This window comes from Dasypus novemcinctus, chromosome 17, assembly GCF_030445035.2.
Source record: "Dasypus novemcinctus isolate mDasNov1 chromosome 17, mDasNov1.1.hap2, whole genome shotgun sequence".
NCBI lineage: Eukaryota > Metazoa > Chordata > Mammalia > Cingulata > Dasypodidae > Dasypus > Dasypus novemcinctus.
The window spans coordinates 10883215-11105944 of NC_080689.1; the positions used below are offsets into that span (position 1 = coordinate 10883215).

General features: G+C 42.7%; 2 protein-coding genes and 1 long non-coding RNA gene across 10 annotated transcripts; 2 read left to right on the forward strand and 1 right to left on the reverse strand.

The window, feature by feature from the left end:
• The first annotated feature begins 21752 nt into the window (after window positions 1–21752).
• Window positions 21753–87803, forward strand: MRPS9 (mitochondrial ribosomal protein S9). 5 transcript variants are annotated; one of them, XM_058278268.2, is made up of 12 exons: window positions 21753–21930; window positions 30815–30994; window positions 52331–52393; window positions 52484–52514; window positions 60877–60956; window positions 70800–70885; window positions 72060–72135; window positions 74530–74695; window positions 75480–75588; window positions 82042–82163; window positions 84201–84266; window positions 84747–84924. In XM_058278268.2, exons 1-11 carry the CDS (start codon window positions 21796–21798, stop codon window positions 84218–84220), a joined length of 1068 nt encoding a protein of 355 aa, XP_058134251.1. In that variant the 5' UTR covers window positions 21753–21795; the 3' UTR covers window positions 84221–84266; window positions 84747–84924. The 5 variants fall into 5 exon arrangements, with proteins under 5 accessions (XP_058134251.1, XP_058134249.1, XP_058134248.1 ...); XM_058278263.2 differs by lacking the exon at window positions 84201–84266 and adding an exon at window positions 79916–80085 and having other exon boundaries at window positions 21754–21930; window positions 84747–87803; XM_058278266.2 differs by lacking the exon at window positions 84201–84266.
• Window positions 87804–103277: 15474 nt separating this feature from the next.
• LOC111767298 (uncharacterized) lies at window positions 103278–123555 on the reverse strand. Its single transcript, XR_002799151.2, has 3 exons — window positions 123409–123555; window positions 122224–122472; window positions 103278–104304 (listed from the first exon to the last, which is right to left on the reverse strand). It is a non-coding gene; the product is annotated as an uncharacterized lncRNA (long non-coding RNA).
• Window positions 123556–123589: 34 nt separating this feature from the next.
• On the forward strand, window positions 123590–212694 carry GPR45 (G protein-coupled receptor 45). Of its 4 annotated transcripts, none has more exons than XM_058278274.1 (4): window positions 123590–123848; window positions 124158–124347; window positions 186118–186354; window positions 208939–212694. In XM_058278274.1, the coding sequence occupies exon 4, from the start codon at window positions 209004–209006 to the stop codon at window positions 210291–210293; it is 1290 nt and encodes a 429-aa protein (XP_058134257.1). In that variant the 5' UTR covers window positions 123590–123848; window positions 124158–124347; window positions 186118–186354; window positions 208939–209003; the 3' UTR covers window positions 210294–212694. The 4 variants fall into 4 exon arrangements, with proteins under 4 accessions (XP_058134257.1, XP_023448279.2, XP_058134259.1 ...); XM_023592511.2 differs by lacking the exon at window positions 186118–186354 and adding an exon at window positions 199543–199665; XM_058278278.1 differs by lacking the exons at window positions 124158–124347; window positions 186118–186354 and adding an exon at window positions 153233–153300 and having other exon boundaries at window positions 123617–123848.
• The last annotated feature ends 10036 nt before the right edge of the window (window positions 212695–222730 follow it).

Genomic DNA, 222730 nt, shown 5'->3' on the forward strand with positions numbered 1-222730 from the left:
TGTAAGATTTCAAAGAAAACATAGTCAAATGGCAAAAGAAAGTCCTGCATTATCATTGTTACTTTAAATGTAAATTAAATGAGATTCAAGTCTCCAGCCAAAAGGCAGAGATTGGCAGAATGGATAAAACAAAACAGGACTCAACTATATGCTGTTCACAAAAGACTTACCTTAGATTCAAAGATACAAGTAGGTTGAAAATGAAATGATGGAAAAAATACACCATGCAAAGAGCAACCAAAGAGAGCTGAGGGAGCTATATGGATATCGGATAAAATTGACTTTGAGTCAAAAAATGTTGTGAGGGACAAAGAAGGTCACTACATATTGATAAAGGGGTCAATTCAACTAGACATAACAATTACAAATATATTAATATATGCACATAACAGCAGAACCCCAAAATACATGAAGTAAATATTGACAGATTTGAAAGAAGAAATAGACCACTCTATATTAACAGTAGGAAACTTAACAATCCACTACTTTCAGTAAAGGATAGAACATCTAGACAGAAGATCAATAAGGAAATAGAAGACTTGAATGAAACTCTAAACCAACTAGTCCTAACAGATATATATATAGAGAGAGAGAACACTTCACCCAACAGCAGCAAAATACACATTCTTTTCTAGGGCACATGGATCATTTTCTATGATAGGCCATAAGTTAAATCACAAAACAAGTCTCAATAAATTTAAAAATATTGAAATCATACAATCTATCATCTCTGACCACAACAGAATGAAGCTGGAAATCAATAACAGAGGGAGAAATGGAAACTCACCAAGTATTTGGAAATTAAACAGCATACTCTTTTTAAAAAAAAAAATTTTGTCATTTCTTTTTTTAAAGATTTATTTATTTCCCCTTTCCTTACCCCCTCCCCACTCTCCTGTTTTTGCTGTCTGTATTCATTTGCTGTGTGATCCATATCTATGTCTCTTTTGGTCTTCTCATCTTTCTCCTCTAGGATTCAAACTCAAACTGAATCCCAAACTGTCACAAACCCAAAGTGAGCAGAAGGAAGGAAAGGAAATAACAAAGATTAGAGAGGAGATAAATGAAATCTATGGAAGTGGACTTTGCCCAGTGGTTAAGGCGTCTGTCTACCACATGGGAGGTCCACGGTTCAAACCCCAGGCCTCCTTGACCCGTGTGGTGAGCTGGCCCACGCGCAGTGCTGATGCACGCAAGGAGTGCTCTGCCACACAGGGGTGTCCCTATGTAGGGGAGCCCCACGTGCAAGGAGTGCACCCCATAAGGAGAGCCGCCCAGCGCAAAAGAAAGTTCAGCCTGCCCAAGAATGGTGCCACACACACGGAAAGCTGACACAACATGATGACGCAACAAGAAGAGACACAGATTCCTGTGCCACTGACAACAACAGAAGTGGACAAAGAAGAACATGCAGCAAATAGACACAGAGAACAGACAACTGGGGGGGGGGAAGGGTAGAGAAATAAAAAAATAAATAGAAAAATAGAAAAAACATCTAAAAAAAAATAGAATCAACAGAACCAAAAGTTAGTACTCTGAAAAGATCAATAAAATCAACAAATTTTTAGCTAGACTGACAAAGAAAAATAAGAGAGAGAGAAGACACAAATAACTAAAATCAGAATTGGAAAGGGAAATATTACTACCGACTTAACAAAAATAAAATGGTTATAAGAGAATATTATGAACTGTATGCCAACAAATGAGATGACCTAGATATAATGGGCAAATTCCTAGAAACACACAAACTACCCACATAAGAAGAAATAGATCACAACACACTAATGATAAGTAAAGAGATTGAGTCAGTAATCAAAAACTTCCTGTATTAGTCAAGGTTCTTTATGGGAACAGAACTGACAGGAGAGATCTGTAAATAGTATGAGATTTTATAAAATTGTATTATGTGACTGTAGGGATGCACAAGTCCAAATTCCACAGGGCACGGAAGTGGACTTGCCCTAATGGATAGGGTGTCAGCCTACCACATGGGAGGTCCAAGGTTCAAACCCCGGGACTCCTTGACCAGTGTGGAGCTGGCCCATGCACAGTGTTGATGAGCACGAGGAGTGCCCTGCCATGCAAGGAGTGCACCCCGTAAGGAGAGCCGCCCAGCGCGAAAGAAAGTGCAGCCTGCCCAAGAACGGTGCTGCACACATGGAGAGCTGACACAACAAGCTGACGCAACAAAAAGAAACACAGATTCCCAGTGCTGCTGATAAGGATAGAAGCAGTCACAGAAGAACATACAGCGAATGGATACAGAAAGCAGACAACTTGGGGGAGAAGGGGAGAGAAATAAATAAAAAATAAATCTTAAAAAAAAAAAGTAAATTCCACAGGGCAGGCTGCAAGCTACAAACTCAGATGAAGGTCCTCATTGAATTCCCCAGGAGATGCTGGCTATCTGGAGTAGAGATGGGGATTCTCTCCCTGAATGCTGAAATCACTTCCCCATTAAATTCTTCAGCTGATTAGATGAGATGTCTCTCCTTGCTGTCAACAATTTCCTCAGTTGATTATATATGTAACCAGCCATCTATTCAATCAACTCACTGATGATTAAAGTCCATGAAATGTCCTCGTATTACAATTAGTCCAATGTATGCTTGACCCAACAACAGGGCACCATTACCTGGCTGAAATGACACATTGGCATAACCACCACACCTCCCAACAAAGAAAAGCCCAGGCCCCAATAAATGGCTTCACATATAAATATTAGGAAACTGAAACCGACAGAACATTAAAAGAATTATACTCCACTATCAGTGAGGATTTATCCCATATCTGGCATATCTGCCAGGGTGGTTCAACAAAAAGAAAATCAATTAATTTTATATACTACATTAACAATGAAGGGGAAAAAACCCACTTATTGTCTCAATTGATGCAGAAAAGGCATTTGACAAAATCCAGCTTCCCTCTCTTTTTAAAAATATATTAATTAATTTATTTCCCCTCCTTCCTCTCCCTGCTGTTTGTGCAGTCGATGTCTATTTGCTGTGTGATCTTCTGTATCTATTTCCCTCTATTTTTTTTTTTGGTCTTCTCATTTTTTCTCCTCTAGGATTCACCAGGATTCAATATTGGGGACCTCTGATGTGGAGAGAGGTTCCCTGTCAGCTGTGTAACCTCAGTTCCTGGTTTCTGCTATGCTTCACCTTGACTCTCCCCTTCGTCTCTCTTTTGTTGTGTCTTCATCTTGCTGTGTGACTCACTTGCATGGGCACTGGCTCACTGTGTGGGCACTCAGCTCGCAGCACAGTCACTGGCTTACCACGTGGGTACCAGCTTGCTACACAGGCACGCTTTCTCTTCTTCTTTTTCTCTTCTTCTTTTTCACCAGGAAGATTGAATCTGGGTCCTCCCATATGGTAGGCAGAAGCCCTATCACTTGAGCCACATCTGCTTCCCCAGCTTCTTTTTGATATAAACATTTAGAAAGTTAGGAATAGGAGTCAACTTCTTCAGCATAATAAAGGCATATATGAAAAACATCATACTCAATGTTGAAAGACTAAAAGCTTTCCCTCTAAGATCAGGAACAAGATAAGGATTCCCTGCCACCACTGTTATTCAGCATTCTATGGGAGTTCTAGCTAGAGCAATTAAGCAAGTAAAAGAAGAAAAGTATTCAATCAGAAAGGAAGAAGTGAAATTTTCCCGATTTGCCAATTATCTGATCCTATATAAAGAAAATCCTGATAAATCCATAACAATGCTACTAGAACTATAAATGAATTTAGCAATGTGGCAGGGTATAAGATCAACAGGTAAAACTCAGTAGTGTTTCCATACATTGGTAATGAGCCACTGAGGAAGAAATCAAGAAAAAAATTTCAATTATAATAGCAACTAAAAGAATCAAATATATAGGATTAAATCTAACTACAAAACATTACTAAAAGAAACCATTGAAACCTAAGTAAATGGAAGAGTATTCATAGACCGGAAGACTAAATATTGTTAAGAATCCAAATCAAAATTCCAATAGCCTTCTCTGCAGAAATGGAAAAGCCAATCATCACATTTATACAGAAGGGTAAGGGGACCAAACAGCAAAATCATTTTGAAAAGGAAGAATGAAGCTGGACTCACTACTCAATCTTAAAATTTATTACAAAGCCACATTAATCAAAAACAGCAAACTACTAGCACATGGGCAGACATATAGACCAATAGAATCTAACTGAGAGTTCACAAATCAACCCTTACTTTTAAGGCCAACCGATTTTTCACAAAGATGCCAAGTCCACTTAATTGGAAAAGAATAGTCTCTTCAACAAATGGTGCTGGGAAAACTGGATGTCCATAAGCAAAAAATGAAAGTGGACCCCTATCTCACACTGTATACAAAAAGTCAACCTGAAGTAGATCAAATACCTAAATATAAGAACCAGAACTATAAAACTCTTAGGAGAAAATAAAGGGAAGCATCTTCAGGACATTGTGTTAGGCAATGTTAAAGAACCCTATCATGAAAGTAAAATGACAACTTACTCAATGGGAGAAAACATTTGGAAACCACATATCCCATAAAGAGTTATTACCCAGAATATATTTTTAAAAAATCCTACAACTCAACAACAAAAAGACAAACAATCCATTTAAAAATAGGCAAAGGACTTGAATAGCCATTTCTCCAAAGAAGATATATAAATGGCCAAAAAATCACATGAAGGGATGGTCAACATCATTAACCATTAGGGAAATGCAAATCAAAGTCACAATGAGATACTATTTCATACCTACTAGAACAGAAAATTACAAGTGTTGAAAGAATGTAGAGAAATAGGAACACTCATTCATTGTTGGTGGGAATGTAAAATGGTGCTGCTTCTATGGAAGACAGTTTGGCTGTTCCTCAGAAAGTTAAATACAGAATTATCAAATGACCTGGAAATCTTACTTTTACATATATACCCAAAGAAGAAAGTAGAGCATTGAACAGATATTTGTCCACTAATACCTAAAGTGACATTATTCACAATTGCCAAAAGATGAAAGTAGCCCAATTGTCAACCCGTGTCATCAATAGATGAATGGATAAACAAAATGTGGTACACATATAAAATAGAATAATATTCAGCTGTAAAGAGGAATAAAGTTCTAATACTTTTTTTTTAATGTTATTTATTTCTTTATTTCTCTTCCTGTCCCCCCACCCCAGTTGTCTGCTCTCTGTGTCTATTTGCTGTGTGTTCTTTGTCCGCTTTTTTTGTTGTCAGCGGCAAGGGAATCTGTGTTTCTTTTTGTTGCATCGTCTTGTTGTGTCAGCTCTCCATGTGTGGGGCGTCATTCCCGGGCAGGCTGCACTTTTTTCGCGCTGGGCGGCTCTCCTTACGGGGTGCACTCCTTGCAGGTGGGGCTCCCCTACGCCGCACCGCACTCCTTGCGTGCATCAGCACTGCGCATGGGCCAGCTGCACACGGGTCAAGGAGGCCCGGGATTTGAACCGTGGACCTCCCATGTGGTAGGCGGATGCTCTCACCACTGGGCCAAGTCCGCTTCCCTAATACTTTCAACAACATGGATGAATCCCAAAGACATCATGTTGAATGAAATAAGCCAGACACAAAAGGAGAGCTATTTATGATCTGAAATGATCCTATGAAATGATTGGAATAAGCAAAGTTATAGAGTCAAAATCTAGACTATAGATTCCTAGGAGCAGGTTGAGAGCAGCGAATGGGAATTTAGTGCTTAAATTGTACAGTTTCTATTTGGGGTGATGGAGAAGTTTTGGTAATGGATGGTGGTGATTACATTGTGAGTGTAATTAACAGCACTGAAGTACATATTTCAGTGTAGTTAAAAGGTTAAATTTTAGGCTATACATATGTTAATAGAATAAAATTTAAAACAAATAAACATAGGATGGTACAACACAAACACTGAACCCTAATGTAAACCAATACTATAGTTAAAAGTAAATTATAATAATGTTTTTTGATCAGTTGTAACAAATGTAACACCAATGGAAGATGTTAATAATAGGTGGTATATGGGACCTCTGTATTTTATGCATTGTTTTTCTGTAAACTGACAACTTCTCTAATAAAAATATTTTAAACTAAAACAAACATTTGTAACTAGCATTGTCAAAGACTGAAAGCTTTCCTCCTAATATCAGAACCAAGGCAAGACTGTCTACTCCCAACTTTTCTACTCAACATCATAGATGTTTAACAAATACAGTAAGTCAAAAAAAAATAAACGAAGGCATCCAGATTTCAAAAGAAAAAAACAACACTCTCTTTATTCTCAGATGATATGATCATTTATGTGGATAATCATATGAAATCTATAAAATATTATAGCTTCAAAAACTAATAAGTGAGTTTAGTAAAGCTGTAGAGTACAAGACAAACAAAAATCAATAGTCAGGAAGCGGATGTGGCTCAAGCAATTGGGCTCCCTTCTACCATACAGGAGGTCCAGGGTTTGATGGCCAGGCCTCCTGGTGAAGGCAAGCTGGCCTGTGTGGTGAGCTGGCCCATGCAGAGTGCTGACCCATGCAGGAGTACTGCCCCACATAGGAGTGCTGGCCCACATGGAGAGCTGGCACGGCAAGATGACACAACAAAAATAGACACAGAGGAGCGATAAGAGATGAAGCAGACCAGGGAGCTGAGGTGGCACAAGAGAATGATTGTCTCTCTTCCACTCCAAAGGTCCCAGGATTGGTTCCCAGAGACGCCTAATGAAAATACAAGCAGACACAGAGAGCAGACAGTGAAGGGAGGGGGGAAATAAATAAATAAATCCTTTTTAAAAAATCTATTGTCTTTCTATATAATAGCAATAAACAATCAGAAATAGGAATGTAAAAACTAATGCCATTTATAATAGCATCAAAAATATAAAATACCTGGGGGATAATTTCACAAAAGATGACCAAAACTTGTACATTTAAAACTACAAAACATTGCTGAGAAAAATTAAGGATATAGCTAAATGAAAAAGCAAATCTTATTCATGGATCAAAAGAGTCTATGTTGTTAATATGATGACATTCTCCAAACTGATGTATAGAATCAATGAAACTTCAGTCAAAATCCCATAGCCTTCTTTGTAGAACTTGAAATAGCTCATTAAAAAATTTATATGGAAATGCATAGAACCTAGAATAATCAAAATGATGTTGAAAAAGAAAAACAAAGATGGAGAACTTAAACTTCCTGCCTTCAAGCTTCAAAATAAAGCTGTAGTAATCAAAAGAATATGGTATTGATGTAAAATTAGACAAACAGATCAATGGAATAGAGATTCCAGAAATAGACTTACACATATATGGTAAATTCTTTTTTAACAAAGGTTCTATGCAATTCAGCAGGAAAGGGATAATCTTTTTAGTAAATTGTGCTAAAATAACCAGACAGTCACATGCAAAAAAAAGAGAAACTCTACCCTTCCTTGACACCATATTAAAAATTAACATGAAGTGGACTTAAATTAAAAAGCTAAAACTAATAGACTTCCGGAATAAAATATAGGAGAATAACTTAGTGACCTTGGATTTGGCAGAGTCCCTAAATCTGACACAATAAGTATGAATTATAAAAGAAAAGTTAAAACAATTGGACTTCATCAAAATTTAAAACTCTTGCTCTTCAAAAGACATTGCTAAGAACATGAAAAGGCAAGCTACTATAAGAATCTATTTGTAAAACACATACCCTAGAAAGGACTTGTATATCAATGCAAAGAACTGTTTCAACTCAAGAATGAGAAGACAAACAAATTAATATTTAAAATGGGCAAAAGATTTGAACAGTCACTTAGCCAAATAAGAATGCAGATGGCAAAAAAGCACATGAAGGATATTCAACATCATTAGTTATTAAGGAATTGAAAATTAAATCCACAAGACACTCCTATGTACCTGCTAGACTGACTAAAAGGAAAAAGACTAACCATGCCAAGTGTTGGCAAGGATACAGAACATCTGGAATTCTTATCACTGCTGGTGGAAATACAAAATGTCACAACTATTCTAGAAAATAATTTGACAGTTTCTTAAAAAGCTTAACATACATCTACCATATGACCCAGCTGTTCTGTTTCACTTCTAGATATTTATCTAAGAAATAGAAAAAATGTCTGCTTGGAGACTTGCACACAAATGTTCAGAGTAGTTTTACCTGTAACAACCAATACATGGAAACAACCCAAATTCTCATTAACTGGTTCATGGATAAACCGTATATAGGAATACTACTCAGCAATAGAAAGAAATAAACCACTGAAACAATTGTATGGATGGTTTTTTTTCCTCTGGAGGTACGGGGCAATGAACCCAGGACCTCATACATGGGAAACAGGTGCGCAATGGCTTGAGCTATACCTGCTCCCCTCGCAAGGACGATTTTTAAAATATTTATGCTGTGTTAAAGCAATCAATGAGTAAAAAAAGAATTCATACTCCATAATTCCACTTACATTCTAGAAAATTCAAACTAATCCATAGTGGAAAAGAGCAAATCAGGGTTGGGGCTGGATGGAGTGATAACAAAGAGACACAGGGAAACTTCTGAGAATGGTGTTTATGTTCATTTCTTGTTTGTTGTGAAGGTTTCACAGCAGTACACATAATGTCAAGATTTATCAAACTGTTCACTTTAAATGTATAAAGTTTACTTATGTCAATTATACTTCAATAAAGCTTAGAAAATAAACTGACAGCCATTAATATCAGGTAAAAATTAAAATTAATTCATTTTACAAGAAATAAAACTTTTACAGTTCATGGTGGTAGCTGTTAAAGGAAACTAATTCTACTCGTGGAAATGTCTTGCCCTTGAGGACAAGGACTCTGTGAAAGAGGATCTTGTGGTCTATTAGAGGAGTGAAGTAAGAGTACAAATCAGTATTACTAGAGAAGTTCAAAGAAAGGGGGTAGGTTCCAGGAAAATTCACCACCAGGCCTGGAATTTGGGAAGACCTGATGGAAGAAGTCTCATTCAAAATGAACCCTGAAAATTTTAAGTGGAATGGGAAGTGTGGCAGCTTGGGATTATTTTATGAATCTGAAAACGAGAAAGATTGTTTGCAAACTTATCTATTCCTCTGGGTGTGACACTGTTTGCATTAAACTCTGTTGAATTTCTGATTGAGAGGGGGCTTAGAATCCATGGGGCAGATGGATGGAACGGTCTTGCTTGCGGTTGTAGATACTCTCTGTTTTTTGGGATGGGTGTTGTCCATCATCATCCTTTCATTAGGTGTCCTGGGCAAGTACAATGAACTGGAGAGCAGGTGCTGCAACTCTGCTGCGATTCAAGGCTCAACTGGCACATGAACAGACTGAAAATTTAAGTCTCTGGGACATATATTTAATGATATAGTGGGTTTTCATTTGGCCTCAACTGACACAGACTCAGACACAGGGAAAGGAAGCTGCCATGTTTGATCCTGCAGTGTAAGAGAGGATCGCTTAAGCATGAAGCCCCCAGAGGCTGGGCCCATGGAGCAGCTCAAGAGGAGACAGTGAGCATGGAAGGAAAGGCTGAAACCTTGGCAGAGATGGGTGGCCACGTTGCTTAACCATGGGCTACCCTCCAGGCTCAGGAGTAGCTGACTTTCGTGAGAAAGCATCTCTGATAGTGCCTAAGTTTGGACTTCACGGCTTTGGAACTGTAAGCTTTTAACCCCAAATAAACACCCTTTATAAAGCCGACACATTTCTGGTACTTTGCATCGGCAGCCTCTGGGCAAACTTAAATAGAAAGAAGCGAAGAATGTCTTGTAGACTGAGCAGTATGAACAAATGCACAGAATTGGAAAAGCTCATGGGTGGGGGGAGCTTAAATTGCAGTATCCCCTGCTCTAGATAGAAGTTTTGTTCTGTGAATATTCAGATTTGTATTTCATATCACTAATCAAATGAAATTGTTTTTAAGGTGAGCCTATGTTTGAGTGCCTTCATTATTTAATGGACCCTACTCCTTTTATAATTACTGAAATGTTTATGTCCTTACACCCTGTGGTATCTGTTTATATATCTACAGAAATCCAGTCCCATGGAAGTTCATTTTAAACTTAAAACCCTTTCAAGATAGTTAAGTAAGACTAGCGATGCCTGAGCCATTGGCTCTGAAGGTACACATGTAGCTTCTAAGAATTCAAAGCATTTTAATATAAATTTGATTTTTTCAATTACATAAGAATTATGTATTCAAAAGAAAATATTCACAATATACAGAAAGAAGGAATAATCTTCCACAGTCATGCCACACTAAACAACCACTGTTAGCATTTTGGTGTTTGCTTCCAGGATTTTAATGTACTCCTTAACATGGTGGTGATTAAAACATATATCATTTTTGTTTCCTGCAAAGAATTTTTTTGATTCTAAAGGTAATTAGGTGACTAGGTTTGCCTCCACTTTATATCTGGGGAATTATATTTGCTCACACACAAGGGCTATATTAGCACATTAACACATTAAGAGGTAGTTTATCATTCTCACGTGGACACTTACCTAAATGGATAAAGAAAAAAATTAAAGCAGTATTAGTTACAAATAACATTAGACATTAACTTATTTAATAGTAAATATATTAATATGCTCTATTTTGGATCAGCTAATGGAGAGTTAAGTATTAGCAAGTCCTGCTCTGAGACTTAACAAGTATCATCAGCTTCCTGATAGTCAGCTTTTGGTTGAAGAGGTTTTTCGATGGAAGTATGTGCATTTGATGAATACTAATTACATGGTTCCAAATCTTCTTTAGCCAATCCGTGTGCAGCTGTTATCCAAGTTATTTTCTGAAAGTCTGAAACAGCTGTCAACATTCTGAGTGGGAAGCTCTTCAATCAATGAATTGACAGAAATGCAATACTTAGATTTTCAGAGCAGAAGGCAAAAGAACATAATATACATCTATTTAGTGATGTAGCCAGCAATGAAAGGAATGATTGATGCTGCCGTTGTGTTTTAAAGTACTGAAGAATATTTTCCTGCTCATGGGCATGGAAAAGCCATTATATGAGTGCACTACTTGGGTCGGAGAACCACAAAGTCAAATGGAGTGCTTGGGTGTCCTAAGGATACAAGCACTGGTAATCTTATTTCCCATCAATGAGAATGCTTTTTAGTGGCATATAGTAGCATTGTAAATCATATTTTAATTAAAATTTTAGTACTTGTTGGTGTTATTTGTTTATTGTCTCAATAAAACATTTTTTAACAGATGACATCTGGACATTTTGCTTAATCTCTCTCTCTTGTTTTTCTCTATAAAATTCTTTAGTAAATCTAATTCTCAGGAAAGGCATAGAGTGACAGATATGGAAAAAGAAGCTTTTTATTCAGTTTTTTTTTCAGTGTGTTGAGAAAAGAACTGCCTTCATGCTGCTATTGGCCCCAATTCTGCACTAGAGAGATGATATCTCAAGAGAAGGTCACTTTCAACCTTGATTTAGCATTTATTTCTTGGCTAAGTTTGCAGCCTTAAATGTGAAAAAAATAAGCATTGGTTATAGCAGTGTTTTCTGGATCCTTGTGTGTTAAAGCTAGATTGAAGCCACTGTCTTTCCATCTGTAAATGGTCCCCACATGGTTCTTAAACTACCATGACTTACTTAAAAGTAGCCATTATTTTCCTTGCAGGAATGGAAGAAAACCCAGGCTGCTCTAACTTTTCATGTAACCATGTCTATGCATGGACAGTTGTAATTTGTAACATGCCAGTAAACCAAAAGATGCAATTTAATTAGGGTGTGTACATTTGCAAAAGTCTGCCTAGTCAAGTCATTTGGGCAGAACACGTATTCATCTCTATAAATTTGATGCTGTGTTTCTGATAATCAATTATATGAAAACATTTTGCTATTGTTACTGTTCTCCAATAGATGGAAATACTAGTAATTGTTGCATAATATCCCTGAGCAATTTTCAAAATCACAAAATTAATTTCTTGCTCTTAGATAAAGATTAAAAATAGAAGTCCTCTTTCTTACATTTGAGAGATGTTTAAGCATTGTTGGATAAATTTTTAATTTTCTTCTTATTAACATTTCACTCCTTATTTCTTTCTCTTTCCTCCCTTAACTGACCTATTTCAAAGGGACCACCATGGAGCCATGAGCCAGGTAAAGCTGATCCTGAGACAAGGATTTATGTGCAAGTGATTTGTTTAGGAAGTGCTCCCAGGAGAAACCGGTAAAGGAGAAAGGGAAGCGGGACAGAGAAGGGGAGAAGCGGAGCAAGGGTGTTATCTCAGGCAAAATTCCCTAGAGAGAAGATTCAGTCCCATCAGGCAGGGGAACTCTAGAATATAAGCTGTGCCTCAGTTTATCCCAATTGGTGGCAAGACAGTGGGGCTTTCATTGGCCGTTCTAGTCAGCCATTGGCTTCGGGCTATATACTCTGGGCACTTCCCCTTACTGTGCCTGTGCACCAAGTGACCTTGAGCAGATGGCCCAAGTGAGGACATTTAGAAGCTGATGCATAAAGAAACCAAAGTGGGCAGCAGACTTGGCCCAGTGGTTAGGGCGTCCGTCTACCACATGGAGGTTCATGGTTCAAACCCCGGGCCTTCTTGACCCATGTGGAGCTGGCCCATGCGCAGCGCTGATGCGAGCAAGGAGTGCCCTGCCATGCAGGGTTGTCCTCCACGTAGGGGAGCCCCACATGCAAGGAGCACGCCCCATAAGGAGAGCCGCCCAGAGTGAAAGAAAGTGCAGCCTGCCCAGGAATAGTGCTGCACACATGGAGAAGTGACACAACAAGACGACGCAACAGAAAGAAACACAGATTCCTGAGCCGCTGACAACAGAAGCGGACAAAGAAGACGCAGCAAATAGACACAGAGAACAGACCCCCGGGTTGGGGGGGAAGGGGAGAGAAATAAATAAATCTTTAAAAAAAAAGAAGCCAAAGGGGAGAGGTGCATGGGAATAAAGATCCTACTGAACCTGGACCCAAACTCAGCAGTGTTCCCATATAGGGAGGGATGTCCAACCCCATGCCTGGAATTGTAAAATGAAGACAAGTGCTCATGCAGAAATCACAAGTTCTGTTCTAGAAGAAGAGAATAATAAATAGCTTAGCAGTTATATTTTGAGTAGCATGTTCAATGCAATGAGAGGAGGAAGGCATAAAGCAGAGATTCTCAATCTTAGAGGAATGTTAGAACCACCTTGGAGGCTTTGAAAACCCCAATGCCCAGGCCACACCCCAGACCATTAAATCAGAATCTGTAGGCCTGAGAGACCCAGGCATTCATATTTTTTTGAAAGCTTCCCAAATGATTCCAACACATAGCCAAAGTTAAGAATGAATGGCATAAAGCCTTGTCTCAATGTTGATGGCAGTTGCATGGGGATTTAGTTGCCTTTCCTAAAATGGTTTTGTTAACAATCTTTAATAAAACATTCTAGTCCTCAATGCCATATATATTAATGGGAAGATATACTTTTGGCAAAAACATCTATCTTTTTTCCCCGTTAATATATTAGTTGTATTTATGTAAAAATTATTTTAATGGTGCAAGGCCAAGTTACTAAGATTTTTGCAAACATCTACAGGGGAAATACTTTACCATTTTTAAAATACAAAATAAAGAGAACCATTTCAAGAAATAATATCCAATAAAAATAGAGACATCAGTTTATGCAGAGAAGGTAAGTCAATCAAGGAAAATGACAAGGAAATTTGGAAGGACTATCTCATACGGTTGTTTTCCTAAATCCTTATTTACTTAACCTTACTCTGAATTCAGAGAATAAGCTTGATCCCCCTGGCCAAACGAGCATTTCATGAAATCTGGATATCAACATTTTGTGCAATGAGTATTTTTGGTGCTGAAATTATTTCAAAAACCATTAAAGGGCTTTTTTTCCCATATTATTCAGGATAATTTGGATTTATTGCATGAATGTACATGTATGCATGCATGTATGTATAAGGAAATTAAGATCATCTAAGGAATTTAAGAGATAATTCTGTTTTCATAACCAATCGATTTAGGTAATATTTTATTTTTCCTTTGAAGTATTTTATTTTCATGGTATTAATGGTAGCTTTTATCTTTTTAATGTTAAAAATAACATTATTAACATGTGCTGTTAGTACTTAAAATATGCAAGCTGGTGTATCCAAACTTGACACAGTTTCTGGTAAGCTTAAAATCTAATTAGGTTGTTGTGAGAATCAAATGAAGTATAATATGTAAATATGCTTTCAAAAACATAAATTATTGAATAAATATAAGGTATGAATTCTAGGTATGGATATAAATCTAATTTTGAAAAAAGTCTTAAGTAGTGGAAATTTGTAAAATAAAATAGAGTTGTGTATTATGTGCAATAAATTCACTTTAATTCCTAAAGGTAGCGAACTTGGGTATTTCAATTAAATAATCATTATAATAATTCATTTATAGAAGCACACAGATGCTAGGTCTGCACACAAAAATGAAATGGAATTTTCTACAGATATCTGACCAGAATATGAAACACCAATGAATTTCCAGGAAAGGAAAGATAAAAAAATATGTACAAACCTCCTAATGTGAAAACAGTAACATTGGAGGGATGCATTTGCCAAACAACTGGCAGTTCTCACTGTTGTCCTTCACCTCAAATCACAGAAATGAAGCCACATCAAAGACATGCTGTTTGGAAAATGCATGATATCATTATTATCTGATTAATCATGTTGCATTTGCCTTGCTTTAAGAGCTAAGATGCCATTTTCTAAGACTAGAAGGAAGGCATCTTCTGAGGGGATAAAAACCTTCAATGATTTTTTTCTGTGTACTAAAAATAACCGTGGACCCATGAGACAACCACTGTTATTATAATGGACAGCCCTATACTGAGTTAGTTAAGCATCAAAATAAATTTAGCTGTCAGTATAAATAGAAAGTGCACACAAACATACTCACACACAAGCATATCCTCAAATTAGGAAAAAGAAATCAAATGACATATCAAAGATTTCATATATATAAAATGCCTAACAAAAGTTGGAGAATTATTAATGTATAATCACTTGACCATTGCAAGAGAGTGGAGAAAGGGAAAAAAGATAACACGTTCTATATGATTGTTCATTCAACCAACAAGTATCCATATTGATGGCCAAGTATGTGCCAGGCATAGTTTTGAGCTGGGGATGCAATGAGTAAAACAGACATGGCCTCTGATCTGAAGAGGTTTGAAAAGGACCTCAAATTCATTTCATTTAACCATTTACTAGATGCTTAAGTCCTCTCTGCAATAGTCCCATTAAATAATTGTTGCAAAAACTGTTGATTAGATTTTTCAACATTCCATTCCAACTTCCTTCCCACAACAAACATTTCTTTTCTAGTTTCTTAGTTCTGGTTACTCTTTGGAAAACTATTGGGAATAAACCATCTAGAACTAATTGCCTCCTATGATGCTAAGGTTGGAAAGTTAAAAATCTTTCCTGACTCTCTGCAGCTACAATTCGAGTTGTGATTTAGCTTCTCCCAATCAAAGACACTCATATGAGAACTGAAATGAGAATTGAATTTGCAACTTAATCATTTGGGAACAGATTGGCAGAGCATGGCAGGGACAGCGCTGTTTTCTATGTTGGGAAGCTTCCTGTAGTAGTGTTAGCAGTTTTCTTCTTCATGGCAGAGGCAGCATAGTTTTGAGGGCTGATAGTTGTCCTGGGAAGTTTGATTACAGCCTGACCCACCTCCCCTTTCAATGATTTAGTTGGTTAGTTAATACATGGTAATAAGTCCCTTTCTACTGAAACCAGTTAAGAGTGGTTTTTATTTCCTGCAACTGAATAGAAGCAAGTGCAATGTCATTAATCCAATGCTGTGCCTATGGTTGAGCAAACATCCCCTGCTAAGAAGGTGTGAATTATCAATACTAATTATGCACACACAAAAAGACAAAAGAGGATGTAAATTAAAATTTCACTGCTTTTCTCATGTTCTCTCTTTTCAACAATAGGCCATATTTTAAAAAAAGAAAGTGGATGTCACGTCACTATCAATTTTATCTTCCTTATTATAAACTGCACAAACTTGTTAAATTTCTAAGTTGACTTCTTAATTCTGACCATATAAAGAAACACATTGCCCTGATTAGTTAAGAAGTAATAAAGAATATGAATAGTTGACAAGTGCATGCACAAAGGTCAGCAATCTATTTCTAAAGATTGCCGGAAATATAATTGAGATGACAAGAAGTCATGGGTTTACAATATAAATATAAATATTTTTAAGCCTCAAAGGTCATTAAGAATGTAAATATAACAGCTTGTCTTGAAAATTGATATGCTTATTTTGGGAATCTGTATTTCCCAGGATAAAAGGTTCCTTTGCGTCTGAAGGCAAAGTAACATTGCGCAGGTGTTTACAATTTAATCACAGCAAATTCTATTCATAAAGAGGTGAGATAGTCTAATCACACACTTGGCTATGATATGCTGGTTAATTCTAAGCAGAGATGAAATTGGACACAATTTCACATATCAGATATGAAACTTGATTTTGGAAAATGGGCCTGGAAAGTTTCTTCAGTGGAAATAGGAAAAGTGATATGCACATTCTTAAGAATCATCTAAGGATAGTGAAAAATGATCTTTAATAGTATGATTTGGTAAGTTGAGATAGTGCATTCTACACTTAGATATTATATAATGGGGTAGGTTAATTGCTTTCAGAAGTGGTTCTGCGTAAGAGGAAAGAAATGAATGAGATAGTTTCCTTATTTTGATTTGCATCTCTGTTAAAACATTTAGGAAACAAAAGTCTTGAACTCCTTGGCAGGAAGTAATGTTTTCTTTCTCAAACTCACAAATCACTTTGTAATTCTTTCATGACTCTATCACAGGCTTTCCAGAATTATGATATTTGCGTAAATACATTTTCTCCCCTACAAGCTTATAAGCTCCTAAAGGAAGGTAACATCTTACCTATGATTCCAGATGATTCCTATCATAGAGACTTGCAAAGCGAGTAACAAGTAACGATAAAGCTGTTGGTAAAATGGTCTTTGCATAGATTTAAATCTTACATTAACTGCTGATGTACCAAAATTTCCACTTTACAGCTGAGCAGTAAACAGAAGACATGGTGCAGGACTAGCCACATTTCTAAATCATGAAATCTTCCCTGGCTGGCTTATCTGGAAGGATCCTTTGGGCCCTAAAGCTCAGCATTCCTAGCCGTCTTTGAGTAGGCAAAATCTGAATCGTTCTGGGGACCATATTTCAGGAGATATTTATCAAGTGCCTATTTCTAACACTCATGTAGATACTACAGAAAGTAGGGATGTAGCGTGGGAATCAAGCCTAGTATAGGTCCTCAAAAGCGGGAGGATCATGGTGCACGGGATGGGATGTGACCAACTTGAAGGCATCCACACTTAGCGCATGGACGCGACACCATGCAGGTCAAAGAAAGCATATGTGAAGAGTGGCCAGTATTTGATCTCTGAAAAGCAACTGGACAAAATCTCACATGCTTACACACTGAGACAGAATGGGTGATAACCATGAGACCAGTGGACAGAGTCAACCGGGTTTGGGTACTGAAGAGAACAAATGAACTGGGTCCCTAAAGAGAATGTAACAGTGAGCAGGTGCCAAGGAGGTCACAGAAAGGCAAGAGGGCTTGGAAGGCACACTGTACCAATTCACAGTTGTCTAGGGCTGGGGTTAGAAAGGGTGGTGGTTATGTGTGTGCACTCTGGTGCCACATTGTGTGGCCCTATCCCTTCTTGGTCGTAGCACCCAATGTATTTAACATCTCTGTGCCTCAGCTTCCTTATGTCTAATATGAGGATAATAGTACCTCCTTCATAGGGCTGTTATGATTAAATGAGAAAACACTTCTGAGGTACACAAGAGCCTCAAGTAACACCATATAATGCTGTATACTGCTCGTAAATATTTCAATGTTTTATATACATGTATACGTGTGTTTGTATATACTTTATATAATTTCTTAAATGTCCTACAATTGTTTTCCACAGTCCATCTAAATCCATAGACTTTCTCTATGATATGTTAGAGATGTGTTGCTCTTGCCTTTGCTTCCTCAAATGATTGAGAATGAAAATTACACCTTAGAACATTTCTCACTTTTCTGATCTGGATCACAGTCTTCTTCAACTTATTCATATTCTCAGACTGCACCACTTCTTAGAAGCAATGCATTTCATAAGTCGCCTCCCTGCTGTGTAAAGTAATATTTCCTCTATTTCTCCTGAAATAGGTCACTTTTATGCCTAAAAGAGTTTCACTTTGGTTTTAGTTTTCTGGAATTTGATGATTAAATCTACATATAGTTTCACCATACCCTTTGTGATTTTGATTTCAATTATATTCCTTCTTCACATCTATTTTCTTCATTATGAAAATCTTAGTCTTTTGAGTAAATCCAATCTATAAGCAGCTCATTTAATTACCTTTTTTCTAGATTTTCTTTACCTCCACACAGCATCCATCTCAGGGGAGTCCTGTACTGAGCCCAAATCCATGCTCAGGGCATAGGTAAAAAAAATACCCACAATCCCATAGAACATTTTCTATATACTAGTATTTCAAATAAGAGAACCCCTAAACCGTTAGACTAACTACTATCATTAGTTATTCTTATGACAATTTGTAAATTACAATTAAAATGTAAAAATGACATTAAAAATAATGACATAATCCATGCAAAGTATTACAAATATGGACAAGAAGATTAGCCCTAACTAAGCACACTATCTCTGAACTTGTGTATGTTTGAAGTAATTTTCAATGCACTGAAAATAGTATGATAGATCCACCTTTATGTTCCATGTAAATTGCTTTTATTTTTGATAACTAACCCTGGAGAAATGATGCTTGAAGCATCACAACAGCCTTGATTGACAGCTTCTAACTGCTGTTTTTTTAATAGGAAACGTAATTGACAGCCTGTAGGTAAGAGCACAGTGAAAAAATCAGAGATGGCATTTGTTCCATTTGTTATTTATTAAAATACAATTAATACAGCAAAATAGATGCATCTTGGGAGAATATATTTGTAGACTGAGACAAATTCAGTTTTTAAACTGTTCAAAAAGCTTTATATATATTAATATTATGCTAAAATTACCATTCATAAAATATTTAGAGTTTTCAGTGAAATTTATATACATTTTCTTACCCCATGCATACTGTTTATTTAGCTGGGAGTAGTCTAGGTAAGTAGAGACCATCAAGTTATTGGTGGAAATTCCATTCAAGTTATCTTTTGTATGCACCTGCCTCTGTTGGGTAACAAGACTTCTAAGTTATCTGGAGGTCTTTTTGCTGGATTTCAAGCTCCCATTGCCCCCCAAAACAGTAAGTCTGGATTGGGACTCAAGAATTTATTTTCTAACAGAGACCCAGGGGTATTAGTTATCTACAGCTGTGTAACAAATTACCTCACATTTTAGTGGCTTACAACAACACATACATTTATTATCTCACCATCACTGTGGGCCAGGAATCTGAGATAAGTGGTTCTGGCTTGGGATTTCTCATGAAGTGGGAGGCAAGATGTTGGAGGGGCTGTAGGCATATGAAGACTTGGCTAGAGGATCCACTTCCAAAATGATTTGGCATGTGGCTGTAGGCAAGACACTTCAGTTCCTCACTAGGCAGGCCTTCCCATAGGGCTGTCTCATGACATGAGATCCGAGTCCCCCCAGTGGGTGTTCCAAGAGAGAGAAAGCAACAGGAAGCCACAGTACGCTCTGTGACCTAGCATCCAGAGTTGCACACAATGATTTTCACTTCATTCTGTTCCTCAGAGGCAAGTCATTAAGTCCAGATCACACTCAAGGAGAGGGAAATTAAGCTTCTTAATTTTTTAAATGCTCCCGGAGCATCACTTTTTGAGAGCCACTGGTCTAATTCCACCCCTGGTTATATAGATGAGAAACAGGGTTCCCAAAGCTAAATGAAATCACCAAGTATCACAGGGTCTGTTAGTCTGTGGCAGGGGCAGCATGATACACAATCCATGCATTTCCCATGAACCATACCATATTTGGTCATATTGGATTAAAACTTCTCTGAAGTTATCTGTGGAACTTGGAAAGCTTTTGTGTTTTTCCTAGGTTAGAGTTTTTCATATGGATCCACAGAGCTCTACAGCTCAGTGGAAGATTTCTAGGAATCCTGTAAAAGTTGGGTTAGTGGTGTCAATTGTCTGAAGACTGTATCATTATTCAAGCTATATGTACTGGCCAGGAAAGAGAGAGAGTAGGGGATAAAGCAGAGGTGATAAAAGAGAGATGAATAAGGAAATGATGTATGAAGAAGAAATGATAGTTTAAATAAGGCAGTCCATAAGCCTGCCATATCTTTCAATGTGAGTCAGGGTGAAATAGGAAATGAAAATCAATTATAACGCAAAATAGAGTTGCAAGAATAATACTAAAGTAAGACACCTCTGTACCTACCACTTATCTAAAGATAAAGAACAATCCCCATAGCATTTAATCCTCTCCTGTGCCCAGCTCAGGAGATCCCTATCCCTCCTCTCGGGAATTTTGTATTTATCATTCTCATACTTTTCTTTATGATTTTCCTAACTAGGAATAAATATCCTTAAACAGTATTTTGCCTAAGTTTTGCCCATTTGGGAATCATACTGTATGTATGCATGTGGAACTCCCTATTTTTCACTCTACAGGGTGGGACTCATCCATACTCACAAGTTTCACCAATCTACAAGGAAATGACAAAAAGAACAACAGAGTGAGCTTTTCATACAACTAAATGCATTCCATTAAAAAGACTTTTCTTTATTCTGAGATTATGTCCTTCTTATTTTTTTTGATGTTAAAATAGTCCACGTCTAATGAAACAATGGTCATAATAGATGGCATTTATTTGCTTTACATCTTTGTATACCTCAGATTTCTTGTGTGTTTAATTTTCTGAGTTTAAAGCCCTGTCAAATGTAAATGTTTGGATACTTTTTAGAGTGCTCTAATACATCACTAAGCATGTATTTCACAAAAAGCATCCTGGAAGTTACGCTTAGGATCATACAAGTCTCAGAAGGCAAGACATACCCATCTCTGCTGAACAACTATTTTAGGTCCGATTGGGTTTCAAGTAAGACTCAGTACTACCACCACCGGGAGGGACATGCCAAGATGAGTAAGACAGCGTTTCGTCTTCACTAGTTCATAGTTAAGCCTGAGCACCGTTTATTTAAGAAACAATATAAAAGTGAGTGCCTTGATGAAAATAAGTGCAGTCGGGCAGCTAAGCGGAAGCTCGAGTGTTCTGGCAATTGCTGGAGAAGGAGGGTGTTGACCTGGACTCAGAAGGAAATGGAGAGAGGAGGGGAAAATCCACCGCAGGAAAGCAGACAGCCAGGAATCGAGGCTTGGAGTCCATTCGCTCAAGAGTGAGGACCTGGCAGGGGAGGGCTCGTGCTGGAGAACCGCGCCGTGAGGCTGGATAGGGAGCCGGGCCGGCTGCGCAAGAAAAGCCAGTTCTGGGATGCAGAACCCAAAGAACGAGGAGACTGCGTAGAAGAGGGAAGAGGTTACGATAAAGGATCATCTACCCTCATTCGGTCAAGCCCCGTAACTACGCTCCAGCTGGTTCCCAGAGAGCAGTGTCCGGCTTGCCCCGCGGGCGGACCTCTCCACGCAACCAATCACCGACGAGCCTCCCAGGCAGCAAGACCCGCCCCCTACTTCAAAATGCCTCGGAAGCTTTGTCTCCCGATAGCCTTAGGAACCCGGGGAAGATCGGCGCCTGCGCAGTCCGCAGGCTCCGCCCCGCTTCCCGTCTCGCGGTCTCGCGCGGCCAACATGGCGGCGCCCTGTGTGTCCTGCTGTTCGGCAGTTTCCTACCGACTTTTTCTGGGAGGTAGGGTTAGCCTTGCTCCGAGACAAGCCACCTGGAAAGCGGCGGCTGCTGAGTTGCAGAGAGCTGCTGGATCCCAGGTAAGATCTGAGAGAAATGAAAGCGGTGGTGCTTGTAGGGGGAGGATGTGGAGCGGGAGAGCGCTGAGAAGGAAGGAGACTACGCCCCCGCGCGCCGGCCGTGGCCTCTGCGTTTGGCGAGCCCCAAGGCTGGGACTCTGGAGTCTTAGGTATTCAGTAGACGAACTGGGGTTGGGAATGAGTGGGTATTGGCTTGAGGCGGCCTCTCGGGAGATTGGTTCTGATTTTCGCGGAGGGCAAAGAGGGACGAAGTTACGTGCAGGCGGAACTGGAAAGACCTCTCCTTTGACTTGGCCGCCTTGTTAAGGGGATTCCGTGCTTAGGCGTGATCTTGGGTCTAGTCCTTACCGCTTGCACGGCTGGCTAGAGAGGAGGAAGGAGGTGCTGCTGGGTGCCTGTGGGAGGGCCGCGCCAGAGGAGGAGGGAGAGAACTAGACTCTTAATAGGCTGGAAGAAGATTGAGTAAATCACTGAGGCGAGGAGAGATAGAGTGCAACATCTGTCCATGTTTGGTTTTCTTAATTTCTCCAACACTTTGTCTCTGGAAGGATGGAGGCCAGAACTTTACATTTCACTTAATCCTGAGGACAGAGGGAAGCCAACGTTCTAGCTTCATCTGATTGCATGATGACACTCTTCACTGACATGGAAACTTAGGAGGAGGAACAAGACTTGAGACGGAAGAAAATAAGTTCAGTTTGGGACATAATTGTGTTTTAGGCATTTGTGGGATGTCCAAGTGGAGATTTCCAGTAGGCGCGTGGATAAGGCAGGTCTATAGTGCAGGAAGACAACGAGGGAGGCAGAGGAATAGGGCCGTTAAAGATAAACAGGTCAAGGAAAAAGAGCCCTGAAGTGAGAATTAGCTGCCAGAGAGTTAGGGGGAAAACCAGGCAGTGTGGTGTTATGGAAAACAAGAGAATGTTTCAAGGAGGGAGAATGATAAACAGTATCAAATACTGCAGAGAAGTCAAGTAACCAAGCTTTAAAAATGATATTGAAGAAAAAAAAGCTTTAAAAATGATATTGAAAAAAAAGATGCATTTTTTTCTTTTATAGTTTAACAAATCAGCTAATCCATCCAGTTATTTATCCATCATTAATTTTTACTATTTTTTATTGGAAAATACCCTGAAAGTCTTTTTTTCATGCATCTCTTTGAGTATTACTCCACCATATAACATACTTATATATAAAAGGGGCTTTTCCATACAGAATGTTTTTTTTTTGTTTTATTGTTGACCTGTGTGTGTGTATGAATGGAGTTTGTTGGGGTTACTTTCTCTTCCTCTTCAATTCCCCCAACCTAGTATGTATTGTCTATATCATTGTTCATTTTCTTGTAATCATATACAAACATACCTGCTTAAGCATACTTTTTAAGGAATGGGACCATATATCCTTTTCTGGTTTTTTTTTTTTTTTTTTTTGCTTTTCTTACAATCTGTAGTAGAAATCCCTCCAAGTCACCTAGTGTGTATCCGATTTTTTTAAATTGCAGCATAATATTCTGCTGTGTGAATATATAAAAATTAATTTAACAACTAATGGGTATTTTCATTTCTTTTTTTTTTTTCCATTCCAGTTTCTTACTGTAAATAAATTGCTGTAGTAACATCCATTTTTGCTTTTATTTCTGTGGGAGAGATTTCCGGTTGTGAGATTTAATAATTACTGCCATTATAGCTTCTCAGAAAAACTGGAGTATCAGGAAAGGATGCTGGATTTTGTCAGATGCTTTTTTAGCATTTGAGATAATCATGTGGGTTTTTTTCCTTTGTTCTGTTTATGTGGTGTATTACATTGATTGATTTTCATATGTTCAACCACTCTGTCCTTCCTCGGATAAATCCCACTTGGCCATGGTGTGTAATCTTTTTATATGCTGTTGGATTTGGCTTGCTAGTGTTTTGTTAAGGATTTTTACATGTATATTCATAAGGTAAATTGAACTGTAATTTTCTTTTCTTGTGTTATCTTTATCGGGCTTTGATATCAGGGAATGCTGGTCTTATGGAATGAATTAGGAAATGTTCCCTTCTTTTGCGTTCTTTGAAAGTTTGCACAGAATGTGTTAATTCTTCTTTAAATGTTTGGTAGTATTCACCAGTGAAGCCATCTGGTCCTGAACTTTTCTTTGGTAGAAAGTTTTTGACTATTTTTTGTATTTGTTATAGGTTTGTTGATGTTTTCTATTTCTTCTTTAGTCAATTTAGGTAATCTGTGTATTTCTAGAAGTAATTCCATTCACCTAGATTACCTAATTTGTTGGGGTATAATTGACAGTAGTATTCTCTTATAATCCTTTTTATTTCCATAAAGTCAGTAGTGGCAGCACTATTTTCATTTCTCATTTGAGTTATTTGCATCTTTTCTCTTTTATTCTTTGTCAGTTTAGCTAGGAGTTTGTCAGTGTTATTAATGTTTTTCAAGGAACCACCTTGTTTTTGTTTATTCTCTCAATTGTTTTTCTATTCTGTATTTCGCTTACCTCTGTTGTAATCTTAATTCTTTCTTTCCTTGTTGTAACTTGGTTTACTTTTCTTTTTCCAGTTCTCAAGATGTGAAGTTAGGTTATTAATTTGAGATATTTTTTAATGTAGACCCTCATATAAGTTTTTCTCTTGAACACAACCTTCACTGCATCCCATAAAGTTTGATATGTTGTCATAAATCTTTAAGTATTTTCTCATTTCCCTTGTAATTTCATCTTTAGCTCAGTGGTTGGTTGAGTATCCTGTTTAATTTCCACATATATGTAAATTTTCGTTTTCTTTCAGTTATTGGTTTCTAGCTTCATTCCACTGTGGTTAGGAAAGTTACTTTGTATGTTTCCAATATTTTAAATTTAATGAGACTTCTCTTGTGCCCTGACATATTATCTACACTGCAGAATCATCCAGGTGCACTTGAAAAGAATGTATATTTTGTTGTTGGTGGGTCAAGTGTTTCTAGATATGTCTGTTACATTGATCTAGTTTGTTTTTAGTGTTGTTCAGGTCCTCTCTTTCCTTGTTGATCTATTGCCTGGATGTTTTATCCCTGGATTGAAAGTGAGGAGCACAGAAGTGCAATGCTTAATTCACACTGCAGTTATGGAGAGTAGAGTGGTGGTTATGGGCAGCTTCCCAGGTGAAATGGCAATAAAATAGAATCTCTGGGAGCAATTAGGAATTATATTTAAAAAAAGAGAGGTATTCAGTTCTAGAGAGATGTAATAGGTGCACAAAAGTACAAGGGTGGACAGAGTAATAAGAGGTTCTGGCAATAAGAAATAATTGGTTATATAGTATAGGGCTTTGGTAAGAGAATGGTAATAGATGGGTTGGAAAATTTGGCAAGGGTTAAAATATGGTCTGTTTTGCTATGCTAAGATTCTTCCTTTCTTTTAATCTGCCAAAAATGAAAACTGGGCTGTCATTATTATAAGCAGTTGACAGAGATTACCCATGAAATCTTTAATCCTCTATAAATATAACTTAATGTTAGGGTTTCCTAATATTTTTTATTTTTGTAATCAAGTAACATGTACAACCATTTCTCTTTTGAAAAAAATACTATAAAATATCGGTGTGACATCTTAATTTCCATTTTCTGTAAAATAATTTTCTAGTAAACACTTTCTTAGTGCTTAAACTCTTAACTTTTAACAACAGAGCCAATATGCCCTTGCTTATTAATTAGACTGTTTTGACACGGAAGAATCGCCCATGACAATTGGTGGCTTAGCCCTTGGATTTTTTCATTTCATTGTAAATGTATTCATGTTCCTGTCTTAAGTTTCTGTTCTTTTTATCTCATTTTTTGAGCTCCTGGAGGTGCTCTACAGCAGGGTTTTAAAAACTTTATTGATAAATGTCTAAAAACTACTTTGAAAGACAAAGTTTAAAATTAACCCATGTTTTTATCAGATGCTTTTTACAGCTCTGTAAATTAGTTACAGTTTTCCCTCCAGATAATTTTTAAAATATTTTTCTAATTTCAAATTATTAGCAATGAAAAAGAAAGCCCTCCATTGTTAGGATGTCGTTCTCTTTCAGGTCTCCTCTTGAGCTTAGAGGCAAGAACAGCTGTAATACCATTTTATCTAAATGGCTGCATTCCAGTAGTGGATCATAGTTGGAGTTTCTGCCTTTTAGCTGCCCAGGGCTGCCTCTCTGCTTTCAGATGCAGTTCTGTGGACCCATAAAAGCCTACTCAGGAATTTCCCTTTTGCTTAAATAAACCCGTCAGTTTCTTATGCTTGCAGGGAGACTACTAATTGGTGTAAGTGTAAACATTCAAAAGGTTACTATAAGCACTTTCTTGGAATCCTTACGTTGTTTCTTTCTATCTCACTTTTCTCTAAACAGTCTATACCTTTTCTTTCTTTTCTTCAAAATATTTTTTTTTTGCCTTTTGCATTCGCATTAGCGGCAGATTCTTCTTTGTTCCATTTTTATCCAATTAAGCTAAAAGAACACCTCCTTAATACTGCTGTAAAACCATTAAAGTCGTGTGTAGCTTTGGCATGTGGCCAAATTTGGGACACCACCACTCTGTCATGATGTGTCTGCTTCTTTGGCAGACTGCTTGATTGAAATTATAGTTGTCTAACCCACTGATTATCTTTGTAAAAAGAAACAAATCTGTCAAGTTGCATCTATGCTATTCCATAAAAACAAAGTCTGAGGAAAATTCTCTCATCATAGCTTTTCATTTGGAAATAAAATATGTGAAAAATTTTGTTGGGAACTGTACTTAACTGTGACAAAGCAGATTCTATCAAGGAAGTTTTAGTGTTTTTAGCTAAAGATTTGGTCATTTCATACTCAAACTTCACCGACTTATTAGATTGTACAATGAATAATGAACTCTTTTGTTTAATCTTCATTACTGAACTAATTCAGAACATTTAATAAATATAATCAGTGGCCTGGTACTGATGATGTGATAACTGTAACTTTTAGTAAATATTGTGAATTTCCAAAATGTCATAGTATCAAACAGCATGTATAAATGTCTTTGAGAAGATCCTAAAGTGCTAAAGAGATTTTATTTCAGGAAAAATAGCAAATGAAGAACATGTTTTGTGAAAACAACAACAACAAAACAAAGAAAGCTAAATGACCAACATTTAAAAAATTTTACCTCATTTATTTGACATCATGATTTTTTAGTCCTTATTAAGTTGATACAATTTGGGGAAATAGTCTCTTCCCTTTTTTCGTTGCTTTTGTGTTAGTAGGAGTGGGAAGAATAGACTATGAGAGAATAAAGGGTCTAAGAAATGGAAAGATGAAGAAAGGAAACGAGGTTGAAGACAGAGAGAGTGTGTGTTTATATGAACATCTTCTCTAAATAAACAGTATCAAGCAACAAAGTCCAAAGTCAACAGTAAAAAAAATTTACAAAGTAGGCAAGCTCCCACCTCATGTCTCAAACTTCAGAGAAAATAGAATAATTTTCAGCTAAGTGAAGAAATGACTCTTTGAGATAATAACCAACTCTTTTGCTTCTGATTGTGCTGAAATGTAGGAACAAAAGAAAAGGAACAGTGTGCAAAAGATAGATGAAGAAAATACAAAGAAGTATTTACTCAAGGAAATAGAAAAATTATTTTACCACAATTACATTGTGCTGTGAAGGACTTTTTTTGAAAAACAGATAAGATTGTGTGAGAGAGAAACTCTGTAAAACAGGGTAGGACCAGAAGATATAATTAAAAGAAAATAACTATTGAGGAGAGAATTTTGAAAATAGACCAGAAATATAAATAGATAAAAATTAATTCAGAGTGGCTGAAAAAGCAGAAGTGACACTACAAAAAGGGAGAAAAAACATGGAGCAAAGATTTAAAAATCATACAGAATGCAGGAAAATGGGGCAAAGAAAGAATATGAAGAGAATATGATACAGGGAGAACAGAAAAACAGATTGTTGTACCTGAAAAAGAGAGCAGAATAGGTAGGGGAGAATTCAGTAGACAGTTTTTTATTTCTGAAATTGATACAATGAAACATTTTACTCAGAGACAGATGATTACTAGTAAAATAAGAGCAGACTATGTATACTTTCCAAATTGCCAGATCAAAAAAGAACCAAAAAACCCCTACAGACCATAAAGCAAATGAAAGGAAATAAAGTATCTGTTAAAACAATGCATTTAAATAGAATATACTCATCTACTGAAAAAAAAACTCTAATTAAAAAAACCAAAACTTAAAATTACTCAAAATTTAAATGAAAAAGATGGACAGTAGTATACCAGGGAAATGCAAAAAAGAGATTGAAAGGGTTGTTACTTTATGATCTAACAGATTTTAATTCAAAGTAAAAGTATTAAATGGAAGTGGAACACTTTAGCTTGCTCATGGTTAAAATCTGCAATAAGATACAACTTACCTGAACTAAATAGTGCATTGAACATATCTCTGAAACATACAAAGGAAATCTGTAGGGATGAAAGGATGATTGACAACTATACTGACAGGAATTGTATGGATATAGGTACCTCTCTGATTTTTTTTTTCTCCCTGGTGTTATTCTCCTGCCTTACATCCAGTGTGGGTGGATATTTACAATTTTTTCCCTTTAATTTCTCTGTATCATTTTACGACCACTGTTTCATTGCTCTTTGAATATAAAATATTCAGTCCATCAAACCTCCCACCCCTTACTCCTTATTCCCAGCAGACTGTCTCATCTCCTATTTAGTGCCTATAAGATATAACTAACCTTACCTTTCTGCCTACTCCCCCTCACTTAAAAAACGTTTTTTGTATTACAGTAGAAGAGATGTTTCTCATTCTAACACTAATCCCTGCCATTTCACCTACTCTAAGGATGTCTTGTGCTGATTATTAATAAAACTGTATCTCTAGCTCACACATCTCCTGTTCACATAGCCATCTGCCTCCTGGACATCTGTCTCTCCCAGAACATCCACCAGACATCTCAAACTCATCATGTCTAAACTTGAGCTCATTGTTTTCCTCCCTAAACTTGCCCTTCCTATAGAATTCATTGTTTCAGTGAATGGATATTCACTGGGAGATTCATATATCCTCTTAATGGCTGCAGTTGGTGATCGGTGGAAAATGTAGTAACCTAAAATAACATCTTTGGGGTTTTGTTTGAATTTTGATTTTTACCTTTATTATGAATGGATTGTTTAAGCTGTGGACAAAAAATATCTTGTCATGATATTTACAAAACTAGCAGTGTAGTTATGCTTTTGGATATAACATTTGGGAGAGCTGCTTCTAATATTTGATTGATACTTTTAGCTCCCCAATTCATGCCTCTGCCATGATTTTAGGGGCAAAAAAGCATCTTCTCTTTCTTTGAACATAAGAAATAATATTCTCCATTGCTCACAAAAAAAAGTGGAATCATAAGAAAAACTTAAAAATATAAGATGTTAACACTTGTAGGGGTAGGAAGTTGGTGCAGGTGGAGTGTTGCAGTGGGGATGGTGAAGCACTAAAATATAACAAAGGCTCTGACTTACAAAAAGGGCAGGCTGACTGCATTAAGTTAAGTTTTCATTGTGTTTTTATTCATTGAGAGTAAGAAAACGTAATTGTTGCTTATAAATAATATTTATAAAGAGAGAAATACCACTCTGTGCTCTCCCATGGAAAAGAGAAGCTGTACTTATTTATTTAGACTTTGGTCTTTCAATTATAAAGTTTCATGGAATTTTAAATTGCCCTTTCTTACCCATTAAAGAGTAGGAAGAAACTCTTTTGAAGAGTTAAAGAATACCATTTGTTACCATAGAGTATTGAATATTAGTCCTGTATTTTTTTTACTTCTGTTTTCTGTTGTAATTATAGTGACAAATTATGTGGAGTCATTTGAATCTGTGATTCTTCTCCAAGGGGAACAGGCTGGGCTGGGGAGGGCTAGGGCTGCTGGCGGTATGTGTTGAAGAGATGTTCATACTCAAGAAAAGGGGAATGAGCGAGTTACTAAAGTTCTGGCCTCCACAGTTTAAATATTGTTTTAAGAGTGTTGAAAATTGTTTGGAGTAGAGGGCAAAGGCAAAGGTTGAGAACCATAGATTTAAGATGGTAAAAGCAAGCCAACACCAGAAAGATTTTTGCTGGTTCTTTAACTCACCTTATTGAAGGTAAAATACTAATGTCTCAGAGGGGACATTGTTAGTGCCCTGACATAAAAGGACCAACAAGCAGCAAGACTTACTGATATTGTTAAAGAATGTGAACACTCTTGTTTTTACAATTAGCATGTCAAACCAAATCGATAATAAAAAATCTCAGTGCATGGTGAAGCAATTTCTTCCTTGAATCAGTTTAACAAAAGGACTGTGGAATAAAGTTGCAAGCTAAGCTAAACCTATTATTTTCAGGCACTTAAAGATACACCATGATTGTACCCTGAAACAAGGTGAGTACCCATAGTCTCAGGGTACTATTCCTATGTACGTGCCTGTTTAGTCCATCATGTCTTCTGCTTGCTGGTCTGTGTCTGCATGTGCATTTCCCTCTTTCTTAAGGTAGTGGCATTTTACATTTATTTCAGTGTATGTCACGTACCACAACTCACTTGACATTCACCTGTCGATATCAAATATGGATGTTTAAAGTAGATGAGGGTGTAACATATTACTTACAGGTGTATTTGTTTTTAAAGTGTTGAAATGCTAATAGTTTAAAGTGCTTTGTAAGCACAGGCTTTTACACAAGCATTTGAGCAGGGGACAATTTCAAACTTTTAAACAATTCTTTTACCTGGTTTCCAGGCTCCTGTCAACTGAGTACTATTAAAAAGAAAAAGAAAACGACAACTGTTTAAATATCCTGTTTTATTTAGAGAAGATGGCTGCCTACAAGATTTTAATTTAAAATCTTTTCTTTCCATTTATCTTTTCTATTAGATATTAAGGCTAAGACATACAGCAGTTGTAACAACAAAGAAAAATGTTGCAGCCTCAAGACAAGAAACTTACACAGTGGATTTTATTAAAAAGCAGATTGAAGAGTTCAACATAGGAAAGAGACATTTAGCCAACATGATGGGAGAAGATCCAGAGACTTTTACCCAAGAGGATATTGATGTAAGTATAGTTGCTCTCTTGAAAAAGTAATTACTGTGGTTTTAGATATTGAAAGCACTTTTCTTGAGCTTGAGCTCCTTAACTCTAAATTTTAATCAAACTGTCAGAATAAGGAAAAATGTCATTATACATTGCAAATTGGAATGATGGTTTCAAAGAGAGATGCTACTCTGTTATTTGAAGCATTATAAAGCATAGTGAGTTTTAGATTTTTACTAGAAATGTATACTCCTTGATTCAAGGTCAAATAAGCCACTCTGAATGCTTATATACCATTTGGAAACATTTTTATCCAGTTCTGCAATCTTAAACTCGGCTTTCTTACAAAATGACAAAACAGATGGTAATGGTAGTCAGGTTTATAGGAAAACCCTTAAGTAAACCTTGGCTTAGTATTTTTATCAACTTAAGTATATAATTGAATTTTCTAAGTAAGGGTGTGTTCTGAGTGATTTGAGAATAGGGTTAGAACTCTTCCTGTTCCTCCCTTGAATTATTCCTGAAAAAAGTAGTAATATTCAATAACAACTTTTTGTAAGCTAGTGAGATTAAATTTAACTATAAACATTGCAGCTTGTTCTGATGTTTTAAAAAGTAACAATTAATATATTCCATGAGGTTATATATTTAACTGAAGAATATCACCTTCACATGCTAAATTTAAAGTATACCATTTACTGGTGTTTACTCTCTTCACAGAGTTGTGCAACCATCACCACAATCACTTTTAGAAACCTATAACATTTAGTGGTCCCTCCCCAGTCTTCCATCCCTACAGCCTTAGGTAACCACTTATCTACTGCCTGTCTCTATGCACTTGCTTATTCTGGACATCTCATATTAATGGAATCAAAATATGTGGTCTTTTATGACGGATTTCTTTCACTTAGCATGATGTTTTCAAGATTCATCCATGTTTTACCCATATCAGTACTTCATGTTTTTTTTTATTGCAGAATAATATTCCTTTGTATGAGTAGACCACGTTTTCTTCAGCCATTCATCATTTGGTGGACATTTGGGTTGTTTCAATGCTCTGAACAATGAATGCTCTGAACATTCATTTACAAGGTTTTGTGCAGACATACATTTTCATTTCTCTTAGATATATAATTAGGAATGGAATTCCTTAGTCATATGGTAACTCTATATTTAAAGTTCTTGAGGAACTGCCAAACTGTTTTCTCTAACGGCTGCATCATTTTGCATTCTTACCCAGAGTGTCTTGAGGCCTCCAATTTCTCCACATCCTTAACAAAACTAATTATTATCAGTTTTTTAAATTATAGTCATCCTAGTGGGTATGAAGTTGTATCTCATCATTTTGATTTGCATTTTTCTTGTGTTGACCATCTTTTCAGGTGACCATTTATGTATTTTCTTTGGAGAACTAACTTTGTATCCTTTGCATATTTTTAAAAAAATCTTGAATTTTTAGAACAGCTTAGGTTTACAAAAAACTTAAGCAGATTGTATAGAGAGGTCTCTTATGCCCCTTCTCTGCATGCAGCTTCCCCTTTTATTAATATCTTATATTAGTGTAAATTAATGAACCAAAATTGATACATTATTATAATAAAGTCCATTGTTTACATTAGGGTTTTTATGTTCTGTAGTTCTGTGGGCTTTGATAAATGCATACTGTCATGTATTCACCATTACAATATCATACAGAATAGTTTCACTGCCCTAAATATCCTGTGTGCCACCTAATTATCTCCCCCCTCTCCTCCCTCTTGGCATCCACTGATTGTTTTATTGTCTTTATAGTTTTCCCTTTTGCAGAATGTCATATATTTCCAGAATCACACAATATGTAGCCTTTTCAGACTGGCTTCTATGACTTAGTGATATGCATTCAAGGTTCCTCCATGTCTTTTTGTGACTTAATAACTCATTTCTTTTTATGGCTGAATAATATTCCATTGTATGAATGTTCCATAGTTGTCTTTTTACCTATTGAAGGACATCTTGGTTGCTTCCAGCTTTTGGCAGTTATGAATAAAGTTGCTGTAAACATTCATGTGCAAATTTTTGTGTGAGCATAAGTTTTCAGTTCATTTAGGTTGTATGATAGGACTATGTTTAGCTTTGTAGGAAACTCCCAAACTGTCTTCCACACAGCTCTGCCATTTTGTATTACCAGTAGTGAACAGATGTTCCTGTTCTACATCCTCATCAACATTTGGTTTTGTCAGCTTTTTGGATTTTAGTGATTCTAATAGGTGTGTAGGGGTATTGTATTGTTGTTTTAATTTGCAGATTCCTAAGGACATATGTTGAGCATCTTTTCATTTGCTTTTTTCTATCTTCTTTAATAAGATGTCTGTTCATATCTTTTGCCCATTTTCGTAATTGGGGTGCTTGTATATTTTGGATACAAGTCCTTTATCAGGTATGTGTTTTGCAAGTAGTTTCTCCCAGTTTGTGGCTTATGTTTTCATCTTTTCATTCCTTTAATCTTTGCCTATTTTTAAATTGAGTAATGTGTCTTTTTATTATTAAGTAGTAAGAGTTATTTATATATTCTAGATATAGGTCCCTTATCAGATATGTGATTTGAAAATATTCTCTAATTTTAGAGTTTCTGGGGTTGTCTTTTCATTTTCTTGATGGTGTTTCTTGAATCACAGAAGCTTTTAATTTTGATTAAGTCCAAAATCTATTTTTCCTTTTATAGCTTGTGCTTTTAGTGTCATATATAAGAAACCTTTCCCTAATCCAAGGTCAAAGATAGCCTTTTTCTTGATTTGGTGCTTGCCCTGTTACTGCAGCCCTTTAACTGATCTCTGGAGGGTTGAGGAAGATGTTCGTGCCAGTCCTTGCTAGTTTTCTTAAAGCTTCTGTGGGGTCACAGAGCCATGGAGCATCTCGTTCTGCCATCTTGGTCAGTGTATATATAGTGGGTAGTTTTTTTAATTTCTCTCTGCTTTTTAACAAGGTTCTCCCCTATCCTGATGTGTCCCTGAATACTTGTTCTCAGCAGGAGGGTCCCACTACTCAACTGAGTTCACCACTGAGGTGTTTTAAAGCAGTTCTTTTCTACCTTTTTGGATGTATATGGAATGTATTTACCTTAGTGAGAGAAACAGAATTGTTCAACATTTTCGAAATTCTGTCTGATGATGGTAAAGATGGTCATAGTATATTAAAAATGAATTGGGGGAAGCGGTTGTGGCTCAACTGATAGAGTGTCTGCCTGCCATGTGGAGGGTCCAGGGTTCGATACCCAGGGCCTACTGACCTGTGTGGTGAGCTGGCCTACGTGCAGTGCTGCTGCGCACAAAAAGTGCCGTGCCACACAGGGGTGTCCCCTGTGTAGGGGTACCCCACGTGCAAGGAATGCACCCCACAAGGAGAGCCACCCCACGCAAAAAAAAGCACAGCCTGCCCAGGAGTGGCACCGTACACACAGAGCTGACACAGCAAGATGATTCAACAAAAAAAGTGACACGTTTCCTGGTGCCACATGACAAGAATCTAAGCAGACACAGAAGAACACAAGTGAATGGACAGAGAGCGGACATTGCGGGGAAGGGGAGAGAAATAAAATAAAATCTTTAAAAAAAAAAAATGAATTGGAAAGTGAATGTGGCTCAAGCAGTTGGGCTACTGTCTACCATATGGGAGGTCCAAGGTTCAATTCCAGGGGCCTCCTCGTGAAGGCGAGCTGGCCTGCGTGGAGTGCTGGCCTGCGTAGCGAGCTGGCCCACACAGGAGTGCTGACCCATGTAGGAGTACTGGCCCATGTAGCAAACTGGCCTGAGTGGAGAGCTGGCACAGCAAGATGACATAACCAAAAGAGACACAGAAGAGGAACAATAAGAGACACAGCAGACCAGAGAGCTGAGGTGGTGCAAGAGATTGACCTCTTCTCGCCCACTCCGGAAGGTCCCAGGATTGGTTCCTGGTGCCGCCTAAAGAGACGACATGCAGATACAGAAGAATGCACGGACACAGAGAGCAGACAATGTGGGGGCATTTAAAAAAACCGCCAAAAACAAAAAAAATGAATTATATTGTTTGGCGGGGTTAATTCATTGCTAGGATGTATAATCAGAATATTAGTATTAATTTAGAATGACTGCATATGAGTCATAAAAGGTAGATATGGCAAGTATATTCAACATTACTATAAATTATTATTTTATGTATTTTAGAAACCAGTTTTTCCTCACTTATCGAATTCCTGAAATGATAGCTGGAACCGTCTATGAAATGGATTTAAGCAAAAATATTTAAAGGTTTAAAACCTTTTTTGTTTGTATTAAAATGTCCTAAATTTTTGTACAGATATTTACATAGACACACATTAGTCACTCCATCTAATGTATCCTTCAAAGGATCCTCTAGTGTAGTGAATTCCTTATCATTTAATCAGATAGAAACAAATTTTTAGCAGTATAATTAATTTTTGGTCCTTGAAATATGGAATTGTTTTCCAGAAGAGAGATGTTTAACAACACTTTGTGAATGTGAGGGTGACTGCCTTTCTATACTTTTGTAGCTGCATATGTGTATATATGACAAAGTAAGTTGATTTCATTTAGTGTAACTGTGCTACACAGGGACACTTACTGATAAGGAAGGAGAGGCTGGATGAGAGTGTCTTCCCTTGAGGTAGAAGTAAAGACTTGCTGGTATCAGACAGGGCTCTGCTTTGAACCCTTTCAAGCTATTGGCCTGCTTTTTTCCCTCTCTCTATCAGTTTCTCCCCCCTGGTGTTCCCAGCCTCCTTGGGCTCTGTTGAAGGGAGTGCTCAGCCACAGGCTATAGCTGTGGGTGCAGGGCACCAAGGCACCTTATGAGAGTGCAGTGAGAGCTGGGAACTGTTGGGAGCAGAGGGACTTATATTAGTAAGATGCTTATCCTTGGTGGAGGGAGCCTTGGCTTCAGGGAAGGATTCAGTGTCATTATCACTCAAGGAACTTTCTATCAAGTGACTGTTTAACTTAGTTATTTGTATCTTTTATTACCTTCAATAAAATTCTTTCCTTAAACTTCCTTAGATTTAGGCAATAAAGTAATGAAATCATGAATATGAAAAAAAATCCAGTTACTTTAAAATATTTAAAATTTAAAATGAAGCTGAATTATGTTATGAGGAAGATAGATGCAGAACATGGAGAATTTTGTTATTAAATTGATTTTTCTTTTTTGATGAATTCATTACAGCCTAAGTGATGTAGAAAGATGTAGGACTTGAGATTCAGAGGTTCCTTGATGTGTTACAAACTAGCATTGTAATGAAATGTAAATATAAAAGTCATATCTTTTTGTCATTTGATTTTCTCATCTTTAAAGTTAAAAAAAAAAAAAAAATTCTGCTTGCTTACCTGAAACTATAACTAAGGAAAATGAGATTAATTCAATGTGCTATTGTTCTTAATACCACTGATAGTAATAAATAAAATCTACTGTAAATAGAATCGTTCACCAGTTCTCTAGTTGCCTTTGTCACAAAAATCTCCTATGCCACCTGAGACTGAATGTCAGGGAAAATAATCTGAAATGTTGATTGAGAACATTGACAGATTTAAACCTGAGATTGCATTATGTCTCCTAGGTTGATATTTTGTCTCACTATGGAAGCCTATGAAAGTGAGCATTAGCCGTTTTCCTTTGCACCAGTGACATAATTCTGCTGTGCTGAACTTACCTGCAAGAGATCTGCTTTGCTGAATCTCACATTTCATAACATTTAATTCTTTCGGCATATTATTAAATTTAATGGACCCCTTTATCATCTGAGGAGGTCAGAGCAAAAGAGGTTTGGCTATGTACATACTAGAAGAGAGACAGTATAGTTAGTCAAAATGCTTAGTCAATTCCCCCCCTTCCCCGCATGGCTCCCTCTTCTGTTGCTCATTGTTTTTGCTAGTTATTTTGCGCACGTTTTTTTTGTTTTTTGTTTTGTTCTGTTGTTGTTCTTTTGCTTGTTGTCTGCTGGTTTTTTTCCTCATGTCTGCTTGTTGTTTGTCTTCTTTAGGAGGCACCAGGAACCGAACCTGGGACCTCCCATGTGAGAGGTGGGTACTCAACTGTTTGAGCCACATCTATTCCTGCTTAGTTATTTCTGAAGACAAAAATATGTAAATTCACATCCAAAAATCAAGAAAATATTTTAAACTTCCAGAAAATTTTTGGAAAAATATTGTGATTGCTAGTATATACTTATAATACTTTTTGATATGTTTGTGTTTTAATAATTAAATTTTTTCTTTTTTAATTTTATCAGGAAATGAGGTATTCTATAAAAGTGAATTTTCCAGATAAAGGAAATTTACTTTTAATTATTATTTGTAATAAAAGCTATCCTACCACCATTTACTAAAATTTTTCTATGTCTGTGTAAGATGCTGTTTAGGAGCTTTAATCTTTATGAAACCCTTAGAAGTATAGGTATTGTCTTTATTTTATTGTTGGAGGAAACCAAGGCTGTACAAGGTTTTTCTGTAACCAAAGTCTGTCCTTTCCACTTTCAAAAATTATTTGGTATCACTTTGTAAAATAAATTGAAGTCTTCTGGTTTACTTAGTGGAGTGTCTTCCAACTTTGTTTAATGAGTATAATTTAACCTTACAATGCCTTAAGATTTTCATTTTTAGTATGGTTGTTGAACTGTGATATCCCCTTGACTTTGTGGTTTGTAGTATGCATTTGTCCTGCACTAAATGGCCTGGCTCTGCCTTATTACTGATTCTTAACGTCTCCATTCCTGTCAAGATGCCTTATGTCTGTGAGTCTGCCTCTAGCAGCTCTCACCAGCCTTCCAATCTTCTGGCATAACTAAACTTGTTAGGCATGTGAATTAAAACTAAGAGCCACTCTGTCTCTGAAGAGGACTTTTATGCCCTTCCTGCTAAGTTAAATCCATGAATTTATGTCATCTATTTCAGCTCTTCATGGATCTTTTTTGTTGATTTCTAGGTTTACAACTTTATTCCAAAGGATTGAGCTTAAATAGAAATCTGGCCTCACTGAGTACAGCACGTGTACTTCTCTGTGAAAATTGCACGTGGCTTCTGTTACAGACTAGTGTTTCCGTAATTCAATAAGGGTTTTTAAAAGAGTACAGATGTGGGTCAGATAAAATTTGACAGGTAAAATTTTGTGAATAAAAAATTCTGCTTGTCATTGTTTGCATTTATTAAAATAATCTCATTTAGAAGATTTTTCTTATCGTTATTAAAGCTACAGTCTTACATATCTGGTAGAAATTAGAGGTTTTTTTTTTTTGCAAAAATTACTTCACTGTATTTAATGCTCTTATTAAATTTATATGAAGAAAGTATTTTTACTTGGTGAATTAGGGAATTAAGTAAAAAAAGTCATGGATAGATATAGAATTTCTGCATTTCAAAGTAGTTTAAATTATTTTTCCTTAGTTTGTTAAATTATATTGAAAATAAATTATTACTCTTATTCACTGAACCACTGTGCTGCTACTGATAATCCTTTAAATATTTTATAGAAAAAGTTGGTAGCCTCAAACACTCAGTAGTGTAAAGAGTGTTGTGCTAGAAATACTTTGAATGCCTGCTAATCTTTAAGCATACCTTCTTTAATTTTTGCTGTAAATATAAACCTTTTAGGTCTGGTAGCAAAATGATTTAAAATTTTTTAATGTATTTTATGCCTTTTAATAAGTTTATAAATATTTTGGAAATAGACTCTAATGCTGCACTTCTCAGTTGTTCTTCCACAAACCTTTCACAGGTATTGACCAATGTGTAAGAAGTCTTATGGCTCGCACAATATACTGTTATGAAGATTTTGTGGGATAGAACATTGAGATGAGTGGGTTGTATTCTTCAATGTAAAGTTACAGTGTGGTTGTGCTGTGTGTGTATAGCAACTGTTGGGAACTAAGCCCCATGAATGTATAATGGAGGCAGGACAGAAAGAGTTTCCCCCAACTAGTGATAGTAGTCAGGGATGACAGGTGAATATTGCAATTAATAGCTTTGGAAATTTAACCCATTGGTAGGCTAGAGTAGATAGATGTTGGGTTATAATTACTACTAATCTATTTAATATTGTTAAGTCTTTTAATCATTTCACATGTGCCATCAAAAATTCTTTCATTCAAAATCGTGTTATAAAAAACAAAAAAGTTGAGGACCACTGCTTGATATCCTCCGTATTTACATTTTTCTTTTTATGTTAAATATGTATCAGTTATGAATTTTAGAGACCTTTCAGTTACATTACATATTATGAGTACAAAATTGTACTTGGATTTACTAATGTCTGTATTTGGGAATTAAAAGTTAAGTTCTACATTACTGTGGAATTTCAGGAAAAAAGTCAGCAAATTGATATATAACACTGCTGAAGTCTACCAATTACTTTTTAATTGGTGTTATAGACTTCATTCTGAAACCAGAATGTTTTATTCTCCTAAGTGTGAATATGCTGCATGAAATTTCTCTAATTGATTTGCTGTGCCCATTCCATTTGAAGTATCATTTTTCACAATATTTCATAATTTGTGCTCACTTCTAATGAACAGAGTCATTAGGACAGGCATGTCTAAGTACAACTGACAGCTAACATTAGGTGCCAGATGCAGTTTATAAAGCTATGTAGAACTGTAGAGAACAGTTTAAATAAATTAGCACCTGTACATTAGTCTCACTTGCTGGTAATTTATAAGCGAATCAGTAGAGATGACATTTAGGTAAGTCATTGATCAAGTTAACAGCTGCAAACCCACTGCCCAGCTGGGATACCTAATTAATAGAGATTGCATTCCTGACCCAGTGCTTCTCAAGGGTTGAATCTGCAATCCTTTCATACTTTGATTTAAGTCTGAGAATATAGTTAAATACTTTGCTTTCATTTTAGGGAGCTGTCGAACTAACGGTATTCTAGTTAAGACCTAAAAATGTAAGAAACATGTTTATTAATGAGGATCACCTTACTCCATGCTTATTTGGATTATTTTTAAAAATGTAAATTGTTAAAAAGAAATGTTTCTTTTTTCTTTTTGGTTGGCACTTTTTTGCTTTGGATTCAGATCAAGGATTGGTGGTATGCTGTGGCCTAATCAATTTCTAAAGGTTCTATGCTTATAATTAAATGTATACTCCACTTTTTTTTTTTTTTTTAATTTTGGGATAAGCAGGGTTTTTTGTTTTGTTTTGTTTGTCATCAACCCACCATTGAATATAAACCAAATGTACAGTAAATTTTTAAAATGTAACATTAGTTTAAAACACCAAAGAGCTTGTCAAGTTGAATTCCATATAAATTCTGGAACTTAATATAGGAAACATTAAGGAATGTGCCCTTAACATATAGGAAAATGCCTTTGCTTTCTGTTCCTATGGCTCAGATTTTCTGAGTGAATTTAAAACTGAAAGACCAAGGGATTTAAAATTTAATGTTTCTTCACTGGGGAGGATGTGGGTGGCCCCACTTTTCCCTGTAAACTTTGTACCTCATACTAAAAATTTCTAAGCAGAGGCATTGGAAGGGGTGAGTGATACATGTTTATTTCTTCGGGAATAAGAGGAACAATAAAAATGACTTCTGTGTTCTCCAATAAATATTTGATCCAAAGCTTTAATTGTATCTAGTTATATGTAAATTGGAATTTTATAAAACTTTAATTTCTTTGAGGTATGCTTTAGAAATTAGGTATTTAAGGGTAACTGGTGAGAACTTGCATCAAGTTTAAATACTTTGTTATTATTTGCCTTGGTTTTGTACGTTTTATTATCACAAGAGAATATCAGCAGTGTATTTTTTGGCTCACTGTATTCTACTTTGCCAGTTAAAATATCTTTCTTACTATTAGAAAGTCTCCCCACTTCCCTTTAATTTAGCACATATAAAGAAACAGTTATAGGCTAAAGGCCTAAGGCCAGCCAAAAGGCCTTCTTTAGCAAATAAATAAAATCAAGGCTCGTAAGAAGGCATGGAAGAAAGAACTGATAGCAAAACAAATGATTCAAGAAACTATTTTTGATGTGCTTTTAAGACACTTGAATTGAAAATTCCTAAAGGCAGTTAATGTTGGAAGTATTTTTATGTTAAAGATATTTGTGCTTTTTTATTGTTTTTTAAAAATTTATTATATTTTATTCCCCGCACACACACACCTCCTGTGCTTGCTGTCTGTTCTCTGTGTCCATTTGTTGCATGTTCTTCTGTGTCTGCTTGTCTTCTCTTCTGATCTTCTCTTTCGGAGGCACTGGAAGCCTATCCTGGGACCTCCGACATGGGAGAGAGACATCCAATCACTTGAGTCACCTCAGCTCCCTGGTTTGTTGTGTCTATTGTCTCTTTTTTGTTGTGTCATCTTGTTGCGTCATTTCATAGCACGGGCCAGCTCTCCACCGTGTGGGCTTGCTCTTTGCAGCGTAGGTCAGCTTTGTCTTCACCGGGAGGCCCTGGGAAGGAGCCCAATCACTTGAGCCACATCCGCTTCCCAGATTTGTTTTCTCTATCCATACATTTGCATGAAAGGAAGAGGATCAAAGATGAAACTCTGAGGGAATGGTGGCATTTAAGGGAAGAGCAAAGATGTGTTTAATTAGAGAACTAGGAGGAACTTGGAGAGAAGTAGGAGGGGAAATTGACTTTAAGGGATGAGGAAGAAAGTATTGAGATGTAAAGAGAGCAACCTCTATGAATGAGAACTCAAAATACATTATGGGATTTGAAAAGAGACCTTGGTGATCCCTGAAAGAACAATTGCAAGATAGGAATTATGATTGAAGCCAAACAAATCAGTGGAGGAAAGAATGGGATATTTCATAAAGTAGTATGTGCTTTGAAATGCAGGAAGATGAGGGGAAATTGAGACTTATTTATTAGCCTAGATAACACCCAGGGGGGTTGATATTAGATGGTTCATCCACATGATCATTGAAGTTCCCACTAACATGGCAGCATTTGGTATGAAAGCAAAAACAAAACAAAACAGTGTCAGGCCTTTGTGATTTCTGGGAAGTAACATGAAAGTAACTTGGAAGTTAGAGACAGTGAAAACTGAACAATGGTATTCCAGGCAGACAAAAGAATACGTAAAGGCACTTGTTTAGAAAGGAAGAAATGACTCTTAAGGAAAACCAGGTGAAAAGCGTCACTGGGAGAAGTAGCTGACCACCCTCCTTTAAATTCCTTTGAACTCTTGATGTAACCTATTTCTCTCATAAGTCCTGTGTATATTATTTTACTATACCATATTCATGAATAATATTACAACAGCCCTATATTTCAGATTATTTATAAATCACACCACTGCTTAGAATGAGCTACATGAGGCTAGAAGCCATACTTATTTTTCCAAATTAGCAGAATGCCTAACTCAGAAGGTGGCATAAATATTTGTTGAATAAAATTTAAGAAGATAAATATGGTTGATTTTTTTTCCTTTAAGAATATTCATGTTTTCTCCTAATTTTACCTCTAAATAGCTGAATATCCTTGAAATAGTGAAGAGGAAAATCTGTTTTCTGAGAGAACTAGATTGGTTACCTGAGATAGGAAAAGAAGAGCATATTTTAAATTAAATTTCATTAGGTTCAAATTCTAGCTTTGCCTTTTATTTCAGTGTAAACTCAGACTAGCTACTTAACTGCTCCTTCATCTGTAAAATAGAGCTAATGAATGCATGATGATTTTATAAGTCTTAAACAAAATAATGTGGGAGAGTGCTTCACATAAATTGATAATCTGAATAGTTAGCAGTTATTGAGTGCCTGTTATATGCTATTCTTTTACAAATATCTTACTTAATTCTCACGACAACTGGATAATAGTTGATATCCTTACAAATCAGAATCACTGGGAGTAGCTGTACTTGAAAACTATATTGTGGTTAGAATAAGACAAGAATTACATGTTATTATTTACACTTTTATCCTATGTGTTCATGTTCCCTATTCCCTTTTTTCTGAATTCCAAAATGTAGGGAAAGTAAGGAATTGCTTTACTTCACATATAATGCTCTGCCCAACACTTATCTCTAGGTTGCTTGGCTTAAAACTAACACTCAAAATTCTCTTGTTTATAGGAAGTGAGTGTAACTCAGTGGTTGAACACCTGCTTTGCATACATGAGGTTCTGGGCTCAATCCTTGGTACCGCCTTAAAAAAAAATCTTGTTCCTATAAATAGTCACTATTTCAAAAGGGTGTTCACCTACTTAAGTTTTAACAACTGTGTATACTGGGAATTAAGCAGACATAAAAAGCAATAAAATTATTTTTTCATAAACTTAAGGTGACAGTCATTTGTTTGCTTCAGAATTTGTAAGAAATCTATGTGGAATTCCCATAGGTGAGAAATGGAAGTAATAGGCTACGGTCATGTAAGTGACATTTCATGCATACTAAAACAGATGACAATATGCTGAGAATGTTCTTTTTCTATTTTTTATGTTTCTGATAAAAACAATTGGTTTATTTCCTTTACTGTTCCCAATTTTGTTTCTTTTTCTTCCATCCATTGTTTTTCATTTTTTTTCCTGAATTTGTGATTTTCCTTTTTATCTGACATGATGTCTTTTGCTCTATCGACCTGCTCTATAGTACTTGGTACAATACCTAATATATAATGATGGATTATGAATTAATAAATATGTTCATTTCTTTTATTTTTAGCTATGAATTATTTTAAAAGGGTAAGAGCCCCTTTTCATGACCCTTTCAGTGGAATTTAAGAATACTTTCAGCAAATTCTTTATTTTATTTTCATTTTTTAAAAGCAGAGATTTCCTTTGAGACCTAGACATCCTTTGCAATGGATGGTGTGTTTCCAGTTCTACCAATCAACTTCCTCGTGAATTTCTGAGTCTTAGTTTTCATGAGAAATACAACTGTGGAATAGAATTCTTCACATTTTCATTTCCCTCTGGGACTGTGTGTGGTGGCCGTCTAACTTACTGGTAATTTTGACATTTGAAAACAATGCCAGGGACCTTCAAATGGTTGGATTTTCTCCTTTGTGATTACGACTAGGCCACCCTAAATTGACGGCTTGTACTTCGGTCTTTCAAATTATCTAATGTTCTAACCCAGGCCTTGGATTCAACAGCTCTTTTGCTGAAATATCTGATCAGGCCTGGGCCCTAATGTTACACTGGGCTGCCACGTTAGGACTATGAGAATGAGGGCTGAAATCCAGCAGACTTACAGGTACTGTAGGCCAGTAGTGGCCCTGCTCAGATAGGTTGCGTTTGGGAAGACCTTATTTTTTATTTTTTTATATTTTAACATTTTTCCTCTACTTTTTTTATTTTGAAATTTTTAAAATTTCCTGAATAGTTAATGAACACACACAAGCATACACAGTACATACACCCAGGTTGTCCCACTGGTGAGGATATGTCGGAACACTAGTTCTCTCTATTGTTAAAAGTACCTTTTCCTGCCGTAATTAGTAAATAATCTGTAGAGTGGTACTTTGAGTTCATGTGAATGCTATATTCTCTAATAACTTTTCAGCCAGTGGCATTAATTAATGAATCCTTCCTTCTATGAATTGATGATTACATTGGGAATTATAAAATAATGATTTTCTAATTTTGTCATTCCTTTTAATTTTTTTAACTGCTATTGTTTTTATAAAGAAAAGCTTTCCTTTTCTCATTGCCCTCCCACCTTGAGTATGTGTATATGTATACCTACATATACACTCTTAAATACACACACACACACACACACACACACACACGGAGTGTATTATAAGGTGTTTTAGTTGCCTGACTGCCAAAGCCATGGGTTGGCTGTAAAAAATGGAAATTTATTGGCTCACGGTTTTGAGGTGAGGAAAAATCCAAAATCAAGATGTCATCAAGGTGATGCCTTCTCCCAGTGCCTGCTGGCAATGCTTGGCCCTTAGCTTCTCTAACATATGGCAGTGCACATGGCAGCTTCTCCCAACTTCTCAGTTCTGTTGACTTCTAGCTTCCGGCTACTCCAGCTTCTGGCTGCTCTGTGTGGCTTTCTCTCTCTCTGACCTTCCCTAAAATGCCTTCAGTAATAGGATGAAGACCCATCCTGATTAGGCAGGGCCACACTAAGTGAAGTAACCTCATCAAATGGTTACTTCACACTCACAAGAATGGATTAAATTTAAGAACATCCTTTTTTAGGGGGTGTGGGTAGAGGAAATACGTACTCCAGACCACCATATAAAGCATTGTCATTATTTTTGATATTCAGATTGTCCCAAGTATGGCCAGTAGGAGCCCATTAAAAGCTGGCTTCTGTTTTCTGGCACTGGGAGTTGTCCCAAGCTCATCTTGTACTTTCTCTTACGTAGACCTACAGTTAACCTTTTTCTCCAAGGAACATGTTTCCTATACTGATATTACGAAACTAAGATCTGGGTGCCAGGAGATCACCCATTGCTCCCATTGCTTCTGTGTTCTTTCAGGGGACAGGTTAGGAAAATATATTTTTAAAGATCCTGAGTTTACATTGATACATATAACTTAAACTTTAAGGTTACACGGTTTTCATTTTTCTTCTTTTATATTTATATCATTTTTCTCCTATAATAAAATCTGAGTTCCCATTCAGTTAATATAGTAACTCATTTGCTTTATTCTGCAGTATGCATCAAATACTTCAGAAGTATAATATCAATATTACTATCAATAATAAGTCTAAATGAAGTTAAAGATCTTTTTGCAGTTATTTTTTTTTCTCTTTAGAAATTAGGTTGGTTTGTTTCTGCTTCTTTTAGATTTTCTGGAATATATAAAACATGTATATGGTTCAAAATTCAACTGTATAAAAAGTTATATCCAGAGAAGTCATGCTCTCATCCCTATACCCATCCCTTAATATGTAACTATTTTAATTACTCCCTGCTTTATCCTTCCTGTGTTTTTGTTTGAACACAGAACCCTATATATTTTTCTATATTCTTAGATCATTTAATCAACCAACCTCTCATGAGTGGTCATTAAGTTCATTTTTAATGCTTTCCCCTTATAAATCATTAAATTAACTTATGCTTATGTTGCTCTGTATTTGTGAGAGTATATTTGCAGGGTGAATTTATAGAAGTGTGATTGCTGGGTAAATGTATATGTAGGTTTGTTAGACAGTGCCAGATTTTCAACTGTAGAAGTTATACCACTTTGCAGTCCCACCAACAAAGTGTCAGACTGTCTGTAGCTTCACCAACAGTGTACTTGTCAAGCTTTTGAATTTTTGCTAGTCCTGTTAGTGAAAAATGATATCTCAGTAGTTTTAGTTGCATTTTTCTTATTTTCAGACATGTTTGAGCCATTTGTAAATCATTTTCTGTAAATTGTGTTGATGTCTTACCTGTTTTGTCTTTTGGATTTTGATCTGTCTTCTCTCCCTCCCTTTTTTTAATTGTTTGTTTTTGCAGTGAATGTTTATTGAGCTGTAATTTTTACAATACTCTAACTCTGTTCTGAAATCAGTCTACAAATATCTCCACTTATCAAATAAAAGGTATATATATCATTTTGCAGAAAAATAATAAGCCTTGTTATAGTTATGTCTACTGTATGATATTTGTAGGATCTGTTTTCGAAGACTCAGAGAACTAAGGTGCACACACCACATACACACCACTGTGTCACCTTAAATGCTATATAAAATTTATAGTCAGATACACAAAATATGAATCAAATCATAAATATAGTGTTGGTAGTGGGTACTATACCCCACAAGTATGGTTTCCAGTTAGGAAAAGGGAAATAATTGCTTTGCTGGGTTTTAAGTGCACTCATCACCAACACAAGATATCAATTTAATTACATGGGATTCAGAGATTTAACACACATGCCAGTATTAAGCTGACACTACAATAAAACCTTTGTATTTGCAAAAGACATTAAAACATATGGTCGGTAAGGCCATTCACTGCCATAGTGTTTTAGTAGACAATGCAAATGACAATCAGCTTTTCGTGCCACCACAAGGTAAAAGCTGGTACTGGTGCATGGCCAACGTTACAGTGAATCACTGAAGAGCAAACACAGAAGACTTTAACATGCCAAACAGTGTTCATGTACTCCAGATCCTATACATTATATTGATGAATGCCTCATACTAATTTTAAGAGTACTGTGTTAACATCCCAGGTAGCTTTTGGTATCAAACCCCAAAGACATTTCCTTGCCTAGTCTCCCCATTTTCCTTTAGTTTAACCCCCCATTGAGGTTTAAATACATGGAAATACAGAGGGAAAGAAACCTCAGGTTTTCTACAAATAAGGATTTAGAAATATAACTGATGGGGGCACTACTGGTTTTTAGGACCCAAAAGAGGTTTCATGGAATTTCAGCTTTCAACATTTAGAAATGATGACATTCATTAGCCAAGTTAACATTAACCAAAAATAATGAAAAATAAAGCTCACAGTTTTGGAACACGAGAAAAACACACACAGACCTTACCCACCAATTCCCAAGTTTTGAAAAGAAACAAATTTTTATGTGTCCAATTAGCTTATTCTTCCCCTTGATTTAAAGTTTTAATAAACTTTACTCAGCCCACTTTTATTTCAAAGCCTTACAAAAGATGTATTAATATTTAAATACTTGAAAAATTAATTGGATGCTCTATACATAGATAAACTTGCTCTGTGCAGCTAGTGTGGTTGTATACTTTGTTTAAAAAATATTTTCCCATGGATGACACTTGGTGTATAATTCTACATAAATGGCCTTTGGATTCTTGGTACATGTTCTACGAGTTGACACATGGTCAAAAATACCCTTGCAAAGTCCCTCTTTCTTGCTCAGTCATGTTTATTAGTATTGTTTGAGGTTTGGTTTCTTCTTTTTCTGGGCACACACACTGGTGCAAGGGGACCTGGCTTGTCCAGCTGAGCTTCCACTTGTCATTGGTGTGGGCAAGGCTTTCTAGTACTCTCTTGAGGCAGATGTTGACCAGTCTGACCTGGTTCTCCAGGTGCTGGGCCCACCGGGGCTGCTGCACCATTAAAACCCCATGGGGGCATGCCTCTAAGGCATATGGATATTTTCAAGTGTTCGTGGGGCATTGTCTTGATGAGTGGAAATCCACACGATAACCAAAAGAATATTGAATTCTCATCCTGGGGAGTCCTGCTGCATTCTCTAATAGGACAGCAAGAATCCCCAGTGCAAGTGCAGTGCCTAGTGAAGGAAGACGGACCATTATCCCAGGCCCTTGATAATGATGATTGTACTTATGAACCTTTTCTTGTGAAATTGAAAGAAGCCTAGTATTATATATACTGCCTAAGAATTACCTCCTGAAAGCCTCCTTGTAGCTCACATGTGGTCCCTCTCTAAGCCAAACTCGATATATAAATGCACCGCCTTCCGCGCCCCCCTTCCCCAGGGCCTGGTGTGGGACATGACTCCTAAGGACGAGCCTCCCTGGCACCAAGGGATTATTACTGAGTGCCAACTAGCAATGCATCTGGAAAAAGACTTTGACCAAAAGGGGGAAATGGTAGATACAAATGACTTTATGGCTAAGAGATTTAAAAGTGAATTGAGAGGTCATTCCGAAGGTTACGCTTATGCAAGTCTCAACAGGGTCTCATTGACTACGGCAGTAAACAGTGCCTCAAATAGCCAGGCTCCTGAGGGCTCCAGAGACATCTAGAAACTAAAAGCAGGGCAGACAGCTCAGGGATTCTACAGTCTGTCCTTGGGCCTTACTTTGGAATTTATGTACCCCAGTATAATAGAATTAGACTCATTTATAGGTTCTCTACACATGGCTCTTCTTCCCCTTTTATTTGAACCTAAAATTAGTACTGTACTTGATAAATATATGTCTCAGAGACTTAAATCTTTGATCCATCCATGTGCCAGTTTAGCTCTCATTCTCAGCAGAGTTGCAACACCTCCAGTTCATTGGATCATCCAGGACAACTAACGATGAGATGATGATGGACAGCACCATCCCGAGGAACAGAGAGTGTCTGCAACGCAAGCAAGATAGTTCCATCCATTTGCCCTATGGGGTCTAAGCTCCCTGTCAGTTAGAAGCAGAGTGGACACCACCATCCCAAATCCTCAAGATTGGGGAATGAAGAGTAGATTAAAGTAGACGTACTATTATTTTAGCAATGAGAAGAACTTTTATCATCGCTATAAAGGCAGTGGCCCCCAGAGGTTCTGAGGTTTTGGGAGAGGGAAGAATAGGTATAATATGGGGGCATTTTCAGGACATTGGAGTTGTCCTGCATGACATCACATTGATGGATACAGGCCATTGTATATTTTGTCATAACCTATAAAATTGTGCAGGACAGTGTGTAAACTATAATGTAAACTCTCATAGTAACAATGCTTCAATATGTGTTTATCAGTTGTAACAAATGTACCACACTAATGAGGGATGTTGATGTGGGAAAGTGCAAGGGGAGGGTGGGGCAGATGGGAATTCCTTATATTTTTTATGTAATATTTCTATAATCTAAAGCTTCTTTAAAAATAAATTAATTAAAAACAACAGAAACAAACCCATGGGCTCAGTCATGAAGTAAAGAGCCACCAGGAAGCATAGGGGCAGCACAACGTTCTTGGGCTCACTCCTGTACTTGTGCAGAATGAACAGACAGGTAGGACAGGAGAACAGGATGATGCCATGACCCAGAAGAGTGGCCAAACACCAGGAGCAGGATGCTGAAGGCGAAGCCCAGCATCAGGGACAAGAACGACTTGACTAGGAGAACAACACTGACCAGCAAGAGAGTGTGGGCCAGGATGCTAACACAGAGGCAAGGCTGAAAAACTGGGACATGTCAAGTCCAAGAACATCCAAAAACTCCATCCAGATTTTCCATAACGCTTCCACGATCATATCCACTCCCAGCCCAAATCTTTTGGTCAGTCTGATCAAAAACTTCCCTACACAGCACTTTGTCCTGCTCTTGCTCTGTGAGAAGGTGTTGACTGCACGTGTGGTGGTAGCTGTTCATGGCCGCCACAGCCCCGCTCCACCCATGCGCCAAGAGAGCTCGGGATCCCAGGCACATGCAGCCGAAGCCAAGGGCACACGTAGGGACACCCTGGGCTGTCCCAAGGACCATGCCCTACTGCTGCTGCCCTCCCTCTTGTTTTTAAGAGCTGTTTTTTATTAATAAGATTAGCCCTATGTAACCATATTAGAAAAGGCAAATATTTTCTCCCAATTTGTGATTTATCTTTTTGGTTTTATTTATGATTTGTTGTTTTGTTTTGTTTTTGCCATTTAGAAGACACTGTTTTGTTTTGTTTTAATGTACATTAATTTGCAAATCTTTTCTTTTATTGCTACTTAATTTTGTGTCATAGTTAAGAAAAATGTTCCCCTTGCCTGGGATTATAACCTATGTTGTGTTCTAATATTTGTTTGGTTTCATTTTCTATATTTTTATCTCTGATTCATGTGAAATTTATTGTTGTATATGCTGTGAGGTTTGGATCCGGTTTTATCATTTCCAAGTGGCAATTAAGTTGTCTCAACATCACTTATCAAAAAGTCCCTCTTTTTTCCTGGAGGGAAGGAAGGGAGAAGAGTTTCTGGTTTATTAAATTAGCACTCTGATGGTTGGTGTAAAATTTTTTTAGTGTCATTTTATTGCCAAAAAGCTGAATGAAAGAATGCAGCTTGACCCCAGACCACAACTGAGTGCCCTAATATAATACTGCATTTATGCCCCAGAAGTGTAGGCCTTTTCTATCAGGGACAGAAACTGGTCTATGACATTTACTGTATGGACAGGCAGAAAAAGCCAGAGAACAGACTCTCTGAATGTAAGTGCAGCACTGTATTTTAATGTGCTACCAGTTTGTTGAGAGTTCAGATAAGGTGTTAAGATCCAAGGCCACAGACTTCATTTTATACTGCTTAAAAAGAATGAAAATGTAGTTTTTTGCTTTTTCTTGTAATGGCAAGAAGGGTATTGGAGAAGATACTCAAATGGCTTTAGCAGTTGTGTTCAGGTGGGAGGCAGTACTCCCTAGGAGATGAGGGATTTTGGAAATATGCAAATGTGGGATTTAGTGATATTATTGGCATATACTAGAAAATGGCCAAAGATCTTAAATGACTTTCAATATGGGGGAAGGTCACCTATGACAGTTGTCACACCAGAAATGCCAATAGCATCTCTGTTGAGAAGCAGATGTCCAAGAGAACTTATTTGGAAAGGATATAGTTTAAAAACCTCTCACAACTTCTGGGGAAAGCTCAAAGAGAGTCTAAAACACATCATGGGTATCATGGCCAATGAAACTTAAGAGTCTGTTTGTCTCACTGTTATATCTTTGATATTTGTAGCAACTCCTGTGAGTTAGAATAATTGCCATTGAGCATATTACCACACAAGTTGTAAAGAAAAACCCCTCTAGTTTTCTGTTTAAAAAAAGAGGGAGATTATTTATAGTATCACATTCAAGGAATGACATATTTTAAGCTAACATTTGAAAATGTTCAATAATCAGTTTAATAGTTAACAATTTTTTTCTTTTGGGGAATTAAAAAATCATGAAATGAACAGGTATTTGCACACTGATGTTCATAGTGGCATTATTCTCAATTACGAAAAGATGGAAGCAACGCAAGTGTCTATCAACTGATGACTGGATAAACAAAATGTGTTATATACATAAAATAGAGTATTATTCAGCTCTGAAAAGGAATGAAGTTCTGATACATGGAACAACATGGATGAACCCTGAAGACATCATGTTGAGTGCAATAGGCCAGACACAAAAGGACAAATATTGTCTGAGCTCACTGATAGAAATCATTAGAATAAACAAATGCATAGAGTCAAAAACTAAAATATAAGTTACTGGGAACTGAAGAGGGGATAAAGAAGGAGAAATGAATGCTTAAATTTTAGAGTTTTTGTTGGGGGATGGAAAAGTTTTGGTAATAAGTGCTGGTGATGATAGTACATTGTGAACATAATTAACAGCATTGAAATGCATATTTGAAATGTGGTTAAAAGGGGAAATTTTAGGTTGTATACATGTTATTAGAATAAAAATTTTAAAAGACTGTATAACACAGATAGTGAACCGTAATGTAAACCATGGGCTATAGGTAATTATACAATTATAATAATACTCTTTCATGAATTGTAACAAATGTACCCACTAATGCAAGCTGTTGATAATAGAGTAGTATATAGGAACTCTGTTTTCAGCATGATTTTTCTATAAACCTGCAATTTTCTAATTAAATTTTAATTTTCTAATTAAAAATAATAATTATGAAATGAGGTAATGCATATGAAAATCTTAGTTCAGAGTTGGGCACATAGTAAGCACTCAAGGACTTGTAGTAATAACATTAATTTGCTTTTGTAACAGTTGTTAATTAATCTTTGTGTTTATTTTCAGAGAGCCATTGCTTACCTTTTACCAAGTGGTTTATTTGAGAAGCGAGCCAGGCCAATAATGAAGGTAGTTATTTTATTTAATATTTTTTTAAAATTTTACTTAGTTTTATATGATAAAGTAATTAAATAATATACTTTTTGATTTATTTTACAGCATCCTGAGCACATTTTTCCGAAGCAAAGAGGTAAGTGTTCAAAAAAGAAATAACGCGTTTGTCTTTACTATGTGTTACACTATAAATCAGCAGTTCTCCTCAGGTATTGCAGAGACCTCATATGTTATGATAGTCATGATGTAAGTAAAAAATATTTTGAGACAAAAAACAAAAGAAATTTTTTAAATTAAAAATATTTTGTAACTTGTAGTGACTGGAGTTAGCAGACTTGCTTTTCAATTAAGTAAAATTGGATGAGGTTAGACTTTTATACCTATGCTAGTCACATTAATTTATTTGTATGCTAATAAGCATTTTTAGGGAGAGATCAGTGCAGATTAACTACTAATAAGTTCTCTTGGATTTTGTTTATATGAAAAATTTTTTCCTACATTTTTGTAGGATGTTTCACTGGCTATAATTGTTTTTCTTTTTTAGTCTTTCAGCACTTAAATGATGTCATTCCATTTTCACCTGACTTGCGATGTTTCTGATGAGCAGTTAGTCATTATTTGTATCGTGTCCCATTTTTTCTAGCTTCTTTTAAAATTTTCTTTACCTTTTAGATACGTAAAATTTAAAAATCCTGAAGAAAACACACAATAAGCTTAACAGTTGCCTGAAAATTGAATAATATATTTACTGTACATTACAAGCCTCTTATCTAATGTAGACTGGTGGTAGTTGTCAATAATTTAAAAAGTCTGTTAAAGCCAGAAATAATTTTTTAAAATTGCGTTTATTCATCAGTCCTTAGATTTTTGTATTTATCATGTGTCTGTTCCTCCTCATTTCTTTTGTGTAAACCATGTCACTTGATGTATCATCAAACATTTTCAGTTTTGATTTCTTTACAGTGAAGCAAAGAACTTAAACGTCCTAAGGTATCTGAGTGCAGGATATTTTTTGATGTCTACAAAGTATCCCCCTCATCCAAACTGAAGTTAAATACAGCTTTTTTTTAGCAACTTATCTTTGAGTTTTTCCAAAGCGTTCGACTTAGTTTTCATAGAAACAGCAACTGTCTTTCCTGTTTGCACTCAAATTTCATCTCTTTATAAAATATTTACTTCACGTAATTACAGAAATAAGTACAACTGTAATAAATGGTTTGAGAGTAAACACAATTGATTCTTAGTAAGCATTTCATTCAGTAACAAACATATATGGGTATACTGGTAACTAGTCTGGAAAACACAGTGCTCAGTATGCTGGTACCATTACGTTTGAGAGAGTCGATTAAAGATTGGTAAGAGAATAGATATTTACGATTTACACAAAAAATTTTTTTCTTTTGCATTGATGTTTCTACTAAGTCTTGCTTATGTTCAAAAACCATTCAGTCCTCCTTTTGCACCACTGCATTCTTTAAAATGATATTTAATTTAGAGTAATTTTATAAATATTTGACTCCTTTTATAAATATGTCCTCATAATTCCTCAATTCTTAGACATGGTTGATTATAAAGTAGACCATCGATTTAATAGTAGGTTTGGGGAAATAACAAATAAAGCATGTATTACAAGTTTTAGCATACTGAATTTAAAGGTGAAGTTCAATTTTGTAGAATTAAGTCTGTGTGTACAAGGCACAGAAACTTATACCCAGTGGTTTTTCTGCAAATGCTTAATACGGCAATGGGTTTTCTTTCCTGCCCTTCTTTTTTACTTGTTCCCTTATTTTTGAACCTTGCAGTCTTAACCACCTAGGTCTCTCCCTCTCTCTTTTCTGTGTATCCCTCTTAGTTGCCTTTCTTCTTTTATATCTGCCCTCTCTGGGACTGGTTCATCTTTCAAATCATACCAGCTTCTAAGTAACAAGTTCTTTATTATTACCAGCTGAAATTCTAAATCCCTCTGCAAAATGCTCATGTGTTATTCTGGAAATATGTCATTGTTGGTAGGGTTATCTTATATTATAGTTAACTATATTTAAATAAATATAGTTAATATTTAAATTCTTTACAATTAGCATAATGTTTTACCTACCTCACCATTTTGTTGTTCCTTGTAAATAAAGGACAAACTAATTTTTTTTGTTTTTTTCTTCTTGTTGGTTTTCTGTGTGTGTGTGTTTTAATGTTAAAAAATATGTGAACTTAGATTTGGATATATTGTGGCAATTATAATGTGCTACCACTTCCCTTATTAAAAGATAAAGCATTCCAGATTGGATTAATAGAAAAATCCTACTCTGTACTGTTTAAAGCAGGGGTTCTTAACCAAGGGGTCAATGAGCTTGAATTTAAATTCAAAAAAACATTATTCTTGTGGGGACGTGTTGTTGTGGATATGATATATTTATTAAATAGTAGACAGTGTAGTGTGGACTTACTAAGGGGCCTATGGTTGTCACCTGACTGGCAAAGAGGTCCGTGGAACAAAAAAAGGTTAAGAACCCTTGATTTTAAGCAAAGGAGGAAAATACTGATAAAAACAAAGATATATATACAGGTTTGATGCTGGAAACCAAGAGTGAGTGGCACCTAATATTGGACAATATAGAATTCAAGGGGAAAGAAGATGATTCAATGCAAGGAAGAATAGAAGAATATTAATTTGTGTGGATGAAACTAATGGCCATAAGTAGATTTCACAATCATGAACCTTTTTGCACCAAAACAGTTAGCATTGAAATGTTGAAAATAAACACTGTTAACTAAAGATACAGCCACATATACAAGGAAGACATTTTCTTTTCGGATATCTATGGAATAATAATAGAATAATGATGTAATAGGTCATAAAGATAAACTAATAAATTCAAAAAAGTAGAAATCATTAGATTTTCTGACTTAAAATCAGTAAAACCATATAACTGTTGGGTTAAAGAGGAAACAAAAATTGAGATTACAGGTATTTAGTCATATATGACAGTGAGAACAGTTAATATCAAACCCTGTGGGATATGGACAATGTCATATAGAGGTAAATACATATTTATTAGAAATTAAGAAACAGTGATACTAACTGGACTGAGAATTCAATCCAAGAAGCCAGAAAAAGCAAAAATAAACTAATTTTAAAAGTGAAACATTTTAAAGCAGGGATAATGATAGATAAAAGTAACAAGTCGTTCTTTGAGAAGTTAATGAGATTAGTCAGCTTCTGGCAAGTCTGGTCAAGGAACAAAGGGAGAAATCATAAGTGCATAATATTAATTTTAAATAATATTCAGAGGATATTTTATAAGTATAAGTAATGAAGTAATAACTTCATTCTAATTAATTTGAAAAATCTCCTGGATAATAACTATATAGCTAGTGTTTATTAAAATGGCGTGCACTAGGCACAGTTCTATGTACCTTGCATACTCATAATCTGCATGACAGTTTTATTAAGTAAGTGCTTTTATTTTCCCCATTTCATGTATATAGGAATTAAAGTACATCAAGGTTAACTTACCAAGGACACATGGCTAGAAAGTGGCAGAACCAGGATCTAGACCCAGGCAATTGTGATTACAGAGCATGTATTCATAATCGCCATACTCTTCTGACTCTCCGACAGGTAGTATAAAAATCTAATTACCGTAATTGTCTTAATCAGAAGAGTGCTGGCTAGACCAAAAGCCAACAAAGTCAGAGGGAGCCAAAGATCTAATCCGTGAAGTACAAGGCCCAGAAAGTTTTATCAGTATGTTCTATTACATCTTGAAGGAGCAAGTAATTTTTGTATTATGTTAATTCTTACAGAAAAAATAAAAGCTTTTAAATTCATTTTAAAGGCTCACACAGTTATCACATCTGGACACAAATTGCCCAAAGTCTATTCTCACTAAATAAAATGCCAGCAAGCAAAATAAAACATGCTTTATTCTAGAGGACCTATTTCCCAAAGGAATAGAAGGATAGTTTAAGGTTAGGAAATATATTAATGTAATTCTCTGTATTAATTGGGTCAAGGAGAAATACTTAATTTCATTTCCATAGATGCATTAAAAAAGGTCTTTTAATAAAATTTGTAATTTGTTGATAACTTAATAAATTTATAAATTACCTTAGTTTGAGAAAGACTGTCATAAGAAATAGAAACACATCAAATTTTAAAAATCATCCTTGGTTTTCATTGCTGATACAGGTTTTATATCTTGATCTTGTATACTGCAACCTCATTAAATTTGTTAGTTTTAGATGTCTTTTTTGTAGACTGCATAAGATTTTCTTACATAGGCAATCAGTGCCATCTGCAAATAAATACAATTTTACTTCTTCCTTTAAAACAAAGTATCATTGGATTCCTTCACATTAAATTCAAGAACGTGACAGTATGCTTGAACTTGCCTCTGTTATTCAAAATTATTTTGGAAATTTTAAGTAATGTGATAGAAAAGTGTGGTTAAGAAAAGGGCAAAGATGTTAGGACTAAATAAATAATCACAGCTGTTATGGTTGTCCACTTACAAAATATAAAACCATGAACTAAAAAACTATGTTACAGTTTCAGTAGAATATCATTGAGTATCTGAATACTGGAAATATTCAAACTATGAATTGTTCTGAAAGAATTTTTTTAATGATACCCTTTTATAAAAACACACCACAGTCTAGCTCAAGGATGAAACACTGATTAAGTGGAAATGATATGAGTATCCTTCCAGTTAATGACATCATGGTGGCCAGATCCACACGATGAAATCAGTGTGGAATGCAGTGGAATGGATGATGTAAGTAACATGATGGTCTTGTTGGTAACAAATGATTTTGATCTTTCTCTGCCTTTATGTATTTTGGCAGGCAAGTACAATTTTAAAAACATTGAATTCTAACAGTAGAGAAATATATATCCATGCACATACACATGCATACAGTCTAATCCATTTAAAATGGAATTAAAAAAAAAAAAGTTGTAGATAGAGAACAGCAGAGTTGAATCAAAATTTTAAAAATCATTATGTGTTTTTTGAATTAAATTCAAACTGTAACAAATAAGAAAGCTAATTGATAAACATACATAAATGTTTTTCTGTAACATAATATTGCACCCTTAAGTCACACAAAAAAAGCAAAGGGTAAAGATTGATAAATTGTCTTTTTCAAAATTTAAAACTTCTCTTTGACATAAAGGCACTATAAATTTAAAAGACAAGTAACAAAGTAGAGAAAATTTGAAACATAACAAATAGAGGCCTAATCGCTAGGATTACTTAGTTATAAAATTAATGGGAAAAATGCTTAATAGAAAAATGAGCAAAGAAAAATAAGGAAGTCATTACTGAAGAAAATAAAAGTTGGAGTAAACATATGCAATTATCAGAGATCAGAAATGGGAGACCATTATTACCCATCAGATTGGCAATTGAAAATATTAAATAGCATCTCAGTATGTCCCCTCAATAGGGTGGCTAAATAAACTGTCACTGAATAATATACAGGTGGTAAGATGAGTATTACGACAGATTTTATTAAAAGTATAAATAACCCTAAGCCCTTCTCTATTAAAGGTGGAGTGGGGAACACCATTCCAGAATCCTCAGGATTGGGGAATGAACCATGGACTAGAACAGACTTAGTGTTATTTTCCTACAGACTTACTGTGATTCTAGCAATAGAAAAACTGTTTTCATGGATGTGGAGGCAGTGGCCACTAGAAGTTCTGAGGGGAGGGGGAGGGAAAATAGGCATAATATGAGGGCATTTTCAGGCCTTGGAATTGTCATGAATGACATTGCAATGACAGATACAGGCCATTGTATGTCTTGTCATAACTTACAGAATTGTGCAGGAGAGAGTATAAACTACAATGTAAACTATAAACTGTAATCCATGCTTAGTGGCAATGCTCCAAAATGTGTTCGTCAATTGTAACAAATGTACCACTAATGAAGGATGTTGTTCATGAGGGAAAATGTGGGAGAGGTAGAGAGTGGGCATATGGGAATCCCCCATATTTTTTATGTAACATTTATGTAATCTAAGTATCTTTTTAAAAAATTCTAACGTATGTTAAAATAAAAAACAGATAACCAAATGGGTAGGGGAGGAGCCCTGTATCTAGAACCACAAAATCTATTATACCTACAAATATAACTTGGAAAAAATACCTAAGGGATTTATATAGAAAATTATAAAACTTGGTTAAAAATCGTAAGTGAAAATTTAGTTGAGAAAAGATTCCATGTTCCTATAAGGGAAGACTCAATATTACAAAGTTGCTGCTATCATACTGATTAATAAATTTATATAATTTCATTCAAAGTTCTGGTGAGATTTTGCTGGAAAAACTTGTCAAGTTTATTTGATAGAGTAAACATGCAAGAAACTGTGATAAATTAATAAAGAATAATGGAGGGAGCTTACCCTACCAGTTATCAAAAATGCAGCAAAAAGCTCTGGTCCAATTTAAATATTGGTAATGGTTCCAAATAGATAGACCAGTGAAACAAAATGGAGCATTCAGTATTAGCATATCTTTGAATTTTAAGACAAACTTTTTTTTTTTCAAATTTTAACATCTTTAACAACAGGATGCATCTCACAATGTAAACTATGATTAGTGCCATGTTTTACTGCTTTTCTTTTTTCTGCTTTTGGTATATAAAATACATGGTGGGGCATCTTAAATCTGTGACATCTTAGATTGAATGAATTTGGGTGTATTTATTATGTGAATTTAGAGGATTCTTATCCCAGTTCTCACAGTAAGTTGAATAGGCAAGCGAAAGTAGTCACAGGATAAAAATAGGAACTAAAATATATATATATATATATTTATATATAAACTAATGAACCTGGCCCTTTATAAGATGAAGCCCAACTCCAACATCTTTCCAAGCTTAACATCAGAGTATAACTTCAGCCATGCTGTTTGTCTCTTGGTGACTACCTTAACACTACAGTGAATATCGATTGCATAATGAAGTTTTACAACTTCATGAATGAAAAGTATGAAGGACTTCATGAAGTCTATGAAAATAATTTTGGAGAACTATTTAAATTATCTACAAAGTCATTGGCAAACAAGCATCTGGTTTTATTTCTAAAGCTAACCTCCAAATCAAATTTTTCACCATTTATTATGAAATTTTAATCTTCCTTTTAAGGGTATTCTCTTTAAGTGGCTCATACCAAGTATCCTCAGAGAAGAAACACATTCTATATATGATACAAGTGACACTTCAATAGGAAAAGTGTATACTATTCAGAATAACTGTAGTGGAATAATGACTCTTGGCTGGACAGATTCATACTTGAATCTCTGCCTCATACACATAAATTCCAGATAGATTAAAATCTGAACATGAAAGCAAATAAAAATTCCAGAAGAAAATATAGGGAAATAGTTTTAGAAAGTCTAAAAACCTAGGGCATGCATTCTCAATGGGGGGTGATCATCACCCCCAAGAGGGTGAAAATTGTTTCCCAGGGGTGAAAAATGGTTTGTGGCCCTCGAAAGGACCACAGTGCATTAACAGATCCGTGGTATATCTTAGTATTAGAATTCCAAGGGAGGGGAACAATGAGGGGGAAAAAGTCTAAAAAAGGCCCCTTAGTGGGGATGATAATAGGGAAAGAAAAAAAAAGGTTGAAAAACACTGCTAGAGAGGAAAAGTGACAGACTTAGATATATAAGTATTTTAAACTTCCTGATGAAAGATACCATAAACAAAGTTAAAAGGCTAATGACAGACTGGGAGAAAATATTTTACAACTTATCTATGGGCAAGAGAGTATTATTTTTAATGTACAAGAGTTCCTACAAAAAGCTAACAGAAAAGCAACTCGAATTATAGAAAAGGACGTGGAATTAACAACGTTTGGTTATTTATTATAGTAGCTTAATTTCTCACGCTATTTGGTGGGATTAGAGATGTTTGAACATCTGCCTTTCAAAAGTATTTAACGGTACACATTTTGGGGGCCCCTTCTGTCTTAGACATTTAAAAGGCAGGATGATCTGAAGCCTCTCTGAGGTGTGTTGTCATAGGGCTGAAACAAATCGTGGCATTCAGAAATACACTATTTTAATTTTTTCCCTGTCATATTATGCATATTTCTAATTCTCTGAGTGTGATAAATTACTATCAGCTCTCTTATTCAAGATTATGGGCATGCCTTGTATTTACAGCTGAACCTAAAAATTTTTTGTCATAAGTTGATTTTGGCTATTTCAAGTTTTTATTTAAAACAAATTATAGGAATTCTCATGGTAGAATATTTAGGAATATTATTAAATATAAATACTATGGTAATGGGTATGAAATAGTAAATCCTAAATATTTACTATTAATATGCTAAACTAAATATCAGATTTCTAAATATTTGTCATCTTTGTTATTGTAAAGCTTACCAGAATTTTAAATGTGGTTTATACCTGCAGTGCCATAGCTAATTGTCTCTCTAATTGTGTATTTTTATTTTTATTTATTTTTGTTCATTTGGCTTTTTATCAGCAATCCAGTGGGGAGAAGATGGCCGTCCATTTCATTTTCTCTTTTATACGGGCAAACAATCATATTATTCATTAATGCATGTAAGTATATTGCATTTATGATAAATAATATTAGCTATAAGCTAAATAATTACACCAGAGGTTTTTCTCAGAAGCTTCATAATTTACCTTGTATTTTCTGAAAAAGATAACTCATAAAGGTGAGACTGTTGGAAAGCTTCATATTTTCTTATTTTTGCTAAAAATAAACTTTTTAGAATTTATACCTATAAAATGTTTTTACTTACAAATTGAAATCATATTAGAAGACAAATGTTCATGTATGTGAGGCATGTATGTGCTTTCAAGGTAAGAAATGACAAAAGAGGGATCAGAGTATATAATGCTGTTGGGTACTATGAGGCCTTTCCCTTGAGAGAGTGTCAAATAGATAACTGTCTGTACTTTGTTTTTCTTGTTTGTATACAATTTTTGCTTTTTGTAAGTTAGCACAGTGTATGAGTCTAGAATTTGGGTCCTCAAAATGACCTAAGAAATTATTTTATTGCACTTAGAGTCCCAACTTCATTTGAGTATACTGTGAACAGCTTTTGTTTTGTTTTCAGAGCTGTGTTTGATAGTGTGCAAATTTGGGAGAGATCCCTGGATAATGAAAAAATAAGAGGATGGATGCTGATACCTAATTATAAACAACAAAAATAGTTTTACTTTTAGCACATGGTGCCAGGTTTTATTATGTGATTTTTTTAAAGTTAGAGAAGTATTTATTGGACTTCCCCCATCTGCAATCAGATTTCAGTTGTTTAAATTCTGTGCACACATGTACTGTGCATTTTAGAATTATCTGGTGTTTATTTGTGCTCCACAAACCCAAAGGACAAAATCCTCACTTGTCAGGTACATTTATTTCTTGGGGAAAAAAAAAGAAAACCTTTTTTTCGCTTTTTGTTGACCTTGGGCAAATGAGCTTCTTGCCCTGGCAGAAATGAAATGAATGATAAATGTAGAGTGTGTCTTTGCTGAGTAATGGAGCTGCAGCTCAGGCTTTCCACTGAGGTTTTCTCCTGCACAGCCTGAGGCTGCCCGAGAACCCCTGCTGTTCGTTTAAATAGGTATGTCAAATCTGCCTCCAAACGCCGCTGGTTTGATCTGTGGTAATATTTGTGAAGGTTCCATATGGACTTGAGCCCCCTGCAGTGCTAAGAAATAATGTACAACGCTTCATGGTGCAGACACAAATTTTCTCTGAAAAGGGATGCAATGCTGCGTTTTAGCTGTCGGAGAGGATGATGGAGCTGACGCGCTAGGCCTGTCAACTTGTTACACGGATGGGTTGCACGCAGCGAAGCTGTGGAAAATCTGTGCCTTTTAACTTTTCTACTTAATCACGGTTGTAGCATTGCCTTTAGACTGTATGCTACATTAATTCTCTTCCTGCCTTCTGCCTTTCATCCCAAGTTTCACGGAAAAAAGTAAAGCATGCAGGTATTGTAGAGGAGCCTTATCACACAGCTGTCATCTGACAAGCTATTTGCATTTGTTTTGGCTGAAACTGAGCAACCCAAGGGCAAGGTATTTTGTTGCATTCCATCATAATGAAGAAATTACACATTGTAGTAAGAGACCTAACTTTACTTTTGATTGTTTATATGTTTTAAAAGGTATTGCTCAGTTTCTCAGTGGGTAAAATACTGCCGTACCCCTTGACTAAAATATCAAATTATATCCGGATAATAAATGTTCCTTTTAAGTAATATAGTTATGTTACTTGCAGAAGATTTTCTCAGGCATTTGTTTTAGTTAAAACTGTTTTGTTAGGTGTTTTGATGCTTCATTGTGGGGTATAGCATCCCTTTCATTGCTCATCCGAATAATTGGCATATATGGATTACAGACACCTTAGTTTAACTTGAACATTATAATACAGCTAATTAATAAAATCTTGTATTTTCAAAAATTATTCGTATGAAACTTAAAGGAATTATATGTATGGAAGAAAAGGAGAAATGTTTTCCTAAATATATATGCCAATCTCTTCTGCATCATGTATGACACACTTTATTAATTGCACTGACTCAATATAACTGTTCAGCTCACAAAATCGGTTTTATAGTTGTCAAGCATTGCCTATAAAGTACAACTGTAAAACATGAAACTGCTTCATGTGTTTGTGCTCTCCTCCTTTCCCCTTTGTCTTTGTGGTGGTGCTGGGGGTATTGGACAGTTGTATTCTGTATGTGAGTGTGATCACCATTCCTCCAGCCCTCAGCACAGCGGGAGAATTAGCCCCCTGAAGACTGTGGCGGACTTAAATACTTGGAAATGACTTAAATGCTTGGAAATGAATTGTTGTTTTTACCATTTCTTTTGGTTGATGTAATTTTCTTCCTATGTGACAGGGTAAAAGATACTTAAGCCAAACTGTGTTTATCCCGTGTTGTTGTCCAGCAGTAATTGTGTGAGGCATGGCAGTCATCGGCCAAGCATTTTGACAAGAAAACACAGCTAGAGCATATGGGCACTTCTGCAAGGAGGCTTTTCTGGTGATGATTAACCCTCCTTATGGTCTCTAATGATGTTAATTCTTTCGTTAGTATTTGGTGACTGTTTACATATTTTAAGCTTATGTTTTATATTATAGCAACAAATAAAAGGTAGTCCTGATACAATTTATAGTTAAAGCTAAAGATGACATATAATGCTTTAGTGAGTACTGTTTCCAGTTGACCTGTATTTAGTGCATCCATTTTTTGTGGGGACATGGGAAGGTTTTTGTGGGCAGATGAGGGTGAGAAGAAAGATATAATTTATTATTCCTGTCTAGAAATGTAGTATGATAGGGAAGTATAAAAAGAAGGAAAATGTGATTAAGTTCTCACACTTTGTAAATGTGGTTCATTCCTTGTGTCCTTTAACAGGTTAGTTGGGACTTCAGTTTTCCTGTGGGTACAATGATGATACACATGTCTTTAGGTTCCTGGAAAAGCCAAAAAAAAGCCCATCTATTTTTACAGTACAGCTAATATGATATACATATACAATGGAAAAAAGTATAAAATAGTGCTAATATACTTAATAAAATGTAGTTTTAGAAGAAGAAATAAGAGGCTTATGGAATTCTCAAAGAATCTTTAGGTACTATAAAAGGGCTCCGTGCTTAATGGCATTGGCTCTTCTGTCTTTTCACATCAAAATGGATGGATGCCTTTCCATCTCCTCAATAGCTATGTAACCTGTAGACTTCTGAACATGAGTTAGGTCTTCTCTTTGGGGTTTCAGTAGCAGAATGAAGAGCAAAGAAAGGAATAAATGAAGTTTCCTGAAACAACTGAGTAAAAGTGTAAAGAGAAAAATGTTTAAAGAGGACATAACTATCTGTGTAAAAAAAGAGAATGCTAGGTCAAGACAATTGAATGTTACACAATGCTGGGTGCACAACTGAGAGGAAAACAGGAAGGGACAGGCCCCAAGAGTTGTCCGACCCCTTGGTACATCAGCCTACCAGGTGGTACCCATTGCCCGCAGCAGCTCAGTCCTGTCCAGACAGTGGATTACCTTCATGAGTAAGACATTTGCAGCCTTGGGTAGTCCCAGATCCGTTTGTGCTGATTTTAAGAAAATTTCAATTTTAAGATAATGTTTTACTCATTTTATCAACCTATATATAGTTCTGAAAAATTTTAAATTCACTTGAATTGAGTAGAAAATAACTTTTAACTCATTATGGAAGGTGATTATATGACTCTGAAGTGTGGAACTGTTTTGTAAAATATAAGTCATTGAGTCAAGGCATTTGTTTGTCAAGGTTTTCCCAAAATTCTTTCTGAGGTAAATAGGTTATTAAGAAAGGAGCTCTAGGGAAGCGGACTTGGCCGTGGTTAGGGCGTCCGTCTACCACATGGGAAGTCCGCGGTTCAAACCCCGGGCCTCCTTGACCCGTGTGGAACTGGCCATGCGCAGTGCTGATGTGCGCAAGGAGTGCCGTGCCACGCAGGGGTGTCCCGCCCCTGCATAGAGGAGCCCCACGTGCAAGGAGTGCGCCCTGTAAGGAAAGCTGCGCAGCCCAAAAGAAAGTGCAGCCTGCCCAGGAATGGCGCTGCACACACACAGAGCTGACACAGCAACATGACATAACAAAAAGAAACAGATTCCCATGCCGCTGACAAGAACAGAACTGGACAAAGAAGTCGACGCAGCAAATAGACACAGAGAACAGACAACTGGGGCGGGGGTGGGGGAAGGGGAGAGAAATAAATAAATAATTTTTTTAAAAAAAGGAGCTCTAGGGAAGTGGATTTGTTTGGCTTAACTGATAGAGCGTCTGCCTACCACATGGGAGGTCTAGGATTCAAACCCAGGGCCTCCTGACCTGGTGGTGAGCTGGCGCACGCGCAGTGCTGATGCATATAAGGAGTGCGGTGCCACTCAGGGGTGTCCCTCGCGTAGGGGAGCCCCATGCGCAAGGAGTGCACCCCGTAAGAAGAGCCACCCCACATGAAAAAAGTGCAGCCTGCCCAGGAGTGGCGCCGCACACACGGAGAGCTGGCACAGCAAGATGACGCAACAAAAAAGAGACGCAGTTTCCCAGTGCTGCTGACAAGAATACAAGCGGACACAGTGAATGGACACACAGAGCAGGCAACTGGGGTGGGTAGGAAGGGGAGAAAAATAAATAAAAAATAAATCTTTAAAATAAATAAGTAAAAAATAAAAGGAATTACTTGTTTAGAAAATGTTTAAAAAAAAAAAAAAGGAACTCTGAGGTTAAAGATAGTTTGGAAACACTGTATGTGTGTATTGGGAAATTCTGATAAGGACATACTTAGCATGGTAAAAGCTCTGTAAGTTCTTCAGTAAAGAAACCTGTTGCGTAACCCACCACAGCTAAAGCTAAAACTCTATCTAGAACCCCTTTTAATGTCCCATGAAACTAGTGCTTAGGAAAGACTGGAAAGACTGTTGAAAACACTCTGTAAATTGTGTTACTCATCCCACTTTTTCTCAGAAGAGAGGTTAGTCACCTCAGTTTTAGGATTGGTATCAGCCGACGTACATTGAGCATTTATTGAAATTTTAAATAAGCTCCCTGCTTCCCAGTTTTTTAAATTCAGGGAGGCTATACATCTCTGAAAACAGCAGTGGGAATTTTGCATTTTATAGAAATCTCATATTTTAGGACTAGTTTATAGTAACAATGGAGTATTTTCAAAGTATTTCTTTAAATTGAAGGAATAACATGGCCACAGATGAAATTTATACCTCGCCCCCCCCCAAATATATAAAATAAAGGAATAGGTAAATCATATACTGAAGCTATTCTGCTGAATTGGGGGAGGGGAGGTTAAATATAAAAGAAAACCAGGAAATTATAATCCTTATAACTTTTGTATAAACTGTTCATTTTCCTTTCCAGCAAATCTTGTGACTTAGAAATTCTCCAGTTTTTAAAAAATGACTTAAGTAACCTTTATGTTCATAAAGTAAGAGAACAGCCCCAAGAGATGTTTCTTCATTAAATGAAGATTCCAAAATCAATAATTGAGTATTAAAGCATTTTTATTTAGTTGAGATGTTTTTATATCCCCTCTGTGACCAAGTGGTGAATATTTAAAACTCTTGGGCATAATGATCTTATCTTAAAAATGGAATTAAAATAGTGACCCTGCTCACAGTAAGCTATTGTGAAATAACCACTTTACAACTGTATGAGTGCATACTCTTAAAAAGCTGTGGACTGGTGCTGAAATATATCTGCATGCTGTTTTAAGACTTTTCTTGACAGCAGGAGTTAATTCAGTAATTCAGCAATAGAAATTACTGTTCTGGTATTTTTTAAATGTACATTTTCTTCACATATGAGTAATTACCATTGTATATTTTATTGTCTGTTCCAAGTGTAACAGTTAGGAAACTTAATTTTTAAAAAAATGTTTCAGACTTTATTCTTATTGCCTTTATGTTTTGATCATAATCAGATTACTTCTTTGTAATAGTATAAATGTTGTTATATGTGATGGGGCTTTAATTTGAGTAGTAAAACTGTATGGTACTTGAGTTATGAAAGCATTTTAGTGTGATTCCTCATGGGTGTGTACTTCCCTGGAGTACCTTTTCATATGGCCTACATATGAAAAATTTCCTTTTTATGTTGAATAGAATTTTATAATGTATAAACTATATAGCATATTTTTTCACATCTACAATAGAAGTGTGTCCTTGGAATTTTGTATATATTCAGAAACCTCTTAGTAATGATAAATTAATTATATTTGTATTTGTTTCATTTCATTTTGCATATGCCATGGCCAAAAATAGAGATTGTTACTTATCATGGTAATTCTTTGAAATTGATTTTCACTGATTTCTTTAACATACAGTAGTGAAGATAATTAGTATTAGTTTATTATTGTCTATTTTGTATATCAAAATACAGTTGACTTTTCTTACAGTCCCTCCTTGCAATGCTACTTGTTTACCCTTCCTAAAATTGGAATTTCCACATGATTAATATAACCAAAACAGATTTTAGAAGGATACTAAAAATCATATTGCTCATGCTGTTGGAAGGATTTAGTTTAAGCATTTCTTTTCTGCAACCTGAGCATCTGGTATTGTCAAATTAGGCTCCTTCTAAATTTGACTCATACATTATGGAAATCTGATGACACGAGGGGTGGATAGGCTTGCTTTGATTTTATGAAATATTAATCATAGCTGTGATTAATGATTCAGCATTTCACATCTGGGTTATTCCTGTCATATTTGAAAATTATGCTATTAAATACAGTATATAAACTTAGTGTAGGTGGGGTCATACTAATTCTCTAGCGTCCCTTAAAAATTAAGTGGAAACTGAACAATATATGGGTAGCTAGCTACCCGTGATAATCTGTGATGTTGACAGTTCTTGGCATATTTTATACCCTCAAGGATTTTTTATGTAAATTAGTTCACATCTCTTCAGGGAGTTGAAGCTATAGAATCTACTTTCCAGAGAACTGTTGTCTATAACCAAGTTAGAATCGCAGGAGTGGTTTTATTGTGTAGAAAAGAAAGAATAAATAGAAATGGTGCGCCAATAAAATTGTTGAGATTATTTTACTCTTGAATGCCATACCTCATCCCTGCTATCATTTCTCAAACATTACTATGTACATCAGGCACTGTGCTAAGTACTCTACATTTATATTCTTATTTAAAGAAGTGTACAGCATGGCTTAATAAAAGTATTATATAATTAATGGATTACAACCATCAACATTTTTAAGCATTTATTTTAAATGAGTAGAATTTACCATGTTGGAAATTTGACAGGCACCTTTTATGAGTTAGGTTTTTTCCCCTATTCCACATTTACTTGCACCATTTAAAAATTATTATGGTTCTGAATATAACACTAGAAGGTAATATTCTAAGAAAATGTGGAGTAGTTGTAGGGATGGTAGGGATATTTAATGTAGACACTAAGGTTGAATTACTTAATTTGTCCCTTTGAACTAGACTTTCAGTAGTTCTCAAACTTAGTTAGAACTTCACTTGGAAGCATGATTAAAATAGAGGATTGGGTCGCATCCCCAGAAGTTTGCCTTCAGATAGTCTGGATATGGGCCTAAGAATTTTTGTGTCTAATCAGTTTTAAGCTTGGGTACTGATGCTGCTGTTCTGGAGACTGTACCTTTAAAATTACTCAACTAAAGTGACTGATGTACTTTCAGCTTGAGATACTTACAACTCTGTAGCTTATTCCCAGTTTTACTGGTTCTAACATTCACTAAGTGCTGCTTCTCTTCTTTTTCTCCCTGCTTCTTTTCTTTTTCTCTTCTGAAGCTATCAGTTCTACTATCCTTGGGGTTAAAAAACAAAACAAAACATAACGAAAAACTGCTTTAAGAGTCTCACCACAATTTTGTAGATTTATGACAAAATATATAATGGATTGTATCTGTCAATGCAATGTCATGCAGGACAATTCCAATGTCCCGAAAATGCCCCCATTTTACACCTATTCTTCCTCTCCCATCCTTCAGAACCTCTGGTGGCCACTGACTTTATATCAGTGATAAAAGTTCTTCTCATAGCTAGAATAATAATAAGTCTACTTTAGTCTATTGTTCATTCCCCAGTCTTGAGGATTTGGGGATGGTAATGCCCACTCTGCTTCTAATTGAGAGGGAGCTTAGATCCCATGGGGCAGATGAATGGAACTATCTTGCTTGCAGTTGCAGACACTCTCTGTTCCTTGGGATGGGTGTTGTCCATCATCATCTCCTTGTTCGTTGTCCTGGATGAATCCAATGAACTGGAGAGTAGGTGTTGCAACTCTGCCGAGATTGAGGACTCAGTTGGCACATGGACAGACCAAAGATTTAAACCTCTAGGACATCCATTTAATATAAGCAGAAGAGCCATGTGTAAGGAAACTATACATGAATGTAAACTACAATGTAAATTATAGACTGCAGTTAGTAGCAATGCTTCAATATGTGTTCATCAATTCTAACAAATTTACCACACTAATGAAGGATGTTGTTAATGTGGGAAAGTGTGGGAGGGGGAAGAAGTGGGGTATATGGGAATCCCTTTATTTTTTTATGTAATAAGTAATTTAAAGCTTCTTTAAAAATTAAAAAAATAAATAAAAAAACTGGGAAACCAGGAAAAAGGAAAATGCCTCACCAGCCAAAAGAAGTGAACTTTAAAATTCTTATTTCACTGGGAAGTGCTAGCCCATGGTGTACTATCTCAGTTTATTTATGTTGCTGAAACTAAAAGGCTCAGTCTTCACATCCGTCAGTGGTTTTTCCTCATGACAGAATGACTTTTTGAAAAGAGATAACAGATTGAAGATAATACAAGCATCAGTAAATACAAAGACAGTGGCAGAGGGACATTTCTCCTACTCCTAGAACAAACTCTTTGTCAGCAACATTATGGTGTAAAATGGCAATCCAAGCAGATCTAACAAGAAGTTGCCCCCAAAATTTGGAATTATCCATAAGACTGAGATATGGATTGATATCGTCATCAGTAACAGGTTGTATCTTCAGACATTAACTAATGATATTAGAAGCTGTCAAGAATAGCAAGAAGAAAATACCATTTATACCATCTTTTAGCTCATCCTTTAAAAATTTCTATTGGAGGAATGTTTTATAATGGCCATTATATATTAATATGGTAGGTTATACATAAATTATAAGTAAATAAATACATACTGGTTTTGAGTGCTGAAAGAATTAATTTTGCTCAAAAAAAAAAGGGAAACCATTGTATTATTCACCTTGAAAATATATTTTGTTGATAATCCTTATTATTGATTTATTACTATACATTCTAACAATATTTTTTCAAACTTGCATTGCAAATACATAACTAGTGGCATACATTCAAAGACTTAGAAAGTTATTAATAGAAAGAAATGGAATAATGAAAAATAGAATACTATTTTAAGATACAAATTACATGGTAAGATCTTAAATATTATGTAAATAATAAATATTGGGTAATTAGGTAAACTATAAATACCATAACTTTTACTGGTTTATTCTCTAGGTTTCAAGTGGATATTGCTACATAAATTATGATTTTTAAGGAAAATTTTCTAAGGAAAATAAGTAATTTGTAGGGCCTTTTTTCCCCCAAACTCATTGAATTGGAGTTTTGTTGGAGTTTATTTAATAATCAGTTAAAGTTGAGTGTGCTACTATGTATGATACTAGCTTCTCATTGAAATTATCTGCCATCCTTTAGTTTGAATGAAAAATAGTATTATTAAAACACATTTTCACTTAGATGATTGCAGCTTAGATGATTTGAGTAGACCACTTTAGAAATGAGGGATACTCATAAGGAAAATATAAAGTATATCATAAGTAATAATATACAGTCTCCCTTATTTTAGCATGTACATTTTATTTGCCATAGGAAGCATATGGAAAGCTACTAGATATAGAAAAACATCAAAATCAGTTGCGAGCCAAAGGACTGTTTTTGGAAAAAACTAAAACCAAGTAAGTTCTTTTCTTGAATTAAAATATGTGTAAAATTAGAACTAAAAGCATGCAACTTGTCATTGACATTTTTTTCTACTTTTTTATTTTTTAAAAGATATTTTGATTACATAAATGTTACAGAGAATATATAGGGGATTCTCATATGCCCCATTCCCCATATCTCCCACAATTTCCCACATTAGCAACATCTTTCATCAGTGTGGTACATTCATTGCAATTGATAAGCACATGGCGGAGCATTGCCACTAAGCATGGTTTCTAGTTTACATTGTAGTTTACACTCTCTCCCATTCAACTCTGCAGGTTATGGCCAGATATATAATGGCCTGTATCTGTCATTGTAATGTGTCATTGACATTTTTTAGGCACACCAGAAGCCTTGAATTTGTTTGATATTTCAGCACTAATTGTTAAAGTTAGGGTTCAAAATAATTGGTGATTTTTGTTTAGGAAGAAGCAAATACTGAAGTTATTATTTTTGCATTACTTCATTCCAGATTAATGTATTAAATAATATTTAATTCCTATATTTGAATAAGATTTTCTCAGCATTTGTGTGTGTGTGTGTGTGTGTGTGTGTGTGTGTGTGTACAGAGCTGCACATTTTGCTTAGCATTTGCATGCTTTGATTTTTTTTAAATTTTAAGGTGTGGGCTTCCAGTTGGCAAAGCATACTAGATTTCATTTATCCACCTGAACAACCAGTTTTAAATTTTGGCCTTATAATTTACATGTTTCTTTTCGTACAAAAGACACAAGTCTTTGAGCACACTGTGTTTAAATTGTAAATACCACTGCTTAGCCCTTCTTTTGGAGTGTTGTCACTACTTTTGTTCATTGACAAGTTAACATTGTATCTATAACATCTCCTTAAAGTAAATTATGAAAAAAGGCACAATTTTAATTTTTAAGAAATCTGGTGACTTTTAATATCAAATGAGCTCTACGATGGTGTATTTAACTCTTTGGACAAAACACTTGCCTGAGTGGTTACCTTTTCTAAAGTAGATTAAGGAAATGGAATGATATTTCTCAAAAATAGTTTACTTGAATGAAATGGTACTGCTCATAGATAGGATATAAAAATGTGTTCCTGAGTCGTGGGGTCTTTTGTGATAACAGTTTAATTGCATGGTTAATTAAAAAGAGAATATATGTGATATTTTAACAGAGACCTGATTGGCAGCAGATGGCTGATTAAGGAGGAACTAGAAGAAATGTTAGTGGAAAAACTGTCAGATCAAGATGTGAGTAATTAATCTTTTTAATTTAAGGGGACCTGTGCCATAAGAATACAGACAATTGCTGTATTTAGGATCCTAATAGTAATGTTCCTCAGGGCAGGTGTTCCTTAGACAGTGCCCCCCCTTTTTAACACATTTATCAGTGCTTTCCACCATGGGAGGACCGTATCTGTGGTCAGGAGAGTGACATGTCTGTGTTCTCCAGATACTCCTTTTATATGTGCCCTTGTATGTTCTGCCAGTTGTTTTAGGGGAATGTGACAGTTATCTTTTTTCGTCGCCTTCAGTAAAGCATTTAGTTAATTTTATAAGCTAACTGTAAGTGTAAGGTGCTTCTATGGGTTAAGTAGAAAAGAGATGAAACACATGGGTTGCCATTGTGCAGTTTGCTGCTCCCAACCTCCCTTGGGTGCAATATCTGCTAGGTCAGTCTTTTTCCTCTTTGGATCTGCAAAACCACCTGTATCTGAATCACTTGGAATGATGGTTGCAACATGCAATTTCCTAAACCTCACCAAGACCTAACTCAGAATCTCTGTCACCCAGGAATCCACATTTTCTCAGGTTCCCAGCTGAATCTTATGCCGTATAAATAAGATTTCCATCTTTACTGGATTCTTACTTTGTAAATGTTCTCATATGTCCCAACATTATCAAAGGAAGTTTGATGTTTTAAATATTTGATGTTCTAAATTTAGATTACTTCCTGAAAGATTTGAGTATAGATACAGTTTCATAAATTATTCCAAAAACAGTTGCTTCTTCCATGTCAGTGGCTAGCATTGTTTGCACCTTGCCATAAAGTAGACTTTTAAATCATGTACTTAAATTGCTCTTTTTCTTATTTAACATATTGGATAAATTAATGATTGAGAAAAATTGCTATTTGCTTAGCCAAAGGTGTTAAGGCATTTGGTTAATGGTAGATCCAGAGTTAATTTCTAATACTCTAATTGCTTAGTCAGTGTAGCTGTACTTGGAGCTAACTGAAAAATATCTCTCTGCTTCAATGAAAGTGTCATTTTATTGTTTCCTGTTTTGTGGTTGCTTTGATTTTTATAATACAGGTTGTTGGTTTTGTTTTTTTATTTTTTGTTTTTAACTTTGGAAAGATCCCAAGGACTCCAATACAGGTATATAATTATTAAAACAATACAAACAAAATATATATTTATAAATATATGATTATCTTCTATACTTGGGGGGTATTGGATATCAGAAAAAATCAAGACTTGTGGCTGGTATCAACATTGAAGAACAAGGCTAGCCAGTGACTCTGAGTCATGAGCAAGGCTAGGTGAAACCTGTAGTTAACCCTTTGTTAGGCTCAAGGGGTAGTTATAGAGTAGGAGATGGAATTGAGAGAATAGCTGAGAACGCAGGAGATAAAGTCCTGTAACTCACAGGAAGAATGAAGCTATTGCAGGCCAGGTACCATCAGTGGCTAGTTCACCCTTCCGTAGAAAATTGCCTTTATTATTATAATATCACAGGGAATTGTATATGAAGCAAATCTTTTAATCCTAATCTCATTTATCTGATTTTTATGTATTTCACATTATTGATGTCAACTTTTCACTACAAAGGCAATGGTGACAAGAATGTGATTTTTAGGGTTGGCAAAAACATAAATAAGTTTATAAAAAACTGCATTTTACAGTCCATCTTAACGAGAGATCTCAAGTATTCGTTGTTTCCTTCTGCATAAACACTTTAAAATTATTATTCTGGCTTCTAATTTTAAGGGGTTAATACCAAGTTGTTTACTTTCTAATCACATGTTCAAGAACTATTAAAAAAAATGCACAGAGTAGCAAGGATAATTTATTTCAAGAGGTTGCCCTTTAAGTCAAGTGTCTCTTGAATTTTTAAATAGCTTGATTGTTCGGTTTTAAAGGAAATCATAAACATTAAAGTAACACAGCTTGAACAGCCAAAGACGTATTTGCCAAATGTATTATGAAATATAATTTAAGGGGTACATTTTCTCAAAATCAAACTATTTCCATTTCACTGTACATAACTTAATGGAAATTATTTCTAAAGCTCCTCTTGATACAGTTCTAATAAAAGTGGAAATTATACTTTAGGATCATCTAAATATTTTTCAAAAATGAACTTACATCTCAATTTCATATAATCATAATATGAAGAAATTGACATTTCTCTGAATGATAAATTTCTTTGTTTCTTGAAAGAAAAGATTTAGTACTAAAGGTACACAGGAAAGTGATGCATTTGCATGCTGTTTTAAAAGCAGCATGAAGATGCAGAAGTGTCATCCTGTCAGAATTCATCAAGAAAAGCAACATTGGAAAGATCAAGTATATAAAAATAGAAAAAATTTAGCAAATGCAATTACACTTGCATCTTCTAATGAATTTTTATTGTCTGCAGTATATACACTTCATTCAGCTGCTAGAAAGGTTATTGACATTGCAATGTGGTGTTGCTGAAGAATTTGTGCAGAGGTTTCGCAGAAGTGTAACTATTCAATCAAAAAAACACCTGATTGAACCTTTGCAGTATGACGAGCAAGGAATGGCCTTCAGCACATGTGAAGGTAATGACATTCCGTGGAGAGAAAATAACTTTAGTAAAGATTGAGAAATTACAATTATTTTTATTTGCTATTGCTCTGATATTCGTTTGAATTTTTTTTTTTTTTTTTTTTTTGCTTATTTATTTTTTGCTATAGCTACCTTGGATTTCCTAATTCTTAAGATTCTATTCAAGGTTTTAAAAATTGAACCTTATGATGTCCCAGGAAAAAATGTGAATACATACCTATACAATTATATTAACACATTTTATTAAATCTTTCTTTTCATATTTTTCAACTGATAGAATAATAAAATAATAATGTTTTTTTCTGTGAAATGAATCTGTGACTCTGCATGTCAGCTGCAAAAACTGTAATGTGAAAACTTTTCAGGTCATCAACTTATATTCTCATTGTACATATACAAAGACATTTGACATGGTATAACTTTTAAGGATTGACCTATTAAAAGATATATTTGTGACTTTTAGGAAATGTAACATCATTTCTTTGTCATTTTCAACTAATGGTTTCACAGAAATGTGACCTTTTCTGAGGAGTCCTTTCATTTCTACAAGTATGTTATCATACTCCTTATATTTATTACAAGATTTCTTATAAACTACAGAAGAAGAATGCTATGTAAATTTGTAATTTATTGTTTTATTTTTGTTCAACTTGTAATAGTTACAGAACTTTCCTATATACTTAATTGTATGGTTCTTTTTGGGGGGGATAAAAAATAACCTGTCTCAAAGGATTGGTCCTTAAAATTTTTACTAATAAGGATTTTATATTTTTAAAGGTAAAAGAAAGAGTGCAAAAGCAGAAGCAGTAGTTTATGAACGTGGAAGTGGAAAAATAAAAGTTAATGGAATTGATTATTTGCTTTACTTCCCAGTGATACAGGACAGGTTAGTTATTGTTTTAGATTTTGCTTTTTGTTTTTAAAGAAAATATACTTTATAATAATACGTCATGACCAATTAAGAAGGTTTGTAATTTTCCAAATAATGATTTCTCTTTACCAGCATAGTTTAGCAAACCAGCTAGGGGGCAGGTGTTCTATTTCTTTTGTAGTTTTCCAGATTTTTAAGAAAGAATTCTAGAATTCTCTATTAATTGAATCTTCCTCCTCTTTTCATCAGTTCCTATTGGAACTTGAGTATTCTTGGATATATCTTATGTTCTGAAATAAAGACCATGCCAAAATGTAAGCAAAGTAGATTTCCACCTTCTGTTTCCCTAGTTCGGTGGGGAAACAACCACCACCAGAGCCAACCTTGGCACTTACCATTTATTTCAACCACCAGGTAAGGAAAAGTTCAAGTTGATTTCTTGGGGTTTTTGTTTTTTGTTTTGTTTGTTTGTTTGTTTTGGTTTTTCTTTTCCTTCCCCTCCCCTTCCCCTACCCTCCTGTTTTTGCTATCCGTGTCCATTCACTGTGTAATCTTCTGTATCTCTTTCTCTTTTTTGTCTTCTCTTGTCTTTCTCCTCTGGGACTCACCAGGATTCGATCCTGGGGATCTCTGATGTGGAGAGAGGTTCCCTGTCGATTGCACCATCTCATTTCCTTGTCTTTACTGTGCTTCACCTTGACTCTCCCCCTTGTCTCTTTTGTTGCATCATCTTGCTGTGTGACTCACTTGGCGTGGGCACCGGCTTGCCACATGGGCACTTATGCAGGCACTCGGCTTGCCACGTGGGCACTTGAGTGGGCACTTGTCTTGCCACAGCGGCACCCATGCAGGCACTCAGCTCACCATGCAAGCACTCGGCTCACCATGTGGGCACTGGTTTGCCATACAGGCATGCTTTCTCTTTTTCACCAGGGGGCCCTAGGGATCAAACCAGGGGCCTCCCATATGGTAGACGGAGACCCTATCACTTGAGCCATATCTGCTTCCCCTCTTGGGATTTTTGTTTGTTGATTTTACTGATCATAAATATTAGAAAAGCTCTGCTCTATCACTTTGGATTTTTTCCTTTTTAGAGGAAATTGATTTTATATATATATATAATATATATATATAAGCAAGCAAAGAAACCTGCCATTCATGGATTAAAATAATAAATCATCAGCCTTTGCTTAGTGCTAAATATGGCAGTCTTATTTTTTAAACTTTGTATCCCATGAGGAAATAGACATTAATCATAAATAGATATAACAATTCTCCAAATCCTCTAAATATACCCATTTCAGATTTATTTGTGAATTGTTACTATAATGAAGAGCTCTTTCTGAGATAGTTAATATTTTTTTTCAGTAGTTACTGTCATTACTCACAAGTAACAGAAGTTCTCTGAATGTACGATTAGTTCCTTCTTTCCTAATCCCTTTCCTATTCCCTGAAAGTGTTGTAATATTTAAGGTAAACGGGCTAAAGCTCTTCTGATCTCAGTGCTTATGTAAGGAAAAGAGGGCCCTTGTAATGAAGCATAAACTTCTGAACAGAGTAATTACTTCTGACAATGTGTACTTATTTTCTATGTGTGTGTCAAGAAGTATCCCACTAACTCCATTTAATATGAGCTGAACTACTATCATCCTTACAGGAAGGGGATTGAGGACGTTCTTATTTCCTTTATGGAAAACAAGAGAAGGACTTTCCAGAGTTTTATGTTGTTCCTTGCTGCCTGTACCACAGGATATTGTAGCTTCAGCATTGAGAACTATATAGAGGAATGGTAGTTGACCAGTTGCCTGTCTGTGAATTTTCAGATATTACTTGTAATGATTTAATAGTAAGTCTCGATTATGGCTAGATCTTACAATTAAATTATATTCTTAAGTCTCTTTCTTTTATTTGAATTCACCAAACATTTACTAAATATCATCTATGTGTCTATCTTATTCTGGGCCTTATGAAGATATCAGAGCTATTTAAGACATGTCCTCTCAGGTTGAGAAGTCTAAGGTTGTTCTTGTTGGGAATGGGCACCCAAAATCTTTTAAGTAGCTGTCGGGGTTTTGGGGTAGCCATGCTAGCTATAGTCTGGCTTTTCCTCTTGCAGACATAGCTCAGGAGCTTACAAATTCAGCAGTGAAGTTACCGTTGATCAGGTGCACTTGCTTCTAGTGCTGTTTCTTAGCTCTGTGAGCTTAGGCAAGTTGCTTAAAGGTGACTTCTCTAATTGGTAGTTGGGAGCTGAAGTAGATCTCTTAAGTTATTTGGCTCAGAGTCAGTTGAACATCTTATTTATCTTAAGAGTCCTTTCTTAGGCTGTTTTTACTAAGAACAAACAGATCATTGGGAATTCTTACTATGTTCTCTTCCCAAAGTCATTAGAAATTTTTTATTCATTCATTGCCTAATATAACAAACATTGTTTGCTATATGTCTGTACTGTGGGGTACAAGGTTTTAATAACCTTTCTGATTTGGAAAGGCCTTTGCTCTGTCAGTCAACCAATAAATCCGCTCTTAATTGATCATCTGTACAAAAGAGTAGATTCCTTGCACAGCACTAACCGTGTAATGGGGGAGACAAGATAAGCATTTTTAGCAATTAGAGAAGAATAAAAGAGAATATGTAATTATATATTAAATTGCATGCTATAGGAGTAGAATTCAGGGAAGATATAAATGAGGAAGCTTTTTTTTTTTCAAAATTACTTTGAGTCACATAACAAAGAACAAAATTAATTTGGTTCTTTTAACTCAGGATTTCATGTTAGATTCCTGAGAGGAGAGAAAATGATTTATGAAATATTTTCTTGCCTTGTAATAATTTCTTGTGTGTACTAGTTTGCAGTCCAGGTTAATTAAAATTGATCGCTGTGTCATGACTCTTTTCAATTGTTAATCTTTGGAAATGTTTTCATCCATTTATAAGTTTAGTATTATGCAAGAAGTTTCCACCATCTTTCCAACCATAAAGACTCTTCCTCGTGGTTCTTTCTTCCCTTGGCTCCATTACTTTATCTTTAGTAACTAAATTACAAAAATCTGGAGGTCTTTTTTCCTGAATTTTAGCCTCAGTTTCTTTATGTAAGCACTTCTTAGAGAATCTTAATTTTTTAGGAATTAAGAAAGATTAGTATTTAAGCACCCAAACTAACATCTGTCCAGAAAATTATCTTAGAACTTAACTCGTGGCTAATCCACTTAGCTGTGTGCTGAACACTGCACAGACCTCCTTTGATTATCTGTGCAGGGGACAATCCTGTAGAATCCATCTGGGCTCTACTTCCTTGCTGGAAAAATGAAACAGTACAATTAGATATTACGTCTCTAAATTTACTTCAGTTATTATGATAACAGGACTTCACTACTTACAATAGTATCTTTTTTTTTTTTAACCTTGCTATTTTTTATTTGGTTACTTTGAAGCATTTGTTTCAAAGAGCAATACAAGACTGGTTATTGTTGCTTAGGAGTTGTTTCATCCCTGTATTGTATTGTTACAAATTCCAATTTGCTATGCCCTTTGAAGGTCTTCTTCTGTCCAATCTGCATGTGATTATTTTCCTAGAACAGTACAAAGAGCAACGCTTGAATGCCCTGTCCTTATCCATCTTCCAGCTTAACTGTGTTATAATAAGCTTTAGTCGGGGTCTAGAAAGCTACAGCATCAGAGAAAGCAAACAATGCAATAAAAATTGACTTCTAAATAAAAATTCAGCAGAGATATTAAGGCACAATAGCAGAATCAAAGTACATGACAGAGGTAGCTGTGAGCTTTGTACCTGGCACATAAATGGCATTCCAGAATTATTTGTTCAGCTGAGCTAGAGAAGGCCCAGGGCCATGTGTCCTCTCTGTTCCCTTCGCTAACCTTGTGGTGCTTGCCTGGGACCGTGTGGATTCTTCCCCTCCACTGATGAAGTAAGCCTGACTTGGGTTGCTGTGGGATATGTCGCTTGGTCTCAGGAAGGTAACAGGACCCTGCAACTTAGAGATGCGTAAGAGCAATTTGTGTTTCCGTGGGGAAAAAGTTGGATATAGTCTTAGTCACTTTAAAAACTAACCATATTGAAATGAGCATTATAAACTATGCACATACATTATAGTATACTTTATTCATTGAATCCAGGTGGCATTTGCTAACTGCTTCCGAAGACCCATTGTTACATCTGATCATTGGATCCAGAAAGATTAGATTCCACTTACTAATGAAACTCCCCAAATTTCAGACCTCCTTACAGGGTTATTTTCTGTTAATATTCAGAATTCTATAGTTTATAAAGTCAGGCAGACTTATGGTGAGCTTAACTGTATTTACTTATGATGTGCTTTAGAGAACAGTTGATGTTCCCGTTTCACTTCCTGGACCGCTTCGGAAAACATGACGTGGATTGCTCAGTCTCTGGGGGCGGGAGATCAGCACAGGCCGGAGCTATCCGCCTGGCGACTGCAAAGGCCTTGTGCAGTTTTGTCACCGAGGCGGAAGTCGAGTGGATGAGACAAGGTATGAGTTTGAGAGGGAAAGGCCTGATTGTCACGATTCAGTCTACCAGTGTTTGTCTGATTCTTGCAGTAGTTACCTGAACTTAGTGAGAAAATATTCAGTAAAATATTTCATATTTCAGTTTTGCTGGCTTCTCTTTTCAGAGAAGAATAACACTTATTTTCACTTTTGATTTCTATGGTGTGAACTTGAATTAGAAGAAAGAAAGGGGAGTAGAGAGGGCCCTGCCAAAATTTTAGTTCAGCCCAATGATTTGGGAAAGTTGGTATTGCCTTTTGTTCAGCTTAAGCAGTGCTTAGCTAAAATTGTGTTTAACAGATAAATTGTGTTGTTGTTTTTTAACAAAGAAATTTGTAATAATTATTTTACTTAATATTAAAACCTTTTAAGGCATTTCTTTCCAAAATTATTGGAAATTTTCATTTTTTCCACTGTGATGTTGACTTTGAATTTTCTTTCCTTTTACTCCACTTTGTCACTTTGACCTTATCATCTGGTTGTGAATACAGGACTCCCTGTACAGTGTGAAAAAGAATGCAATCTGTTATACTCGAGTACTGACTTAAAATTTATAAATAAATCAGGTCCTAGCTGAAGATTATTTTTGCACTATTTATGAAGGGGAAAAGAGCTGGAAGCCTGGACAAGTCACTTAGCACCACTAGTCTGCATTTCCTCTTCGGTTAAATAAGAGGGATGGACTAGATGACCTCCGTGGTCCCTCCCAGCTCCAACCTCTGGGACTCTTAATACTGTGGTGTAAATAAGTGCTGCCTATTGTTTAACCTATGTAAGCCTTTTTAAAAATCCATTTGCATATAAACATTTTGCCATTATATGTGAATCAGATCTAGTCATTAAAATAAATTGTTAAGACTTAACAGTTCTGCTAGTTTGAGTTACTGTGCATATCTGAAAGTAGTAAAGCATTATTACTTAAAATTTAACCAGGATTTAGACAGGTCTTGCCTACATTTTGTCCACAATACTATTGTTCTGTTCCATGTCCTTTAGGTACAAGTGCAATAAGCCTATGGGTTATATAGACATTTGAAGTTTTCCTTTGCTACATGTCCATCTAAAGATCTATAATATATAATGAGAGGAAATGCTAGTGTTAGAAGAATAAAAAAGGTAATGAAAAACTATGGTCTATTTATATACTTAGAACAGCAATTTAAGAGTTTTTTCATCACTGATATTCCTTCACATCTGTGGTCTTTACTGACATACTGTGACCCCAGCCAGTGCAAGGGTTCTTTCATTTGGGTCTTACTCTAAGAGTAAGTCATTTATTGCTTAGAAATCCTCATTGTTCCTGATGGAGCTAAGCTTCCAGTTTAAACGGACTTTATTCTTCTGAAATGAACTGCTTATGCTGCGAATACAACTCTAAAGTTTATTTTGTAGATTCTAAAACAAAATATCAAGGAATATCATACAAATTAGAAAAATAAAACTGTCTTTTCTCAAATTTGCCTGTCATTATTTTATGTGTGTATATGTATATTCATGTATACTATTAATAGGTGACATCTATAAACTTCCTTGTACTTTGCCACACAATGTTATATTTTCTTTATCTTTTGTCTCCATTAAAATCCTTGCCCCTGTAATAGGCATGTAGGATATGTTCCATTGCAATGAAGTGCCTGCCTAAAGAAGAACAGCTTTATCTTAAGTTGACCAAATTTAAAAACCAAAAAGGAGTAATAGATTTCATAGGATCAGAAAAGCAAACTCTTAAATAATGTCCCTGGGGTTAATCTCAGAAATTGGGAAGATATCAAAGAGTGAAAGTAAACTGCTCTCATAGAATCACTACTAGGCTGATGAATTATATACGTCTGGTTGCTTTCCTCTAGCTTTTTTTTTCTGCCAAGAGTACCTATAAATTCATGCTAGGCAACATGCATTTTCCATCATTTATTAAGTGTTTCTCTTGTTATGCTACAGCTGGACTACTTACTACAGATCCCCGTGTCAGAGAACGGAAGAAGCCAGGCCAAGAGGGAGCCCGCAGGAAGTTTACCTGGAAGAAGCGCTGAGTATTTTTTCACAGGAAAGGAGAGGAAAAGGTGTCTATATGTGCCTGGCACATGGCAGCCACATAATATTTGCTGCCAATGCAAGGGCAACACTATGAGAAATGCATTGTGAAAAAGTGCTGCTTTGTAAAAGTAGATTCTGAAACAAAATATCAAGGATTATCATACAAATTAGAACAATAAAACTGCCTCAATTTTGTTTGATGAATTCAAATAATATTTTATATGTATGTGTATGTATACTCGTGTACACTATTAATATGTGGCATCTGTAAACTTCCTCATGCTTTTTCTCTGTGGTGTTTGGCAAAAGTACTGGGTCTGAAGGAAATGCTGGGTTTGTAAACTTCACAGATTGCCCTCGTCTTCTGAGTCTTGATTTCCTTATGTCAGATTGGGGTAGTTATGTCTGTGCTACCAACCTCTTCTGCCTTTTTGTGAAGATCACATAAGATAAAGTGCAAAAGCACTTAATAATCTGCCTTATTCCACCTATAACTTAGTGAGTTGTAGAATATATTAATATGAGACAGACCAAGAAGAGCTTAAAAGCAGGTTTAAGCACTTCCTTGTTCCTTCATTCAGACTGGAGGCAAAGGCTCTTTTGTAAACACGGTGTTACTGCAGGAGCAGGAAGCATTTACCTTCCAGCCCTTGGTTCTTGACCTAATCAAACATCCCAGCCACCTTTGTTGGACATAGCTATTGGAAAGTATTTTCTGAACACCTTCTGTGTGTGCATCATTGGGAAAGACTATAAGAGCTCCTTTTTAAAAGACATTAGATGAGATTATTGCCTCAAGACAACAGTAAGAGTTAATGCTCCTGTAGCCCCTACCATTTGCCATATACTGTTCTAAACACTTTATGAATAAGTGTAAGAACTCATACAATCCTCACAAGACCCTTATGAGTAGATAATGAGAATCTGGTAGCAGATGTGGCTCAAGCAGTTGAGCTCCCACCTACCACATGGGAGGTCCTGGGTTTGGTTTCTGTTGCCCCTTAAATAAGACAAGGAAGACAGCGAGCTGACACAGCAGGCTGGTGTGGCAAGCGGAAGCAGCGAGACACGAGGAAAACATAATGAGTTCAATATAGGGAGCAGAGGTGGCTCAAACGATTAGTTGCGCCTTCCCACGTGGGATTTCCCAGGTTTGGTTCCCAGTGCCTCCTAAAAGGAAGATGAGCACACAACAAACAGACACAGCAAATGCAGACAACAAGGGGGTGGGGAGAAAGAAAGAAATATTAAAAAAAAAAAAAAGAATCTGTGCCCAGTGCCCTGGTTTGAATGATAAATTTATGGTCACTCTAGTTTTAAGAGGTCTATGAAACCTTGAAATACTTTCCCAAGTTTTAGGTATGTGTGCATTTTTTCCTAGAGATAGATTAGATAGGTCCATTGTTCTCATAAGCAGCTCAAAGGGGTCCATCCCCATGATATTGGATATTGGGAACCACTAGCATTAGGAGTTTTTTTTTTTTTCCTTAAGGAAAATGAATCTGGCTTTCATGTGTAGCACTGAATGCAGTGGGGGAAGGTGGCGAAGATTCAAGGTAGGAAGGAGGCTACCGTTATAAAGGACCTGCCCCAGGTGGGAATGGAAGTTTGAGGCACACACCAGGGCGTCACAGGTATTGGTCATTATCTTAAGCTGGGCGGTGGGATCACAGGTGTTCACTTTATTATGCTTTCTAAATGTAATGCCTATATGATGAGTTATAATAAAAGTAAATAAAAGACCACCCTGAGCCAATATGTGAGAGGTTCAGAACACAGGCCTCTGGGGTTCATGTGTGACCTCGGACGAGTTGACCCCCTTAAACTCAGATGGCTCATTTGCAAAGTGGGGAGAATAATAGGACCTTTCTAAGGATTGGGAGGGTTAAGTAAAATGCAAATAAGCCAACCAGCCTGTAGGGAGTGCTCTGTAAATGTTGGTTCTAAGTCTCAGTTAAAAGCACAGGGAGCAAGAGTTTAGAAGAGGGAAGGAATAGTAATGGTATAAACAAGATTTCATTGAAAATGAATAACAATCATATAGTACATTTTTTTCTTTTCAGCAATAAGTTCATTGACTTGACTGCATGATGCTATAAATGTGGGAGTGATTGGATATTGTAGACCAGGTGTGTCCATTGTCTTAGTATTCCTATTAAAATACCTAGGCTAGGCTGGATTTATGAAACTCCATAGATGTTGAATGTGTTCAACCTCTGTGAGGAACTTAAACAGATTTTTAAGAAGATTCAGTATATTTTATAAATACTGAAGTCAGGTGCCTTTAATTGGAAGGCTGTAGCCTTCACCAAAATCAAGAGACAAGAACATGTTTAAAAAGAAAAAAAAAGATCCATAGATAGACATTAGTGTCTTTTGTTACTTGATTTTCATTCATTAAACATTTATTTACTAAAGTTAAAAACATTAACCAGAGAAGTTTTTTCTAGGAAAAGTTTTTAAAGGAGGGGAGTAGTAAATTCATACTACATTTCATTACTTTGCTTTTATTCTGCTATTTAATCTTAATAAAAGTTAGGATCATTTTTGGATCATCTCTGAAAACTGTCCAGGAGAACAGCAGATTTATTTCTTTTCCATTTTCCCAGGTCTTGATTGCACTTCTAGAAAAGATTGAAACCTCTCCAGGGAAGCCGGCCTCACAGTGTGAGGCCTTTCTCTCCATGTCAAGAATGAAAGATTCATAACTGAGTTCTCCATAATTGTATCTAATCTCACTGTAAACCCTCATTACTTTTGTGAAGTAAACTGTTCCCTCAAAATGTCTCCCATTACTAAGTTGAACTTCTCTTTTGTAAGTTCAGAATGTTGCTTCTTTGAAAGGAGAGGAGGAAATGATGGAGGAGGTATTTAATTGATAAAGGAAATTGAGTATTATGTTTTAGCCAATAGTTAGATCTCTCGGTTTCAGGTTGTAGAACTCGAACTGTCTTGAAGCTAAAAGGGGGGATTTATTGGGACGCTATCGGGGTGTCTGATGGACTTGAGAGAAGAGCTGCATAGCCGCCCTGCATGGTGGGAGTGCCTTAAGCTCCAAGGATGCAGATGCCCGCAGAACCCCGTCTGGGCGTCTCTGCTTCATTCTCTTTGCAGGGCTGTGCCTTCTTCAAGGCAAGAAACACTCCCTGTCCTTTCCCGAACCTAACGCCTCACCATTCTGTACTGCTTTTCTCCGCGTTTGTTAAAAATGCCAGGAAATGACAGATGGCATATGAGCTGGGTCTGGGAAACTAGAATCATGTTGGAGTCATGGTGGCACCCATGGAAGCATGTGGTTGAAGTGGGAGAAGGAACAATTCCTAGAAGACAGAGTTCTATTCCCAGAAGGTGGTGAGTTGCCCAGACAGAACTGTGCATCCGGGGCTATCCCTAGACCGTCTTAACCTGGAGGGCGTCATCGCAGGCCTGTGGGGTGCCAGTCAAAGCGCTCCCGCAGCCTCGCCGGGGCAGTGGACACATCATCCACTCGTCTCCTTAGCATTTGAAAATACGACCTCTCCCCACTTTACAGTCTTCTTTCCACCTTCTCCCTACAAGACCCTCCAAGCCAGCCATTCCAGTCTGCTGATCCCCAACCGTGCCACCCATTGTGCCCCCTCAACGGGGCATAGAGGAATGAGCCTCCTTGAGAGTGTGCAGCTCACCTAGCGGGTGGCAGTCTGGATTGTTCTTACAGTTGGGCAATACATACTTGTCGATAACTCCTTTGCGTCCAGTAAGAAGGTTACAAAAAAATAGTGAAATCAGAGGTTTGCTCCTCAGAGCTTAGAGTCTAATTAGAGAAACACAACAAACAGAGAAAACAATTAGAAGGTAATTAAGTACTCGGCTGTGAAGTGTTGCCTGGGAGCTCGGTAAAGCTGAGCACTGAGTCTCCCTGGTGGGGCGGGAGGGGTGTGACCTGGTGCAATTCTGGCCACCCCGTCTGCTGTTTGGCTTTCAGCGCTTTACCTTTGGGACCACAGCAGTTTTCTCAGATCCTGGAGTTCTGCGACACTAGAGGCCACATTTGTGATGCCTGGTGTCAACCTGGCACATAATGGGTCAGGAAGCAGCTTCTCCGCATCTTCTGCCAGCCTCAGGCTTCTCGCCCAGCTAATAGAGACAGCTCCCGGCTTCAGCTACCAGAAAACTTAACCTGAGACGGGTCCTTGGATTGACAGCTGTTCCCAATTTGTCTGAAAACGTCAAAATCGCTTCAAGGCGAGGACCGCATTTAGACCGGCAGAGGCCGTTCCTGTGCATGGCGCTGCAGCCTGTCCATCTGCCCTTCCTCCAGTTCTACCCAGGCCTCTTCTGCCTGGGAAATAACCAACTCAAAAGCAATCCCAATATGGTATTTGAGTACTAAGTGATTTCTTCATCTCTCGGCTTGGTGTCCTTGGTGTCCTTGATCACGTCTCCCTTTGCCTTGACTTGCCCCACACAACACGTCAAGGGGGTCGATCAGCTGTGACCTAACGCACAGGTTGTGGAAGCTTTCTGTGGAGGCATCTTTGCAAACAAATACAGTCCAAACCAGAGGCCATCCTGCACAATGTCAGCACTTTTTTCTTTTAGAATGGGATGCATTGATAGACTAAGTAAAATTGCCAGTAATCCACGTTGAGGGTAATGGAATCAAGTGAAACCAAAGGACTCTCACCCTAGAAAACTAAATATACAAGCAATGTCATACAGCCATGCTGAGGGTGTCTCAGAATCCCTAAAGCCCTGCGGTGTCTGGGGGTCTATGCACTGAATTAAGAACCCTAGCCTTACTCTGGGGGAAACATTCACAATTCCTATAGTCAAATTTTATCACAATTTATTCCCTTTCTGATTTTCTTGCCTGTACCTATAAATTTTTGTTTTTCGTTTGTTTTTTAGGAGGTACAGGGCATTGAACCCAGGACCTTGTACATGTGAAGCATGTGCTCAACCACTGAGCGACACCTGCTCCCTGTCTCTACCTTTAAAATTAGTGGATTAATTTTATCGTCAAACATAATTCCCTAAATATAAGCCCAGACCATCTAAGTGAATGGTACGTGATAGGTGTTCCTGACTGCCTGGCTCATTTCCATCTGGGGTCCTGTCCAAAAGTACTCACAGCCCTCCACTTCCTGCCCACCCCCAAACACAAACCCCTACCTGCCCACTTCCTGCATTTGCAATCTGAATGAAACAATGAGCAGTACCTTGCGGAAAGGAGCAGCTTCCCAGTAACATCTTGCCCAGGTGTCTGCATGGTGCTTCCCTGAGACATAATCTTGGGAAGAGGATATGAAGGGAGAATTTGATGACCTCTAGTAAGCCTAAAACTCCAAAGCCAATCTTAAAATTGGAAATCTAGCTCCCCACAGTGTAAACCACTCATGGATAACACGAGAATGGGAATGGGATATGACACTGTGCAGGGAGCATGACGTGAGCGTCGAGGGTAACAAGATGAGTCGCAAGTAAATTGATGGGTAAAGTTTTCATTCCCAGCGTCGAGTACATAGCTGTTACCCAGCTCATTCTGATACTAAAGTCTTTAACAATACCATTAAATGATTTGATTAACTTCTGAAATCACTAAGCAAAGTAACAGTAACTTGCTTGTGCTCAGTGAATCTGTTTATAACCTTTAAATGGATAAATAAAATTTTAAACGAGTAAAATGTATATTATATTTGATACTTTCAAGTGAACCAGCAGAATGAATCCAGAGCCTTAACGTTAAGGTGGCACAAGCCTCCAGGAAAAAAACCTTGATGGTTGTGAGCCTCCACAAAAGAATGCAGCTTCTCACACTTTGATTTTAGCCCACTGAGGCCCAGGTTAGAGTTCTAACCTACAGAACTATAAGATAATAAATTTGTGTTGTGTTAAGCTACCATGTTTGTGGTAATCTGCTGCAGCAGGCATGGAAAACAAGTACAGGTGTTTATAGAGTATATATTATTGTGACTTTTATGCCAGAGAAAATGGAGTCATGTTTAAGCAAACGTCTCCAAAAAAAATGAGACCAAGCTGACAAAAACTCAAGGTGCCTAGCAGTGGTATGTGAGAGGATTTTATTTTTTTTAATGCAACATTGCCATAAAAAGCTTTTTTTAGAAAGTACTCATCTATGGCAAACACTGTGGAGCTAGACAGAAGTGAGGGGTTTCTGGAAAAGATTCATGCATTGCATTCCCAAATGAAATGCAGTGAGACACTTTTCTTAGGTTATTTCTGTGACCAGTTGACCTGAATGAAGAGCTTATCTGGTTAGTTTTACATCTACAGATGGCTCTTGCATAAAGACTTAGTTTCAAAACTAAGATTCCAGAAAGCAGATGTGGCTCAAGCAATTGGGCTTCCATTTACCATGAGAGGACGTGGGAGTGACACAGCAAGATGATGATGCAATGGGAGAGTCAGAGCTCGAGGCTTGGGCATCACAGCGTGTGGATGGCTGTTTGTGGCTGCTTGGAGCTCTGTACTGGGTGGATTCCGAATCCAAGTTTGCCTTGCCAGGAAAGACGCCTGCTGGACTAGGGATGTTCACGCACGGCAGGGCAGGGGCTACCAGAGCATCTGCTCTCCTCCCCCTAGTGCAAGCTTCCCATTTGCAGGTGATAAAAATGAGACTGAGCTGCAAAGTGGAGGAATCTGAGTCCCAGCAGCCAGAGCTGTTCCTACCTGTCAGTGCACATTCCCCTAACAATGGTCTGTTTCATCCAGCACTTACTATGGGTCAGCACTCTGCCTGGTGCTGAGGGTGTCCCAGGGAGCAAAGCACAAAATCGCAGCCCTCCTGGAGCTAGTGCAGAAGGGGAAACAATAAGTCAAGTACCTGGTATTTCACATAGTGGAGTTGCTAGGAAGAAAAATACGGGAGGGAAAGAAGGAGCATGGGGGGTGTGGAGAGGTTACAATTGAAACTGGAGGTCAGGGAAGGCCCCACTGGCCGGGAAGGCAATGTTTATATTCAGGACAAGGGGTCAACTGAGGCAGAGGCCCTAGGCGGGACAAGAAGTGGGAAGAGGCAAATGTTGCTGGAGAGCGAGACAAAGGAGGACAGTGAGCAATGAGGCGAGAAAGATAAGGGGTAGGCCTGCAGGCCTTGAAGTTACTCCAGGGCATTAGCTTTTCTCTCCTCCCAGCAGAGGTTGGCATGCCTGTGAATAAGAGACCGAAGGAGTTCCAGAGGGAAGCAGGGAGACCAGGACGGAGGCTACTGCAGGAGGTCAGGGGCAGGTGATGGTTGCTGGACCAGATGCCAGCAGTAGAGGTAGAAGGGTCAGACTCTGGGTTGTAAATGTTGGATGCACCTGAAAGGCACGTCCAAATCAAATGGAAATCATTCTTGATTTATCTAAACCTTACATTATAGCATCTTGTTTATCATGATTGCCAATAAATGCCAGTTTGATTCATGTTAGGACTTCTATTGCGATCAATGGAACTATACTGCCTTGATTTTGAAAATTAACGAGAGGGTGAGAGATAAATAAGGAAGAATGGATGCTTCCACCAGGGACTCCCAAACTTAGGTGCCCCAGAGCCACCTGGAAGGCCCGAGAAGACCTGCTGGCCCCACCCCCAAGGTCATCCCGGAGGTCATTTGCATTTCTCAGTGGCATCCCAGGGGCTGCCGCTGGTCCAGGAACCACCCTCTGAAAACCACTGCTCAGTTTAGTAAAAGTTGTCGGGATAGGAAAAGAGTCGCTAAGGGTCTCAGGTGGAAGGGAGCTTAGCGGTCATTCAGTCCAACGGGTGCAAACCCAATGCTCCCCCAGGCAAGCGGCGTGCAAGTGGCCGCGGGGATGGCGGGGAGGAAACAGAAATCACCAGGGCTGAAAAGTCTGGAGGCCCGATTCAGGGACCCTCCCACCCCCACTCTTCCCTGATCAGGAAGTCGAGGACCAGGAGATGTGTTTCCCCTAATTGCTAAGAAAAGAGTTTTTATTCCAGCCTGCTCACGTGGCAACTGACCAGGTATTGAGGGTAATTCATTTGAACTAAAAAAGGCAAATGGATAACTATTTCTCTTATATAAAATAATATGCATGTATTATGTGCCTACATTTCACTTTTAAAATCTTTGTGTCCTAGAAAAAGTTCTGAAAGAATATTTCCTAAAGTATTGACAGTGGGTATCTCTGGACAGGGAGGTTAAAGAACATTTTTACTTTCTTCTTTCTTCTTTTATCTCTTGTTGAACTTCTTAAAGCTCAGTTATAACTTTTATAATGGAGAAGAGAATTCAATAATGTTCGATGTGGAAATAAGGGCATCCAGATTTCTAAGCTCTTAGTACCATTCTGTAACCACAAGATGGAGTAGTTTACAACTGAATAAGCGACTAAAAGCAGAAGAAGGGGAGAAGGGGATGGGATTCCTGCCCCGTGCCTGAATTTAATTGAGGTGGCTCATGCACATTTTAATGCCTCTTGAAAATATCAGTTGCATTAATTATATTTTTAATCCATCTGTAGCAGATAATCTCTAAATTCTGATTTATGATTTTTCTTATGCTAACATTTGAACCTATAATTATCTCACCTATTAAACTGATTCCTTTTAATGAAAAGGTAAAATGTTATAGAAGGCTGGGAACTAAAGTAGTGGAGTATACTTATCGGCAGCTTCTTTAATGAAGGAAAAGTTCTTGCAAATGGTGGTTCTGTATACCTTGTTTCCAACCCAAGCTACACCCCTCCGCAATCTAAAATGGCCTTCGTTTCACTTCCAGTTCAAAATGTATATTCGCGTCAATGTTTTGAGCCATTAATAAGCTGTCTAAATGTTAGTATGCAAAAAAGAGAGAGAACTGGAGGGAATTTAACTCAAAGTATAGGAAGACAAATTGAGTGTGACAAAATTGAGATTCAAACCCAAAGAGCCTTGGGGTTGTATTCCATCCTGGGACTTGAGTGAGAGAGCGAGGATGTCAAAGTAGAGGGTGCTGGTGTGCTCTGCCAGGGACTCAGCCCCGGTGGAAGAAGAGCAGAGAACACCTCTCTTCTCAGCTGCCTCCCACAGCCCATTCTGGCATAATGCTTAGGCTGAGAAAGTCGTTAAAAGCTTAGCCAATGTTTTCTCTACCCAAAGCATCCAGTGATGCTGTTGGCTGAGGGATGGTGACAACTGCAATGGTACGGAGAGGACACCCGTGCCTACAAACAACCTCAAGACGGGATGGGGGGGGCTTCTAAAGTACCACTACGTAAAATCACCACCTTGAACTCATCCTATTAGACCTCAGCCATTCGGAACATTCAGAGAAATAAATCCAGCTATTTTCTATTTTTAAACAGGGTAATTGGCCAATACGATATAAGGATACTGCTTGTTGTTCTACCAGGAAGGTAGCATTAGGACTCAAAAAGAGTTTACAAAATGGAGAGAGAGAGAGAGAAAAATTACCATAATCTTACCATTATCCCCAACCAACAGCTAATTTTTAGGAATTCTCTTGTAGTATATTTTCATACGAAAGCTTATTGCACAGAGTTGCAATTATACATACAATTTGTTTTTAGATTTTTAAATTAGAGAAGTTGTAAGTTTGCAGGGTGAAGAACCATGCATAAAATACAGAGTTCCCATCTACCATCCTATTTTTTATTCCCTCCCCCTTCAAGATGGCTTCCTCTTCTGCTCGTTCTCTGCTTGTCTTCTCTAGGAGGCACTGGGAAACGAACACTGGACCTCTCATGTGAGAAGCAAATGCCCAACTGCTTGAGCCACATCCGCTCCCTACCACTCTATTTTTTAACACCTTGCTTTAGTGTGGCACATTTGTTGTAATTGATGAAAGAACATTTTTGTAGTTGTACGATTAGCTATAGTCCAATATTTCCTTTAGGGTTCACTGCTTATGTTGTATAGTCTTATGGAATTTTTTTGTTTGTTTTGTTTTTGGTACTGAGAATTGAACCCAGGACCCAGGACTTTGTACATGGGAAGCAGGTGCTCAACCAGTTGAGCAACATCTACTTTCATCCTATGGATTTTTTTTAAAAAAATTATTCTAGGAACATAAGTACAACCTGAAATTTCCACTTTTAACCACATTCTAATATATATCCCCATTCTTTACCCCTGCAACCCCTAGTAAGTACATTCTAGTTTCTGACTCTATGAATTTGCTTGTTGTAATTACCTCATAGCAGTGAGATTATACAATATTTGCCCTTTTGTGTCTGGCTTATTTCACTCAACATGATGTGTTCAAGGTTCAACAAGCCTTATACTGTTGTTGATGTCTTCCTCTTCCTCATCATCATTCTGCACCACCAGGGAGCTCCTTCTAAAGAGAGAACCTGATCCAGCCAGTTTCCTGCGCTTAACCCTTCCTGGTCTCCTCATTGCCCTTGAGGACCTTGTCTCAGCTTACCCCATTAGCCTCAGCTCCTTCCTCTCCCTGAGCGGTAGCCAAACAGTATTATTTTATTCTCTTGGGCCATGAACTTTCACCAACCTCTGCTCAGACTCTTCCCTCCTGCCCGAGGGCCTTTCCCACCATGGCTGGGAACTAGGCCTCCCAGCCTGGTTCCCAGCCACCTCCTTCAGGAAGCTTTTCCTGGTTGCAGCCCCAGCCAGGGTGCAGCTGGGCTCACAGTAGCTCCTGGGCCCACACTGGGCTTTTTCACATGGGTGTATCTCCCTGCGCCTGCCTCCCTTACAAAACCCTGAGTTCTTCATCTCTGCTCCAGCATGGTCTGACACACTGAGTAGGAAATCAATACAGATTTGGCAAATAAGGAAATGAATAAAGACATCACTTCTCAGGGCAAGGGCTGTAGCCAAGAGCAGTTGTGTTCCCTGATTCCCCACGTTCTTTGGTTGTGGCATAAACCCAGTTATTTAAAATGTCTCTCAACACTAATGCTAATAAATTATCATCTAGTTCATCTACTTAAGGTTACTTCAACAACTATTTATAACATTTTACCGGGAAAGCATTTTCTGACAAGAGGGTGTGCCTTCAGGCAGACTGGTTTAGATAAAGGTATCTCAAGAGAAAACTGGCCAAAGGTCAGAATTGCAAGATAATTTGATTTTTTTCCTACCATATCATTTCTGGCATATATCTGAAACAGTTAAAGCCAGTATACCAAATTCAGCCGTGAGCAGGGAAATTGAAGAACTATTCACAAGTGAATGCTGTGTTATTTCTTATTTGGGCAGTCATTCAAATTATCTCAAGCCGGGTCAGTAGGTGATAAGTTGGAGAATGAGGGCTGAGAATGAAGGCTGGGAAGTTATCTTTCATTCTACCCCTGTTAACTGAAAAAAAGGGCTAACTTCTCTCTTCCCCAGATCTGCTCACTTGTAAAGGTAAGAGCATAATTTTCATACAAGAAATTGTAAAGCCAAAACGGATGAACTTCAGGGGAAAGTCGTTTGTAGCTGAGAGAGCTACTGAGATGTGGTGCCAGAACCACTGCAGTCTTATTCTCAACGCTCAGAAACCAGCACAGCTGATGAGTACTCCCACAAGGATGCTGTTTTTTAGAATAAGTGAGGTCATCCTGACTGTAAATCCAGTTTTCATTAAACAAACCAGGTTTTCTGTTGGGCTTTATTTAAAATTTGGAGATAGAGTTCCAGATTCCCTATAATTCCTACTTTGTGCAGTACTTTGTTCCAATCTTGAAGAGAGTGCTATCTAGCCAAACACTGGCTTTTTTTCTTCTTTTTTCAAACTCTATAATATAGTCTACAGTACACAGTGCAACTTGCCAGTATACCACCATCACTTAGAGCATTGAGGAGTTATGCTTTTCTTCTAGAGGAGGTGAGGATTGTCTCCAATTGCCTCAGACCAAAGTTATCCTTCTAGTCTTGCCAATGGTCTTTCACTGGGAAAAGTAAAAACATGGAATTGTGGAATATAAGAAATTATTCCATGGGAAGTGGACTTGGCCCAGTGGTTAGGGCGTCCGTCTACCGCATGGGAGGTCCGCGGTTCAAACCCCGGGCCTCCTTGACCCATGTGGAGCTGGCCCATGCGCAGTGCTGATGCGCGCAAGGAGTGCCGTTCCACTCAGGGGTGTCCCTGCATAGGGGAGCCCCATGCTCAAGGAGTGCACCCTGTAAGGAGAGTTGCCCAGCGCAAAAGAAAGCGCAGCCTGCCCAGGAATGGCGTCTCACACATGGAGAGCTGACACAGCAAGATGACACAACAAAAAGAAACACAGATTCCCGTGCCACTGACAACAACGGAAGTGGACAAAGAAGACGCAGCAAATAGACACAGAAAACAGACAACTGGGGTGAGGGGGGAAGGGGAGAGAAATAAATAAATAAATCTTTAAAAAAGAAAGAAACACAGATTCCCTGTCACGGACAACAACAGAAGCGGACAAAGAAGACGCCGCAGCAAATAGACACAGAGAACAGACAAACTGGGGCAGGTGGAGGGGAGAGAAATAAATAAATAAAATCTTTTAAAAAAAGAAATTATTCCAGTCGAACTCTCTCAGTGCCAGATGGAGAAACAGTCACTGACTTAGGTGAGAACACACGGCGACTTGGTGGTATAGCCAAAGAACCCAGGTTTCTGGCCTCCCAGCACTCCTCCTTAAATCCCCCTTCGGCATCCTCAGCTCTCACGAACACGCAGATCCTGGGCCAGGAGCAGCCAGATGCTGGTCTGCAGAGGCCACACGCGGGCCCTGGGCGCCCGGGGCTCAAGGCTGACGGGGAGCCTGCTCTCACCTGACGGACGAACGTGTTCACTCGTTCCCCTTTCATCTACTCCTCTCAACTGGGAGGCAGCGTCCCGGGAGAGCCCGGGCTCTGGGTCCCGCCTGCTTGGACTGAATCCCGACCCTGCCACCCACTGTGTGTGGGAGGCTCACGGGGCCTTTGCCTCCCTTCGCTTCACTTTCTGTGTCTGTGAAGCGGCATGAGCAACTATCTATTTCACAGGGTGTTACAGGTGTGGGCAAGCGTTAAGTTTAATTTTCACAAAGGGAAGCCAGAGCCGGCTCTGCCCTTCCAGGAAGGAGGGAAAGGGGTTCTAGCGGCTTTGGCACGCCAGAAATTTGAAAAGTGGCGCCAAAACGGGGGTGGGGGGAGGGGGAGATTGGCAATGGTGAGGCGTGAGGGTGGAGCCAAAGTGAGAACAGCCAATGGTGAGTGCTGGGGGCGGGGCCAACAATGTAAGCGGCAGGAGCCGCCCAGCCCGCAGCAGTGTGGAGAGCACAGGAGCAGCGTTGAGAGCCGGAAGCTCAGAATTCAGTTAGACCTCTTGGATAGGCTGTAACCCCTGAAGGACCCAATCAATGGGGCACGGGGGGAGTGGCCTGCACGTTGGGTTTAGGGTATAAACGTCAGTGTTTCTTGCCGTTTGACGTGCTGGCGGTTTTATCCAAGTTGTGTGCCCGTTCTTGCAAGATCATTAATAAAATTCTTTTCTCCACCACAATCGGGAGAGCTTTTGTTCTCTTACAGGCACAGCTTTCTTTCTAACGAGGAATAAATCAGGGAAGCAGTTGTGGCTCAACTGATAGAGCATCCGCCTACCATATGGAGGGTCCGGGGTTCGAAACCCAGGGCCTCCTGACCCGTGTGGAGCTGGCCCATGCGCAGTGCTGCCGCATGCAAGGAGTGCCCTGCCACGCAGGGGTGTCCCCCACATAGGGGTGCCTCATGCACAAGGAGTGCACCCCACAAGGAGAGCCACCCTGTGCAAAAAAAGCGCAGCCCGCCCAGGAGTGGCGCCACACATATAGAGAGCTGACGCAGCAAGATGGTGCTACAAAAAAGTGACAGTTTCCTGGTGCTGCATGACAAGAATGCAAGCAGAAGAACACACAGAGAGCAGAAAACAGGGGGCAAGGGGAGAGAAATAAAATAGATCTTAAAAAAAAAAAAGGAATAAATTAAGCCAAATATGCAAAACACTTAGAACAGTGCCTGGCAGTTGGTAAGTTGTATAGAAGCCTTTGGTGCAGCCCCAAATTACAGAAGAATTGCCTTCAGTTCTGGAAGAAACGGACGGGCTGACCTGTTTGGTGTCCTCTTCCCACAGTCTGGTGTGGCGGTGCAGTAATGTTGATGAAAGTGTCTATATGCTGGTCAGCGAGACCCAGATTTCCCACCAGTGGAAGACGTTTTGGGCTAACAGGAGGTTTTAGCTCATCTCAGTGCTCCTTCATCTTTGAGCTTGAAATTAGTCAAGATAAATAAAAGATTTCAAACAATATTTTGGTATTATGCAAATAAGGTAGCAATGTTTGTTTAAAAACATTGGCATAAATAAAATAAAAGGTTTGTGGTTTTTCTAATGGGAGAAGCAAGAAATAAAGCTGAGTGCTAATTTCTGACAATCCATCTAAATGATAAAAGCATTAGGATGCTGTCAGTGAGAAAGGGTGCTACTCTTGGCTGAGGTATGGAAGAGCATCTGCACTCAAACCAGCGAACCTTCTCTCTACTTCTATCTCTCTAAAGGCATTTCAGGTGTAAAAAGATCTTCTTGGAATATTAATAAATTAAATAGAATACTTCCTTCTGTACAAGAACTTTTCCTGATTATTTACTGATTTGCATCATCTATAATGCAGGAAAGGATTTCATAAAAGGCATTATTTAGCTACTGTTTTATTTTAAGTAGGGAGAAAAGTTATTTTTGCAGGCACTGATTAATGTAGCTACTTTTCTTTTCTAACTTAAAATATCTTTTACTCCAATTTTCCATCTTGCCCCCTCCCCCCATTTATCTTTTCTTACTTTCCCTAGCTTCATTCTCCCTTCTCTTTTAAGCGTGAGTGACATAGAACTTAATTTCATGCTATTCAGAGTGAGAGAATCAATCAGTCAGAACCTGATTGCCCATATCCCCCCCAAATTAGAGTAAAATATAAAAGTGTCAGATCTGCAATCTTGGCACACACCTTATACAAAGTTGATGCTCAAAAAACTTACCAGAATAAAGGAATGATGAAAAATTTCCCCAGAGTCTATAATGCTGCCCTTGAAGAGTTTAATCTTTTTTTCCCCAGTCTTTTTTATTTTGATATAATTTAAGTTCATAAGCAATTGTAAGAAAGATTTCACGTACCCTTCACCAATTTTTCACCTAGGATAATATCTTGCAAAACTGTAGTGCCATGTCACAACCAGGAATTTGACATCGATTCAATCCATTGACCTTATTTAGATTTCACCAGTTTTACACTCATTTGTGTGTGTGTGTGTGCGTACACATGAACACGTGTGCACCTGTTTAGTTCAATGCAATTTTATCACTTGTGTAGATTTGTGTAATCAGCCACAGTCCATATACAGGCGAGTTCCCCCACCACAGGAATCCCTCCTGCTACCCTTTTATAGCCAAACCTACCTCCTACTCCCCATCCCCATACCTAACCTTTTAACAATACTTAACCTGTTCTCCAGCTCTTAATTTTGTCATTTCAAGAATGTAATATAAAAGGAATCAAACACTATGTAACTTTTGAGATGGACTTCTTTCACTCAGCATAATTGCCTTCAGATCCATCCAAGCAGCTGTCTGTGTCTATCTTCTGTTCCCTGAATTGCTGAGTAGTATCCCATGGTATGACATACCACAGTTCATTAACTGAAGGATGTTTGGGTTGTTTCCAGTTTGGGACTGTTAGAAATAAAACTGCTATGAGTATCTGTGTAAAATGGTTTTGTATGGACATAAGTCATCATTTCTCTGAGACAGATGTCCAAAAGCACAATTGCTGGGACATGCGATAAGAACTTATTTAGTTTTATAAGAAATTACAATTCTTTCCTTGAATGAATGTATAATTTTACATTCCCTTCAGCAATTTACAACAGATTCAATTTCGCTGCATTGTGGCCAGCTTTTGGTGTTACTGCTGGGTTTTGTTGTTTTGTTTTGTTTTAGCCATTCTAATAGCTGTGTGGTGATACATAATTGTGGTTTTATTTTGCATTTCCCTAATGACTAATGACATTGACCATTTTTCCCTATGTTTATTTGCCATTTGTATATCCTCAGTGAAATGTCTGTTCATATATTTTGCCTGTTTTCTAATTTGATTGGTTTTATTGTTGAGATTTGAGAGTTTTTTATATAGTCTAAATATAAGTCCTTCCTCAGACATGTAATTTGGAAGTATTTCATTCCCCACAGCTTGTCTTTTCACCCTCTTAACCGGATCTTTCACAAAAGTTTTAAATGTTGACAAGATCAAATTTTCTATTTATAAATTGTGCTTTTTAAAAAATAAAATATATAACTTTATTTTGAAATACTTTCAAACTTACAGTACACTTAGAAAAATAATATGAACTCCATGAAGAGAACGCCAACATACCCCCTACTCACCCCCCAGATAGCCAGATCCACTACTTTTAACATTTTGCCACATTTGCTATATGTCTGTCTATCCATCATCTATCTATATCTGTATCTATTTATCAATACCTTTTCTGAACACTTGAGTATAGGTATCCATTATGCTCCTTGAACACTTGCTACTGCCATGTACATTTCCTAAGAACAAGGATTTTTACTTATGTAAGCACTGTAAGTGCAATTATCAAATTCAAGAACCCTAATGTATATAGGAAGCTTACAATCTATATTCCAATTTTTTTCATAGGTCTCAGTAATGTCCCTTTGAACCTTTTCTCCTCCCTTAATAGATCCCATCCAGGATCATGTATTGCATTTAATTTTCATTGTCTCTTTAGTTTCTATTTATTGCTTTTTTTTTTTTAGCTGTGGAAACATATATACACCATAAACTTCCCCATCCCAACCACTCCCAAGCCTACCATTCAATGGAGACGATCACATTCACAGTATTGAGGTACACTCCCCACCTTCCATCTTCCCAAACAGAACACACCCATACACCCATTCTGCATTAACCTCCCATTCCTCCTGCCCCCCACCTGTTGACAACCTGTTCTCTAATTTCTATTGGAGAAATATACTTGCATATTTTCCAATGTTTTCTTTGCAGTTACCACAGGACTTAAAATATAATATATTAATCTATAATAATTTCATTTACTTTGATACCAGCTTAACTTCAAGAATACATACAGACTGGGAAGTGGATTTGGCTCAAATGATAGAGCATCTGCCTACCATATGGGAGGTCCAGGGTTCAAACCCAGGGCCTCCTGACCCGTGTGGTGAGCTGGCCCACACTCTCCTTATGGGGTGCACTCCTTGCACATGGGGCTCCCCTGCACGGGGACACCCCTGTGTGGCACGGCACCCCTTGCGCACATCAGCACTGCGCATGGGCCAGCTCCACACGGGTCAAGGAGGCCCGGGGTTTGAACCACAGACCTCCCACGTGGTAGACGGATGCCCTAACCACTGGGCCAAGTTCACTTCCCTGGCAATTTTTTGTATCAGCATTTTAAATATGTCATCCCACTGCCATCTTACCTCCATGGTTTCTGATGAGAAATTGCCACCTAATCTTATTGAGACTCCCTTGTATGTGACATGTTTCTTCACTTTTGCAACTTTCAGAATTCTCTCAATATCTTTGGCATTTGAAAGTTTTTAAACTTATATTATGCCACAGTATAGGTTTATTTGGGTTTGTCCTCTTTGGAGTTTGTTGAGCTTCTTGGATGTGTATATTGGTCTTTCATTAAATTGGGGGAGTTTTTAGCTGCTATTTATTTGAATATTCCCTTTCTCTCTTCCTTCTCCTTCTGCAACTTGCACAATATATATATTGGTAACTTTGATGGTATCCCACAGGTTCCTCAAGCTCTGTTCATTTTTCTTCATTTTTTATTCCTTCTGCTCCTGAGACCGGATCATTTCAATTGTCATATCTTCAAATTCATTGACTCTTTCTCCTGGCAACTCCAATCAGCTATTCAATCCCTCTAGGGAATTTTCAATTTCTGTTTCTGTGGTTTTCATCTCTGTTTGGTTCCTTTTCATAATTTCCATCTCTCTATTGGTATTTTCTTTGTGTTTTTCTAGCATTTTCTTGATTACCTTTAATTCTTTGCCCATGTTTTCCTTTAGATCTTTGAATGTATTCAGGAAATTTTTTTCTTTTTTAAGTTTTTGATTGGTATGTCCCAGGTCTGGACTTCCTCACTGATGGTTTCTAACGCTTTAATATTCTTCTTTGCCAGAGCTGTTGCTTCCTGGTGTTTTTTTTGTTGTTGTTGTTTTGTTTTGTTTTGTTTATGTTTTACAATCTTTTGTTGAAACCTGGACATTTTGATATTTGAATGGGTTATCACTGGAATTTAGACTCTGAGGCATCTATTCTTTAAGTTTGTATGTAGCTAGTGTTTCCTTGAATGCAAGGAGCTAAGGAGGAGGGAGAAAAAGAGGAAGAGGAGAAGGAGGAGGTGCAGGAGAAGAAAGATAAAAAAGAAAGTGTTTTTCCTAGTCTATGCTTAGTGACCTTTGTGAATGCTCTCCTTTAGGGCTTATCCATAAAATGTGTTTGGAGAATAGCTCCAGGCTGAAGCATAGGGGCACCTTGATCCTTTTTGCACGTGAATTTTGCCTTGAGCATGGACCTGTGGCCCGATGAATTCCCCCATTTATGTGGTTCTAAATGTCCCCTCTTCCCTAGGCAACAGATTTCTCATGGTTAAAACCTGGCAATGTGTATTACAGTCAGCAGTCTCCTGGGCAGGCAGCATTTGGTTACTTTCCCACAGAGTGCTATAGGACAGCTCTTGGCTCTCTGCTGAGCTGGTGAGGGCTGAAGGAGACACAGCCAGGGTGCCATGAGGTCCTACTGCTTCTAAGTGGCCTTTTGCTTGATTCAGTGCTCATTGCAATCCTTAACTGTTTTCTGGAACTTTGAGAATGATGGTTCTGCCAATTTTTGCTGGGTGTTCAAAGCTTCTGTGGAGGTCAGAGCCCTGATGCATCTCACTCTGTCCTCTTGATTGGGGTGTGCATATATTGTGTTTTTCATTTCAAGTCTAAGATCTTTTCACCTAGCCGTAGGTCTTGAAGATTTTATCCTAAATTTTCTAAAAGTTTTATAGTTCTACATTTTTACAATTGTTTAAACTCTGTAATCTATTTTGAATTCAATTTGAGTTATATAAAGTGTGATGTTTAAGTTAAGATTCATTTTTTTGCCCAGGGATAGCCAATTGTTCCAATATCATTTATTGAAAAGACTTATCTTCATCCACTGAATTGTTTTGCACCTTTGTAAAAAATAGTTTCACCTTTAATCCATAGCAGTATTTGTTTCTAAGAAGGAGTGTAAAATTAAGTGAACTATATATTGCATGTTTTCCTTCTGTTTTCTCCTCTTTACCAACATAGACGTTTAACATGAGGTGCTGGGGTGGGAGTGGAGTTAGTTTATATACTAGGGGAGTGTCTTTTACAAGGAATGCAATGGGAAAGGTCTATATATCTGGGTTTTAAACTTTTAACAAGCCTGAAGCTAACAAATCCAAAGCCATGTGGAGAACTTCTAGTAGTCACCTTATATCTGTTCCTTAACTTCTGAACCCCTCTTGTGAACATCCTTTTGGAGCCAGGACAACTGAAGAAAATCTGTCTCACTAGTTACAGCACAGTCTTCATTTTGCTTTTAATCATATATAGTATCCCTATGTTGATTATGCTGCCCCCACAAAACTAAACACCCTTCCCCTTACTTACCAGTTACCTGTGTCATATGGGTCACATAGTGGTTAGGAAGACAGTTTCAGAGTCAAGGACTTAACCAGCCTTGCTATTTACTAGCCAGGTGATTTGGGATGAGTTACTTATCTTGCCAAGCCTCAGGTGCTTAGCTGTAAAATGGGTCCAGGGAGATGTGACGTTTGACTACATTGAGAATGTTCTGGTGAAGTTGGGTGGTAAGTTGACAGGGTTTTGTTTTATTAATGTATCTAATACACTCTTATGAATAAATAAAATATTACACAATAAATTGCCTTAAAAATTAATTTATTTGACTTTCAGTCATGCCTGATGCACATATGCCTAATAGTCACATAAATATGTAAAACACAAAAACCAATTTAGTTCACCAAATTTCTGTTGAATGCCTATCATTTCATATGGATAAATAAATATGTGAATATTATATGTACATTACTGATTGGTGTTAATGGACATTAGAGAATAAGGTAAGTTTCAAAATCTGTTCAATATTTACCAGGGAAGGTTTCTTGGGGGAGATAAATCTTTGGTTAAAGGAAATATGATTTAGCTGGAATGAGCCAAGCAAAAATTAGAGTTTTCGAGGAATTTTTGTACCCCTCACCATAAAAAAAAAAACACCTCAGCGTATATTGAGGACATACTACGTTTCAGTGTGATGGATGCCTTCATTGAACACAAGGTGAGCTTTAACACTCACCCTCAGTGGAGATGAAATGAAACCTCCAAGTCACAGCAGATGTTAATGAAAGATTTTGAATTTGAACCTCAAGTCCTTCCTGCTGTACCATACGCAACTGACTGAGGGGTGGCACTGGCTTTTACTGAGCTGAGACCAGGGATGCCAGATGTTCTGCTGTATGGGACATGCCTCACAAGAAAGAATCGCCCCACGTCCACAGGACTTTCCATGTCTCTCCAGAAATTCATGTCCGTGAAAAACCTAGTTATGGTCATCAGAGCTAGACCCTAACTTTAATTTATACACTGACAGCGTACCATTTCTATCCACCAAGTTTTCCAGGAATGCAAGTAAAGAGCAGATTGAATTTTGTGTTGTAAAGAATTGTACCAAGAAAGAATCACCGTTTCAGAAAATTAGCTCACCAGTAGCAGTGCTGCTGGAGGTATCTGCGTTGCCACTGCAGCACTTTGCCAGCAGCAGAGAGGCACCTGGCGCCCAGACCCAGGTTTCTAAATGCTGTTATTAACTTAAGGAACCAAGGCTCATTGGTGAAAGCCGTGAACATACAAAGCAAACTTGGGTCACCTTTGCCAGAAATCAAGGAAGCATTCAAAGACCGCTGAAAACAGCCTATAGAGTTAAACAAACACTTACCATATGATCCAGCAGTTCTGCTCCTATGTACTTATCCATCCTTTTTCCAGGAAGTACCAGGATTAAACCCACGATCTCATACATGGGAAGCAGGTGCTCAGCCCCTGAGCTGTACCCGCTACCCCTATGTACTTATCCAAACAGAATGAAAATATGTCCATGAAAATGGTGTAAGCAAATTGCGTAGTAGCTTTATTTTTCAAAACACCACACTTAAAAGAGCCCAAAGGTCCATTTACAGGTGAGTGGAGAAAGAAATTGTGGGAAGATAGTGCAAAACTACTCAAAAATACTAAGGATCCAACCACTAATACAAATAACAATATGGCTAACCCTCAAAAACATTCTGCTGAGCAATGAAAAAAGATGTAAAAGAACACAAATGCTATGACTCCATTTACATGAATTTCTAGAAAGGCAAAACTAATCAACAGTGGCAGCAGACAGTGGTGCCAGAATTACGGTAATGACTAAAAGGGACATGAGAGAAATGAATGGGTGATGGAAACATACTATGTCTGAATTGTAGTGGTGGTAACAGACTTTGTCAAAGTTTATTAAGTGCCACAGCTATAATGGGTGTGTTTTATTTTATGTAAATAATAATTCAGTGAAGCTAATTTTTTAGAAAGGCTAAAGAGGAAAATCAAAAGGACACAAAAGCCACCTTGAAAATCTTCCTCTGGTCAAAATGGGACAATCTGAGCATCAAAAGAATAATGACTGTAAAATTATAAGTAAAAATCCACGTACCCAGAGAGAGAGAGAGAGAACAAGAGAAAGAGAGGGAATTTATTTTTTGGGTTTTTAAAAATATTTATTTTATTTATTCCTCCCCACCCCCCACCCTGTTGTTTGTGTCACTGTCTGCTCCCTGTGTCTGTTCATTGTGTGCTACATGTATCTGCTTGTCTTCTTTTTAGGAGGCACTGGGAATCGAACCCAGGACTTCCCATGTGGGAGGGAGATGCCCAATCACTTAAGCTTCCTGCTTGTTGTGTCTTTCATTGTTTACTCATTGTATCATATCATTGCATCGTCTTGTTGCCTCAGCTTGCTGTGCCAGCCTTCGCATCAGCTCGCTGTCTTGCTTGTCTTCTTCAGGAGGCATGGGAACCTCACCCAGGACTTCCCATGTAGTAGGTGGTACCCAACTGCTTGAGGCACATCTGCTTCCTGAGAATTTGTTTTTGGATCATATCTAGGAAGTGAAAGTATACAGAAAATTAAGGTAATGATTATCACCAAAATCAAGAGTTGGGGGTAAGCAAGTGAACAGAGAGTGGGCTTTTGGGGTACTGATAATGTTCTATTTCTTGATCTAAATACTGATTATTTCTAGTGTTCACTTTAGAATTATTTACTAAACCTCATTGTCCATAAGTGTGTTAAATTTTATAATAAAAAGAGAAGATGCAAGAATCCAATTAGTCCATTTAAAATACTATTTTGATCCATTGATTACATTTCTCTAATCCAAGTGCCTATTAAAATTGACAAGAGGAGATGTATACATAATTAAAAACAGAACTAATTCGTATATACATGTATCAAGAGAACCATTTTTTTAAATACAGATAGAATTTCTTAGATAATACAAGATGAGAAATACTGAGTTGTCAGAAGGGAAAGAGCCTTATAATAAATTATCTTCTCATTCTAAGAGCTTCGAAATTTTCTCAAGCTTTAAAATGTCTACTCTTTTGTAAAAATGGAAAGAGAAAACTAAAGGCGGAATCTCCTTAATTTGAATTAACATCCAGCAAACCTAGGGTCTTAAGCGCCCTGCTTTCTCAAGTTCCCTTTGAAAATATTAATTAAGTTATCAAAAGAAATTTGATTTTCATAAAATAGGAATTTGATTAGGACTTGAAGAGAACTGATTAGCATCTAATGCTCTCAGAGGTTGGCGTCAGGGGCCCCAGCGGCGCCCAGCTTGGGCTAATTGATGATTGCCATTTGTTAATTTTTACTTTCTTTCTCCCCCCCCCCCCCCCCCCCCCGTAATATTCTGTACCCTCTATCATTACCTTGATAATAAAAGGCTGGATGGCAAAAATTGAAAATAACAGACAGATTCCATTTCTCCTAGCTCAATCTTGGGTGAAAACCTTTTCATCTTCAGATTTTTTTTTCCATTTTAACACATTTATTCTGCTTTGCCCAGAAAATTATTTTAGTCTCAGACAACTCTTATTTATTCATTCTCGTGGATGAAAGCAGAAGCCTGGATAATGTGAAATGATACAAATCCAGAAACCTTTTATATTTGACTTTCAGATGGGGGCTTGTACTCACATTTGATTATGGATCTGTTTAATATTCTGGGATTCAATTCAGGCAAATAAGAGTTGCAGGCTAAGTGTCTAACTGGAAAAAAAAGTCTGAGGTGCTCTCCTGGGTCTCGAGTCCTCCGTCCTCAGCCAACACCTGGCCTCAGGGAAAGGTAGCCTGAGTCCTGGGACAGATGCAAAACAGCCTACCTGACGACTTCTTCCATTTTCTCTGAAGGGAGGGAAGCCAGCTCTTCTCGATCATCCTGGGTGCTCTGTGCCCTCCAAACACTGCTTATGGTCTGAGTTGCAAGTGTAGCAGATGCTGCTATTACCTGGTATAGCAGTGTGATATGATTATGAATTCCAAAGATAGATATTGGATTATGTTTGTAATCTGGTCTATTACTGGGCGTGATTGAGTTATGATCAGGGTTTTGATGGGGTCATGTCATTAGGGCATTGAGTCCCCACCCCTTGATGGGTGGGGACTCCCAGATAAAAGGCATGGCAGAGGACAGAGTTGGAGCTTTTGATGCAAGGGGTTTTGATGTTGGACTTTGATGCTGAAGCCTTAAGCTGGAGCCCCAGGAAGTTAGCTCACAAAGGAAAGAGAAGCCAGCCCCAGGAAAGGAGGAACCCAGGAAGCCTGAACCCTCACAGATGTTGGCAGCCATCTTGCTCCAAATAGACTTTGGTGAGAGAAGTAACTTATATTTTATGGCCTGGTATCTGTAAGCTCCTACCCCAAATAAATACCCTTTATAAAAACCAACCCATTTCTGGTATTTTGCATCAGCACCCCTTTGGCTGACTAATACACCTGGTAAGGGTGCTGTGCCACCAAGAAGATTGCTTCTCACAAGTCCAAAGAATTGCCATTTTTAGTCTACTCTTCCTGGCAATCCTGGGTTTCAATTGTTGTGTTTGGTTTTGACTTTTGTTATGTTGGGCTTCTTTGTAGTTTTTACTTAATTGAGCACAAGGGCTAGAGCTGGGTAATAGAACTTGGGACTTGGAATCTGATGGTCAATGCCTTTCTTTAATGGGTTCCCAGACTATTGGCTTCTCTTTGCAAAGCATTAGCTCTCTCTATACAAATATATATATTTTTTACTACATACTCTGGAAAATATGAGATGGAAGTATATCTGCACAGTGGGGTAGAAACCCAGGATTCGGCATTACAAACCTCAGTTCAATCTGCAGTCTAGTTTGTCGCCCCTTCTCTAGCTACATGTCTTTGGGCAACTCACTGACTTCTCTGCACCACTGGGCCTCTATCTGTGGATTCTGGATAATGACACCTACCACCCAAGGCTAAAGTGAGACTATGCAGAAGAGCTTTGAAAACTGTAATCACTATTAATCAGCTTTCTCTTTGGATCCTTTCTGAATCTCCCAAGTCAAAATTCCTCATTTGAAGGTATTCTGTTTACAAAGCCTCTCTCTAAGGAACTGCTGGCATAAAGCAGAGTTTCTCGGCCTCAGTCCCTTGGACACGTGGGGCTGGATGCTTTGTGTAGGGCTGTCCTGCGATTGGAGGATATGTAGCAGCATCCCTGGCCTCCACCCACTAGATGCCAACAGCACCCCAAGTTGTGACAACCCCAAATCTCTCCAGACACTGTCAAATAGCCCTAGAGGGCAAAATCACCTGTGGTTCAGAAACACCGGCTCAGTGGGGAGGACGTCCTGAGAGCCCAGGCTGGGTTCTGTGCATGGGACTTGGGGGAAGAGCTGAGCACACTACAAGAGCCACTTCCGAACCTTCACCCCCCTCTGAACTTCATCAGATCCCAACACTTCCCATGAACTGGTGAATATTCTTCAGGCGCCCATGCGCGTCTCCCTCTAGCTGGCCGTCACAGTTCTCGCTCAATAGCACCAGCCTCTCTTCCTCAGCTGGAGGCTGGTGTGGGGCTTACAAACCCATCACCCAAGTGGTGTTCCAGGAGTGTGTTTAGAAACTCTAAGCCTGCACAAACACTGTGTGTGAGTAGAGAGGAAGCTTTACTAAGCATAGCTGTCCCAGCTTTGCAAGAGAGCAAACAAATTCTGTCATTCCTAACAAATAAAGGTGACAGTGTTGAAACTCAGACTCAGGTATTGGGGCACCCTTTACTTTGTACACTGAGGGAGTCAGCAAGAATCTGCACTAAGCATTTTGGTGTCTGACTTGGAGACAAGCCAGGCCCAGCCAAGCCATAGGTAAGCTGTGCCTCAGCAGCCTTGAGTTTCCGGGGAGCCACTTCTCTGGAGTGTACTCCCTCACTCACCGGTGCCCCGCTGTACATCTCTCTCCCTTTACCTGCTTCCTCTCTGTGCCTGCCTTTCCTTGCCTCCTCTCTCTTTTGGTTGCTTTCTCCCTTCTCTTCTTTCACCCTCTTCCCTTCTTTTTTGAGTCGAGCATGTTCTTTCCAAAAACCCTCTATTTCTCGGTCCTCTACCCCTCCATCCATCCCAAGCCTTGGGAATTAATTCCTGAAATCAGTTCTCACCACAGCTTCCACATGAGCCAGAGAAGGTTGTCAGCTCAAGGATATCACTGAATGAAAAGGTGGGGCTGGGGCTGGGGTGCCCAAGTCTAGCTGACTATTTGAATCAAGGCTCAGAACCCCTTCCCAGATCTCCTGGATCAGAATCTTCCTGGGGTAGGACGAGCGACTCTGAACGTTAAGGGTGGCTCAGGTGGTTCTGCGTCTCTTGGTGCCTTCTCCAGGCCTGGCAAAACCACTGCCCCTTCCCATACGTCCTGCCTACCCACCACCTCCCCACAAAAAATGGCAGCCTGACTTCTCTCCACTGGAAGAAGGTGGCGGCATTCTTCCTGGACAAATGTAAAGCTGCCAAGCAGTCCTTCTCCACAGTCAAGGAAGGAAGGAGGGGAAAGCCCTCTCCTTCCACAGAGCCACGCCCCCATCGCACCTTGGTGATTTGCTGTCCTTGTTGGGGTGGCCGTTGGTGCTTGCCGGAAGCTGCCTTCACTAGCAGGGTGTGTTAGTGCGCCAGGAGTGGAGGGACGGTAAGAACTGTTGGCGCCAACCTCTAAATAAGCCCCAAGGCTCACCGCTTCCTGGGAAATGGTGGGTTACCTGAGAGGAAACACGTCTGGGTGGTCCGTGGCAAGTCCCCAGGCCTTTTAAGAGTCCACCTGACATTTTGGTTCTTGGCAAAATGTGCTTCCTTATTAGAAAGAGGTTTTCCTAGGCTAATGAGACACAGGACATCATGACAAATTTTATGGTTATGACATAATTCCAGGAAGAGTCTTGAGATTAAAACCATCTCTGTGGTGTACATGTGGCCCAGAAAGCAGATAAGTTCACTCAATCAGGTTCAGCTAAGCTGGATTGTTCCAGGCTGCTCTGGGGAGGATGTAAACACATATTAAAATGGCCCCATTTCAGAGTCCATCACAAATAACTGAGACTTTCATTACATGATGATGACACAAGAGTGAAAGGGAAAAAAAAAAAAACATGGACACAGGTTGGGGAAGAAATCTAGCCAGGGAGGAAAAAGCGACTTCAGAGAGTATTTCCCCATCCCTGCTGAGTTATACCAGAGTGCTCAAAGCTTTCCTTTTGTTCTGAAGTTTTCTCTGTTAGTGAAAAATTGACCAGTTGACAGGACTGCATTGCCACTGAAGAGCCGAAAAGGACTCACGACAGGCTGGCTGCGATTGTGTGCTTTTCTGGGCCTTTCTGTTTCTCGCTGCCCTCTCACCCCACTGGGAAGTCGGGAAGTCACATTCTAGCTTCCTCCCCCAAGCACACGGGTCCTAGCCTTGCCTGCAAGGCAGCAGACCCTGTCACCACCAGGTGAGAGGCACTTTTGTTCTAGAAGGAGGAGCCAGGCCTGGGGCAGTGCAATAGGTTTGGAGTTCAGGGAGGTATGGGGGTCCCAGCAACATCTAGGTTGGGGTTTGCGGGATGTCCAGAAATTAATTGTGTGCAGGAGAGTATCCTGGCAGAGAGCAGATCTTCTCAAGGAACGATAGAGAATTCACCATGGCTGCCAGCACAGACGACCTGGAGACAGCCAGCGCCCAGGTCTGAGGCGGACCGGCAGAGAGGAAAGCTTCCAAGATGTGCTGGGGATTGTTATTTTGTTGTTCTGTTTCCTCTTATTTTTTGTTACGGTCCTGGTGTCAGCCGATTTTTTTAAGAAGGTTGGATTGAGACAATGGACAAGCACATTCATTCACAGGGGAGAAAGTGTCAGTTTATATATCCAACACAGGATCTTAATAACTAACCAGGTTATTGTTATCTATTGCTGTGTAAAAAAACAAACCAACCCACAAATGATTGGCTTAAACCAACTCGCATGTATCACGGCCCAGTTTCTGGGGCCGGGAGCCAGGGCACAGCTCAGCCGTGTGCTCTGCTCTGGGTCTCCCAGGCTGGCTGGACTGGGTTCTCGGTGCTTCCAAGCCCCATCAGGGTTATGGACAGAATTCTTTTCCTTGCAGCCGTAGGCCCCGGTGGCTGCTGGCTGAGGCTGGGGGCGGCCCTCAGCTCCCCTCTCCCAGCGCGGCTGCTTGGAGAGACCCTGAGAGAATCTGCCGGCGGGTGGGGGTTTTGTATAATATTGGGTCACCCTTGAAGTGACAGCCTGTCTCCTTTGCCACATTCCACTTGTTATAAGCAAGTCCCACCCACACTCAAGGGAAGTGAATTATTCAAGGGTGTGAGCCCCAAAAGGTGGGCATCAGGGAGGCGGTCCTCCACAGCTCTTATCTAAACCCTGTCAAACCAGGTAGGGCAGGACGCAGCCCACCGGCCGCTCACCCACCGGGGCCGGGGCTGCCCGCCGTGGTCACGCAGGGGCCTCGCTGGTGCTCCCTGGGGGCCAGCAGCTGCGCAGTCCCAGCCGAGCCTCGTCTCCCCCACCAGGCGCTGCTTGGAGACCTGGGGCTCTTCCAGTGCCCCCTTCTCTCAGCTGGCTGCTTCCCCCACGTGTCAGGAGCAGGAACCGGGCACCCACCCTTGCCGGGCGGGTGCAGCCTTTCACCAGGCTGTGCCCAGGGATGGCGCTGCGCTGCTCCCCGGCAGCTGTAGGGGCGGGGGCGGCAGTGGGGCGGCAGGGGGGGGACGGCAGTGGGGCGCGGGCGGGGGGGGGGCGGCAGTGGGGCGCGGGGGGGGGGGCGGCAGTGGGGCGGCGGGGGCGGGGCGGCAGTGGGGCGCGGCGGTGGGGGGGACGGCAGTGGGGCGGCGGGGCGGGGGGGCGGCAGTGGGGCGGCGGGGGGGGGGCGGCAGTGGGGCGCGGGGGGGGACGGCAGTGGGGCGCGGGGGGGGGGCGGCAGTGGGGCGGCGGGGGGGGGGCGGCAGTGGGGCGCGGGGGGGGCGGCAGTGGGGCGGCGGGGGGCGGGGCGGCAGTGGGGCGGCGGGGGGGGGACGGCAGTGGGGCGGCGGGGGGGGCGGCAGTGGGGCGGCGGGGGGGGGCGGCAGTGGGGCGGCGGGGGGGCGGCAGTGGGGCGCGGGGGGGGGACGGCAGTGGGGCGCGGGGGGGGGCGGCAGTGGGGCGGCAGGGGCCGGGAGGCTTGCCCTGTTCTCTCTCCAGCAGCTCCTCACCCAGCTCCAGAAGGGCTCTCCTCTCCTCTCGGGTGGGAAATCTATTAAGCCCAGCGTCTGCTCCTCTGTGTTCTCAGCAAAACTCTAAACTTGGCTCCTGATACACGAAAGGAATGCTTTTGACATGTAGAAGGAGATAGAAAACAATCTTGCTTTCTCACTCCAACCAGGTGTTGAAGAATACATTCCTGACCCGTCTTAAAATACCCCGTTAGCATGCTCCCCGAGCAGGTACCCCTTTTCCGGAGCCTCCCTCTGGAGCTCTGAAGGTCAAGGATTCAGGTGCAAGGAGGGCCACAGGCCCACAGCATCCTCGAGGGAGGAAAAACATCCTAGCACAAAAATATTATTACCTGCAGAGTACTTGGCAAAGACCACTCAATTGCAGAAGAGAAGAATTAAACACGGACAAGCAGGGAACTGGGCGCTATTGAGGAGGCTGTGGCAAAAAATCCAGGCAAAGGATAACGGAGGAGGTAAACGGAGGCAGAGGCAGTGGAGTGAAAAAGAGACAATTTCAAGAAAAATGAAGATGACAGAATCACCCGGACTTGCTTCTCGGCTCCTGGCTCCAGCGGGAGGTGCCTTTGCACCCACAGAGGAGGAGGCGCGTGGGCAGAGCACGGGCGGGGGAGCATCCGCAGGGCGGGGCCCCAAAGGAGGCCGCACCCACCCCACCCTGCGCAGGTCGAGGGCGATGGGAATCCTGGCTGGGCCCTGCTCAGCCAACGGCGGGCTCCCCGGGCAGCCGCCGGGAGGGAGCATGAGGGGCGCGACGTTTGTCAGGGATGGCGCTTGGGAGGGAACAGGGAGGGGAGAGGAAGGCAGGGGCGCCAGGCCGCCCCCCCCCCCCCCCCCCCACCCCCCCCGCCCTCGGCTCCCCGCTGGCCTCAGCCTCATCAGCACCTCTTCCAGCACTGCTCTGAAGTTTCTCACCCGCAGCTGTCACCTCCCCTGGCCACCATCCCCTTCCCAGCCCAGGGTGTCTGGATCTGCCCTTGCACAGTCCCAGGTGGGCAAAGGAGTACCGAGAAGACTCCAAGCGGGTCACCGGGCTCCCCACCCCTTCCCCACCTCGGCTGTGTAAGTGCAGCCCCAGTTCTGATCGTCAGGATCCACGACTCCTGGGTGGACCTTGACACAAGTTGTCCAAAGCCGCAGATATGGCTTATCAGTGACCTGGACTGTTGCTGTGTCATCTGGTGAAAGTGCCCCCCATTTGCAGACCAGGATCTCTAAAATCAGCAGAGCCCACGAGTGGTGAGGACAGAAAGTGCAAAGCCCCTCAGTAAGTCATCGGAAGTGATGGTGATGGAACCACTTCTACTGGCACGCCTTGGTCCTTGGACCCAGATGTTCTTCCCATTGGAGACAGCACCATGAAGGCCGTCAACAGAGAATGGCACTTACCTTCCCAGAATATTGTCTTAGAGCTGTCAATACAGCTGTTCCTTCAGCTTCTGGGCAGTGTGATTTGTGATTGTCACATACCAGGGACTCAAACACCACTTAAGCCATTGGATGTTCACCAAGGGCTGACTGAGTCTGCCTGAGCTGAAAAGGCAAGCCTGTCTCTAGGGTGTGTGAATGGGTGCCTTTCCTGTGCAAATGAGCATTGATTCTTCCAGGAAGAAAGAGGCCCAATGTCATTATCTTGCCATTTAGCCACCATGGACTCTCTGAGGAAATGTGCCATACTGGGGACTTAGTGTCTGTCTCTGCTGTCAGGAGTTCAGCTATTTGGCAGGGACAGGAGCAAGTAAGGGTCTGGGCTGCTGGCCCGTGTGTAGCCATCATGGCCATTTCATTCACGCACTCATCGTGCCGGCTCTGGGGTGGCTGATGATAGTGAGTGATTGACATCAACTGTTGGATCCACTTTATCTATATTGTTATTTCATGCCGTGGTCCTCAACTGGGGTAACTTTGCCCCCAGGGCACGTTTAGTAATGTCTTGAGACATTTTCATCTGTCACAACAGGGACGCTGCTAAACATCCTACAATGCACCAGACAAAACAACAAAGAATTATCTGATCCAAAGCACTAATAGGGTCAAGGTTGAGAAATCCCGGCTTAGTGCCTCTTCCATGGTGGATGCACTTTTGTGGATGACAACATGGTTCACAAATATCTTCACTCTTCATGAGCACTCTCATCAGGCAGTTCACACGGCTTTACCCAGACATTTTTGTTCCTGGTCTTCCAATCTTTTTTCTTCCAAGCTCCTCATCAGTCAGCCTGGACGTTCACCACTGTCCGCGATTCTATATATGTATATATTCTAACCTTTTTTTTTTTTTTTAGGTTTATTTATTTATTTAATCCCGCCCCCCTCCCCCGGTTGTCTGTTCTCTGTGTCTTTTTGCTGCGTCTTGTTTCTTTGTCCGCTTCTGTTGTCATCAGCGGCACGGGAAGTGTGGGCGGTGCCATTCCTCGGCAGGCTGCACTTTCTTTCACGCTGGGCGGCTCTCCTTATGGGGCGCACTCCTTGCACGTGGGGCTCCCCTACGCGGGGGACACCCCTGCGTGGCAAGGCACTCCTTGCGCGCATCAGCACTGCACATGGCCAGCTCCACATGGGTCAGGGAGGCCCGGGATTTGAACCGCGGACCTCCCATGTGGTAGACGGACGCCCTAACCACTGGGCCAAGTCCGTTTCCCTATATTCTAACCTTGTGCCACTTCTCATGCCACACAAAATCAATATGCATGTATACTGCTGGAAGCTCTGAACTATAGGTGGATTTTCCCTTGCCACTATCTTTCAAGGTCACCCTTGAGAAGCTGGAGTGTAGTTACTACTAATTTTCAGTTTGTATCCACTAACCTGCCAATCCTGCTGGCTCTTCCTTCCTCCTTATGTTTGTGGCAGTCCTTAGGAGCACTGGTTCAATAGAGGCGAATGCTCTTAGGGTCTAGACTACCAGCTCATGCAAATTGCTTGGAGCTCTGGTCCTGGTCGTGCTCAGTCCATCTATCATCGTCAAAAGGATTGCTCCAGAGACCACCCAATCTTACACTTTGTGGGGCTGTGAAGACCCAGCTCATCATGGACAAATCCAAGTGCAGGTCACTTGCTTTCTCATGGTCAGGAGACATGATTCTGCCAGAGGCCAGGAACATGCCAGAAGTTGAATAGTAATACCCTACTGTAGATGATATGGCCTTGCTCCCAAAGCTTCAGGGGTCTTTGATATGATTTTTTAAATTTTCTCCCCCCCACCCCCATTGTCTGCCCTCTGTGTCCATTTGCTGTGTGTTCTTCTGTGTCCACTTGCATTCTTGTCAGGTGGCACCGGGAATCTCTGTCTCTTTTTGTTGCATCATCTTGCTGCATCAGCTGTCTGTGTGTGCGGTGCCACTCCTAGGCGGGCTGTGTTTTTTTTGTGCTTGGAGGCTCTCCTTGTGGGGCGCACCCCTTGAGCGTGGGACACTCCTATGTGGGGGGAACCCGTGCGTGGCACAGCACTCCTTGCATGCAGCCACGCTGTGTGTGGGCCAGCTCACCACAAGGGCCGGGAGGCCCTGGGTATCAAACCCTGGACCTCCTATATGGTAGGTGAACACTCTATCAGTTGAGTCACATCTGCTTCCCTGGTATGATTTTTACTAGTGGAAACTGTCCCAGACTCTGCACATCATCTTTTCCTACCATTGAAACTTCCTTAGAGTCAAAGGTGCCTGACTGCTTGCACTGAAGCCTAGACTTGCTGCAAGCCCACTGTTGTTCTGGGCCTCACTCAAAGCTAGGAGACACCTATGTCACTTGGTATATGGGATACAGCAGAATGGATTATGTTGTGGCACCTGCCTCCTCCAAAACCTGAAGGAGCCCACCACACATCGCTTCCTTCTTCATGGTAAGCGATGGAAAGTGGGATAATTTGTCTTTCACTTTGGAGGGGATATAACAGCACACCCCTAGCCACTGAACCCCTCAAAATTTTATGGATATAGCCAGCCCTTGAATCTGTGCTACCGTCACCCAAATCAAGAACAAGAACATAGTCAACATTCCCGAAGCTTTTCCTCCTGAAAGCCCTCTTGTTTCCTTCAGAGAAAAACCACTGTATACGTTTCTTATCGCTGCTATAACAAATCACCACAAGCCCGGTGGTTAAAACAGCACAAATGTATTATCGTACAGTTCTGGCAATCCAAAGTCCAAAAACAGGCTTCATAGGTAAAAATCAAGGTGTTGGCAGGGTTGCATTCCTTCAGGAGGGTCTTGGGGGAATCACTTGTCTTCCTTCCCCAGCTTCGAGAGGCTGTCCACGTTCCTTAGCTCGCGCCCCCCCTTCCAGCTGTGGCATCACTCTGACCCTGCTCCTGCCGTCGTATTGCTTCTCTGGCTCTGAGCTTCCCGCCTCCCTTGTAGAAGGCCCCGTGGGTGACACTGCACCCGCCTATGTAATCCAGGACAAGCTCCCCCATCTCAAGGTTCCTTAACTCGATCACATCTGTGGAGTCCCTTTTGCCATGTAAGGTCATGTAGTCACGGTTTTGGGGCTAGGACATGGACAGCATTTGCTCTGCCACACTCACTACCCAGACTTTCACGGTAATCATTTCTTGGAATTATGCAATTTTTAAAAATTAATTGATTGGGCCTGTCAGTCATTGTGACTTTCTGGCTAGGTCACGGCAGGCTGCTGGCCAGCTCACACGGCCTGCTTTTGGCTCAGACATCAGTCCCTGGCCCATCGGTGTTGTTTAGGAAGACAGATGCCACCGTACAAGGTACACCTCACTCAGCTCAGCTCTGGCCGCTTTGTGTTTTGTGGCCTTTGGTCTAACTCCACCACCCCAAGAGGTGTATTCTTATCCCCGTGAGGGAGTTGAGGCTCGGACTGCTAAGGCAACTTGCTTCATTCAGGTTGCTCGAACCCTAGTCTGTAGGATGCTAAAGCCCACCCCCTTTCTACTTCATCCCACTGCTACTCTTTTTTTTCCCTCCCCCTACCCCCCACCCCTGCCCTGCCATTTTTGCTGTGTCAATATGCTGTGTGATCTTGTCTGTTTCTCTTTTTGTCATCTCTTCTTGTTTTTTCCTCCTCTAGGATTCACCGGGATTTGAACTTGGGGAACTCTGATGTGGAGAGCGGTTCCTTGTCACCTGCGCCACCTCAGTTTCTGATCTCTGCTGTGCTTCACCTTGACTCTCACCTTAGTCTCTCTTTTGTTGCATCATCATCTTGCTGCGTGATTCACTTGCACGGGCACCGGCTTGCCGCGCGGGCACTCGGCTTGCTACACAGCCACTCGCAAGGGCACTCAGATCGCCACGCAGGCACTGGCTCGCGGCTTTTCTTTTTCTTTTTCTTTGTTTTTTTTACTAGGAGGCCCCAGGGATCAAACCTGGGTTCTCCCACATGGTAGGAGGAAGCCCTATCACTTGAGCCACAGCTGCTTCCCACACTGCTACTCTTGAATAGAGAGATAATCCTCTTTATTTGAAGCCATGGAATTACTGAGGGAGAGCCCCTGTGGAAATACAACCACTTTGAGTTGGTATAGTTAGTATAGAGAACGGGGAAAAAAGTGTTTTGAACTATGAGCCAAATGTAGATGCTCCCTGCATGATCAGCAGCTCTAGTTGCCCTGAAATTTCCATTTGCTTATTTAATTGTCTGTCACAAGGTTCTGCAGCAGAAAACCAGACAGGAAAAAAAAAGAGCCCATCAAGTCACCTTAACAATGTAGGACTTTGTTTTACGCCAGTGGAATGGCCTGTTAATGGCTCTAGCAACAAAACACACCCTAGGGTTATTATCTGTAATGGGCAGTAACACAAAGCAGTAATAGAGCTGGCATGCAGCAACAGGCCGTGTAAAATTTTAATTATAAGACCCTTTCTGGAATTTGATTTGAAATGTTCTGTTGTTAGAAAGTGAAAACAGCTTTCAAGAGAGATAGGCAGTATGACAGAGGTAAGCATTTAGAGTTTTGTGCATGTTTGCTTAAGACACCTGAGAAAGGGATGCTAGCCAAATCTATTCTCCCTAACATTTATATGGCATCATCATCTACAATAACATCGACTTCCGAAATATCCCAGAACCTATGACATGCTTAGCATACATGGGACATGAGCAGATAAATACTGGACAGTGTCCCTGATATAAGATCAATTCCAAGAGACCCGGTCTGCACACCTGCTCTGTGCCAACACTGTGCCTGGCACCCGGGGGGACAGTAATGATGCATCTGCAATAGCAGCCAGTGACATCAAACAGCGTGAAGTCTGACCTTGTCATGCAGGACACTCCCACTGCTCTGCCAGAAGAGGTGATTAGGATGGCGAGGCAGCAGACCAGACTTCCCGGAGGCGCCCAGTTGACCCCAGAAAATGGGGAAGAATTAGATGAACCAAAGGAAAACTGGTGAAAAGTTGAGGTCAAGAAAACCAATAAAAATTATTTAAAGCACTGCTCTTCAAATGGCAGATTTTGACTCCTTGGTAGATAGTAAAATCATTGTAATGTATTCTTTTTTTCTTTGTGGTGGATTTTTAAAAATCACACAGAATGGGAAATATCAGGGTACCTGGCACACAGTGAGAGGAAATATTATTACTTGAAAATTTTGCCATGGTTTTAGGTACCCTGGTGTATATGTGCTTTGGGTCATGCCGTGAAATGTATTTCTTACTGTGCAAAAAAGTTTGTAAAACTCTGATTTAAGGGAAGATGCTCCATTACATGAAACAGAATCATGGTGATCTGACCCAGGCACTGGCGCACGTCCCCCACGTTAGGACAACACGTGGATATCTGCGCTATGTGTGGTGATGCTGACACTGACTGGCATGAGTGAGTGCTCCCCATCCTCGAAGTGCTCCATCTAATATTCATAGCTCCTCCGCGAGGGATGTGCTACTGTCATCCTTATTTTAGTAACAGGGGCCCCGAGACACCAAAATGGTCACTTCACCAGGGCCTAGAAGGAAATGGTGCAGCTCACAATTCAGGGCAAGCTGCAACCCCAACCTTCTCATTCAGTTGCTATCCCGTTGATCCTCCTAGGACTGTAAGTGTTTTGAAGGCAATATCGGTCTCCTTGCATCAGGCATGCCTGTGCTTATTGTATGGGATTCCTGTTATTTATTGCTACATAACAACTACTCAAACTTAGTGGTGTAAAACCCCCATTCTATTATGCTTACAGATTCTTTGGGTCAGAAATTCAGACAGATAATGTGGGGGTATGGGAGAAACTTGATTCTTCTCCATACCGCCTGGGGGTGCTAGGGGTTGAATCATGTGCCCACAAAAGGCATGTGCAGGTGCCAACCCCTGGTCCTGTGGGTGTGGACCCACTGTAAATGGTACCCCTTGAAGAAGCTACTTAGGTTAAGGTGCGGCCCAACTGAATCAGGCTGTGCTGTAATCCAGATTAGAGGAGTCCTTTATAAGCAGAATGAAATTCAGACACACAGAGAGAGAAAGTCATGGAGAGCAGCAAGAAGCTGAGTGTCAATAGAAGCTGCAAGAGAAAGGAGTCGATGCGACCAGGTGTATTGGCATGTAACAGAAAGGCCAAGGTCCGAGATTTCCAGCAGCCAGCCCCAGCAATGCCACAGTCTTCAGGGAGAAAGCACTGCCTTGCTGACACCTTGGTTTTGGACTTCTCCTAGCCTGAAAAACCATGAGCCAATCAATTCCTATTGTTTTAGACAACCCTGTTTTAGTAGCCAGGAAACTAGAACAGAGTTCTCAGCAAACAGTCATTCATTAGCCTGAGAAGCCTTGACGGCTGGGACTGTTGACTTGAGCACGTCCCGGTGGCCTCTCCAACGGGCTTGAGCCGTTCCCAGCATGGCGGCTGGGTTCTGAGTGGGACTGTCTCAGGGTGGAGCATCAGGGAGCGAAGGTTCCAAGGGAGCTAGATGGAAGCGGCATGGCCTTCTACAATCTGGCCCCGGAAGATCACGGAACGACCCTCCATCAGTCTCTGCTGGTCGAAGCAGGCACAAGCCCATCCAGATTCAAGGGGAGATTCCACCTCTTCGTGTTTCAAAACTGCCCATATGACGGTCTCCGTTTCCTTCATTTTCAACTAGTGTATGAAAACCTCCTTGTCTGCCAGGATCGCTGGATTTCCTTTGATGTGGGAGAGTAAGTCACTCAAATTCCTTGTGATGCATGGGGTACTTTATGGTTTATAATCTGCTGTTCATTATAATGATCTGCAGTCTCTATAATAGTAAATGGGCTGGAACCACAGATATATTTACTGCCTTAATTTAGTTGCTAGCATTAGGTTTATTTTAAAGTATTTTCTCTCCATTTGGACTGAATGTCTTTTATCTATGCTTATCTTTAATGCCAATAAGTTCAGCAGTCCTCACCAGCTGGAAGCCCAGATATTATACATTTCACCTTCTATTAATCTTCTGTAAGCTGATCTTTATAGCCATCGACTCCATTCATCACCGCCAGCTGTCTGTTCACATTTGTATGGTCTCATTTAGCTAAACCCAACTCTGTTTCTTTATCGTGACTAAAGTTCTTTGTCATTTTAATAGTTTATGGGGTTCTTTCTCAGAGTTGGCACAGAGTGTCAGATCGTCCACAGAGAACAAATGGGTGCTAATAATGTTCTTCAGTATGTTTCACCTTAATCCATTACTAGAGCTCTTTGGAAAGAAGACTCAGAAGGTCTGAGGATTCCTCAGAGTATTCCTAAAATATCCCACATTCTCTGAGAGGACCGACAATTTGGCAGTTCTCCTACAAGTAGAATTAGACGCTGTGTGCCTTTGCTTGTCTTGTTCTCCAAAAGCCTTAGACTTGATTTCATTCACCAGCATCATCCCTGTTGATACAGGCAACTCCAGCAACAGGTTTAAACATCAAGCAAGGGAAGGAGAAGAGGGGAAGGGCAAGGATGGCGATTTGAGACTATGTGATTAATCCTCAACAGAAACAAGCTCCCTGTCAGGAGAGAGGGGATGACAGCATCGCTGAAGCATGAAGCCTCAAGAAGCTGGACCCACAGAACTCAAGAGGAAAAGGTAAGCCCGGAGGGGAAGTCGCCGCCTGGGCGGAAGTGGATTGCTTCACCACGTGGCAACACGCCAGGCTCAGCAGGAGCTGACCTCAGTGAGAAAGCATCTCTGATGGTGCCTCAGTTTGGACTTTTCAAGGTCTTGGGACTTTTAAGTCTTTACCCCAAATAAATCCCTTTATAAAAGCCAACAGATTTTGCGTACTTTGAATTGGCAGCCCTTTGGCAGACTAAAACAGAAATGAAACAGGAAAGAGGAGAAAGAATTGAGAGGACAGAACTGCTAGTTCACTTCCGAAAAACGTCACCAAAGTCCAGAACCACACCAAGGAAAGTCACTGTGTCAGTTTGATGTTGAATGGACACCAGAAAATCATGTCCTGAGAGTTACTCCATTCCTGTGGTGTGAACCCACTGGAGATGGGGCCTGTTTATTAGGTAATTCCAGTTGAGGATCTTTAGATTAGATTGTTTCAGTGAGGCATGACCCAGGGTGGGTATTTTTTTATTTTTTTAAATTTATTTCATTTATTTCTCTCCCATTCCCCCCTGTTGTCTGCTCCCTGTGTCCATTCGCTGTGTGTTCTTCTGCATCCGCTTGCATTATCTGGCAGCACAGGGAAACTGCATCTCTTTGTTGTGTCATCTTGCTGTGTCAGCTCTCCGTGTGTGTGGTGCCACTCCTGGGCAGGCTGCACTTTTATCAGGCGGGGAGGCGCATTCCTTGTACGTTGGGCACCCCTATGCGGGGGCACTCCTGCATGGCATGGCACTCGTGCGCGGCAGCACTGCACACGGACCAGCTCACCACATGGGTCAGGAGGCCACTATCAGTTGAGCCACGTCCGCTTCCCTTAGGGTGAGTCTTAATCCTCTTATGAGAGTCCTTTATAAACAGGATGGACATGAAGAGAGCAGCAGAGAGAAAAGTCGCAGAGACAGAAAGAATCCCAGAGAAACTCAGAGAAAAGGCCACAGGAGCAGAGAGAGAAAGCCACGAGAGCAAGGAGCTGAAATCTCCTTGGGCGCAGCCCGCCCAGGGGAGAGAAGCCAGGAGTTGAAGCTACAAAGTCTGTAAGAGAAGGGAGAGCCCAGCAGATGCCTCCAGTTGATTTGGACTTTCTTGGCCTCAGAACCGTAAGCTTGCAACCGAAGAATCCCCATGGTAAAATCCAACCCATTTCTGGTTGGATTTCTGACAGCTTAGCAAACTAAAACAGTCACGATGCCGCCCCGTTTAGGGATGAGAAGATAGAGTGACCAGGGGGCAAAGATTCTGAATCAGGGCACCATCAGCAGTGATGATGAAATGCCCCCGTCCAGGGAATGCATCTCCTTCCTCAGGTCTTAGCCGGCTTGGGGAAGGGGCTGGCAGTTGGGCAGCTTGAGTCACCTGACTATTGGCCAGCTGGCTTCAGGACCTGGAATCCTGGCTTGGGCTGGACCCCTTTGAGAGGATGGTCTGTTACTGGCATGTGCACTAGACAAAGTACTGTTTGCACCCATACCCTGTCGGGTGATGTGCAGGATGCCAAGGAGAGTGCTCAGACTGTCTGCAACCACCCCAGCTCTCAGTACAGTCACAGTCCACGTGGGCCAGTAAGAGAGGCCACAGGGGACAGCTCTAATGACTATTGCCGGACAAGAGGCACAGCCACCGTGAGACCCACCTGCTCAGGGTCAGAGATCTCAGGCTGCAGAGACGCCCTTCAGCCCCAGGTGGCCAGGGAAGGCTCACAGAGAAGGCTGGGGGAGGCAGGAGAGTGGATGCTCTGTTCTATCAACTGAGACCCATTTGGCTGCTGGTGGTGGACAGAGAAGGAACACTTCCCTTCAGCACCTCGCAGGTCAGTTTTTGGGGAGCCGTGTCAGTTCAGGAAACCCACCCATTTAGGAATTCCGCTTTGGCCTTCCAATAAGCACCTGTCCCCTCCTTCGCCCTGCTCTCTGCTGCAGAGAGAAGAGCCTTGGTCTTACACATGCCCTTCTTCCACTGCAACAGAAAGCAGGCGTGGGCCCTGTCTGTCTGCTTCGAGCAGGCTGTGAGTCCGGCAGAGCGGTGGTCTCTCTGGGTTTAAGTTGCTGTGGTTCTCCCATTCAGAGGGTCCAAGAAGCGTGAATGCGCCAAGCACTTTCCAATCTTTCTGTGCCAGGTATTTGACATAAATAATTGCCTCCTGGCAACCAGCCAGGTTCTATCGGCAACCCCATTTTTTCTGATGAGGAAACGGAGGCACAGAGAAGTCAAGTAGCTTACCCAGCATCACGCAGCCATCAAGAGGTACAGGATTCAAAGCCGGGCAGCCTGAGTCCGACCCTCTGCTGTACCACCTCTTCACACTGCTCCCAAAACCTGGCACTCCTGGGCGAGCCTCCACCTGCAGCTGGGGGGCGGCGGTGGGGTTGGCATAAGCTCAGTGTCCAGATGTCCTGATCTCTTCTTTCTGGAAAGATGCTCTTCTGAGATACAGCTGAAGACCCGTTCACATACGGCTCCTGCACAAGACTTTAAAAAACAACAGAGTCTCATCCGAGGTGCCTGCCACTGTGGCTTCTTCACTCTGGCCTCTGCCCCAGGGTTCTGGGCAAACGAGAGGAACTCAGCTCTCCTGGCAACACACCTGCAGCCCAGCGCTGTAGTTTGTACCCTGGCCTGGGGTTCCGAAGGCCTGTGAGAACTGGACTGAAACCCTTGAGATTGAAGTCAAAATTCTCTGTGCGTTTTTTCTGGAAGGATAGGCTACCACCCGATTTTCCAGAGGCTCTGGGCCACCCACTGTGTGGTCGTTTGTAGATGTGTGGGCTCTCAAATCCATGCTCCATCAGCTACTGCAGGCCCTGACCCCCAGACCCACCCCCCCCAGCTTTAGCCGAAACTAGGGCCCCCATCAAAGGCAAGCAGGGTAGACAAGGTGCTAAGCACAGATCTGACAAAAAAACAGCCTCTCAATGAGTGATAATTACTAGTTGTTAATAAATCATAGTCAGAGGTTGTTAAGAAACTATTCTGAATTGCGTCAGATGGGAAAATAATATTGTGATTGTGTTTTTTAAAAGGCCTAAGCTGCTTTGCTCAGATGAAAGAGGAGTGGAAAAACATTAACAGTTGTAGAAGCTGATGCTAAGCACGGGTGGGGTCATCTTACTCTTCTATTTTATAAATGTTTTCAATTCCACAATGAAAAGCTTTGAGAATGAAAATAAAGCGAATCTACTCGATGAAGATGCAAAGGACTGCCCAAAGGGAACGTGTGACTTCTCCCCTTAAGGAAGTCCTGCCAGCCGTGCGGCATGGGTGCCGAGAGCGCCCCGGCCTGCCCCGGTCCCACGCCCCAGCGGGAGGCGCCCCACGCGCGCGGGGCTCAGGCGCCGCGCCGGGCAAGGCACAGCCCGGGCGCTCCGGCCCGCGCCCCCGCCACCCTCCTCCCGGCCGGCCCCTTACCAGCTCCCGAGCGGCCGGCGGGCCAGGGGAGGGCGCCCCCAGGGTGAGCGGAGCCCCCGAGGCGGGGCTGGGCTCTCCCGGGTGCCCTGGGACCCCGGGGAAGAGGGCAGGAAGGAGCGCACCACGCACTCACACCCCTTCCTCCTTCCTTCCTCTTCCTCTCACCCCGCCCCCTTCCCGCGGGGGCGGTCCCCAGGCCGCTGCGGGAGGTTTGCGGGCGCCGAGCAGGCGAGCACCGGGTCTGGGCCCCTGCTGCGCCAGCGGCGGCCGCGGCTCGGACGCGGCGCCCTGCCCGGCCGCCTCCCGCCGCTGCCCGCGCCGTCCTCCCCGTCCCTCCTCCTCCTCCTCCGGGTCCCCGCGGCTCGCCGAGCAGCCGGCGGCGCAGCGGCCGCGCAGCCTTTGTCTCCGGCGCCGCGGGGCGTGCGGGGCCCAGCGCAGCTGTAAGTGACAAGTGGCGCGGCCGCGGGGCGCTCGGCGGGGAGCGCGGCGGGGGTCGCGGGGGCTCCCCGCGGGGGACGCAGGGGACGCCCTCCCGCCGCCCGCGGCCCCGCGCTGCTCCGGGGCGGTGCTCGCCCTCCGCGGCCGGGCGGGCGTGCGGGGCGCGCGGGGCGCGCGGGGCCGCCGAGGAGGGCTGGCCCGGGCCCGCGGGGCTCCCGGCGCGCGGCGGGGGCGCGGGGCCGCAGGGCCCTGCAGCGGGGCGCCCGTGGGCGTGCGGCTTGGGTGCAAATCCTGTCGGCTCTGTTTCTCAGGGCAGAGGCCACGCGGGGACGGAGGAGGCAGAGAGAGGACGGGCAGGGATGGAGAGACGGGCGAGGAGCTGGCGGAGGCGTCACACCATCATCACCATCGCCATCGCCACCTCCACCACCATCACCATCACTGACCGCCGAGCCCCTCTCTCCCCCAGTCCTCACCCCTGTGTAATGCCAACTTGAACAGGTGACTTTCTTTTCCTGGGCGATACTTTAAAAAAGGGACAGAGTGCGCCAAATTGGGACTAAGTACATCTGCTGGGCCGTGGGACACTGTCGTCTTTGGGGTGCCGGTTAGCGCCTCAGCTTTCGCATCAGGAGAAGGGGCACATTCCGCGTTATCAGCCTGAGCCGGCTGGGTTGCTTGCCTTCTTTCTAATCCTGGTACTGGTAGGGAGACGCTCAGGTGCCTACGTAAGTACGTACACATATGCGTATTTATAGGTATAAATTTCTCTCTCTCGCTTGGTAGTGAAGAGGATGATAAACTAATATCTTCACTAAATTAGAGAACCAAAATAAGCTTTTGACATTTCTTTCCTTCGATTTTTTTTTTCTTTCTTTTTTGCCTCATTGTTTTTGCTCGTTGTCTGTTTTGTTTTCTTTAGGAGGCACCGGGCACCAAACCCAGGCGCTCCCATGTGGGAGGTGGTGCTTGAGCCACATCCGCTCCCCCTCCTTTGATTTTTGGCTGTTAAAATAACAGTAGGGAAACATAAGGAAAGCAACATTTATACTAAAATGATAGCAGGAATAGAAGCACAACAGGTACTTGTGTAGGAAAATTACCAAAAAGGACTGAAGCCATTGACTCATTCAAAATGGAGAGTGCCCTTTTAATGCTTAGTGGCTACAGAACTCAGTTTTTTTGGATGCATATCCTGTTCCTGGAGTGTTTTCATCCTACCTGAACAGTCTTTTAACCGCTGAGTTTCGAGCTGGCATTCTACCCCACGTGCAACCAACTTCTAACCATCCAGAACAAACGCATATCCGCAGAGAAGATGGGACTGTTAGGAAGTCCAGAGTAAGTGGGCACTGGGGACCTTCGTAGGAAAAGTAAAACTTAGAGAAAGCAAGCTTCTAAGCCCTCTCTGCCTTTTTGCCTCTTGGTTAGGAAATGAATTGTCAACGTCTGTGTTTAACATTCTACTCTAAAAAAGACAACGAGTCGATCCTAAATTTCTTGACAGCTTAGAAAATTTTCTTTCCCAATAGGAGGGCAACTTTTAAGTAGGGGCTGTGAAGAAGAAGCATCCTGCCCCCACGTACGTTTACAATGAGGAAAGGAAAAGTGATGGTATTAAAAATAACACGGATTCAGCTAAGAAGCAGCTGTCATTACTGTAGATATGGTGAAATGTAGGTATCCTTTCTTAACACAAACCTTTCTCATTTGTGAAATGGGTTTTAAAATAGTGTATGTGATTGTGTAGTGAATGACTTTGAAATAATTTCTTTCCCTAACAATATTTCAGGGCCTCAAACTTAAGTTAGGCGTAGTCAATCCAAAACAATCACATTTTCAGAACAAAGACTTTAAGGATGACTTCACCGTGTTTTAAATTCTGGATTTTTTGGGGGGAAATAGCATCTCAAGGAACTTGTATGCTCTTAGTTGTTACTGAGTTCTCTTGTTAATATCCCACTTGAACTGTTTTTAGCCCAGATGAATTTTTGTAACCCCATATGAATTATACTAAAATTTAAAAAAATGAATTCCTTTCTTTTTGAGTTGTAATTCGCATACATAAAATCACAGATCTTAAGTGTACGGCCTGATGGATTTTTCCCCATGTATCCCACCATCTAACTGCCACGCAGTTCAAGATCCATAACACATCCGTTGTCCCAGAAAGTTCCCTTGTGTTCCTTTCCAGCACCAGTTCCTCAGACCTAGCCCTGATGACTTCCACCAACATAGAAAAATCACTTCTTTAAAAATAATTTCCATAAAAATTTCTCCTGTGAAAGCAGGCTGGCATAGCCCTTCAGCCAATGGGGCCGAGTGCGAGCCCTGGAGCTGCGCGGTGTGCATATGAGCCTCTGAGAGGCGACGGCACTGGGGAGGGGCAGCTACCCAGCCAGCAGGGGCAGCAGCGCGCATATCCGACAGAGGGTGGCTGGAACCCAGGGCAGAGGTCTCGAACCCAGCTGCTTCTGGGTGGGGGATGGGCAAAGCTTCTTGGATGGTGTGAATTTTTAGTCTGTGAACTGAAAAATGAGAAGTTAACCAGGTAAAACATGAGGTGGGAGAAAAAGGAAAAAAGTGTGCCAGGTGGAAGGAATATCCCAAGACATGGCCCATGAAGAGTTTGAGGAACAAAAATAGGTGATCGACAATCGGAATTTAGGACTGGGGGAAGCGAGTATGAAATACAGCTGGAGGGATAGTAGGGACACAATCAAAAGGACCCTAAAACACATGGGGAGGGGCTCTAAGAGCAGGAGAATTCACACACAGGCTTTGGGCATGGGTGTGGCAAGACCACTTCTAAGGACTTGGCTCCTAAGGTGTGAAGACCTGATGGATGGGAAGGCAGGGGTGAGCGGAAGGAGCGGGCGGGAGGCTGCCAGAGTCCCGCAGGTGAGAGATGGGGCAGCCCAGGCCGGGCAGTGGCTGTGGGAATGAGGAGGAAGGATGGCCTTGAAGGAGATTTAGAAGATAAATCAACACAACTTGGTGTTGGGCAGGTGAGGATCCAGCGTACCTTTAGGTCTCTGCCTCACTAAATGGATGGATGATGGTAATATTCAAAGTACGGAAGAGTCTAGTGTATGTCATATCCTTCTCTGACAGGTTTCTTTCTGAATAGGCCTCATTCTCTGTGCCATGGAACATTTAGGAAAGAAATATCTACCAGGAAGTGACAGCAACTATTTCCTGAGAACGTTCTATACGCCAGGAATGGTACATGCGTTAGTGAACAACAGAGAATGAACCTGCCCTGGAGAAGCACGTGTTTTATCAGGCTGGCCCTGCAGCCTGGAGAGCCATCCAGGTAGAGATGGGGTCTGAAGGCTCAAGAGTAAATGTGCTCGATAGGATTTCAGCAAAAGAGCAGAAGCCTAAGAGCTAATCCTGAAGAAAGTGAGGAGACTGAGAAGGAACAGAGGAGAGATGGTAGGGACAAGCAGTAGAAGCGTGAGTTTCAAGGACTAGGGGGTGATCCCTGGTGGCACACACAGCTGTGAGGTTAATGAGCTGAGGACTGAGATGGTCCGTTGTGGTGCTTCTCTACTTGCAGTGCTCCTCCACATGCAGTGCTCCTCCACTTGCGATACTCCTCCAGTTGCAGTGCTCCTCCAGTTACAATGCTCCTCCAGTTGTGATGCTCCACCAGTTGTGGTGCTCCACCAGTTGTGGTCTTGTGCTCCTCCAGTGTGGTCTTGTGGTGCTCCTCCAGTTACGGTGCCCCCCCAGTTGTGGTCTTGTGGTGCTCCTCCAGTAGAGGTGCTCCTCCAGTTGTGATCTCTTGACCAGGAACAAAAGCACCACCAGCAAATTCATTAAAAATGCCAATTCTTGAACCCCACCTCAGACCCACTGAATAAGAACACTGAGGGTGGGGCCCGGCAGTCTGTGTTTAACAAGCCTTCCAGGTGGTTCTGAAGCCCACTAAAGTTTGAGAATCACTGCTCTACTGCCTGCATTGATAAGAAATTTGTTGGTGATTGGTAAACTTGGTGAAAGTAATATCATTGGCTTGATGGCCTAAATTCTAACTCAGGGGATCTTAACCTTTTTTATTTCACGGACCCCTTTGCCAGTCAGGTAAAAACCATGGACCCCTTATTAAGTCCACATTACACTGTGTATTATTTAATAACTATATCATATCCACACCAACATGTCCACACAAGAATAATGTTTTTTGTTTTTGGTTTTTTGAATTTCAATTCAAGCTCACGGACCTCATGTTAAGAACCCATGTAAATTGGACTGTTAAAGATTTAGTTTATCTTTTATTTAGAAATCTCAAATATCTTATATTCTTTTGTATGATTGGGATTTTTCTTCGCTTTTATTTACCAGTTGATAATTGATTCATGTTTGGTTTTTGCTCTGTTCTGCATGGTTCTTAAAGTTTTGTTGTTTCCACTTTAAGACACAGCCCTTTATGGGGTCTCAGTATGTTAGGACACCTGCATCATTGATATTAGTTCACTGTTCTCAACTCTAGAAAATTAAAATACCAAGAGAGAGCACACTCATGAAGATAAGGGAATCTCAGCTCTGAATGGCATCCAGAGAGAGCACCTCAGTGGTTAAATGAGCTCTTCCCAAAAGTTCTGAGACTTTTAGGAAATTAGAAATAATAATTATTATTAGAAATAATAAGTAATTGGAAGAGTGCCCTTTTCATCTAAAGTGATCCAATGACAAAGCCATAACTATTGTATTTCTGGTGCATGTATGAAGCAGAGGACTCAATTAACTAAGTCTTTTCCTGATTATTTTGTTGTCAGTTCCCCAAGTATTTTGTTTCATTTGACAGGAAGCATTAGAGCTTGTTACTATGTTTTGCTCTCACCAGGAAAAATCTATGGTAAATGAGAAGAGACTGATGCAGATATTCTTATTGTTAGTCCCATTCAAAATGAAGACTTTGCTGTTCGTAAGAATGAAAACTGGTTGGTAGTTCCAGTGCTCTGTGTAGTGATGAGCACATAGAAGGTCTTCAAATGATGAATGGATGGACGGGTGGGTGGATGAATGGATGGAGGAGTGGGTGAGTAAGTGGATCAGTGGCTTGAGGGATCAATGGATAGATAGGTAGATGCATGGGTGAATGGATTGATAAATGGGAGAATGTGGATAAATGTATGGACGGGTGGGTAAAAGAATAGGTGGAGGAGAAAGCCATGGAAGTAAGAAGCTGAAACCGCAGAACCTGGAAGAGAAAGGAGAGAGCAGCAGATGCCGCCATGTGCCTTGCCATGTGGCAGAGGAATCAATGATCACTGACAGTGAGTCTTTGGGAAGGAAGCATTACCCTGATAAGGCCTTGATTTGGACATTTTCCCAGACTTTTTTTTTTGTTTAATTAATTTATTTATTTCTCTCCCCTTCCCCCCCACCCCAGTTGTCTGTTCTCTGTGTCTATTTGCTGCGTTGTCTTCTTTGTCCGCTTCTGTTGTTGTCAGCAACATGGGAATCTGTTTCTTGTGTTGCGTCATCTTGTGTGTCAGCTCTCTGTGTGGGCGGCGCCATTCCTGGGCAGGCTGCACTTTCTTTCATGCTGGGTGGCTCTCCTTATGGGGTGCACTCCTTGTGCGTGGGGCTCCCTACGTGGGGGATACCCCTGCATGGCACGGCACTCCTTGCGCGCATCAGCACTGCACATGGGCCAGCTCCACAAGGGTCAAGGAGGTCTGGGGTTTGAACCGCGGACCTTCCATGTGGTAGACGTACACCCTAACCACTGGACCAAGTTTGCTTCCCATCCCAGACTTTTAACTACAAGCTTTTAGAGCTATAAATTTCGATCCCCGGGCCTCCTTGACCTGTGTGGAGCTGGCCCACGTGCTGTGCTAATGTGCACAAGGAGTGTCGTGCCATGCTGGGGTGCCCCCATGTAGGAGAGCCCCACATGCAAGGAGTGCACCCCGTAAGGAGAGCTGCCCAGCACAAAAGAAACTGCAGCCTGCCCAGGGATGGCACCACACACACTGAGAACTGACGCAGCAAGATGACGCAACAAAAAGAGATACAGATTCCTGTGCCGCAGACAACAACAGAAGTGGACAAAGAAAAACACGCAGCAAATGGATGCAGAGAACAGACAACTGGGGCGGGGAGAAGGGGAGAGAAATAAAATAAAATCTTTTAAAAAAAAGAATAGGTGGATAGGTGAGTAAATGGATAGATCAGTGGGTGGATTGGTGGATGGATGGACAGTGGGCTGGTGTGGATGGATGGTTGGATAGATGGATGAGTAGATGATGGGTCAGTAGATAGATGAATAGATGGATGGAAGAATTGATGAATGTATAGTAGATGGATGAGTAGGTAGATGGACACTAGATTGTTGAGGGGAAGAGTGAATGAATGGAAGGATGGGATGAGAGAGTTGTTCTGCCTAAGGAGGGAAAAGCACTCTTTTAAAAAATATTTTTCCCGTGAGGAGGGTGCAACAAAGTGAGTAAACTTAGCTGAAGAATTTGAGGTTTTAATGATGCTGCCCCTTATTTCTGATGTAATCATGTACAAACCCTCTACGTTGTCCAAGCCCCTTGTGTAAAAGGATAATATCACACACGCCACTTGCTGTCAGGTGTGTTGTCAGGACCAAATGATATAATGGCTTTTAAAAGACTTTTTAGATCCTTTGAAACTGTAGAGTGTTATAGAAATTTAAATAATTCTTAATAATGTGGCTGAATAATGGATGGGAATGGAAGATTGCTTTTAAATGTCAGGACCACACTTTTGCGCTGCTGTGGGGCCATGCATGCTATTACTTGTGCCAGCCGACCCGGCATTGGCAGGCTCCCTGCTTGGGGACTAGCCTCCTATCTGGGCCAGGCAATACAATGATCTTCAGCTTAATGCAACGCTTCCTAGAAGTGGGATGCAGATTAGAAGTGCACATTGCCAGTGTGTCAAACCTGTGATTTCAGGTATTTTGTTGATTAAAACAAGATGAAACACACAAAGTAAATTTGAACTTGATTTAAGAGAAAATGTTAGGCAAATGATAAGACACGTGAAATTCAGGTGTCTATGATGAAAATCATGAAGACGGTAGTCATGAGAATGGCTAACACTGGGGTAGGTCTAACTTAAAGTACCCAAGAGTGGGGGGCATGACAGCAATCTGAAGCTACTCACCACTGAGAATATATGAGTGACTCTAGTTTCCAAGCCAAGGACCAGCTGGGGCACAAAATGAGCAGTTTCTCCTGCCCCTCTGCCAGTGCTAATGGTGCTTTGCTGACAAAGTGCCTTCACATTTTCTATGCACGTGGGTTCTATCAAATAGGTGTCACCATCGCCACTTTTATATACGGGGAAGCACAGAGTCAAGACTCCAACCCCGGAGTTCTTGTCTTGCACCTGAGAAGTTCTCTGGTTCACCTGTTCACCTGAGAAGTCCAATTCTCTTGCACCTGAGAAGTTCTCTGGAAGGAGAGCCCCAGCAAAGCAGGTGTCGCGGTTCTGTGGTTTGTGTTCATCTGGTTTATGTGTCGATTCTTCAGAAAACTCGTCAAATGGGTGGAAATGGGAACAGAACTGGTAAGTCTCCAGCATATGGCACCTGAAGAATGCAATACCCAAAGGAAAATGTCTGCCTGCATGTACGGTTGATCCCAGCAAGGGGTGAGAGCCTCCGACTTGAGCTCAAGTTGAATGTTTACAAAGCAGGTGTGAGCCCTGACTGTGCCAGCACACCCCATGGGCCTCATTCATGAGGGGACAGCCTTGCATCAGGGTTACTGAAATGTAAAGACAGGGATTGTGTATGTGTATTTTAGTAAGTTCTACTGGACCTTCGTGACCTCTTGGGGATGCAGTTTATAGACAGTTCCTATAAAACTGGTTCTTTGAGTATGATGAAAATAGATGCATTCATTCATAATCAACTTATTAATATACCCTACAAGCGTTTATGGAAGGCCTACTAAGTAGAAGCAGCCATAGAAATAGGGAAGGTTTTTTTTCCCCCCAATTATCTATTTTCCTTTTGTCCAATTAACCTTTTACAAAAAAGGAACAGAGATGGAAATTATGTAATAAAGAAAAAGGATTTTTGGAATTGTAAGAATGTTGATGAGAAAATCCTCTTGGTCCCAAACAATTTTGTTTCAAAATGGCTTAATCCAATGGATGTGTCATGATGATGGGAACGAGTGTTGTTGGGGGGGGGAAGAAGGGGGGTGGGGGGGTGGGGTTGAATGGGACCTCACATATATATATATATTTTTTATTTTTTTTATTTTTATCACATATATATTTTTAATGTAATATTATTACAAAGTCAATAAAAAAAAACAAAAAAAAACAAAAAAAAATCAAAATGGCTTAGCAGCTCTGGGAATTTTCAGGGAATGTTCTGTGTTGATGTCACAGAAGCCTTCATGAAGCACGGCATTTGGCTTGTAGTTTGGAAGAAGGCAAATCCCTGTGTATTTTTGGAGACAGAATGCTTTGCAATTGCTCTTCAGACCCAGTTTTTGTAGGAGACTGTCTCAAATCAGAGAGAACGGGGCAGAACTTGGGAACAGGTGACCTGAGTTCTAGAAAAATGATATTCTTGAGTGAAAGGAGTGCAAGTTTTGGAGTTAAACAGATCCGTGTTTGAGGCCAGACTAGACCATGTAACATCCTGGGTGACTCTGTGCCTCTGTGCCTCAGTCTCCTTATCTGTAAAATGGAGGTTATAAGAGACAGTGGTTAAGGCCTCTGCTACAATATGGGAGGACCTGGGTTCAATCTTTGGGGTCTCCTGGTGAAAAAGAAGAGAAAGCATGCGTGCATGGCGAGCCAGTGCCTGTGCCAAGAGCCAAGTGCCCATGTGGTGAGCCGAGTGCCCGTGTGAATGCCCACGTGGTGAGCCGAGTAACTGCATGAGTTATGCAGCAAAATGATGATGCAACGAAAGAGAGATGAAGGGGAGAGTCAAGGTGAAGCACAGCAGAGACCAGGAACTGAGGTGGCACAGCTGACAGGGAACCTCTCTTCACATCAGAGGTCCTCAGGATTGAACCCCGGTGAATCCTAAAGGAGAAAGATGAGAAGACAAAAAGAAATAGATGAAGAAGATCATACAGCAAATGGACACACAGCAAAAACAGCAGGGTGGGAGAGGGGGGAAATAAATAAATCTTTAAGAAATAAGAAGAGACAGTGGTAGGGATATTGGAGGGACCAACTAATATATGCACAGATGACCTCATCTCCTGTGCCCCTGGCACCATGCTAAACATTCCTCCTGCATTATTTCATTTCATCCTTATAACACCTTATGAAGAAGGTGCCATTATTAGCCCCATGTTACAGGTGAAGACTCTTAAGTTGGTAAGGCCCCTCCAAGTGTCTGGAACAGAGTAGACCTTCCATAAAGTCAGCAGCCATGAGTCTAGACTCCTCTATTCTTTAGCCACCTGCACGCATAGCCTCCCAGGGCTTCAGGTTCAAATGAAGATAATGGTCCTAGCCCCACCTACTGCACAGGTGGGGAGGTTGGTGAAGAAGTACAAATAAAACTTTGGAGAAGTTCAAAGTGCTTTGGCTCTGAAAGCACTTTGTGATGTGAAGCGCTCTAGGGAAGCACGTGGCCAGGCTCTGTCCTGCTGAACGGCCGCTGGTAGTACCTCCTCCCACACCGGGCTGGGCACTGGGGGTGCCCCCACCCCTCATGGCCCCACTGAAAGGCAGAGGTGTCCATGAGAAGGGTGACGTCCTGTGTTTATGTCCCTGGTCACAGCTGCAGCTTCAACATCATCCTCATTCCACATTTAAATGGGACTTTCACTGACTCTGTTTAGCAAAACATTTGAGCCAAGGTTGTATTTCAGGGGTGGGAGAGGGTCAAAATCGGGACAACAGAGAATTTTATCTTTCATGAGAAATTTTGCTTATTCGTGGCCTCCGTATCTCTCTTTGGGTACCATGGCTTGAACCTTACTTCTTTAGAGAGTATTTCCAGTTGCATCACTGCTTCCTGCCAAGTAGCCACCAGGTGTGGCTCTCTGCCATTGTGCTTTCCAGAGTGGCTCCCATTCTCATCATTGGCAAAGTGGCATCGCCATGACCCTGTTATTCCCATTTGGGTGTAATTCTTAGTGGTTGCAGGATGTGTGTTTTGTTGGGCAGTTACCAAGCAGAGTAAGAAGGTAAATGAGGAGAGTGGACGTGGCTCAACAGATAGAGCATCCGCCTACCATATAGGAGGTCCAAGGGTTTGATACCCAGGGCCTCCTGGCCTGGGTGGTGAGCTGGCCCATGTGTGGTGCTGTCGCATGCAAGGAGTGCCATGCCATGCAGGGATGCCCCCTGTGTCAGGGTGCCCCCCCGTGCAAGGAGTGGCCCCTGCACAAGGAGAGCTGCCCCACGCAAAACCACAGCCTGCCCAGGAGTGTTGCTGCACACATAGAGAGCTGAGCCAGCAAGATGACGCAACAAAGAGAGACACAGATCCCCAGTGCCACCTGATGAAAACACAAGCAGATGCAGAAGAACACACAGCAAATGGACACAGAGAGCAGACAATGGGGGGGGGGGATAAATAAATAAATTTTTTTAAAAAAGGTAAACGAACCCTTACCTTAGTCCCTCGGTGTGGCTTTCTGGGTTGCAGGAACAGATGACCGAGTCAGAGGGGATGCATAGGCTAGAAATGTTCACGCCATAGCCTGCGGTATCATCAGCATCTCCAGGTTGACAGGCAGGAGGAGAGGAGTAGAGAGAGGATGGCTATGACTTGGTCTGTGGCTGAGCTTATGTTTGACACATTGTAAAAAACCTGCAGGTTTCGTTTCCATCTGACCCTGGGTTGTTTGCTCTTGGACTAGTCTGGTTTCCACTTGCACTGTGAGTCCTCTTAGCTTGTTTCCTTAGCAGAACCCCCTGCGCATTGATTTAAAAAGATTTTGATGCTGGCTGGGCTGTTTCCATGCCAGTTCAGGACTAAGAAGTGTCAACATATTTGTGAGAAATTTTTATTGTTCCTCAATGTAATTGCATAAATAAAATCTCACTTAAAACAATTAGCCTCATCAATAGAAAGTTAAACAAAATCCTGATTTGTCTGCTTGCTCATTTTTCCTCTCTGCCACACTGAAGGAACAAAATGGACAACACAGAACACTTCCGATGTCTGCGGCTGATTGCTGATGACATTAAAATGACCATGACTTTTTGAGTCCACAGGCAATGAAAAGGACCTAAAAAAGCTCGAACTCACAGAAACTTTGCTCTCTGACTACGTAGGTTTTGTCTAAGAATGCTTGCCAAATGTGGAAAACTCTAGAATATTGCCTTATGCAGTTTCCCTGGAGACATCGTGGTGGGTTGAAAAGAACCTTGGACAGGAGAGAGAATACCTGAGTTTTGGTTCTGGCTCTATCTGTATCTGCCTGCCTGAGATTTGCAGGTCATTTACCGCTGTGAGCCTCAGTTTCCCCTTTTGTCAAGTGCGGGTGTGGAGCTGCATGACTGCCAAGACTCGCTCAGCGCTGCAAGGCGGTGATTTTGTGGTTCTCCTCCTTCCTGTACCATTTCCTATCTCTTTTCTCTTAAATTCTGAACTCACCATCCATTAGCTGTATGCTGTTACCATAATTACCCAATCACTGAACCCCACATGATGGAGAAAGAAGTTACTGCTATTTATGTTAAATTACTTCATTATTTTGGAGGGAGGGCGGGAGAGAGCACTACGCATGAAGCTCTAATTACAGTAATGTAGTACATTAGATTATAGCTCTCTTTTGCCCTATTTTATTGATGATCATAGCCCAGAATTTCCAAGTCAAAATTTTTATTTCCACGCTTACATTGCCACATTCCACACATCCAAAAGGAAGCCAACTCTCCAGAGGGAGAGCCTCAGTTTATGGAGGGTGGGCCTGTGGGAGGGTGGGGGCTGCGCCAACACACACCCCCAGCACCCATCGGGGGAGACGTGCTTTCTGGGGCTGGCGTGAGCGCTGGTCTTCTGCTTCTTTATAGATCTTCTGGAACTGTACCCCTCAAACTATAGTGTGCCCCTGTGCTAAGGCTCCATCCTGAGCTAACATGGAGGCATCTTTCTAGAGTATTCATTTTTCTTAAACATTTTTGCAGGAGAGATATTAGCTGGATATTAAAACAAAGTCAAGTTGATTGTGGAGTAGGATGCAAAACTTGCACAAATATTTAATGTAAAATAGAATGCTTAAAAGAAATTTCAAGCAAATGGAGACTAATTTGGGGTATTCTCCCAAGGTTCTCCCTAATATTCCTCTACTCTTGAGGGTGCGTTGATGAAAAACATTGAAAAATGGTAATTGCCAAGATTTATTGAGTGCCAGGAATTGTTCCAAGCACTCTTGTGATTCTCTATGGGTTCTATTATTATCCTCATTTTACAGATGAGAAATCTGGGGTATGAAGAAGTTAAATAACGTATGAGGAGTTTATGCAGCTAGGGAGGGCAGAGCGAACATTTGAACCCAGGCAGCTTCTCTCTTCCCTCACTGCCACCCCCTCCTCATATGGAGGAAGCCCCTGCACCCACAAAGGGCAAACTGCCCATATTACAGACATAACAGATAGATCTAATGAAGGGCAGGGAGCTTGGGAGGGTCTTTAAAACTGATTCCAAGACAAGCATAGTGGATTTAGCATTAAAGTCTCCTTCCTTGGACTGTCAGAGAAGGCCAGAGCAGACCAGAATCTTCTGGAACTGGTGCACCTTCTAGAAGCTTGCAAATGCTTCACTGCCATATTCCTGCTTCCTGTGAAGCCGTCTCCAGCTGTGCCCATCATTGATGGGTCAGCTCTCCTTCCTGGACTGCTGAGTTGAGAAGGTCTGATTCTTTGCCAGGAGAGAGACCCTCCAGTGACTGTACGTGCTGTCTTACAACAACAAAATGGGCTGGAAATAGCAAAGGGCTATGGTTGTCCACAGGAAACAGGCATCAGTTCTGACTTGGGTAATCAGGGAAGGTTTCCTCGAGATGCTGGTGAAGAGGGAAGGGCCCAGGATAAAAACACATAGCGTATGCCTGGGGATCCAGAAGTGGTTCATCTTCACTGCAGCATCAGCTTGTTTGCAAGAGCAGGCTGTAAACAAGAAGGGAGCCATGATGTTGTCGGCCTTGAACTCCAGGCTAAGTAGTTTGAGTTTTACTAAGTAACCAGTGATGAGCTGTTAAAAGTTATAAGGAAGGAGAGGATAAGAATTCTGCCTTTGGAATTAAACTTGATCACAATCTGTAGAACTCAAGAGGAAATGGCTTCACACCAATGCAAGGTGTTAATGATAGGGTGGTATATAGGAATCCTGTACTTTAAGAATGATTGTTTTTAAACGCATAACTCCTCTAAAAAAGAATATATATATAGTTAAAAAAGAAAGTGAGAGGGAAGCAGTTTAGAGACTGCCATTTCCATAATTCAAGCAAGAGATAGTCAATTGCTGTAACAGAGCACAGGCATGGGACATAGAAAGCACTTGCTTCTGACTTGGGAAGTATTGAGGAGGTGGAATCATCAAATATTGTCCAACATTGGAAATGGAGGGAGATGAAGGAGGCAGGTATGACTCCTAAAGCAAGGGGAATTATGGTTCGATTAAAAGAAATATGGGGAAGCGGCTGTGGCTCAATCAGTTGGGCTCCCGTCTACCATATGGGAGGCCCTGGGTTCATGTCTCCGCAAGTGCTGCAGAGAGCCGACTCAGCAGGTAATGCAACAAAAAGGCAAACAAGCAAAGATGCAAAAGAACATACAGGGAATGGACACAGAGAACAGACAGCAAGCAGGCCGCAAGGGGGAGGGGGGAGGAATAAACAAATAAAAATAAAAAATACAGACAAAGAAGAATGTACTGCGAATGGATACAGCAAGCAGACAGCAAGCAAAAAAAAAAAAGCTGCAAGGAGGGGGCATAAAAAAGGAAATAAAAAAATAAAAGTAAATAAATATGAATTCCTGTTTCCAGGAAGATGAGGTAGAAGTGCTGTTTTTTATCTCTCCCCCTAATTACTGCTAAAAGTCCTGGACATTGTATGTAAAACAAGCATAAGAAGACACTGCGTGGTGAAGAGAGAAGGCAATTGACTAGGGACCTTGGGCCCAAGACACAGTGTGGTGGGGAGCTCCCTGAGTTTTCCTTCACTTTGTTTAAATAAGCAGGGCTATCCTGGGTAACTGACCAATAGGAGGCTACTTTAAGGAATTGGCTTTTGTGATTGTGGGGCTCGGTGAATCTGAAATTCGTAAGGATAGCCAGCAGGCTGGACTCTCAGGAGGATTTTATGGTACAATCTTGAGGTAGAGTTTCTTCTTCTCTAGGAAACCTCAGTCTTAGCTCTGAAGGCCTTGAACTGATTGGATGAGGCTGACTTGGTGTATGAAAAGCAGTCAATGTAATCCATCGTATTAACAAGCTAAAGAGGAGACATTACATGATCATATCAATTGATGCAGAAAGAGCATTTGGCAAAATCCAATACCCATTCATGATTAAAACTCTCAGAAACAAAAAATTGAGGGGAACTTTCTCAACTTGATAAAGAATATTTACAAAAATCCTACAGTGGACATCATGGTGAAAGGAATCCTGTATTTTATGCAAGATTATTTTCAAATGCACAACTTCTCTAAAAAAGAAATATATATATATGTGTGTTTTTTCCTTCCTAAAATTGGTAACCAGAAAAGGACCTCTGCTCTCACCATGCCTATTCATCTGTCCTGGAAGTTCTAGCCAATGCAATAAGGCAAGAAAAGGAAACACAACACATACATATCAGAAGGGAAGAACTAGAATTGTCCCTATTTGCAAATGACTACAATTTTCTAGGTAGAAAATCCCAAAAAAATCTACAAAAAAATCTCCTAGGACTAATGAAGGATACAAGAGTAATAGACAAAAAATCAATTGTATTTCTATATACTAGCAACAAATACTTGAAAGCTAAAATTAAACATTCAATACCATTTACAGTCACTCAAAAAATTAAATATTAGATGTATAATACTTACATGTATAATGCTTATATGCCCCAAACTGCAAAACAATGATGAAAAGAATCAAAGAAAATCTAAATAAATGGAGCGATATACTGTTTTCATGGATCAGAAGGCTCAACCAACATGGTAAAGATGTCAATCTTCCCAAATTGATATGCATGTTTATTGCAATTCCTGGAAAAAAATTTTTGTAGATATAAGCAGGACCAGATCTGCAATTAATTGGATGTGTTACCTTAGATAGGTCACATCATTTCTGGTCTCATTTCCTTAGCAGACCATCATAAATCAATACTCTTCCTTCTGATTAATTTCTGTAGGTTTGAGGACCCACAAGATGAAGTGGAGCCCACGAGTCCAGGGTGGGCTTCCAGGGTGTGGGAACCAGAGTTTCCAAAGGGAGGGTGGGAGTGACAGAACCCAGGCCTTCAGGCAGGGGGAGGGAAGTGTGTGGCTAGCAGCTTTTGTTTCTGTAAACCTTGTTCTAGGTGGGCACAGGTTTTTGTCTATAGTATTTAGACATAGGTTAGCAAATATTCTACCCCACTCTTTACTTAGAGGTCATTTTTACAGAAAATCATCATCAAATGAAGGAACATTACTTCCTCTTTGACTAAATTTGTCTATTTAGGGGAAATCAAATTAATTGGATAAAATATTAGCTTATCCATTAACAATCACCAAGTGGCAACTTACACAAACTCCAGGTGTAATTAGTCAGAGGAAGTGAAGCACCCTCTGAGAGCTGGACCTGAGACTGCAACCTGGAATAAGAAGCGACATTTACTGAGCAGTTACGATGCTGGGTGCTGAGGGCATTACCCGTTTTGTTCTTATAGTTGTCCTGTGAGGTACTTACAATTACGATGTACAGTTTATGGGGGGCACACAAAGGTACAGAGAGGTTTAGAAACCAGAAGTAAGTGCTGTGGATCTGGCTGCATAATCTGGAGTCCGCTCCTGCTGTAGCTTCCTTTTCTTTTTTCTTTTTAAGATTTATTTATTTATTTAATTTATTTATCTCCCCTCCCCCCCTTGTCTGTTTCTCTGTTTCTATTTGCTGTGTGTTCTTCTTTGTCCACTTCTGTTGTCCTCAGTGGCAAGGGAATCTGTGTTTCTTTTTGTTGCGTCATCTTGTTGTGTCAGCTCTCCATGTGGGCGGCCCCATTCCTGGGCAGGCTGCACTTTCTTTCGCGCTGGGCGGCTCTCCTTATGGGGTGCACTCCTTGCGCGTGGGGCTCCCCTACATGGGGGACACCCTTGCATGGCACGGCACTCCTTGCGCACATCAGCACTGCGCATGGGCCAGCTCCACACGGGTCAAGGAGGCCTGGGGTTTGAACCGTGGACCTCCCATGTGGTAGACAGATGCCCTAACCACTGGGCCGAGTCTGCTTCCCTGTAGCTTCCTTTTCTTGCTTCCTCCTCCTCCTCTTCCTCCTCCCCCACCCCACCACTGTCTCCCTCCCTCCCTCCTTCTCTTTCTCTTTCTTAGGCCTGGGAATTGGATTTTTGCTAATAGTTATGGGGAGAGGGGTCCTAAAGCTTGGTCCTATTTTGTTTTCTAGTCCTCACAGCAGTTTCTATTTTTGACTACTTGAACAGGGCAGTAGATGTGAAATCTAAAACTACCGGCCATAGAGCATCCTTTGTATATTTTCTGTGCTTCCAGGGGGTGGCTTGGGAGACATTTTTTGAGGGCCAGCTCTGAGCCAGCTCCCGTTCTTGTCACGCGGAGTCCACAGTGTGCCCTTCCAGGTTTGTGTGGAGCGGGGGAATTTCTCAGGCTCTCTGAGCTGAGGCTCCCTCTCTATAGAATGGGGGTGCTGCCACCTGCCTCACAGGATTGGAGTGAAGCTGAAAGCAACATAGATAACATACCCCAATCCTGTGAGTTAAATCTGAATTTCAGAAAAATACTGAATACTTTTTTATTCTATAAATATATCCCAAATATTGTGTGAAACACACTAGAAAATGATTTGCTGTTTATCTTAAATTTGGATTTAACCATGTGTCCTTTGTTGTTGTTGTTAAATCTTGCAATCCTTGTTTCTGTTCATTTGGACCGACAAAGTCCCCTTCCTTCAGCCCTGGGCAATGGGTGTGCATCCAGGTGAGCTGAGGCAGCCAAGGTGGACTGGCCCAGGAGTTTGTGGTGCAGTGGCACGGGGCGAAACAACTCTGTGCGAGTCCTGCTGACTTTTCAGCTGTGTGACTGGAGAAAATCATCTAATACCTTTAGGCCTCAGTTTCCCCATCTGTGAAATGGGGAGAAAATGTGAGGTTAAATAACTCTTGATACCTGAAAGCACCTTGTACGCGTGGAGTACAATACACATATGTCACTCTAGTGTTACTCAGCTCACGGTGCATAGCAGAAAAGGGCTGCTGGACTGTGCTACAGCCCGAAGTAGGTCTGAAATGTCTGAATTGGCTTCTGGCTTTCTCAATCAAGAGAACTCCCAAGAATCTTTCATTGTATTTTAATATCAGTCAGCTATGTCCCCATAGTGCTGTGTAATGAACCATCCTAGAATGCATTGGCTTACCACGGCCAGCATTTCTTCTTGTGCTCCCCTGTTTGCGGGTCCACTTGTGGTTCAGCCAATCTTGGACGGGCTCAGGTGCGAAATCCTTATTTCAGCTGTTGCTCAGGTCCCTGCTCCACCCAAGGAAGACTTTCTCACAATTTTCTCCTCTTGAGACCCGGTGTCCGTTCCTTCCTTGTTCACTTGGGCCTGCTGGTGGGAGCAGCTCTGCTATTCCTAGCCTGGGTTTCTGAACTGGGTCTCTTGTGGTTTCCCTACAACCACATCTTTGAACAAAGTGCCTTTATGAAACCTTTCTCAAGTGATCCTAATTTGAGAGTGCCATCTAGTTCCTGCTGCAACTCTGACTCATACAACCTTAGATTTTAAATTGGTTGATGGGAAATAAAGGGACCCTGACACATAGGCTTTTTATGACTAACAATGTTCCCATTATATATAATTGTTGTCATAGCCAGTTTCCCCTAGCATGAGAACTCCATTAAGAAGGCAAAAGTGGGGGGATTTTTTATTTGGTTTTTTTTTTTTTCATTATTTTTGTTTTTTTCATGTTCATTGCTCTGAGCTCAAGTCATTGAACAGACCTGGCACATAGGAAATACTCGAAATTTTCTTGGATGGATGAAGAATAAATGAACACTTAGTTGCTTCCCACATAGAATTTATTTATTTGTCTTTGAATATTTATTTATTTGTATTTGTCTTCAAATATGTCTTTTGTATAAAGAATATGCCTCTCTGTATTGTGGGAAAGGGTAAAATAACTGAGGGGCCACTCTGTCTGACTTGGAGATTTGGGGGGCATCATTACACTATAGAGACATCATTTCTTCTCAGATGTCCACACTTCTCTTTGTCCCCTCACCAGTCACCCTTTCAGCCCCTAACAGGGCATGCTTTGTAGAAAGTATTGTATGAATTCTATTTATCACTCTTTGTTTACCACCAGGTTGTGAAATCCTGATAATTACAATCTTACTCCCTGTATTAGTCAGCCAAAGGGGTGCTGATGCAAAATACCCAGAAATTGGTTGGTTTTTATATTGGGTATTTATTTGGGGTAGGAGCTTACAGATACCAGGAGATAAAGCATAAGTTACTTCCCTCACCAAAGTCTATTTTCATGTGTTGGAGCAAGATGGCTGCCAACAGCTGTGAGGGTTCAGGCTTCCTGGGTTCCTCCCTTCCTGGGACTGCTTCTGTTTCCTCTGTGAGCTTACTTCCTGGGGCTCCAGCTTAAGGCTTCAGCATCAAACTCCAACATCAGAAAACCTTCCACTCTGTCCTTTGCCATGCCTTTTATCTGTGAATCCCCACCCACCAAGGGGTGGGGACTCAATGCTCTAATGATGTGCCCCAAACAAAGCCCTAATCATAACTCAATCACATCCAGGTACAGACCGGATTACAAACATAATCCAATATCTATTTTTGGAATTCATAACCGTATCACTCCCCTTTCCATCATCTGGGCCTAACAAAGCTGTACAACACTTTGCAACACAGAGTGGGCGGGGGCTAAATGTTGAATAAGTAAGTAAATGGCTGAATAAACAGCTCAAGAAAGGAAGAAATTGGCCTCTCAGGCCTACAGAACCTGGACCTGATGATTTTCAAAGGTCTCCCTCCCTCTCCCTCCTCTCTCCCTCCCTCCCTCCCTCCCTCCCTCCCTCTCTCCCTCCCTCCCTTCCTTCCTTCCTTCCTTCTTTCCTCTTTCTTTCTTGTCCTGGCAGATTGCTGCTTTGTGGGACCTTTATATATTTGTTTGTAGCATAACAAAACTGTGCTTTAGCTCTAAGGCAGTGGCCCAAATTCCCTCCGTTTTTAATGAAAGGGACATGTCTTCTGTGGGAAATCAGTGATTTGGTGACAACCATGTCTGTCCCTAATAGAAACCGGTTTAGTTGAGCTACTTGCTGAAGGTGAAGGAGGAACATGACCAGCTCTTTCTGAATAGGAAATTAATTTCATCACCCCTGGTGTGTCCTTGCTAATCTGGGGCTGGGTTTGTCATGATGTTCTCCCTCAGATGGACAGCCTTCCTCAGAACACCCAGTCCAAACACCTTTTTAATGAACTTCATGTATTTTACTCCCCTGTTAGCCCTTGAGGGTCTTGGAAAGCAAATTCAATAAAATCAAAATTGGGAGTATTCATTCCACAATAAAAGGACATTTACTGGAAGGAGCGTGAATAGTTGTTAATTTTCCTTTCCTAATTTTCCATTCCTTTTAGGACCTCTGGTGTTTACTATCAGATAAGGAGTGGCAGGCAACAAAGCTGCGAGAAAAACAATAGGAGAAAACCCCGAAAGAAAGAAAATTCTCTCAATTAATATTTTGTGCAAATTGGAAAAAGACTCTTTTAGCTGTGATATATCCCTGTCAACTTTATAAGTCATCCCTGTCCTCCCAAAGTAAGTCTGAAAGGCCCTAAATTCTAGAAAGAGCAGGGGCTTTGAATTCCAACAGTCCTGGACCTGAATCCTTGCTGCACCTCTCCCCTTCTCTCGGGGTGACCTTGTGCAATGTGCTTTACCAGCATCAGCCTCCATTTGCTCATCTGTAAAATAAAGATGATGGAAACTCCAGAGCTGCTGCCTCAGCTGCCTAGGGCTGCTGAAACAAAGTACCACATGCTGGACAGCTGAGAGGAACAGGAGCTTATTGTCTCGCAGTTGTTAGAGAAGTCTGAAAACGTAGAGAGAACTTTGCCTGGCCTCTTCTCAGCTTCTGGGGGGTTGCCAACAATCCCTGGGCTTCAGTCTCTGCCCCCGTCCTCACATGGCCTCCTCCCCTTCCTGTCTGGGTCCAGCCCTCCGCTTCTTAGTAGGACACCAGTTAGATTGGAGCAGGGTCCACTCTGACCCAGTGTGACCTCATCTTAGCTCATCACGTCTTCCAAGATCCTATTTCCAAGTAAGGTCCCACTCCCAGGGCTGGGAGATAGGATGTAAACATGTCTTTTTAGGGGACACAATTTAACCCCTAATTGCAAATCACTGCAAAGCTTATAGCAGAGACCCCAAAATACTAGTACCTTACTTTCCCCTCTTATTGTACATGGCATTTGTCTTGGATACTGCAGTTTAGTGGTAGAGTTACTTGTTAAGAAATTACTAATTTAAATAACAGACCAGTGGTAGAGCAGGTGGTCGGGGCACTGTGGGCAAAAAGGTGGTCTTTTTGTAAGATGTTATCTTCTTTATCTTTTCATTCACCAAACGTTCATTGTGTGCACTATGGAAGGGGCTGGTGGTAGTGATGAGGTGCAGTGGTGCTCAGATGTATTCACCAAATGTAATGAATGTCTCATGATGATGGAGGAGATTGTTGTTATGGGGGGAGGAGTGGGGTGAGGGGTGGGGGTATATGGGGACCTCATATTTTTTGAATGTAACATTAAAAAAAATAAAGACCAAAAAAAAAGGTGAAAATAGAAGAAAAAAACAAACAAACCAGGCTTGTCTTCTCTTGAATCTTGGCCTGGTTTGTAGTTTACTTTTTTCTCCTAAAACGTATTTCCAAATTGTCGCCTGTTGGCGCCCCGCTCATCTATTACCACCTCCAAGAAGGAGTCTCACCGCATGCAGGGTAGCAAGAGCAGGCCAATGCCTGCGCAGCACAGCAGTCCTAGGGGCCCGGCACCCTCCACGGTCTGCAGGTGTCAGGGTTGCCGGCAGAGCCTGAGTCCCCGGCTTTGGGTGGAACACAGCTTGCTAACCTAGAGAAGAGACAGAGCAAGCTTCACGGGGGGTGTCGGTCCTCATGGCCAGTGTGTCGCATTCCGCTGCGGAGGCAGGCAGACGTCCTACACACACCCCTCTCGTGCTGTGCTGTGAAACAGGGACCCTGTTCCCTCCCTGTCAGGAGCAGATAAACCAGCAGGGGTGGGCTGGTACCTTAAAACTTAGGTACTTCAGCCAGTCGGCAGTGACTGTTCACACATACTCAGGGTCTGTGGAGGAGGTGCCCGCATGCCACGCAGTGGGGTCGTGGGGGTGAGTTTTACCTCAAGGCACTGCCGAGAAAGGAGTCAGCCCCACTCACCATCCCTTGGGGACCAGCCTAGCACATCCGGTCTGGAGCACCGGGCTTATCTGTGGGTCACAGGTGCAGGGGGCAAGCTGTGCTCAGACTGTCCCTTACCACATCCCCCAAACTCAGGTGGAGCCACGGCGACTCAGTCTGGCTTCCCCCACATCACGGTACGCTCTAAGAGGGGGGCCCCCACGGATTTCCTTCGCGGCTGCCTCCCAGCACCCAGCACCCAGAGAGCCCTCCCCAGCCACGCTGTGGACTAATGACTGGCCTGCCTCCACTGAAGAACATTTTTGGCCTCATTTAATCCAATATCATTTCCTCTTCTCAAGGCCCAAATCAGAGGAGAGACAGAGGCAGTAGCTTTGGGGCACTGGGTAGCTTGGAGGGTTTTTTAGCCATGGGTGCTATCTCCACCTCGTGGAAGAGCAGAGGGAAAAGGCAGCCCATTTGGGAAGAACTTTGCAGAAGTAAAAGGATTTATAAGAAGTCGTAAACAGACTGCACCACAGAGCCCAGAGGCGGGCGAGGTTAATTAGAATCCTGTTCACTGAAGAGATAGGAGGCGCTTTCTTATTTTTTATCTCAAATGTCTCTGTTTTCCTTCGCTGTGGAGAAATCCGTCTCTAGATATAGCTGTAGCTCAGACTCCCGAGGGCGGAAGCCTCCCCTCCTCGCTGCCCGGGCGTCTACTCGGCTGAGGGCGCCGGCGCCGGGGAGGAGCGGCGCCGAGGAGGAGAGGGGGACGCTGTGCCACTAGCCCGGCCTCGGGAGGGGCGGCAGCCTTCACGCCTCCTTTCCGACAAACTGATTCTCGGCGGAAACGTTCTCCTCGCTGTTCTCGTCCCCTTTACAGAAGTTAAGCCGCCGGGACTGATAACATTTTGGGTTTTTTAACGTCTCCAGGTCGGAAGCCCGCCTCCCACAAGCGATTTCCTCACGCCTGGAAAGCCCCTTCTGACTGTGTAGCCTTACATTTCTTCGCACTTGCATCCTATCCGTAATAGAAGCGACTGCTTCCTCAGCACAGCCTTTTCTCCTGACTCATTCATTTATTGAATGCCCGCTGTGTGCGGGCTCCACGCTAGGCCTCTGCAGGAGAAGACACAGAGGCCATAATGGGCGCTCTCTGGGAGATGAGGGTGTAGAAGCACCGGAAGGAAACCAACAGCTTCCACACAGCTGGAGGGGGCTGTCCCTGGGCCGTGTGGGCGCACTCTGAGGAGAAGAGAGGATGGAGCCCTCCTGCTCTCTGCGGAGGCGGGTGGAGTATGGGTATGGAAAGATGCATGGAGTCCAAGAGGGCCGTGGAGTGGCAACCCGGGGAGCTGACGGGGAAAGACTACTTGAAGCCAATAGAAGAATATTTGCAAAGCTCAGGGAGTGACAGGAGAGCAGACTGGAGAGGTCAGGGCTGAGGCAAGAGAGCCTTCCAGGCCTTCCCGGTGGGATCCTCAACTTGACCCTGAATGCAACAGGGTTCCTACAGGCTCATTGCTCACTAAGAAAAAAAAATATTATGGAAATTTCAAAACATAAACAAAAATGAAAGAGTGTAATGAACCTCCTTGTGCCCATTATCCATGTTGAATAGCTATCAATATATGCCCAATGTTGTTTTATTTAAATTCTTCCACTGCCCATTTATCCATGTTGAATAGCTATCAATATATGCCCAATGTTGTTTTATTTATATTCTTCCACTGCCCTCCTTCCCTGCCAGATTATTTCCAACCAACCCCAGGCATCAGATCATTTCATTTGTTGGTATTTCATAATGAATCTCTAAGAGAAAAAGATTCTTTTTAAACATGCCACAATATCATTATTACACCTTAAACATTGGCACTAATTCCATAAAATCTTTTAATATTCAGCCAGTTTTAAAGTTCCCCCAATCAGCTCAGAAAATCTTTTAACAGAAGTGTGTTGGATCCAAACAAGATTCACACATTGCATGTGGTTGGTAAGTCTCTGAAGTCCTTTTCAGTCAATAACAGTTCCTCCTCCCTCCCCTTTCCCTGTGGCATTTATTGGTTGAAGAAACAGTGATTTTTCTTGCATTCTGGAGTTGGTCATTGGTGGGATTTCAGCAGAGGCATGCCATGGCCGGCGGTACTGGTTAGAACAATCCCTCCATCACCTTGGAGAAGAGTGACTGAAGAGGGCGTGATGAGCCAAGAGGCTGCCTTCTACCTTGTTCCTCACCTGCATGGCCCAAGATGCTCCACCACCGAGAGTGAGAGGGAAGAAGGCAGGGAAGGAGGGTATGTGCTTTAGTTGGCTGAAGGCTGCCAAGGCAACATAGCAGAAACAGGTTGGTTTTTACAATGGGGATTTATTACCTTGTAAGCTTACATTCTGAAGCTGAGAAGAACGTCCAAATCCAGGCATCAGGGTCTCCTGGCACGTGGCAGGGCACAATGGCAGTGTCTGATCCTCTCTGCCTTCTTTGGGCTCCATTGCTTTCAGCTTCTGGCTGCTCTTTCTTTAGCTTTCTCCACTTCTGTGGGTTCCTCTCTCTGTGACTCCACACTCTGCTGATTCTAGCCTCTGGCCTCCAGGACCCTCTCTCTCAGCCCCTGGGGGTTTCTCTCTGTATCTGTGGCTCCCTCTCCCCATATTCATCCTGTTCATAAAGCTCTCCAGGAAGAGGATTAAGACCCACGCTGGGTCATGCTTTACTGAAGTGAGCTAATCAAAAGGTCCCACCTATAATAGGTCCACACCCACAGGAATGAGGACTGGATTAACTCTAAGGACATGATCTTTTCTGGGGGTACATACAGTCTCAAACTACCACACTGTGCCTCTTCTCTTTAAGATCATGGCCCAGAAGTTGTTCACATTCCTTTTACTCACAACCCTTTGGCTGGAACTTAATCACACAGCCGTATCTAGCTACAAGGGAAATAGGAAATGTTGTCTTGTATTCAGACAAGATATTCTGGGTTTCTACTACTAAAAGGAGAAAGGGAAAATGGATGGGGTGGGGGAGGGGTTAGTCTTTGCAACAGAAGGTATGATTTCTTTTGGGGTATAAGGAGTATCAGGTGCTCCTGGTAAGTCCCAGTGGAGATATTTGCAACTCAGAAAGTGCTCAGGTGGAATGGTGGACATAGGCTTTGTGATTTTCATTAACAAAGGACCCAATCAGTACTGGAATTTAGGAGGGCTCATGTTATTTATCATTTGTGGGAAAAATTGGAGGGAGGCAGGGCTGAAACTGGGAGATGATTTAAAAGCTGCTTTAATGATCTAGAAGACCTTGCATGATAAATATTCACAGGACTTAGCAACTGATTCGATAGGTTAGGAGAAACAAAGGGAGGAATCAAAGATGACTCAAGCTTTCAAACCTACATGATAGGGAGAGTGAAGACACCATTTTTAGAAAAATAGACAGCCATGAGGAGCTCTCTGGTACATTGACATGAATGCTGGAGGGGCCAGGGTGGAGAGAAGGAAGAAGAGATTGCTGTTAGATATATTAAAGATGAAGTGTCTGGGAGTGGATGTAGTTCAAGTGTTTGAGCACCTGCTTCTGAAACGAAATAAATAATTTTCTCATTGGGGAGAGGATGTAGCACAGTGGTTGAGCACCTGCTTCCTAAGCACGAGGTCCTGGATTCATTCCCCAGTACTTTCTAAAAAAAAGAGAAGTATGTCAAGAGGCATCCAAGCGGCAAGAGAATGGAGTTGGTAAAGAGCCCAGGCTGGGTCTCAGAATTCAGAGTTCAGATCCTAGCTCTGCTACCTCCCAGTTGTGTGACCTTGAGCATGTATTTCACCCTGTGGTTTTCCTGCCTAAGAGAGGAATAATAACAGGGCTCAGAAAAAGGATTGAGTAAATACATGTAAGACACATAACATAATGCCTGGCACATAGCATTAATACATGCTTGATACAAGTTTGGTTTTATTCTTACAAGTACTAATATTGAGCTGTGTACTTGGCTGTTGGAAACGCAAGCCAGCTACTCCAGGAGGGGTCAGAGGGAAGCTTTGGGACTCGCTGCTGTAGAATGGGAGGGTGTAGGATCACCAGTGGAGAAGGTGACTGGTGCGACCCCACCGCCCCCCCTGAGGCAGTGGTTTCTGCACCAGGACCGCAGCTTTCACAGCTCTTCCCAGCCTGGTAATTTTCCATTATTTGAGTGATTATTGCATTTGTCCCACTAGATTAAGGCATGCTCTGTGTGGAACCCCCAGCACAGAGTAGATGCCCCGTTTGTTGTTTGAAGGAATTGGGTGGTGGTAGGGGAAATCTGCCAGGAGAGGAGTCTGCAAATATTGTCTTCCCACTGAGAAGAGCATTGGATGGAGAAGAAAATGGTTAACCCAATTAAATGCTGCCAAGATATTGAAGGGAGAAGGGGGTCAACCAACCTGGCCCCCTACCGATTTACTGCAGCCACACTCTACCCTTCGGCTTATTAAATGGTAAATGGTTTTACTGAGAAGGAAGCCTGGAAATGCAGCCAGCCAAGCAGATCTGATCACATAAGCAAGTGAAAAGTAAACAGCCAGTGCCTGGAATGGCTGATTAGAAGCTGAAAAAAATAAATGTATGCGGCTTTCCTAGATGTCAGCCCATCTTCATGAAGATGCATATTCATGAAGCCTCGTGGGGACATCCAATAACTCCGTGCACTTATTTATTTGCAAGAGACTACCCAGTGTTTTATGAACATAATAAATGATTTTTAGGGCAGAGAACTGGTCCGACCTGTCTTCCAAGAAGGGAGAGCTAGACACTCAGTGTCCTCTTCCAACTAATGCATCATTTTCCAAGCAAGTGCAGAAGCTCCTGTGTCAGGTTCTATGATTGAGATTGCCTGAAGTCTTTGGGTCCACAATAGAATGAGAGCAGAAAGGGACTTTAGAGATCTGTCACTTTAACTTAATGTTCTTATTTAATGATGAGGAAGCTCAGGTCTGGAAAGGAACTAGTGGATCAGAGAATGAGCTTTTACTGAATATAGATAGCTGTAACTGCTTCTCCCCAGGTGTCCTTTCTTTAAGTCTCACATTTTCTGTAGCTTGTTGGAGGCATTCATGAATACGAACATTTTATTGATGAGGAATCTGATTCTCAGTGAGGGCAACTGACGTGCCCAAATATCCACAACCAGTTATTGGTAGTGATTTGACCCAAACCTGAAGTCCATGCCTACTATGTCAGCCAGGATGGGCCATGTTAGGCTGTAGAAACAATTCCAGAGAGCAACAAAGGTTTACCTATGTCTCGTGCTCCATGTTCCTCATGGGTTGGCTGGGGACGTCTTCTCTTTATCATCTCCATGCAGGGATGCTCCATCTACACGAGCCAAGAGAGGAAGAAGAATATATAGCCACCCACTTACTTACTCTGAAACATCGACTCAAAGTGCACACGTCATATTTCAAATGTGGAGGGTCACAATCCAAGGCTGATGTGGCAGCTCACTCATGTCTGCAAGGACATGACCTCCTCCTGCTCAGCAGGGTTTGTGCGTCTGGGTTTCCAACCTGATGTTGCCACATGAGCACAAAATGCCCGTGCTCCGCCCCGGTCCACTCATGCCCTGTAGAAATGGAAGCAAAACTCTTTCCCACAAGCACCCCAGCCAGCTCCCCCTTATATTGCATGGGCTGGCACTAGGACATATGTTCCCCCAAGCCAGGGCCCAGCCCACTTTCCTGGATGTCAAGGCATAGCTGGACCAAATTCAAGTTCTGCTGGCTGGAAAGAGAGAGAAGAGATGCTGTTGACAGGCTCCCAGCATGTTTGCCCAAGTTGGTCATGTGTTTACAGCCTATCTGAGATAAAAGCCCAAACCGTTTTAGTCTGCTAGGGCTGCCATCACAAAGCACCCAAACGGGGTGGCTTAAAACAACAGAAATTATCATTGATGTGGAGACAGTGGCCACAGGAGTTGCTGAAGGCAGGGAGAGGGAAGAAGAGGTGTGATATGGGGGCATTTTCGGGACTTGGAGTTGTCCTGACAGATGCAGGGACAGATGCAGGACATTATATATCCTGCCATAACCCACTGAATGGGCTGGGGGAGAGTGTAAACTACAATGTAAACTATAATCCATGCAGTGCAGCAGTGCTCCAAAATGTATTCATCAAATGCAATGAATGTGCCACACTGATGAAAGAGGTTGTCCATGTAGAAAGAGTGGGGGGTGGGGTGGGGAGTGGGATATATGGGAACCTCTTATATTTTTTAATGTAACATTTTGTGTATATCTTTAAAAAAAGAATTTTAAAAATTTGCTAAAAAAGAACCCCAAAAAACCAGAATTCTATTTTCTCCGGCTCTGGAGGCTAAACGTCTGAAATCAAGGTGTCAGCAGGCCCTTCCTCCTTCTGAAACCTGACTCTTTGCCTCTTCCTTGCTTCTGGTGGGTTGCCGGCGCTCCTTGGCTTGCGGCCACAGCCCTTCCCTCTCTGCCCCCACCCTCATATGGTGTTCTCTGATTCCTGGGTCAGAATCACAGCATCGATAGCACTGTTTCTGTGGAAAATAAAATTAGTTTTCAGATAACCTGCTTTAGAAAGCTATTTCCATGAAATTACATTGGCAAGATGGGGTGGGGGGAGTGCCTCTATTTTACTCCCTCCCCAAACAAGGGGCTCCTTATTTTGTGGTCTGAGCAGCAGCTTTCATCGTGATCCGAGGGAGAACAGCTCCACCAGCACGCCTCCTTTTATTTGGCGCCTCTACCAGTTTAGAGCTGGTGTCCTGAGAGGAGAGAGAGACTTCAAAGCAGCAGAAGTGTCTCCATAGAAACCCCGAGGGACTCCAGGCTCTGGCTGCCCCCGCAGGAAAGCATCCACTATGCCCTCTCCAGCCAGGGTCTGGACGCTGACAGAAAGCTCCTTCCTGTTTCCACCTGCGTTTTCTCAAGACTTCAGAGGTTCTTTTTGATTTTCCTAGCCAACACCATTTCCCCGTCACTAATCCAAAGTTGACTCTAGAACAGATGGGTTGAAAGGTCAAGGTGAGAAAGAGAAGAGATCTGTTTATCAGAAAGAAGAAATATGAATACTGAAACATGGAACAGAAGATGGAAGGATTAACCTCACTTATTTTTTTGTAAGTACAGCGTTGGGGCAAGGGATTGCCTTGAGGGCAGCCTGCTGTATGGACCAAACCTGGGATTCAGAGACCAATAACCCTGGCTCCCACACTTATTAGTTGTGTGATTTGGGGCAAGTCACCTAATTTCTCTGAGCCTCAGTTTCCTCATCAATAAAATGGAATAATAACATCTTCCACACCAGGATATTATGAGCATTACAGATAGTGTTGTTAAAGCATTGGGCACATGATATACTAAAAAAAAGTGGAACCGTTTTTCTATCTTGAGTGTCACTAAAATGTAACTGAAGGTGCACGAGCTTCAGAGCAAGAGAGATCTGAGTTACATCCTGTTCTGCTACTTCCTCTCTGTGTGGCCCTTGGCAGGGTACTAAACCTTCTGAGTATCTATAGAACGAGAGACTGCTGGCTATCCCGTAAAGACTGGAGAAAATGTCTTTAAAGCATCTAGAATGGACCATGGTACATGAGTTCTTAATAAGTGGCACCTGCTTTGGTTGCTGTTATTATTACTATTATTACAACAGTGGCTTCAAACACATTTACTATCTTTCTGGAGATCAGAAGTCTGAAGTGGGTCTCACTGGGCTAACATGTAGGCATCAGCAGGTTTTATTCACTGGGCTAACATCTAGGCATCAGCAGGTTTTATTTCTTCCTGGAATCTCTAGGGGCAAATCTGATTTCTTGCCTTTTCCAGCTTCTAGAAGCCACCTGCATTCCTTGGCTTGTGGCCCCTTCCTACATCTCCAAAGCCACCAATGGCAGGTGAGTCTTTCTCATTTTGTATCACTCTGACCCTTCTTCCTCCTTCTTCCACCTCCAATGGTCTGTGTGATTCCATTGGGCCCACCCGGCTAATCCAGTAGAATCTCCTTACGATAAGGTCAACTGCTTAGCCACCTTACTTCCTTGTGCAACCTCAATTTCCCTTTGCCATCTAAGTTTCTGGGGATTAGGACATGGGCCTTTGGAGGCCAGTGTCCTGCTGCTCACTGACCACTTCACAGGCATCTTCCTTTCAGATCCACTGATGGTGCTTACCAGGTTTCCACGAAGAATAGCAACTTCATATGTTACGGTGCTTGGAGTTTCCTTAGCTGTATGTCTTTCCTTCTTTGACTTGAAGCATAAAATTCATCCTGCTAGCCTATAGGTTCTGGACATTTTCAAGGGAAAATTCTATTATTAACATTCACCTATTCATTCATTCACTCGTTTATTCAATAATTTATTTATTCAACAAATATTTAGTAACACCTAGGATGAGCCAGGCTCTGTTCTAGGCCTTCGAGATAGAGCAGTGAGTCAACAGAGGAGGCCCTGTTTTCATGAAGCCTACCTGCTGATGGAGGGAAAAAGCAGACAAGTTAAAAATTACCATGCTAAAATCATTTTGGAGTGATCAGTGTTATAAGTAAAACAAATAGAGGGATGGGAGAGTGAGTGACATGGGGGGTCAGCAGGAACCTCCTCTCTGAGGAGGTAGCTTTTCAAAAGAGTTCTAAATGACGGGCACCACTCCAGGAAGGGTCAGGGGCAAGAACTTTCCGGAGGAGAGAACTGCAGGTGCCCAGGTCTTGAGGCAGAAGCAAGCTTGGCTTGTTGAAGAAACAGAAGGAAGGCTGATGTGGCTGAAAACAGAGAATAAGGGAGACAGGGACAGAAGGTGAGATTGGACAGCTACGCAGGGATTGGATCAGGTATGGTTTCAAGGCCAAAGGCAAAGAGCATGTCTATTTGGACATTGTTGTTGTTTATTTTTATAAACAAACACTCCCATTTCCCCAGTGTACTCTAATCTACTTTCTATCTTTGCCAATTTGTTATTTCTAGAAATCCTCCTATAAGTTATATAAAACAAGTTTTGTCTTTATGTACTTTGCTTATTTCACTGAACAAGATGTTTTCAAGCTTCTTCCATGTTGCAGCAGGTCTCATAACTTCATTTTTTTTCTTATGGTCAAATGATATTCCATCGTGTGTCTGCACTACATTCTGTTTATTCACTCGTTTGTTGATGGATATTTGGGTTGTTTTCAGTTTGGGGCTGTTGCGAGTAGCACTGCTATGAACACTGAGGTACAAGAATCCATTTGCGACTCCGTTTTCACCCTATTTGGTGTATACCTAGAAGTGAGACTGTCAGGTCAAATGGTAAGACATTTCATTTGCTGGGCTTGTTTTTGTGGAAAGGTTTTCAGCAGAATGACATGATCAAGTTAACATTTAGAGCATTCATGTAGAGGGTTGGATGTGGCTGGCAACGGAAGCCAGAGGCCAGGCAGGAGACTTGCAGCCTGGAGGCACGGGCCAGAGGGGCGGCAGGGGGACAGACGGATGGAGGGAAGGCCTTCCGCGTCCATTCTGGAGGCAGAGCGGCCACGATCGCGGGTGGATTGGATACGTGGTGGGGGTCGGGAGACAGCGTGACTCAGGGGTGAGCGGCTGGCAGTGCGGCCGTGATGCTGCTTGTCCTGACATGGGCAAGGCTGCGGAGAGCAGCTCTGGTTTATTGTCGCTTTGCGTTTGGAACCAAGAGGCTGCTCGGAACAAGTCTGCGATGCTACCAGGTACCCCCTGGAGCTGTCGAGCAGGAAGTTGGATCCACGAGGCTGCAGCTTCAGGGAAGGGGAGTGACCTGGAGATATCATCGCACAAAGATGGTATTTAGAGTCGTGGCCTGGGGAACCTGCGTGCGTGAGTGGGGCACCTGCAGGGAGGCGCTTGTGATGGAATTAGATGCCACCGCAGCTCCCTTCACTCTTCATTGTCTGCCGAAACGCTGATAGGAAAGCCTTAATTCCTTCCCTGTCCAGCCTCTCCTCTCCTTCACCCCACACTGCCACAGACGCATCCCGAGCCCTAAAACAACAGAAGATGCTCAGTCCCTCCCAGCACTTTGTCTAGAGGAAGGAGAGGGGTTCCCTGTTTCACGTGCAAAATTTAACGTGGTGCCCAAAAAAAACCCCACAATAATATTATTTTAATGCAATACTTTAAAACAATCAAAATGAGGGAAGCGATGTGGCTCAAGTGATAAGGTCTCCGCCTACCATACGGGAGGACCCAGCTTTGATCCCTGGGACCTCCTGGTGAAAAAGAAGAGAAAGCATGCCTGCACAGTGAGCCAGTGTCCATGCGGTGAGCTGAGTGCCCGTGCGAGTGCCCGCGTGGTGAGCCAGTGCCTGCGCAGTGAGCCAGTGCCCATGCAAGTGAGTCACGCAGCAAGATGATGATGAAACAAAAGAGAGACAAAGGGGAGAGTCAAAGTGAAGCACAGCAGAGACCAGGAACGGAGGTGGCACGTTTGACAGGGAACCTCTCTTCACATCAGAGGTCCCCAGGGCTGAATCCCTCTGAATCCTGGAGGAGAAAGATGAGAAGACTAAAAGAAAAAGACAAGTAGGTACAGAAGAGCACACAGCAAATGGACACGGACAGCAGGGTGGGAGTGGGGGGAGGGAATAAATAAATAAATCTTCAAAAAAAAATCAAAATGCAAGCAGTCCATGATGAATAAAGTAGCAAAATGTTTAAATAACAATTAAATCATCATAACAGGGAGCAGATGTGGTTCAAGTTGTTGAGCACCTGCCTCCTACATGGGAGGTCCCAGGTTTGCTTCCTGGGGCCTCCTGAAAAAACAAAAACAAACAACAAGCAAAACAAATGAAAAACCAACTCGGGCAAGCCAGCGGCGCTGGCTTCACACATACAAGGTCCCGGATTCAGTCCCCAGAACCACCCCTCTCCCCGCCCCCGTGTCTCAAAAAAGAAAAATCATCATAACTGTACCAAGCCTGAGGCAAAAGTAATGCTCAGTAATAGTGACCGTGTCTTTATTTTAAAAGGGAGGCACCCTACCAGCCTCACTCTAGCCCTCAACTCCCTCCCACCTCTTCCTGGGCTCTGGAGGTTTTGGGTCCTGCTGCACCTCAGAATCAACTGTTGAGTTTTTGTTTTTTTTTTAATGCAAATACCAGGTCCCCACCCCAGACCAAAGGAAACAGAAGGTCAGGTGATTCCATAGCAAAGCCCGGGTAATATCCCTGAGTTCAAGGCCACCTTAAAGAGTTTAACCGTAGCAGCGCTGGAGGAAGCCAGCTGTGAGACTTTCACTTTTTCTGAGCAGAAACTGGAGAAGAGCATAATGCCAATCCCAGAGGTACCAGTCCCTGGGAGCCTCCTTGCAGACAGAGGCCCCCTGGTGGCTGTCCCAGCTCCCCGTCCACCCACCCGGTGGCAGCGCCCTGGAGCATCTCTGGTCTTACCATCTGCTGCAGTGACCGCATACCTGCCTCGTGAGAAACAGATTCAAAGTCATTGCCATTCAAGGGCTCAACAAGCAGGAGCCAGCCTTACGACTGTTACTGTTTAACCAGCAGTAGCTTTTATAGCAGTCAGATTATTGAGGACGAAAAATGGGCATCCACCTAGCTGAGCCAACAAACCCCGAGGCATTTCTTCACGCCTTTGGGTAGATGGCTGTCTTTGACCTCTGGGAAGACAGCTTCGTTCATTCAGTCCACCTACTAGTCATGCCAGGGGCTCGTCTAGGCACTGGGGGCACAATAGAGAAGAAGAAAGGGCAAAGTCCCTCCCCTTGTGGTGCTTCCAGAGAGAGAGAATAAGCCAAAGAACAAACATACAGAAGCAGAGGCATGTGCTTTGGAGGAAAATAAAGCAGAGAAGAAGAGTAGAGTGAGCTTGGGCAGGCTGTTTTAGCCAGGGAGTGCGGGAAGTGACATATGAGCAGAGCTGTGAATGGTGTGAGAGTGAACCCCAGCATTATTTGGAGAAGAATATTCTAGGCTGGGGAACTACTGTGCAAAAGTCCTGGGGTAGACACTTGGAGCTTGGCTGGTCCAAGAGCCATAAGGAGTCAGTGTGGCTGGGAAGAAGTGATGGAGGGCAGGGTGTGGCAGCAGGGGAAGGGGTGGGGACAGATCTTGGGGGACCACAAGCCTAATGAATTGGGGGTGGGGTGCTACGGTAGAGGTCCCTGCTGAGGGGACACAAGGGAGGTCCTGCATTGACTTTTGTCCCGTGCACCACGGGAACCGTCTGCTCCCCGCTCCCCCCAACACACACCCATTTCTCCAGCCCCGGAAGGCAAAACACCCTCTGAGAACATTTGGCCTGCCCCTGCCCAGGGTCTGGTGTTGGTGGCAGAGCCCAATCCTGTGGGAACAGGGTTCCAGCAACAGCACTTGGTGTCCCCCTGACCCCCCACTTGCCACGGCTTGGGGCCCTGGGCCCGGCTGAAGCTGCTACCAACAGTCTCCTTTCTCCCCAAACCTCTTTTTCACAACAATTATGTAAACTGCTGGGAAGTTTTAGTTTTTCCATTTTTTCCGTAAACAGAGAAAGACAAGAAGACTAGACGAAGCAGAATTTCTGAACTGGTGGGGTCTTGAGATGAACCCATTGTCCAGAGCACCGGGGTCCTCAGGGCACCCAGCTTCAGTGTAAGAGGTGTCTCTCTTTCCTGTGGGTGCCTTAACATCAGTGGCACGCCCCAGATGTGGCTGGGACCTCCTGCCCTCTGCTCATGCTGTTTTCTTCCCTGACCTGAGAAATGCACACTTTCTGCTCCCTGCCACGCTGAAGCATGCACTCAGGAGTAAAGCACAAAGGCCGCCTGCAGGGCCCTCCGGGGAGAGGCGAGTGGGCAGGGGACAGTGGGGGCTTCCTGGGTGCAGGTGCAGGAGGGGCGGCTGGAGCAGCCTGCAGAGGAGCCAGGCTGGCCTTTGAACAGCGATGTGCTGGGCTCCTATTCTGTACCCAGGACTCTTCTTGGTACATGGTCAGCAAATTAGCCCGGAACCCCCACCGTGGTGGCACTTAGATGCCCAGCGGGAGGCTGTGCTCCAAGCCGAGCTCCTGCCACTTCCTGTCCAGGGTTCCGGGATCAGAGGTCAGGTGTCAGAGGCTGTCCTCCAAAGACCTCAGCGGCAGCCACTTCCCATGGCTCTTCTCTCCATGCTGTTTCCATCGCGGTCCGGCCTTTACACAGCCAGGTCCGAAGCACCACGATAATTACAAAATCACCGTCCATGATAACGATAAAAATCCCTCTTCAGCATTCATTCCACAGATGTGCCTTGTGTGCCTGCCTGCGCTGTGCCCCGTTAGGGGCAGAAAGTTCTTTGCAGTTCATTTGATTTTTAACAATTTTATAACTTAGCCAGTATTTAATTTGTATTTTTGTTTCATTTTCTGGCTGAGAGCCACGAGCTCGAAAAGTTCGCAGTAACATCCGTATCTGTACGGATTTAAGTGACGCTGTAAGTAGCTGAGGTCACGGGGGAGCTGTACGTAACTCGGCTTTAATACTGTTATAACCGAAGGAAGGGTAGAGGAGGATGCCAGCCTGAACGGCCGCCTGGTGGCCGAGGCCTTCCCAGGGGGCTTTTTTTTTTTAAGATTTATTTTTATTTTTTCCTCTCCCCTTCCCCACCCTCCCCCGCCAGTTGTCTGCTCTCTGTGTCCATTCGCTGTGTGTTCTTCTGAGTCCGCTAATATTCTTGTCAGCGGCACCGGGAATCTGTGTCTCTTTTTGTTGCGTCCTTTTATTCCAACCCCCTGATCACGTCTTGTGGTGAATTCCTGACTCACCCAAAGCAGAGGCAACTCTGCCTCCCATGTGATGTGAGGACACCTTTGGGCCTCTGCCCTGGATGGGTCTTTCCACTTGAGGATAAGGGTCTTAAGTTTGCCAGCGCACAGCCCACATCCTTAAAGCTTTGTCACGTTCCTCCCCCAAACAGCCCCTGACACGGGCTTTGTGCCCAGCGAGTACTTAACAGAGGCACATAAAAGGAATTTTACACATTTTTGTTGATTTGTTCTTACCAACCTTAAGAGAACCCTGAGAGCTTAGGGAGGGCTCTCGAGAAGCAACCATTTGCTCTCCATCAATTAGAGCATCGTCACTGGCCTGTACCATCTCGGCCCCTTTTCTCCCAGCCCCACATCTTACTGGGGAAATCAAACGGAGGTTGCTTTTTATAACCTTTCTCTTTCTGGTTGATTTAGCTATTATTGGACCATTTTTATTTCTTCCCAACGTATTCAGATTTAATTACATGTTTTTCTTCTGCCTTTGGTTCAAGTGTGCTAATTATGTGGTATTTAGTCTGTCTCACGTTTATTATTAGACTTTTCATTGTCCCTCCATTTGCCAAATTGCAGAGAATTTGTATTTTTAGGGCTCTTTCCATTCATGGTGTCATTATCTCAGGGGGGAAAAAAGTCAGCTTAACTCAGATTTCCAACTGCAGGTGTGAATTGCACCTACCGAGCTGTAGCTGGTTAATCCCGTTGTCAGCCAGGGCGTGGGCATTGCTTAAAGTCCAGTCCCTACTAGAGCTTTTTCCTACAATGAATGGTTGAAATTGAGATACTGAAAAGTTGTTTCATCAGTGGCTTTTGGTACATTAGGGGCTGCTCCTGTGTTAGAGTGTTGCTTTGATGAGGAATATAAAGGTATCCAATGGATAAAAGGTGACCTAATTCAGAACTGTGACTCCACTCTCCCTCTGTGGGTTTCTGGCGTAAGAAGGTCATTAGCTGCCAGCATCAAGGGAGCCCCAGCTGCCTGCCCCCCTTCTCTTTGGGGCCATTTTGGTTAGGGATCTGACAACTGTTACTACCACTCTTCCTTCACTCATTTTTTCATTCATACGTCCATTCAGCAGATACTCGCTAAGGGGCTATGATGCATCAGCACTGTTTTGTAGTACAACCACCCATGTCCCTGCTCTCATGGAGTTTACATTACAGTGGCAGGAGACTAATAAGAACAAGTGACAATATAATATGTCAGGTGGTATGGTCGATGGTAGCGATGTTGCCCAACTCTTCATGCCCTACCTGAATTAGCACTGTGTGTCCACTTGCCACGGGAGAGTGCAGTTCTTCCCCCAGGAGGTAGAATACATTTCCGTGGTCCTTGTCGGTGGACTTGGTCATGTGAATTGCTTTGGCCTATGGGATGGTAGTGAACATGATGAGAGCAGAGGCTTGAAATGTGCTTGTGGCATTTGGCCTGCTTCTTAAACTCTTGCCATTGCATGAGAACGTGTCGAGGTTGTCTCTGGTCCCAGAATAACGAGATGCCTGCAGAGCAGACTTGACCCCAACCCGCAGCCTGAAGACAGAAGTGGAGTCACTCAGCAGAGCCCAGGCTGTATCAGCAAATCCAGTGGCCCTACAGACCTGTGAGCATGAGAATAGACACTTGTGACTATAAACCACTGAGTTTGAAGGGGTGATTTGTTATAGAGCATCCTTGCAGGAAGAGCCATTAGAGATTATGGTAAGGATTAAAGGAAAGGAAAGCAGTCCCCTGAAATAACTAATAAACATTAGTTACTTAATGTAAGAGAGATCATATAATATTTGTCCTTTTGTGTCTATTCACTCAACATAATGTCCTCTAAGATCACCCATGCTATAGCATGTATCAGAACTCCATTCCTCTTTACACCAGAATAATATTCCTACATGTATATATACAACATTTTGTTTATCCATTCAATTATTGATGGATGTTTGGGTTGCTACCACTTTTTGGTTATTGTGAATAATGCTTCTTTGAATATCAGTGTACAAATATCTAGTTGAGTTTCTACTTTCAATTCTTTGGGATATATACCAAGAACTGGGATTTCTGGGTCACTTGGTAATTCTGTATGTAACATTCTGAATTACCAAACAGTTCCCATCAACAATGCATGTGGGTACCTATTTTTCTACATGCTTACCAGCACTTATTATTTGCTTTTTTACATAATATCATTCTAATGGGAATGAGATGATATCTCTTTGTGGTTTTGATTTGCATTTCTCTAATGACTAATGGTGCTCATCACCTTTTAAAGTGCTTATTGGTCATTTGTATATCTTCCCTGGAGAAATGTCAATTTAAGTACTTGGCCCATTTTTAAAAATTGGTTTTTTTGTCTTTTTGTTGTTGATTTGTAGGAGTTCTTCAAATATTCTGGATATAAAACCCTTATGAGAAATATAGTTTCCAAATATTTTTCCCATTCTCTAAGTGCTTTTTTCACCTTCTTGATAATGTCTTTTTATGCACAAATTTTTTAATAAAGTTCAATTTATTTATCTAATTTTTCTTCTGTTGCTTGTACTTTTGGCATAAAGTCTAAGAATCCATTGCTTAACAAAAGATCCTGAAGATATTCCCCTATGTTTTGGTCTAGGAGTTTTATAGTTTTATTTCTTATATTTAGTTCTTTGACCCATTTTTAATTAGTTTTTGTATATGGTATGAGTTACAGGTCTGCATTCATTTTTTTTGCATAGAATATCCAGTCTCCCAGCATCATTTGTTGAAAAGACTATTCTTTCCCCATTGACTGGATTTGACACCCTTGTCAAAAATCAATTGGCCACAGATGTGTGGGTGTAGTTCTGAACTCTCAATTCTATTCCATTAGTCTATTTGTCTGTCCTGTGCCAGGACTGTTTTGATTACTGTAACTGTAATAAGTTTTGAAATTGGAAGTGTTAGTCCCCCAACTTTGTTCTCCTTTTTAAGACACTTTTGGTTATTCAAGGCCTTTGAGCTTCCATATCTACTGAATGATTGGCTCTTCCATTTCTGTGAAGAAGTCTGTTGGAGTTTTTATTGGGATTGCATAGAACCTGCAAATTGCTTTGGGGGAGGCCATATTAGTAAGTGCATACCAGTGTTAAACTGTTCTACCTAAATAACTGAACACTTTAAATCAGTGTGTAGAGACCCTCTTTCTACTTGGTAATGCGTTTTCTTTTAAAGATTTATTTTTTTTATTTATTTCTCCCCATCCCTTCATTGTTTATACTTGCTGTGTCTGTTCATCTTCTTTTTGTTGTTGTTGTTTCTTTATGAGGCATCGGGAACTGAACCTGGGACATCTGATATGGGAGGAAGGCACCTAATCACTAAAGCAATCTCTGTTCCCTGCTTTGTTGTGTCTCTCATTATGTTTTTTAATTCTTGTGTCTTTTGTTGCATCATTTTGTTTCAACAGCTTGCCACGCCTGCACGTTGCGTATGCTCCCTGTCCTGCTCGTCTTCCTTAGGAGGCACCAGGAACCTCTGCTCCCGGCTTTGCTGTGTCTCTCATTATGTTGTGTTTTTTTAAAGATGTATTTTTTTATTTATTTCTCTCCCCTCCCACCCTACCCCCATTGTCTGCTCTCTGTGTCCATCCACTGTGTGTTCTTCTGTGTCCACTTGCATTCTTGTCAGCAGCACCAGGAATCTGTACCTTTTTGTTGCATCGTCTTGCTGTGTCAGCTCTCCCTGTGTGCAGCACCACTCCTGGGCAGACTGCGCTTTTTTCGTGTGGGGTGGCTCTCCATGCAGGGTGCACACCTTGCTCGTGGGGTTCCCCTACACAGGGGAAACCCCTGCATGGCATGGCACTCCTTGCGTGCATTAGCCCTGCGCATGGGCCAGCTCACCACATAGGTCAGGAAGCCCTGGGTTTGAACCCTGGACCTCCCATATAGTAGGTGGATGCTCTGTCAGTTGAGCCAAATCTGCTTCCTCTGATTATGTTTTGCTTCTTATGTCTCATTGTGCCAACTTGTTGTGTCAGCTTGCTGTTGCCTGCCCATTGTGCCGGCTCGCTGTCTTTAGGAGGCACCAGGAATTGAACCGTGGACCTCCCATGTGGTAGGTGGGCGCTCAATCACTTGAGCCACATTTGCTTCCCCCTAGTAATGCTTTTGCCTTAAAGTTTATTTTATCTGATATTAATATAGACACACAGCACCTTTTTGTTGGTATTCATATTACATATCTTTTCCTATACTTACACTTCCAATCTTTCTACAACCTCATGTTCAGAAACATCTACTAAAAATAACATATGGTTGGATTTTGTAAAATCCAGTCTGATAACCTATAACTTCTGGCTGGGCATTGAGTACTGAGAAAAGAAAAACAAAACAAAACCAATTACCCACAAAGGAATTACAGTAAGATGTTGTGTTAATTTTTCAGCTGTTCTAATGAAGCAGGAAGGCAGTGGAATGATATGTTCAAAGTGCTAAGAAAGAAAATAAAATTGTTTACTTAGGAAGGATTAGAATGAGGGAAAGAAGGGTGATCGAGACTCTTAAAATGAAGTGGCGATCGTGATGAAGACTTGGGATTGCTTCAAGAAACTTGCGTATATCATTGATTGGATTTGTGAGTTAAGGAATAGCTAACTTCAATTACAGGGCAAAGGTTTGCAAGTTGGTCATGTGGGATTATGATGTCTCCATTATCAGAAACTAGAAGTCAGGAAGGACTGGTTTAGAAGGGAAGAAGATACATTTAGAGTTTTATTATTGCTGCCATTGTTATTTCTGACTATAAAAGTAAAAGAAGATCTGGGTCATGTGCATGAGTGCCCATTTTAATAAGCTCTGTGCTTCTCTAGAGGTCGAAATCTTCCATAATGTTAAAAACAATAAAATGACAAATGCCCATTGAAGAAATTTAAGAAAAGACTAAAATGTGCCAAAGAAAAAATGAACCACTCAAGACTAAAGGGTTAATTAGTGTTAAAATGTTGTGGATTGGGACTTTAAATGCCTCAGTGTTTTGACACCAGTGGAACACCCAGGCAGCCATTTAGAAGTATTGGGACAAGCGTCGATGCTGATTAAATTTTGATGATTGGCTGAGCATTTGTTTAAGCTTTGGTTGAGATTTTGCACTCCAGCTAGGGAGAAAAAACCCATGAAACGACATCCTCAGCACATTTCCCCCCTGTTCTATGCCTACTGCAGTGAACTGGGATTCACAAGGCGAATGCTAGTCATGAATGTATTAACCCGGTTTCCTTGGGAACCGCAGAGATGAGGGGAGAATGCCAGGCACATTTAGCAGCCTGCTAGGTGTAAGGCAATTAGTTCCAGGATTTGTCAGATGACAGTTCTATTTTTGAGCACTTTCTTATCAATTAGGAGAAAAATATCTGACATGCAGAGATTTCTCAGCAGTTTGGGTTACAAGTGAGTTTATAAGCAACAGGAAGGCAAGTTCAAATCACCTTGTACAAAGATCATTATAATTTGTTCTTCTCAGTGGAGGGTCTTGACAGATCTACTCAGGGTTAGGGTACAAGCAGGAGTGAAGAGGCTGATGTTTAACTCGTGCTCCTCAGATTGTTGTAGATATATGCTTAACCCTCAAAGGCAGCACTCACCATCCTTCAGCATTTTGCTATGAAAATCAATAGTGGGCTGATTATGAAGCAGCTCTTTTAGTGGTTCAGGAAAGTTTTGAGCAAGAATGATAAGAGGGAAATGGACTTTGGCCCAGTGGTTAGGGCGTCCGTCTACCATATGGGAGGTCCGCGGTTCAAACCCCGGGCCTCCTTGACCCGTGTGGAGCTGGCCATGCGCAGTGCTGATGCGCGCAAGGAGTGCCCTGCCACGCAGGGGTGTCCCCCGCGTAGGGGAGCCCCACGCGCAAGGAGTGCGCCCGTGAGGAGAGCCGCCCAGCGTGAAAAGAAAGAGCAGCCTGCCCAGGAATGGCGCCACCCACACTTCCCGTGCCGCTGATGACAACAGAAGCGGACAAAGAAACAAGATGCAGCAAATAGACACCAAGAACAGACAACCAGGGGAGGGGGGGAAATTAAATAAATAAATAAATCTTAAAAAAAAAAAAAGAATGATAAGAATAATCACAGCAGCTGCAATCATTTTTGGAGCACTATGTCAGGCCATGTGCTAAATGCACATCTATCAAATACAGAGTCAGAAGATGGCAATCATTTGACCTCTAGTCTGAGCACAATAACAGGGAGCTATGATAGTTGTAAAGAACTTACAGCAAAACAGAAGTTTTCATTGATTGAGCATCATGCCAGGATTTGTATATTCAAATGTACCATGAACTTAACAATGTAGTTATGTCCATTTCAAGTTAAGAAAACTGAGGAGGAAAGACCTTAAGGTTGCACAGTTAGTAAAGGGCACAGCAGACTTTGAGCCAAGGTCTGTCTGTCTGCCAAACCACACTCATTTCTCCTCAGCCCTGCTGCTCAGAGCGTGGTCCCCGGGCCAGCAGCATTGCTGCCCACAAGCCTGGGAGCAGTGTAGACCTATTGCATTAGACTCTGCATTGCAACTCAGTCCCCAGTGATCCTGAGCAAAGGGAAGTTTAGCACTGCTCTCGTCTCTCAGCCAAGAACAATTAAGATGGGAAAGACAGGGATTATTGGGCGTGATATAAGCAGAGGTCCAAAGAGTGCCTAGACGGTGAGGTCTTGGGATTTTTTTATTTTTTTTAAGATTTATTTTTTATTGCTTTCCCCTTCCCTGACCCCCCTCCCCCCAGTTGTCTGCGCTCTGTGTCCATTCACTGTGTGTCTTCTGTGTTCACTTGTATTCTTGTCAGCGGCACCGGGAATCTGTGTCTTTGTGTTGCATCATCTTGCTGCGTCAGCTCTCCATGTGTGCCGCGCCATTCTTGGGCAGGCTGCACTTTCTTTCACGCTGGGCGGCTCTCCTTATGGGGCAAACCCTTTGCGTGTGGGCCGCCCCTACTCGGGGACACCCCTGTGTGTCAGGGCGCTCCTTGCGCGCATCAGCACTGTGCATGGGCCAGTTCACCACACGGGTCAGGAGGCCCGGGGTTTGAACGCTGGACCTCCCATGTGGTAGGCGGACGCTCCATCTGTTGAGCCAAATCCGCTTCCCTTGGGATTTTAGAGAAGGAAGCTGGTGGTGAGGGCTACAGGGTCAGGGAAACCCACCCAAAGGAGGCGGACCTGGAGGCAGTCATCAGCATTCTAATCTGGCAGCACTTTAAAACTCTACAAAGCATCACGGAGGTCTCCGAACAGCTCCCAAGGCACTGTCTTTCCTTGGAGTTCACCATTTTGCCCATGATCTGGCGACTGCCTTTCTTGGAAAGCAGCCCCAGATTTGAGGGCAGCTCAGGTGAAATGAGAGGGAATGTGTCTTGCCCTAACTGAGCAGAAGGAAGTCTGCACTGCAGTCTCAAACCCTACTTGGGAGTAGGTGTGGTAAGAACATTCATTCATTTATTCCTTTCTGCGTGTTCTTGTAGACAAAATTAGAAAAAGTCTGTCTCCAAGGAGTGCTTTCCATACTTAAATTTAAGGATGAAAACTACATTTTAAAAACCTTTTTTAAAGTTTTTTAAAAAATTTCCTGAAGTATATCACTCACACATAAACATACATAAACAATAAGCATATAGTAATAGTGTGACATTACAAAACAAGCATATAACATTATACAGGGCTCTTATACCTCACCCTACCACTAATACCTTGCATTGTTTTGAAACACTTTTAATTAATGATTAAAGAGCATCCTCAAAACATTACTACTAACCAAAGTATCTTACATTTGGTGTATTTTCCCCCCAACCTACCCTGTTACTGTTATTATTATTTTTATATCATTTATACATGAACATACATAAACAATAAGTGGGTAGTAAAAGTTGTGAACTTAAAAAGCAAACATGCCTAACATCATACAGAGGTCCCATACATCACCCCATGACCACACCTTGCATTGTCATGAGACATGTTACAAATTGTTACAAATTTTAAAAGAATATCATCAAAATCTTACTACTAATTATAGTTCTTATCTTATATTTGTGTATTTTTCTCCCAACCCACTCTGTTATTATTTGTTAAATATATTTTTATGACAGAAGTTGTAAATTTACAAAACGATGCACAGGTGCAGAATTCCCATATAACACCCCTCTATTGCTCTAGCTTTCTTTCAGGTGGCATTTACATCAGTAGCCTACCCTTTTCTGCCACATTCCCATTTATAAACCAACTGCTACTATAATGAGTTACCATCAACTCTATACATTTCCACATTTTTACAGTAAAGTTAGTTAAAATTTCTACATACATTAAGCATCATAGTCCATCTCAGGCCTATTTCCTTTAAGAATCCACCAACTACCACCAGGTCTTGAAGATGTTTTCCTACATTTTCTTCTAGAAGCTTTATGGCTCCTGCTTTTATATTTTTTAATTATTTTATATTTTATATTAACTCCATTTTGAGTTAATTTTTAGATAAGGTAGGAGATACAGGTCCTCTTTCCTTCTTTTGGCTATGGATATCCAGTTCTCCCAACATCATTTGTTGAATGGACTGTTCTGCCAAAGCTGGGTGGGTTTGACAGACTTGTCAAAATCACTTAACCATACATGTGAGGGTCTGTTTCTGAACCATCAATTCGGTTCCATTGGTCTATGTGTCTCTCTTTATGCCAGTACCATGCTGTTTCTTCCACTTGTATTAGTCAGCCAAAGGGGTGCTGATGCAAAATACCAGAAATTGTTTGGTTTTTATAAAGGATTTATTTGGCATAAGAGCTTACAGATACCAGGCCATAAGGATAAGTTACTTCCCTCACCAAAGTCTATTTTCACGTGTTGGAGCAAGATGACTGCCGACAGCTGTAAGGATTCAGGCTTCCTGGGTTCCTTCCTTGCAGGGTTTAGCTTCTCTCTGGGTTCAAGGTTCCTTTCTTCCCAGAGCTTACTTCTTCCTGGGCCAGGGTTCCTCTCCTGAGGCTTGCTTCTTCTCTTTCTTCTGTGAGCTTACTTCCAGGACTCCAGCTTAAGGCTTCAGCATCAAACTCCAACATCAAAACTCCAACATCAAAAACCCTAAACTTGTCCTTTGCCATGCCTTTTATCTGTGAGTCTCCAGGTACAGACCAGCTTAAAAACATAATCCAATATCTATTTTTGGAATTCAAACCATATCAAACTGCTACACCACTGTAAGTAGGTAATATGATTTGAAGTCCAGAAGTGAGAGTCATTCAACTTTGCTTTTCCTTTTTAATTTGTTTTTGGCTATTCAGGACCACTTACCCCTCCAAATAATATTTCATAATTGTGTTTTCCGTTTATTTTTTTTAAATGCTGGTGGAATCTTTATATTTGCATAGAATATGTATATCAATTTGGGTAGAATTGACATCTTAATGATATAAATAAGATGTCTTCCAATCCGTGAGTATGAAATGTTCTTCCAATTATTTAGATCTTTTTTTATTTCTTTTAACAAGGACTTGTAGTTTCTGAATACAAGTGCTTTACATAATTGGTTAAGTTTATTCCTGAATATTTGATTCTTTTAGTTGCTATTGTAAATGGAAAATTTTTTTCCTGACTTCCTCCTCAAATTGCACATTACTGGTGTTTTTTAAAGCCTATCATCTGATATAAGTATAGCTACTCCAGCTTTTTGTTTTGTGACTGCATGCATGGAATATCTTTTTGCAGCCTGTCTCTTTCAATCTAGTTGTATCCAAGGGTCTAAGGTGTGTCTCTTGCAGACAGCATATACGTGGCTCATATTTTCTTATCAATTCTGTCAGTCTGTCTTTTGACTGGGGAGTTTGAACCATTAATATTCAATGTTATTGTTTTAAAGGCAGTTCTTATTTCACTGATTTTGACCTTTGGGCTTTATCTGTCATATTTTATTTTCACCACTCTTTTAAGACTTTTAGTTACTTTTACTGGTAACATCTTCATTTTTTGACTCTCTTTCAAGTCTCTCTCTCCTGTCTTTTCTTTTCAGTCTGTAGCACACCCTTTAGTAGTTCCTGCAAAGTCAGTTTCTTGTTTACAAACTCTCTCAGTTTCTGTTTATCTGTGAATATTCTAAACTCACCCTCATTTTTGAAAGACAGTCTTGCTGGATATAAGGTTCTTGACTGGAAGTTTTTCTCTTCAAGTATCTTAAATATATCATACCACTGTCATCTTGCTTCCACGGTTTCTGATGAGAAATCAGCATTAATCTTATTGGGTATCCCTTATATGTTATGCATTGATTTTCTCTTGCTGCTTTCAGTATTCTCTCTTTGTCTTTGACATTTGACATTCTGAGTAGTATGTCTCGGGGTTGTTCTATTTGGATTTATTTGGATGGGAATGTGTTGTGCTTCTTGGATACAGATATCTACATCCTTCAATAAGGTTGGGAAATTTTCTACCTTTATTTCTTCAAATGTTCCTTCTGCTCCTATTCCCTTCTCTTCTCCTTCTGGGTTACCCATGACATGTATGTTTGCACAACTCTTGCTGTCTTTTAGTTCCCTGAGACCTTGTTCAATATTTTCCATTCTTATCTTCATCTGTTCCTTTGTATGTTCACTTTTGGAGACCATTTCTTCAACTTCACCAGTCCTTTCCTCTGCCTTCTCAAATCTGCTATCATATGATTCCAGTGTATTTTTAATTTCATTTATTATGCTTTTCATTCCCATAAGATCTCTTTTTCTATTTATGTTTTCAAATTCTTCTTTGTGCTCATCCAATATCTTCTTAATATCTTTAATCTCTTTAGCCATCTCATTGAATTTATTAAGGAGATTGTTTATTAAGGAGATTGTTTCAATATCTATGATTAGTTGTCTCAACTCCTTTATGTCATCTGGAGGCTTATCTTGTTCCTTTAACTGGGCATAGCTTCCTGTTTCTTGGTATGTATTATAATTCTTGTTGGTGTCTTGGCATCTGGCTTACTAGATGTATTTTTACATTTTTATACTGGATGCAGTTTCTCTCTTTAGTTTAGGGCTTTCTAACCTACTACAACCTTGCTGGTTGTGTGGTAGGAGTCAAGGATGTAGTTGGTGCTATAAGCTGTGGAGCCTCAAGCTGCCCTCTTTGCTCAGGAACCATTCTCCCAACTTTTCCTTTGCCAGGGGTAGGGACAGAGCCATGGTCGTGTGTAATAACCCAAGTTGTGCAGTCCTAGACTGTAGTTTCCCAGAGAGACTCTCCCTTGTCTGGGGCAGGGATGGAGCTGCAGGTGTGGGCAGCAGTTAATGCTGTGCAGGTCAAAAAGACTGCAGTTGCCCCAGTAGACTTCCAATTATTCAATCTGTGCCAGCCAACTGTACCTGCAGCTACTGGGAGAGGTTGGTGTAGGGCCTGCCAGCTTCCTCCCTGCTAGAAGTGGGGCTGAAGCCTAGGGTAAGGCTGCAGGCCATTCTGGACGAAAGAAGCCAGTCCCTACCTTCTCTGTGATTCTCAGTCAGCCAGGCATCCCTTCATTCCGGGGGCAGAGTAAAAATGGCAGCTACTGGTCTTTTTCCAACTTGGACAGTTTCAAACTTTAGCTGTTCTTAGGGTTATACTTTAGTCAGCTTAATTTACTAACCAATAGCTGAAGTCTGTGCTCAACTGTCTCTTCTTCCCCTGTGTTTGGGAAATGGAGCTTCCAATTCCAGCCAGAATAGAACCTCTGCCAGAGAAGGATGGTCACCGGCCACCGTGGGATGGACTGTAATTTCCCTGAGAGGCAGGGAGAGCTTCCTCCCTGACAGAGGTGGGGCTGGGGCTTAGGCTAGAGCTGCATTCCCAACTGGATGGAAGAAAGCCAGTCCCTACAAGCACTATGATCTTCTGTCCCCCTTGCTTCCCCTTGTGCCAGGGGCAGAGTTAAAATTGTGTCTACCAGCCTCTTTCTGACTTGGACAGGTTCAAATTTTAGCTGTTTATAGGATTATGCTTTAGCCTGCTGAAGTTACTCATCAGTAACTGAAGTTGGTGCCCAACGCTATCTTCCTCCCTCGTTTTTTGGAAGTGGAGCTTCTAATTCCGGCCACATAATAGCTACTGAAGCAGCTTGTGTCACCAGTAGAGCATGGGCACGGGCCTCTGTGGCATGGAGCGCTCTACTTAATGAATCTTCTCTGCAGATAGGCAGCCTCCTCCTTCCATTCCTTCAAGAATATTGCAGGATGCTCTTCTAGTCTCCTGGAGCCCCCAAACAGGCACTTTAGGTAGCTTTGGGTGATTACTAACTGCCCTGTAGTATGAGCTGAATTTTGGAGCTCCTTACTCTGCTGCCATCTTGCTGGTTGTGAAAGCTATGGTTTTAAAAAAGCACATAAATGTTTAGGCACAGGCAATAAATGAAGTTTACTAGGCTAAGCAACTTTTTAAAAAGAATTCCATTCTTTATAATTCATAGAAGAATCTGCATTTGTTCATGCTTATTTGCAAAAGAGGCAGACTATGCCACTGTTGATGCCAACTAGACATTGGAAGGTCAAGTCTAAGACCTTGGCTCTGTTTTACCAGCCCCCATCTGGCTTCAGAGTCCTGATCTTGTCCTGCTACCATCTCCTCCACCCCGACTCCCACCCATGCACCTGCAGAGCTTATTAAAGAGTCAGGCCCCCTCCATCACCCTCTAGCTCTTACTTCATTTTTCTGACAGCACATGCCACTACCTGATTGCAGTTTTAATAATGACTTATTTTTTAATGTCTCTGTATAGCACCTATTTCCCTTAGTTCTGTAAAGGTGGGGATTTTGACCATTTTGTTCACCACTGTACGCCCAGCATCTAAGAGTGTTTAGCACAGTAAATACCTGTTGAGTGAATCGACATTTATATAAACAAATAGAAACCTAAATGAATATTAAAATAGGTGATTAAATAAATGAATATTAAAATAAATGAATATAAAAAGAGATAACTATAATTTATAACTTGTGATACATAAATAAACAAACGAGTATTAAAATAAATAGAAATCTAAATGAATATTACAAATAGACTATTAAGGAAATGAATATTAAAGAAAATAAATGAATATTAAAAAATAAATATTAACAAATGAATATTAAATTAATGAATATAATTTATACTATATAATAAATATATGGTATATAATAAATGCATGAATATTAAAAATAAATCAAAACCTAAATGAATATGCTAAAGGAAATCACTGGAGTGTAGTTGAGAAATTGGAATGGCAAAGCTCACACAATTTAGGAAAGAACCTGGAGATCTGAGTGTGTCTTGACCAATGCACTCCTTGGAGAAAAAAAATCTGCTGGTAGGAGCCATCCAAGTGGGCAGCTGCTCCAGTACATTAGAAAGCCTGGAACACCAGCGTGCCTCCCCTTTTGGGCTGCTGGTTATTAATACTATACCTTGTACCCTAGAAAAAGGCACAGACCTTCCCTGCTACCCTCTGAGCCCAGAAAGAACTTACTCATGTCACTCAAAAAAAATCATTAACTAAACACAAAAAGTCCCCAAACCCTTGATTTTTGCTCACAGTAATCGTAGAAAGTCCCCCAGGAATATGCCCCATGGGATCTAAAGACGAGATGGGTCGAATGAGTTTCTTTCTTTCTACCGAGAGGGGAAGTGAAGGGGGCAAATAAACCTTGCAAGGGGCAGTTGGCTCAGGCTTGGCATTGCCGGGGGTGGCCCCACTGCGTCTCCTTGGAGCTGTTTTGATAGAGGAAGCTTCTACCAACCCGCCTCCTCTCCTCACCCCCGGAGCTGAGCCCCCTGGCACGCATTTCTCCATGTCACAGGAGGGGGCCCGCGTCTGCATGCTGTGCTGTGGCCCTGCAAGATGAAGGAACCCACACCCACTTTGCCAAACCCTGTGGAGCAACTCCGATAGGGACAGGTTGAAATGTTGCAGGCACCTCCAAAGGAGAAGTCAGGGAGATATTCCTTAAGAAATGTTTTGTGGCACAGTAGTCCTCAGTGATGTGGTAAGAGGACGAAGTGTTCTTGGGTCAAATAAAATTTGGAACGTTGAGCTGACACAGTTACAAAGGTTTTTTTTCATTGTTTGCTGTGTGCATGCGCATGTTTACTGCAGGACTTCTCAGAGTCTTTAATATGCTGATTCAGATTATAGATCACCCCGTGGTTGTGGCCCAGAGAGAAATGGAGAGCCGGAAGAGAGAAAGGGTGATAAGACCAATAGTTATTGGCCATGAATTAGAACTGAGTACAGTGTCAAGCCTGGTTCTGGGCGTCTGGCTCAGGCAGTGGTCACTGGTGCTATTTGCTGAGGTGGAGACTTAGGGAGAGGGGACCCTGTTTAGAAGGGGAAGATGACTTCGTTTTTGGGCATTGTTTTAGTATCCTAGGCTGCTCAAAGCAAATACCATGATATGGGTCAGATTAAACTATGGGAATTTATTTGCTTATGGTGTTGGGGCCAGGAAAATGTCTAAATCAAGGCATCATCAAGGTGATGCTTTTTTCCCAAATACCCGCTGCGGGGGATCCTTGGCTCTTCTGTCACGGGGCAAGGCACGTGGCGGTGTCTGCTGGTCTCCCCCAGGTTTCATTGATTTCACTTTCTTGCTTTGGTGGCTTTCTCTCTCTCACTCTCTGCATTTCATTCTCTTATAGACGTTTCCAGTAATGGGAGTAAGGCCCATCCTGACTGAGGTGGCCACCCCTTAACTGAAGGAGCCTCATCACAAGGTCCTACTAACAATGGGCTTGCGTCCACGGGAATGGATTAAATTTAAGAACATGTTTGTGGGGGGCACATACAGTTTCAAACCACCAGTGGCATTATTTTAGTTTCCTGGCCGCTAAATCAACTACCATGCAATGGGGTGGTTTGAAAAAAAGGAATGTACTGGCTCATGAGGCTACAAGTCCAAAGTCAAAATGTCATCAAGTCCGTGCCTTGTGGGGCTGGCTGCCGGTGATCCTTGGTCCTTACCTTATCACAAGGCCATGCACATGGCAGCCTCTCCTGGCTTCCCCTGCCCTCTGGCCTCTTCCTGTGACTCATTCTCTCTCCGTCTGAATTTCATTCTGCTTACACAGGATTCCAATAACAGGACTGAGCCCCATTCTGATTGAGGTGCGCCACTTCCTAACCAAAGTCACCTCATCAGAAGGTGCTACTGACAATGGGCTCCCACCCGCGGGAATGGGAGAAGTTTAAGAACATGTTTTCTGGGGTACAGAGCTCCAAACCTCCTCGGTTGTGCTGAGTAAAGGAAGCCTTTGAGAGATGGAAGAAGCAGCAGCAATTAGAACGGCGGAGCTTTTGAATCCTGGGGAATTATTCTGTAGAACACCTAATACAAAGTGCTGGGCCAGGGAGAAAGGCAGTGGGATATTTCCTAGCCTCTGAATTTTCAGAGAATTAAGGGTGATGGAGTCATGCTCATCTCCTCAGGAGGTCTGAAACAGCTCCATTGGCCACGGGGCATCCCAGTGCAGTGGCCTTCTCTGTAGGGGGCAGTTTAGGGGCTCCAGAGCCGTCCTCTCTCCTTACTCCCGCCCATCTTAGTCCCTTGACAACCTGAGACCTGACCCTTCAGGCACATAACAAACTAGAGCTGCTGAAGTAAACATGCGAGTAAAACACATATTCTTAAACTAAGGATGGCCAATAAATGCCGAGCTCACATGCCACCTCCTTTCAATCGCTCACAGCTGCCTGCTGAGGCCGAAAGACGTGGAAGCTCACATTCAGGTCCACGACTGAAAATCAGTGTCTGCTGAAATCTCAGGAGGGGAGGGTGGAAACCCTGGCCTCAAATTTGCAGTCTTGGGTCCAGGTTTTCTCAGAGCTCCTCAGTCGGGCAATTGGGCACATTTGCAGGCCACTTTACATGTTGAAGGTGAGCAAAATCCAGTGCTCACATTTGGGAGCTTTTTGTTACTTTTATTTTATTTTTTTTTAAGATTTATTTTATTTATTTCTCCCTCCTTACCCCCCGCCCCAGTTGTCTGTTCTCTGTTTCTATTTGCTGTGTGTTCTTCTTTTTGTCCGCTGTTGTCAGCAGCACGGGAATCTGTGTCTCTTTTTGTTGCATCATCTTGCTGTGTCAGCTCTCCGTGTGTGCGGCGCCATTCCTGGGCAGGATGCACTTTCTTTCGTGCTGGGCAGCTCTCCTTACGGGGCGCACTCCTTGTGCGTGGGGCTCCCCTACGCGGGGGACACCCTTGCGTGGCACGGCACTCCTTGCGCGCATCAGCACTGCGCATGGGCCAGCTCCACACGGGTCAGGAGGCCCGGGGTTTGAACCGCGGACCTCCCATGTGGTAGACAGACGCCCTATCCGTTGGGCCAGGTCCACTTCCCCTTTTGTTGCTTTTAAGCAGTGATTGTCTGGCCCTGGCACCCGGGAAGTTCTTCCTGGGCTGAGAGAGCAGCCGGCAGGTCTGTGCACTTTTCAGCACAAATATTGAGCAAAACAGAGTCCCTCTTCCCATGGAGCTGACATTCTTATTGGTGGAGGTAGACATTTAAATAAACATCGGTATCTAAATTGGCACACTGTGGCAGGGGCAAAGAAGGAAAAAACTGGGTAAGGAGGTAGAGAGTGATGGAGGCAATGCTGGTCCAGAAAGGCTTTTTGGCTACTGGGGACATTTAAGCAGAATTGAAAGAAGTGATGGGCTGAGCCTGGCAGGTAGTTGGAGGAAGAGTGTTCCACGAAGAGGAGCTGTGGGTGCACAGGCCCCCAGGGAAGAGTGTAATTGGAGTGTTTTGAGAGGTATTACGGAGGCAGCATGGCCACAGAAGAGTGCATGGGGTATAGACTAGTAGATGAGATTAAATCTTGGGGTGGGGGATGGGCTGTGCTGGCTCATGTTGGACCTTTAAAGGTCTTGGTATAATTTTTAAAATTCGTCCTGAGTGAAATGGGAAGCCACCTGAGAAAGGTTTGTTATGTTTTGTTTTAGGAGGTCCTGGGGATTGCACCCAGAATCTCGTACATGGGAGGCAGACACTTAACTACTGAGCTACATGTGCTCCCTGCCGGGAGAGTTTTGAGCAAAGAAATAAATAACTCCCCTTTCATTTTAAAAATACCACTCTGGCTACCATGTGAGGAAGACTGTAGAGGGGCACAGTTGGGATAGGAGGCTACTGCAATAGTCCAAGCAAGGTATTCTAGCAGCTTAAACAAGGGTGGGGTGGTAGGGAGACAGTCAGATTCTGAGTTTATTTCAAAGGTAAAGTGAGCAGAATTTGCCAATGGGTTGATGGGGGGCGGGGTGAGAGAAAGAGGAGAAAAGGATTACTGCGAGGATTTTGGTTTAAGTCATCTGCTGAGAGAAGAGAAGGCCAGAAGAAAGGCAGGATTAGATGAAGTGAGGAGTATGTTTGAGATGCCAGTGAAACATTCAAGGAGAGCTGTCAAAGGCGTATCTGTTAAATGTAAGTATCTGGAGTTCGAAGAAGACATCCCAACTGGAGATACCAGCCTGGGAGTTGTTAGCACATAGCCGGCTCTAAAATCATGGCACGCCAGGTGATCCGCTGGGGAGAAAGACACGACTGAGGGCTCTGAGCCAGAGATATCGTGTCTTCTCCAATCTCTATCGCCTCCTGCCCTACCCCTGGGCTCACATCTTTCTTTCTACAAACTGAATCAGTCGAAGCAATGGGAATAGACCTTCCCTGAGCTGCCCCCCCCACCCGCCAACCTACCAAACCCACTGCAGCTGTGTGCGGACTTGGCCCTCTCTGTGACTTGCCCCAGGTGCTCGGAATTGACTTTGAAATGTGTACTCCCGATGTTCCAAAAGCACCGTCACCCATCCCTGGTTCTAAAATGACTGGTCTCGTCGTGGGGCTGGGTCTGCTCTCTCCCCGGCCACCCGCTGCCCCTCGAGGGCTGCGCAGCCCAAGAGAGAACAGGCCTTAGCCCCCATCACAGGTGGGCTAGGAAATGTGACCCAGCCCAGTTTCTCAGGCTGCTCCCCAACAAGACGTGGCAGTTAGAGAGTGGGCTCTGGAGTGAGTTTTTTTTTTAAGATTTATTTATTTTTTATTATTTTCCCTCCCCTTCCTCCCCTCCCCACCCCCGCCACGTTGTCTGCTCTCTGTGTCCATTCGCTGTGTGTTCTTCTGTGACCACTTCTTTCCTTATCAGCGGCACCGGGAATCTGTGTCTCTTTTTGTTGTGGCATCTTGCTGTGTCAGCTCTCCGTGTGTGTGGCGCCATTCCTGGGCAGGCTGCTCTTTCTTTCGCGCTGGTCAGCTCTCCTTACGGGTGCACTCCTTGCGCATGGGGTTCCCCTACACAGAGACACCCCTGCATGGCAGGGCACTCCTTGCGTGCATCAGCACTGCGCATGGGCCAGCTGCACATGGGTCAAGGAGGCCCCGGGGTTTGAACTGTGGACCTCCCATGTGGTAGACAGACGCCCTAACCACGGGGCCAAGTCCACTTCCCTCTGGGGTGAGTTCTAATCCCAGCTCGGTCCTTTATTAGCTGTGTCATTTGGGGCCCTTCCTCCCACTCTAAGCTTCGGTCTGCTCGCCAGCTGTGTGGCCTCAGGTGCTTGACCCCCCCTTAGCTTTAGTTACTTCCTTTGCGGATGGGGTTAAACGATAGCCCCGATCTCAGCAGAATGCGCTGTCACCCTCCCTGAACCAACACCCAGCAAGAGCTTAGTCCTGTCCTGGCACACGGCGGTCAATAAATGTGGAAATTATTATTAATATTATTACTATGAAGTCTACCGCCCACCAAAGGTTCCTGCCGCTGATGTGGAAAATTAAGAGCTCCCTGTAGTGCATTTTATTCTAATAAGGTGTGCTCCCTTACATATAAAGCTCCCTGCTAACCTCGGTGGCAGGAATGTAAAAATAGACACGACGCCCTTCTCTCCATCTACAGCATGGAAGATGAGGCTGTTAGGTTCCGAACCCCCCCTCTTCCCTCCCTGCTCTGCGTGGCTGGGGGGTAATCCCGAACTCCACTCGCGGTCCTTACTAATCCTTTGCTTGTCTCCAGCTGGGCTGCTGTCGCCGTCATTTTGCGCGAAACGCGGAGGTGCCTTATGACCACCCGAGCCCCGGCAATTAAGAGGACATTTCCATCAGGCGCTCGAGCAAAATGAGGGCGCGCTGAAGGCCCACAAATTACCCAGCCCGCTAATGCCAGGATCGAGGCTCCCCTGGCAGGCAGACGAGCCCCTAGCCCCTCGCAGGACCGAGGTCTTCACTTCCACCGAGGCGGTGGTGAAGGAAAACTCTTCAGCCCAGGAAGCCCGGTGCCAGCACGCCAGGCCCGGGGCCCCCCTCCCGAGCCTGCCGCGACTCCAGGGGTGGCGCCTGGTCTCGGCGGGTGGCAGTGGGTCCTGCTTGTCTCTCCCTGCCTCAGCCACAGTTTTAGGCGCCCCCTCCTCTCCCCCAACCGACATGGGCTTTTCTGTACAGGATCAAGAACAATACAGGCGAGCCCGGGTCAAAATCACCTCCTTCTGCTGTGATTTCTCAGCAGGCAAAGGAGGGAAGCAGAGCCGGAGGGAGTGCCCGAGCCAAGGCTCTGGGAGCCCGCTCCAGGCACCCAGGGCGGCTCCCCGGGCTCCCCCAGGCGCAAGGCTTGCGGAGGGCCACGGCGGCAGGGAAGCCGAGGGGTCACTTCCTTCGGGACTGATGCCTAAGGGCCCCAGAGCTCCTGTGGCCTCGTGGGAGGCAGCACACCCCTGCACAGGGCTTGGGTGTTTTTGGTTTTGAGATTTATGTATTTATTTATTTACTTACTTGTTTCCCCCTACCTACTGCCTGCACTCGCTGTCTGCTCTGTGTCCATCTTCTGTGTCTGCTTGTCTTCTTTTTTTTTTTAAGATTTATTTTCTTTATTTCTCTCTCTTCCCCCCGCCCCCCTACCCCAGTTGTCTGTTCTCTGTGTCTATTTGCTGCGTGTTCTTTTTGTCCGCTTCTGTCGCTGTCAGTGGCTTGGGAATCTGTGTTTCTTTCTATTGCATCATCTTGCTGTGTCAGCTCTCCGTGTGTGCGGTGCCATTCCTGGGCAGGCTGCACTTTCTTTCGCGCTGGGCGGCTCTCCTTATGGGTGCACTCCTTGCGTGTGGGGCTCCCCTACGCGGGGGCACCCTTGCGCGCATCAGCACTGCGCATGGGCCAGCTCCACACGGGTCAAGGAGGCCTGGGGTTTGAACTGCCGACCTCCCATGTGGTAGACGGACGCCCTAACCACTGGGCCAAGTCCCTTCCCTCTTCTCATCTTCTCTTTAGGAGGCTCTGGGAACCAATCCCTGGACCTTTCGACGTGGGAGGGAGGCACTCAATCGCTTGAGCTGCATCAGCTCCCTGGTTTGTTGTGTCTCTCACTGTGTTTCTTTTTTGTTGTGTTATCTCGTTGCATCAGCTCTCCGCGTGGCACGGGCCATCTGGGAGCCCAATCACTTTAGCCACATCTGCTCCCCTCCCCCCATGCCCCATGTTACCTGCCCATCATCTGCCTGACCTTCCCTGGAAAAGTGGAACTTCCTTGGAGGCAGAGGTGTCCTCACAGGGTGCCTGGCGCGTAGAAGTCCCCGAGATAAGCAGTCCGCCCCACGCCCTCCCCTTCACTGCTTTACTTGCCTTCCTAGACCTGTTTGTTAACCCGCTTCTTGTTACTAGAACGTGAGCTCGAGGGAAGCGGGAGCTGCTTTGCCCCCTGTGGAATCCCCTAGACCGTGCCTTGCCACATTGTTGGTTGAGCTGTTACTGATGGATAGTGAACTTCCCGGAACCAGCTTGCCGGGGACGCAAGCACCTTCTTTGGCTCGATCCCGCTGCCAGCGCCCCCCACCGCCCACCAGAAGCTCACGCTCTCTGATGGAAAGCCGCGCAGAGCCCCCGGCATGGCTCTGACCATGGCACACGCTGGGCGGCCAGTGAGGGCCAGACTTGCCCCCTCCCCGGCCCCTTGCTCCGCTTGGCCGCCTTTGTACTGGGGGTGGGGGTTAGTGTTCTCCCACCGTAGTGACCTGGAGGGAGGGCCCACCACCCATGCTGCTTCCGCCAACGTGGAAGGAGACCAGCGCGGCCTTGGGCTCCCTGCATTTCCCACCCTCACGAATCTTACAGCCTCTCCCTGAAAATCTGGCCTTTAGACTCTCTCTGGGGGGAAACAAACCGCCTTTCTTTCCAAGCCGGGCGAGTGTTTTGTGTGTGTTTTCTATTACGTCTTTGGAGAGCAGCGAAGCCTCCCCGGCGTGGTTCCTATTAGCTCCTTCAAAGGTATCGGTTCAAGTTGTCCCGGGGAAGGCGAGGGCCGCGACCCCCGCTCCCGCGGCCTGGCCTGCGCATTTCCTGCCGTCTGGGGCTTGCGGGGTAATGGAGAACACGCTGCCCCGACGCCAGGGCCGCAGAAGCATCCGAGGCTGGCGAGGACTCACGCAGCAGGAGGTGGTCACTGCCTTGATGACTTGCCCTCGCCGGTGGGGGTGTTTGCCAGACTCTGGGGGCTCAGCATAGACAGCAACAAAAAGTAAAATTAAACCAGTGCCCAAGCGCATCACGGGGTGTCATCGCTTCCAAAGTCCCTGCTTAGTTCCTTTCTCGTGGGAAGCCTAAGTTTTCATCGTAGGACTTGCACCTTGACCGGCTGGGCAGCGCCAAGGCAGGGTGCCCCCCTCCGTGCCTGCTCCAGGGCCCCCAGCCCCAGCCCAGGCCCTGCCTGTGGAACCTGCTGCGGAGCTGGAGAACCCGCTGTCCGCGTTAGAGACCCCACTTCCCTACCTGCTACCCAGGTAAGGGCATTGCCCAGCTGCTCTCGTGGCCGTGGGTGCCAGGTGGTGGAGCCGCACGGAGAGCTGGGCTCAGCGTTTTGTGTGTCGTCACGCGTCGAGCAAGCCCAGGCCCAGGTTTTGCTGCCCACCTCACTGGGAAGTGAACAGTGATCCGGAAAGGCTTGGTGCCCTGCCCAGGGCTGCCAGGATGCCGGGGCAGGGCGGGGAGCAGGAGCCGGCGGTGCCCGCGGCCCCCCACGCTTCCACGCGTGGAGGCGAGGGCCGGGCCGAGGCCTCCAGCCCGTTCCTGCCTCTTGGCTGTGCGGCTCCTCTCAGGGCCCGGCACTCTCGACTTCCCTCCCTTCTTCCCAACGTAATTTATGTCTGAAAGGCCACGTTTAGTAATCCCTCACAAGGCGCGAGGGATATTGCTGGCGCGTTCCTTCTGCCTGGCGTAGGTGCAGTCGGGGCTCAGGCCTGTGAGGGCCAGGGATGCCACCTTGTCACTGACCCGAGAAAATCCTCTGTAAACCAAGGTCTTTCCTCTCCAGGTAAGAAGTGGCGGGTCAAAGCAGGGAGGCTGGAGGAGGCCTTGTTTGATCTTTGGTTTGGGGGCACAAAGAGCCTTGCTGAGTCCTCTAACAGCCCCCGTGGGACGCTTTGCTCAGGAAACTTGCCAGCGAGCCCTCCCTGGGGGAGGAGCAGTCTCGCTGCAGAGGCCGGGGGCAGATGATCTGCCAAGTTGCGGGATGAACACAGCCTGGTTTGCTTCCGTACGTCCAGATGGCCTGGCGGTCAGAGGTGCTCAAGAGGTACTTGAGGGAAACGGACTTGGCCCAGTGGTTAGGGCGTCCGTCTACCACATGGGAGGCCCGCGGTTCAAACCCCGGGCCTCCTTGACCCGTGTGGAGCTGGCCCATGCGCAGTGCTGATGCGCGCAAGGAGTGCCCTGCCATGCAGGGTGTCCCCCGCGTAGGGGAGCCCCACGCGCAAGGAGTGCGCCCGTGAGGAAAGCCGCCCAGCGCGAAGGAGGGAGCAGCCTGCCCAGGAATGGCGCCGCCCACACTTCCCGTGCCGCTGACGACAACAGAAGCGGACAAAGAAACAAGAAACAAGACGCAGCGAAGAGACACAGAGAACAGACAACCGGGGGAGGGGAGGGGAATTAAATAAATAAAAATAAATCTTTAAAAAAAAAAAAAAAAAAAAAGAGATACTTGATGTGCTTTCTCGCACGGGCTCCTTGGCGGGCACATTCAACACGTGGTTCCTGAGCCTGGCACTCCGCTGTGCGCCAGGGATCCGCAGGGAAACGTGGATGTAATTCTACGCAACGAGGAAATTGTGTGTGTGTGAAACGAGAGCTGTGGCCCCCTAGCGGAGGTATCGATCGGCAGGGAAACCGGAGGCAAGGTGGGCGATTTCCCCACGAGCTCAGGTGTGCGTCGGTGGGGGAGGGACAGGAGGTCACGGGCGCGTTCGGCAGGTGACCTAGCCCTGCGTGGGGACAGGGAGGCCTTCCGTGAGACAGAGACAGTTAAGCCGAGGTCTGAAGAATAAGAATTAGCCAGATGAGAGAGGGCGGGGACTGAGGGGGGGGGGGGCGTGGAGCAGGGAGAGGACTTCAGGCGAAGAGAACAGCCAATGCGAAGAGCTGGAGACAGGAGGGAGCTGGCGGGAGAGTATGGCAAGTAGGAAGCAAACCCGGAGAGCCTGGCCAGAGCACAAAAGGTGTTTTTCAAACTTGCCTTCACCAGAGCCAACAGGGAGTCATATGTTTTACATCGGAACTCAGGACATTCACACACGCACACACAAATATATATGAAACCAAAGTCACGAAACAATACGTGCCATTACCATGTGTGCAGAGCTCTGTTTATATTCTATCCTACTTTTTTAAAGTTGGCTATAACCCCCCAAATTGATTTCATAATCCTCTAATGCAGGGGTTCTTAACCAGGGGCCCTTGAGTTGAATTTAAATTTAAAAAAACAACATTGTTGTTGGGTCGTGTTGGTGCGGGTGTGATATATTTATTATTATACAGTGTAGTGTGGACTTAGGAAGGGGTCCGTGATTTTCACTTGACTGGCAAAGGGGCCCTTGGAAGAAAAAAGGTTCAGAACCCCTGCTCTAGAGTCACACACACCCTTGGAAGTCACAGTAGAGAGCTGGACTTTATCCCAAGGTGACAGGAAGCCACTGCAGGCTTTCGGGCCAGGGAGTGGCCAGATGCAGTGTGCTTCGTGGGACGATGCCCCCCCACAGGGGAGGGCGGAGGGTGGCAGGGCGCGCGAAGGCGCAGCCTGTGCCCCATGAGAGAGGAGGGCCGCCCACACGGGGGCCGCCGAGCGGTGCAGAGGGGGAGAAGAGGTCGCGTTCTGAGATTCTGAAGACGGAGGAAAGCGGAGCCTCCACGGGTGGGTGGAGGCGGGGGGCGGGGGTGGAGGGACCACAGAGCCCGCGGTTGAGACCAGAGCCCGGGGAGGGCCCCGCTGCGGGGGCAGGTGCTGGGCTCCCTTCTGGACACGGTGGGTGTGAGATACCCGGGAGGTGATAGGCATGGCCCGGGGGCTTCAGAAAGGGGGCCGGGTGTGTGGATTTGAGAATGAGCAGAATCTCGAGGGTGTTTAAAAGGAGGGACTAGCGGAGAGCTCCAGGAAAGAACTGAAAGAGAAAGCGGAAACAGGCTCTGGGACACTCGTTCCTCTGCCTTTGGAATGGCCTTTGTCTCCAAGTGAAAATCAAGCCACCGTCTTCTACCGGAGACCCCTGGGTACTATTACTCAGAGGAGGTTAACAGAGAACAGGTTTGTGTGTTTGACCTGGTTGTTAAACATTATCTCAAGAAACCTGAACTGAGCCTCTCTTACGGCGAATGAACCTTTTCTCCTGGTTGATCATGGGAGAAGCTCACGTGGAAATTGCTAACCCGGGGGCGGCTTCACCCCTGTGGCTCTGCCATGTACTTCAAATGTTTTCCATCTTGAGTGTTTTTGAACTAAATGCATTCCTCATGTTGGAGAAGACATGCGTTTGATGTTATTAGAAACCTGAACAATAAAAATATGTAGGAAATTATTAGAAACTGGAGCAGCTGGGATTCAAATACGATGGCCCTAGGTTTAAAGCAGTAATTTGGCTTTCTTGATAAGGAGTATTACATTCCAGCCCCTTGATTTAGCAAAGGACTTGGCTGATGTCCAGGACACATCTCAAACAGCAGGCTCAGCCTGTCTCTCCCTCATTTCATTGTCTCCGTTTTCCTTTCCCGCCTGTATTAGTCAGCCAAAGGGGTGCTGATGCAAAATACCAGAAATCGGCTGGTTTTTATAAAGGGTATTTATTTGGGGTAGGCGCTTACAGATACCAGGCCATAAAGCATAAGTCACTTCCCTCACCAAAGCCTATTTCTACGTGTTGGAGCAAGATGACTGCCGACGTCTGCGAGGGTTCAGGCTTCCTGGGTTCCTCCCTTCCAGGGTCTTGCTTCTCTCTGGGTTCAGGGTTCCTCGCTTCCCAGGGTTCCAGCTTCAGCATCAAACTCCAACGTCAAAACTCCAACATTAAGAACCCTCAACTCTGTCCTTTGCCATGCCTTTTATCTGTGCCCTACTGGCACAAGAGGGTTACATAATTACTTAATCAAGTAGACTTATGAATCCAATATAATCTAATATGCCCAGAGGAAAAGATCAGTTTACAAACATAATCCAGTATTTCTTTTTGGATTCATCAATAATATCAAACTGCCACACCACCCCATCACATCCAAGTACCCCAAGTTCAAAACAAATGGTATAAAATTGAGATATACAGATGAAATGCTACTCATTTTTAATATTCACCTGTTTCTTATTGGAAAAACAAGGTATGTTAACTGAAAAAGCTTGGAACATATAGAAAAGCAATGGAAGAAAAGTGAAATAAGCTGTCCATTCATTGGAAATTTAATGAGCAGCTACTAAGTTCCAGAAACTGTAGCAGGTGCTGGAGATACCACAGTGAATAAATCCAGCAGGATCCCCTGCCTTCATGGAGGTGAAGGATTTAAATGCTAAGAAGAGGGGAAATGAGGGGCATGAACTCTTAGCGGGTTGGCAGTTAGGTTTGGTGGACAGGGAAGGGCCTGCTGAGGTGACTACTCAAGATGCGAAGGGAGTGAGGCAACAAGGCCCGTGCACAGCCAGGGAAAAGACATTCCAGGCAGAGGGGTGCAAAGGCCCCAGGGCAGAAGCAGGTCCAATAGTTTGAGGCACAGAAAACACATCAGCTCAGCAGGAGCAGAGGGGAAAAGGGGAGAAGGGGATGGGGTCTGGAAGGGAAGGTGGGAGTGGGGGCAAATCATGTAGGGCTTTCTAGATTGAATAAGAGCTTTGGCTTTCTCTCGCATTTCCAATGGACAGCTCTCAGCACAGGAGTGACGTCATCTGACTTTTTTCCAGGAGCCCTCTGGCTGCAGTGCCAAAGAGGGACTGCGGGAGAGGGAGGTTGTAGGCAGGGAAATCTGCAGGGAGACCTCCAAGGGAACCAGCACAAATACGTGTTCACTTCCGGTCTTTGTTTTTAATGTATAAATCTACAAATAAAGGGTCGTACTCCACAAACCATTCTTTGACTTTCATTTGATATTTCATGAGCATGTTTCCATCCCATCGAATACTGGTCTACAGCATTATTTTTGATGCCAAATAGAATTGTTTTAGGACATTCTGTGGCAGAGCAAAAGTGACAAAATCTAACCTGTATAAATAATATACGCACCATGTACTAGGGCCGCGGTACCCCTCCCGGCACCGCTATGAGAGACATTTCTTACGCCCATTTTCAGATGAGGAAATCGAGGCTAAGTAACTTGCCAGGTTCACAAAGGCTCATAAACAGCAGAGTTTTTAATCCCATTAATCCGAGCACTGAGACTGCCTGTCCTTCTGCTCCTAACACTTCAATGTCCTTGGATTTGCAATCAGTTTGCAATTTCTCTCTTTTACTGACAGCATTGCCATAAACACCCTTGTAGCTAAAACTGCAGGTATCAATGATCGCTTCCCTAGAATCAATTACGGGAGGAAGAATCCCGAGGTCAATTCTTGGACTGGGACAAGAAGGCTTTGTTTTATAAATTAAAGTATGAGCAAATTGTCCCCAAAGTGTAGAGGAACTGTGTGTGTGTGTCGCACACATTGGATAGTCCATTTAAAAGCAATAAGTTGGTCCCAGGAAGGTTCTTTGAAGTACTACTTCCCATTTTCATAGGTTCTCTTGGACAAGGACTTGACCCCGCTTTGGCTATTTGCTCCACTGGCCCCAGAAAGAAGTCCTCAGAGCTTGCCCACCCCACATCAGCTGGATTACAGATTCAGGCAGAGAAGGCAGGAGGTTTCCACATGCTCACACCAGAGAGGAGAGGACGGACAGTATTCGAGGTGGACAGAGGGACCTTCAAAGCCCAGCTCAGCCCCTTGACAGCCTGCCCCTTGGACCGGCAAGCAGGTAACCCAAGTTTCAATGTCCGCACAGCAGACAAGAGGTAACTCCTGGCTCTGCGTTCGTGGTTACCATTCAGTCAGACAGTCTGCTATGCTAGCCCTGGCCCAGACCAGGCTCCCGGTAAAGGGCAGCTCATAATGCCAGTATCACTAAATCCACGACGGTGAGTGAGTTGAATCAGCGTCTCTTGGCTTTTCCTGCCTGAGCCCCTCTCTCCTCTTCTCCTCCCCTTTCCCCTCCCACTGGAATGTGACCATGCACGAGAAGGAAATGATGTGCTCACACTGGAACATTCTAGCTGTGGGAAGGCCGTGCTGCACTTTTCAAGGTTGCGCCTGTTCCCCCACTGCTCCCTCAGCAACCTCGCACGTTTCCCTCCCACCCTCTCTTGGCCGCTTTGCCTGCCCAAGGTCACTCTGTCTGCCCAAGGTCACTCCACTCTTACGTCTGCCCCATGTCCTCCACCTCCAAACCTGGATTTCTTTCCAGTCCACCCTTCGTGCCCCATGCTGGTCATGGAAACCATGGCTGAGGGCCAGGATAAATGTAACCTCTCTTAGTGAAGGTTTATGGGGTTTTCCCCATGTAAATACAATCCCATCTTCTACAAACCAGCCCAGTGCCTTTTTCCTCCCTACACCCACCATCTTAAAAAAGCCTTTACTCCCTGACTCCTCTCACACTCCCAGCAGTCTGGCTTTCATCCCCACGGGCACCCAAATCTCACGCTCGCTGGGTGATGCTGCCTCCTCATTTACAGATCCCTTGTTTTCCTCTAGTTCTCGCCCTATTTGATACCCCTCCACCACAGAGTTCTCAGAGACGCTGCCCTCTGGACTCACTTAGGGGATTTTAAAAACCCTGCTGCCCAGCCTTTGCCTCAGACCAAGGAAATCACTCTGGGCAGTGGGTTCCAGGCGTGAGGCGACGATGACATCTCCAGGGGATTCCAACGGGCGGCCAGCGCTGAGCTACTATTCAGCATTTGAGTCCCAAACCTCTTCACCCCTGTCTTCTCTTCGCATGGCTCTCTGGCTGTTCCTGCTGAGAAGCCGAGGGTCTAGTCTAGAGCAGCACAAACTACAATTTGCTGCAGGAAAGGAACTGTAGAAATAGTCAAGACCAGGAGCCGCCCATCACAGTGAAGAGTCGCCTGAGCGAGCGGGGTAGCCGGTTGTCGAAGGCCTGCTTTGCACGTAGGAGGTCTCCTGTGCCTCCCGAAAAAAAAATCACTTGGGTTAAATAGAGGTGGATGGACAGAAGGATGATAGATAGATGGTGAATGATGGCTTGACTGACAGATACGGCAAATGTGGGAAATTATTAAAATTGATGGATCTGGGTATCTGAAGGGGGGTATGTTGGAGTTCACTGGATGGGATTTGTATAATTTTTGCAACTGTCCCGTAAGTTTGACATTATTTCAAAATAAGAAGTGTAAGAAAAATAAGAGAATCATTTGGCTAGGAGGCTGGAGGTGTAGTTCCTGCCTCCCCACCCCTACCCCTGGGCTGTGATTCCAGAGGTTTGGGGAGTTGCCTGGAAATATCCCTTCCTAAATTACCCAGATGGTTTTCCCCAATTTGAGAAACATTTGTTCCATGCCACTCCTCATTGTACTGGCTGCTTTCTGCTTTCCTCCTGATTAAATCAAGTTACTTTAAGAGGTCAAATATTTTACTAAAAACTATCAAACAAAATAATGAATGCTTATCAGAATATGGAGAACATAGCTTGAATCCCAAACAGGGCAACTACACATTTCAACACATATCCTTAAGACTGATCAATTTCTAAAAAATTATTAATTCTTCCTTACCTTCAAATTCAAATGCTGCTCAATATTTGTTTCAGACACACATCAATCGGAATTAAAATAGACTTTAAAAGTTTTGCAGATGGATCCATGATAAATCATAGCTTGACCCTAAAACACATAATTAAATTATATATAATATACTTTCAGGAAAAAGATCTAGGAAAACAAATATTGTTTTCTATTAATTTTCTAAGTTTTCATCTTTCAGTCAAATCAATGCATGACCATTTGGCTCATATGAGAATGGAAGGGATGGGGCGTGAGGAGAGAAAAGAGAGAAAGAATGAAAGAAGACAATATGGGAGAAATGAAAAAAACATTGCTCCACAATAATAGCAATTTCTCCAAATAGTCATATTCTAGATCAGGAATATTTCAGGAGCTTTCCTCTATTTTATTTCAAAATATCCGTAGCCAGAATTAGGAGATTTTTTTTTTCCAGGTGGGCTATTTTAAATTCCTGGAACACAAGGGCAGTATTTTGCACTGTTTATTTCAAAGACATCCCCAGAAACTGTTCTTAGAAAGAGAAACAAACAACGTATAATAATTCCAAAGAGGTTTTGTCCAGATCAGTTTGCACATCTGGCAGCTCGGCCATTTTCAAAACGGCCATGAGGACGAGGACGTCCCAGCGTCCCAGCCGGGCCCTCCGTGCTGTCCTGTACAGGACGTGGCCTTGGGGAGGGCCTGCGGGAATCCGGCCAATGGACCAACTGGCTCTTACTGGCATTGAGAAGCTGCTGGGCTGAACCTGACCCCAAAGGCCGAAGCCCGGGCATCCATTCTGGCCTCAGGTCAGTATCCGTAGGTGCGACAAGATGACGCGCCCCCCGGTGGCCGAACGGGGAATAGCGCCCTCCTTAGGAACTGCAGAGCCGGTCAGGGACACTGAGGAGGAGGAAGAGGAAACAATAATATCAGTAGTGGCGACAGGCACTCGATGAGGCACTTTCCAGAGGCCTTATTTAATGCAGTCCTCACACAACCCTAGGTCATGCTAACCACTGTCCCCATCTCACACATCGGGGAAACGGGGGCGCTTTCCTCCCACCCCACAGTGGCGAGCACTGAGTCCCGAGCCCACCACAGCGCCAACCACCCGGCAGCCCTTCCTCGCAGCACGCCGGCGTTTGTGAAGAGGGCTTTGCAAAGCAACCTTCTCGAATGTTGACCCTTCAAGGGGTTAAAGAGCATTCAGGACAGGTCACTTGCAGGTGAAGTTGGATTAGCGTTTAATGAGCTAGTCTGGGCCTCCCACCACTAGTTCCAGATAACCAGGAGGGGCAGAGGCAGATGCTGTCCTCTCTGCACTGAGCCAACCCCCAGATGTCACCTCCTCTCAGCCTAACACGAGCATTTTCCATTTGAAATGATGGCTGGGGGGGCGCGGGGAGTGGAGGCAGAGCACAGAGAAACAGGCCCGCAGCCCACAGCGCCCGTGGCCTCTGGGAGCCGCCAGCGCAGTCACATAAGTGACAATCTTTCATAGCTTCCCATTTCACCAGGAGTCTGGCCCCCATACAATTTTTTATTACAGATTATAAATTCTATTCCCATCATGGGGCCGATTGTGCCGCGTGCCAAGCCCGTCCGGTCGTTTGCGTCTGTGATTACCCGTTACCCTCCACTGCCAGTTTCCAAGGCTGGGGGCACAAGGGGCCTCTGGGAGCAGGACCCTGGCCCCGACCAGCAGGTCCGTGCGGCCCCGTGTCATCCCCAGGCAGCTGGTCCACAGTCCACGTTTGGAGAGAAGCCGGCTAGATTATAAATTCCTAAAAGGCAGAATTCGTCGTGGGATCCCTTATGCCTGCTTCATGGTAATTGCTTAGTAAATATTTGTGACACAAATGAATAAATTAATTTCTCGCCCAGGGTCTTAGAAATCTGACCCAAGCCAGGATTTTATATCCAAGTTCTGTTTTTAAAAAAATGTTTTTATATGACAGAAAAAGAAAATGGCATGGTGAAATAGCTTGGCTTTTCTCTTTCTAACATCTATTGAGCACTTACTAATGGATTTCATCTGTCCTAGACACATATTTTTTCATATTCCCACATCTCTGAAATGCACCAGACACCCATGGCTGTAGGCGGGGCTGGCTGTGATCCAGGTGTCACTACCTGCGTGTGAACTCGGTTGGAGCTGACCATATCGTCATCCCATGAGTAACATGCACAGCAGGTACTACCCCGGGAAAACTGTTCTCAAAAAGATTACTCCCTGATTCCACACCGAAAAGGAAAGTTATTGGTGCACCCACAAAGGCGCACACACACACACACACAAAGGAGAGTAAACTTTAAATTAATAAAGCAAAAACTTATCATTAGAGGATTACTTCAATTCCATATTTTCTTGCAGCACAAAAACCAAACGCTTCATGGGACCCAAGAAATGAAGAAATTCACACAAAGATGAAGCTGTGTTGTGTTTTGTTACCAAGGCACATGCAACCGAATTGCCCATCATCCAAGTGACACAATTGCCAAGCCCCTCAAAATAGATGAAACACGTTGCAAAACAAGGAGACGCTGCCGTGGCCCATTCCTGTATGGCCCAGGACTATTGTTGCAGCTGTGTCAGGGCTTATGGCAGCATTTTTTCCCCTTTTTATTAGTATGTGAAATAATATAACAGCTTAAATTCAAGGCCATCACAGAGGCAATGAAAGACAACATGTGCACGTTTTACAGACTTGTTCTCATTTAGTTCTTACAACCTTAAGGGATAGGTACTATTATATCCATTTTACAGATGCTGCTGCTCCAGCTCCTAAAGTGTAAATACTTTGAGCAAATTTATTACGTGCTGAGTCTGACCAACCTTCCAGTCCCTGCCCCCATCCCTGCCCCCCACCATGTAACTGAGCCCCTGAGACCCCAGGGGCTTTGCCTGCATTGTAATCCAAGTGCCACCTGGTCAGAAAGTTTTCAGTTTGGTGTTTGTCAGTTACAGGGCATTCAGTCCAGGAGGCAATCAAAAGTCACCGTTGCATTCACAGTCACTGTCTAGGTCTGCTTTGTAGAATGACAGAGAAAGCCACACGCGGGCTGGTCCATTTGCAGATTGGCCAACAGGAGACTGATGTACTGCTTAATTCATAATTCACAAGTTGACACACTTCTTTTTAAATGTTTCAATAATTTTCTTCTTAAACTAGGAATTCAACGGACACTTCTCTTACATTAATTTCATTTTAATAAACAACTCGAAAAAGTTAGTTTGCGAACTCCTTTCCTTAGATTTCATAGTTTTTGTATAATGAACCAAATCAAAATTTTCTATGGTTATTTTTCTTTTAAATAGGCCCTCTGCGCACTAACAATAGACGAGGCCATCTACACATTTGTTCATTTCAGTGTATGTGCTTCATAGTCCCAGAGGACTCGTGCCTGAGAGCAGCAGGTTCAAAATGCTGCTAAGAAAGGGGTTTTAACTGTTAACTCCTTGCAATTGGAGCCATGCTTTCAGCTAGTTGGAGGGCGCTGATCCTCTGTTAGAGAAGAGTCCCAAAAGTTCCCCTTGGTGGGACTTGAAGAGGCTGGCTCGCATGATGAGTTCTAGCTTCACTGGGAACCTACTCTGACTTCGTAGGAGTTCCACAGCACAGGTAACGGACATAAAATGCCTTGCAAAGCCTTACTTCATACACTTAAAATCGAGTTTATGCAGAAGCCAGACCCTCAGGAGGGCCTCAGAACAGGACCTCCAGGGGTCCACACACCAGAAGGTGGCTCAGACTGCCCCAAAGACCTAGCATTTTGTGCGCCAGGGCCTGAGCTTACTATCTGCCAAGTTTGCCCAGCTTTCCTGCCCTTGTCAAGTGTCTTTGTCCAGTGCGTTGAGATTTGCAAGGTGCTTTTATAAATATTTAATCTTCACAATAAGTGTGGGTAGATACCACATTCCCCATTCTCAGAAGAAGCGGAGGCTGAAGAGTTAGGATATTTTTCCCAGGTTACAAGAAGGAGCAGAGCCTGGGATGTAGTTAGATGTTCTGAGTTCAAGCCCTGGCACTTGCCCTCTTGCCCAGGTCACCACCGATCCATCGCAGCTTTGTGGTGTTGGTCAGCACTCAGGTGGGGGCAGGGACAAACAGAACTTACCCTGCTGCCCGCACAACGCTATTTCCGGATCATGAATGTCAACTTGGGCCCAGGCAAAAGGGCTAAGCTGATTGAAGTGCTTTTTCATCTTTATTATTTCATCTTTAGTTAATAATATAAATATTTTCATATTTATATTTCATCTTCAAATATCACTCTCCTTTTGATGTCAAGAGCACACATGGTAATTTAAGGGCAGGCAAGGGTCCTGCCAGAGTTAAAAGACACCCACTAAAACGAAAATTCTTGACTAATATTAACAACTCTGTTTTTGGAAAATAAATAGAAAGCACAGTCAATTGACCGCAAAGAGACATGAGGGATCTTTTGGGAGTGAGGGATCTTTGGGGATCATGATGGAAATATTCTAAATTTTGATTGTAATAATAGCTGCATGTTACAAATGGACCCAGAAATCATTGAATTGTCAATGCAACAAGGGCAAATTTTATGGTATATAAATTACATCTCAGTAAAGCTGGTAAAACCATTAAAAGATTATAAAAAATAATTTTAATAGACTACATAAGCTATGTCCATCTTTACATCACAAATGAAAACTGCATTTTTTTTTTTTTACCAGACTGTTTCTGTTGGTGGTGGTTTGATTTTTCAGAAAAGGGACGTATCAAATGTTCAAAAAGAAAATTGTAAAAAGTAACAAAGTTTAAGAGTAACCTTTGACAAAGCCCAATAGAAGGCACGGTGAATGCCTGCACTGTGATTCTGAGGAAGGAAACCGTTTTCACCAAGCAGCTCTGCTGAAACCCTGAGAAGTCAGAAGTTTGAGCATCAGGTTTTTCTCCGAGTAAGTGGCAGCTGTCCTTGGAGCCCCGGGCGCCGGCCACTTGCGAGGCCACACGCTGTACCTGGAGAACGGAGACCTTGGCAGGTCCTACTTTTTAGCTTCTTGACAAAGTGCTAATTGTCTTTGACTTGGTTAGAATATCAAACTATATCCATTTTTAACAAGCACCATATGCTTTGTGCCTCTAGTAAAATCCTCCTACGTGGTTCAGGGACTTAAAAAAATCCCACCTTAGAAGCAACACCTCTAAACTAGTTAAAAAAGGGGTAAGAAGGAAGAGTTGGCTTTTGCCAGAGAAATGCAAAAATGAAATTCTCAAGGATTCACTTGGAAACTAATTCCCTAAAGAAATCATAGACTTTGGCCTCCCCTGAAAAATAATGTGGTAACATAAAGAGTGATCCAAACAGATATTTTATGAATGCCATGTGGACTATTCTGGGCTTTTTAGAAGTACTTAAATAACCAGTTGCTCCCTTTCTGAACTAGAGCAAATGTAGCCAGTAAGTGAATCTGAGTCATATTCTGAATATGTAGAAACTCATTGTCCATACGATGAAATCCACTTGCCACCTGGTATGTGTCACTAACTGGTCACCCTGAGAAGACCCGCCTTGGTTCCTGGTTCTTCCACTTGTATACTTTTAAGCAAATCACTTGATATCATTTATGAAGTTTCCTCATCTGTAAAATGGGAATAATAACGTATCATCAGGTGACTGAGAGAAAGGACTCAATGCTTTGTATGTGTTTAAAGTCTCATTTAAATCCTAGGTAGTATTACTATTTCCTTTGATCAGAGCAAAAATTCAATCTGCTTTAAACCCCGTATAGGTAGAGCCCTGAAATCCAGATGGCCTTTAGCGCTTCCAGCCAGGATGCATGGCCTTGGAGCACTGGATGAGTTGCTGGCCAGTCCTGGCACTAACTCTCAGCCCTTGGGGCAGTGGAGTCAGGGGGCCTAGAAAAGTAAGAAGCACCAAGGACAGAGGGCTGTGTAGTGACTGAATCCCCATGCCACCCCATGCCCCACTTGACTCTAACCTTAAATCCTACATTCTCTACAGCCAGCAGATTTTTTTTTAGGAGGTACCGAGGATCAAACCCAGGACCCCATACATGGGATGCAGGCACTCAGCCACTTGAGCTACATCTGCTCCCCAGTGATGCTATTTTATTTTTTTAAGATTTATTTATTTATTTCTCCCCACTGTTAGAAAGAAAGCTGCACCTGTAAGAGAACAAAAGCTCACCTGATTGTGGAGGAGAAACGAATTTTATTAACGATCTTGCAAGAACGGGCGTACCAAACAGCAAGAAACACTGACATTTATACCCTAAACCTAACATGCCATTTCCTCCCGTTCCCCATTGATTGGGTACTTTAGGGGTTACAGCCTATCTGAGAGATCTAACTAAATTCAGCAGTTTCCACTCTCAGTTGCTGCTCCCTTGCTCTCTACATTGCAGGGCGTTGGGCAGGCTGCACACAGCTTTCACCCCAGGCTGCTTTTCAAATTTGGCGCCACTTTCACTACTGGCCCCGCCCCCAGCACTCACCATTGGCCCTTCTCACTTAGGCCCCGCCCTCACTTCTCACCATTGGGCCCCCCCTCGTTTTGATGCCACTTTTAACCCTTCCCTACACCACCCCCTTGTTGTTTGCATTGGCTGTGTCTGTCTTCCTTGTTTCTTTAGGAGGCACCAGGAACTGAACCTGGGACCTCCAATGTGGGAGGGAGGTACTTGAGCCACCTCCACTCCCTGTTTTGTTGTCTCTCTCATTATGTTATTTTTTTCTTCTTGTGTCTCGTCGTGTCACCTTGTTGTCATCTTGTTGCAACTGCGTGCTGTGCCTGCCTGTCACGTCAACTCATCTTGTTCATCCTCTTTAGGAGGCACTGGGAACCTCTGCTCCCTGCTTTGTTGTGTCTCTCATGTTTTCCTTCTTGAATCTCTTGTTGCATCATCCTCTTGCATCAGCTCGCTGCACCTGCCCATCATGCCAGCTCACTGTTGTCTTTAGGAGGCACCAGGAACCACACCACAGACCTCCCATGGGGTAGGTGGGAGCTCAATCACTTGAGCACATCCATCTCCCCCAGCCAGCAGATTTTACAGTTGAGGGGGCGGTTAGGTCTCATCCACATTTACTGCAGAAGCATCCTTGGAGACTCCCTCACGGGCTGCACAGAGTGTGATCACAGGCAAGGGAGCGGTCAGGGGTTCTGGGGTCTGCGGTGACTGTCCTGTGATCTCCTAAGCTCCTGCCCTTGCTGGTCCTATCCAGCATAACTGAATTATTCCTTGCTTCTTATCTGTTCCTGCTGAAGGAGAGCATTAGTGTTCCTCAAGGACACTCATTTCTATATCCACATCTGATATAAACTCCTTTACTACCATTTGCACAGGGATTAAGGCTATGGGTCCTGAAGTAGGTGCCACTACACCTACTAGGTAAATAACTATTCCTTAGTTTCCTTGTCTACAAAACTGAGTCTCTGCCAGGACTAAATGAGATCAGCTGTGCCCATAATTCCCAAGCTTGAGGACATCCAATCACTTGGAGGGCTTGACAGCACGCAGGTAGCTGGGCCCTTCCCCCAGGGATTCTTATTTGGTAGTTCTGGGGTAGACACCAGCATTTGCATTTCTAGCAAGTTCCTGGGTGATGCTGATGCAGCGGGTCCAGGGCCAGCCCCTGAGAGCCACCAGGCTTTGCTAAAAGGCTTAGCCTGACTCCTGTAAGCACTGAGTAAATTGTCCAAATAGCCCATAAACATTCCCTTCATAAAAGTCTTCTGAATTCTGTCCTACTTGAAAATCATCCCCCCCACCCCCAGCAGTCTTACCTGAGTTGAGGAATAAAACAAATCAGGTCCCTTTCAACTCACTTTTCTTAAGAAGTTGAGACACGTGGAATAACACCTGCTTCTAAACACAGCTATTCAATGTATTACTTTTGGCAGGTCTTTCACATTTTTTTCATTGCCAATAAAGTTATTGAAATTGAAATACACCATCTGTTTGATAGTTTGTATCAAAAAGACAGGTGACAAAGTTGTAGGTAATGGTGGAGTCAAGCTGTTCCTCATCAAAGAGGCATCTCTCCCGTCTGCCAGAATGGACTTCATTTCTAACATTTGGCATTCTGAGCCAATATGTTCTTCTGGAGGAGGGATTAAAAATCCAGCTCACAAGCAGCAATGGGTCACCTGGTGCAATGCTAGACTGTGAAGAAAGAGGTCACCAAATTCCCACCATTCGGCTGGATAGAACCTGAAGAAGTACATTCCATTGGATAGAACACACACACACATACACACACACGCACACATGCGCACATCTAAATCTGTGCATCAAAATGTAAATATCAGGACTTTTACGTTTGTAAAAAAACACTCAGGAGACCCGAATCTATGAACTGTCCATGTGATAGTCAGGCCCTGCCTCAGCAGACTTGCAGCTCCTACCCTCTGGTTTTTTAGACTTACCCTGGCCAGTTGACAGGGAGGTGAAGAGGGTCAACCACCACACCAGGGAGCCAAGAGTGCCTACAGCTGCAAGCAGGAGAATTGCATCCATCATCCTTGTGGGATCTAAGCCCCCTCTTGATGTAGAGGGGGACTGGACATAGCCATCCCAGGTCCACAAGATGGAGGAATAGAGTATGGATTAGAGTGGACTTAACTGGTGTTCTGCTGGGGAACTATTGTGATTAGTAAGGGAAGAAATTATAGTAGTGATGTGGAGAGGGTGGCCACGGTGGCTGCTGATGCTTGGGAGAGGGAAGAAGAGATATGGTATGGGGGAATTTTCAGGATTTGGAGTTGTCCTAGGTAATGCCGCAGGGACGGATGCTGGATGTTGTGTGTCCTGCCATGGCCCAGTGAGTGGCCTGGGGGAGAGTGTGGACTACAATGTGGACTACTGTCCATGTGCTGCAGCAGTTCTCCGGAATGTATTCGCCGGGTGCAGTGGATGTGCCACAATGATGGAAGAGTTTGTTGATGGGGGAGGGGTGGCATGGGTGGGGTGGGGGGTATATGGGAACCTCATATTTTTTTAACGTAACATCTAAAAGAAAATTGAAAAAAACTATCTTAGCTGAAAAAAAAAAAAACACTCTACGGTGCAGAACATTTGACCAGTTTTGCTCTCCTGTTGGCGGGAAGCCAGCAGTCAGGCAGCATTCCGCCTCGAGTCACATGCTGGGCCAGCATCCGGGAACGAGATGAATGGGCCATCTCGAGAAGCTCAGAGCTGGGGGAAGGAGCCACTCAGGAGGAATATCCTAACAGGCATAGGTAGAGAGCAACCTGGGAAGAGAGAAGAGCCACTGGCCCCCTTTGCTCTAGGAAAAGGAAGGTGTGACAAAGGAGCGCCACCTGCAGGAGTGAGGGGAGTTGCAGGGGAGGCTACCAGGTGCGGCTTCACGCTGAGTGGGCAGCTGCTGAGCGGGAAGACTCAGCCGTTTTCCTGAACAACCCTGAAGACGACGCTCCCTGAACGAAGGCGACCTCAGGCACTTAGGAATGGTCCCGCTGTCCCCACGCAGCCCTCTCTTTTGGCTCTTCTGTTGCAAAGGCATCTAGGAATGCAGATATGAGCCTCCTTAGTAACCCAGTGACCAGACACTTCCTTTTACCCAAGGAAATTCCCTGGCTGGCTCTTCCAGCCCCCTCTTCTGGGCTTGGATTTCCCTTTTTCCTGACTCGTGGGCTGACCAGAAAATCATTCTCTGCTAAATTTTCCTCTCCCTTCTCTCCCTTCTGTCCACACACTGCTTTGCCCTCTTCATTCCAGGTTTTCTCTCTCCCCATTTCAGTCAACATATGTACAGCCTGGTTGGCCTCTTTCAGTCTGACCTTGAAGATGGGGGAAGAAGGAGAAGGACGTTTCCTATTTTCTCCCTCCTGTCAACCTGAAGCCAAACACTCCCAAGCAGAGATTTGCTGCCTGGAACTACAAGTTTGAGAAGTTCATGACAACACCCTATTGCAGGCTAATCTCTGGCTTCAGGCTCGTTGTTAGGACGGGCCAGATCCTTGGGGAGGTGCTCTGAGAGGCCACAGCTCCATCTCCTTCTAGAACCCCAGGCTGCTGCACCCTCTCCTGCGCTCCTGGCCTCGGGGACGTGCTCCTTGGTGAGCCGGGGGCCCTGCCTCTACCTCACACCCCGGCCTCCTCGCCCCTCAGGACATCTGGCAGAATCTCCTCATCATGTTGGATACGGAAGTCCAGATGAGGGACAGATGGGACAAGGCAATGCCGGGCTGCTGCCAGCTTCAGGGGCGGGAAATGGGGGGAAAAGCTTTTAGGGAAACACCTCAGGGTGTATAGAATTTTCATAAGAGAAAAAGATAATTTTCAGCAGAGAAAAAGATAACTTCTTTATCCTCGGGGCATCAACCATTGAAGGTTTTTTTTTTTTTAAAGATTTATTTTTATTTAATTCCCCTCCCCTCCCCCGGTTGTCTGTTTTCTGTGTCTTTTTGCTGCGTCTTGTTTCTTGTTTCTTTGTCCGCTTCTGTTGTCGTCAGCGGCACGGGAAGTGTGGGCGGCGCCATTCCCGGGCAGGCTGCACTTTTTCTTTCACGCTGGGCGGCTCTCCTTATGGGTGCACTCCTTGCGCGTGGGGCTCCCCTACGCGGGGGACACCCTGCGTGGTGCGGCACTCCTTGCATGCATCAGCACTGCGCATGGGCCAGCTCCACACGGGTCAAGGAGGCCCGGGGCTTGAACTGGGGGCCTCCCATGTGGTAGACGGACGCCCTAACCACTGGGCCAAAGTCCGTTTCCCTGAAGGTCAGTTTTTAAAAGCCTTTCATCATCTACCAATAAAGAAGAAACAGGGTGTGATCTCACCTTAAGATCATCTATACCTCAACTTGTGTGAAATTTCATCCTAACTCTTCTCTATTCTTGTCAGAGTCACAGATGTGAAATCCATCTCCCCCAAGCCAGGATCCCAACCAGAGGCTAATTCCTCTTCTGAAGTCTAGTACCAGAAACCTGCTTTACAGTCTCTGTCCCACTTTTCACTACTTATCTAAACTTGCGCTGGTCAGGACTGTATCTGCGCGTCCCTTTCTGTGTCCAGCTGGGATAACTTCTCTGCCTTCCTCCCACCTCTAGATGACTTGAGATAGCATTTGAAAAGAATGGTTCACTGTACAGATTCACAGAGGGAATAGGGGTGCTGCCGGTAGACATAGTTCAGAAAAGGTGGCAGTAAGTTCAGTGTGTGGATGGTGGCATTTTCTCTTGGCTCACGCCTGAAGTGTCATCCGTCTTTGGTATGGACACAACTCACTGGGTCTCTGTCAATGTGCCACGTGTCAGGGCCACGACACCAGCCTGATTAATTATACTTCTCTTTACTTGATTAATTATACTTCTGTTTGAGACGATGACTTACTCTCCAAACTCCTGCATGCCCTTCTGGTTCCAGGCCGAGATTGTTTGGACAGAGTCTACAATAAGTACCTGGAAATGGTTCAGTTCCCCAACTTGTCCTGGTTTACAATTCACATGGTGATTTCCACTCCTTCAAGTGAAAAGTACCAGAGAGATGGTAAGTGATATTTCAAACATCAAGAAAACATTTCTTAGGGAAACAGGTGTGGCATAAGAGATTGGGCTCCCATCTACCATGTGGGAGGTCCAGGGTTCGAGTCCCAGGGCATCCTGGGGAAGGCAGGCTGTCCTGTGTGGTGAGCTGGCCCGACTGAAGAGCTGGTCCACATGGAGTGCTGGCCCACGTGGGGAGCTGGCCCAAGCAGGGTCCTGGCCTGCGTGGCAAGCTGGCTTGAGTGGAAAGCTAGTGCAGCAAGATGATGCAACAAAAAGAGACACACAGGAGGGGCAAAAAGAGATGCAGCAGACCATGTAGCTGAGGTGGTGCAAGAGATTGAGCCCCACTCTCCCACTCTGGTAGGTCCCAGTGCTGCCTAAAGTGAAGACAAGCAGACACAGAAGAACAGACAGCAAATGGACACAGAGAGCAGAGAGTGAACACAAAAACAATGAGGGGTGGGGGGAATAAATAAATAAATCTTTAAAAAAAGAGAGAGAGACATTTCCTACTTGTTTGTTACCTTCCACTGTGATCTTTGATGGTAATAAAAGCTCTCTTGATTCGAATATTCACAATAGGTCTGTGGCCAAATTGAAATATCTCAGACAAGTTGTTTCCCAGAAGCCCAAACAATTTTAATCAGATTCAACCTTAAAACACGTACCTAAAGAAGAAAAAGAAAAAACAGAGAACAAAAATCCTCACACTATTTGTTCCCGTGGTTAAGCATGAAATAACTCTCCGTAATTATCACTTCGGGGAAAACCCAACCTTAGAGCAGACAGAAGGACGCAGGTGAAGGATTTACTACCAGTTAGGGTGGTTTGGCACATGAATGCAGAAGAGTGTGTGTTTTACTCATAGCCCTCATTCTGTGCTCCAAGAGGACCTTCACACAGGGTCCCTGCCCTCAAACAACTTGCACTTTAAGAAACAGCCCATGAACTTGAAACAATGAGGGAACTGGAGTTAATTTACAAATGCTCTTCTTCATACCAGGCACGGTGCATGCTATTTTACACCTCTATGGTAGATATGTAATGATCTCCATTTTGTAGAACAGATCATTGAGGCATAAATGTATTATATCATACTAACACAAGTATTTTGGGTCTGCAGGAAAGATCGTTCTGACTTAAAAATTAATAAACTAGATTTCTGATTTTACAACTCAGCCTCATGAGCTTGGATGACTGTACCCACCACTGAGAAATGAGTCCATTCCCACTGTGCTCAGCCAGACTGGGTTCTAACCCCGGAGGACTGACAGTTCTAAACCAATGTCAGTTTAGTAAGATGCTCCACCACAGAGCCTCTTGGCCAGCTGGCCTGGCCTTCCTGGATTTTTACATTGCCCACCCACTCTTCAATTCTAAAAATCTACAAAACTGACCCTAAGGAGTTTAGAAAAAGATAAGCTTCTTGTAAGCACAGGAGAAAAGGTGGGAATTAAATAAGTGGAAGGCAGGACGAGAGTTCCAAAGAAGAATATGTCTTTGGGGTATTTCTGGAAGTTTTTTAAAGGACCAATTCTCATCTGGTTCTCATAATTTGTTTTAGGTAGAAGGCCAAGGAATGAAGAAATGATTCAAGTTTCCTTAAAATTCTTTGATTCTGGGACCATCAGCGTCTCTGATGGTCAAATGTATTCTCTTAGCCCGTCCTGAAGGCTGGCCCGCGCACCCCGCTAGTTCCTGCCTATAGGCTCCTTCGCCACAGCTGCCCACTTCTCATCAACTATTCGCTCTTGCATTCTCAACTACAAAATTATTTTTCCTGAAGTTATGATATGCCTATTTCTCAGGAAAAAAAATTCAGGGCAGTGAAAAGAAAATGTAGTCAAATTGTTAGTCCCTTAGATTCCTACCTTTTAAAATTTTATTTTACTTTTGGGTAATTTTTGAAACAAAATACATCTATCTTAAGGGCAGGTTTTCTTTTGCCAAAGTAAACAAATCCTCTATCCTTGTAATGAAAAAAAAAATGAGCAGCTAGCATGTCTGAATGGCTTACTGGGTGACTGACCCCTTGAGTACATCCCCCCACATGCATCTCACAACAATCCTCTCTGGTAGGTACTAATGTTATCTCCATTTTCATAAGAAGAAACAAAGATTTAGAGAAATTAAGTAACAAAACGACCCGTTAATAAAGTCTATCTAATCCAGGACTGAGTTCTTAACTTCTAATATATACTTAACGCTCCTTACAGATGAGTGGTGAGGTTGCTATATTCCTAATATTTTATGTGAAATAATTAACTAATATCTGCAGTGTGAGAACAGAGATCTACTCCAATCCTATTTTAAAAGAGGAGTGGGGGTTGGTGAGGATGTGGAGAACTCTGAACCCTCATGCACTGCCAGTGAGGATGAGACGACCATCTGGCAGTTCCTCAAATGATTAAACATAGTGACCAGATGACGCAGCATCTCCTCCCAGGTATACCCCCAAGAGGAAGGAAAACCTCTGTCCACACAGCAGCATGTACACAAGTGTTTCTAAAAGCATTATTCACCACAGCCAAAAGGTGGAAACAACCAAATGCCCACCAACTGATGAATTGATGAACAAAATGTGATATATCTACATATTGGGATACTATTAAGCTATAAAAAGGAATGAAGGTCTGATAAGTACTACAACATGGATGAACTTTGAAAACATGCTGTATGAAAGAAGCCTGTCACAAAAGACCACAAGCTTTTTGATTCCACTCATATGAAAGTCCAGAATAGGGTAACCTATACAGACAGAAAGTGGATTAGTGGTTGCTTATGGCTGGGTAAGGAGGTGTGAGTAGGAGTGTGATAACTAAATGGTCTGGTGTTTCTTTTGGAGGTAATGAAAATATTCTAAAATCTACTGGTGATTATAGCTGCACATGTCTGAATATATTAAAACCATTGGCTTGTACCCTTTAAATATGCAAACTGTATATAGTATGTGAATTATATTGCAATAAAGCTGTTGCTTTTCTTAAAAAAAAAAAAGAGAAAGGGTAAAAGTCTTTTAAAAGTGGGGATCATTTTTATATAAAGGTCAGGCTATAGAAATTTACTTCTCCCCTAGGAAAAGATGGAGGGCTCTTCAATAAATGTATTGACCACACCTTTGGCAGTAGCGCAGGTTTTGACATGGATGCTAGAATCCCAGAGGAAAGTCTTCCTCTTTCTGATACTGGGAAGCCCTCAGCTTGAGAGGGGACTCCTCATCCACTCTCACTAAAGCAAGCCCTAACTTACACAGGGCTACCCATGGGCACTCAACTTAGGTGAGAGAACTTGGGGGAAACTGACCTGTGCCAGCTAGCCAGTCCTGAGATCTTAAGTATGATTAGACATGCAGGAATCATTTGAGGAGCCATTTGAGGAGAACCAGTAGTCTTTAAGAGAAAGGAAAAAAAAAGGCAAAGATATATGGAGAGACTGACCCCATAGGAATCAGAGATCAATCTTAAATAAGAAGAAAATTTAAAATAAAATCTCTAATAACCTCAGTTTTGAGAATATAATATATCTACAAACAAGAATGAAGTGCTAAGTGAAAGACACAGAAAATAAGAGAGCAGTCTTAGATTTTAAAAATATCATTGCCAAAATTAGAAATTAAATAGGACTAAACATTAAGTTAAAAATGAACAAAAACAAACAAAAAAGAAACACATCCCAGAGCATAGAAAAAAAAAAGGACAAAAACAATGAGATAAAAATTAAAAACATAAGAGAAAAGCAAAATTGAGACCCCATTAATGAGGCCGAGTATCTAACCAATAAATGCCCCTAAGAGATATGGGAGGGGAGAATATTATCAGAAGAGCGAAGACATGAAAAGAATGACTTTCCCAGAGTTGAGATACATGTCTTTGGATTAAAAAAACTCTACCAAGTACCCAGCAGGGTAAATGAGCAAAGACCCAAACCTAGGTACATCGTTATAAAAATATTTTTCAGAAAACCAGAACAAAGAAAATCTTATCAAGCATCAAGACGGAAAGACTTGACACCTTGGAAGGAAAAGAATTAAATCCACTTTAAACCTAACACAGCAACAATGGATGCTAGAAGAGGGGGAACATTATTTCAGCCTAAATTCTATAGCCAGCCAAACTATCACTCAAGAGGCAGACTACAGATGTTTCAGACAAGCAAGAATTCAGAAAACTTAACCCCCCTGAACCCTTTCATAACAAGTGATTTAATGATGATTTCCAGGAAAATAAAGTAAAGCTCAGAAAGAAGAAGAGAAGGGGTTTAGAAAAAAGTGGAACCAAACCAAGGAGCAATGAAGGGCAATTCTAAGATAGCAGCTTTGGAGCTGACCCAGGGAACAAAGAGCTCAGGCCAGGAGGGGGAAGCAGAGGTGCCAGGAAGGAAGAAAAGACTCCTGCAGGAAAGCATGATTGGAACAATTTGGTAAAGGCACATTATGCTAGGCAAAAGGAGAAAGGCAACAAGAAACTCAAGGGAACTGCAAAAAGCCATCCAAGAAAGTCATGGACCGCATATGAAGCAAAGTGTAATGTAGCATGCTTTTAGCATTGAAGCTCTGATGAGTTGTAAGAAAATAGTCTCCATTAGGCCTCGATGCTAGGAATGTGCTCTTAGCACATATGATCCCTCTGGAACCATAATGTTGAGCCAGCTGAGAAGAAAATGTAATTCCAGCACAATCAATCCAACCCAGCCCTGAACAACATTACACAGACATAAAAATGTAAACATTTTCAATGGGAGTTAAATTCTTAAAGTCACTTTATGACAAAAGCACAGAAGACCTGGCTATGGGTGCAGGCTAGAATGTCAATATTAATGACCTCAGCAAGGTAAAAGTCTAAAGCACAGTTGACCAAAGGATGGATGTGAAAGGGAGAGTTAAGAGGTAAGAAAAGGGAAGAGTTGCCAATTTCCTTATCTTTTGAGGTAGAGAAAAAGAGATACTGTCCACATTTGATGGAATATGATACATAACTTTTTATAGTTATGAAGGTAATTGATTAATTTTCTAAATAATAAATTATCCATCAGCAGGAGGAAGAATAGTGAGGGAGTGAAAAGTGAGCTAAACTGTCATCTTTCATATGGGGAGAGGAGTGGACAGTGTCTAAAATAAGTAGATCAAGAAATGAAATCTAATCCTCTAGAGGTATGGCGGTAACCATGAGCATAACAGAAAGTGTTTTAAAAGGCTATCTCTGAGAGGAGATGGTAAAGTTTGGGGTAAGAGATTAGATAAAAAGAAAAATTTTTTTTTTAAAGATTTATTATTTATTTATCTCCCCTTCCCCCCTTGTCGCTGCCTGTGTCCATTTGCTATATGTTCTTCTGTGACTGCTTCCATCCTTATCGGCGGAACCAGGAATCTGTGTTTCTTTTTGTTGCATCATCTTGCTGTGTCAGTTCTCCATGTGTGTTGTGCCATTCTTGGGCAGACTGCACTTTCTTTTGTGCGGGGTGGCTCTCCTTATGGGGCACACTCCTTACATGTGGGGCTCCCCTACATGGGGGACACCCCTGCGTGGCAGGGTACTCCTTGCGCGCATCAGCACTGTGCATGGGCCAGCTCCACACGGGTCAAGGAGGCCCAGGGTTTGAACCGCGGACCTCCCATGTGGTAGGCGGACACCCTATCCACTGGGCCAAGTCCGCTTCCCAGAAAATTTTAAAGTTAATGGAAAACAAAGAAAGGAGTTAAAATTGTAAAGATACATAGATATATATGCAATTGCAACTGTAATTGGAGACCTGTAACTGAAGCAGATTTCTCAGCATCTCTGTATAGATAGATATCTACACACGCTTAACTTCTCTCTACCTCTTCGGTTTTCCACGATCCCTTGTACCCCTGATTCAGTCAGGGGACAAATGGGAAAGAATCAGACACTGGTCAATAAAGAGAGTTTAAGGAAGAGGTTCATGTCAAAGATGAGGCAGGATTAAGGGAAATGACGGAGGGATGGGGAAGTGGGCAGAGAGCAGTTAGGGCACTGGGTGAAAAGATTGTGCTGTATTGGAGGGCTGCCCTGAGAGACCCTCTGGAGAGGGGTGAATCTCCTGCCAACTCAAACCTGGTGGGAGGGAGCCAGGGCAACAATGACCTCATCTCTCTCTCAATGGGCCAAGGAGCCCGGTGACTCCAGCTCCCAGCACAGGGGCCAAGGTGGAGAGGGTAGACTGTTGGTGTGAGTAGCAAAAGGAGAACATCCAGCCATGTCCTCGTGGCCTTGGCTATACCCTGAGGCTTCTCTCTCTATATACCCCTTGTATTAGTCAGCCAAAGAGTGCTGATGCAAAGTACCACAATTAGGTTGGTTTTTTATAAAGGGTATTTATTTGGGGTAGACATTTACTGTCACAAGGCCATAAAGAGAAATTACTTCCCTCACCAAAGTCTGTTACCACGTGTTGAAGCAAGACGGCTGCCGCTCTCTGCAAGGGTTCAGCCTTCCTCTTCAGGCTCTATGGTCCCAGCTTCTTCTGGTCTCAGCTGCAGGCCGGTATATGGCTGGTCTCTCTTCCCGGGGCTCATTTATTCCTGGGCTCAGCTGCTCTGTTCTCTCCACAAGGTCAGCTGATAAGAACCTGATAGTCTCTATCTCTCTCTTTCTGGGGTCTCTGCCGTGTTTATGGAGCTGTCTCTAGTCCTCTGTGTTCTTCTCCTATATATTTACTTCCTGGGGCTCCAGTATCAAAAGTCCTATCCTCTTCTCTGCGGGGACTCAAAGTTCTATTGACGTGGCCCAATCAAAGCCCTAATCATAATTTAATCAAGTAAATGTGAAACCTCTGAAATTATTACAACCTGTAGCAGTTGTTTTTAGTATTTTTTTTTAAAAAGGTAAATAGATCACATAAAACGTTACATTAAAAAACGTAAGAGGTTCCCATATACCCTACTCCCCACCACACCCCCGCTCCTCCCACATCAACATCCCCTTTCATCAGTGAGGCACATTCATTGCATTTGGTGAATACACCCTGGAGCACTGCCACACTGCATGGACCATAGTTTACACTGTAGTTCATGTTCTCCCACGGTCCATCCAGTGGGTTATGGCAGGATATACAATGTCCTGGCATGTATCCCTGCAATATCATTCAGGACAACTCCAAGTCCCTAAAACGTCCCATATCACACCTCTTCCTCCCTCTCCCTGCCTTCAGCAACTCCTATGGCCACCATCTTCATATCAGTGATACATTTCTTCCATTGCTAGTGTCACAACAGTTCTATAGTAGAATATCAGCAAGTCTACTCCAATCCATATTACCTTCCTCCATCCTGTGGACCCTGGGATGGCAATGTCCATTCCACTGCTAAATCGAGAAGGGGTTCAGATCCCACATGGCTGATGGCTGCTATTCTCCTATAGCAGTCTGATATACTTATGAATTCCAAAAATATATACTGGATTATGTTTGTAAACTGGTCTACACCTGGGCATGATTAAATCATGATTAGGGCTTCAATTGAGCCACATCAGGAGGGCGTTGAGTCCCCACCACTTCGTGGGTGGGGACTTACAGATAAAAGGCATGGCAAAGGACAGAGTTGGAGTTTTTTATGCTGGGGTTTTGAGCTGGAGCCCAGGAAGTAAATACACAGGAGAAGAGCACAGAGGAATACAGACAGCTCCTTACACATGGCAGAAGCCCTGGAGAGACAGAGCTGCTTGCCTGATAGTCTACAGCTGGCCTTGTGGAGAGAGCACAGCAGCTGAGCCTGGAGAGAAAGAGAGTCCGGGAAGAGAGGAACCCAGGAAGCCTGAACTCTTGGCAGGCATCAGCAGCCATCTTGCCCCAACATGTGGCAAAAGACATGGGTGAGGGAAGTAACTTATGCTTTACAGCCTGGTAACTGTAAGCTTCTACCCCAAATAAATACTCTTTATAAACACCAACAGATTTCTGGTATTTTGTATCAGCACTCCTTTGACTAATACACAACTTAATATGCCCAGAGGTACAGACCAGTTTACAAGCATAATCCAATATCTATTTCTGGAATTCATAAATAATACCAAACTGCTACACCCCATAAGATTTTTCTCATGGCAATTGCTTTAATGGCTTCAGTGTTCCCTAGTTCAAATTTCCAACAATTAAGCTGTTTTGGCTCTGCAGTCATGGCTCTGGCTAGCAATTAGCTTCCCTTGGGTCAGCTGCTTGGCTCAATCAGCTGTATTGGAAATTGAGTGGAAGGTATACTGCTAAGCCTCCTTGCTCTGGGGCAGGCAGTTCACCTGTTGGCATGTCCAGTAGAGATGCAATAGCTTACGTGTGTGTGAGTACATCACAAATTAAGCAATAAACATTGTAACATCATAATTAGTTTGCCCCCGGGCCCAAATAATACTGGGCATCTTCTATGATCCAGTCCCGGTAAATCACTTTATGGGTATTCTCACAGGTTACCTTCACAGCTACTCTGTAAGTAACCTGGTTACTATCCTGATGTCATGGATGAGGAAGTCCTACCAGCAGAAGTTAGTTAACTTCCAGAGGATGTCCAAGGATGAGTGATGGAGACTGGATTTCACCCAGCACAAGCCATTGGCTCCAGACCGGAGATACTACTCAACACGATTCATGTCATCGTTATGAAAAGCAAAGTAAAATTTAACATCACCCTTTAAAAAGGCTTATCTTTGGAAAGTGTTCCCTTCCAACACAACAGCATCTGCAAAAAGTAACATAGCAACACTACAGTTACCCAAGATGTTGGATGAAATCTGGGTAAAAGTATGTAGGGTCTTACCTTATTATTTCTTATAATCGCATGTGAATGTATGTTTATCTCAAGATAAAATGTTAAAAAAACACTAAGATCAGCATCAATGAACATTTATTCATTGACTCAACAAATAAATGTTGGGCACTGCTCTTGGTGCTTGGGATAAAATGGACAAAAGTCCCCATCCTTACGGCGCTTACCTCCTACTGGAACTTGGCTGATCCAATGCTTCATTCATTCAGGCTGATTATAATTCAAGTTCTACACAAACATTCATGACATAAATGCTGATTACAAAGTATGCACTTCCTCAGCTCTCCCAAAGTAGAGCTGAGTGGGCTTTCCTGTGCTATTTGACAAGGTTCAAATAATGTTCATAAACACCAAGCTTTGTCACAAATGGGAAATGAGTGAGTTGTGCTTTCTCATGACTCTAGTGCTTAGAATACCTGTAAAAGTTAGGCGCCTGCTCCATTCAAACGGGCTTGGAAAGTCTAACTCCTTCTCTTTTGTATTTTTCTTTCCTCTGGGCCACAGATGGCATCTAAATATGAAGCCTGTGGCCACGATCAGTTGTCTCAGACTCGACAGGGATTTGACCAATGAATCCCCAATGCCAGCCAGTGCTCCCAGAGAACGAAGCTTCTCCTAACCTTTCCAGCGCCAGACACCAGGGGGGAAGATGCATACAGCAGACAGAACATGGCCGCCACCGAAGCGCTGAGGGGAGACGGGCCACGGCTGGCAGTCCGGGCCCGGGGTCTCTCTCTGCGATGGCCTGTAATGGCACTTCCATGGAGACTCGTGACTACCCCCTGCTGAACACGAGCCACGCTCCGGACCCCAGGGCCACGCCGCTGCCTGCCCCCTTCAGGGTGTCCCTGGCAATAATTATGATGCTGATGATCGCGGTGGGGTTCCTCGGGAACACCGTGGTCTGCGTCATCGTGTACCAGAGGCCAGCCATGCGCTCGGCCATCAACCTGCTGCTGGCCACCCTGGCCTTCTCCGACATCATGCTGTCCCTGTGCTGCATGCCCTTCACGGCGGTCACCCTCCTCACCGTCCACTGGCGCTTTGGGGATTCCTTTTGCCGGCTCTCGGCCACGCTCTACTGGTTCTTCGTCCTGGAGGGGGTGGCCATCCTGCTCATCATCAGCGTGGACCGCTTCCTCATCATCGTGCAGCGCCAGGACAAGCTGACCCCGCGCAGGGCCAAGGCCATCATCGCCCTGTCCTGGGCGCTGTCCTTCTGCCTGGCGGTGCCCTCGCTCGGCGGCTGGACGCTGGTGGAGGTGCCCACGCGGGCCCCGCAGTGCGTGCTGGGCTACACCGAGCTGCCGGCCGGCCGCGCCTATGCGGCCACGCTGGTGGTGGCGGTGTTCTTCGCGCCCTTCGGCGTCATGCTCTGCTCCTACCTGTGCATCCTCAACACGGTCCGCAAGAACGCCGTGCGCGTGCACAGCCAGCCCGACGGCCTGGACCTGCGGCGGCTCACCGGGCCGGTCCGGCGGCGGCGCGGGCGGCAGCACCCGGTCAGCGTGGACCTGAGCTTCAAGACCAAGGCCTTCACCACCATCCTCATCCTCTTCGTGGGCTTCTCGCTCTGCTGGCTGCCGCACTCGGTCTACAGCCTGCTGTCGGTGTTCAGCCGCCGCTTCTACTGCAGCGCCTCCTTCCGCCCGGCCGGCACCTGCGTGCTGTGGCTCACGTACCTCAAGTCCGTCTTCAACCCCATCGTCTACTGCTGGCGGATCAAAAAGTTCCGCGAGGCCTGCCTGGAGCTGCTACCCCACACCTGCCAAGTCCTCCCCGGGGTGCCCGAGCGCCTCCGGAGGAGGATCCGGCCCAGCACCGTCTACGTGTGCAACGAAAACCAGTCGGCTGTGTAGACGGTGGGCAGAGGAGGGCGGCGGGCGCGGAGGGCGGGCGCGCGGGCGCGGGACCGGAAGTTGTCCGTCCTTCCGCTGCGCCCCCGGCCCTCAGCCCTCGTCCGCCTTCGTCGGCGGCCCCTGGAGCGCGCAGTCGCGGTGTGTTCCCCACGAGCGGCGGCTCCCAGGTGTTGGCGAGGTGGATTTGCGTCTCATTGCAGAAGGAGGAGGTCTGCTGAAAACTAGAAGGCATTTAAAATAAAATAAAAATTTTAAAGATAGAAGGCATTTAAGGCAACAGGGGAGTCGAGTGGGGAGAGTGCAGAAGGTAGACAGCGCGGGGGGAGCAGAGCGCCCAGTTGGCTGAGTGGGGGCGGGGGGAAGATTCTGGAGAGCGCGCTCCTGCGGTCCTAGCTCCTACGCCCTGCAGGAGCAGCTCCCGGGGCCGGGCTCTGATGTGAGAATCCCACATGGTGTCCTCTCGTCCTTACCTTTCACCTTATTGGAAGCCATCGTTCCTCGGTGTTACTTGTGCGGTGTACGGGGAAAGCGCGGTGGGTGACGCTGGTCGAGGTGGGCGCCCTGACCAAGCCCGATCACCCTTACTGCCACATCACGCCGGGAAGTGAAGAGGGCGTCTGTGCTCTTCAGCCCCTCAGCCCAGTGTGACACCTGCGAGGCCTCGGGGCCGAAGCCCAGGGAAAGTTCTGGGGCGGCTCAGCGTAAAGGAGACGCTCACCACGCCCACCTCTTCTTTGCGCCCCCTGAGCACCCGTGCATGCACCCTACCCTCCTCCCGAGCCCCGGCCCCCTCGTGTCGCTGCACCCCGAAGCCTCCCGCCCCTCCCTGTCTGCTGTGGCCGTCGGTCTGCACCCTGCTCTCCCCCTCCGGTTTTCCATGTCCTGCTTTGTGTTCATTCCACCCATTTCCAGTTGTGCTGAGAAAAAAACCACCAGGGCTCCTTCTGTAATCAACTGTTCAGCAAATATTTATGAGGAGTCACTTCAATGTCAGAAGTGGTGGGCCGCTGTGCTCTGTTGACACGCTTCCTCCAAGCACCCTGGGGCTCCAGAGTGGGTGGCCCAATTGACTTCACCCCGTACAGCTGCAGGGGTGGGGAGAAAAGCAAGGAAACCCGGCCCTCGGGGCAGTTCCCCAGTACCGCTGCACCCCTCCTACTCGTTCAGCTCCTCCAGAAGCTGGCTGCTGCCATCTGGCCCACCCACCCAGGACTGGGTTCCTCACGAACCCAGGCTTGGCAGGGACCCCAAAATGAAGCCCACCAGGGGGCACCTTTGTGCTTGCACCTCACTTGGCAGCCACGGCTATGGCCAGCCTTCACCAGCGGCAGCTTCTGGCGTTGGGGTTTTCTGTAGCTGCCCTGAGCTCAGGGTATAGGTTTGAGTCCATTAAACTCTCTTTAGATTCAGTTCTGAAAAGAGAGAGGAACTTAACTTGAGGAGAAATTGAGAAACTCTGATTCCAGATATAAATCCATCAGTAAGTAGTTGTGGGCCCATGCTCATTGCACGGCACTTCTCTGGGCCTCCATTTTTGCACTTGCCGAGTGAGCAAGAGGGTCTAGGTGGCCCCTCCCCAGATCTCCAACACCCCACTTCTAAGCTTTGTTTTCCTCCTAGGCACCATTTCCCATATATTTGTTGATTCGCCCATGCAATGAGCATTTATTAAATGCCTACTAGATGCAAGGCATTTTGGGGGGAGGGGGGATGCAGAAGGCCATGCCCAAAAGCAGTTGTCTCATTTGTTTCAGGGTAACTAATTCAAGGTCAAACAAAAGTCACTGAAGCTGCATTTTTGTTCCACTTCTTACTTTATTTCTAAGCTCCCCACTCTCACAATTTTTCCCGTGGTAGTGGCGACAGAGGCAGGGAAGAGAGGGGAGTAAAGAGAAGAGCACATGCTACATTAATCTAGGCCCAGAGGAGGAGTCGTCATGAAATAATCGACACCTTTTCTCACCAACTCCGCCTTCCTTTTATACCCAGATCAACAGAGAGAGAGAAGAATGTCATTTGGCTTGGGATTAATCCGAGCTGACTCCAACCACTTGGGTGCCAAGTGTCCTCAGGCCAGGGTTTGCCTTCAGCTCTCCATGGGAAGGGTCGCAGGAGGCTCTGAGTGGAAGGCAGGGGACCTGCTCAGGGCTCCGGCAGTGCCCGAGGGCAGAGTCAAAGAGCCAGTGGTACCCAGCCAGCGGACACCTCCCCTAGGGGGCAATGAAGAGAACGCTCTTCGTGAGCCTTGAGCAGAAGAGGAATCATAAAACCGAGTGAATGAAGGCACCAAAATTTACATCAGTCAGTGTTGTACGATGTATGTTTGACAGTAATATATAAATGTTTCAGAGTAATAATTTTGTATATATTTTAAATAAAATATTATCGCTCTTTCTGCGTACAATATTATGTTCTTGTCCAGATGAGCACTGAAAACATGACTAGTAAGTAAACCAAGAAGCTGATGTTCAACACCTAAGAAAAATAACTTCAGGAAATCTAGAACCGGAAGTCACAAAGCTGGAATGACTAAAGAAGGAGGTAATACGATGATAATCGGGACACTGTAGTTTAGTAAGGGGGACTACAACTTGGGGTGGCCGCTTTTATCAGCCTTGATAAATAACTCCAGCTAGTTAGTTTTCCCCTCTAACTTTGTCCACCCTGTAATTATCTCACTGAAACTTAAACGAACTTGAATTTAGAAAGATAATGCGCGAATACTGAGATCTGGTCTCAAGAACTGCTTCAGGGTTTTTTTGTTTGTTTTTTAACTTTTTCCCATCTACTCTTTAAGCCCTAGAGTTTACTCCAACTCTGGGCACTGTTTGAATGCACGGCAGAAACCTGGCTGGCTGCTGGAGGGCCTGGGGGAGACAGAGAAGCCAGCGCTCTTAGTTTGTCTGAACAGCTGTCGCCAGTACCACACAATAAAGGGTTGGCTTAACCCACGGGGATTTCCTGCTCACAGTTATGAGTTCATTTTGCTTGCAGGGCAAGGCTTGCCTTCTCCTGCGGCCTGTAGGTTCTGGTGCTGGCTGCCGGGAACCCTTGAGTCCCTCGGCTTGTGCATTTGCCTCCCGTCACAAGGCTACAGCCTCTCTTTTCTTGCTTCAGTGACTCTTTGTAGGGCCCCAGTAATCCAGATTTGGACCCCTTCATTCGCTGGGCCACACCTTGACTAAAACAACAGCTTTAGGGGTCCTGGTCACAGCGTGGTCACGCCCACAGGGACGGTGACTAAGAGGAAGAACAGGTGTTTTGCTGGGGTCCATAACAGAACCTCCCCCAGGAGCCAAGCGGGTCACACCGGACACAGGAGGCATCGGGGCGCGTGGGGAGAATCGAGCCTTGGAAAGTGAGGCACGGGACAGATCCCAGGAATGTCATCCTTCTGTCTTGTGAAAACCTGCCACTTTCTAATATTTCATCTTTTTTTAAAAAAAAGAATTTTTAAAATTTGTTTGTTTGTTTATTTATTTACTTATTTCTCTCCCCTTCCCGCCCCCCCCAACCCTGGTTGTCTGTTCTCTGTGTCTATTTGCTGCACCTTCTTTGTCCGCTTCTGTTGTTGTCAGCAGCACGGGAATCTGTGTCTCTTTTTGTCGTGTCTTCCTGCTGTATCAGCTCTCTGTGTGTGCGGCGCCATTCCTGGGCAGGCTGCACTTTCTTTCATGCTGGGTGGCTCTCCTTACGGGGCGCACTCCTTGCGCGTGGGGCTCCCCTACGTGGGGGACACCCCTGCGGGGCAGGGCACTCCTTGCGCGCATCAGCACTGCGCATGGGCCAGCTCCACACGGGTCAAGGAGGCCCAGGGTTTGAACCGTGGACCTCCCATGTGGTAGACGGACGCCCTAACCACTGGGCCAAGTCCGCTTCCCTAATATTTCATCTTGATCCCCATTGGCAGGGGGAAAGAAAAGCAAAACCTCTCTAGGACAATTTGGCAACCAAGTGGAGCCACGACGATCTAGATTACGTCTTCCTTTGCTCTTTTGAGCCCTGCATGCATGCCTTCCCCCCACGATTTGCAGAGCCTGCTATTTTGGACTAAAAAACCTCTCCACTCAATATTTTCAAAGCTGCTCTGCTCCCCTCCCTCGTGCAATAGCCCCAGCCCCCAAAGTCCTTGAAGTCGGGAGGTGTCTGCTTTTACGGAAAGGCCGGGGCAGTGGCAGGGAAAGAGCACGTGATTCTGCACCAGACAACAGGAACCCCAGGGCTGCCGCGTTCTCGGCGTGATTCTGGGCAAGTTACGTTTCATTTCCGTACCCTGGTTTGCTCATCTCCATGTGGGGGAAATACTCCCAACCAAGGGCCACAGTGAGGAAGAAGTGAAGTTATGTCTACAAAAGACCCAGTCTAATGCTCGCTCCGTGGTAGATGCGAGGATACTGTGGCAATAATGGTTAGTGTTGTATTGCCAATAAGTTTTCTGGCAAAGGTTTGTCCTTTTTGGGGTGAGGGTAGAAATTTGTTTTAGAAACAGGCTCTTCAATTGCTTTCCTCATCTTTATGTGCCCTAAGAGGCCAGGCTTTCGTTGACAAGAACATTCCACAAAACCAGGAGTATGGGTTTGAATTTAAAGGGCAAAATTCCACTCTATGGCCTGAACCATACTGCTTAACTCCATTTTAAAAAAAACTCAATGGCTGTAAGTTGGCCTCACAGAGTTAACTCAGTATGAGATGGAGGGGCAAGTGCAACCCCTAAAAGGCTAAGTGTATAACAAAGAGAGCCAGCAATGAAGTGGCTTTAAAAGACTACCTCTCATGCTATTGAATGTACACTTTAGATGGATTGTAGATTGTGAATGTATCTCAATAAAATAGTTTTAAGTGAAAGAAAAATAAAGACCTTCTCAGAAAAAAATAAAAAAATAAAAGAATAACTCTCTCTTCCTCTCATTAAAAGTCCAGGGCAGGAAAGCAGATTTGGCTCAACTGATAGAGCATCCACCTACCGCATAGGAGGTCTAGGGTTCAAACTCAGGGCCTCCTGACCTTTGTGGTGAGCTGGCCCACGCACAGTGCTCATACGTGCAAGCTGTGCCATGCAGGGGTGTCCCCCGGGTAGGGGAGCCCCACGCTCAAGGAGTGTGCCCCTCAAGGAGAGCCGCACCGTGCAAGAAAAGTAGAAAGCACCACCTGTCCAGGAGTGGTGCTGCACACATGAAGAGCTGATGCAGCAAGATGACACAACAAAAATAGACACAGATTCCAGGTGCTGCTGACAAGGAATGCAAGCGAACAAAGGAGAACACACAGCAAATGGACATAGCAGACAACAAGGTAGGGGGGAGGGGAGAGGCAGGGCAGGAGAAGGGGAGAGAAACAAATAAAAAATAAATCTTAAAGAAAAAAAAAGTCCAGGCAGCTGCGGCTGTCTGCCCATGCAGTTGTTCAGGACTCAGGTCCCTTCCGTCTAACTGTCCATTGGCCCCTGGACCGCTGTCCTCATCTGTTGGTCAGTCTGGACTGCAGCCATTTGTTCCAGCTCAGGAGGAGGGGAAAGCATATGGAGGAGGCCTGTGTAAATTAGGAATGTCCAACCCTCCCCCATGGCCAAGAGCTCAGTCATGTGACCATATCTAGCTGCAAAGGAGGCTAGGAAACAGAGTCCCTGGCTGGGTGGCTTTGTGCCCAGCGACAGCTTTCCAACTGGGGAAGCAGAAGAGAAAAGGCTCTGCAGGATTTCCAGCAGTCTCTGCCAAAAGCACCACATGACTTTGAAAAGCAATAGGGGGAAGCAGATGTGCCTCAGGCGACTGGGCTTCTACCTACCACGTGAGAGGTCGCTGGTTCAGATCCGGTGTCTCCTAAAGAAAGTGAGTTGGCGCAATGGGCAGGCATAGCAAGCTGGTGAAACGAGACACAGGAAGAAGAAACATAATGAGACATACAACAAAAGCAGGGAGCAGAGGTTCCTGGTGCCTCCTAAAGAGGATGGTGAGCTGATGCAATGGGAAGGCAAGACGAGCTGAGGCAGCAAGATGATGCAACAAGAGACACAGAGAGGAAAAGCATGATGAGAGACACAGCAAAACAGGGAACAATTAGGCACTTTCCTCCCACATCAGAGGTCCCGGGTTTGGCTCCCAGTGTCTCCTAAAGAAACAAGGAAGATGAACAGAGACAGCAAGTGCAAACAATGAGGGGATAGGGAGAAATAAATAAATAAATAATAAAATAAATCTTTAAAAAAAGAAAAGCTATAGGTTGCAGCATAGAGGTAAATTCTGAAGTCCTGATTACAAATTTCATTAATGAGCCTTTGTTAATTATAAAATAATTATTCCTAAGATGGTTGCTTCCCTCTTTATCCCTAGCCCCCAACATATAGGCACCTACTCCAGATACAATAACTGGGCCTCTTTATGCCTAGGATAAGGAAATTTATTTAACCTTTTAGGTACAACTATGGGAGCCGTTAAAGCTAAACCATTTGGCAAATTTGCAGCCACAAAGGGATGAATTTTGCCAGGAAGAGAAAAACATTACTATTACTGTTTGAAATGACAAACAATAGATACTGATTGAGATGTACTCTCCCTAAAAATTTGATCATATCAAAGGCAAGAGTATAACTTCAAAGCTTCAGCTATTGCAGGGTGGAGGCGCTGGACCACCGGGGAATGTGAGAGCGGGGCTCGGCCAGGCCAGGGTGGTTTAACCATTCGAGGAAAGGCAGGTCTTAGGAATCCTAGGACAGCAACTGGATTATGCTGGAATTTCCTGAGCAGAAAGTTCCGGTTTATCTTCTGCCCTCCCACCTCTTTAACCTGGAGGACAGCAGAGGACAAGCTGTTCCAGAAAGAGCAGAGGGGCCGGTGATTACCAAGCTCAGAGAAGGAACAAGGGCTGCAGACAGATTTTTCCTAGAGTCTGATAGGAACAGAAAGAACTTACCTGTGTGAGGAACATTTAGATGCGACCAGAACTTTCCACACTCATGAATCTGGTAGCACTGATAGGCAAGTTCAGCCTCTGAACAGAAGACTGAGGTATTGGGGTGAGAGCCCAAGCGCCCCCAGGCCCAGGCAATGAGAACAAACGACCTGCCTTGGATTCACCTGTCCCTTCTCCTCGGTGCTCTCTCCTGCTGCCTCTGGCGTTTGCTGTCCTTGCTAACCATTCCATTCTAGGGGGAAAATAGCCACAGTCGTTTTTGGAAGTGCTTTTTAAAAAGAAGTCTTTACAGCTCCTCATTACCTTAATATATTTCTCGTCTCCTCCTTCCACGACAAGCTGCGGCAGTATTTCCTTGTTAAAGTATTTTGTAGTGGAATCATGAAGACTTTGAATGCCTTATTAAAACGTGGAGAGAGGGTCACTAACCTTGCTATAAAAGACAGACAAGACTGACCAAAGAGCGAACAGAGGGAAGAGAGAAACATCAGAAGCAGGAGGCTCCTTATCCCCAAGGCCTCGGGGTTCTTTCTGGGATTTCCAGGGCCTCTCAGGAACCAGCCAGACCCGGTTACTCGGCCCTTTCCCCTCTGGGGGGAGCCCTGGGAACTACCAAAATGCACCTTAAGGCCAGCACAGGCTTCCCCCAAGGTCAAGGCCTGGCCCCTCAGGCTTTTCCTGGTTTCTCTCCAGTCAGACCCAAATCCTCCTGCCTCTTCCCAGACTCCGGAGTGAAGATGCTCCCGCGATGCTGGGCGCATAGAACCTCGAACGCTTTGCTATAGCATCGGGCAGGCTCCTTGCACCTTGTGCTCCCTTCATTCCCTCGCCCCTTCTCTTCTTGGAAGCTTCCTCTCAAATAACGCAATAAGAGGATATGGTTAAGCCCTTATGCTGGATTTTAGTTAGTATTGGTTAACACTAATAAAATTTAGATTTAGATGCTGTAAAAGATTTGCGTATTTTCCATCCTTATGAATAAAACGTTCCCTAGTTTTAAAACCTATCAAGAAAGTTTTAAAAATGGTATCTACTGATATTTTTTTCAGTTATAGAGGAATTTGCTCCTTGTAGACATGAACATGAACACAAAACAATTAATATTGGAGATATTTTGGGGAAAAAACCCCAAAGCATAAAGAAAATTAAAGATCTTCTGCCTTTTAATTACATATAAAAGCATATTTTCCTTGTACTTGTCACAACTTTGTAACTTTTTTTTTAATGTTTTGAAGTGATTTCTGATGGCCAGGTAGTCTTCCATTGTGTGGCTGTGCCCCAAGCTACCTCAGTACTCCCTGTTTGGGGTATTCAGGATATTCTCTATTTTTCACTCTTTTTTTAAAAAAAATGATGTAATAAGCATCCTTGACTGCCTCATGGCCATTTGCCTAAAAAGAAATTTCTGAAAGTACAAATAGTGACTTTAGACACCATAATAAAATTGCTTTTCAGAAAATTGTGTCACTTTTCAAGAATGATCCCACCAGTTATCCTTGAGCATCACCCCAAACTTGGTAAATTCTTCGGGTAAATCACGAAGCACTCTCCACTGGCTGCCGGTGGGCTTTTTGCTAATAGGCTCCTTTGCGTCACAAATTGTATTATGACTTGGCTCACGAAGGAACCAGCGAGAGTAAACACCCAAGCATTTTGAGTCAGGAGATGTTCTGTAAGAGTTTTGCAGTTCTGCAAAAATTAAGGCCAGTCAATATATATTCAGTAATTATATATAGAAATAAGCAAGAGAAACAACTGTTAAAGGTATTTTACACCTCTCATTGCAACTGAAGCCAACGCGAGCCACCCAGACTCAAGTTCCCTTTGAATGCAGGAGGAAGTCTGGCTGGCTGGGGGGCTGGGCCTAGGAAAAGGGCTTCTGGACCACCCTATTTCTCCTTTCTCATCCTCTGCTACGCTGAGGCAACCTTTCGCACATTGCTCTTTGTGAAATATGCTAAAATGTTACGTAAAATATGTTAAAATATTTATGTTCAATTCTCTGTCCTGGGCAGCAAAGCAGAACATAATTCTGGCCTAATCAAAAGGATTCTCCAAATAAACTGATTTTGTATTCCACCTTTGTTTTTTGGCCTTTCCCATATTAATAAAAGTTTGACTATGTAAAGACAAAGGTGAATAGGCAGAATACTAGGCAGCAGTGTCAGCAGGGTCTTTGCTGGGTGCTGGGATGGTTGGTCTTTCTACAGCACAAATACTCATGCTATTCTTGTGCTTAGAGTTAGGGTAAAGTCTCACACCCCAGCTTTACCTGTCACCATGACCTGGTGACTCTCTGGGCTCCTGCCTGACCCCTTTCTTTTGGTTGCCCAAAGGGCCATAATCTCGCTGCCCTGCAGCCTGGCCCTGCGTCCCTCCACACCGTGCCTGGCTGACTTCTCACTCCCATCTTAGTAGAAGCCCCTGCCTCGAGGAATTCTTCGCTGACCCCGACTCCTTCCTCCCCCCCTTCCCGCTGACCTGGGGCTTCTGTTCCCTGCTTCTGGTTTACAGACACTCCCATGCTGACCATTTACCCCATCTGGTTGTCATTGTCTTCCTGATGGGCCCCAGGAGGGCCAAGGGCAGAAGAGTCTTCTTCACCATTATATCTGCAGACCTTTGGCACAGTTCCTGGCACACAGCAGGCTCCCTCTATGAATGCCCGGGTCTCTCTCTATGAATAAGTGAATGCATGAGTGGACAGGGAGAAGCCACCCCAGTAGCACTAAATGCAGCTCTGGGTAGTAAGAGGGACCTTTCAGTCCCCCTGCTGCCTCCATCTGTGGCAAAGCCAGTTCCACTCCTACGGCTGGAGGAACGTGGTAGGAACCCTGGAGTGAATCCCTCCTCTGAGGCCCTGCACCAGGAGGGAACAGACATTTGCCAGGCAGGACAGTCTCATTGTGGCTGCTCTGTGCACACAGTTCCATGCGGAGAGAACCTTCCGGCTTCCTGGCCTGCCGGATGTGCTTCTGGCCACGGCCATGACTGCTGGGGAGGCAAATACCCTGTCAGCTGCTCAGGAAGCAGCTCGCATTCCAGGATTTGTACACATACTAGATAGCTGAAAGTCATACCAGCAGGTACAAATCAAGTACCAGTAGAAAATAGGCACTACCCCTGCATGTTTCCACTATGGAGTTGCACGAAATTACAGTTATGGGAGCAGAGATGAGGGGTTTACTAGATGCTCACGCATCCGTTGCGCCAACATATCCAGCATTGTCTATAGAAGGAGATAACCTCTGCTGCTGTCTATTCCACACCAGATTACCCAGGTCTCAAGTATGCAATGCAAGTGTGGAAACCGGCCAGGAAACCGACAGAACCAAGCCTCTTCACAGCAAGGGAAGAAGCCTTACATTTAATTTGGTGAGGCAGTTTCCATGATTCCAAGAGTTTGGAAGAAGTGACAAATACCACCTCTTCCCATCCCAGATCCAGATATACACTGGACTGCCTGCAAAGCCACTTTCTTGCATTCCAGGGAGAGGAAGAAGAAAGCCCCTTTTGTCTACATTTATTTATGAACTTACGTCAACAGCTGTCTGTTAAGTCAGCGGTGTATTGAAAAGCAACCTGGATATGGGTCTGACTGTAACGTGCTGATGCAGGGTGAAGGTGGAGGGCGGGCAGACTATCCTTACTCTCCTGTGCACATCAGTTGTTCTAAATTATAAATGTGTGTGGGCGACAAGATAGAGGGAGAATGAATGTCTCATGATGATGGAGGAGATTGTTGCTATGGGGGGAGGAGTGGGGTGAAGGGGTGGGGGGATATATGGGGACCTAATATTTTTTCAATGTAATATTAAAAAAATAAAGACAAAAAAAAAAAGATAGAGGGAGAGGCTGTGGTGAGTCAGTTAGATGGGCAGCAGTGACAAAGACAGTTTTCTTAGCTCACATTCCTTCTGAGATTAGGTTGGAAATCTGTCTCCTGAGCTTAGTCTGACACAAAAGGAATCTGAAAAGGATAACTGACGTTTCAAAAGGAAGGCAACTGTGAAAATGTTCTCTGGGGCATGATGACCACAACAACGAAGGACTTCAGGACGTCAGAGCACCTGAGAAAAGGCAAGGGGATTCTTAGCTGTGAGCAGAAGACTCTGGAAAGAAGGGGCATCTGAAAACCAGCTCCTGGAGAACTAGAGACTGACTCCTTTCACAGCTAGCTCCAGACAGCAGAGCTGGCAGCAGCAGGATGCAGCCTCTAGAGAAGCACTTTACTAATTGGAGCAGTTTGACATGGTTATGAATTCCAAAAACAGATAATGGATTATGTTTGTAATCTGATCTGTACCTGTGCATGATTGAGTTATAATTAGGGCACAGATAAAAGGCATGGCAAAGAACAGAGTTGGGGGCTTTTAATGTCAGAGTTTTGATGTTGGAGTTTGATGCTGAAGACTTAAACTGGAGCCCTGTGAAGTCGGTACACAGAGGAAAGAGGAGCAAACCCCAGGAAGGAAGGAAACTTGAACCCAGAGGAAAGCAAGCCCGAGGAATGTAGGAACCCAGGAAGCCTGAACCCTTGCAGACATCAGCAGCCACCTTGCTCCAAATAAACTTTGGTGAGGGAAATAACTTATACGTTATAGCCTGGTATCTGTAAGCTCCTACCCCAAATAAATACCCTTCATAAAAACCAACCAATTTCTGGTATTTTGTATTAGCACCCCTTTGGCTAATACACTAATAATTGGAACAATGCAAAAGCGGACTAAGCTGAAATCCTGGAAGTTTTCAGACATATCTGCAGGGATGCTGTCCAGGAGTGCGTTTGGGGTGGTATCAGGTGCTACCTGGAAGGACCTGGCATCCGAGGCTGAGACCTGACCCTCTACGCTGCTTTCTGCTGGCCTCATTTGCTGCCCTCAGAGCAGGGGCTTAGCGCCCCAAAGGACCTCAGAGGTCAGCTGGCTCCACTTCCGACCTGTGGATCTGACCACCAAGGTCCAGGGGGACGGGACTTGCCCAGGCCCATGGCCGGGTGGCAGAGCCCAGCGAGACCCAGGTTTCCGCAAGCCAGGGACAACCTTTTACTCCTCAAGTGGTAATTGGCCATTTGAGTTATATGTGAATTTCTAATCCCTTCTTGCCATGTGATCTCCTTTAACTAATTTACAACTCTGTGGACTGCAGACTGAATTATAGCTATTTGTTTCTCTACCGCAGATACAAAGCTAAGGAGAATCAGGCTTCATTAATTCAAGTGCTTATCTCTGAACAACGTGTTAACAAGCTTTTAGATGGTCTGCCAGCCATTTAGCTTTTTTAGAAGGTGAAAGGGCCTCTGGTCCATATGGTCTAGATTCTTGTACATTTTCATTTCAAATGCTAAGGTTGACAGATCTGCTAAGAGTAAATGGGATGTTAGTTAATACCTAATTAACTCTTAACACAAGTCACAGCCCATTTAACTGAGTCAGATGCATCTTTGCCTCTACCGACAGACACATGGAGGACATCAACTTAACATTCTCTTTCTCGCTCAGCCACTTGGCTTTGCCTGCTGCTTTTGT

What these genes read in the sequence shown, in the direction of transcription:
- MRPS9 (XM_058278263.2), top strand. Translation starts at nt 21,796, where the DNA reads ATGGCGGCGCCCTGTGTGTCCTGCTGTTCGGCAGTTTCCTACCGACTT. An exon ending in TTACCCAAGAGGATATTGAT is followed by an intron (nt 30,995 to 52,330) that starts GTAAGTATAGTT and finishes GTTTATTTTCAG; the next exon opens with AGAGCCATTGCTTACCTTTT. An exon ending in AAAAACTGTCAGATCAAGAT is followed by an intron (nt 72,136 to 74,529) that starts GTGAGTAATTAA and finishes TATTGTCTGCAG; the next exon opens with TATATACACTTCATTCAGCT.
- GPR45 (XM_058278274.1), top strand. Translation starts at nt 209,004, where the DNA reads ATGAATCCCCAATGCCAGCCAGTGCTCCCAGAGAACGAAGCTTCTCCT.